The following is a 243,793-nucleotide window of genomic DNA, read 5'->3' on the forward strand; positions in this document are numbered from 1 at the left end:
ACAATTGTTTTCATGGGTGAGACCCTTGCCATAGTATGCCTATGGGACATTTGTGGGCCAGTTTTACCCCCCAGGGGTACATCTTACCCCCAATCTCATGTAATGCTCCAAAACAGCTTGCTAGGCCGTATGAAATGAGTCCTCCCACATTTCTCTATGAAACTCTGATCCGGAGATATGATCCATCAAAGTCTGTCGCAATGCAAAGTCTATGGGATTTTTCGGGATGTTTTTTTGCACCCCAGGGGTGCACCGTACCCCCCATCCCTTTGAAAAGTCATAATTCGTGAGTCTATGCCGAACGGTACAGGACGAGTCAAGCCAACCTAATTAGATAGCCTGAAAACAACTAAAACAATGTTAAAGTGCCTTAATTTTGAGAAACATTAGGTGCGGTATCACACAGATTTGGTATTTTTTACATTACTGACTGTTATAGTGCCACTAAGAGGCAAAGGTATGCAATTATTTTCATATGTCCTCCAAATGACCCCATACATAAGTGTCTCAGATTTTGTGGAAATATCTCATTACATTCAAGAGTTATAACTGTTTAAGTAAAAGTGGCAATGCACACAACTTGTGTTTTGGTGTGACATTGAATCAAAGGTTAAAACTTTTTTTGATAATTATTAATAATGGGACACCAGAGAATCTTTCTGCACTGGTTTGGTTCTGATCGGGCAAATGGCCTAGGATGAGTTCGTTTTGAATTTTTTTCAAACAATCTAAACTAGCAGGAAAACGAAGGGGCGGAGCCAAAAATGTCCAATATTACAAGATTTGCCATGATGCAAGGAATCACAAGAAAAAATAATTTTGACAGAATAGATCCTGCCTTAACTAAATTTGTTGAAAATTTGGTAGCAAAATTTTTAAGCTGTAAAAAGCACATAAAGGCAGCATAAAACGAATCCATACAAATCCAGTGGTTGAATCCATATCTTTTGAAGCAAAATGATAGATGTCAATCTGTTCAAAAGTTATAACCATTTTAGTAAAAGTGGGCATGGCCATTACCTACATTTTGGTGTACCATTTGTTGGTAAATCAAAATTTCAAAATTCCTTTAACTTTTCATATAGGGACTCTGCTGAATATTTCTGCACTGGATGGGTTCCGATCAGGCAAATGGCCTAGTTCAAATAGCTGTTAAAAGTTCATGTGTTAATGGCGGCTATATTTTTCAAGATATGCAACTGTCCTCATAGACCTTGATGTCACCTTTGACAAAGAAACTGTATGCAAAATTCAATTGGACCAGCGGTTCCATAGTTTGAGAAATTTTACCAACTGCCATGTCTGTAGTCCATTACCAGCCAACTGCCATGTCTGTAGTCCATTCTGTTCCAAAGATATCCCTCTCAGCCATTTTAATCAATAGGGCTGGTTGCTAGGGTGCTCTAAATGGTTGCTAGGGCATGGCTAGCCAGTGACCAGAGAGATAATTATTGGCTGATTACTAACCTGACTCAAAAGATCCAATCGCCAAGTGTCTACAAAATTCTGTTCTGAAGATACCCTTCTGAGCCATTTTGAATGGAAGTCTATAAGGGTGGTTGCTAGAGTGCCGTAAATGGTTGCTAGGGTGTGGCTATGTGATTTCCAAGATGATACTTAAAGACTGATTGGTAGCCTGAGTGAAATGAGCCCACCTCTATTTCTCTACAACATTCTGATTGGGAGATATGATCCCACAAAATTCATTGTCTTGTCATAAGAAAAACAATTGTTTTCATGGGAAAAAGCCTTGCAATAGTATGCCTATGGGGCATTTTTGGGCTGGTTTTAAGGCAGCATTTTACAGTTTTCTGACGCAGCCATATAGAAATGATGCGAGACAGAAACGGGTATAATGGAAAAATAAACACATAATATAATTCCAGACATATGTAAACATATCCCTAAAACAATGTGACGTGTCTGGCAATTTGACAAATATGTTTTCAATATTTTTAGGATATGTAAAAATTAAGGTGACATTTGATTATCTATAATCATTTTGGAAATCACAGATTTATTTGCAAACTAATATTATAAAAGTCAGAAGACATTGTCAGTGTACCACGTTTCTTCAAATAAATTTATATGCATTCATACACCTATGCCACACTATTCAAATATATTGGATTGTAACTTCTAGATGATTTAATGGATGGTCTAGCGCTGACCTGGACCAAGTTTGGTGAAACATCTGATTAACGCCTAGGAGGAGTTCGAAAAAGTAGGGTTTTCAGTAAATTAGAATGGCAGAAACATTTTATAAAATGAAATAAAACTGAGATATACATTTTGTAGGAATTGACGCAAGGATTTAGAGGTAAAAAACATTTTGATTTTAATGTGCTCGAATGCGAAGTAATTAGCAAAAACGTAAATGTTTTTTATAGCACCACCTTGTGGCCGATTCTCAAAAAACTTGGTACACAGCCTCATTTTGACACTGTGTATGAATTTCTCAAGTTTCGTAATGCCCGGCCATTAAGATTTGATGTTATTAGCTGCTGAAATTTGATTGGCTGCTGGTGGCCATGTTTGTTGATTTTTCTGAGTGATGTTTGAGTGATTTGTTAGCCTATGGGCCACAGAAGATGCAAACCAATTTTCAACATCATTGATCATACAGCTGCAGATTTATGAGCATTTTTAAGTTGTGGCGCCCCCTATAGGCAGAATTTGACGCGACTTGGCGTGCAGCCTCAGAATGTCGTGTTGTCTATGTGTATCAAGTTTCGCTACGTTTAGACATTTAATTTCGGTGTTTGGACCCCTAATAAGAAAAATAAGAAAATCAAAACAAAAACAATAGGGTTCCTGCACCTTTGGTGCTCGGACCCCTAATAAAAAGAAAATCAGTACAGATAAAATTGGGTTCCAGCACATGCACAATTGTTTTCGTGTGTCCCTAGAAAGGCTCTATACATATGTACACAAAATTTGGTGATTAATATCTGATTCTCTTAGAGTTATAACCATTTTAGTAAAAGTGGCCACACCCATTATGAACGTTTTGGCATACCATTTGACGATAAATTACAAATGTGAAATACCATTGATAATGTTTCATTTTGGGACTCCAGAAAATCTTCCTGCACTGGTTTGGTTCCAATCGGATGAACGGCCTACGACTAGTTCGAAAAAGTAATCGTTTAAAATAATCTCAAGTATTTATTGAATGTTTTGTTTCAAACCAATGGTACTCAGGGCAAAGTTGTTCAGAATGAGGATGCTTACAGCATGGGCAAAATAACGTGTTTCTTTTTGAAATACAGCGGTATATACAACAATTTACATGCATGTAAAATGTGATAGCGTCTCCCGGTGGCCAATTTTTGCCAAATTTTGCATAGACCTCTTGGGCCAAGGGACAAATAGGCCTACCAAGTTTTGTTCCGATCGGCCTTATTTAACCCTGTATAAAAGCTGTTAAAAGCTGATTGGTCCAACAAGTTGATTGGACCAACGGTTCCATAGTTTCATTTTTTAATTATTATAGCACCACCAAGAGGCAAAGGCGTGCAATATTTTTTCTAAAATTCCTTTGATAACTTTTCATATTGGGACTCTTTCTGCACTGGTTTGGTTCCGATCGGGCAAAGGCTTTGGACGAGTTCATTTTGAATTTTTTTCAAACAATCCAAAATAGTGGGAAAATGAAGGGGTGGAGCAAAAATCTGCCAGAGGGTAAAACTGTTCAGCATGATGCAAGGAATCAGAGGAAAAAATAAATTGTTTCTAGCCCTTACAACCCAGGAGGAGTTCAAAAAGGTAGGTTTTTCAAAAAATGCAAAATTGCGGAAAAAAATTATAGATGGAAATGAAATTGAATATCATTTCAATTTGGGATCATCCTGCCAAGTTTGGTGTCTCCACGACATATGGTCTCTGATGCCCAGACACTTTTAGGGCAGAAAAAGAAAAATAAGAAAAATAAGAAAATTAGTACAATTACAATAGGGTTCAATCAGCTTCACTGCTTGGCCCCCTAAACATCCGGACAAAAACAATAGGGTTTCTAGCCCTTCAGGCTTGAAACCTTAATAATAAAAATCCTAACAAAAACAATAGGGTTTCTAGCCCTTCAGGCTTGAACCCCTAATAATAATAAAAAGAACACTAACAGAAACAACAGATGCCTGTGCACCTTCGGCACTTAGCCCCTAATAAGAACACTAACAAACACAATAGGGGTCTTCGCCCTTTCAGGGCTTGACCCTTAATAAAAGAACACTAAGAGAAACAATAGGGACCTACGCACCTTCGGGCTTGAACACCTTATAAATATAGCTCCAAGTAACAAAATCGGGGTCCACGCACCAATGGCTCAAGTAGACTATTAGGTCTTACAATTGTCAACAAAGTTATCAAACTTGAATCTCCACTGGTAAGTTAGGGTTTGATGAAACAGCTAACAAAAATGCATGCTGGTCTCAAAAGAGACAACTGTCCTCTCATCCAGGCCAGCCAGCGCTACACACTCCACCCCCTGGCTATCCAATATTCTCTGTGAACATTGCTCTAAACTCTGAGCAGCAGAGAGGAAATGGCACAAATCGAAAGATCTTGTTGACCTAAGTATGTATCAGTCACTCCTCTCTTCCTTCTCTGCTAATGTCTCCACTGCAAAAACATCATACTATCACAACAAAATTAACAATTCTTCTGATACTCGCACACTTTTCAAAACTTTTTCCTCTCTCCTCTACCCACCTCCTCCCCCTCCCACATCATCTCTAACAGCTGATGACTTTGCCACATTTTTCATAGATAAAATAACAACCAACAGTGGTCAGTTCTTCACATCACAAACCCACGAACACACATTAACATCAGATACTCACTCTTCCTTCTTTTTCTCCCCTCTCGGAAGCAGAAGTCTCCAAACTTCTCCTTTCCAGCCATCCTACTACCCGCCCTCTTGATCATATCCCCTCCCACCTCCTTCAAGCCATTTCTCCTTCAATCTTACCTGCACTCATTCACATCATTAATATGTCTCTTCTCACTGGTACTTTTCCCACCACATTTAAGCAGGCTCCGATAACTCCACTGCTTAAGACACCCACCCTAAACCCTGCACTTTTAGAAAACTACAGACCAGTATCCCTCATCCCATTCATCGCTAAAACACTTGAACGAGTCGTGTTCAACCAAGTCTCATCTTTTCTTACACAGAACAACCTGCTAGACAGCAACCAGTCTGGCTTCAAAAGTGGGCACTCTACAGAGACTGGAAAAGTTCATTTATTTCAGTAATTCAACTCAAATTGTGAAACTCGTGTATTAAATAAATTCAATGCACATAGACTGAAGTAGTTTAAGTCTTTGGTTCTTTTAATTGTGATGATTTTGGCTCACATTTAACAAAAACCCACCAATTCACTATCTCAACAAATTAGAATATAGTGACATGCCAACCAGCTAATCAACTCAAAACACCTGCAAAGGTTTCCTGAGCCTTCATAATGGTTTCTCAGTTTGGTTCACTAGGCTACACAATCATGGGGAAGACTGCTGATCTGACAGTTGTCCAGAAGACAATCATTGACACCCTTCACAAGGAGGGTAAGCCACAAACGTTCATTGCCAAAGAAGCTGGCTGTTCACAGAGTGCTGTATCCAAGCATGTTAACAGAAAGTTGAGTGGAAGGAAAAAGTGTGGAAGAAAAAGATGCACAACCAACCGAGAGAACCGCAGCCTTATGATTGTCAAGCAAAATCGATTCAAGAATTTGGGTGAACTTCACAAGGAATGGACTGAGGCTGGGGTCAAGGCATCAAGACACAGACATGTCAAGGAATTTAGCTACAGTTGTCGTATTCCTCTTGTTAAGCCACTCCTGAACCACAGACAACGTCAGAGGCGTCTTACCTGAGCTAAGGAGAAGAAGAACTGGACTGTTGCCCAGTGGTCCAAAGTCCTCTTTTCAGATGAGAGCAAGTTTTGTATTTCATTTGGAAACCAAGGTCCTAGAGTCTGGAGGAAGGGTGGAGAAGCTCATAGCCCAAGTTGCTTGAAGTCCAGTGTTAAGTTTCCACAGTCTGTGATGATTTGGGGTGCAATGTCATCTGCTGGTGTTGGTCCATTGTGTTTTTTGAAAACCAAAGTCACTGCACCCGTTTACCAAGCATTTTGGAGCACTTCATGCTTCCTTCTGCTGACCAGCTTTTTAAAGATGCTGATTTCATTTTCCAGCAGGATTTGGCACCTGCCCACACTGCCAAAAGCACCAAAAGTTGGTTAAATGACCATGGTGTTGGTGTGCTTGACTGGCCAGCAAACTCACCAGACCTGAACCCCATAGAGAATCTATGGGGTACTGTCAAGAGGAAAATGAGAAACAAGAGACCAAAAAATGCAAATGAGCTGAAGGCCACTGTCAAAGAAACCTGGGCTTCCATACCACCTCAGCAGTGCCACAAACTGATCACCTCCATGCCACGCCGAATTGAGGCAGTAATTAAAGCAAAAGGAGCCCCTACCAAGTATTGAGTACATATACAGTAAATGAACATACTTTCCAGAAGGCCAACAATTCACTAAAAATGTTTTTTTTATTGGTCTTATGATGTATTCTAATTTTTTGAGATAGTGAATTGGTGGGTTTTTGTTAAATGTGAGCCAAAATCATCACAATTAAAAGAACCAAAGACTTAAACTACTTCAGTCTGTGTGCATTGAATTTATTTAATACATGAGTTTCACAATTTGAGTTGAATTACTGAAATAAATGAACTTTTCCACGACATTCTAATTTATTGAGATGCACCTGTACATGTCATCACTAGGATCTGTCATTCAGGCACATGGCTTTTCCTATCACTGCTATGCTGATGACACACAACTCTACCTCACATTCCAGCCTGATGATCTGATAGTAGTGACCTGGATCAGGCCCTTCCTATTGGAGCATACTACACAACTCCTCATCCAAGCTCTTGTTCTATCCAGGCTGGACTATTGCAATGTTCTTCTGACAGGCCTTCCAGCATGTACTGTCGAACCTCTGCAATTGATCCAGAATGCGGCAGCGAGGGCGGTATTCAATGAGCCCAAGAGATTGCACATCACGCCTCTCTTCATCAAATTGCACTGGTTGCCAATGGTTGCTCGCGTTAAGTTCAAGGCATTGATGCTTGCTTACAGAACAACCACTAACTCCGCACCCCACTATCTCAGAATGCTGTGCCCTCCAGAAGCCTGCATTCTGCGGGTGAACGGTGCCTTGTGGTGCCATCTCATAGAGGCACAAAATCACTGTCATGGACCTTTACCTTGACTGTTCCCCGCTGGTGGAATGACCTGCCTAATTCCACTCGAGCGGCTGTGTCTTCAGCCTCTTTCAAAAAAGCTAAAGATACATCTTTTCCATGAACACCTAACTGATTCATACTAACGCACTACCTTCAAGTTCTTTAAAAAAAAAAAAACTTTCCTTGCTATGTGTACTGTTCTAAGCTATGTGAGACTTGTATTACAGCACTTATTATATTTTTACCCCTTTTGTTGGGTGAATCGCTTCTATTGTTCTTCTCATTTGTAAGTTGCTTTGAATAAAAGCATCTGCTAAATGAATAAATATAAATTAATGTAAATGCAGATGATGTATACCAAATTTCAGAGGAAAAAATAATTTTGATTCTAGCCTTTACGGCCCCAGAGATATGAGCCAAAAAGGTAAAAGTGTTTATTATAGTGCCACCTAGGGTCAGATGGGTGTGCTTTTGTGTGCCCAAGTTGTGGGGGGATTTGGGACTATCCTGCCAAGTTTAGTTTCTCCACAACTTAAGAAAAAAAATAAGAAAAAGATGAAAATCAGTACAAATACAATAGGGTTCCAGCAGCTTCGCTGCTTGGCCCCCTAATAATAAGAATAATAAGAAAATCAGAAGAAATACAATAGGGTTCCTACACCTTCCAAGAACCAAATTAGCTAAAGAGGAATATTCATGATTAGAAGATCTGGAATACGTCATGTTATCTCGGATGTTTTAAGCGATGTAACTAAAGCTGCAGGGTGAATAACAGAAGTCACTTGCATTGTTCAGCTGCAGGTGAAATTCTGTTCAAGTTTCACAAGAGGGCATCCATTAGCAGCTTTTTGTTTTGAAACTCATTGCTCATCTAACTTATGCTTTTATGGCCTCCATGACTAAATTAAGTTATGGATGGATCTGAGAGCAGTGAGGTGAACTTATTTATGGTATCACAAGATGACTGGTTTATTTTACAGATCTTCCGCAATCTTCCAAACTAAATGAGTTGCTGGCCAAAAATCCCCTTAAAAACAAAAACATTGCACAAAATATGATAAGAAGAGTCTAAGGAATGCTAACAAAATTGGCAAATGAAATAACTTACTGAGATCAGCTGCAGAGGACACCAGCGATTCGGTGTTTGTCTCAAGCGTGACTCAATGTTAGTTGGGTTTAGTTGGCAGGCTGGTTAGTGGCCGAGCGCAGAGTCCAAGACATCATAGTGAATGGTTTTAGTGTTCCATCCATTGCTGCTTTTGCTTAGGTCCTTCTCTGGGTCCCTGTACTACTTTTAAAATTTTGTCAATTTGACAGATTGAATCTGGTGTTCATCATTTCTTGACATATCTCCTCGTAGACTCTTACTTTCCTTTACAAGCTCTAGAATTTTGGATCTCTGTGGAAGACCAACTCGCAAGTAGAGCACTTGTTTCTACCATGGACCACTGCTGAATTTTGATGTCTGACATTTTTTTTGTTGTTGTTATAGAGTGAAGTACTCCTTGCTGTAGATGGTAGCTAGCCAGACTTTAAAAACTAATCTAAAGTATTTATTGAATAAAAACTTTACCTGGGGATGAAATTTTATGCCGATCTCCACCCTCTGGCATAACTGGATCCTGCTTAAAGACCAGCAAGCATTTGGGGCTGGTACAGAACCAGTTTTTCCACCCTGGAAATGCCTTTTCTGCAGTGGAAACGCTCAAAACGGTCAGAAAATTTGCCCTGGCCCAGGAACCAGCCCCGGAACCATATTGGTGGAAAAGGGGAGAGAGAAGTGAAAGGGTTTCTGGAGGATCTTCAGAAACCCTTCAGAGTCTTCTGAGGAACCACAAATGGTGAATGTCTTTTAAATTTTACAGTGTATGAGTGTTCAACCTAGAATCTATATAACTGTACTCCATTTAAAGAAAGAAAATGACCCTGTGGGGCAAATTCAATAAACAGTTGTGCTACTTTTATGCATGGTATTTCAGCACAAACCTGTAGTTACTGAATAAGACCTGCGTCTTATTCAGTAATTACCCATCTAATTTAAGCAGGTGCAATCAGTGCTGAAATAGCACTGCATCTTGAGTATTTAAATTGGAATTGGGACGCAGATTGCCTTTAGAACAGATTTTTGTGTGCATTTGCATCGTTGCCTGATCTGGATAATTCCTTTAGTGGATCAGGCACTAAACAGCATGTGCAAATAAATGGCGCTTTTATAGGTTGTAATTCATAATTAGTGAATTCCCCTGTTTGTATTCCTGTATATGTATAGAAACAGATCTTCTTAAACAATAGTATAAAGTCTCCATAGTTCCACGTCTTCGTCTACTGATGAAGATTTTAGAAAATTTGTGGAATCATTAGATCTCCCTAAATTGACAACTGAGCAAAAAAATTATCTTGATTCTGAGATAACCTTGGAGGAGCTTGACGAGGTAATGAAGGCCTTGCAAGGCTCCAGGGCCAGACGGTTTTGCCGCTAAATTTTTTTAGATCTTATGCTACAGAACTGGCTCCACTTTTGTAAGAAGTTTATACGGAATCATTAAAGAATGGAAAACTTCCGCCAACCATGACACAAGCCTGGATCAGTCTGATTCTTAAAAAGGACAAAGATCCAAACGAGTGTAAGAGTTACCGTCCAATTTCCCTGATCCAGCTAGATGTAAAAATGTTGTCAAAAATTTTGGCTAACCGATTAAGTAAAGTTATGACATCACTTACACATATAGATCAGGTGGGGTTTATTCAGGGCCGTAGCTCTTCTGATAACATTAGCCGTTTCATCAATTTCATGTGGTCAGTAGCGAATGATCAGACTCCGGTCGCTGCCATCTCACTTGATGCCGAAAAGGCGTTTGATATGGTAGAATGGGATTATCTTTTTAAGATTTTGGAAATGTACGGGTTCGGGAATACGTTTATTGGATGGATTAAGTTCATTTATAGACAACCTGTAGCAGCGGTACAAACAAATGGATTAATTTCAGATTATTTTACTCTGGATAGGGGCACCCGGCAGGGTTGCCCTCTTTCCCCATTATTGTTCTGTCTTGCCCTAGAACCATTAGCAGCCGCGATAAGAAAGGAGGATGATTTTCCAGGGGTGCTGGCGGGAGGTGTGGCGCATAAACTTTTGCTTTATGCAGATTATATTTTATTATTTGTCTCTGACCCTGCTAGATCTATGCCTTGCCTCCACAGAATTATTAACTCTTTTTCCAAGCTCTCAGGATACAAAGTCAATTGGTCTAAATCCGAAGCTTTAGCTCTGACAGCGTATTGTCCAGTAATGGCTTTCCAGCCGGGCACCTTCCAGAGCCCAAACAGGGCATTAAGTATTTGGGGATTTTATTCCCAGCAAATTTGTCTGATTTAATTAGAGTTAATTTTGACGACTTTAATAAAAAGGTTTTCGAGCGATGTGGGCAGGTGTGCATCATTACATTTATCTATGATTGGGAAGGTTAATGTTATTAAAATGAATTGTATTCCAAAATGTAACTACCTGCTACAATCTCTCCCTGTAGATGTCCCCCTCTCTTATTTCAAGCAGTTTGATAGCATAGTGAAGTCCTTCCTTTGGAATGGTAAGCGTCCCAGATTGCATTTCAATAAGTTACATAGGCCGATTGACAAAGGTGGGCTAGGCCTACCCAAGATTTTGTTCCCTATCTGTCACTCACTCGACGTTGGTGTCGATGTAGTGACACTAGGGGTCACTCTTGGGAGCCCAAGACACATCTGGTCTTTGATAAAAGGCCAATGAAAATTGGCGAGTGGTATTTGCATGCCAATCCCCCGGACATATGGGTATAAAAGGAGCTGGTATGCAACCACTCATTCAGATTTTCTCTTCGGAGCCGAACGGTCATGCTCATTGTCTGAATATCACTGTTCATTCACCTCTGCTGGATCTGACGGCACATTTCAGCGGCTTCTCCCTCCTCTGCACTGGTGCACTGCAGAGAACGCCCCTAGGCGCTTCGGTAGAAAAACTAGAGAGTATATTTTATGAAAGAGCATTTTTTCCCTCTAAAAGAGTATATTTCTCTAAAAGAGTGCACACACGGAACGTCTTTTTAAAGACACGTCTTTCTAAAGATGCCTTTCCGATTGTGTGTTATTCCTGGTTGCGGTCATTATCTCTCAACTTCGGATGGTCATGATCGCTGTCTTTCGTGTCTGGGTGCGACCCACAAGGAAGCAGCATTTGTGAATGGTTCATGTTCTCACTGCGAGAACATGACCATGGCAACGTTGTGGTCACCCCAGCGGCTCCCCGCCTCGATCCTTCTACCTACGGGTATGAGGCCAGCGCGTCTAGCACTGGGGGTGATTTGGGGACCCCAATGGGATCGTCTCCGCCGGGTATCCCCCCGCGGACCTCCTATTCCCCAGCACGCTCATCTGCTCCAATCGGGCTTCCGGATGAGTTCACCAGCTTGTCACACGGCGAGTCTGGCTTCTTGTTCGGAGCTCGCGAAGATGATGAGCTCTCGAGCGCAGCATCGGAGAGCGGGCTTGTCCAGTCGGACGCAGAAGCCTCAGCTGGGCTTCCCCCTTCGGGGACGATCGCCCAGTCGCAGGCCAATGCCGAAATGACTGACATGCTTTCCCGGGCGGCCGCAAGCATCGGGCTAGAGTGGAACCCTCCTCTCTCCCCTGAACCCTCACGGCTTGATGATTGGTTTCTGGGCTTGCGGTGCCGCTCAAAGCAGCCGCACCCCGCTCCAGTGCCATTCTTCCTGGAAGTGCATGAGGAGCTGACGAAGTCATGGGAGGTACCTTTCACTGCCCGGCCCTGACTCCGCAGTTCCCCCGCTCTCACTACCCTCGATTGCGAGGCGGCCAAGGGCTATACGGCGATTCCCCCGGTGGATAAGGCGCTCGCGGTGCACTTATGCCCGCAGAGTGCCGCCACCTGGCGTGGACACCCTAAGCTCCCATCCAAGCCCTGTAGGCTCACGTCGTCCCTGACGGCTAAAGCCTACAGTGCTGCTGGACAAGCCGCCTCTGCCCTGCACACCATGGCTCTCCTGCAGGTCCACCAAGCCAAGGTGCTGAAAGAACTGCACAAGGGTAGTTCTGCCCCAGATTTGATGCAGGAACTGTGCTCGGTGACCGACCTCACCCTCCGGGTGATGAAGGTCACTGCGCGGTCTCTCGGGTGGACGATGGCCACACTAGTGGTCCAGGAGCACCACGTTTGGCTCAACCTGGTCGAGATGGGCGAGGCCGACAAGACACAGTTCCTTGCTGCCCCCATTTCCTAGGCGGGCCGTTCGGCGACACCATTGAGGACTTTGCCCAGCAGTTCTCGACGGTGAAGCAGCAGACGGAGGCAATCCGGCACATCCTGCCCCGGCGCGGCTCAAGATCCCGCACCCCATCTGCTCGTCGCCAAGGGCGTCCCCCTGCGGTGACTGCACCGGCTCCGCCGCAGCCCGCACCTTCGGCCCAGCCCCGGCGTGGAGCCCACCGTAGGAAGCCGACGCCACCAGTCTCACAGCCGGAGCCGAAGAAACCATGGAGGTCCTCGATGCGCCCCTGAGACGGGCAACCCAGGGACGAGGGAACCCACTCACGTGGAGCTGGTAGGAAGACCACTCCATCCCCCGGTGGAGGGCCGTGTGGAAAATCTTTTGTTGCCTTTTTGTTTGATTTCGCTGCATGCCCAAGTGGCTGCGGTATATGCACGACGTGCTGTGGCTCCTCGTGCACCGCCCCACCACGAGGCCCCACCTGCCGGTACATCCGACGACGTTGTCCCCTTGGTCCCCCTCATGCGGAATTTGGATGCGTGGCTTGCACTTTCCAATCCGTCGCAGTGGCTGATCCGGACTGTCCGACTCGGCTACGCGATTCAGGCCAAGCGCCCGCCCAGGATCAGCGGTATTCACTTCACCTTGGTCAAGGGCAAAAACGCTGCCACCCTGCGCACGGAGATCGCTACCCTCCTACGGAAGGACGTGATAGAACCTGTCCCTCCAGCCGAGATGAAGAAAGGGTTTTACAGCCCCTACTTCATCGTACCGAAAAAAGGCGGTGGGTTGCGGCCAATCTTGGACCTGCGAGTACTGAACCGGGCTTTACACAGACTACCGTTCAAGGTGCTGACGCAAAGACAAATTCTGGTGAGCGTCCGGCATCAAGATTGGTTCACGGCGGTAGACCTGAAGGATGCGTACTTTCACGTCTCGATCCTTCCTCAACACAGACCCTTCCTGTGGTTCGTGTTCGAGGGTCAGGCGTATCAATACAAAGTCCTCCCTTCTGGCCTGTCCCTGTCTCCTCGCGTCTTTACGAAGATCGCAGAGGCTGTCCTTGCCCCGTTAAGGGAGGTGGGCATTCGCATTCTCAACTATCTCGACGACTGGCTAATCATAGCTCACTCTCAAGACTATGAGTTATGCACACACAGGGACCTGGTGCTCTCACACCTCAGCCGACTAGGGCTTCAGGCCAACTGGGAAAAGAGCAAGCTCCTCCTGGTTCAGAGCATCTCTTTTCTCAGTTTGGAGTTGGACTCAGTCTCCTTGACGGCACGCCTTACAAACGAGTGCACCCAGTCGGTGCTGGCCTGTTTGAAGGCGTTCAAGCAGGGAACAGCGGTTCCACTGAAACTTTTTCAGAGGCTCCTGAGGCATATGGCATCCTCGACGGTGGCCACCCCGCTTGGGTTGATGCATATGAGGCCGCTTCAGCACTGGCTCCAGACTCGAGTCCCGAGACGGGCATGGCGGCACAGGACACACCGCGTGGCCATTTGAAATTGTTTGAAAATCTGGTTCAACATTTTGAGATCCCCAGATCTCAGTTTTATAGGTATTTACAACTGCGCCACCTGCTTTGTACTGACATTGGGAGTAGCACACCCACCCCTAAAGCAGCAGATACTCTAGGAGAGGTGATTACTGTTTTTGGAAAAGGTCATGAGGCATCAGTGTAATTCAGTTAATTCAGAGTTTGGGGACAGAGCTTTAACCTCTTTTAAGAGAATAGGGGAGAAAGACTTCAACTTGGTATTGGAGGAGGGAGTGTGGGCTAGGATTCTAAAAAACGTTAAGTCTGCATCTAGAGATGCAAGGGTGCGTCTTATGCAATTCAAAATTTTGCATAGATTCTATTGGAACCCCTCTAGATCTTATAGGCTTGGTCTTAAAGACACACCCATCTGCTGGCGATGCCAATCAGAGGATGGAGACATGGCCCATGTTTTTTGGTGGTGTTGAGATCCAGAAATTCTGGTTGAAGGTTCAGAATTTTGTGTCTGACGTGGTAGGCACTCGAGTTTCGTTTTGCCCCAGACTTTGTGGTCTGGGCGATGGGGCGGTCATTGATGTGGGGGATAGTCATACAGAGAATTGGGTTCTGACCTGTGTGATGATCGCCAGGCAGGTTATTTTGAGAGGTTGGAGGTCATCTGGTGCGCCCCCATATCCGGAGTGGTGCACAGAGGTGGGGAGGGTGGCGGTTTATGAGGAGGTGTCATCAGGAAGATGGGGTGGCTTGGATTTGTTTATCCGGAAATGGGGCAGGTATTTGGAGTTTTTGGAGGGCTCTCGGGTGGGGTGTGGAGAGAGTAGTGTAATATAGTTTGTATGATTATTATGTGTGTTCGTGTATGTGTGTATATATATAAATATGTGTGTGTGTGTGTGTGTATGTATGTTTGTGTGTGTATATATATATATATATATATATATATATATATATATATATTATTTATATATATATATATATATATATATATATATATTATTTATAAATGTTTTGCATCTTGTTATTGTATGATTTAATAAAAATGTTAATTACAAAAACAATAGAATAAAGTATGTTTCATTAATATTTCAGTGCACTATCACAGTCTTGTATCACTATTTGCTCATCGCTTGCTAAACCCTTAAACACTTAAAAACTGTGTTACCTAGAGAACATGTATGGAGTGTCAATTTACACAAAAATAACACATAAAATAATTATTGAAATATATTATTAAATACATTATTAAATTATGAAAGTAAACACACTATACATTATTAGAAAAAATATAAAATTATTAAATTAATAATTAAACCAATAAATGTCCCTTGTATTTCATTTTAGCATTAGTTTACATCAATTTTCAATTTATCATTATCTTTGAGATTATTTTTCATTTACACAATGAGCTTCGTGTCTTCTCATTTTAAATTCAGGGTTACGGATATCAGCATGTCACTCAACGGATCAAAGTAGGACATCCTCTTCCATAATGACCTTCTCTTACAGAATCAACACCTAAGCCAATGTTACATCATTAATAGCATTTATTTCGGCCAACATTTTCCTTACATTCTCTATATGGGTTTAAATTAAGTAACTGGCAATGTTTTGGTTGGCAACATAATCTGCAAATCTCTTATTGTAAAAGCTCAGCCATACTTGCAGTGTAAAAAAACGCACCTAAACTCACTAACCAGAAAGTCCAAAGAAATAGATTTTTAAAGGTGACACTCACTGTCATTGATTGACGTGCTGATAGCACTAACCCAGAAAATGAAAAGACACAAAGCTCATGTGTAGATTAAAAACAACAACAACAACAACAAAAAAAACACTCAAAGATAATGCTAAAATGAAAATGGATGCAAACTAATGCTAAAAGGAAATAAGAGACATTTATAGATTTATTTAGTGATTTAATGATTAACTGAATTATTATTACTATTTAATGATTTCATTATGTATTTAATGGTTTATTTAAATATTTAATTTTTTGTAATTTGGCCCTCCATAAATAAGAACATGTATACATTTTAAAAATAAATATAATTCACTAATCACTGATTGCTAACTCTTTTTACTTTCTTAATACACCTTCTTGGTATTATTGTGTATTATTTAGTGTATATTATTTTAAATACAAACATTTTTTATCTTTGAAATATTTCATCAAAATATACTGTAGATATAAATATAACTCTCTTTATAGAGAAATATATAGGAAACAACTTTCCTTCTCAGCTGATGACACCAAGCCCTCTTATTTTTCAATCCCAGCCCTTCACACATAAAGAAATCACTTTTCACAATCCAATCAATTGCCTATGAATAAAATCAAGTCCTAATTTTTGTCTTATTGAATGCTGTCTCCCTCGGAAATATGTTGCATGACAGAAGTTAAATGGCTTTAGAATGCTGTTTCATGTTGACTTGATTTCATGTTCACTTAAATAACTGGATATGATGGACATAAGCAAGTTATGTATGCAAGTTGCCCTGTGCCCTACAGGTCAAGCACTTGAGATGCAAAATAACATAAGATTTATACAAAATGTAGTGAGGTTTATGCTTAAAATAAGATAAATAAAAAAATGGCAATGGGGTAAGAAAACAAGTTAAGTGCAATCAACAGCATTTGTGAAAATGCTGATTACCCCCAAAAATATATTTTTTTTAAGATAATTAAACTCTAAACAATTCATTGTGCCTTTGCAGCATGTGTATTGTTCAGAACTTAGTGGAGCACCATGTAAAATAACTCAGTGAGAATGATTTGGAGTCCTTTTTTCTAATCTAATGAAGGTTACGTGCCAGAAAGGGTCTGTAACAACATATTTAAGAGAATTATGGCAGCTCTCAAGACGTGGGCACCAATAAGCCAGAGAACGCTCATTCAGCCTTAGACAATAGCCCTATTGCTGCAGTCATAATCAGCATTTCATGAAGAGAATGAAACACCAGAGGATTTTCCCTTGCCTTCACATAAGACCCAGTTTTTTCATAGCCCACATTCTCTTGCATAAGCCACTCTGTAGCTCCCTTGAAAACTCATATTGCTGCTCCTCTAAGCAAAACCTTGTTGGGGGCGGGGGGGGGGGGATTTGTGCATATAATAAAATGTAACTAACAATATCATCATGCATAGTTAAGATAGCAAACTACATTGGCAGGAGAAAACACTTCCGATATGTTTTGTTGTTAACATCAAAGGTCATATAACCAAACAAACTGTATTTTGGAACAAATTTGAAGCAATTTTGTGGAGTGTTGGGTCACCACCTCTGATGTTGTGAAAATCTGGGTCCTGATGCAAAAGCAGCTAAGAACCAGCAGTTTGTTTATGGCTCTTCTCTTCTGTGGTTTCAACCAACAACCTTCTGGTTACCAGCCCAGATGTTTTACCACTAATCTACCACCACACTCACAGTGCTGTTTATGTTAATTATTACAGTAATTATACATGCTTTATGCTGTTTACTGTTGTGTTATTTTTTGTTCTGGTTAGTTTTGCAGGTATGTCTCCCTAATGAGACTGGGTGTTTAAGCGCCCTAACCTCTGAATCTTGTTGTAAGTGTTCTCCCCTCTTTTGGCCAATAGAAATGTCACTTGGCTTGACATATCACACCTGAAAGAGTCTTGCATAATTACAGTGAAATGCCATTGCAAATATGGTCTGGTTTCCATTGTTTTATTTTATAAAATTAATTAATCTCCAATTTGTGCCACACTAAACTACAAAATATATTAATATATATAATAAAGATTTATCATTTAACTGCTTAACATAATTTTTTCTTAGTAAAAGGCAAACAAGGTTTTGCTTATTTACAGCGCAATATTTACATAAACATTACTACATACAATAAAAAAGACACATTTAAAAAATTTTTTTAGAGTAGTTCACCCAAAAATGAAAATTCTGTCATAACCTTGAGGAGTGAGGAGTGACAAGAAAATGAGAAAATTTCAACTTTATGCAAATGACAAGTGACATTTGCGAGCAACTAAAAATGAGAGTGAAGACAGTGGAGCTCACATCATCCGTCTCCAGGCAGTGAATGTGATACTGGAGTCGAATGCAGGTAAGATGGAAAAGTAAAAAGTTTCTGTGAGTGATTTCATTGTTCTGTATCATTTGTCTGTAACCACGTGCATGGATATGAGCAAATAAAATTATGCATGGAAAACCGTGTCGGCATTCTGAGTGAGTTTGATTCATATGTTGATATAACGTTCATCTTGTTTAATGATATGATGCATTAAGAACTGCTGCAGTTTATTTAAAACACTCTCCCCTGCAGAATGTGCATTTTTAGAGGTAAAATAACTGATCATTGTCATATTAGAATGATATCTTAGTTTTATCAGTAGTATCATCTGTAATCAGCATCTCAAACACTACTAACTAAGGACAGTTGTGCAGTCCACCAATAACGTTAGAGCGGTGGCAGCAATAGGAATGCCCACCAATGACACAGATCACAAAGTCTAGCGACACCAAGCATCAATGCCACCCGTGGTGTGAACGGGGCTTAATCCTTAAACAGTGTTGGGTCTGTTAGTTTATCATGAGCATTTGTCCATGTACGCATGAGCACATAAAGATGTATTAACACTGATTCGTATACACATACAAAAGACATTTGTTTCATAATGACAAAATAAAAATAGTGTGGTAATACTGATCAACCAAACACAATGATGTGAGTTTTAGCACATTGATACATCTGTGTAAAAACACATTACATTTAGTAAACATGTATTTTTAATAGCGGAAACATATTATAGGAACAGTTCACCCAAAAATTTAAATTATCTCATCATTTACTCACCCTCATGCCATCTCAGATGCGTATGACTTTTTTTTTTTTTCTTCAGAACATAAATTAAGATTCTTAGAAGAATATTTTAGCTCTGTGGGTCCATCCAATGCAAGTCAACAGGGTTCAAAACGTTGAAGCCCCACAAAGCACATAAAGGCAGCTTACAAGTAATCTATACTCCAGTGGTTATATCCATGTATTCAGAAGTAATATGATAGGTGTGGTTGAGAAACAGATCAATATTTAAGTCCTTTTTTCCTATAACTTCTCCTCCCTGCCCAGTAGGGGGCAATATGCACGAAGAATGCAAATCAGCAAAAACAAAAGCAGAACTCTTAGGCCGGTGCAAGTTCTGACGCTCGGGAGGTTGTGAGCCCCTGCACACATTATGAGTCAGTTTATCTGATAATCGTACAGATACAGTGGTACACGACTTTATGACCCTGCGAATTCCAAAGCAATCGCATGGATTTTCACACTGTTTTTCATAATAAGACATAAAGCCAGAGGAGGAGATTGCTTTAATTCCTTGTAGCTTGCGATTTAGAAATAAAAAAGAAGACTGGCATGGCCAGGGGCTGCATTAGCTGAAAACTTACATATATATATACACTACCGTTTTTGACCGTAACGTTTTGAAACACTTGACTGAAATGTTTCTCATGATCTTAAAAATCCTTTGATCTGAAGGCGTATGCTTAAATGTTTGAAATGAGATTTGTAGACAAAAATATAATTGTGCCACCATATTAATTTATTTAATTATAAAACAAAAATTTAACAAAAAAACAAACAAACAAACAAAATTTTTTTGAAATTGATGACTTGGACCAAATAATAAAGAAAAGCAGCCAATAAGTGCCCAACATAGATGGCATCCTAGGATGATACCTCAAGAAGTTGGTTGAGAAAATGTCAAGAGTACATGTCTGCAAAATCTAGGCAAAGGGTCAGGGTTAGGGTTAGGCTTCTACTTTGAAGATGCTAAAATATAACACAGTTTTGATTTATTTTGGATTTTTTTTTAGTCACAACGTAATTCCTATAGTTCCATTTATGTTATTCCATTGTTTTGATGACTTTACTATTATTCTAAAATGTGAAAAAAATTATAATAAAGAATGAGTAAATGTTTCAAAACTTTTGACCGGTAGTGTGTGTGTGTGTGTGTGTGTGTGTGTGTGTGTGTGTGTGTGTGTGTATATATATATATATATATATATACACACACACACAGTTGAAGTCAGAAGTTTACATACACTTAGGTTGAGTCATTAAAACTCATTTTTGAACCAATCCACAGATTTAATATTAGCAAACTATAGTTTTGGCAAGTCGTTTAGAACATCTACTTTGTGCATGACACAAGTAATTTTTCCAACAATTGTTTACAGACAGATTGTTTCACTTTTAATTGACTATATCAGTGGGTCAGAAGTTTACATACACTAAGTTAACTGTGCTTTTAAGCAGCTTGGACAATTCCAGAAAATTATTTTAGACATTTTTAGCCTTTAGACAATTAGCCAGTTAGCTTAACTTGATCCAAGCTAAGCAATTTAAAGACAATGCTACCAAATACTAACAAAGTGTATGTAAACTTCTGACCCACTGGGAATGTGATGAAAGAAATAAAAGCTGAAATAAATCATCTCTACTATTATTCTGACATTTCACATTCTTAAAATAAAGTAGTGATCCTAACTGACCTAAGACAGGGAATGTTTTCTACGATTAAATGTCAGGAATTGTGAAAAACTGAGTTTAAATGTATTTGGCTAAGGTGTACATAAACTTCTGACTTCAACTGTATATAAATTTTATATATATATATATATATATATATATATATATATATATATATATATATAATTATTACAAATGCTGTCTGACATTTGACAGATTCAGATTTCGAAGGGAGACTGTGTGATTTCACGACTGCATACATCAATCATAACATCAGTGTGTTGCTGCTGCCAATTACTGCATGATAATAAAGTGTACAAAATGTACAAGATTAAAAAGAAAGTGCAGAAAATTCACACACTGTTTCTGCCATTTACTTGGATTTAATCTAAGCGCAAACATGACGTTTAGTGCAGAATTGTTTTATTCTACTTTAGATGTAGGCTATGTCCTTCTCATCTGTGTCACTGCTTGCATGTTAGCAGACATTCTGATCCATGAGGCCTTGTCCATGTGAATGCGCTTTCAAGCCACACGTAGTTAAAAAGTCTTGTTTTAGCACAGCGCTTGATTGACAGGTAGAACTTTCAACCTAGAAGTACTTGGTTGATTTGTTTGAAGATCAGAGAACAGCATGGCTTTCTGTAGAATCCTTCTCAGTGATGTGGTCGTGAATAATATGGGAAAAAGTGTTTTAACACATCAATTTTCTCAAAATGTGTAAAAACTTCATGAACACTCAGTTTTCATTGATCGTGTGAGTTGTAACACCTTCTCCTGATTGGTCAGCTTCAGGTAGATCACCAAACTGGCTCATTCAACTGCACACACCTCCTGAATTCAAGCCGTCAGCGGGCACATTTTTTAGACATTTAAAAAAATTATCAGGCGGTAATGAGCTGCTCGTAAGCCACTCGGCTCCACTCATAATTCCTCTCACATGATGCGAGCCATGACCACACAAGCACCAACGATTTCCACGCAATCTCTCCCCACTGGTAAAAATCAGACGGGAGCTCGCACGGCAGCCGAAAATTGCACCGTGAAGAGCACTTAGGAGGGTGCAAATACAACATGACTTAAATATTGATCTGTTTCTCACCCACACCTATGGTATTGCTTCTGAAGACATGGATTTAACCTTTGGAGCTGTATGGATTACTTTTATGTTGCCTTTATTTTATTCTTACTTGCATTGTATGGACCTACAGAGCTGAGATATTCTTCTAAAAATCTAAAATAAAAGCAGATAAAAGATCATAGACATATGGGATGGAATGATGAGAGAATTTTCATTTTGGGGGTAACTATTCCCTTAAAAGACATACAAAACTGTGTTTAGCCTGTCCTTAAGCTTAACAGTCCATACTTCTACTTGTCAGTGCAAAAGTCTAAATTTAAGTCTTTTAACCAGTATTAATTGACCAAACACACTCTCATTATGATACATCCCTATAATGACTTTTTGCCTGTGCCACCAAAAGATATTCTTGTATTCCAAATGTAACTTGGTCCATTGCCTACATCTCCAAAACTTCACCCTTTGTCCATATTTTAAATGTCACTTTGATGCCGTATTTAACTCATTCCGGAGGTTTAAATTCTTTACCCAAAGTATTGAACAATATAAGAAAATAAATTAAAAAAGAGAACAGATCTAAAATATTGATATGACATTATCATATAAGTAAAATAATATTTATAAGTTTAATAAAACATATTGCAGTAACACACATGATAAATCTGAAAATTGGTGAGCCTATGGGGTGAGAACAGAGCATGAAGAATGTTTTCATGATGCAGGCAAAAAGTCACTATGGTGCCATCTTCATTATAAGATTGCCCTGAATTGGCACTACATCCTGAAATGAGAACCTCACAGATCTCCCCATCACTCCTGTGCACATACTCTATATTCTTTCCAAATGTTGTTCCACTTAACCTGGTCAGAACTGAGTCTCACCAGCCTGATCTTTTCCATTGCTGATCAGTGTGTTAGGTTCAAAGGCTACTTCTGTGTCAGTGTTTTCCTTGCTAAACACTGGAGCTTCACTGCGCAGTGTGTTTTCTTGCTTGCTCTGACACTTCCCGGTGGTCAGTGATTTTTGAAATGACTCAGAGGTGAAGTAGTAGACCACTGGGTCAAAGCAGCAGTTGAAGGTCGCCACGCAAAGCGTTATGGGATACATCGTTCGCGCCAACCTCTCCACCCAGCAGCTTGCAAGTGCTCGAGTACGCACCATGGCGTAGATGAACAGAACGGAATTGTAAGGCACAAAACAAATGATAAAGATGGCCAAATGCACCACAATCATGCGCAGAACTCGCTCCTTGTTGGTGCCAATCTGACATAGCGTAGCGGGCCTACGTAAGGTCCTCAGTACCATGGATGAGCAAGCTAGATTGATCATCAGTGGGATGAGGAACCCCACAACTTCAATAAAGATGGTGATCTTGGACAAATATGTCTTCCATGTTTTCTTGGAGAAGCCCTCAAAGCAGGTTGTGCTGGTTTTGGACTGGTTGGTGGAAGAGAAGAAGGTCACGGACATACCCCCTCCCAGTATCAGCAACCAGATGGTAGCACACACGATAACGGTATTGCGGCGGGTACGGATGGAACGTGACCGGAAGGGGTAAACGATGGCCAGAAAGCGATCCACGCTGATACATGTGAGAAACAGCATGCTACCGTAGATATTGGTGATGAAGGCCCCACCTGAGATCTTGCACAGTGTATCACCAAAAGGCCAGTGGCGATTGACATTATAAAAGATCTTGAAAGGAAGCGTAAACACAAATACTAAGTCCGATAAAGCGAGGTTAGTCATGAAGAGCGTGGCCTCGTTGCGCATCTTCATGCGACAGCAGAACACAAAAAGGGAGGCGCAGTTAGTGACCAGTCCTAGCACAAATGCAACACTATACACCACACCGTACAGGTTGTACTTGAAGGAGTCATCGATGTCACAATTCTCCATCCCAGTCTCGTTAAGAACCAGACTGGCCATTGTAGCACCAGCAGCAGAAGCTGTATTTCTCTTGCCAGTGAAAACCAACTCTAAACAAGAAATCTGGATGAAGTTCTGCTGCTTTCCTATCATCGACATACAGCTCCAAAAAGCTTGATCACAGCTTGTGCTTCTGAAGTATGATCAGGTCCCCTTCTGTTTGCAGCATACACCAATGGACCAATCTGTAGTTTCCTGCATGAGGACGACAACAAGAAGACACAGTCAAAGGTTTTGCTCTCACATACAGTTGATACCAAAATAAGACCAATACCAGTGTTTACAACCATTGCAGCACTTACACACTGTGGTGGCAAAAAAAAGCCAGTGAAGTGTGGCTGTGTTCAATGTAAAAGAGTAGCTAGCTTGCCAAGAGGTCGCAATGAATTCCAAAGAAAATGGGTCAGACTCTTTCCATGGTTTGTCTCCTCAAGATGTACTCTGTCAGTGGGTGCAACCCACACCTTTCAGCCATCCAAAGCTCTCACAGTTGAGGGTAAAGTCTTAAAAATGAATAGGGCATAGGGATGATCACTTCTGACGGAACACTCCCAACATATTGACTGTGAACTGCACCTGCATGGCTGGGTAAGTTGTGTTTTCATCGCTTTTTGAGACTAAAATGTGTGTAGGCTACAACGATAACTGCTAAGCATTAGTTAGTTTTCACTAGCTAGCATAGGTAGGTTGCGTAGTTTGTGTCAGTAATACAGATGAATACAGTTTAACAAAGTTTCAGACTTTTTACCACCACTTCAGTTTGTAACGTAAGCTGTGACGTTGACAAATTATTGGTCTATAGAGCAGTCCAAAAATACATATTTTATCTGACCGTAACTTTCGTTTATATTATTTAGCTTCGTATACTGCAGGGGTGTCCAAACTCCAGCTGTTCTGATGTGGCCAGCAAAAGATTTTAGAAATAGAACAGAATTTGGCCTGCTATTGAGAAATTATATGACATTCATATTCTGAACAATGATTGTAGCTATGATGCACATCCACATTTCACAGCGCATCGTCTCCATTAGTGCATTCTCTTCACAGTCGCCACCAACCTAATCCACTGACAGAGTTCAACAGGCAGTGCTAGTCCTAACCCATTTGGCACCCTAGACGTTACCCCCCCCCCCCCCCCACACACACACACGCCCACACACAAATGCCTGCTGTGGCAGTATGATGGTACAGTGATGGTACACTATGGTAAAACCTTGGAATAATATACCATGGTATTAATATGGTAGGCTACTCCACAGAACCTTTCCAATAAACAAGGTATTGGCTTGGTAATTTTTGGTACTTTTAAGTGATTTAATGTAATTTTAGTACTTTGATACACTTTTATTTAGAAAATGTCTTTCCCAGCAGTAGATTATTATTCACATATTGCACTCGCACATGATGATTAAATGTAGATGCAGGTTTTGTTTCAATGAACTGTAAGTAAATATCCACTTCATTCAGCGTTGTTTTTGTTTTTTGTGCTCTAAAGCATCTCATTACTCTTTTACTGTGTGACAAAGTGCTTCAAACTTTTTAGCCCGCAAGTTAGACAAATTCATTGAGAAGTACTGACACAAAATAGTGATTATTTCACGCTCCGATTCATGAGCCCTGCACTCAAGAGTCTATGGCCGTGTTCACAATGGCATACTTTCCATATATCTCTCACTGTTTCTGTCATACACAGATAAAACAGAAAGTGTAAGAGAAGTATGGTAGTATGGCATTTAGTATTAAATATAGCGCATTTTGATCGACAGATTGGACACATGCTAAAATTGTCTTGATAGATCGGTGCCCCCGAAGCAATGTCACTTTAGGTGGTCGCTTATGTCGCCTAATGGGTTGACCGGCCCTGTCAACAGGGGTTTGGAATACTCCAGATTTCCACGGATGAAGCGCCACACAAAAAGAATTATGTATTTGTTATAGGACTGGGATCAGGTGAATTGGAATCAGAGCAAAGATCCTTTGCTCATGTACTTGTTCTTGTTAAAGGAATAGTTCACCCAAAAATTATAATTCTCTTATCATTTACTCACCTTTATATTGTCTCAAACTCGTATGACTTTCTTTCAACCGCAGAACACAAAGATATTTTAATGGAGATATGATGTCTGTTTGTTCATACACTGCATGCAGAATTATTAGGCAGTTAGTGTTTCTCAATTTTACTGCAAAATAGATACAATGTTGTCAGTGATTCCTATTTTATACCAAAACTGAATATTTAACAAAGCAAAAGAGTTGTGTTTCTCTGGGGAGTTGCAGCAATTCTTTCAAATATTAGTGTGTACAATTATTAGTCAACTAGCTAACACTTTGCTTTTTTCTCCATTAACCTTAAAATTTAACAGTAAAAAAGTAGGTTTTAGTAAATAAATAATGTAAAATATCACATAAAATGACCAAGTAACATTTTGGGCATTTCAATATATTCAGTGGGCAATACATGTACACTTCTTTTTAATAACTTTCATGAACCTCCAATCCATAAATTATGTCAGTTTTTTTATGTGTTCTCTTCTCAACCAGTTTTAGCTCAAGCAGCCACCACAGACTCCCAGATGTCATGCAAAGACGTGCATTGTTTCTCCTCACTGTAAATCTTACGTTTCGGAAGGGTCCACAAGTTCTCAGTTGGGTTCAGTTCAGGTGGGGAAAGGGACCAGTCATTATTCACTCATCTGTCATGCCTTTTCTGGCTAGCCAAGCAGTTGCCTGTCAGTCAACTCCAGAATGAGCAAGCGCATTAGCTGGTATCCATAGACATAGCTGCCCAGCCCAGGAGCATTCCAAAGATGGCTGCCGAGTGAACTGACTTGCCTTGAAAGGGACTTTCATGTTAATACCATGTGTAAAGTGGGGCTGTGACAGAATGTTCAAACCAGTCAAGACAACAAGGCTACGTTTACACAGCCAATGTTTGGGATTGACAACCGTATTTACTTACAGGTGTGAGTCTTGAAATGTCCTGTTCATACAACAGCTTATAGTGACAGTCACTAAAGTACATATAAAAAATGGCAACAGCCATAACACCGGCAAGTCTTTACACAATTGACACCACATTATTAAATAAACAAGTCCAATTGAGGCGCAAGTTTATCCATCAGATCATAATTTACCGACAGTGGTTTTGAATGATTTTTTTCCAGAGTGCACTCAGCTTTTGTGTCGCACGCCTCACACCCGCGAGCTGCTATGGTGGGAGACAGTGGCTGGATCTTGGGATGATACGCAGCTCATTTCTTTGTCTCCGAGATCTAACGAAACCCCTTCTGAAACACACGAGAAATGCGTGTACAGTGCTGCATGGCTCTCTCACATTAAATGACGTGACAGACAACTAGTTGCCCAGTACAGTTCCGTTCACACAGCAAAGGTTTGCTGAAAATGCAGTTGTGAAACCTGAAAATTTGCAGGTTTCAGTTCAGTTACAGAATTCGGTTGTCACTCTCGTAAATAACCGAACTGTGTGTGAACGTAACTGTATTAAACACACAAATACAGGACTGACAGCCATATTCCACTGCTGTGTGAACATGGCCAGAGACTATTTAGCAGACACTTCTATTAAAATGAATAGGAGAAAGTGGAAAGCCCAACCAAGGAGCTCTGAGCGCCAACGGTCAACAGATGTTGGAGATGGCAGCCGTGCTTGCCTGGGTGGCTGCGGACATCGGGCTGAAGTGGAACCCTCCACGCTGCCCTGAGCATTCGCGGCTGGATGATTGGTTTCTGGGCTCGGAGCGCAACTCACAGCCACACCCCGCCCTGGTGCCTTTCTTCCCGGAAGTGCACGAGGAGATAACGAAGTCGTGGAAGGCACCTTTTACTGCCCGTACATGCTTCGCGGGCTCGTCCACTCTGACTACCCTCGACGGCAGAGCGTTTCAGGGATATGTTGAGCTCCCCCAGGTAGAGCACGCCGTAGCTGTCCATTTATGCCCGCAGGGCGCAGCCACCTGGCGCGACCGACCAAGGCTCCCTTCCAAGGCCTGTAAGTTCTCTTCCTCTTTAATAATAAAGGCTTACAAGGCCACGGGTCAGGCTGCTTCCGCACTGTAGATTCAAAAGAACCAGCTCATTAGAATGGTTCTTTTGGGATCGGACTATACCGGAAGCACCATGTGTTTTGCACTGTTGATTCAAAAGAACCGGCTCCTTTGAATAATTATTTTGGGAATCGAACTGTACCAGAAGCGCATTCGTTTCGTGTTGTAAAAAGAGCTGGCTCAAGACTCGTTCATTTGGGAATTAAATACTGTGGTAGAACTGTGTGTTTATATGCTGTAGAGTCAGTAGAGGGCACTGTCAGAGTATTTGAGGACGGTGTTCCAGCCACATCGGAGACACTGGAGAACCGTTATTGGAACCGAAAGTCACGAAGATCATACAATTCTGGTATTTTTTAAAGAATGGAACCGGTTGTCAGAGCCGTAGCCTAGCGGGCTGCGCTCATGACATGTAGTGCTGATGCATCGCGGGTGACCCAAGTTTGAGTCCTGGCTCGTGAAGTTCTTTCCCAATCCCATTTCCACTGTTCTCCCTCTCATTTCCTGTCACCTCTATACTTTCCCTATCCCATTAAAAAGCCAGAAGCCCTCCCCAAAAAAGAATGGAACCAGTTCTGAACAAGAACCAGTTCTCGGTTCCCAACCCTATTTATAGCGCCTCTAGTGTTCATTTCACCAGGAAACTGCTGCAACAAGTACGAGTCACATAAAATAATTTAGCAAAAATGCACTGTAGGTATAGTAATTAGTGCTGCCAGTGGTTTAATCGCATAATTTGTCACAGTTAATCACAATTAGTCGCATGATTTTTCATAATTATTTGTGAATAATCACAGATTTCAAAAGTGTTGAGATTGTACTCTAATATAATTATTTTCTACCCAAAAAGCACATTTCTTTCTTAAGATAGAAAACAAAACAATATGTAACACTATAATGTTTTATTAACACTTTCCAATCCTTCCACAATATAAAGATAAAAATGCACTAAAATAGCACCAATTCATATAACATTAAACATTTTGCTAAGTCTAAGTAGGAGGTTAACTAATTGAAAGAACTAAATAACCATAGGTTGCATATTCATTGCAATGTGCATTAAATCTCTTAAACTCTCATCCTCCACAGACTGTCGCTATCCGCTTTGCTACAGCAATTGTGTAGCTACATTCATGATTCAAGTCAGGGCGTCAATGCCAGCATCAAGTGCTGCTTTGAACTCCAAAGGAAAGGAGCCTGCAAACAATGTCTCGTTCTGCATTTTCGTAATATTTAAGACTTGATGTGCTTCTGTGGTAATTAAATTGCGCCTTACAGAGGCTGCAAAGTACAGCTAAGTCAATTGGTGCTTTGAAATCTACATGAAAAGCGCTTACAGACAAAAACGTCTCATTCTGCGTTTTGGTGATAGTTAACACTTGACTTTCTTCTGTGGTAATTAAAATGCGCCTTACAGAGGCTGAAAAATACTTGATTTCTGTCACAAGTACCATCTGAGCTTGTTTTGTACAACAAATAGCATTAAACGCTCCTTTCTCCACCATTTGATCACTGATACAGCTGTTGTGTATGTGTTTGTGGTGTGTGGGACAGTATAATGACTCCGAGCAGAAGCATCGAAAAAGGTTCAGCCCTGCTCCGACCTGTGTATATGCTGGTTTATGCTTTGTTAATGTTAAATGTGTTAATTGCGATTAAGAAAAATAATGCGTTAAACTTTTTAATTAATCACATGCATTAACTTGTTAACTTTGAGGCTTTCTATGAGACCAGGTTGGGTTTACCAGTTAGTTCTAATTAGCTTGACCAACATGGTCTACCAGTTCAAAACCAAGTCCACTGATTAAACGAGCTTGAATTTATGTTCTGAATAAACAGCATTTTGCAGAGGGACAGTGAGGCCTATTTTTAGGACCATTAAGATATTTACTGTACTGTGAAAACATGATTTACATCACAATTAAGCCAAATTTTCCGCCAATTTCTCATTAGCAGTGTTACATATTATTTAATACATTAAATTGTATGATTTATTGGCATTATATCGGACACCCTGCTCTCTGGATATTAGCATCGGCCATTAAAAAACCCATATCATCTGACTATTACTTGAAAGAACAAACTCAATGACAGGAGGACATAGAATTAATCTCTGTGAGTTTTGAGATGTGCTGCGATGTGTAGATTCAACAACCTCATACTGTACTGTGGCAGGGTGAGCAAGAGACAGACACAGTGGGTGTGGTGTCAAGCCTCGGAGAGGCATTTATTGGAAACAATAATAATCGTAAAAATGTCCAAAAGGGGTAATAAAGTGTCCAAGGGGGAATAGTGTTCATAATAAAAGGGGGAATCTGGCATCCTCGTGGAGAACGGGGCTCCGTGAAAGGGGCGGGGTAGTGTCCATAGGAAAGCCCAGGCACGGGCTGGGTCAGTCGGCCGCTCACGCTCCCCTCCAAAGTCCACGGCGCGTGGGGCAGCGGCGTCACTGGCGGCCTGTCTTCCCAGGCCCGCGGCATGCATGAGGGGAAGGCGGCCCGGCATCTAGCCCGTCGGCGGCAACGTGAGCTGTTCACCCCCAGCGACTCATTACGGCGTCCGGGGGTCTGAAGAACGGGTCCGGCAGCACGTCCGCTCGTCCGATCCCTCCCAGCTCTGGTCCTGGGCGTGCGAGGATGCCAGTGTGTGCACACAGGGAGATTTGAAGCCGGCTCCCCGAGAAGAGGTGCGCACTGCGTTTTAAAGACAGTGGTTGATGATGCATTATTCACATCAGGTGTGCTTCATTCACCGCTGACCAAACAAGGCTTATTAATTATGCACCCCTTCTCGCTCTCCTGCCCAACTCCCGTCGTAAGCCTGGCTGAAGGGTGGCCCTAAGAGGCGGGGCGACGATGGCAAGCCAGAGGGGCGAATCATTCCGCCACAGTACCTATTTTTTTATTCTTTGGTGGTGGATGATGTCAAAAGAGTCCACAAGAACGTAAAAACGCATAAGAACACACATTGAGAAACAGCAATAGAGATAAAGCCAGCAAGAAGCCATTCATTAACACCCTAGCAACTGCCTAGCCATGCCATAGCCACCATCCAGAGCACCTTAGCAACCGTACAGCAAAATGACTCAGGCGTATCTCAGCACCAGAACTTCGTAGAGAGATGGGGTTGCCTAGTTTTACTTGGGGCAGAGTCCCACTATCTAATTCAGTATTGCAATAAAATATTATTCAAATTGAATGTGTTCCAAAAAAGGTAAAGAAAGACCCTATCACTAAATGGACAAAAAAGGCACACAGTGGACAGGTGCAATGCTTTGGCAAAGAAGATGTTTTCTTCCCTCTGTGTTTCACTGTTTTATCCATTTATTTGCTTCCTTATTTGTTTGTTTTTTGGCTGAAGAGAAGAAGGTCTGAGTTTGCTTCTTTTTAAGATGACTCATGTGAGAACATCCTAAAGACTAAGGGGCAGATTTACTATGAATGAATTGTGGTTGGCAAAAGTGCCAGTTTTTAGCATGCGCTCTCTGCTCTGATTTAGCGCCTGATTTACTAAAGAAATTATGCAGGTCAGGCAATGATGCAAACATGCCCACAAAATCGCAATTTGCATGCACAATTCTGATTTTGCAGTCTGATTCTGAGTGCAATATAGCGGAGGATGCCGCAGGCCACCGTACCGAACTTACGACTGTACACACCCTGCCAGGACTGTACATCATCACTGTGATCCAGACACCTAATTAACCTCTTAAACATGCAGAACGTGCACCTGACAACACCGCGCATCTGGATATATGCCAGGTTATAACGCTCTTCTCCATCATTTGATGATTATGTGATTAATTACTGCTGATATGATAGGCTGAAAATGTTCGCAAACATCTCTTTTAAATAAAATTCTCAAGAAGCAATGCAATTTCAGTGCTGATTGTGCATGTTAAAATAGATTGCGGGTGGTTAGTGAATACGACACAGGTTTTTGCACTGAAATACCACGCGCAAAAGGGTCAGATTCACTAAACAGTTGTGCCACTAAGTCTTTTGGCAATAGAGCATGGGCAAAATATTACTTATTACATATATTACAAATCATGCAGCCCTACAAACAGTGCATTTTCGTGAATTTTCATTTCAGGATGAACTATCTCAGAATGATTGGCCTACAATCTCATTCACAGGAGAATTGTTTAAGAAAAGCCATTGCTTGAAGCCCATATCTGAAGACAATAATAAATATAGCTGCAAGCAGTGATGACGGGCCCAAGCACTACAGTGCCATCGCCACCTGGTGGCTCTAGGAAAACAAAACATGGTGGGCGCATGCATTTGAGAGGGTAAATATAAGAGGAATATTTCAAAGTCACACAAATTGTCACACTTCCTGTTGTCAGTTGGTGGCGCTACAACCGTGACCCACAATAGCCACATAAATGCAATCAGCCCCCATGAACAAACAGACAGCACCAATATGATATAATTCACAGAAAACACAGAGAATATGGGAAACTTCCTGTTTCCCACTTTTACCATTAATTTACTGCCTCGCCATGGCAACACCGTTCAATATATCAAAAATCTGTTTGCAATATTGCATCTTCATGTCTTGGCATAATGTTGTCTAAATGTGGTGACAGTCTCATGAATCCCCTAGGAGTATTTAAAAGTACAGAGACTGCAATATTAAAAAAATCCAAAATGGCTGACTTCCTGTTGGGCAGAGCTAATAATTATAATTCTGAAAGTTGCCCAGCTTGATGAGAACTATATATGTACCAATTTTGGTGACTGTAGGTGAAAATGGGGGTGCTACAGAGGCTGTCTTACATGCCCATTTTAAACCTGTTAACTGTCACTGGCCAACAGGTGGGCCGTTTGAGTGTGGCTATAAAATAAATGCTTTGTATTATATCAAAAACTTCATTAATGTTCACAAACTTGGTATCAAATTAAAGCTTAAAAAGTCAACTTTCATCTTCTGCAGTCTATTTTGCAATTAGATTACAGTGAAAATATTTTAAAATGTTAAAAGAGAGCAACAGTTATGTTTCATGTTCTCTGCTTATGATCCGATCCAATGATTGAAGAAAAAACAGCATGCATTTCATTGTGAGGGTCCACTGATTAAAATGCAACAACCACATCAGATTGTTTAAGTAACATTATTACCTTCTAGTTGAAGTTCTGTTGATATTTTTGCATCTGTGATTATTTGGCTTTAATCACCTGAAATGTCCGCCAACATTTTGCCAAATGTTTTTAACGGAAATGTATTATACAGGATAAGCTTTTATGTATGTAAATATGTTTGATGCTATTTGTTAAAATAAATGTATACATAATATAATATAAATGTGAATCAACCTATCTATCTATCTATCTATCTATCTATCTATCTATTTGTGGCGAGCAGAGCGTGGCTAAGCAGCGTCAGGGCAGAGCGAGGCTGGAGAGATAAGTGGTAAACGAGTTCCACCTGTGCATCACTCCGGTCTCAAGTTCCAGGGAGGAGCGGCGGGAGTATTTAAGGAGAGAAGACAGCGGCAGATGGGGAGAGAGAGATGCTCTCTCTAAAAGCACATTTATGTTTTGATGTACACTGAAAAGTGTGGCATTAAAGTCTCACGTGGATTGTTCACCCGACTCCCGCTTCCTCCTTCATAGGAAAGGCAGAGGTCTGCCACACACACACACATATATATATATGTGTGTATATATATATATATATATATATATATATATATATATATATATATATATATATATATATATATATGCCTAATGCCTAATTCCCAATGTGCTCTAAGTCCTCGTGGTGGCATAGTGACTCGCCTCAATCCAGGTGGCGGAGGACGAATCTCAGTTGCCTCCGCGTCTGAGACCGTCAGTCCGTGCATCTTATTACCGCGAAGACATAGCGCGTGTGGAGGTTCACGCTATTCTCCACGGCATCCACGCACAACTCACCACACACCCCACCGAGAGCGAGAACCACATTATAGCGACCACAAGGAGGTTAACCCAACATGAATCTACCCACCCTAGCAACTGTGCCAACTGGTTGCTTAGGAAGCCTGACTGGAGTCACTCAGCATGCCCTGGATTCGAACTTTCGACTCCAGGTGTGGTAGTCAGCGTCTTTATTTGCTGAGCTTCCCAGGCCCCATACCATTTGTATATATCCTTAAAATAGCTTTAAATTAAATTAACAAATGTAATTCAATGCATTAGGTGTTAAGTTGGTCTAAGTAGAGTTTAATATGAGCACAGACGTCTTTTAGCCTTGTAATTTCATTGCAATTATGTGGCAATAGTTCTCAATTTCTTGTATTGCATTTTTTCTCTGTTCTCTTTCAAAATAAATGAAGTACATTAACTTTTAGTCTGCATTCATTATTCATATGCACAACTGTTTAAATAGCTTTTAAATTATGTTGGGAAAATAAGGACATAAATTAGGTCAGTCTACTGCATGTCCGCCCATAGAATAATCATTAAAAGCAAAAATTACCAACTGGTAATCAACAAACAACTATTGTACCTCGATGTTGCCACAACGTCATCATAACGGACTGGCACAGTTCCAAAGTTACGTTGTGGCTACGAATCCAGGAATGTCACTTTTCCAGTTGTCACAACGTAATCAGTTACGTTGCCACGACGAAAGTTTGGTCATCAAATTACGGTGCAGTTAGGTAATGCAAGAAAACTTATCTAAGGTTAAAATAGACGTTCAATAAATCTGTAAACTAAAAACACAAATGAGGATTCAGTAATTAGGCCTGTTGCAATTATTATATTGTCTGATATTTAAATCTGGTATATGGCCATATATTTGAGCATATATGTACACATTTAAATTCCACATATGTTTAAAAACACGTTACATATATGAAAATTGCCATTTCTTTTTCATATTGATATATACAGTATATTGCAAATATCTATATAAGTGACCTTTTAATATCAGTAAAAACATTTACTGTCAGCATACAAGTGTTCAGCATATATTGCCATTTTCAGATTCGTAGTCTACTGTATTAATAGATCGGTTGAATTTGCAAGATCGCAAAATTGGTCATGTCTAGAAGGGATCCCTCTTTCGTCAACTTCTCACACATGCGCAGTCTGTTATGTATAGTCTAAGCATGTGTAACTGTGTTCATCAGTTAACTGTGTTTATCAAAAGAACGACATATAAAGTTAAAGATCAGTTTAAGATGGCTAGCAAAATAACAACGGCATGCTCATGAAACACGGCGTTTCTAGTCGCACAGCAACGATGAACGCTAGTAAAAGATTATTTTAAATGGTCTGCTTTGATTAAAAAGTCATTCTTGATGATTAGTGCAAGTTATATATATATATTACACACACTGGTGGCCAAAATTTTGGAATAATGTACAGATTTAGCTGTTTCAGAAGGAAATTGTTACTTTAATTCAGAGGTCCCCAACTCCCGGGGCACAACCCAGTATCGGGCCGTGGAGGAGTTGCTACCGGGTTGCGAGAACATTCTGGGAAAAATTTCTGTGCAACACTGATATACGCCCTTTGCCCTTTATTATAAAAATTTACATAAAAGGTGCGATTTCAGAAAACATCGGTTCTACTCTTCCTATAGATGAAGTTACTGTTTACAAACGCTCCGCCCTGCCCTTTCCTGGTTCTTTTGGTTGCCCAGAAAAGAACTGCTGTCTATGGGCACTTTGCTCAAATTGCGCTGAAACTGCCCAAAAAGTGCTGTTTTTGGGGTTGAAACACCCCATTTTCCACAGATTATTGGAGATTAGGGCTTCTTTAAATTTAAATTTCTTTAAAAAAAACTCAGGAGTTTACATACATGATGATACTTCACGTGTCACCGTGATTGTTATCGCGTCTGCTCTATTAAACCCAATTGACCTGCAGCAGCGGTTAGTGGATATTAACTTTTTTACGAAGAAATCACGCAAACTCTAATCGCAAACGACAGTTTCCAAAGTGCTGTCGCTGTGACAGATATGAGGTCAAATATGATCTAAAGATTATATGATCAAGACCACCATATACGATATAACAGGAGGAACAGATCCTGTCTCCAACACCACAGAACATTGTTGGGCCTCATGTATTCAGATAGAAAACACAGGCAGGCCTAACACAGTCGTAAAAACATAACTCAAGCCCCCACCTTCTAAGTCGTAAATCTTACTGATAAAAATCGCACCAAAATCAAACAAAGGGAGTCCAAAACAGACTACAAATCCATGAAGCCTTGCTCACTAAAGGATCGAACTCTCAACTCCTATTGGATGAGGCACACAACAGAACGTCCCTCAAACATGACTTCATCAGGAGTTGAAATACCTCTAAAATGCTTCCAGAATTTCCTTCCAGCGACTTTGTTCACCGAATATAGACGTAGCTTTTTTTGCTGCTCTCAGGTGCAACCTCGTGGCACAAGGAAGTAATGTCCGACTTGAAACTGTAGCCATACAGTCTCCATCTCGCTGGACGAGTTGAGATTACTCTGTGTTCAACCGAACACTCTAATGGATCCGAAGGAGACCGCCGAGCAATTCACATCTTCATCCCTTTGCCTACAGAAGTGAAGAGATTAAAGATTTCTCTTCCATCTTCAATCAAGTCGACATTTCTGAGTTCTCCGCCAGCCCGCCGAGAATCAACAACCGTACCGCCCGCCGACAGAGCGAGGAAACGGCCTCCCGTCATCACCTGAGCCTCAAGGAACCGAGTCAGAGTTAAAGGACAGATGAAAACACATTCTATCTGTGTCCTCATGCGATTCAAGTAAGAGGTTTACGTCTGGGCAGAGATAGAATATTATAGTGTGTTATTCTTGTGTTTCAAGGTTTTTGCTTGTGCAGTTTACGGACCGCCATGTCTGCTCATTATTAATACTCAGGGTATTAATTATCACAAGTTTGTTTTGCTGTATTGTGGTCCAACCAAATTGGATTGTTGTGCAATTTCGCCATCGTGGGTGAGACAGCAACTGAGTTCATCCATTAAAGAGTAAAATAACGCGGGACTGTTTACGAGCCGTCCACCGCGTCTCTGAGCGATGAACTAAACAGCTGCTTTCTCACCCACGATCGCGAAATCAGCTTTAGGGCTGTCACTTCTCTCTCTCTCTCGTACTAATGACACACACACACACACACACACACGCAGGCACGCGACCCTTCACAAACATTCTGGCACACATTTTGGCTCGTAGATAGCTTAAATGCTAAAGCCCAGCTTTGTCCCTAAGCTATCGTACAAGCAGATATACGCGGTAATTGGTAGACGCCATCTCCGCCCCCATTCGCGGTCACATTCCCTGGCCGGAAGTCTCGCGTGACATACTCTCCACGAGAGTCATGTCCGCTATTTTGTGCGCATCCCTCCTTACACACACTGACACACACACACACACACACACACACTGTCACACACACACCTTATGTGTTATAGAATTATTTTATTTCCATATCTAATCATATCACTGTTTAGTTTGTAGTTGTAAGTCGGAAGTTTATGGACTGCATTGTATTAATTATAAATTGATATTACTGCATAAATAAACTTTGTTTATATTACAAAGAGAAGTGTTTTGGTTTGTTTTGCATACGCCTGTGTCATGCTGATGGGATGTCAGTGCTCGGATTCAAACCTTTATTCATTGTTTTTTTTTTCCCGAAAATCGATATTCTTCGGATGCCGATTTTCCTAAGAAAACAATCTAATGTTGAGACTGTTTTACTATTTGGTTATTAGTCCCTAATTCCAGGGTGGTGCCCCGTCAACGTTAATCCTTATTAATATTCTACTGATTTTTGATAATTGATAATTATCTTTGATGATTGTTGAATTTGAATGATCAATAAGCTAGTGTTAATTTTAATTAACGTTTCATTGATGTTAACAATTAACGATTATCTTTGATAATTGTTGATTTAAAGGATTTTAAAAAGCTAACATTGATTCTCATCAATGTTCTATTGATTTTAATAATTAGTAATTATCTTTGATAATTATTAATTATTGCTAATAACCAAACTTGCTCCTAAACGTAGCACACTACATTTACTTTTTTTAATTTTGATATGGAATATGATCATACTAAATTAAGATTATTATTATTTATTGTATGTGGGTTAATAATTTAAGCAGTAAAGACACATATTGCATGTCTAGTGGTAGTTTTTATTTTTATATATCACATTTCTTAGGCTTTAGAAGCATGTTAAACATGTGAGGATGTGTATTCATCAACCTGTTTCATGTCCGACATAATCATACCGGCTCATTGAACCAAGTTTAAACTTGTTTTGCCGATATTTCAGAAAAGAACCCACATACTTTCTTCACTGTAAACCATAGATATTCCTTTATAATAACTTTTATTAACATTAAAATAAATTTTTACATTCCATTAAGTGTAAAAGATTATTTAAACTGCAGCGCTGCCTATTTCCACCTTTGAAATCAAATCTGCTGCTCGTAAGAACCCGGAAATGAGGTTTCCTTTGGTGTGACCAAAAGCTATATTGCAAATTAAGTTTAATAAGTATCGCCCATTCTCAACACAAGTTATTAGCTCCTGAATTTTGATTTGCTGCTGGAGGCCATTTTTGTTGATTTGTCGAATCGTTCTTGTAACGATATGTTAGCATGTGACCCAAAGAAGATGCATGCCTTATTTACACAAACGGTTGCAGTTATAATAGAATGTATTAGCTAAATGAGCAAATCAGACATACAGCCTAGGACTAGTTTGCATAATATGTTTTGTTCTTCTTGACTCAAGGAATAAGAGGAAATCAGAGGGGGTTTGGGACCATCCTGCCAAGTTTGGAGTCTCTAGGACTTACGATTTTGGCTGCCCATACATTTTTAGGGCAGAAAAAGGATAAGTAGTGGAAGAAGAAATTCAGTACAAATACAATAAGTTTCCAGCACATTTGGTGCTTGGAGCCCTAATAAATAGTAATTTCAAATATTATTTTCCCCACTGGAATTTTGTTGAAAGTTATGTCGCAATAAATCACTGACCGTACAAGAAAGCTTCTTGGTCCCCAGTAAAATCAGCACACACATTTTCAGATAGAACAACGTTAAGTGTTAATGCTGTATGGTCCTCTTTTGACTGTTTATTGTTCTGTATCTTGCATGACATACAGACGCCCTGCACTGCACGCACACATCTGTCTTTTCAATGTGATATACAGAGTCTGTACTGGCCTGCAAAGGCAAAATGCAGTTACTATAAATTTTGTCAACATTGAGTTATAACCAAAATCGGTTTCTTAGACTATGATCTGTCCTGTAACAGATGGTTTCAGTTCAGTTATGTTCAGATTCAGAAAAAAACAGAGACTACTTTATAGTCCACATTTGCCTGGACAATAAAATAACTCTAATCAAATAGATTTATTGTTGCAGTTCTTTTTCTAACATTCATTCAGTGTCTCAATAAGGGAACGGCTTAGGTGTGACCGATTGAGGATGCACCAATTGACCACATCTGTCACTGTAGCAATCAGGAAGTCCCGCCTCTCTAGTATATAGACCGCTGCAGCTCGCTGCTGCACTGTTCTTGTCCCTTCCTCGTGAAGTTTGTGGAAGCTGCACTCATCAGACACATTATTGGAGTGTATCACTTTACAGACCAAGGCCCGAGGTATCGTCTCAAATGCCCTAAATTCAGTCTTGCTAACCCCCTAACACCCCCCCCCTTGGGACAACCTCCTCGCAGTTCCCCCAAATTCAAATAGGCCCTCCAGCCAGCAGAGCAGTGAACCACCCTCACCAACCCCAGTCAATTTGGGTCTAATAGAAATTTGACATAGGGCTGCTGCAAAACATTCGATAGACTGGCTGTCCCAGCAGGTGGGCCAAGGGGCCGAGAGGGATTTATATGACGGCAAGAGGCTGCCATCGCCCCTCTCACCAGTCAGACAGTCCATTCCGGCAGTCCCGGCCTGTGTCGCTGAGATGAAAAGACACTGGGACAAACCATTCTCCCACTGTGTGTCCGTTCAGGGATTTGCATGGCTAGATATACAGAATATGGGGGACCTGGGGATGGAGATCTGTGTAATTGCAGATCTGAATCTCCGCACATCACGTGGGGTGGTTTAGAGCTGCGGCAGGAGTGTAGGCGGGCTTGGAAGTGGTGGATAAGAGGCCATTGTTGCTCAGCATTTATTATTTCTTCGCAAGAAAAAGAGGGCCTGAGACCACGACCCCTTCAAATGACGCTATCGTCAACTATCCAGCGCAGCAGACATAGGAGGGCAGCAGAGAACATGGTGAAGGTGATGCCTGCGAGCGGCGCGGTGATAAAGTTACTGGCCCAGTTAAGAAAAAGCAGAAATCCGGAGCAAGGCCATACAAAGATGATTTGGTTTTGACAACAGTTCCGAGACAAGTCATGCTACAAGACCAGTGTGTGTAATATGCAAGGAAAAGTTGGCATATGAAAGTTCGAAACCAGCAAAGTTGGAGAGACATTTAAGTACACGTCACGCTGATCAGGGAGATAAACCTATGACGAGGAGGAGGGTGGGGCAGGCCGTGAGGAGACACGGCTGGCCCTGAATCGGGCTAGGAGGGGGATAAAGACGAGATGGAGGCGCCATTTCAAGAGAGAGAGAGACGCAAGCAGCTGCATTGCATGTATGTCTGTGTTTATGTTTGTTTTATGTTAAGTTTTATCATTAAACTTTACATTGACTGTTCAGCCAGTTCCTGCCTCCTCCTTGCCCACCTTACCCCATTAAGCTACTAATATGTTCCCAACAATGATGAAACACATTAAAGAAAACTGTGTGTCCAAGAAATCAGTCGCTGACCTGATGCTCCTCATCCACACACCGGATACACTGATGGGGAATTTCTCATTACTTTCCCCAGGATAAGTTCAATGAATTGAAAGACATGTGGTGAGTGAAGAATCTCTTTGACTTTGAAACCCCAGATTCAATAGCCGAACTGAAATTAACTCCTAATGAAGAATCAGAAATGCTACATCTGACCTGTGAACGCACACTGAAAACTCGTCACAAAACCAAAAAATTTTCTTCATTCTGGATTAGCCTTTCCACAGATTATCCCATGATAAGCAAAGCAAGCATTTTATTGCTACTGCCCTTCACAACTACCTATATGTGTAAAATTAGATTCTCTGCTTTAACAAAGATGACGACAAAACAAAGAAACAAACTGAATGCTTCTCCTGATATGTGTGTTGCCCTGTCGTCCTGCAAACCGGCTTGGGACCAGATCATGCAGAATAGGAAGGCACATCCTTCTCATTAAGTAACTTATATTTCTTTTGTTATTCTTAAGGCTTGACTTGATTGCAAGTACAATTTTATGTGGTGCTGTTATGTGGGTCGCATCAATTATTTTTTTTTAAATGGATCGCTTTTATAAAAGTTTGAAAACCACTGCTCTAGCGCACCCCTTGCCAAACGTGTTACTGTACCCGCCCCCCCTGGCTGAGCCTCATCGTACCGACATTACAGAGGGTAAGAGAATACAGGCATTCACTGATACTAATTGTGCCGTATTGCCTGGGGAAGCTGTGGTTACCGGCAACAATCCAACTCCTTTACAACCAGCCCTGTCCTCTCCTGTTGCACAGAGACCTCGTTTCTCAAGCACACATGGAAATATTTTACCTCTACCCTCACCAGATTGCTCTCCGGGCTGAATCTTAATGCCACTGGGTTACCACCTTATTTGATCAAGACGAATCAGAGAGCAAGGGTGGCCTCAATGCACTCTTTGTATTTGCTCCTAAACTGAGCGAATCAACAGGGGCTTGTAGGTCCATTGATTTGCTAGCTTTTCATCAGCTGCCTTTTTCCTAAGAGCAGCTGCGCTGTTTGTGCGTGCGTTGCATACAGTATTTATGTGCAAAAAAACGAGAGCACAAAGAAAGAGTAATCAGCTCTTTATTTTGTGGGCTGAAATTCATAAGAGTAAACCTATTTCCCGTCAGCGTCTCTCCCAATGGGTTGATCACATGATTGTATTGAGTTACACAAACGTGAATTTGCAACTCCTATCTGTCTCATACAGCATATATGCAATACGGGAGTTGTCTATATCCCTTAGTGAGATACTGAAAGAATGCTAGAAAAAGAACGTTAGGTTACTTTCGTAAAACCCGGTTCTCTGATAACAGAAGTGAGGTATCTGCTTAGAATATGTTGAGAATAGAGAATAGAGAATATGAGAACATGCAGCAGTCTATATACTAAGGAGGCAGGACTCTGTCATTCTGACCGACGTGGTCAATTGGTGCTTCCTCAACCAGTCATGCCTGAGGTGTTCCCTTAGTGAGACACCTCACTTCTTTTATCAGAGAACCCGGGTTACAAAAGTAACCTAACGTTACTGTGTTTTAACTTGGTAGGGCAGTGTCAAGTCAAGACAAGTCATTTTTATTTGTATAGTGCTTTTCACAACACACATCGTTTCAAAGCAGCTTTACAGGAAATCATATATAAAAAAAATTAAACTGTAATATCTATAAAGTCTTAGAGTGATCATTGTGTAGTTTCATTACGTATGATTGTAAATTGTGTATAAAAATTAAATAATTAAATAATAATTGTATTTAGAACCCCTGTGAGCAAGCTGAAGGCGACTGTGGCAAGGAACACGAAACTCCATAAGATGTTGGTTAATGGAGAAAAAAAACCTTGGGAGAAACCAGGCTCACTGTGGGGGTGTCACATATTGCGTGTAGTAGAGATGATGAAGAGGCGAGAGGCGACTAATCTTTGTGGATACACAAATGGAACTAATGATGGAATGGAAGACAGGTGAGGATGATGAGGAACAAATGGCTGATGAGGGCAGTGTACCATGGGAAATGCAGTCCAGGGGAAAACTTAAAAATAAGAGTCTTTGGAAAATATGAGGAAGACAGAACATGACATTACCCCCGCCCCCCCACAAGGCGACTCCTGGCACCTAAAGATGGAGAAGGGCAGGAGGAGGAGCCGTGAGAGACTCGAGGGGCGGAGCTGTGGAAGGCGGAGCCATGAGAGACTTGAGGGGTGGAGCCAGGGGACTTGGTGCCCGGAGAGTAGCCGACGGCTCGAAGGGCCAGGGTGGAGCCGAAGGTTCGGAGGACCGAGGTAGCACCGAAGGCTCAGAGACCAAGGCAAAGCTGGGGGATCGGAGGACCAAGGCGGAGCCAGTGGGACTGAGGACCAAGGCGGAGCCGGATGGAAGGAGGTCCCTGGTAGAGCCGAAGGTGGAGCCAGGTGACCGACGGACCAAGCTGGAGGGACGAGGGACCCCGGTGATGCCGATAGGCTGACGGCCCACAATGGAGACGAGGGGACGCAGAGCCGAGGCGATGAAGAGGGCTTGGAGGGCCAAGGCGGAGTCCAAGGCTCGGAGTGCCAAGGCGGAATCGGAGGGTCGACAGATCCCCTTGTCTGTGGAGTCACCAGGGCTGATGGTTGAGCCGGTGACTTGAGGGGAACCGGCTGAACAGAGGGAGGAGGAGGAGCGAATGTCCTAAGTGGAGCCAGCAGAGGAGGAAGGGATAGGGCACTGGACGGAACCAGGGTGTCCATTATGCTGGCTGGAACCAGTGGAGGGTGCAGGGCAGTCAGGGTGGGAATCAAGTCCAGGTATACCAACTTGGCGAGAGCTGGCTCTGGGACAGATGGGGCTACTGGCACTGGCTCTGGGACTGGAGAGGCTACAGGCACTGGCTCTGGGACTGGCGAGGCTACAGGCACTGGCTCTGGGACTGGCGAGGCTACAGGCACTGGCTCTGGGAAGGTCGAGGCTACAGACCCGTTGACCATGGCAGGCGTGGGCGCTGGCACGTTGACCGTGGCAGGCTTGGAGGGAGGAGCTGTGGAAGGCTGGGGGGCGACTACAGTGGGAGGAGATTTAAAGTCCTCTTCCTCCACACCCACAGTGAAAGGTGAGCCGCTAACTTGTAGAGCCTCCTCCACGAACTCAAGGAGCGTCCATTGAGGATCCGCCGGAGGCATTAGCTCCTTCAGTTTACTATTGAGACCAGCCCTGAAGAAAACCACAAGAGAGTAGTCTCCACAGTGCACCAAATTCGCCAGCTGGAGAAACTCACGCACGTGATCCTCAACTGGACGATCCCCTTGCTCAAGGAGGAGGATTCTAACAGCCGGAAGATCCATCTTTTGTCGGTCAGTTCTTCTGTTACGTATTGTGTGTAGTAGATATGATGAAGAAGCGTTGGCGATAGGCGTTGGATCAACTTTCAGGCTTTAATGAAGGAGATGAAGAAGAATTCAAACAACGTGGAGAACAAAAGAACCAAATAAACTTCACACTAACACAAGTAGTACACGGACGAGAACTGACAATCAAAGAACAAAACAGGAGGGTATGTATACACAAACTAATGATGGAATGGAATACAGGTGAGGATGATGGGGAACAGATGGCTGATGAGGGCAGTGTACCATGGGAAATGTAGTCCAGGGTAAAACTTCAAAATAAGAGTCCTTGGAAAACATGAGGAAGACAGAACATGACATGAGGCCAGTTCCCCTCTGGCTAAACAACATGAATATAATGCCAATATTAGTTATTTGTGTGCAGTGCAATTCATGGTTTAAAATGTGTAAATTAAGCGTTAAGGTCCAGTGTTTAAAAAAAAATAAAAATAAATAAACAATAATTTATGAACTTTAAGATTAATGACTAATGTTTTTGAAGTCCATCCTGGATTAACTGCAGAAGTTCACATAGATGCATTGTCCTTTGTCAGTTGGCTGATGAAGACTTTTGTTGGCAATTAAGTGATAGTCTATGTATTCCATTTCAAGAGTGTAGTCCATCAATAGACAAAGTTGATGCAGGCAGAGATCAATGAGGTGCATCACAGTTAAACTGGCAGGTCATTTCGGTGAGGTTTGGTGGGGTCCATCCTAAGTCCAAGGTTCAGGCAGAGGCAAATGAAGTATCCGATGTCTTACAGTTGGAGTTGGCATCAGTTCATCCTCTGAAGTCAAAAGACTGAAGTGATGTCTGGCTAGCACCGGCTGTAGTTTGTCGTCATCACTCAGCGATACGTAGAAGTGGAGTCCGACACCAAGCAGGAATGGAGCTGGATCTGTCCAGCTCTGGTAACCTCGGGATATGAGGTTGAGATGTGGAAACAAATAGAATAATATTAGCGTAGATGCCATTCAATTTTATGCAGAGTTATAGATCATGATAGATGTTTCTGGTTCTGGCAGACCTAACTAAAGCAGCCTAATTGTGAGTTGATGGATAAATTAGGTGTATGCCTGGCTAAATAGATGAGTCTTTAGTCTAGACTTAAACAGAGTGAGTGTGTCTGCATCCCAAACAGTGTTAGGGAGACTATTCCATAGTTTAGGAGCCAAATATGAAAAGGATCTACCCCCTTTTGTGGATTTTGATATTCTTGGAATTATTAACAAGCCAGAATTTTGTGATCGTAATAAACATGACAGAATATAGCATGTCAGAAGGTCACTTAAGTACTGTGGAGCTACACCATTCAAAGCTTTGTATGTAGTTAACAGAATTTTAAAATGAATATGAAATCAAACAGGTAGCCAATGTAATGATGATAAAACTGGGCTAATATTAAAATATTTCTTGGTTGTAGTCAGCACTCTGGCAGCTGCATTTTGAACCAATTGAAGTTTATTTACTGAACTTGCTGGACATCCTCCCACTAATGCATTACAATAATCTAGTCTTGAGGTCATGAACACATGAATTCCTTTTTCGGCATCAGCAACAGAGAGAATGTGTTGTAACATGAGGTGAAACAATGCTGTTCTACAAACATTAGAAATTTGATTTTCAAAGGACAGATTTGTATCAAATATAACACCTAACTTCTTTGCTGTAAAAGACGATGTAACAGTACATCCATCGAGAGTCAAATTATATTTTAGCGGCTTATTTTTAGAAGTTTTTGACCAATAATTAGTACCTCTGTTTTGTCGGAATTGAGTAGAAGGAAATTTCTGGCCATCCAATCTTTGATTTCATTTATACACTCTGCTAATTTGGAGAATTGTGAATTTTCGTTGGGTTTAGAAGAAATATAAAGTTGGGTATCATCGGCATAACAGTGGAAACTTATTCCATGATTCCTGATAATATTTCCCAGGGGAAGCATGTATAAGGAGAAAAGCAGAGGCCCTAAAACTGATCCCTGTGGCACTCCATACTTAACTTTTGTTTGATTTGACAATTCCTCATTTAAACATACAAAGTGGTAGCTGTCTGATAAACAGCACCTAAACAATGCTAATGCAAGTCCACTAATGCCAACATGATCCTGTCGAAGGCAGCACTAAGATCTCAAAGCACTAGAAGAGAAATGCAGCTGTGATCAGATGATAAGAGCAAGTCATTTGTAACTCTGATAATTGCAGTCTCTGTACTGTGATGGGGCCTAAATTCTGACTGAAATTGTTCATATTTCTCTGTAGAAATGAACATAGTTGGGAGGACACTACCTTTTCTAGTATTTTCGACATAAATGGTAGATTTGAAATCGGTTCTGAGATTACAGGGAATACCTCTTTTAAGAGTTTAGTTGGTAGTGGATCTAATATACATGTTGATTTTTTGATAAGTTTTGTTAGCTCTTCATGACCTACGACAGCAAAGGATTGAAGTTGCTTGTGAGGAAAATTATGAGACTTTTCTGAGATACTGTGACAGCTGATTGCATAGTTCCAATTTTATTTCTGATTATTTCAATTTTATAGTAAAGAAATTCACGATGTCATTACTATTGTGCTGTGATGGAATATCTGGTTCTTGTTGATTGTTGTGGTTATTTTCTATGAGTTTGCTAAAATATGCTGTAGCTACAGACACTATCCTTACATGAACCATGAAATCTAATTTTGTATTCTTCCACTTGCGCTCCATTTTCCGAGCTGCTCTCTTGAGAGCATGAGTGTGATTATTGTACCACTGTGCGGGGCTTTTTTTAATTTTTTCAATCGAAGGTGGCCGACACTATCAAGAGTGCTAGAGATGACTGTATTTATATTTTCTGTTATAACATCAAGTTCTTCTAGACTTGGCTTACTGTGTATGTGAGACAATTCTTGAAGATTATTAGTGAAACTATCTTTAGTGGTCAAAAGAATAGTTCTACCTGAACAATAGCGTGGTGTAGATTGTGTGATATTATCTGATCGCAGCAAACAAGAGACAAGGTAATAATCTGAGATGTCATCGCTCTGCGGTAGAATTTCTATAGTATCGACATCAACTCCATATGACAGAATTAAATCTAGTGCATGATTATGGTGATGAGTTGGTCCTGTCACACTTTTTCTGATTCCAAGAGACTTGAGAATATCGATAAATTCTAATCCCAATGTGTCATTTTCATTATCTATGTGAATGTTGAAGTCACCAACAATTAAACCTCTATCTACATTTAATACTTGATCTGATATAAACATTTTTGTTTATGTGACCTGTGTGACAACTCAAGGCAGCTAGCAGATGTTTGGATTAACCAGTTTGTCTGCTTCCTGACCTGGGCCCCAGTTAGTCAAATACTATCACTATTAAGACTATGAGCCAAATTAATAGAGAGGAGAGCAGCACCCCCCAGAACAGTTGTGTAGAGTGACAGCAGGTGATAGGGATGTGCCTGAAGCCGAATACCATATTCAGAAAGGCACCAATAATAACTTCAAAACAATAATTAATTCATCCAAATAATAGAAAAAAATATTTGTTTGACTGATTATCCAAGAAGCACAAGGATAAAGCAACTTTTTAAAGAAGCATGTCCAAATTTACAACAAAATTATGAGTCTGTTAAGCCAATAAACCTTGTATTAAACCAATAAACCAGTGTAAACCTTGTTGACAGTAATATTAACTAAGATACTACATCACATAACTGTACATTTTCCACTTCTTGAAATGTATATGTTAATGCATCACACGATTCACACATAATGATTCTCATGCATGCATTCATAAGCCAACCTGAACGCAATGTCAAATTTCTGACTTGAAGTGGTGATTTTACAGCGGAGCTATAATAGTTGACACATTTATATCCACATCAGCAATTAAGATATAAATGTGATATAATATAAATTATCTGGTTAAGACTTTTATCCAAAATAAGTTAAAATGCCCCATAAAGGTTTAAATGCTCCATAGAGTATTCATCTATTCAGAATATTCTTGCTCATGTGATACAAAGAAACTGAAACATGCTCGTTATTTTTTTCATTCGTTCTTTAAACTGTACTAAATTTGAGAATATTAAGTGTTCTTAAGCTCTGGAAAAGTGCTATATAAATTTAAAATTATTATTATTATTATTATTATTATTAATAATAATAATAATAATAATAATATTTTCTTGCAAATCTCTTCTGGAAAACTAGAGAGGCTCACTCTTGCCATTTATTCTGCTACATTTTACTAATTCTGCACATGTAAGTTAACTAAATAATTATGTCGTCCATATTACGTTAAAATTAGTGCTGTCAACGTTGATGCATTAATGCATGCGATTCACTTAAAATGTTTAACGCGTACATTTTTTTTAATCTAATAATAATTTATTCAGCTCTGTGTGAGTTGTAAACACTGTTAGAGGGTGGGGCCTTTGCGATGTGTTTAGTGGGGACATTACACTCATATACACACTAAAAACAAACACACATCAGTCCATGCCAATGATCAAGTGCTGGAGAAAGAACCTCTAATAAAACTAATGCTAAAGGGACTTTGCGGGACTTCACTGAAGTCCTTCACGCATCTTTTGTACGTCAGCATTTTACCACATAAGCATGACAATTCTGTGCAGCTAGTTTTTCTCCCTGTTGATGCTCCGCTCAAATTACATATCATTTCAATTTTGTACCCGCTGTCGCTAAGCTTTTGAAGTGTCAGCTAATGATCACTGGACAGTTTGGATGAATTATCTTTATATTGGAAGTGCCACTGCTAAAAGCAGAACAAGACGTGCTTTTCATATGGAGTTCAATGCAGCACTGAATGCCCTGACACAAGTCATGTGCATTCCAAATCTAAAGTGAAACGATGTGCATTGCAATGAATACTAGTTCTTTCAATCAGTCAACATCCCACTTAGACTTTGGGAAGTGTTTAATGCTACTCTAATTTTTTGAAATTTCTGTCTTTATACTGTGGAGTTTGGAAAATGTTAATAAAGCATTTTTGTTACATACTGTATTGCTTGTTCTATTGTGTTGTTCTTTCCAAAAAACAAATAAATACATTATGACATGATGTAAGTATATATAGAGTCAAATTTGACTACTTTTAAAATCTGAGATTAATCACGATTAACTACTGTATGAAATATTATGAGATCTTGATTAATTGCAATTAAAAAATGTAATCTACTGACAACCCTAGTTAAAATATGTGCACACAAATCAGCCTCGAGTATATCATAAAAAATCCTGATAGACTTAAGGGACTTTCATCTGTTTGTAGGCTCTATTGATTTATTTTCATTTCTTTTAATGTTTGGATTTGGATTTATTCAATATTCATTGCAAAATGTGTGCTTGACATTTCACAATTGCTTGACACCTTGTGTCTGCAGAATAACATTGTTATACATGCACAGACATAAACGAAAATTCTGTTTCAGCAAACATTAATATCAGAATTATGAGGAGAAACCACAGTTAACAACATATTCCACAGTTAATGTAGCCTACATACAGTATTCAGCTTCATCTGGTGAGAAAAAAGGAATAATTTAATAAAATAATAATAACAATAATAATAATAATATAATTATTATTATTAGGCTATTATTATGAATAGGCATAAACAAGGCATATATTTTATTGATAGAAACTATAAATGTATTAGAGTAAAAAAAAAAATCGGGTTCTATCCGAATACAGATACAGATAATTTTGCAATAGGAACAGATACAGATACTGGCTACTGGATACTTTGCTGCACATCCCTTGCAGGTCACAGTGTCCTCTCGTGCACACAAGACATGCACAATCCTCGCTCCGCTCATGTGCGGCTCAACTTTTTAAAAGTAAATTCAAAAAGCAGAATGAAATAAAATGCGTCCCCATTCATGATATAGCTCTATCCGCTAACGTAAAGATGCAATCTTGATGAAAATAAAAATAAAAAGTTGTATTAGGGCAGACTAGAACCCAAAACCTCTTGTAGAAGTGAAAACATGACCACTAAACCAGTCATACTCTCTTTTAATGTGCTGATCATCAGACAGTGGCAGATGGAGGATTAAGGTTATAAAATTTATGATAAAGTTAAAGATAAAGAAGTGATAAAGTTAAAATCCATATCATCAGTATAATTGATCACATTAAAATAGGCATATACAAATATATATATATATAAGTGTTGTTCGTTGTTAGTTCATGTTAACTAATGTGGTTATCTAATACAAACACAAATGGAACCTTATTGTAATGTGTTACCAACAAGTTATATGAACGCTGAATTCATTCTTTGCTCTCAGGTTTTACTGCTAAAACAGACATATCATTTCTACGTATTATTAGAACCATTTTTTGTTACATGAACAAAATCCGTTTTTAATTTAACAGAAAACAACGTTTCTGCGTTCAATATCTTCAGTCAGATCATCCAGATTTAATTCATTTCTTCATTATTTATGTTATGTTTACATTAAAAACATATATATATATATATATATATATATATATATATATATATATATATATATATATAATAAAAAAAAACTCTACCCAGCAACACATATATTTCGAAATACATTTTATTAAAAAGCGATGTGTTTTACATGTTGTAACTTAAACCAGTAAATGTAACTACTGTCAACTGTATTACAGTGTCTAACGGTGACATTGTAAAGTATTGTACGCACACCGTATCAGCTGATCGTATAAACCACAGCAAACATCAGATCTCGAATAAAGTGCCTTTATTTACTGACCTGTGACGCGTTTCCTCGAGAAGATAAACAGATGGAGCGATGTGTGGAGCAGTTGATCTACATAAGTGGGACGCGTAGCTAACAAACTCTAATAAAGTTCATATCTCACCAGAGAATACAACACAGAGCGTTAACCAAAACACAAAGTCGCTTGAACAATAAAAACTCGATATTTAACATGATAACGGCGTCGCACCGGTCAAGCTGGGTCATCGCGGGTAGTGTCTGAACGGGAATGAAAGACGTCAAGAGCTCCCTCACAATTGAGAAGAGGAGGAGCTCTTTTTGTCTCAATAAGTGAGTGAATAGGTCATTCAAACATAAGACACGATGTGCCCAAATGCACAAAGATACAAACCTGGATTGGGTAACGGGAGTCTGACTATGTTTATCTTCACTTTCCCATTAGGCATTATTATTATTATTTATTATTGTTGTTGTTGTTAAAGATGAAGTGCCAATTTACTTTTATGTGGGCTGAACGTCTTGTGGGCTAATGTATCTAAAACGTACATAAAATAACACCGTATAACAAATTTTTTTATTTTATTTTTTTAATTTTTTATTTATTTATTTTGCTTATGCCTCAAAAGTATAAAAAATTGCTATTATTCCCCACAAACTTTGCTTTTGTGACCAGGACAGTGATATTTTGAAATTTACCTATTTTCTAGAACATTCCAGATAGATTCAATGCTGAGTAAACTTGGAGTAACTTCTAGAACTTTCTAGAACTTTCCAGTAATATAAATAGTAGTATAAATACAGGGGCCTTAAGCCCACCAGTTCAGTTTAGTTCCAGCTGCCTAAGTCGATACATACCTGCATTTTTCTGAGATGGCATCAAGTGGCTGCAAATATCCGGCAGATGCATTTTGCTATGTCTCCGGCCAATTTATCAAGACGAGTGAAAAAGTACTCCGTGGAAGCATCTGCTAATATGTGTGAGGCCTAAAAGGCATATTTCAGCATGCCTGTTGGGGATCAAGACAAACCCTGGGAACCTCATTTCACCTGCGAGCACTGCAAAAAAAATCTGGAAGGTAAGATGGACAATCGTTGCTCAGAATTTTATGTTATAAAATTTGTTATAAATTTTTAAAAATGTAAAAGTTTTTAATTTTAAAATGTTTTACAATTTTCAATGTTATTGAAAAAATATATCATATATGAAAAAAAAAAATTTGTAGGATGGTACAGAGGGGAAAAGAGAGCCATGAAGTTCACTATCCCAAGAATACATTTCAAAATATCACTGTCCTGGTCACAAAAGCAAAGTTTGTGGTGAATAATAACCATTTTCTATACTTTTGAGGCATAAGCAATTAGGAAATAACACTTACTACCCAGGAACAAGAATGTTCCATAGTGTAATGTGTGGAAGGCCTTACCTAGCTAACAAAAAAGGTCCCCAGAACGTCCCCTGAATGGCCTCTGCGTACGTGCCCTGAACAACTTTGTGTAGGGTCCTTTAGACGTCAAAAGGACATTTGGGGGGACGTTCGCAGGACTTCCAGCAGACATTCGGGGTGCTTTAAGGGATGTTCGCTACCAGTCATTTGAATGTCATGTTGAAACCATTAAAAACAAACATAAAATCGATCCAAATGATTAGCTTACCTTATGTTGAAACTATGTTGATTTCAACTGGGTAAAACTATGCTATACAATCAACACATTTTCACTTTCTATTTTAAAATCCCAAATACTTCAATGAGTAAATCAGCCTATATATGTAATAATTTATCAAACACACAGCAAGTGTAGTTAATTTTGTTTATGCAAATATACATAAAATATACATATACATACAAATATACATACAAATACATAAACATCATTAGAGTAAACTTTTTTCTGCAATACATAAATCTTGTGTCTACTGTAAATAGCCAAATCACACTAGTGCAATCACAGATGAATGTATAATAATAAACAAATTACAGGCTAATTTAAGTTTCAAAATTACAGATTTAAAGAGTCCACCCCCCAAAAATATAAACTGTCATCATATACACACCCTCTTGATGTTCTGAAACTTTATGACTTTTTTTATTCTGTGGAATACAAAAGGCAGAAGGGAATGAGAATTTCAGTCAACATTCAATTTCATTGCATCTTTATATATATAAAATTGAATGGTGACTGAGACTGAATATTTCATATCTTCCACTAAAGACATACAGGTTTGGAACATACTGAACCCCTCTGAGAGTATAGGGAGGGTTTTTTCTTTCCCTGATTTTTTTATTTAAAAAATGTGCGGTCACTTGCAATAAGTTTTGCACTCCCTCTTCAACTATTAAACTATGGTTTTGTAGTGAATTCATAACCACAAAATTGATCATGGTCTTACTATAGTAACCATGTTTGTAGTAAAACCACAATAATAATACAGGACAATGAAAACTAAGCTAACAAAAATCATAATTGTGTGGTTCCTCTGGTTTTACTAAAAATATCATAGTTTAACTTTAGTTACTGTATGAAACCATGGTTAGCCGTTATGAAAATTAAACATGGTTTTACTAAAGAAACCATAGTTTAACCATGGTATTTTAGATACACCATAACCACAAGATTAACCATGGTTACTCCAATATTACTAAATTAAAACCATGGTCAATTTATTCCAAGGAAAAGGAAAAGTATTCCATAGGAAGAACATAAGTGAGTAGATGACATGATTTTTAAATCAACCCTCACACAGTATATAAAGAAATGTTACCCTTGAAAACAGAGGACAGAGAAAAACAATGAATAAATTATTTCCCTTTGCAATTACTAATTATTTCTGAAGGCAAGTTATTCGCTCTTGCAATATTCAGTTCTTTAAATCCCTGAGTTATATTTGCATACATCTATTTCTATAGAGAACTTCCTAGTAGACAGCCATCCATATAAAAGCAGAGAGAAGTCTGGTGTGGTGTAGGTAGGACTGGAGCAGACATTGGAGGTTGACACAGGTTAAGGTCAACATCTGTTAGTTCTCCATGTCTTCAGCTGGGGCTCCCAGCAAACCTTTAATAAAAACAATACAATTCAAACTAATTTCTTATCTGGTCACAGGAGTGTTCCAATAACTGTAACAACTCTTTTGATGCCTTTAATATCCCTACAATATCCTGGGGGACACAAGCATTTAAGAGGCTGGGGAGAAGAGCGTTGAGTAATTTGGCCAAATTTCCAAATTGTTTGGTGTTCCTGCAAATACTGAGGTCATGTGACATTGTATTAAAACTCTGGCATCAATTCACAATCTTAATTTTAAAGAAACATGGCAGCATTGTTAAAGGATTAGTTCACCCCCAAATGAAAATCCTCTCATGATTTACTTACCTTTAAGCCATCCCAAATGTGTATAACTTTCCGTCTTCAGCAGAACTGAAGTGAAGATTTTTATAATCACATTTCAGCTCAGTTTGTCCATACAATGCAAGTAAACAGGTGCCATCAGGCTTCTGGCTGTTTGACAGTCCAAAAGGCATATTTAGGCAGCATAAAAGCATCTACACGACTCAAGTCCATCAATTAATGCCTTCTGAAGCAAATCGATAGGTTTGTGTAAAAAATAAATCGATAATTAAAACTTTATTAAATCGCTTCCTGCCAACAATCGATGCATCAGTGACACAAGCGCTATGGTGCATTCACGTGAGAAGTCTGAAGCACGTGCTTTGTACACAACAGAGGAACGAACGTCATGCGAGAGTTAGGTCATTTCAAACAAAAATACAGCTTGGTGGAAGCAACAACTTGAAGGTAAATACTTTTTTAATTATCAATATGTTTCTTACACCATCCTATCGGTATGCTACAGAAGACATTAATTGATCGACTGGAGTCGTGGGGATTACTTTTATGCTGCCTAAATATGCCTTTTGGACCATCAAACAGCTGGCAGACTGGTGGCACTCATTTACATGTATTGTATGAACAAACTGAGCTGAAATCTGCTTATAAAATTCTTCATTTCGGTTGTGCTGAAGAAGGAAAGTCATACACATCTGGGATGGCTTTAAGGTAAGTAAATCATGAGAAAGTTTCATTTTTGGGTGAACTAATCCTTTAAGCCCAAAGTATACTTCAGTCAGACGTGGCCACTCACAGGACGCATGACGCAAATCTTGTCATCAGCAGAGTGCTCGAGCACTGAACGTGCGCTGCCTGATTTTTCTAACCCCGCATCTTTGAATGTGCATGCGCCTGGAATTATTTGCACAAATTAGTGTATCCACAAGGTGGCAATACTCACATTTAAGCCGTTGCTGTCACGAAGAAAGGCTAGAAGATGTAATCGCCAGTAAATAATAGGAAACGCAGGTAAAAACAACAACAGTCGTAGCGTGCATGCGCCAAACGCCTGTGTATATGCACACCGTCAAATGGAGCATACATTGACAGGCTCACGTTCGACTGTATGTAGACACAGAGCATTCGCTTTAGAAGTCTACTGACCTTGTGGTGAATGTTCCTACCATTTACATGTTGTTTTCATGAAAGATATATGCTGTAAAATTGACATTAAAAGCAGTATTTTGAAGAAGAAAAAACATGTTTTTATAAATTAATTTGTGAGGTATTTTTTTGTTCTTGTCCTTTTTAGGGTTAATGATCAGCAGGATTACAAAATATTTTAGAAGTATTTTTTCTAAAAGTACTTTATGTGCAAGTTATTTATATGATTGTAAGTGTACAATCAACATTTATTTACATTGTCTGTGATGCTGTCGAAAGTTGTTGCTGACTTAGAAGATCTTGCTGTAATACATCGATTGATTACTGCAATGGAAACAAAATTCTCTGAGTTGGTTACAAGAATCGGGGACGTTGAGAGATGGATCGATTATCTGGAGTCATCGGAGAGGGAATTAGCTGCTAATCCACTAGCGTCCAAAGCAGATTTGGAACGCGTTTGGGAAAAACTGGAGGATTTGGAGAATCATAATCGGTGAAACAACGTCCGAATTGTTGGAATTCCTGAGCATGAAGAAGGCAGAAATATGGTGAAATTCCTAGATGAGCTCTTCCCGAGTCTGCTCGACATAACAGGCCATAATCTGGAAATCTAGCGAGCTCACAGAGTCCCGGCTCACAGATTGGCTAAGGGAGACCGGCCCCGATCAATTCTGGCCAAATTTCCAAGATCATCCGATAAAGGTTTCGTATTGCGCAAGGCAAGAAGCAAAGGAAAGCTTTCTTGGAAAAATCACAGCATTTTATTGTTCCCAGACTTTGCGCATTCGACAAGAGAAAAACGGGATCGATTCAAGGAATGCAAGAAACTCCTACATCAACGGAAGATCACTTATGCTCTGTTTCCGGGCAAACTGAGAATAGATACTAAGGATGGCCGCAAATTATTTACATGCCCACAGCAAGCATTGTCTTTCATAGAGACAATGGGGTGAGTAAACCATTTATGTTTCTCATGTGGCCCCCGAGTGAGCTCATCTCGCTGAGCATACACTTGACTGTCTGAGGAAGCTGGGCGCCATTTTTTTTCTTTTTGTGTTGGTTCCACCTAGCGGCTGGAGTTTGTTTTGTGGAATAACACTCCTTCAAGAAACTCTTGCATCGACGGAGGATCGCTTTTGCACTAATATTTCTGGTCAAATTGAGAATAGATACTAAGGATGGCCACAAAATATTTACATGCCCACAACAAGCTATGTTTTTCATTAAATCGATGGACTGAGGAAGTCATGATGTGTTTCTCGTGTTGACCCCAAGTGAGCTTGCCTCGCTGAACATTCATTTGACTGCCCGAGGAAACTGAATGGAATTTTTGTATTTTGTATTTTTTTATGTGCTGGTTCCGTTTGCGTTTGGAGTTTGTTTTGTGGAGGAACACACCTTCGATACAGTTTTGTGAATGAATCTACATGTTGTTTGTGTTTATTCTGCCTGTTTTTTGTTTTATAGATTATTTTCTGTTATGTAAGTCTGTCTCGCAGAATTTGTATTGTCTTGAGCAATCCGACGGCAAAGTTATCACGGGGGCTCTCGTAGTCGTACATGGACTTTTTGAGTTTAGAGGGATGGAAGGCAGTTGGCGCTGTCGTGCGTGGGGTTAATGTGCACATATTTCTTTTTTCTGTTTGTTTGGTTCTGGGGAAATTTGGGGTTTGATTGTTGCACTAATGTTGGAATGTGGTCTTTATAATTTTATTTTTGACACACAATCTATTTTTTCTGATATGTCAAAATGTCAGATGTTAATATAAGTGGATTATCTCTCCATGTGGAATGTGAATGGGCTGGGGCACCCCATAAAAAGAAGGAAGGTTCTTTCCTTTCTTAAACATAAGAAATTTGACAGTGTTTCTTCAAGAAACACATCTTTTTCAGGAAGCTGAAAAATTTGGGAAGGTATGGGGTGGACATGTTTGGCTCAAGTAAGAGCAGGGGAGTCATTACATTGATACGTAAACATCTACAATTCAAATGTCTCAAACAGGTTAAAGATAAATTAGGAGTCATTATTGTTTTAGCAGAAATTCAGGGGCAAAGGTTGATTTTGGCTAATATTTACGCAGCTAACGCTGATGATCAGGGCTTTGTTATAGATCTTGAAGAGATGTTGCAAGCCGTTGGCACCCCTCATGATATAATATTGAGAGGAGACTTTAATCTTTTGATGGACTCAGTCCTTGATCATAGTGAAGCAAAAGTGTGTAAGCCCCCTAGAGCAACACTGACGCTTCACAGGTTGTGTAATAATCTTGGTCTTACAGATATTTGGAGACTTTTAAACCCATCTGGGAGGGACTATACATTTTTTTCATCAGTCCATAAGATTTAGTCTCGAATTGATTTTTTCTTGATTTCTAAGTCCGTCATTTCATCTGTTGTTGATTGCTCAGTTGGAAACATCTTAGTCTCAGATCACGCCCTGGTGAGTTTAGAGGTGTTGCCACATATGGAGAAAAATAAATCATATAGTTGCCACTTTAATGTATCCCTTTTGCAAAATCCTGATTTCCAACAAATGTTAAAGGTTGAAATCAATGTTTGTATGGAGACCAACTGGTCCTCAGTATCCTCTGTGGGTGTGGCTTGGGAGGCAATTAAGGCAGTTCTTAGGGGTCAGATCATACAGTATGCCTCATTCATCAAAAAAATCCAAAGCATGAGAACTTGTGGAGTTGAAAGGGAATATTAAAAATACCGAGGCAGAGCTAAAGCGCCGAATGTCTTCTGATGGCCTCAGAGAACTGATCTGACTGAAATACAGATATAATACTATTTTGTCACGGAAGGTGGAGTTTTGGCTATTCAGGGCACGACAGTCATACTTTGAGTCAGGGGACAAAGCAGGGAAACATTTGGCTAGATATATAAAGCAGAGAGAGCTTTTTCTACCATTCCCTCAGTGAAATCTGCTGGTGGTGAAATATTTACCTCAGCCATTGATATTAATAATGCTTTTAAAGAATTCTATCTTGATCTTTATAGTTCCGCATCTTTGTCCACTGATGAAGATATTAGAAACTTTGTGGAACCATTTGAACTCCCTAAACTGATGACTGAGCACAAAAATTCTCTTGATTCTGAGATAAACTTGGAGGAGCTTGGCGAGGTAATCAAGGCCTTGTAAAGGCTCCAGGACCAGATGGCTTTGCCACTGAGTTTTTTAGATCTTATGTTATAGAACTGGCTCCACTTTTGTTAAAAGTTTATACGGAATCATTAAAGAATAGAAAGCTTCCACCAACCATGACACAAGCCTGGATCAGTCTGATTCTTAAAAAGGACAAAGATCCAAGTGAGTGTAAGAGTTACCATCCAATTTCCCTGATCCAGCTAGACGTTAAAATTTTGTCAAAAATATTTGCTTACCGATTAAGTTATGACATCTTTTATGCATATAGATCAGGTGGGGTTTATTCAGGGCCACAGCTCTTCTGATAACATCAGGCGTCTAATTAATATCATGTGGTCAGTGGCAAATGAGCAGACTCCGGTCGCTGCCATCTCACATGATGCTGAAAAGGCGTTTGTTATGGTAGAATGGGATTATCTTTTTTAAGATTTTGGAAATATATGGGTTCGGGAAGAGATTTATTGGATGGATTAAGTTACTTTATAGACAACCGGTAGCGGCAGTACACACAAATGGATTAATTTCAGATTATTTTACTCTGGACAGGGGTACCCGGCAGGGTTGCCCTCTTTCCCCATTATTGTTCTGTCTTGCCCTGGGACCATTTGCAGCCTTTTAAAAAGCGAAGATGATTTTCTAGGGTGATGGCGGGAGGTATGGCACATAAGCTTTTGCTTTACGCAGATGATATTTTATTATTTGTCTCCGACCCCTCTAGATCTATGCTTTGCCTCCACAGAATTATTCATTCCTTTTCTAAGTTCTCAATTAAATATTTGGGCATTTAATTCCCATCAAATTTGTGTGATTTAGTTGGTTTGTGAGTTAATTTTGACCCCTTAATTAAAAGGTTTTCGAGCGATGTGGGCAGGTGGGCTTCATTACATTTATCGATGATTGGGAAGGTTAATGTTATTAAAATGGATTGTATTCCAAAATTCAACTACCTGCTACAATCTCTCCCTGTAGATGTCCCCCTCTCTTATTTTAAGCAATTTGATAGCATAGCAAAGTCCTTTATTTGGCTAGGACCCAAATTTTTAAGTGGCTATCCCCAAAATTAATGACCACCCCATCACCTAAGATGCAGAGTCTGGGGCAAAATTGTGTGTCCAATACATCACACATAAATCTCTGAACCATCAACCAAAATTATTGTATCTTAACACATCCCCAAAAAACATGGGTTGTGTCCCCATCTTTTGAATTGCATCGCCAGCAGGTGGGTGTGTCTTTAAGACCAAGTTTATACAATCTAGAGGGTGTCCAATATAATCGATGCACCCTTGAATCTCTAGACGTAGACTTGACATTTTTTAGAATCCTAGCACACACTCCCTCCTCCAATACCAATTTTAAATCTCTCTCCTATAATCTCTTGAGAGAAGTTGAAGCTCTGTCCCCGAGACTCTGAATTAACAGGGAGTAATACACTGATGCCTCATGAAAAAAACAGTAATCACCAATTCTAGAGTATCTTCCCCTTTAGGGGGGTGTATGCTACTCCCAAAAATAGTACAGAGCAAGTGGCGCAGCTGTAAATACCTAAAGAACTGAGATTTGGGAATCCTGAAATGTTGGACCATATTTTCAAATGATCTCAACACTCCACTCTCATATAGGTCATAGAGCGTATTAACCTCCCTCACAATCCACTCTGACCAGCAGAAAAGGGACTTATTAATACATAATTTTGGGTTTAGCCATATGCTCGAGAATAAATGTCCGAATTAAACACTCTGGACACTTTTGTCCATATCACACAAATGCGAGATAAGAGTGTGTGACTTAAATTCTCCGGTTAGTTTAATAGAATAGGCTAGGCTTTGCAATGGCAAAATAGGGGCAAGAACTTCCTGTTTAATACAAAACCAGGGAGAGGCTCTCTTAGGTGGAAGTGACCAATGAGCCAAATGTCTGAGAACGAATGCATAATAATAAAACAAAATCTTGGGTAGGACTAGCCCACATTTGTCAACCGGCCTATGTAACTTACTGAAATGTAATCTGGGATGCTTATCATTCCGTAGTTATGGTTAGCAGATGAATTATTCACAGGGGGTGGAAGACGACTGGGGCACCCTCGTTTCGGGAGTGGTGTGGGGAGATGGGCGGGGTGGCAACATTTGAGGAGGCAAATCGCCTCAGAAGGTTGGGAAAATGGGTTTTGTTTAATAGGAAGTGGGGTGGATATTTCGCTTTTATGGAGGGTTCTCGGGGAGGGGCAGTGGAGAGGGATTTGTAATTTTTCGTTTTTTTGAAAGTATATTTTATTTTTATTTTTATTTTTTTTTTATGTTTGTTATATTTGTAGTGCGTGTTTGGGTTGGGTAATTCAGCGATTCTATATTTTATGTTGTGTTTATTTGTCATGATGGAATCAATAAAAAATTTTAATAACAAAAAAAGTATCAACCAGCTACAAAAAAAAAAAAAAAAAAAAAAACAACATCTTGAGAAAGTAATGGCAGTTTTAACATCTATTCACCTTGTATATTATTGACTCAGTGTGATGCATGCGCATCATAGGACAATAGTGGGCGGAAGTCATATAAATGAACGAACTAAAGTTAAAGCTTAGAAAACATCAACATGATTAGTTTCACACTTATCATTTTGAAGTTTCCCATCCCCAGTAACTGAAATTAGTCTAACATGGTGAATTATCTAAATTTACCCATTACCGGTGCCTCACGGAACCATGATAAAGTTATTTTGATGTTGGATATTAGACAGATATTCAGCCGTGAAAAACTTCAATAGATTATTAGTGGTTTAGTATAATTATATAAAAATAGGATTATTTTAAATGTATTAAAACGTAGAACAGAGCACAGATTGCTGTTTACTTGTTTTAATCCACCTCAATGTGTTGCAATGCTTAGATGCGTTTGCAGGATAGGGACCATCTCAAAAGTACACAAAGAAGAAAAACAAACTGTCAATGGTTCCCCACTGGAGTTTTTCACAGTTTAAAAACAAGAGCAAATTGTGCACCAAGGTCTTTGAAACGTACACACGCAAACACACGTAATGCTCACCAGAAGATTAAATCAAATATGAAATAAACAATAGTAATAAAAATTATTATATTATTATTATTATCAATAACATAATATAAAATAATACAAAAAAATAAAAATCTTTAAAGTTCCATCCTGAATCCAAAGGTTGTGCAGCATTTCAGGTCGCTAGAAGAACATTTTGATGTTGGTTGTAGTCACAGAACTCTGGCAGAAAACATACTATTGAAAATACAACAATTGAGAACAGGCTTGCAAAGCCTTCCAAAGATTGTTCAGTATTACTACCTCTTAGAGGAATATTTTGCAGTTGCTTTGACTGCGTTTGAAATTCAAACTTTTAATAAATTCATTTAAAATAAATACAGTCTTTCAGCTCCAAAGAATGTGTCTTGTTGCTGGTTCCTAGAAGAACATTTTGATGTTGGTTCTAGTCACAGAATTATTGAAATGACACAATGTTAAAAAATTCATTTAAAACTAGATAAAAAAATTTAGTGGACAAACTTTAGGTTGGCTTGAAAAAGTCTGGTCTGAAAGTTTAAGAGATAGATAGATTGCTAGGGTAACCACATCTGGTTGCTAGAGAGTTTCCAAGGTGATACACAAAAGGCTCCTTGCTAGCCTGAGTCAAATGTCCCAACCTGGAAGTCTCCACGATGTTCTAGTGCATAGAAATATGATTTATTACTTGATTGGATAACCCCATCTGGATGCTAGGCAGTTACCAAGGTGATACTCAAAAGGCTCCTTGCTAGCCTGAGTCAAATGACCCAACCTGGAAGTCTCTACAATGTTCTGGTGCAGAGATATATGTTTTGCTAATCGGTTGCTAGGGTAACCCCATCTGATTGATAGGCAGCCACCAAGGTGATACTCAAAAGTCTCATCACACCTTTGAGTCAAATGAACAAAACTGGAAGTCTCTACAATATTCTGGTGCAGAGATATGTGATTTGTTAGTTGGTTGCTAAGGTAACCCCATCTGGTTGATAGGTAGTTATCAATGTGATACTAAAAAGGCTCCTTGCTACCCTGAGTCAAATGAACGAAACAAAATGTCTCTATGATGTTCTGGTGCAGAGATATATGTTTTGTTACTTGGTTGCTATGGTAACCCCATCTGTTTGCTAGGCAGTTAGCAAGGTGATACTTAAAAGGCTCCTTGCTACCCTGAGTCTAATGAACAAATCCAGAATTCTCTAGAATGTTCTGGTTCAAAGATAAGTGATTTGATACCTGGTTGCTAGGGTAACCCATCTGGTTTTTAGACAGTTACTAAGGTAATACTCAAAAGGCTCCTTGTTACCATGAATCAAATAAACGAAACAGAAATTGTCTACGATGATCTGGTTCAAAGATAAATGATTTGTTACTTAGTTGCTAGGGTAACCCCATCTGGTTGCTAGGCAGTTACCAAGGTGATACTCAAAAGGCTCCTTGTTACCCTGAGTCAAATGAATGAAACCGGAAGACTCTACAATGTTCTGGTGCAGAGATATATGTTTTGCTAATTAGTTGTTAGGGTAACCCCATCTGGTTGCAAGGCAGTTACCAAGGTGATACTCAAAAGGCTCCTTGTTACCCTGAGTCAAATGAATGAAACCGGAAGACTCTACGATGTTCTGGTGCAGAGATATATGTTTTGCTAATTAGTTGTTAGGGTAACCCCATCTGGTTGCAAGGCAGTTGCCACGGTGATACTCAAAAGGCTCCTTGCTAGCCTGAGTCAAATGACCAAGCAAGGAAGCCTCTACGATGTTCTGGTGCAGAGATATGTGTTTTGCTACTCGGTTGCTAGGGTAGCCCCATCTGGTTGCAAGGCAGTTACCAGGGTGATACTCAAAAGGCTACTTGCTATACTGAGTCTAATGACCCAAACTGGAAGTCTCTACGATGTTCTGGTGCAGAGATTTGTGTTTTGCTAATCGGTTGCTAGGGTAACCCCAGCTGGTTGCTAGGCAATTACCAAGGTGATACTCAAAAGGCTCCTTGCTACCCTGAGTCAAATGAAAGAAACCAGAATTCTCTACGAAATTCTGGTGAATTGATATGTGATTTGATACTTGGATACTAGGGTAATCCCATCTGGTTGCTAGGCAGTTACCAGGCTGATACTCAAAAGGCTACATGCTATACATAGTCTAATGACCCAAACTGGAAATCTCTATGATGTTCTGGTGCAGAGATATATGTTTTGTTACTTGGTTGCTAGGATAACCCCATCTGGTTGCTAGGCAGTTAGCAATGTGATACTTAAAAGGCTCCTTGCTACCCTGAGTCAAATGAAAGAAACCAGAAGTCTCTACAATGTTCTGGTGCAGAGATATGTGATTTGTTACTTGGTTGCTAGCATAACCAAATCTGTTTACTAGCTTTCATTCAAATGAATGAAACCGGAATTCTCTGTTATTTTCTGGTGCAGAGATATGTGATTTATTATTTAGTTGCTAGGGAAATCCCATCTGGTTGCTTGGCAGTTGCCAAGGTGACACTCAATAGCCTCCTTGATACCCTGCTAGCCTGACTCAAATGACCCAAACTGGAAGTCTCTACGAAATTCTGGTGAAGTGATATGTGATTTGATACTTGGATATTAGGGTAATCCCATCTGATTGCTAGGCAGTTACCAGGGTGATACTCAAAAGTCTACTTGCTATCCTGAGTGGAATGATCCAACATGAAAGTCTCTACAATACTCTTGTGCAGAGATATTTTCTTTGCTAATCGGTTTCTAGGGTAACCCCATCTGGTTGCTAGACAGTTACCAGAATTAAACTCAAAAGGCTCCATGCTAGCCTGACTCAAATAACCCAACCTGAAAGTTTCTATGATGTTTCAATGCAGAGATATGTGTTTTGCTAATCGGTTGCTAGGATAACCCCAGCTGGTTGCTTGGCAATTACTACAGTGATTCTCAAAAGGCTCCTTGCAACCCTGAGTCAGATGATCCAAACCAGACGTTTCTACGGTGTTCTGGTGCAGAGATATGTGTTTTGCTAATTGGTTGCTAGGGTAACCCCATCTGGTTGCTAGTCATTTACCAAGGTGATACTATAAAGGCTCCATGCTACCCTGAGTCAATTGAACAAAACTGGAAATCTTTACAATGTTATGGTTCAAAGATAAGTGATTTGTTACTTGGTTGCTAGGGTAACCCCACCTGGTTGCTTGGCAGTTACCAAGGCGATATTCAAAAGGCTCCTTGCTACCCTGAGTCCAATGAATGAAACCGAAAGTCTCTATGATGTTCTGGTGCAGAGCTATGTGTTTTGTTACTTGGTTGCTATGGTAAACACATCTGGTTTCTAGGCAGTTAACAAGGTGATACTCAAAAGGCTTCTTGCTACCCTGAGTCATATGAAAGGCACCGAAAGTCTCTATGATGTTCTGGTGCAGAGATATGTGATTTGTTACTTGGTTGCTATGGTAAACACATCTGGTTTCTAGGCAGTTAACAAGGTGATACTCAAAAGGCTCCTTGCTACCCTGAGTTAAATGAATGAAACCGGAAGTCTTTATGATGTTCTGGTGCAGAGATATATGTTTTGCTACTTGGTTGCCAGGCTAACCCCATCTGGTTGCTAGGAAGTTACCAAGGTGATGCTTAAAAGGCTCCTTGCTACCCTGAGTCAAATGTATGAAACAGGAAGTCTGTGTGATGATCTGGTGCAGAGATATGTGTTTTGCTAATTGGTTGCTAGGGTAACCCCATCTGGTTGCTAGTCATTTACCAAGGTGATACTCAAAAGGCTCCTTGCTATCCTGAGTCCAAAGAACGAAACCAGATGTCTCTACATTCTTCTGGTGCAGAGATATGTGATTTGTTACTTGGTTGCTAGGGTAACCCCATCTGGATGCTAGGCAGTTACCAAGGTGATACTCAAAAAGCTTCTTGCTACCCTGAGTCATATGGAGATAGCATGAATCCTGTGGTCATGCTATCTCCTCATTACCTAAACTGAGAACAAAGAAACAAGTCATGTCCTTTTTGGCATGATGAATTACTGTTGAGCTTGGATACCTGATTATGCTGAATTGTCACAACCACTTTCTGATTTGTCCCATATGCATTCGCTATAGATGAATGATTTAGTTTCCTGGACACCAGAAGCCGATTCTGCCTTTGAAAGGCTCAAAACTGCTTTACTAGCCCAACCCTGTTTGGAAAATCCTGATTACAGTAAACCTTTTAGATTGTATGTACACGAGAACAATGGGTTCATGTCCGCTGTGTGAACACAATCACATGGTGAAAAATGGAAACTCTAGACGTTTAGATCCGGTTATTCTTAGCCATCCACCATGCGTTCGTTCGCTAGCAGCCACCACAGAGGCTGTATTAGCATCCTCAGGTTTAGTTGCCATGCATCCGTTGGCAGTTTACATCCCACATGATGTGCACAAAATTATTGCTTCGGCACGCACAATGCATTTGTCTAATGCTAGACTCTTAACATAGAACATTCTTATCTCTTTGCAAAATGTCACTATACATCGATGCAACACTCTAAATCTGGCTACGCTCTTACCATCTGCAGATGACGGCATTCCCCACGACAGCCTAACAGTATTAGATATTGTTTCGAAACCAAGGACTGACATGACTTGCCTGATTTCAATGCTGACTGTATTTTCTTTGTAGACCGATCTAGTCTGAGGCTGTCCGATGAGTCTCCCTCATCTTCTTATGCTGTATGTGACTCATATAGTGTTGTGGAAAGTTTTAGATTACCACAATTCCACCCAAGCGGCTGAACTGTTCGCACACACACGTGTGTGCATTTTGGCTGAGGGAAAATCCCTTACAGTTTTCCCATTATGCTTTCCACACTTTACATGACACTGGCATACTATACAAACATTGTGGTTTTGTGACTTCCTTAAGAAAGCCGATAGCACACAAAACACTTATAATTAACCTTTTGGACTCTGTTCTCCTCCCACAGTCTTTGTCAGTATGCAAATGCGGAGCAAATACTTATGATTCTAATTGGATTTCAGAAGGCAATAATTGTGCTGACATGGCTGCAAAAGCAGCAGCAAAATCGACAGATTTACCACAGCTACAGATGACAGACCTGTCGGATGTCCCGTTAACTAACCTTTCTGATTTACCTCTCTTACAGTAAAATGCTACAGAGGAAGAACTTGTCCTCTGGCATGCAAACTGCAGGATGGATTCTGCCACAGGCACTTGGGTTGATTCTGAAAATAAACCAGCCTTACCTAAATCTGTTTTTCCATTTATGGCTAAGTTGACGCATGGTGTGGACCACGTATCTAAGGGAGGTATGGTTGATATAATTAAAAGATACTGGTACGCACCAGGCTTTCCAATTTTTGCAGCCCAATTTTGCAAAAAATGCATGATTTGCATGCAGATGAATATTGGAAAGATGTCAGCCATCTTGCAGAGTGCACACCTGACACCAGAGATGCCATTTGAACATCTGATGATGGATTTTATTGAACTAACACCAGCTCAAGGTTATCGATACTGCTTGGTTGTGATTGATGTGTTTTCAAAATATCCTGAATGTTTTCCATGCAGGAGACAAGATACACTGACAGTGGCCAAACACCTGACAAGGGAAGTGATTCCCAGATGGGGAATTCCCTGAAAATTATCCTCAGACAATGGTTCTCACCACTGAGAACCATACAGTGGTAAAAAATGTATCAGAAAAGCTAAATTTTGATTTGAAACAATATTGTGCGTATCACCCACAATCGGTAGGTGCTGTTGAACATCTGAATCAGACGATAAAACACAAATTAGCTAAAGTGATGTCTGACATAAATTTAAATTGGGTCCAAGCTTTGCCATTGGTCCTTATGTTCATTCGGGGATGTCAAAATAAACAAACAGGTCTGAGCCCACTGGAAGTGTTGACCGGTCTTCCTATGAGACTGACTGCTGCTCTCCCTTACAGATTCCCACAGCACGAAGGCACCCTACAACAGACAGACGTTCAGATGGTGAAATATATGTCTGAACTATGCAAAACTGTCCAGTCTATTCGTTCACAGGTCAAGGAAGCTCTTCCATCTCCAGGACTGAGTCCTGATGAAAGACTTCAGATTGAAGGCTTGGCACCGCCCACGCTGGTTGGGACCATGGAGAATCCTCCTGACTACTCCAACAGCTGTTCGAGTGCCTGCAAGGGATACCTGGATCCATTGCTCGCATTAATGTAGGGTGAACCCTCCTGAATTCACACTAGGTGTGCCTCTAACTCTGGAAGAGGTGGAAGAGTCCCCTAGGGGGGACCAACAAGGGTCTGGAAATTTGAGGGGGCCCTAAAATTGGGAGTAGGACAGAAGAAAGAAGACACAAGGACACATATTCATCACAGACCCAAACAAAAAGAGGAAGAATTGACCCAGGACGTGGTGGTGCAGACTGTTTGGGCATTCACCCAGCAGTTCTAAGTGCGACACGGATGGTCTCACTATCCTGCTTCTGAGTGATCAATCGAAATGAAACTTTTCTATGAGTCAATGTATTCAAACCACAATTAATTTGGTTTGTTCTCATGTCCAAGGTCAATATATGTCTTTAACCAAAACTACACTATATTGCCAAAAGTATTCGCTCACCCATCCAAATAATTGAATTCAGGTGTTCCAATCACTTCCATGGCCACAGGTGTATAAAATGAAGCACCTAGGCATGCAGACTGCTTCTACAAACATTTGTGAAAGAATGGGCCGCTCTCAGGAGCTCAGTGAATTCCAGCATGGTACTGTGATAGGATGCCACCTGTGCAACAAGTCCAGTCGTGAAATTTCCTCGCTACTAAATATTCCACAGTTAACTGTCAGTGGTATTATAACAAAGTGGAAGCAATTGGGAATGACAGCAACTCAGCCACGAAGTGGTAGGCCACGTAAAATGACAGAGCGGGGTCAGCGGATGCTGAGGCGCATAGTGCGCAGAGTCAATCGCTACCGACCTCCAAAGTTCATGTGGCCTTCAGATTAGCTCAAGAACAGTGCATAGAGAGCTTCATGGAATGGGTTTCCATGGCCGAGCAGCTGCATCCAAGCCATACATCACCAAGTGCAATGCAAAGCGTCAGATGCAGTGGTGTAAAGCACGCCGCCACTGGACTCTAGAGCAGTGGAGACGCATTCTCTGGAGTGACGAATCACGCTTCTCCATCTGGCAATCTGATGGACGAGTCTGGGTTTGGCGGTTGCCAGGAGAACGGTACTTGTCTGACTGCATTGTGCCAACTGGGAAGTTTGGTGGAGGGGGGATTATGGTGTGGGGTTGTTTTTCAGGAGCTGGGCTTGGCCCCTTGGTTCCAGTGAAAGGAACTCTGAATGCTTTAGCATACCAAGAGATTTTGGACAATTCCATGCTCCCAACTTTGTGGGAACAGTTTGGGGATGGCCCCTTCCTGTTCCAACATGACTGCACACCAGTGCACAAAGCAAGGTCCATAAAGACATGGATGAGCGAGTTTGGTGTGGAAGAACTTGACTGGCCTGCACAGAGTCCTGACCTCAACCCGATAGAGCACCTTTGGGATGAATTAGAGCGAAGACTGCGAGCCAGGCCTTCTCGTCCAACATCAGTGTCTGACCTCACAAATGCGCTTCTGGAAGAATGGTCAAAAATTCCCATAAACACACTCCTAAACCTTGTGGAAAGCCTTCCCAGAAGATTTGAAGCTGTTATAGCTGCAAAGGGTGGGCCGACGTAGATGAGCGAATACTTTTGGCAATATAGTGTATATCAGACACCTACTGTGATGAAGACTAACCTGATCTTTTTCCTTATCCTGATGACTACGATTTTAATTATGATGATGTGTTAAAACAATCATTGGCAAATGTTTCTGTTTTTAACTTTCATAATGCTGTTTACAGTGCATCCGGAAAGTATTCACAGCGCTTCACTTTTTTCCACATTTTGTTATGTTACAGCCTTATTCCAAAACTGATTAAATTCATTATTTTCCTCAAAATTCTACAAACAATACCCCATAATGACAACGTGAAAGAAGTTTGTTTGAAATCTTTGCAAATTTATTAAAAATAAAAAACGAAAAGAAAAAAAATCACATGTACATAAGTATTCACAGCATTTGCCATGACAATCAAAATTGAGCTCAGGTGCATCCTGTTTCCACTGATCATCCTTGAGATGTTTCTACAACTTGATTGGAGTCCACCTGTGGTAAATTCAGTTGATTGGACATGATTTAGAAAGGCACACACCTGTCTATATAAGGTCCCACAGTTAACAGTGCATGTCAGGGCACAAACCAAGCCATGAAGTCCAAGGAATTGACTGTAGACCTCCGAGACAGGATTGTATCGAGGCACAGATCTGGAGAAGGGTACAGAAAAATTTCTGCAGCATTGAAGGTCCCAATGAGAACAGTGGCCTCCATCATCCGTAAATGGAAGAAGTTTGGAACCACCAGGACTCTTCCTAGAGCTGGCCACCTGGCCAAACTGAGCAATCGGGGGAGAAGGGCCTTAGTCAGGGAGGTGACCAAGAACCCGGTGGTCACTCTGTGGAGAGAGGAGAAACTTCCAGAAGAACAACCATCTCTGCAGCACTCCACCAATCAGGCCTGTATGGTAGAGTGGCCAGACGGAAGCCACTCCTCAGTAAAAGGCACATGACAGCCCGCCTGGAGTTTGCCAAAAGGCACCTGAAGGACTCTCAGACCATGAGAAACAAAATTCTCTGGTCTGATGAAACAAAGATTGAACTCTTTGGCCTGAATGGCAAGCATCATGTCTGGAGGAAACCAGGCACCGCTCATCACCTGGCCAATACCATCCCTACAGTGAAGCATGGTGGTGGCAGAATCATGCTGTGGGGATGTTTTTCAGCAGCAGGAACTGGGAGACTAGTCAGGATCGAGGGAAAGATGAATGCAGCAATGTACAGAGACATCCTTGATGAAAACCTGCTCCAGAGCGCTCTGGACCTCAGACTGGGGCGAAGGGTCATCTTCCAATGGGACAACGACCCTAAACACACAGCTAAGATAACAAAGGAGTGGCTATGGGACAACTCTGTGAATGTCCTTGAGTGGCCCAGCCAGAACCCAGACTTGAACCCGACTGAACATCTCTGGAGAGATCTGAAAATGGCTGTGCACCGACGCTCCCCATCCAACCTGATGGAGCTTGAGAGGTCCTGCAAAGAAGAATGGGAGAAACTGCCCAAAAATAGGGGTGCCAAGCTTGTAGCATCATACTCAAAAAGACTTGAGGCTGTAATTGGTGCCAAAGGTGCTTCAACAAAGTATTGAGCAAAAGCTGTGAATACTTATGTACATGTGATTTTTTTTTCTTTCTTTTTTTTCCGTTTTTTTTTTTTTTTTTTAATAAATTTGCAAAGATTTCAAACAAACTTCTTTCACGTTGTCATTATGGGGTATTGTTTGTAGAATTTTGAGGAAAATAATTAATTTAATCCATTTTGGAATAAGGCTGTAACATAACAAAATGTGAAAAAAGTGAAGCGCTGTGAATACTTTCTGGATGCACTGTACCTATTCAAATTTGAACATATAGGTTCAAATGGAGGGAATGTGTCAAATTGATTTGCATTATGCTCTGTTTCTTTGCTATTATTTCTTATTAACTGTAAATTGCTTTCTGTAAATGAACCAAACATGTTCAAATGCTTAGATAAATAGTTTCTCTTTGTGTAGCTATGTCGACTGAAGTTTCTTTGTGTGGCCATCTCTGCTAAGGTCAGAGAGAAAAGGGAGGCAGAGAACTGTGTCTTATCAGAGGACACAGCCGAAGAGTGGAAAAAAACTTATTATTATGGAATGTACTGAGGAAGACTAGTGTGGATGAAGAATAGTGGATTTCAGGACAGGAACCTGTCCATTTAAGGTGAAGAAAGATAGGAGGTTCTATGGTAATTACTTTTTATATTTAGCCAATCATTTAGTTGATTCTTTGTCTTCTGAAAAATGAATATATATGATTGTATTGAATAAAAATCTGAATTTTGGGACTAACCCTTGTAGCTCTCTGAGGTATACTTTGGTAGTAGGAGAGGCTACCTGGGCTCATGAATAAAGATTTTCTTTGCTTAAGCTTTACCACTGGAGTTGCCTGATTCAATTTAAAGGTGAATTTCCACCACACTGCACACAAATAACTAATATTGGCATTATATTCATGTTGTTTAGCCAGAGGGGAACTGGCCCCCACAGTGAGCCTGGTTTCTCCCAAGGTTATTTTTCTCCATTAACCTACATCTTATGGAGTTTTGTGTTCCTTGCCACAGTCGCCTTCAGCTTGCTCACAGGGGTTCTAAATACAATTATTATATAATTTGTATACATAATTTACAATCATATTTAAACAAACTACACGATCACTCTAAGACTTTATAGATATTAGGGCTGCATGTTAATGGTGAAAATGATGATCATGATTAATATGCTCAAAATTTTAATCACGATTATTAATCACGATTATTCTGTAATTTGAAAACTTTTTTTTTAATTACAGGTCTGCACAATATGAACAAAAACTAAACAAATAAATACTGGTGCCACAGCTTAGATCTTGATTCTAAAAGAACAAATACATAAAATTACATTAAACAGTAGCTCTCATTTTAAACAAGTTGTTAGAACTGCAAACTAGTAAATGATTCCTTTTGACCAAATTTAAGGCATGTTTTGCCCATTCTTTACTGCTAATAGAAAAAGTTACTCTTAATAGAAACTTTACACTTGCATCCTCTTTTAAGATCCATTCTTTAAATTATTATCATTATTAACATTGTTATTATATCCCCATACCCTACAGTAATATAAAGGCTAATAGTAATATATTTCTGTAATAACTGAGCCTGCAGAGTTGCTATACAGTCTCAAGTGTCTATTTTGAAGGAAGCCTAATTAATTTATCAAGCCTTTTATTTTGAATGAAGACAGTGTTGTTGGTGGTGTTACCAGCAGAGGTGACAGTTGCGTTTTGTGCTCTTACCATACATGGAATAATGCTTCTCGTCTCCTCCTCACTCCACACAACCCCAGTGCCATGGGGTTACTTTAGATTTGTTACACACTTGTTAAGAACAAATATATTTGGAATCAGGCAAATGTGCAACTGAGGTAAATGTGTAGCACTTTAAAATAAATCGGTCAGCGCACAATACTGACGCAATGACGGGCACAAACTGAATACAGAGCACAGCTGTTCTGTATAAAACATACATTATCAAATCACGAGATGGAATTTATTTCATGTGCATCGAGCACAGAACGCCGTATCATTATCCTCGTGTGCCGCACATACGAGACTCGTAAACATCTGCAATGCAGTTCTGTATTTCAGTACGTGCTCAAAAAAGAAACAGTGATTGGTCAGTAGCGAACTTCTGAAGAGAGCGTGATTGGTCAGGTGAGGTGAAAACAGACTAGGAAAGAGCTTGTGATTGGTCTATCATCCATAGACACAGCCTATAATGAAAATGATCAACAATTTGCAAATTTACCTGGCTGACACCTTCTGTTTGCTAGCTCACTAATATAGCAGACGATTATGCTTAATTAACTGTGAGAGGCAGAAATCATGATCGCAATAAAAATACGATTAATTGTGCAGCCCTAATAGATATTACAGTTTCATCTTTCTGTTAATGCATGATTTTCTGTAAAGCTGCTTTGAAATGATGTGTGTTGTGAAAAGCGCTATACAAATAACAATGACTTGACTTGACTTGACATGAGACAAAGTTGCAAGTCTGGTTCTGGCCTGTTACCACATATCTTCTGGAGAGATTCACAACCTACAGGAACCAGCAGTTTCTCTGAAGACACAGGAGAGGGAACAACAATCAGACCGCCAGGTAAAGGTGTGTTCGCTGGTTCTAACAGGAAGTCCTGTGAACCATCATTTAACATACTCTTTGCTCCCTTGATCATTTCCGTTGTAACTGATGAAGCAGGTATGTGTACCATGTCTTTTCCAGCTACTCAGATTACGCTTCGCTTCTCTAGACTGCTGGTACTCTGCATCTGTTGAAATGCCTCCCTCTAGTCAGACTGCAACTCTCCACCAAGGGTAGTATCAAATTCTACATGAACCAGTTGTCTACACCTGCTTATGATGTTCATGCCAATGAGAGCTGGTACAGCAGAAGAGTTTTGTGAGTCTCTGACTACTAGAAAACCACATTCTGGTAGGGCAATACCCATAGTTTCAACCTCTAACTCAAGATAAGGGAGGTAAGGTATGTCTAAACCATTGGCAGCTGTTATTGTCATTTGCCGGTTCATTCTGTTGTTTGTTTGTTCTCTCTCCCTCATGTTTCACAGGTGAAGCTGGTGAGCGTAATCGGCGTTTCCATGGGAACAGATCGCCATTGCCCTGTTGGTCGCTTCCAAAGAGGATTCCTTGGATTATCTACCGGCGTGTTGGGCAACTTGTGTCTTGAGCATTGCTTCGCATCTACCTATCTTCAGCAGATCTTTCCGGACTTCCACTACAACACCTACTGATATACACACTCTCTTCTCCCTCCTGGCTTTATTATTTGAGCTCAACTGAGCTGGCGCTGAGTGCTTTTTGTGTTTAATAAAAGACTGACATTTATCTCCTCTGCTCTTGGGTCCTGTTTTCCCAAACTCACTGACAGAATAAACCAGCCAGTTATGGACCCAGCGGAGGAAAGCGCTATTCATTCTGCTCTGGCCTAGCAAGGGGCTCTACTTGCCCGACACCAGGACCATATATCCGCGTCGAACCGCGCCATGGAGATGATGGCATCACAGCTCGCGGAGCTTATGGCGCTGGTCCAGCAACTTCGCCTCCCTCATGATCCCACTCCGGTGCAGGATTTACCACCTCCCTGTCAACTGTTTCCCACACCTCTGCGAGCAGGTCAGATGTACAAATTCGCGGGAGAGGGATCTGTCAGGGCATTTCTCTCTCGTTGCTCTTTGTTCTTCTCAATGCAGCCCTCTACCTTCACATCTGACACCATGAAGGTTGCCTGGGTAATCATGCTTCTTTCCGGTAAGGTTGGAGAATGGGGAATGGCTGTTTGGGACAACCATCATGCGTGCTGTGCATCCTACAAGGCTACACCGGAAGGGTGACAACACCGTAGATGACAACGGCAACGAGTTGTGAGCATACTTGACCCAAACTAAATTCTGACTCCAAGAAGGGTTTCGGGAGGCCATACATCACAGGGTCTTCTCCAGTTGTTGGTTAGCTCCCTCCGCCTGCCCATTAGTCTGGGGATGAAACCCAGAGGACAAACTTACTGTAGCCCACAGCTGTTGGCACAACTCTGCCCAAAAACATGACACAAACTGGGGGCCTCTGTCCCCAGGATGCATGTCCTTCAGTGGGTTCATTCGTCCAATGTCGCCTGTCTTGGCTCATACTGAAACGCTCATTAGACAGCGTTTTTGGTGGCCATCGCTTTTGTGGAACGTTCGTCAGTTAGTCGCTGCGTATCCCATTTGTGCGGCTAGTAAGACCTCCTGTAGTCCCCCGGCCAGGCTCCTCCAACCGCTGTCAGTCCCTTTGAGACTCTGGTCGCACATAGCCATGAACATTGTTACTGGTCTCCCTCCCACTCCCATGGCAACACAGTAATTTTGACTGTAGTGGACCGGTTCTTGAAGGTGGCTCATTTTATTCCCCTCCCCAAATTACCCTCAGTGAGGGAGACAGCGGTAGTGGTCATTAATCATGTCTTCTGTATTCATGGTCTCCTGGTGGACGTGGTTTCTGACAGAGGACCCCATTTTGTGTCAAGTTTTTGGGCAGAGTTCTGCCGACAGCTAGGGGCTACAGTAAGTTTGTCTTCTAGGTTTCATCCCCAGACTAACAGGCAGGCGGAGTGAGCTAACCAACAACCTGCTGTGTATGGCATCCCGAAACCCTTCTTCTTGGAGCAAGAATTTAGTTTGGTTTGAGTATGCTCTCAACTCGTTGCCGTCGTCTACGAGGTTGTCACCCTTCCAGTGTAGCTTTGGTTTCATCCCGTCTTTCACTTGTCCAAAATTAAACCTGTTTTTCATTCCAACGCTCCCAGGGAGGCGTTGATTACAGTAATGGGTTTCTCACATGCTCCACCTGTCTTCCTCTGATTGCACGCCCTATTTTATCCTGTGTGTTTCCCCCTGTTTGTTTGCTGGTTTATTTCTTGCTGTACCACATCATGTTTGTCTCCTGTTTAGTGTGGAGTTGGTTGCACTGTTCTCGAGGTGGTGTTTACCCCACAGATCACCATTGCCCTGTTGGTCACTCCCGAGGAGGATTCCTTGGATTATCTACCCGCGTGTCGGGGAACTTGTGTCTTGAGCATTGCTTCGCAACACACCTATCTTCAGCGGATCTTTCCAGATGTCCACTACAACACCTGCTGATGAACACACTCTCCTCACCCTCCTGGCTTTATTATTTGAGCTCAACCGAGCTGCTACTGAGCGCTTTTTCTGTTTAATAAAAGACTGACATTTATCTCCTCTGCTCTTGCATCCTGTTTTCCCCAGCTCACTGACAGTAATCTTCAGTCAACTGGCTGTGGACAGCATATCTTCATTCTCCCCAGACAGGTGCTCTCTGATTTAACTCTCAGAAATAGTACTGACTTGGCTTCCTGTATCATGTAAACAAGAAGGTCATTACCCCACTAATCTTTAGATTAGCGGCAGGACATTTCCCCACAGCACACTTGAGTCTACGGACTGCCCTCGCACTGCCTGGTTCACAGCAAGTGTGGGTGCAAGTTGCACTGATGATTTAGCATTCTCTGTGACAGTCTGTTTGTTTTTATTCACATACCTCTTAGCTTTATGTCCTACACCATTACACAGGAAACATATTGGCTGGCCATCATCTGTAAATCTTGGTTGCATCTTGGGCGTAGACTTGAGCAGAGAGGTTAGTGGAGCAGACATAAAAACTATATAGAAATTGAATTTGAAATTGAATAGAAATTGGCAAAACCTAAGAATCTTTGAAGCTCCTTTATGGCGGTGGGTTCGGGCCAGGAGTGAACTGCACTTACCTTCCTCTGGACCATTTCCACCCCTCTAGGACTGATGATGTATCCGAGGAACTGGGTTGATAATTGATGAAACTCACATTTCTCTAGTTTCAGGAATAGCTGGTGTTCTCTAAGCTTCTCCAGTACGGATGCTATGTGCTAACGTTGGTTGGTCTCATTCCGGGAGTAGATGAGGATGTCGTTGATGTAGACGATGATGAATCGGTGGAGATAATCCTGGAACACCTCGTTTATAAAGTTATGAAACACAGAGGGGGCATTTGTCAGGCCATAAGGCATGACCCCGATATTCATAGTTTACAATGAGCCACAGGTTCTGACTTTGCTACAATTGCTCTGCTACAATTTTTAAATCTTCTTCAAGAGTAGCAGGGTTTTTCTCAAGTATACCAACAGCAGCACACTGAGCTTCTTCTGTCTAATTTTGTGACACAAGATTTAGAATCTTCTAGAGACCACATAAGAGCTTCATCTCGCACTTCAAAAAGTGTTGACTGTGGCTTGTCTCTCACAAACTTACAAAGCTCCCTTCTAAGGCCTGTGTCCCTAATCCCCTCAATGAATTGATCTCGGATTGCCAAATTCACATTTGATATTGATGACTACTTCAGGATAGAACTCAGAATTTGTGACAAAGCATTAGAGTAAGTATGAACATCCTCGCCTTCCATTTGTTTATGGCTTTGTAATAACTGAGACACACGGTGCTTTTCTCGAAAAGCATCTCAGGTACACAAAGAGGTCACATGGTCACTTTGGTTCATTTCCCATCTGTAATCTGACTTCTAAGACTGCACCATTTAGGAGGGAGAGTATGAGGTCTAACTGGTCTTCTGTGGACTGATTTCTACCATGTAACACCCTCTTTACTTCTTCAATAAATGCATCAACATGTCTCCCATCTTTGCTGAAATCACCACTAAATGGTTGAATGTGACATTCTCTTGACACATAAACATAAGATCTGGTAGGCTCTCTACTCAAATTGGCGATAGCTGCCATAGTCAAATCAAAATCAAATCAAATCCCTTTATTGTCACTCAACCATATACACAAGTGCAACAGTGGGTGAACGTCTTGGGTGCAGGTCCAAGCAACATAGCAGTATTACAATTACAATAAACATCTGATTTACACATAACACAGTTTACACATCTTGTTACAACACACAATATACAATATACACCGAATAATATACAATATACAGTATACACAAAATAAGAAGCCTGTATACAATAAAAATACACTGTATTCCCCCCCCCCGGTTGATAGTCAGTTGCCAGTGTAGGGCTTTACTGGTTGTTTAGATCATTGTTACTATCAGAAATAATTAATAATTATTTCTGTAGTTATTAATTAATATTTAAATGAATCAATTGAATCTAACTCATTAAAACCTCATATGGGGCTAAAGTAAATGTAGTGTGCTACGTTTAGGAGCAAGTTTGGTTATTAGCAATAATTAATAATTATCAAAGATAATTATTAATTATTCAAATCAATAGAACATTGATGAGAATCAATGTTAGCTTTTTTTAATCCTTTAAATCAACAATCATCAAAGATAATTATCAATTATCAAAAATCAATAGAATATTAATAAGGATTAACATTGACGGGGCACCACCCTGAAATCAGCGACTAATAACCAAATAGTAAAACAGTCTCAATATTAGATTGTTTTTTTAGGAAAATCGACATCCGAAGAATATCGATTTTCGGGAAAAAAAACAATGAATGAAGGTTTGAATCCGAGCACTGACATCCCGTCAGCATGACACAGGCCTATGCAAAACAAACCAAAACACTTCTCTTTGTAATATAAACAAAGTTTATTTATGCAGTAATATCAATTACTAATTAAAACAATGCAGTCAATAAACTTCCGACTTACAACTACAAACTAAACAGTGATATGATTAGATATGGAAATAAAAATAATTCTATAACACATAAGGGGTGTGTGTGTGTGTGTGTGTGTGTGTGTGGGTGTGTGGTTAGTACGAGAGAGAGAGAGAGAGAGAGAATTAAGTGACAGCCCTAAAGCCGATTTCGCGATAGTGGGAGATAAAGCAGCTGTTAGTTTATCACTCAGAGACACGGTGGACGGCTCGTAAAAGTCCCGCGTTATTTGACTCTTTAATGGATGAACTCAGTTACTGTCTCACCCGCGATGGCGAAAGTGCACAACAATCCAATTTGGTTGGACCACAATACAGCAAAACAAATTCCTGATAATTAATACCCTGAGTATTAATAATGAGCGGACATGGCGGTCCGTAAACTGTACAAGCAAAAAAAAAACCTTGAAACACAAGAATAACACACTATAATATTCTATCTCTGCCCAGATGTAAACCTCTTACTTGAATCACATGAGGACAAAGGTAGAATGTGTTTTACTCTGTCCTTTAACTCTGACCCGGTTCCTTGAGGCTCGGGTGATGACGGGAGGCCGTTTCCTCGCTCTGTCGGCGGGCGGTATGGCTGTTGATTCTCGGTGGGCTGGCGGAGAACTCAGAAATGTCGACTTGATTGAAGATGGAAGAGAAATCTTTAATCTCTTCACTTCTGTAGGCAAACGGATGAAGATGCGAACTGCTCGGCGGTCTCCTTCGGATCCGTCAGAGTGTTTGGTTGAACACAGAGTAATCTCAACTCGTCCAGCGAGATGGAGATTGTATGGCCACAGTTTCAAGTCGGACGTTACTTCCTTGTGCCACGAGGTTGCACATGAGAGCAGCGATGAACTGCGCCACACACTGCAAGCAAAGTTGCTGGAAGCAAATCCCGAAAGCATTTTAGAGGTATTTCAACTCCTGATGATGTCATGTTTGAGGGACGTTCTGTTGTGTGCCTCATCCAATAGGAGTTGAGAGTTCGATCCTTTAGTGAGCAAGGCTTCATGGGATTTGTAGTCTTTTTTGGACTCCCTTTGTTTGATTTTGGCGTGATTTTTACATCAGATACAGCCTGCCTGATGGTAGCAGTGAGAGCAGCCCATGGCTCAGGTGGCTGGAGTCTCTGATGATCCTCCGAGCTTTTTCACACACCGCCTGGTATAGATGTGCTGGAGGGAGGGAAGCTAACCTTCGATGATGTGTCTGGCAGTTCGCATCACCCTTTGCAGGGCTTTGCAGTTGAGGGCGGTGCTGTTTCCGTACCAGGCAGTGATGCAACCAGTCAGGATGCTCTCTACAGTGCTGGTGTAGAACCATTTGAGGATGTGGTGGTTCATTCCAAACTTCCTCAGCCATCTCAGGAAGAAGAGGCACTGCTGAGCCTTCTACACAATGGCCTCAGTGTGGACGGACCATGTGAGTTCCTCAGTGATGTGGACACTGAGGAACTTGAAGCTGCTGACTCTCTCCACCGGTGCTCCACTGATGGTGATGGTGCTGTGTTCTCTGTCTTTTCTCCTGAAGTCCACCTCAAGCTCCTTGGTCTCGTCATGCTTTCTGTTGAGTTCTTGAATCTGTCCCTGAACATCATGCATACTTCTATCTGCATCATGTTCATCATCAGTGTTTTGTAATACTGGACTATCATCATCAGATTGTGACATTTTGAAATGTTCAAATTATTTGAGTTCAACTCAATAAAAAACAGTGTCAGTTCACTTGTGGGCAAAACAAAAAGTCTCTTAATCAGTCCATAACGTTGAAACCAAAGGCTATGTTGCTGAAACAACAAAACAAAAAGTCTCTTAATCAGTCCATAATGTTGAAACCAAAGGATATGTTGCTGAATGTCTGTATAATATACTTATATTTTCTCTTGCAGACAGTCACTGGTTAGGTGTCTCATCAAACAGTACCCCCATGCAATCATCGGAAATCAGGTGCTCTCTCTCTCTCTTATCTAGCATTCTCGTCACTTTGCCATGTCACCTTTGGCTGATGTCTGTTCACTGGACCACTGTAACACTGAAGACAGCCTCCACTCTGTGTTCCACAGGCACCTATGAAGTGAAGCCTCTACCATATTTTAAGATGAACATGCAAAAAAAAAAAAAAACTGATCTATAGGCTCCCAACATTCAGATCACAGTCACCCCACTCCTGGTACAAAAATGTAGTTGGTGGGCTGTAAAAAACCACACAGATACAAAAAAAAATAATATTTTGGGGTTTATCTGATGGCCGTTTTTTATTTTTAAAAAAAGAAAAAAACAACAGCTGTTGATGGGGCCAAGAATAAAGAAAATACAAAAATGAAACACGGAAATGAAATAAGGTACAATGAAACACAACAACTGAAATACAGTAGAGGCTAATGTCAAAAGAAAATACAAACAGAAACAGAGCATTAGCCTACCCATATGCTTAAGCATACATCATCTTTTATCATTCACAGCATTTTATGCACTCAAGCTCTTGCTCAAATCACTCAAAGCTTCTTATGCATTTAACACATGCTTAAACTCTCAGAGCATTTTACTTATTTTAACCAAGCTTTAAGGACATGTATTGCAGTTTAAACAATATAATTATCATTACACATGTTACATATTACACTTATTTACTAAACTGGAAAACACTCTGGGCTATACATCCTTAAATAAGATATGATTTATACCAAATTTACATACCCAGTTCTTACATGTGTGCACAGAACATGGTCAAACTTCACACATGCAATCCATATGCATCCTTCAAAAATAACCCATAACAAACACTCAATTTTAACATACAACTCTTCTGAACACATATTTAAAGCAATTTATAAGCATCTTGTGTTAAATTTGATATTTACCCAACGATTCTCAACCGATGAACAAAACTTGGAGCTCTACTGCACAAAGTCTGTTTTCAGTCTTTGACTTAAACAGCAAAGGTCTGGGGTCTATCGCAGCTAACACTGGCAAAGAACCAACCACTTAGGCAGGAAAAGCCTAACTGACATGTGATGTTTAAGGGTGAGCAAAGCAGAATATACAGCTCTGCTCATGGATATTCACTTTACTTTCTGCTACGTGCCTCAAACCAGTTGATTGCCAGTGACTAACCTGGCAAACATGGGCAAATTCTGTGATTATTTAGACCTCAAAAGTGCTCATTGTATCAACACAGAACCTTGTGAACTCGACTCGTGTTTCCACCCGGAGCTCGAAGTCAGCCAATCAGATTTGGTCTGACTGGACTGAGAAAGCATTTCCAATTTTGTGTGCCGTAAGTGTCAGATGGTTGGTACACAGACTGGGTGTGCCGTCTGAGGCTGAGACTGAATTACATGAAATTTCTCCACTTGGCTACACATGCTTGATGAGCATAGATGCCCTTGCAAGTTCATTGCAAATTTGCCGCAAATTCACCACTGATCATTTTCACATGCATTTAAGGTTTGCAGCAAATTTGCGGCAAATTGTCCATTGTTGGCTAAAGTTTGCTGCAGGTTCACTTGGTGAACCAAGTGAACCTGCAGGTGAAGAGCAGCAAACTTCCAGCAAACAACTGCTGTGAATCACAAGCTTGTAAAAATAACCAGTGGCAAATCTGTGGCAAGTTTGCCAGAACTCTAAATTTTTTGTGGTGCAAATTAAATCATACAAAGTGAAAAAGACAATCCTTTTATTATTCACATTGTCACATCAGGATCCTGCAGTGAGAGTCCTGCCTTTTCTGTGCAGTTTGTTTGTGTTGAGCACATGGAGTGTTTGTGTTGGCTATGTACTCTCTTTGCCCCACCCACTTGTTTCATCTTGTCACTCCTTTTCTTCTTGTTCTTGTTTAGCTGATTAGCTGCACCTGTCCATTGTGTCTTCATCGCCATATATTTTCTGTTGGTTTCCCTAGTGTTTTTCTTAGATTATCTTGTGTGGTTTCAGCCTCCTGCCTACAGTCCTGTCGGGTTTTTTCAGTATTTCTCACCTTATTGTGTGCTGTATACAATAAGCTAGTTCTTGTCCGAACTCACTGCATTTTGTACTTCTGTTTCCCAGCCTCACATTACAATCTGGATTGAACAAAATAGACCCAGCTGAGTATATCAATCAGAGGCTGTCCTGCCTCATTTGGCACCCTAAGCGAGACCCCACCTCAGCACCCCATACCTAAAAAATAAATAACATAACACAACAATGAGGTGTCATCCACTGTTACCTTTATCTATTATGAACAAATCTATTCAACTTAAAATAATAAATAGGCATCGTAAATAGGCATAACCATAAAAAGAAATATTAACAAGAATTATTACATGACTCTCTGGAATACTCGATTCTGATTGGTCAATATCACCATCCAGCGTAAGATATTGCTCTGTAGCAACCACATATCCAGGGACGTATCAGACCGTTCATCCGGGTTCTGTAAGCCATCTGTCCTGCTTCTAGGCTCACTGTGCGATCTCTACAAGTAAGCTAATAAAATAATTTAAACTCAAATCAATGTTTCATGTGCATTTAGTGGAGTGGTGGTGTTGTAGTGGACTAAAACACTGAACTGATAAGCAGAAGGTTGTTGGTTCAATCCCCACAGCCACCACCATTGTGTCCTTGAGCAAGGCACTTAACTCCAGGTTGCTCCAGGGGGATTGTCCCTGTAATCAGGGCACTGTAAGTCGCTTTGGATAAAAGCATCTGCCAAATGCATAAATGTAAATTTATTTATTTATTTGGCAATAAGTCTTGTAATAGGCTGAATACTGAGGAATCAGTCATTTTTACATAGTAAATACCAAAAGAACTCAGACGCAAACTGGAGGTGGATTTCAGCTGTTCAGCAATTTATTTGTTCCCTAATAATTACATAATTTCAGAGCAAATCAATATTTCATGTCCATTTATTTGTTTATTTGGCAAGTAGTCTTGTAATAGGTTGAATATTGAGGAGTCAAATGGTCATTTTCACAAAATAGACACCAACAGAACTCCAACGCAAACCGGAGGTTGATTCTAGCTGTTCAGCAATTTCTTTCTTCTCAAATTACATAATTTCAATGCAAATCAATATTTAATGTCTATGTATTTACTTACTTGGTTAGTAGCCATGTAATAAATGGGATAATATACAGTCAGCCAGTTGTTATCGCAAAATAAAGCCCTTCAGGGTGATACCGCTTCGCATCGGGGTCCAGATGACACTGTCAAGATTTATTGTGCGAAACAACCGGCTGACTGTACATTATCCCTTACTAAACAGTGCCGAACACCAGTCCAAGCTTCAAAAATATATCCCAAATGTCCAGGTGCGTAGACTAAAAAATTGAATAATCCAAAGTAAATAATAAAAAAATTAGTTTGTACTCAAAGATAGAAAAAAATATCTCACACGTATTTACTGTATTTATACAGCAGCCCCAACAGATCAAAATATGTGCAAAAAGTGCGAAGAGTAATAGCAAAACATTTTACCCCTTCATCAGTGCTGGACACCTAAGCAAAACACATTTTAACAAGCATTTACTGTACATTTTCTAATATTATACAACAAAGTTAAAAGACAACAAGATGTAGTTATGAACATAAATACACTTCTGGAACATAAATACTCCAGTTTATACACAACAACAGTCCTTGTGGACAAATCTATGTACAAAGATTCAGTAAGTAAGAACAGTTAAAGGTACACTTAGTAATTCTTCCTTATTAAAAAAGTTTTACTCCTAAAGAAATGAATTGTAATTTTGAAACATATGTATACTGTAAAATCATGACCACTCACATGAGATGAGGACTCTAGTCATATCAGTAACCTCATAAAAGCTGTTTTATTGTACATTGGGGAGGGGTGCCCTTATGGGGGCTGCCATTTTAGAATCACATAACCAGCTGAATACTACTCGCTTAATCTCAATAACCGTCTTGTTATTGGACACTTTCACTCTTGGATTAAATTAATCATGGCTGATTGTGAATAGTGGATTTCTACAATGGCATCTGTACCTGAAAACAATTGATTTTGAATGATGCTGCATCCACACCACTAGGTGTTACTGTAAGTCCAAGATGACACGAATAAAAAGTTACTGAATGCACCTTTTAAGGAAAAGCTTTATAAATCACAGAGTTTTAATTAAAGAATACAGTTCAAAGAAAAATCTTCATTCATTTCCAGAGGATCCAAAGGGTTTAAATAAAAAATCCATCTACATTTCCTCCATTCAATAATACGTGTTCATGTGAGCAGGTATTATTGAAAACATGAGTGCAATAAGAAGAAATAACCAGAAATGTCCTATTGCACGTCATTTTAGGGAGGCGAATCATTCTGTTTCTGATCTGATTCTGAACTTTTTTTGTGATTGAACACATTAGGCATCCCTGCAGAGGAGGGAATCAGTGTATGCCTTTACAGAGGGAATGTAGGATGGACTTTTTATATTAAAAAAGTGTATCTTTGGTCCAAAAGAGTATTTTGATATATGGTTACAATCTATGCAAGTCTGGATGTATATAACTACACTATATTGCCAAAAGTATTCGCTCATCTGCCTTTAGACGCATATGAACTTAAGTGACATCCCATTCTTAATCCATAGGGTTTAATATGATGTCGGCCCACCCTTTGCAGCTATAACAGCTTCAACTCCTCTGGGAAGGCTTTCCACAAGGTTTAGGAGTGTGTTTATGGGAATTTTTGACCATTCTTCCAGAAGCGCATTTGTGAGGTCAGACACTGATGTTGGATGAGAAGGCCTGGCTCGCAGTCTTCGCTCTAATTCATCCCAAAGGTGCTCTATCGGGTTGAGGTCAGGACTCTGTGCAGGCCAGTCAAGTTCTTCCACACCAGACTCGCTCATCCATGTCTTTATGGACCTTGCTTTGTGCACTGGTGCGCAGTCATGTTGGAACAGGAAGGGGCCATCCCCAAACTGTTCCCACAAAGTTGGGAGCATGGAATTGTCCAAAATCTCTTAGTATGCTGAAGCATTCAGAGTTCCTTTCACTGGAACTAAGGGGCCAAGCCCAGCTCCTGAAAAACAACCCCACACCATAATCTCCTCTCCACCAAACTTCCCAGTTGGCACAATGCAATCAGACAAGTACCGTTCTCCTGGCAACTGCCAAACCCAGACTCGTCCATCAGATTGCCAGACGGAGAAGCATGATTCGTCACTCCAGAGAACGCGTCTCCACTGCTCTAGAGTCCAGTGGCGGCATGCTTTACACCACTGCATCCGACGCTTTGCATTGCACTTGGTGATGTATGGCTTGGATGCAGCTGCTCGGCCATGGAAACTCTTTCCATGAAGCTCTCTACGCACTGTTCTTGAGCTAATCTGAAGGCCACATGAACTTTGGAGGTCTGTAGCGATTGACTCTGCAGAAAGTTGGCGACCTCTGCGCACTATGCGCCTCAGCATCCGCTGACCATTTTACGTGGCCTACCACTTTGTGGCTGAGTTGCTGTCATTCCCAATCGCTTCCACTTTGTTATAATACCACTGACAGTTGACTGTGGAATATTTAGTAGTGAGGAAGTTTCACGACTGGACTTGTTGCACAGGTGACATCCTATCACAGTACCACGCTGGAATTCACTGAGCTCCTGAGAGTGGCCCATCCATTGTAGAAGCAGTCTGCATGCCTAGGTACTTCATTTTATACACCTGTGGCCATGGAAGTGATTGGAACACCTGAATTCAATTATTTGGATGGGTGAGCGAATACTTTTGGCAATATAGTGTATGTCTTGTTGACTTGATTTTGTTGTATATATTACTATTTACCGTAAACAATTCAACTATAAAAGAAGTTCCAAACATTAGTTCAGGAGGAGCTTGTTTGTTTAGGCCTGCCAATCATATCCCAAGGATATACAAGCGGATGTTTCCCTCACTCCAGCAACGATTCTTCAAGCATTTGTCCCCACTTACCCGCAGCACGCCACGCCACACTTCCATGGCTCTCTACACAACACCCAAGATGTTCCTCATCCAACAAGTTGTTCCTCATCTCATGTAGCATTGCCTTAAACAGGACAGTCCTAATTATCTCTATTTTAGCCACCTCTGCTTTTTACATTTCTATCTTCCTTATCCCAGAGCAGCCCATAGCAAGAAGCTGCCTCAGCACTTGCCAGATGCTTTGGGCTTTCTACCTGTGCTTCTATTACCTTTCTCTGTTTAGCCCCTCTCATATACACATACATACATACACACACACATACACACATACATACTGTATACATATACATACATATACACATATATACACATATATGAATATATATATATACATACATATACATACATACATACATACACACACACATACACATATGTAGTGCAAATCTAAATACAAATCGGTTATGTACAGTGCAAGGTAATGTAATGGCAGAAGAGGTAGTATGTGTTGGACAATACACAGCTTAGTCTTTTTATATTATCCAACACATCCTACCTGTACAGGTTTTAATCTTTTGATGTCTTAATAACTTAATCACTGAGAATAAGTCATTCAGAAGTTAAAAAAATAAAAAATAAGAGGGATCATAAAATTTGCATTTTGTTTTTATATAGTCCTGCCCTGAAGAAGCTATTTGACATAACAGATACTCACATACTGTATATTCCACAAGACAAAATAGTAAATGAATTTACATAAATGATCCTGTTTAAAAGTTTACATTCCCTTGGTTCTTAATATGGTGTGTTGCTTTCTCGATGATCAATTACTGTTTGTGTTATTATTGTTCATGAGTCCCTGCTTTGTCCTGAGCAGTGAAGCTGCCCACTTTTCTTAAGAAAAATTCCTTAACTACTGTACATTCTTTGGTTTCCCAGTGGCTTCTGCACATTTGAGTTCTTCCCTACCATGGCTATATGATATTGACATCCAGCTTTTGACACTTAGGACAATTGATGGACTTGTACACAACTATTACAAAAGGTGCAAACATTCATTGATGCTCAAGAAGGCAGCACAAGAAGAGCCAAGGGGATGCAAACATTTGAACAGGAAGATTTGTGTATATTGGAGAATATTTTGTATTATGTAGCTTTTGAAGGGCAGTACTACATTAAAAAAAAAAAATCTTTTATCTCTTATGTTTCTATAAATTCTGAAAAGGGTGTGAAAACTTATAAAACAAAAGGGGTATGCAAACTTCCGCCCTTAACTCTATATATAGTTTGTTAACATTTATATTTTATTTTATATTTTGTTTTTCACAATTTAACCTCATTTTAGCTTTTTTTTAAAGTACAAATTCCATGTAGCCTATTCTATCTATATTATGCCATATTGCATGTGTAATTATGAAATTACTTGTAAATTCAGGTGCACATTTTAATACAAAATTCTCAACATTGTAAAATTCAAGTAACAATCCCCACATCTCAACATTTCAGGGCTTGTACTGTCTGGATGTCACATTACTGATTTATCTCTGTGCTCGTGGGGAAAATGAACATTCACAGTGACAAAAAAACACCTTGCTTACATTAAACACATGTTGCACAAAGAAATGGTCGGGTTCTTTCACCGCATTATTGAAAACATTTGGGCTTTTCCATTTGCCATTTCTAACTTGCGCTGACTGACAGGATGACAAAGGGCACGAGCTCCAAGTGCACAACGTCATTGCCATGGTAACCAGACACATTTCAGCTGATTTGCTGAAAGACTAGAATGAAAGTATCATCAAATCAGCGTACAACGAAACAAAATTGATTCTCATCTCTGCAAATGATACCAGAGTCAACAGTGAAAAGGACAATGAGGATATTTAATTTAAGAAGGAAAAAAATCTGTCAGCCTACCAACTGAAACCAGGACATAATACATTTTTTTAGAGAATTGTCGGGACACCAGGACACACCTCTTAAAACTGGGACTGTCCTAAGTAAACCGGGACCTCTGGTCACTCTAGTTTTGACTCCATTACAGCTTCCTCCCAGTCGCCAGTCCTGGAGGTGCCCACCACTACTGTTTCTCCTAAGGCACCTAAGCTGCAGCCTCATCCTAGGCACCGCTGTAGCTCTCTCTGAGGCTCCTGTCTCCACTGTAGTTCTCTCTGAGGCGCCAGTCACTCCAGCTCTCCCCAGAACCCTGGCATCATTTCCAGTCCTGTCCCCTGCAGCCGCCAACCCAGTCATCTCCCCAGTTGCCATTACTGACACGTCGCTCTCCACAGCTGCTGCCACCAACACTCCCCACAGACCCAACTTTTCCAGCCACTTCCCCAGCGGCTCTCCCAGCAGTTTGACAATGTTTCAAACGAGATTGAAAAGGAGATTACCAGGTTGATCAGTAATGCAGACATATTTCAGTGTTCAGGCCAATGAAGGGTTAATGTTGCGAGCACATGCGCAGTAACTGAGAAATATGTGAGTGTATTTATTAGACGATTAAAGGATCAAAAGATGGAACAACACAGGCAACCTGCAGAAAAATTAGGGGAAAAATGTCTTCTAAAACATCACATAACAACCCACTTTGTCTGAAATGGTCAAAAATGTTCTGTAACAGTAACTGTTAATTTTTCACTTGTTTTGATTATAAAAAATCTGCCAGTACAGTAAGAAAAAAATACACATGTTAAAAATACATTCTCTGAAAAACCTAAATATCTTATGCAGTGTTGTTTCTAAAACAAGATAAATCAAATTGATCTTGTTTTAAGGATTTTTTGATATTTTTACAGGCAAACAATATTACAAAATTATTATCAAGAATATGGTTTTTGCTCTAATATCAAAGGTCTTACTAGAAAAAAAGAAATTATGATCTAACGTGAATTTTCTTGATTAAAAAATATGATTGTGCCTGGTAGCATGTGCATGCAAAATGGCTAGAAATAGCATTTTAGTGTAGCATAAAGCTGACAATTTACACAAGGTTTATTATTATTTCTTCTGCTCCAAACTTACGTCAAACTTACTTCTCTGTCTGCTGGTATGAATGTAACACATCATAAGAAAGTGTTCCACCGCTGTTCAAATGCACTTTTGATCGCATCATTTATATGTATAAATGTTTTCCATCCGAAAGGACTAAATATTAAATGAAATAAATGACAATAAAATGCAAAGTAATCTCTTCAGTAATCAAAATACTTTTTGAATGTAACTGTATTCTAATTATCAATTATTTAAATTGTAACTGTATTGGACTACAGTTACTTATATTTTGTATTTTAAATACGTAATCCCGTTACATGTATTCCATTACTCCCCAACCCTGCATATAATCATTCTTTATCATGACTTTTTTCCAATTTTATGAGGTGCATCTGGATTGCTTTTAAACAGTATTGAAGTCGTTCCTATGCATGCTGGACACTTGTTGACTGCTTTTCCTTCATCATCTACTCCATCTTATCCATTTAAAAAAAGGATCATAATAATAACAAAATTGTTTCGTTAATAAATTAATGTACACACAATTTAGCCTGTATTTTCCTGATAAAATAATTTCAAGCAATTAAGCATAAGCCTTTTTAATTAAATGGTTTTAAACATCTTGAAGATGTTTGAGAGAAAGAAAGAAATGAAGAAAGAAAGAAAGAAACATGCTTTTGATTGTGTGCTTCTGAAGTGTGTGGATCTCTCCGCCAAGAAAGTAAAAATGTAGAACATGTCAGTCTGGTTTAGAAGATATTCAAATTATTTGCAAAAGTCCTCTGTTGACTAGAGCAGACTACAGTCAAGATGAGAGAGATCAACTGTGAATTGCGTTTGTTTGGCAAATATGACACATCTCTGTTGTACTGTGTGTATGCAGGGGCAGCATTCTATGTTTCATTGTATTACTATTAATGTGCCTCACAGCTTTCAGAGAGTGCAGTTTTATGTAAATGTGCAGTAGGGAGGCGCTGCATACGGGATCATTCACATACTGAGATTTCGTGTTTAAACTCAGATATGTGAAAGGAAGGAAACGTCTTTTGCTACTGTGACAGATCGACTTAAGATGGACAGATAACGGTAAGACAAAGACGCTTTACTTGTATTTTTTATTTTTTTATTTTTTTTAGTTCATCATTTACTTATTTCGTCAAATGCAAATAAGGAAATGATGTGAGAATTGATGTGTTTACATGAAAACTGGTTTTACAGTAATCACCTCAGAGCTGAATCAATAAAACATGTTTGCAGTTTCGTGTGAGAAAGACCATTCTCTCGTTAAATGTTTATGAGCAACTGTAAATGTGAATTCAGCAATCCAGAAAGCACAATTATTGATGTGTAATGATTTTTATGTAGTTACAGTGCACTGTACGTGTTCCTTCGTACCTACTGCCAGACCTCAGCCTTCCACATCTACATACTCAACTTGGCCGCGTCAGACCTGCTGTGTGTCAGTACATTACCCCGGGTGCTCTACTACGTCAACAAATGGCAGTGGAACCTAGGTGACTTTCTCTGCCGGCTGAGTTTTTATGCACTGTACGTGAACCTCTACTGCAGTGTTTTCTTTATGATGGCCATGAGTTTTACTCGCTTCCTGGCCATTGTGTTCCCGGTGCAGAACCTGAGGCTAGCCACTGAGAAAAAGGCATGGATAGTTTGCCTGTGCATTTGGGTCTTCATTTGCTCCACCAGTTCACGCTTTCTCCTCACTGGTGAGCAAAAAGATCCAAGGACTAACAAAATCAAGTATTTTGAACCACCAGAAAGGGATGGCAGCATAAACAAGCTAATCATGTTGAATTACTTTTCCCTGGTTGTGGGTTTCATTATTCCCTTCTTGGTAATCTCGCTGTGCTACGCCAGTATCAAACAAACAGCGTTACAAGGCTACAACAAGGCTAGTCGAATGATTGTTGTGGTGATGTTGGCTTTCTTGGTCAGTTTTATGCCCTATCATATTCAACGCACGCTGCATCTGCACTTCAAAAGCCGCAACGATACCACTTGTGAGGAGGTTAACTATATGCAGAAATCTGTGGTGATCACCCTCTGCCTGGCTACTGCCAATACCGATGCTGTATTTTTTCTCCGGAGAGAATTTTAGACACCGCCTGTCCTCCGTCCGCAGGATCTCTGTAAACGTTGGCGGTACCATCACAGCCGCCACACTCTCTGAAGCTCCCCGCCTGTGGAGGAGAGTGAACTGCAGGGCTGTAATGGCTCAAGCAAACATGGCAAATGAAAATGATGATTCTTTTGATGGTGAAGAAGCTTATTTAAAAGATCTTATACTATTTGGGTTAATCTCACAAAAACTGTCAAGAAATGTCCTGGAAACATTTCACCCAAAAAACTAAAGAAAAACAATAAAGTCAAAGACAATGTAGTCTACTAAAGCACTGTGTTATTATTTTTAGGAAAATAAAGATTAATGAGAATAACACTCTGTATTTAAGTAATTAAAAAAAATTAAAAATAAAAACGTAAGGATCCTAATAATAAACTTCTTTATGCAAAATAAAGATTTTTTTTATTTATATATTTATTTATTTTTATAAAATGTGACCTTGGATACCCCTTTGTGAGACTGACCCACATATCAGCAGGATGCTATTGAGACATAAACAAAGATAGAAAGGAGGATAGATTCACTTTTCAAAAGTTTATTATTATTTGTATTATTATTTACAGATTTCTGTGTATTTGTTAACAAAAGTAACAGACAGGTTACTCTCTCCCTTGACAGGTTACTTTCTCCTCTCCACCAATAGCCAGTGTTTGGTTAGCATACTGGCACACTTTGGCTGCTGTCGCATCATCCAGTTGGATGCTGCACACTGGTGGTGGTTGAGGAGATTCCCCTTTTCACTATGTAAAGCGCTTTGAGTGTGGTGAGAAAAGCACTATATAACTGTCGCATTCATTCATTAAAAAGTTCAGACTGTTCTGTAGATTTTGTGCATGACATGGTGTACAAACAATAAAATAAGTAATTAGGCAGGAAACATACCGTTCGGATATGTAACACTTAACACATTATTATAATTTTCATATTTGTCCATTATGCATTTTCATTGATATATTTGACCCACTCAGCAAGTGGTTATAAGTGTTCCTAGATTAAGAATGAATTGGTTAAAAGGCTTATAGGTACCGGTACTTACTGTAAAACATGCTCTATTCTACTGTAGTACAATATGTATAAAGTAAAATATATTCCTATGACACTGACAGAAGTGACAAAGAATGATCTGCAGAATGACAATATAATGATCTGCTTGAAGCCATTTTCAGTGAGACATTCAGTAAAGTGTATCTATATGTTTTAGACTCTTAGGGATAATAAACCTGTGTATTAATGCACAATAACTTTTATACTGTTTATTGGTATATTGGTAGCATTTTGGGACCTATCGATGTAAATACATACTGTAACAATTTATTGAAATTACTGTCTTATGACAGTCTGTTGAAAATGGAGTTGCAAAACTGCTTGTCATATTATGACCATTTACAGTAAGTGGTGTGGTTTTGTACTCTGAGCTGTACTTGTAAAGAAATTATAATTACGCTTCTAGTAATATTTGTTTGTGTTTTTAAGCTACAAGGAATTTTTGGTAAATAAAATGTTCTAGCTATTTTCTTTACTGACACTTTGGGCATCTCTCACTAACTAAAAAAAGCCTTTTTAAAATCGTCAGTCAATTGACAAGTAAGGCAACTCAACATTAGTGTTTTTGCTTTTATTTCAGTTGTTGGAAACCAATGGCACAGACACTACCGGTCAAAAGTTTTGAAACATTTACTCATTCTTTATTATAATTTTGTTTTCACATTTTAGAATAATAGTAAAGTCATCAAAACTATAGAATAACATAAATGGAACTATGGGAATTATGTTGTGATTAAACAAAATCCAAAATAAATCAAAACTGTGTTATATTTTAGCATCTTCAAAGTAGTCACCCTTTGCCTAGAATTTGCAGTCATGTACTCTTGACATTTTCTCAACCAGCTTCTTGAGGTATCACCCTGGGATGCTTTTTAAACAGTATTGAAGGAGTTCCCATCTATGTTGGGCACTTATTGGCTGCTTTTCTTTATTAATTGGTCCAAGTCATCAATTTCAAAAACTTTTTTTTTTAATTAAATTTTAGTTTTATAATGAAATAAATTAATATGGTGGCACAATTATATTTTTGTCTACAAAACTAATTTCAAACATTTAAGCATACGCCTTCAGATCAAAAGATTTTTAAGATCATGAGAAACATTTCAGACAAGTGTTTCAAAACTTTTGACCGGTAGTGTACAAGGCACAAATACATATGCAAATGCTAAATGAAAGAATATATGGTAATTTATGCTGTAAATAGTTTATGAAATGTATTTAATTTTTATTTGTGAGCAAACACAATAAAGTACTTTAAAAATGTCAATTGTATAAAACATTTGACAGTGTAATACAAGAACATAATTAATGATTTATTGTTGTCAACTTGTACTGTAAATTTAATTCAGTTTATTCTATTCGATTTATTAATTTGTTATCATTTAATTTGTTTCTTGGCTAATACAAAAATGTTGCTTCTTATTTATATAAAGCTCTAAATTAGTCCAGGGGCAGTTCTAGGGTCATTGGATATTCGGGGCTTAGCCCAGACCTCTGCAGATACATATGGGGTCATTCACTGATGAAATATCGGAACACAATACACTTTATAAGAAAAGTTTAAATGTTACATATGTGGGGTGTCATTTATAAAGTAGATCTTTAACTATTATTAAAACTAAAAGGTCCCACTTCCTTTTATCTTAAACTCAGATATGCTCAAAGGTCAGATTTGCGTGACATTATGCACTTTATCAAGATAAAAAAGAAAAAATCCTGCACACTACTATAGCTTGCAAAACATGATTAGAAATGTGTTTGTGACGTTTCAGTCACATGACCTTTATCAGGCATACATAAAAGCATTTATCGATTTATGGTTTAACATTATGCACTTTAAAACGTGATTTAATTTTTTTGTCCCTTTCTGCTTTCCGTAGTGTACAATTGTTTGCAAACATTGTGTACAATTGACAGTATTATAGCCTATTATTAATTCAGTGTTCATTTACGAATTAATATGTGCACATGAGAAAAAACAAGATTTGCAAGATTTGCCAAAGTTTGCAAGGTTTATGTCTTAATAAATTAGTTTTGTGAAAAACACATATCCTGGCTCGTGACAAAGTTTGCAAATTCCTTGAGCACATCTGTATTTGTTACTCTTTGTTTTGAGGAATATATATCTAAATATCTGGTACTTAATGCATATGGATGGATCAAACTAGTTTCCAATTTGTTACTAAGACGAGTATTTTAACTGTTCACACACTGCCACAATGGCATGAGATAGCAATACACAAAAGCAATTGTAAAGATTTGGGTTTGCAAGTGTAAGTAGGGTCGCATACTTTGGTGGTGGTGTAGTGGACTAAAGCACTGAACCGGAATGCAGAAAGTTGTTGGTTCAATCCCCACAGCCACCACCATTGTGTCCTTGAGCAAGGCAGGTTGCTCCAGGGAGATTGTCCCTGTAATAAGGGCACTGTAAATCACTTTGGATAAAAGTGTCTGCCAAAATCAAATACCATGTAGATGCCAGAGGCATCTCTGCCTTGCCTTGCACACTTTATACAAAATCAAAGAATGGTCATTTAGAATATAATCTGGTCAAAGCTAAAATGTTTTGGAGTTCATTTTGGTGGTCCGTAACAGCCTGCCAGTGCAAACTTTCAGGAAAACTTTGTGCTAGCTCCACCCACTTTGTGGCCAACAACTAACTCATGTTCATTAAGTTAAGATCCATCAAAATGAACACACTGGCATGCAGAGTAATAAGCGAGCTGGTGCAAATGTACCTACATCTGTACGATCGTTCGCGTGGAGACATTTTCCAAGAACATGTCGTGATTTTTTTGTTTAATTAGTCTACAAAAGGAATCAAATCAACTCAAATACTCTTTAACTGCCCATTCACTCTGTTGTTTGATATGCTACTTCACTCATGTATGAAAGCCGTGGAGTACCAATTAAAAAGAGTGAAGAAATAAATGATCAATCTATTTATTTGAAAATAACAAATGTGGATAAATAAACCAGTTTATAAATGGACAAATAAATTGACATATTTAAATGTGTTCATTTAATTCATGCTTAAAAATGTAATTATATGTTACAATAAAATTGTGCATTAATAAATCATGTATTTAATTCATGTTTAAAATGCAATTAAATGTAACAGTAAAATAGCACATTAATAAGTTCATTTTTATTAAAATAATTGGCTGAGTATGATCGGGAAAAGGCAACCAGCTGAGGATACACAGAAAGCAAGTGAGCACACTTTTATGAACAAAATGGTAGAGCTTAAACTACTGTTGTGTTTTACTTATGTTGTCAAGCATTTACAACTTTTTCTTTGGAATTATAATAAAAACATACTGTATTTCCCACATCAACCTGCTTTATACATGAATGTTTATGATGTCACAAATAAAGTCTGCTTCTTGTTATTAACACTTTTTATTGATTCTTATATTACAGAATAAACAAAATATAAATATATACAGAATAAACTTTAAGCCCAGTTATTTCCCTTTCCCCCTCACAAACCCCAACCCAACCCTGTCCCTCAACAAATATCCCTGTGGTCAAAGCCTGAGTTACACACACATATAAACAAACAAACAAAAAAATATATTTGAGAAAATAAAAATATAAAAATAAAAAAATAAAGAGGAGGAAATAATTCCACAAAGAATACAATTTACAGTTTCGACCATAATCATGTTTCTCTTCACATGGTCCTCACTGAGAGCCTTCCAGAAAGGTCAAGTACTTGTCCCATTTCTTACCATACACGTCTAATCTGCCAAGCTGTTTATATGACATCTTTTAAATACCGCCACCCTCCCCAATTTGGTGAACCATTCTTGAAATGAGGGAGCACCATTTGACTTCCATCCTCTAAGAATTATCTGTCTGCCAATCATTACACCAGCTTTTTGTATATTTGTCACATAATTTAATAACCACCCCATCACCCAATATTCATAGTCTGGGGCAGAATGAAATTTGAGTATCTAGAGACTCACAGTTAAAATTCTGGACTCTTACCCAGAATTCTTGAATCTTAACGCAGAACCACAGAGCATGAACTGTGTATCCATACTCCAGCTGACATCACCAGCAGGTAGGTGTGTCTTTTAAACCAAGCCTAAACAATCTAGAGGGAGTCCAGTAGAAATGAATAAGGCGTACTCTTGCATCCCTAGACATAGTTTTAACATTTTGTTTTTAAATTCTTTCCCACTCACCATCCTCCAATACCAAATTCAAATCTCTGTCCCATAACCTCTTAAGAGCTGTTAAGGCTCCATCACTAAGACTCTGAATCAACAAGGATTAATACACTGACGCTTCATGCCCCTTTCCAAAGGCTGTGAGCACCATACAGAGAGTGTCTGCAGCCTTATGGGGCTGTGTACAATTACCAAAAATAGTTCAAAGTAAATGGCGCAGTGGAAAATACCTGAAAATTTAAACCTAGAAATCACAAAATGCTGTGTTATATTTTCAAATGATCTCAAAGCTTCATTTTCATAAAGGTCACCAAGTGTAGCAACACCCCTCTCCATCCATTCTTTCCAGCAAAAGGAGGACTTCTTAATACATGATCTGGGGTTCAGCCATATACTTGAGGAAACATTTAGGTAAGTATCAAAATTGAACAAATGAGAAACTTTGTACAAACTGAATGTAAGTGTGAAAAATAGGATGCAGTTTTACTTCTCTATGCAATTTAATATAAAGAATTTTCAATGGTGAGATTGGGGCAAGGACTGCTTGTTCAATGTTGTACCAGGGAGGGTCTCTATCTGGTGGAAGAGACCAATGGGCCAGGTGTCTAAGATTAAAAGCATAGTAATAAAACATTTGTTGGAGGAGGCCTAAACCTCCATATCTAACTTACTGAAATGCAACAGTGGTACCATTCCAAATAAAAGACTTAGATATTCTACCAAATTGTTTAAAATAAGAAAGAGGAACTTCTAGAAGGAGAGACTGCAGTTGATAATTGAATTTGGGAATATAATTTATTTTTATAACATTGACCTTCCCAGCCACAGACAAATGTAGTGAAGCCCACCTTTCAACATCACACAAGAACCTTTTCATTAATGGGTCAATATTAACTAACTAAATCTCTCAAATTTGCTGGTAAATAAAATGCCTAAGTACCTAATGCCTTGGGCCATTGAAAGGCGCCAGGTTGGAAAGCTGTGGTAGCTGTCAGAGCAAGAGCTTCCAATTTACACCAATTCACCCTGTATCCTGAAAAATTGGAGAAAGAATTAATAATTCTATGGAGGGTAGGCATAAATCTTCTAAGGTCAGAGACAAATAATAATATATCATCTGCATAGAGTAGAAGTTCATGCACCACACCTCCTGCTACAATACCAGGAATATCATCCTTTTTTCTTATTACGGCTTCTAATGGTTCTAGGGCAAGACAGAACAATAAAGGGGAGAGAGGACAGCCTTGTCACGCTAGCAGTTGTTTATAAAGTAACTTTATCCACCAAATAAAAGTGTTCCAAAACCCATACATTTCCAAAATCTTAATAAGACAGTCCCACTCCACCATATCAAACGCCTTCTTGGCATCAAGTGCGATGGAAGCGATCCAGGTCTGATCATTTGCTACTGACCACCTAATATTTATAAAACGTCTAATATTATCAGAAGAACTACGACCACGAATAAACCCCACTGTATATGTATAAGAGATGTAATTACTCTGTTTAATCAATTAGTTAAGATTTTAGACAATATTTTTACAACTGGATCAGCGAAATTAGACGATAAATTTTACATTCATCTGAGTCTTTATCTTTTTTAAGAATGAGACTAATCAGGGCTTGTGTCATTGTTTAAAGTCTGCTTCTTAATCTTGTGTTGTGCACCTTTTCATTAAGATATTTACTGTATTGCCTAAAGCCCCGTACAGACATGCAGCAACTTTATCGCTTGAAATCGCTAGTCTCTGAACAGTAGTATGAAGTCGCTAGTGGGCATTCCTACGTATTGTCATGTTTTCCTGTAAAATTATCTAAACATTCTTAAACCATGATTTATTTACTTGTCAAGCAAAATGGCATAAGATATTAAGTCTTGTTTTTAGAGAAATCTGACAAAATGTAGTGAACTTTAGATAAGAAAAAAAATCTGCCAGTAGAGTAAGAAAAATAATCTTGTTTGTCTTACCCCATTGGCAAACAGTTTTTTCTTGTTTTAAGCATAAATTTCACTTAATTCAGTTAGATTTCTCTCAAAACAAGACTTAAAATCTAATGCCAGTTTACTTGTCAAGTAAATAAATCATGTTTTAAGAATGTTTTGATATTTTTTACTGGAAAACAAGACAAAAATACTTCTCTTGAAAAAAATTTTTGTGATTGATTGTTTTTGTGAATGATTTTATGAATCAGTGTACTGACTCCAGTGGATTAAATCTTTTTTTTTTTTTTTTCTGAAGTGAAACGCTGGGTGTGAGTATGAATAAGATCAATATTTAAAACTTTTTTAACAAATAATGCTTCTGCCCAGCTGTGTTATGCACATTCACGAGGATCTAATACACGCTGCCTCTTGCATGACATAATCTTGTTGGAAATACATAAAATGCAGAAGCGCTGTGTTGTTTACAACAGAGGAGGAGGAATGTTATACAGAACCTGAATTGGTTGTGCTATGGGGGTATTTACACTTGGCCACTTCATGCGTTTTCACAGATCGGATAGCTATCCAATCATGAAAAGACCAGGTGTAAATGCCCTCTGGAACTCATTCGAGACGGATTGCAATCCGATCGCTCAAACTACTTCAGGAGGTGGTTTGAGATGCATTCCAGATGAAACTAGTCAAGTGTAAATGCATCTGGCTGTTTAAGACGGATACCTGTATGTAAACTTTACTCCACCCAAACAGTACTACGTCAGCATAAGGAAAACATGAAATATAGCAGCTGCTACCGAGTATTTGCATAGGGCTCGCGTCGCATAATAAATAACAACAAATTAAGACATGGATGCACGTTGTAGGAATGACAGGACTTTTTTTCTTCATTTATTTGATGTTTAAGTCAAACACCTGCTAAGCTAATGGGAGTGTTGCAGTTTTGTTTCCTTACGTCATCTTCTGAGCATCTGGCAATATGCAGATATCGAGTAGGAATATCCAACGTTCGAGTTGAATGGAATGCAGCATTAGTTCCATGTTTTTTGTCAGTTGTTTGCTTGCAGGCTCCGGTGTGGATGGTAACAGCCAAATCCATCTACGCTTGACAAGAGCATCACCCCCGTTGTTGAAATCAATTGCCTTCATTACTAAAGTAAAGTTCATATCTAATATAGTTGATTTTTATATTAAATGTACTAGATTATAGAAATGAACTAACATAGAAAGCCTGGACTGTGTGTGGCCTAGGAAAAGGCATTTGAGGACACTGAAAGTGCTGATGTTGCAAGAATGCTCTATGCATTCAGCTGTAAGCACAGAATAATGGTATAATGGAGTCATGAAATTACACAAAGTTAAAAGATTGACGCAACCGATAATCAAAGTAGCTATATATGCTCAGATTATGATGTATTATTCATTAAAAATGTATACTTTCATAATAAATTAATTTAAAAGGTTATTTTTTAAATAGGAACTAACACCCAGGTTTCCACCATTAAATTGAAGTCAGAGGCTCTGTGAAATAATGGTGGCGAGCTGAATCCATTTGATACAAAAAATATTAAGAAGGCGTAGGCATGAAGTAGTGCTAGATAACAAACTGTATAAGACAGGAGGGTTTTAACCGAGCAAGTCAAATCTCAGCTGACATCTCGGGTTTGTTGTTTTGCTCAATAAACTCTAACCTTTGACACCTGGAACTCCTGACTTTGAGTGTTTTCTTACAGAGAGGGGAAGAAACGTTTTCCACACTCCACAACATAAAAATTGGTGACCACAAAGGGACTGGCACCGGGCCAGGGGGAACTGCTGTGGGCTTCCTTGCACTGACTGAATAAACTCACTGGGCCAAAAAGCATTTTGCTTAAATGGTGTTTTTGTGCAGTCTGTTGCAAGGTTTGGCCCATGTGGTAACTGTAACCAAGGCCTTTCCAGTCTTGAACTGAATTAAATTACTAATTGGATGAAATAGAGAACTGGGTTCCAGGTTTCAAAAACTATGCATGCAAATGTAAATATGTCTTGTAAAATAAGTTGAAGTGCACACAAACTTAGCGGATACAACTCTCAGTGGAGCGCCAGCAACAAAGGGGAGCCTGCAGAGACAGAGGCCCCTGAGCTGGTAGAGAAGTAGAGAGCCCACTATGATGGTTAGCACTGCTTGTCAAGATAGCAATATTGAGAGGATTGAATAGGCAAGTTTGAAAAACCTACGGATACTGCACTCCAGGAGTCTGGAGGTGGGCTGAATTGGTAGGTCCTGCGGATACCACACTCCAGGAGTCTGGAGGTGGGCTGAATTGGCAGTGTTAGAAAACCTGCGGATACCACAAGGTGCAGCGACACCAGTAAATGATAAGGAGCCCACATAGATGGTTGGCCTTTGACCTGGCTGAGACACAGGGAGCTCACATTGGATGGTTGGCCTCGTTGTCAAAATAGCGCTGCATTTTGGGCTGAATTGGCAGGCACACAAGAGGCGTGGTCACCCAAGAGGGGCATAGTGATAGTTAAGATATTTGGATTTCAAATTATGTGCTAAAGATTATAAACATGTTTGTGTTGAATAAGTTGCTGTGAATACATGTATTGCTTGTGTTGTGTACAAATAAATTATATTGATGTTGCATGTTGGCTGCGTTTGTTGATGTGTTTATGTTGACTGAATTGTGCTTATGCTGGCTGCAATGTGTTATGCTGTATGTGGATGTGTGAGAGCAGGCTGTTGATATGTGTCCATGTAACTGTTTTTCTCATAAGAAGTGTGATGTGAAGAAATAAATATATTAGGCTTAGTATTACAAGTTATAGATAAATGATAAAGATTATAAAAGTTTAGAAATAATCTGAAGCATTGGTGGTGTTAATTTTCTGACACCAATCATTATAGTTAAGGTGATTCAGATAAGAAACACATATGCTGAAAAAAAGGAATGAATTATAGTAAGAAAAAGCATCTATTTTTCACTCTTTTTCTCTCTCATACAGTGGGAGCATTGTAAAGGCTGCACTGTATTCTGTGGAGCTCAAGAGTGAAAAGGCGGGGTTTGAGTGAGGCAGATAGGGCGAGTAAGAAAGGGGAGCAGTGAGCGAGCAGACAGAAACACACAGAGACACAGACAAGGTTTTTCTCTGTGTTTCCCCTACACAGCAACCAAATGTGGCAGCAAACTATTATTGATTCTGAATTACAAAGCTTAATGGAATAGACCATTCATAATTTTACATTAAGAAGCTACCTAATGTGGAAGCGATCTAATTTGGAAGCAGACCCTTTCTGACTTTGACAAACAAAAACAGCTCAAAGAAAAAAAGAAAAGAACTAGAATTAGGAAGACTACTAATAGAAACACGGGGAATTAGTACTCATTTTTGGAGAGAATCTGAATACATAGATTGTGCAGGAATAGATAAATGGGATCTCACAGAACAAAAGAAAAAGCATTTATGCAAAAATTGACTACAATCACTAATTTGCAGGAAATAGAAAGGGAGTGGCCATCAGTAAATTGGAGAGCCATAGTGGATAAACATTTGACCTTTGAACCATTGGTTCACCACCTCACTGGACTTTATATGTTGAGTCCTTCTCAATTGGGGCAATTACGTGCAGAAGTAAAAATACCAATTGACCCAGTATATGTGCCTTATATCAAAAAGGACTCAAATAGCCCATGGCCAAAAGGGATACAAAGAGTGACCATCTTAAGCAGTGGCTTCCTTTGGACAAGCACAGACATACGTCCAGTGCAGTGGAAGAGCAAGGTGTTGTTTCATAGCAACAACAATGGCGAATTAATGCCACTTTACACAACAAATGGAACTATGGGAAAAGTGAATGTAACAATTGTTGTAGGCAGAGATCCAGAGCGTAGCCAACAGCTGTGAGTGGAAGTTTATGGGTGTTAAAACAAAAACAAATAACAGCAAGTAATCGTTGTAAATAATGAGTGATTTATATAGAAACAAACGAGGGAAAGGGAGAAAGAGAGGAAGAAGAGGAAGGGGACTTTTAAACAAAGTGGAAAGGGAAGCTCTGATTGACTTCCTTGAACCTTTTCATTTAGAATATTGTGATAGAAGTGAATTAAATGTTTCTGTAACTGTATTGGGAGGGTGTCAAGTACAATTAACCCCATCTCTCACTTTTATGCACTGGGTAGGAGGTGTATCTGCTACAGGTCGCTGGTTTGCTGCAGATGAACTTTGGAGTTTTTACATAATTAGTCTAGGAGGAGACATTATCTGGATGCAGAATAATTCACATTGGCCAATGTTAGATGAAGATGAGGAAACACCTGTAAAACCACTGAATAGACAACAGACAAATTCTGAAATACTTAAGAAAGACCAATAAAATACGTTAGCAATTAAAACAAGTCCTCCATCCAGCAAAAGTCCAGGGGAAGTCAGGGGCCAGATACTTTGTGATCCTCGTCTGACCAGCCTGGTGAAGACTAGTTAAGGGTAAACACGAGCTGGGGTTAGAAAGGTACGTTAAAAATACAAGATACACTGTCATAATAAAAGTAAGTAACAATGACATCAACACCAGTAGCGCAGATGTGCTCAATGTATCCAATATGTAAAGACATCATAAGGGAGCTGTCTAACAAATGGGAAAAAATAACAAAGGGCTTAAACACAAAATGGCCAGCAGAGGGAACATTTGATGTGGCTATGTATAGAGAAATGGAAGCATTGATTAAAAATCACAAAGCAAAAAATAAGAATAAAAAAGAGAAGATAAGAGAGAAAAAGAACAGGATGTGTTGCAATTGTTTAAAAATCATGGGATAAAATTAATAAAAGCTGAAAGACAGACAAAGAGACCAGCAGATGATAAAAGTGAAAAAAATAGAGAGACCACCTCCCTATGCACCACCTCTTGACCAATCTGTGAAACAAATGCCTGCTATATCAGGAACTGTAGAAATAAAAGGGAACATAGACATTAAAGATGACAGTTCTGATAGGGGCAGTGAAGGGGCAAGCCTGAGAGAAGACATGGGCCACATAGCTTCAGAAGGTATGGAGACCCTCAACGCCTATCAACATTTGACCTCAGCCTTAGCTGAAATGCAAGAAAGACAAAAAGAAGAACAGCGAATGTCACAAAGACAAGCAGACCTGTGTTCTGAACAAGGAACAGAAGAAGAGGAGAGGCGAAGGGCTAGAAGTACACCTAAGAGTGACTTAACAAAAAAGCTAAAGGCACTGGAGCAATAGGTATTAAAGGAGCAACTAGTGAAGGAACAGCAAAAGAGAAGAGAAGAAAGCCATAGAGCATGCTCAACCAGCCCTAAGAGAAAATATAAATATGTCACAGGCAACCTGGTCCTTGAAGATGTTCCAAAAGAAAAGCCAAGTTGTGAAGAACAGCAATAATATCTTATGGATTCAGACACCCCCAGTAAATGTACCATACAAACACAGTTACCAATTTTAATTAAAGGCACCAAGGGCAGTATGTGCCATGGGCCAATCAGGACCTTGATGGACTGATATCTCGCCTTAGACATCCATGAGGGGGCTGGAAAATGGATTAGAGTTGTAGAAGAAGAAACAACAGGGAAGCTCCTAGCGACTGGCAACATCAAAGCGTTATTCGCCAAATGTTTAGGGGGATCCAAGATGAATGAGATCCTTAAAAAAGTGCATCTAAGAGGAGCAACTGATGATACGAAGATGGATAGATTTGCATTTGACAGATATCGTGCTGACATGTGGGGAGAATTGTGGAAAGAATACCCAACATGAATGGATCCAAGATCTCTGAAAGGCGAACCAATGGTGAAACTGAAAATCCTAAAGCAGATATTCAAAGATAGCTAAGAAGATGGAAAAAAAGAGCTAGAGAAAAACCCAGAAAACGACCCAGTAATGACCACATTATTCAGAACTATATATGCTATAGTGAATGCTATGCCAACCCCAGTGAAGGAAAAACTGGAAAATGTAGTTGGATTGAACTCCAAATCACACAGAGAGTTCTGTGAACATGTGACTCATGCTGTAGAACAATATAGAAGAAATTAGTTAAGATTGAAACATCAAGAAAGAGAACTACAGAGAAAACTAACACAACTGCAGCTTGAAGAACTAACTGGGAAAAAGAAGATCCAAGCCACAGTCAAAGATAAAGAAGAACAATCAGTAGTAATGGCTCCTGTGAATGTGCCTGTCTCTGCTACCCAGTCTTCCCTGGTATCACCTGTACCTGTTATGCAGAATACAATGTCACCGGTACCTGTTGTCCAGAACACAATGTCACCAGCAGGACATGCGTTACAGCCACCAGCACAGCTTGTAATCTATGTGCAGCCAGAACAACCAGGAAACTGGAACAGGCTACAACAGGGAGGAAGAGGAAGAGGTAGACAGAACAGTGGCCCTAGAATTAAAGGCCCACCAATAATATGTTGGGGCTGCAATCAGCCTGGACACAACAGAAGAAATTGCCTTATTAATCCATGGCAAAGCAGTCAACCCCCTAGTCCAAGCAATGCCCCATTGCAGCAAGAATACCAAGCTCCAGCACCAGGTCCACTCAATTCATGGCATGGACCACAGCAGGGCTACTGATGCTGCCCAGAGGATCCTACGGGGAGGGGTCAGCTTCCAGTGATATCATCTGATGCTGATCAAGAACCTATGCTGCAGGTTAAAATAGAGGGCAAAACTATACCAGTCATGCAAGATACTGGAGCTATGTTTATATGTATAAATCCAAATTATGCCTCTCACCTCCCCAAGTCTGGAAAATATGTAAAGACAGTAGGATTCTCGGGACTCACGCAGCTAATTCAAATGACAGCTCCAGTTAGTATAAAAGTAAACGACGCAGAGATCAAAATTCCCATTCTAATATCAGAACAAACACTTGTCAACTTGTTAGGGAGAGATGCTGTATGTAAAATGAATTTATAGATTTGGTGCACACCAGAAGGCATTTATATAGACAACAGGGGCATCAAACAAATTACTGTCACACAGTTCCAAGAACCTCAGGAGACACAAGCAAAAATATATTGGTTAGGAGAAGTAGGAAAGGATGTAGAAAAAACAATAAACAAATGGGGAAAATACATTAAATATCAGCTCTGTGAACCAAGCATACCAAAAACTGAGTATCATTGTACCATAATATATGATTCAGAAAGGGACCCAGAGCTTGAAAAGAAATGGTTAAATTACACCAAAGACAAGTGCCTTTGATATCACAATATATAATTGTTGATCCAGAAGGTGCAGCACTACAAATTGAGAAATGCAACTTTATTGAACAATGGTTTCAAGTACCAAATTCAGTTCCACATGTTACCTTATATGTAAGTAAGGGAAGTCAGGCAAAAGATTTAGGATCAATGATGAAAAGAGCGGAAAAGAAAAAGTGGGAAGCCACAGAAAATCCTTTAATATTTGAATCTGCAATAAAACATGCCTAAAGATTCTGAGTTACACTGCTATTGAAGGCATTCCAATGGTTGTAGTGACTACTAAAGAAAAATAACAATTAGAGTCAAGAACAGTTGAACTAATGTCAAAACGTCATGGTTACTTGTGTAACCTCCGTTCCCTGATGGAGGGAACGAGACGTTGTGTCGATGTAGTGACATAGGGGTCACACTTGGGAGCCCGAGACACCTCTGGTCTTTGATAAAAAGCCAATGAAAATTGGCAAGTGGTATTTGCATGCCACTCCCCCGGACATACGGGTATAAAAGGAGCTGGTATGCAACCACTCATTCAGGTTTTTTGCCGAGGAGCCGATATAAGGTCCGGCCATTTCAGCGGGTAGTTCAGCATTGTGGCAGGAGGGACACAACGTCTCGTTCCCTCCATCAGGGAACGGAGGTTACACAAGTAACCATGATGTTCCCTATCTGTCACTCACTCAACATTGTGTCGATGTAGTGACACTAGAGGTCCCTATACGAAACACCACAATAGGCTGAACTGTGTTACGTGAACTGGCGATGTGTGGTGGGCAGACTACTGTGTGCCTCATAGCCAGCACACCAGGTCGGCACGTAACCTCCCCAAAATAGTTGAGTGTCAAACGGCCCTTTTTGGGGACAAGTCGACTACCCAAAAGATAGGGACAGGCTTAACCCAGTCGTGGGCTCTTTTCCCCTTCTTTTTTTCCACTCCCTAAAAAAGAAGGGGGATTATTCGACTGGGCCACCAGGTCTAGTCGGGGGGGTGTCCCTCCCAAGGGGAAGACACAGCGGAGACCACACCTCGCCCAAAGAGAGGGGGGGATATTTAAGTGGAAGAATACGTCACATGGTCTTTCCGACCATGTGGAGGGTCTTCAAGGTAGATCCTACCCAACGGGGGAGGAGTTACTACAAACATGGAGACTGGGGCAGAGGGGCTCTGCCCTAGGAAGATGCAGTTTGCCAACAGGGAAACGAACTAGCGGAAGATATATATCGCATGGGGTTATCCTTACAGGGAACCGCCACATGCGGAGCACCTACCCCAGAACAGGACTCTTAGTTAGCACGTGTACTGGGCCGGCAGCGAGTCTCTCTGAAAACTCGACTGCCACAGGGCTCGGAGGAAGTCAACCAGGGAACAAAGTTTATGAACACTACTGGGAATTAATGGCACACATCTTCATCTCCAAGGGAGGTGGAAGGTGCTATGTGCAAGCGATACACCCGGCCAGCTAAGGTCCTTCCTCAGGGGAATTCGCCAGGGGGGAGCTGTCGCGAGGAGCGTGAGGTCCGAGAACCAGGTGTGGGAGGGCCAGTAGGGTGCTACCAGGACGGCCTGCTCCTCATCCTCCCTGACCTTGCACAGGGTCTGTGCAAGCAGGCTCACCGGGGGAAACGCATATTTGTGTAGGCCAGGGGGCCAGCTGTATGCCAGCGCGTCTATGCTGAGGGGAGCCTCGGTGAGGGCGTACCAGAGCGGGCAGTGGGAGGATTCTTGGGAGGCGAACAGGTCCACCCCAAATCAGCTGGACCACCTGAGGGTGGAGTCTCCACTCTCCCCTGAGGGTAACCTGCCGTGACAGCGCATCTGCTGTAGTGTTGAGGTTGCCCAGGATGTGAGTGGCTCGCAGCGACTTGAAGTGCTGCTGACTCCAGAGGAGGAGACGGTGGGCGAGTTGTGACATACAACAAGAGCGCAGACCACCTTGGCGGTTGACATATGCTACCGTTGCCGTGCTGTCTGTCTGAACTAACACGTGCTTGCCCAGGATCAATGGCCGGAACCTCCGCAGGGTGAGCAGAATTGTCAACAACTCGAGGCAGTTGATGTGCCAATGCAGTTGTGGGCCCGTCCAGAGGCCGGCGGCTGCGTGCCCATTGCAAACAGCGTCCCAGCCCGTTTTGGAGCGCCTGGAGACCAGTTCTAAAGGAACACCTGCTCGTAGAAATGAGAGGTCGGTCCAAGGGCTGAAAAGACGGTGACGACCAGCGTGATGGCCACGCGATGTGTCCCATGGCGCCATGCCCATCTCGGGACTCGAGTCTGGAGCCAGTCCTGAAGTGGCCTCATATGCATCAACCCGAGCGGGGTGGCCACCGCCGAGGACGCCATATGCCCCAGGAGCCTCTAAAAAGTGGAACAGCTGTTTTCTGTTTGAACGCCTTCAAACAGGCCAGCACTGACTGGGCGCGCTCGTTCATAAGAGGCGGCTTGTCCAGCAACGCTGTAGGCTTTAGCCATCAGGGACGATGATTGGACGGGAGCTTAGGGCGTCCACGCCAGTTGGCAGCGCTCTGCGGGCATAGGTGCACCGCGAGTGCCTTATCCACCAGGGGAATCGCCGTATAGCCCCTGGCCACCCTGCCATTGAGGGTAGTGAGAGCATGGGAACTGCGGAATCGAGGCCGGGCAGTAAAAGGTGCCTCCCACAACTTCGTCAGCTCCTCGTGCACTTCCGGGAAGAATGGCACTGGAGCAGGGCATGGCTGCTTTGAGTGGCGCCGCAAGCCCAGAAACCAATCATCAAGCCACAAGGGTTCAGGGGAGAGCGGAGGGTTCCACTCTAACCCAACGCTCGCGGCCGCCCAGGAAAGCATGTCCGTCATTTCGGCATCGGCCTGTGACTGGGCAATCGTCCCCAAAGAGGGAAGCCCAGCTAAGGCTTCTGCGTCCAACTGGACATGCCCGCTCTCTGATGCTGCGCTCGAGAGCTCATCATCTTCACAGGCTCTGAACAAGAAGCCAGACTCTCTGGCGAACTCATCCGGAAGCCCGATTGGGGCAGACGAGCGTGCTGGGGAATGGGAGGTCTGCGGGGGAATACCCGGTGGAGACGATCCCATTGGGGTCCCCAAATCGCCCCCAGTGCTAGCCGCACCATAGGTACCCGTAGGTAGAAGGACCGAGGCGGGTTTTCTTACGAAAGCAAGCTGCGACCGCAATGTTGCTATGGTCACGTTCTCGCAGTGAGAACATGAACCATCCACAAACGCTGCTTCTGTGTGGGTCGCGCCCAGACACGAAAGACAGTGATCATGACCATCCGAAGTTGAGAGATAACGACCACAACCAGGAATAACACACAATCGGAAAGGCATCTTTAAAAAGATGCGTCTTTAAAAAGACGTTCCATGTGTGCCGCTTTTTTAGAGAAATATATACTCTTTTAGAGGGAAAAAAGCTCTTTCAGAAAATATACTCTCTAGTTTTTCTGCCGAAGCGCCCAGGGGCGTTCTCTGCAGTGCACCAGTGCAGAGGAGGGAGAAGCCGCTGAAATGCGCCGTCAGATCCAGCAGAGGTGAATGAAAAGTAGTATTCAGCTCAATGAGCATGACCGTTTGGCTCCGAAGAGAAAATCTGAATGAGTGGTTGCATACCAGCTCCTTTTATACCCGTATGTCCAGGGGAGTGGCATGCAAATACCACTCGCCAATTTTCATTGGCCTTTTATCAAAGACCAGAGGTGTCTCGGGCTCCCAAGAGTGACCCCTAGCCTCACTACATTGACACAACGTCGACTGAGTGACAGATAGGGAACATGTGTCTGCTGAATTGTGGTCTCAACATAATACAGAGCAGGTAAAATCTTCTAATCCAATTAGAATCAAGCTTAAACCAGGAGTAAAACTACCAAGAAAACAACAATATCCCTTAAAACAGGAAGCAGTAGAGGGAATTAAAAAGACAATTGAGGGATTGAATAAGGCAGGGGTGTTAATTGAAACAGTAAGTCACTGTAACATGCCCATATTACCAGTTATCAAGGCAGATAAGTCAAAATGGTGCTTAGTGCATGATTTAAGAGCAGTTAATGAGGTAACAGAATATTGGCCTGCTGAAGTTCCAAATCTACATATGCTGTTGACTAATGTTCCACATGCTGCCAATTATTTTACTGTTATTGACCTGTGCTCTGCTTTTTTCAGCATCCCTCTAGCAGAGGAAAGCAGACACCTTTTTGCATTCACCTATTAAGGTAAACAATATACATACACCAGAATGCCCCAGGGATTTAAACATTCTCCACATGTGTTCAATCAAGTTTCAAAAACTGATTTGGAAGATCTTAGATTGGATAGAACACTGATACAGTATGTAGATGATTTGTTGATTTGTTCAACAACACTAGAGCAGAGGTCACGTGACGCCATGCAAGAAGCAGACGTGTGAGCGACGAGCTCTGTGCACTTTGCTAAATTTTTGATTATTTTCATGTTATAATTTGGTGAAATTTGAAACACCCAGTTACACATTTGCTCTTTGAGGCAAAACATGGCAAAGAAGTAAAAATCCTTGGGCTCTGAAGACATTAAAAGACACTTACGTGTTCAGGATGAAAGCCCCGACAGGCTTACAGACCGGGGACTCGATTTAGATGGCGCGGCGGGAGAGGTGATCTAGTGCCAGTTGTCCAACATGTCGGTGATGTTGACGAAGGTTCTTGCTGACTTGTAGGATCTTGTTGTAATATGTCGATCAATTACGGCGATGGAAACAAAATTCTCTGAGATAGTTACAAGATTGTCAAATGTTGAGAGACGAATCGATTTTCTGGAATCTTCGGAGAGGGAATTAACCGCTAATCCGCCCGCGACCAAAGTTGATTTGGAACATCTCCTTGAAAAGCTTGAAGATCTTGAGAATAGAAGCCACAGGAATAATGTTCAAATTGTTGGAATTCCTGAGCATGAGGAGGGCAGAGATATGGTGAAATTTTTAGACAAGCTTTTCCCGAGTCTGCTCGACATAATAAGCCACAAGCTGGAAATCGAGCAAGCTTACAGAGTCCCTGCTCGGATATCTGCTGAGGGAGATAGGCCCCGATCGTTTCTGGCCAGATTTCTGGGATCATCCGATAAAGATCTGGTGTTGTGCCAGGCGAGGAGCAAAGGGAAGCTTTCTTGGAAGAACCATAATATTTTCTTGTTCCCGGACTTTGCGAACTCGACAAGAGTGAAACGCAATCAGTTCAAGGAATGCAAGAAACTCTTACGTCAGAAAAAGATCACTTTTGCTCTGATGTTCCCTGCCAAACTGAGAATAGAAACGAAGGTCGGTCGCAAAGTACAGTGCATCCGGAAAGTATTTACAGTGCTTCATTTTTTCCACATTTTATTATATTTTGTTATGTTACAGCCTTATTCCAAAATGGATTAAATTCATTATTTTCCTAAAAATTCTACAAACAATACCCCATAATGACAACGTGAAAGAAGTTTGTTTGAAATCTTTGCAAATTTATTCAAAATAAAAAACGAAAAAAAAAATCACATGTACATAAGTATTCACAGCCTTTGCTCAATATTTTGTTGAAGCACCTTTGGCACCAATTACAGCCTCAAGTCTTTTTGAGTATGATGCTACAAGCTTGGCACACCTATTTTTGGGCAGTTTCTCCCATTCTTCTTTGCAGGACCTCTCAAGCTCCATCAGGTTGGATGGGGAGCGTCGGTGCACAGCCATTTTCAGATCTCTCCAGAGATGTTCAGTCGGGTTCAAGTCTGGGCTCTGGCTAGGCCACTCAAGGACATTCACAGAGTTGTCCCGTAGCCACTCCTTTGTTATCTTGGCTGTGTGCTTAGGGTCGTTGTCCTGTTGGAAGATGAACCGTCTCCCTAGTCTGAGGTCCAGAGCACTCTGGAGCAGGTTTTCATCAAGGATGTCTCTGTACATTGCTGCATTCATCTTTCCCTCGATCCTGACTAGTCTCCCAGTTCCTGCTGCTGAAAAATATCCCCACAGCATGATGCTGCCACCACCATGCTTCACTGTTTCTCCAGACATGACGCTTGCCATTCAGGCCAAAGAGTTCAATCTTTGTTTCATCAGACCAGAGAATTTTGTTTCTCATGGTCTGAGAGTCCTTCAGGTGCCTTTTGGCAAACTCTAGGTGGGCTGTCATGTGCCTTTTACTGAGGAGTGGCTTCCGTTTGGCCACTCTACCATACAAGCCTGATTGGTGGAGTGCTGCAGAGATGGTTGTTCTTCTGGAAGGTTCTCCTCTTTCCATAGAGAAATGCTGGAGCTCTGTCAGAGTGACCATCGGGTTCTTGGTCACCTCCCTGACTAAGGCCCTTCTCCCCCGATCGCTCAGTTTAGCTGGGTGGCCAGCTCTAGGAAGAGTCTTGGTGGTTCCAAACTTCTTCCATTTACGGATGATGGAAGCCACTGTGCTCATTGGGACCTTCAATGCTGCAGACATTTTTCTGTACCCTTCCCCAGATCTGTGCCTCGATACAATCCTGTCTCGGAGGTCTACAGACAATTCCTTGGACTTCATGGCTTGGTTTGTGCCCTGACATGCACTGTTAACTGTCTTATATAGACAGGTGTGTGCCTTTCCAAATCATGTCCAATCAACTGAATTTACCACAGGTGGACTCCAATCAAGTTGTAGAAACATCTCAAGGATGATCAGTGGAAACAGGATGCACCTGAGCTCAATTTTGAGTGTCATGGCCAAGGCTGTGAATACTTATGTACATGTGTTTTTTTTTTTTTTTTCGTTTTTTATTTTTAATAAATTTGCAAAGATTTCAAACTAACTTCTTTCACATTGTCATTATGGGGTATTGTTTGTAGAATTTTGAGGAAAATAATTAATTTAATCCATTTTGGAATAAGGCTGTAACATAACAAAATGTAGAAAACGTGAAGCGCTGTGAATACTTTCCGGATGCACTGTATTAATATGTCCCAATCAGGCAATGTCTTTTATTGAATCAATGACTGAGTAAACTGCGTTGTCTCCACCGAGCGGCTGGAGCCTGTTTTGTGGATTAACACTTTTCCTTAAAGAAACTTTTGCATTGATGAAAGATTACGTTTGCATTGAAGTTCCCGGACGTTTGAGAATGGACACTACAGATGACCGCAAAATATCTACATGCTCACACAAGGATGGCTTTTATAAAGTTGACGGATTGTGTAAGTCATGGTATATATGTTTATGTGGCCTCTGAGTGAATTGACTCGACCATCGGTGGAACCAGGATGCCAGTTTTGTTTCTTTTTGTGTTGGCTCTGCCTAGTGGCTGGAACTTGTTCTATTGAATAACACTCCTTTGGAACAGCTGTGGATTAATCTGTTCGTTCTTTGTGCTTATTCTTCCTGCTGGCTGTGGTTTGTTTTGTTGAGTATTTTTACGGGACACTGGAATGATTACGTCATCCACTGAACTCATAACAGATGGCTCACTGAACATTCGTCTGTCTGTCCGAGGAATCTGAATGGTTTTATATCGGCTGGAATTTGTTTTGTGGAAGATCACACCTTTGAGACAGTTCTGTGAATGAATCTACACATTCTTTGTGTTCATTCTTCCTATTTGCTGGGTTTATTTTACAAAGTATTTTCTGTTATGTAATTTTGCCTCACAAATTTGTGAGGCAAAATTGAGCAATCCGATGGCAAAGTTGTCGTGGGGGCTTGTGGGCATTCATGGACCTTTTGAGTTTAGAGAGATTGTTGCTGGTTGGCGCTGTCATGTGTGGGGTTAATGCGCATGTTATTCTTTTTTCTGTTTGTTTTGTTCGGTGGGAAGTTCGGGGTTTGATTGTTTTACTAATGGGGAATGTGGTCTGTATAACTTTGTTTTTGACACACAATTTATTTTTTCTCATATGTCAAAATGTAAAATGTTAATATGAGTGGATTGTCTCTCTCCACGTGGAATTTGAATGGGTTGGGGCACCCCATAAAAAGAAGGAAGATTATTTATTTTCTTAAACGAAAGAAATTTGATATAGTGTTTCTTCAAGAAACACATCTTTCCCCGCAGGAAGCTGAAAAATTTGGGAAGATATGGGGTGGACATTTTTTCTTTAGCGCTGGCTCAAATAAGAGCAGGGGAGTCATTACATTGATAAGTAAACATCTACAATTCAAATGTCTCAAACAGATTAAAGATAAATTAGGAAGAGTCATTATTGTTTTAGCAGAAATTCAAGGGCAAAGGTTGATTTGGCTAATATTTACGCACCTATCGCTGATGATCAGGGCTTTTTTATAGATCTTGAAGGGATGTTGCAAGCCACTGGCACCCCTCATGATATAATATTGGGAAGAGACTTTAATCTATTGATGGACTCAGTCCTTGATCATAGTGAAGCAAAAAGTGTAAGCCCCCTAGAGCAACATTGACACTTCACAGGATGTGTAAAAATCTTGGTCTTACAGATATTTGGAGACTTTTGAACCCATCTGGTAGGGACTATACATTTTTTTCATCAGTCCATAAGATTTATTCTAGAATATATATATATATATATATATATATATATATATATATATATATATATATAAAAGTCCCTCATTTCATCTGTTGTTGATTGCTCAGTTGGAAACATCTTAGTCACAGATCATGCCCTGGTGAGTTTAGAGAAAAAAAAAATCATATAGTTGGCGCTTTAATGTATCCCTTTTGCAAAATCCTGATTTCCAACAAATGTTAAAGGCTGAAATCAATTTTTAAATGCAGTCCAACTGGTCCTCAGTATCCTCTGTGGATGTAGCTTGGGAGGCACTTAAGGTGGTTCTTAGGGGTCGGATCATACAGTATACCTCATTCATCAAAGAATCCAAAGCACGAGAACTAGTGGAGTTGGGAGGGAATATTAAAAGTGCCGAGGCAGTGCTGAAGCGCCGAATGTCGTCTGATGGCCTCAGAGAATTGACTCATTTGAAATACAGATATAATACTATTTTGTCATGGAAGGTGGAGTTTTGGCTATTCAGGGCAAGACAGTCATCCTTTGAGTCAGGGGACAAAGCAGGGAAGCTTTTTGCTAGATATATAAAGCAGAGAGATTTTTTTTTTATCTTATGCTACAGAATTGGCCCCACTTTTGTTAGAAGTTTATACGGAATCATTAAAGAATGGAAAGCTTCCGCCAACCATAACACAAGCCCGGATCAGTCTGATTCTTAAAATGGACAAAGATCCAAGTGAGTGTAAGAGTTATCATCCAATTTCACTGATCCAGCTAGATGTTAAAATATTGTGAACATTTTTGGCTAACCGATTAAGTTATGACATCTCTTATACATATAGTTCAGGTGGGGTTTATTCGGGGCCGCAGCTCTTCTGATAACATTAGACATCTGTGGCAGCGGGGGCGTGGTCAAGCATCTCTCCGGAGAGAGAGAAAGCGGTAAGGGCGCTTACACCTGAGTTAAATTATGTCTAACACCTGTCTCTAATTTCAGTGAGCACGGGGAGAGCGGCATAAATAGAGCCACACTGCAGATAGATGAGAGAGAGAGCCTGGATACCAGAGATCCTATTGTGAAGCCAAGGGTTTATTACTGTGAAGTTGAGTTTATTATTGTGAAGAAGTTTGTTTATGTTGAGTGTGAATTATTGAACAGCCTGAAAACCCTGAAAGAGTGTATCTACTACAGTGAGGAGAATAAAACGCTTACCTGAACCAGGAAATCTGCTTCTCGCCTCCTCCTTTTCTCGAACCCCCTTACAACACCTCATGAATATTATGTGGTCAGTGGCAAATGATCAGACTCCAGTCGCGACCATCTCACTTGATGCTGAAAAGGCTTTTGATATGGTAGAATGGGATTATCTTTTTATGATTTTGGAAATATACGGGTTCGGGAATACTTTTATTGGATGGATTAAGTTACTTTATAGATACGGGGTAGCAGTGGTACAAACAAATGGATTAATTTCAGATTATTTTCCTCTGGATAGGGGCACCCGGCAGGGTTGCCCTCTTTCCCCTTTATTGTTCTGTCTTGCCTTGGAACCATTAGCAGCTGTGATAAGATGGGAAGATGATTTTCCAAGGGCGGTGGCAGGAGGTATGGTGCATAAGCTTCTGCTTTACGCAGATGATATTTTATTATTCTTCTCCGACCCTACTAGATCTACTGTATGCCTTGCCTCCACAGAATTATTAATTTCTTTTCTAAGTTCTCAGGATACAGAGTTAATTAACCCTCTGGGGTCAACGGACGCGCCGGCGCATCCTGCTGGATTTTTTCCTCATAAAAGTGGAAACAACTTAAAATACTCCGTTATTTTTGGGCATACAGATAAGTGTAAGACATCATTAGAAACCATAAAGGGTCTACTTTTATTTGTGTACACTCACAATAACAACAAAACCTTGTGCTTTTGTAAAATAAAGAAAATAAACAGGGTGCGCTTTCAGCTGTCTCTGTCTCCGCAAGCATCTTTCTGAAACACGTCACGTAAATGAACTGAAACTCCGCGAATATTTATCACACAAACATGAAACATATGTCTAAAGAAAGCTTAAAATGTCTACTTTTAAATAAAACAATTCAAATTTAAAACAAATATTCTCCTGCAATGTAATCTGTATGAAACAAAGCAATGTACAGTTTCTCCTGGCTCAGCTCATTATCTCTAATGAGATCACACCCACCAGTAGTGAGGTGTTGGGAAAGGTAGCTGGAGTAGGAGAACAAAAAGTAGTGTGGTGTGGAGATTTCAATGCTCATAATTCACTATGGGGTTGTAGGAATACAAATCATAATGGGAATGTGTTGGAAGAATTGTTGGACAGTCTGGAGCTAATATGTTTAAATGATGGTAGTATTACAATATTGGATGTACTGAATGGAAATAATACATCAATTGATTTGACTCTCACGTCCAGGACTCTGGCAAATAAAAGTGTTTGGAAGGTGATAGATGAGAATTTAAAATGGAAGTTTAAATCAGTAGATTGGTATCTTTTTAAAATAAGTAAGCGAAATAGGACTACTAGGAATAGATACTAGTACAGAAAATGTAGAATAATTAAATAATGAGATATGTAAAGTTATTAGAGATATAGCAATTTAATTATTTGGAAAAAGCAAGGGTGTAAGGAGGAAAAAAAGCAGTCCCTTGGTGGACAGAAGACTGTAGCTAGATAATAAAACAAAGAAATCGAGCACTAAGAAAAGTTAAAAGGTCAATGGAATATGAAGATTATATTGAGTATAAAAGAAATCAAGCAGTAGTTAGGAAAACAATCCGGATGGCAAAAAAGAGGTATTGGAGGGATTGTTGTGAAAATATTGGAAAGGAAACAGACATAAATGAATTATGGGGAATGATAAGGAAGAAGGGCGGAATTCAGTCTACTAGAAATATTCCGGTAATACAGGTGCATCTCAATAAATTAGAATGTCGTGGAAAAGTTCATTTATTTCAGTAATTCAACTCAAATTGTGAAACTCGTGTATTAAATAAATTCAATGCACACAGACTGAAGTAGTTTAAGTCTTTGGTTCTTTTAATTGTGATGATTTTAGCTCACATTTAACAAAAACCCACCAATTCACCATCTCAAAAAATTAGAATATGGTGACATGCCAATCAGCTAATCAACTCAAAACACCTGCAAAGGTTTCCTGAGCCTTCAAAATGGTCTCTCAGTTTGGTTCACTAGGCTACACAATCATGGGGAAGACTGCTGATCTGACAGTTGTCCAGAAGACAATCATTGACACCCTTCACAAGGAGGGTAAGCCACAAACATTCATTGCCAAAGAAGCTGGCTGTTCACAGAGTGCTGTATCCAAGCATGTTAACAGAAAGTTTAGTGGAAGGAAAAAGTGTTGAAGAAAAAGATGCACAACCAACCGAGAGAACAGCACCCTTATGAGGATTGTCAAGCAAAATCAATTCAAGAATTTGGGTGAACTTCACAAGGAATGGACTGAGGCTGGGGTCAAGGCATCAAGAGCCACCACACACAGACGTGTCAAGGAATTTGGCTACAGTTGTCATATTCCTCTTGTTAAGCCACTCCTGAACCACAGACAACGTCAGAGGCGTCTTACCTGGGCTAAGGAGAAGACGAACTGGACTGTTGCCCAGTGGTCCAAAGTCCTCTTTTCAGATGAAAGCAAGTTTTGTATTTCATTTGGAAACCAAGGTCCTAGAGTCTGGAGGAAGGGTGGAGAAGCTCATAGCCCAAGTTGCTTGAAGTCCAGTGTTAAGTTTCCACAGTCTGTGATGATTTGGGGTGCAATGTCATCTGCTGGTGTTGGTCCATTGTGTTTTTTGAAAAGCAAAGTCACTGCACCCGTTTACCAAGAAATTTTGGAGCACTTCATGCTTCCTTCTGCTGACCAGCTTTTTAAAGATGCTGATTTCATTTTCCAGTAGGATTTGGCACCTGCCCACACTGCCAAAAGCACCAAAAGTTGGTTAAATGACCATGGTGTTGGTGTGCTTGACTGGCCAGCAAACTCACCAGACCTAAACCCCATAGAGAATCTATGGGGTATTGTCAAGAGGAAAATGAGAAACAAGAGACCAAAAAATGCAGATGAGCTGAAGGCCACTGTCAAAGAAACCTGGGCTTCCATACCACCACAGCAGTGCCACAAACTGATCACCTCCATGCCACGCCGAATTGAGGCAGTAATTAAAGCAAAAGGAGCCCCTACCAAGTATTGAGTACATATACATTAAATGAACATACTTTCCAGAAGGCCAACAATTCACTAAAAATGTTTTTTTTATTGGTCTTATGATGTATTCTAATTTTTTGAGATAGTGAATTGGTGGGTTTTTGTTAAATGTGAGCCAAAATCATCACAATTAAAAGAACCAAAGACTTAAACTACTTCAGTCTGTGTGCACTGAATTTATTTAATACACGAGTTTCACAGTTTGAGTTGAATTACTGAAATAAATGAACTTTTCCACGACATTCTAATTTATTGAGATGCACCTGTATTAGAAGGTAAAAAACAAATCAATAATAAATAATCAAGATAAGGCTGAAGTATTAGCAAAAATTTTTTGAAAATACATAGCAATCAGAATGTTTCAGAAAACATGAGAAAGAATAGAGAAAAGATAGTAAGAGAAAATCCAGATATTTCCAAAGACAGTACCTTGGATGAGGAATTTTCGGTATATGAAATAAAGCTGGCACTAGATGGGGTAAGAAATACTTCTCCAGGCAAAGATGAGATATGTTATGAAATGATAAAACATTTAACAAATCAAGCATTAAATATAATCCTTCAGCTCTTTAATAACATATGGAAGCAGGGTAAGCTCCCTATAACATGGAAGCATGGAGTAATTATACCTATAGGAAAACCAGGAAAGGACCTGTCACAACCAACGAGTTATAGACCTATTGCTCTAATATCAAATTTATGCACATTTATGGAAAGAATGGTTATGGCTAGACTGAGTTATGTCATTGAATTAAAGGGTCTAGTAAGTAATTATCAGAGCGGTTTTAGAAAAGGTAGAAGCACTATGGACGCAATATTAAATCTAGAAACAGATATAAGAAAAGCTCAGGTAAACGAGGATTTTGTGAGAGTGATTTTGGATGTAGAGAAAGCATGCGATATGATCAAGTTTGATCAAATGAATATTAAAGGGAGAATGTATAATTGGATCAGGAATTTCTTATTTAATAGAACCATACAAGTAAGAGTGGGAACATCTTTATCAAAAATATATAATATTGATAATGGGACCCCTCAAGGAAGTGTATGTAGTCCTATCCTGTTTAATATAATAATAAATTATATATTTGAGAATATAGATATAGGAATAGGAAAATCATTATATGCTGATGATGGAGCAATCTGGAAGAGAGGTTGGAATATAAAATATGGTGTAGAAAGTATGCAGAAGGCAATGAATGAAGTTGAAAGATGGGCAAGTTATTGGGGTTTTAAGATGTCAGTGGAAAAAAACCCAGGTAATATGTTTCTCTAAAAAAAGAAGACTCCCATCAATCAAGATAAAATTGTATGATCAAGTTTTAGTTAAAACTCTAGTTGTTAGATTCTTGGGAGTATGGATGGATTCTAAATTAAAATACAAGAATCATATTCAAAAAATAGTAGATAAAGCAAAGAGAGGAATGAATGTATTGAGATGTTTGGCAGGTATTGACTGGGGTGTGGATCGGCAATCTTTGAAAAGATTATATAGTTCAATAATAAGGCCTGTGATTGAATATGGGAGCATAGTATATGGGTCAGCATGTAAAACCTTACAAAACAAACAAAATGTCATACAATCCCAGGCTCTAAGAATATGCTGTGGAGCATTTAAAACCTCTCCAGTGTCTGCTATTCAAGTAGAAATAGATGAGATGCCTCTGGAACTCCGTAGATTAAAACTAATAATGACATATTGGAAATCAGTTAGAGGACATACTGAAATACATCTGGTTAAAAGGATACTAGAAAACTGTTGGGAGTATGAATATTCTAGCCTGAAGAGCTTTGGATGGGAAGCAAACAAAGAGGCAGAAATAGTTGGAATAAATAATATGGAAATATGCCCAACTGTGGTCATATCTGAAATACCACCATGGTTATTTCCAATGCCAAAAGTAGATTTTCTATTGCATGAGATGATAAATTATAAATCCAGACAGATGCCAAAAAAATATAATAGTTCAACAGTATTCAAATCAAAGATATGCTTCAGAGATTCAGATATGTACAGATGGTTCCAAAGATCCAGAAACAGAAGTAACAGCAGCTGCCTAATCTCAAATATAAAATATTTAAGAGAACATCAAATCATTTATCAGTTTACTCAACAGAAATGATTGCAAAACTAGCTTTACAATGGGTGGAAGATAATCACCCTGAGGGAGCAGTAGTATGTTCTGATTCATATTCAGCATTACAAAGTATAGAAAGTGAAAAATCAAAAGCTAGGCAGGATATTTTGTATAAAATATTTCAAATTATGTACAAGATTAGTCAAAACAAATGAAAAGTAGTATTTATTTGGGTTCCTGCTCATGTTGGGGTGAGAGGAAATGAGGAGGTGGACAAGATAGCTAAGAAGGCCTTAGGAAATGTAAATATAGATCTCAAAGTTCCAATGTGTATAATGGAAGTAAAAGGGAAAATAAGAAAAGCTGTGAATGAGATATGGCAAACACAATGGGATAAGGAAGGAAAAGGGAGGCATTTATATAAAATACAAATGAAGGTGGGAGTTGAAAGAAACAGCTGTGAATTGGACATTCACAATTAAATCAATCTCTATTTAAAATAGGTAAACATGAGAATGGAAGATGTATAAAGTGTGATTATCCAGAAACTGTTTAACACATTCTAGTTGAATGCAGAGTTTATGATAATGAAAGATTGAGATTAGTTGAGAAATTGGATATAAAGGATAGAGCACAAATCTCAATGAAAAGATTGCTTAATAAGGATGGAATCACTTTTCATATGGTATTAGCATATTTGAAAGAAATAAAAGTAAAAAACAGGATTTCGTTTTTGTTTTGTTTTTTTCCACCTCTTTATTTATTATTTTCCCATATGTTCGATACTCCACACTCCAACCTAGTTGGTGGCGGAAATGCACCTTAAGTTGGTTTGCCAACTGCCATAAAACGTCGAAGAAGAAGACGACTATGACGATACTTGTAGTTAGTCACATGCTCATCATTTCCGTTCACAAACTATGAGACAAGCAGTATATCGCATGTAATTTAAATCAGAATTTTATCTGGACATTAATCAGGTATGTTATTATATCTTATACTAACTGTACACTTGCAGCGACTGAATGCGGCTCTAGTATGTTTCGTAATGTCTTCCCAGTAATAGTGTGTGTGTGTGTGTGTGTGTGTGTGTGTGTGTGTGTGTGTGTGTGTGTGTGTGTGTGTGTGTGTTTGTTGATTCAGTCTGTCAGTCTAGTGTAAAATGTTAATTAAAGATTATAATGACAAAAACTTAACAGGTTTCAGATTATTTTGATTCATATTTCGTCTGTTCTCATTATGAGTCACTACAGTGAGACTGCTCGTGACCGTTGTCAGTTGATCTGTTCTTCTGCTCTTCTGTTTCACTTTTGTTAATACGTTTAACAGTCTTTCTCACCAAAACCACCGATAACCACTAACAAATGAAGATAATTTATTAATCTAAAACACCAAAACATCATGATCTGATTGGCTTATTAAATTCAGCAGTGAGTGTATGGGCTCTCAAGCTCTTTTTAACAAGAGAGATGGTCATGTTATTAAATGTATGTGTTTTATTAGATGTACGTGTGAATAATTTGTGTTCTCATGTTTATTTTGCAGTTATTGATCATCTGCAGGCTACAGTGAAGTTTAGTAGTGAAATGTCCAGCACAGCCATGAAGAAGAAGGTGTGTATATCCACAATCCCACCTCTCACTGTAAACTGTCTTTAAAAGCCAATAGAAAACGGGATGTCTGTTGTAATTGTGAATAACCAACTTCATTAAAACCTGCACTGTCTGGGTGTTCTACTTTTGCTTTCTTGCAAAGAGTAAAACATCAAACTGTACACAGCTATGTCATTCTCAACCTCAGACTTCTGCATCATCATCCTTCTGTCTAGAAGGATTGTGTTAAATCTAAATAATAATAAAGCCTGTTCAAAGATAACATAGAAACCTGATTAGTGGATTTATGTTGCACTTCTCATTAGGGTTCAATGCAGTTTTATGATGACATCTGTACGCAGGACATAGTTTTCTCCTACCTTTGTAAATTGTGACCTGTGTTTGCAGGTTTTGTTGATGGGTAAGAGCGGATCAGGAAAGACTAGTATGAGATCCATCATCTTCGCCAATTACATCGCCAGAGACACTCGCCGCCTCGGCGCCACCAGTAAGCTATGTTAAAGGAATAGGACTCATTTACTCACCTTCATGTCATTTCCAACACATATGGAAACAAGTTGTGGCAGGTTTCATTTCAGTGACACCAAATAGCACTAGTTCTCATGGAAGAGCAATTGCGATGCTTTAAATGTGAAAATATAGAAGTACAAATGATTGTTGAGAGCTACATAAGAGAGGTGGATTTCAGAGAATAACAAAATTTTTGGTTTTCACACAAAGTTGGCTTGCTGTGTGTTATGTGTATTTTATGTGTTTAAGTGTGTGACTTGTGTTATGGTTTTAGAAGCCTTGGAATATGGAGCACAAGTCATATGGACTACTTTTGTGTCACTACACATTTTTGTGACAAGGTAAATTCCAGCATTTCCAGGATGTGACATTAGCAGTGTAAATTTCACATATCCAGTATATTGAACCAATTGTGTGTATAATCATAAACCATTGCAGGCAGAGTCCAGACATCAGAAAATCTTCAGTCAATACAAGTATTTTCCCTGTTTCGATTGACGCAGATGTGACAAAAATGGACATGAGTTTTTGGACGACCACGCACTTTGTAAAAACTCTGTGAATTGAAATGCACAATTGAAGAAAATACAGCGTCAAATAGACATGCACAGTTACAACCACTGCCTGTGTCTCATGTGGGTCAATTAGTATGTTAATTCAGTTGTTGACATCAGTTCTGCATGCATTTGTGTGTAGTTGAAAATGGAGAAAACAAGCCGCTGAGAGAGAACCCCTATGTGTCATTCAAGTCTCCTGTCTGGAAACATTTTCGATTTGCAGTCAATTACAACCACGATGGTCAAAAAATGTTGACAAAACAGGCACTGTTTGCAGACATGGTTTGACGCGAGTGCCTTAAACTCATGGTTATACATCTAAAATGATAGACATTTATGCTAACGACATCACTGTGGTATAAATAGTGCACGGCATGCAGAGAAACACAAGTGAGCCCAAAACTGCGCACATTCACTTTTGTTTTCAAGCAGGCACTCAGTGATGATTCGGATAGACATAAAACAATGACAAGTTTGGGTGTTTATTGCCAGATATATCTTGCCTTACTCTGTTGATAAAGATTAGGAATTTCAGCGTATGATTAAAACACTTGAGCCGCGTTACAACATCCCTTCTCATATCATTTTAACAGCAAGTTTATTGCTTCTATAGTGATGTTGAATATATTGAGTTTGAAATGCATTTTATTAATGCATGCACCATAATATAAATAATATCAAAATATTATGAAACCTTTCTGTGTTAAATACCTTTTATCCCAGCTTAATATTCAGTGACAGCTATTAGTAAGTCATCAAGTCAATTTTATTTGTAAAGCGCTTTTCACAACAGGCATTGTTTCAAAGCAGCTCTACATTGGGGTTGTGCGGAACGACTAATTTCACTGTCGTTTAAACTAAAATTTTGAAGTCGACTAATTTAAAAAGAAACCAACCTTCAGAAAACATAAAAAAAGGGTTTATGCGAATGTATTCTAAACATGCATGCATAAAAGATAGTTTAACCCGTTAAGCACCTCGTTGAAATATTAACCAATTAGTAATTCCACTGTCGACTAGCAGCATCAGAACCGTTTAGTCGACTAGTCTCGCACATCCCTACTGTATATGAAATTATGCTATAACAGAAAATGAATGAATATAATGCCAATATTAGTTATTTATGTTTAGAACTATTAGTGGTTAAAATTAGTAAAGTAAGTGTTGTGGGTCAATGATTAAACAAAATGATTTTGTATGAACTGTAAGTTTAAATGTTAAGTACTTGAAGTCATCCCGAATTAACTGAGGAAATACACGTAGATGCATTGTCCTTTGATTTTGGCCAATGAAGGCTTTTGTTAGTGGTTCATTCATTTTCTATGTAGTTTAAGAGAATGTTATCACTCCTTTGACCAAGTTGAAATAGGTATCATTCAGTGAGGAGCATTGCAGTCCGGCTGGAAGCTTATGGCATTTAATTTTGGTGAACTCCATTCTGAACCCATGCTTCAGACAGTGGCTCATGAAGAATCCCATGTCTTTGAATTTGCATCAATTCATCATCTGTGAAGTCTGTCTTAGTAGACTGAAGTGAAGTCTGGCTGGCACATGCTACAATTGGTCATCATCACTCAGTGACAATAGAATAGGACATCAGACAGGAATGGAGATGGATCTGGCAGGCTCTGGTAGCCTCGGGATATAATCCCGAGACTTTCCCTGTCTAATAATATATTAGACAGGGAAAGAATTAGTGTAGAAGCCATTCACTTTAAAGCATGGTTAAGGAATAAGAGAAGTGTTCGGTTCCAGGAGACCTAACTAAAGCAGCATAGCTATGAATTGAGGGATAAATTAGGTGTATGCCTGGCTGAATAGATAAGTCTTTAGGCTAGACTTAAACTGAGAGAATGTGTCTGAGTTCCGCACACTATCAGGAAGACTATTCCATAGTTTAGGAGCCAAATATGAAAATGATCTCCCTCCTTTTGTGGATTTCGATATTCTCGGTATTGTAAACAGGCTGGAGTTGTGCGATCGTAATGACCATGATGGATTAAAGCGTGACAAAATTTACTTAAGTGCTTTGGAGCTAGACCATTCAATGCTTTGTACAGTTGAAGTAAGAAGTTTACATACACTTCGGTTGAAGTCATTAAAACTCATTTTTTTAACCACACCACAGATTTCATATTAGCAAACTATAGTTTTGGCAAGTCGTTTAGGACATCTACTTTGTACGTGACACGAGTAATTTTTCCAACAATTGTTTACAGATAGATAGTTTCACTTTTAATAGACTATATCACAATTCCAGTGGGTCAGAAGTTTACATACACTTTAAGTTCAAGTTAACTGTGCCTTTAAGCAGCTTGGAAAATTCCAGAAAATGATGTCAAGCCTAATTTAGTTTCTGATAGGCTAATTGGAGTCAATTGGAGGTGTACCTGTGGATGTATTTTAAGGCATACCTTCAAACTCATTGCCTTTATGCTTGACAGCATGGGAAAATCAAAAGAAATCAGCCAAGAAAAATTGTGGACCTCCACAAGTCTGGTTCATCCTTGGGAGCAATTTCCAAATGCCTGAAGGTACCACGTTCATCTGTACAAACAATGGTACGCAAGTATAAACACCATGGGATCAAGCAGCCATCATACCGCTCAGGAAGGAGACACATTCTGTCATCTAGAGCTGAAGCATGTGTAAAGCAATCCAAAACGTTTGACCAGAGTTAAACAATTTAAAGGCAATGCTACCTAATACTAACAAAGTGTATGTTAACTTCTGACCCACTGGGAATGTGATGAAAGAAAGAAAAGCTGAAATAAATAATTCTTTCTACTATTATTCTGACATTTCCCATTCTTAAAATAAAGTAGTGATCCTAACTGACCTAAGACAGGGAATGTTTTCTACGATTAAATGTCAGGAACTGTGAAAAACTGAGTTTAAATGTATTTGTCTAAGGTGTATGTAAACTTCTTACTTCAACTGTAAGTAATTAACAGAATTTTATGATTAACATTTTTATTAAAAAACAGAAAAGCAAAACATAAATACACAGAATCATTTTTAACGCCCACTACCACCCCTCCCCATCCCCAACCTCACCCCGACCATCAACAAACACCCCTGTGGTCATACATGAGCACATACAAAAGAAAACAAAATAAAACAACTAATAAAAAAATTATAAAAATCACACACATTAACAACTAACCCTCTCGCTCCACTATTCCACCCCGGGAACCCTCCAAAAATGCTAAGTATCTACCCCATTTCCCAACAAACAAATTCAAATTCAGCAGTCTTCTATATGACCCTTCTTCTAAGGCCGCCACCCTTCCCATCTCTGAGCACCACTCCTGAAATGGGGGCACTCCAACTGACATTTCATATGGTGACCATAACACTGGTTAGGACCCAATCCTCCACATGTTTATTCCCCACTTTGATGACCCAAGACGTCACACACAAAATTCTGAACCCTCAACCAAAATGCTTGGATCTTAACACACCCCCGAAAATCATGGTTTGTGTCTCCATCCGATTGGCTTTGCCAGCAGATGGGTGTGTCTTTAAGACCAAGCCTATACAATCTAGAGCGGGTCCAATAGAATCTATGTAAAATCTTGAATTGCATAAGGTGAACCCTTGCATCTCTAGATACAGACATGACATTTTTTAGAATCCTAGCCCACACTCCCTCCTCCAATACCAAGTCCAAATCTTTCTCCCATAATCTCCTGATAGAAGCTAGAGCTCCATCCCCCAGACTTAGAATTAACAAGGGAATAATACACTGATTCCTCATGATTATTTCTAAAAGCAGTAATCACCTCTCCCAGAGTATCTGCTTCTCTAGGGGGGAGTACGCTACTCCCAAAAACAGTACAGAGCAGGTGACGCAGCTGTAAATACCTATAGAACTGAGATCTGGGAAATCCAAAATGTTGAACCAAATTTTCAAATGATCTCAACACTCCACTCTCATATAGGTCACCGAGTGTAATAACCCCCCTCACAATCCACTCTGACCAGCAGAAAGGGGACTTATCAATACATAATTTTGGGTTCAGCCATATGCTTGAGGCAACATTAAAATAAATGTCCGAATTAAACACTCTGGACACTTTTGTCCATACCAAGTGCAAATGTGAGATAACGGCATGTAACTTAACCTTTCCGATTAGTTTAATAGAAAGGATTTGCAATGGCGAAATAGGGGCAATAACTTCCTGTTCAGTACAAAACCAGGGAGGGGCTCTCTCAGGTGGAAGCGACCAATGAGCCAAATGTCTAAGACCGAATGCATAATAATAAAACAAAATCTTAGGTAGGCCTAGCCCACCTTTGTCAATCGGCCTATGTAATTTATTAAAATGTAATCTGGGACGCTTACCATTCCAAATGAAGGTCTTCGCTATGCTATCAAATTGCTTGAAATAAGAGAGGGGGACAACTACAGGGAGAGATTGTAGCAGGTAGATACATTTTGGAATACAATTCATTTTAAAAACATTAACCTTCCCAATCATAGATAAATGTAATGAAGCCCACATCGCACGAAAACCTTTTTATTAAGGGATCAAAATTAACTAAATCAGACAAATTTGCTTGGAATAAAATGTCCAAATACTTAATGCCCTGTTTGGGCCACTGGAAGGCGCCTGGCTGGAAAGCCATTACTGGGTAGTACGCTGTCAGAGACAAGCTTCGGATTTAGACCAATTAACTCTGTATCCTGAGAACTTAGAAAAGGAATTAATAATTCTGTGGAGGCAAGGCATAGATCTAGTGGGGTCGGAGACGAATAATAAAATATCATCTGTGTAAAGCAAAAGCTTATGCGCCACACCTCCCACCACCACCCCTGGAAAATCATCTTACCTTCTTATCGTGGCTGCTAATGGTTCCAGGGCAAGTCAGAACAATAATGGGGAAAGAGGGAAACCCTGCCGGGTGCCCCTATTCAGAGTAAAATAATCTGAAATTAATCCATTTGTTTCTACCGCTGCTACCGGGTGTGTATAAAGTAACTTAATCCATCCAATAAAAGTATTCCTGAACCCGTATATTTCCAAAATCTTAAAAAGATAATCCCATTCTACCATATCAAACACCTTTTCAGCGTCAAGTGAGATGGCCGCGACCATAGTCTGATCATTCGCCACTGACCATATAATATTGATGAGACGCCTAATGTTATCAGAAGAGCTGCGGCCCCGAATAAACCCCACCTGATCTATATGTATAAGAGATGTCATAACTTAATCGGTTGGCCAACATTTTTAACTATATTTTAACGTCTAGCTGGATCAGGGAAATTGGACGATAACTCTTACACTTGCTTGGATCTTTGTCTTTTTTAAGAATCAGACTGATCCGGGCTTGTGTCATGGTTAACGGAAGTTTTCCATTCTTTAATGATTCTATACATAAACTTCTAACAAAAGTGGAGCCAGTTCTGTAGCATAAGATCTAAACAGTTCAGCGGCAAAGCCGTCTGGCCCCGGAGACTTGCCTGTAGGCAAGGCCTAAATTACCTTGCCAAGCTCCTCCAAGGTTATCTCAGAATCAAGAGAATTTTCTTGCTCAGTCATCAGTTTTGGGAGTTGTAATGGTTCCACAACATTTCTAATATGCTCATCAGTAGACGAAGACGTGGATCTACAGAGATCAAGATAGAATTCTTTAAAAGCATTATTAATATCAGTGGCCGAGGTAAAAATGTCACCACCAGCAGATTTCACTGATGGAATGGTAGAAAAAGACTCTCTCTGCTTTTTATATCTAGCCAAAAGCTTCCCTGCTTTGTCCCCCGACTCAAAGTATGCCTGTCTTGCCCTGAATAACCAAAACTCCACATTCCGCGACAAAATAGTATTATATCTGTATTTCAATCGGGTCAATTCTCTGAGGCCATCAAACGAAATTCGGCGCTTCAGCTCTGCCTCGGCACTTTTAATATCCCCTTCCAATTCCACGAGCTCTCATGCCTTGGATTTTTTGATGAATGAGGCATACTGTATGATCTGACCCCTAAGAACCGCCTGAAGTGCCTCCTAAGCCATGCCCACAGAGGATACTGAGGACCAGTTGGTCTCCATATAAACATTGATTTCAGCCTTTAACATTTGTTGGAAATCAGGATTTTGCAAAAGGGATACATTAAAGGGCCAACTATATGATTTATTTTTTCTCCATATGTGGCAACACCTCTAAACTCACCAGGACGTGATCTGAGACTTAGATGTTTCCAACTGAACAATCAACAACAGATGAAATGAGGGATTTAGATATAAAAAAATAATCTATTCTATAATAAATCTTATGGACTGATGAAAAAAAATGTATAGTCTCTACCAGATGGGTTTAAAAGTCTCCAAATATCTGTAAGACCAAGATTTTTACACATCCTGTGAAGCGTCAGTGTTGCTGTAGGGGGCTTACACACTCTTCCCAATATATCTTTAATCTGTTTGAGACATTTGAATTGTAGATGTTTACTTATCAATGTAATGACTGCCCTGCTCTTCAGCCAGCACTAAAGAAAACATGTCCACCCCATATCTTCCCAAATTTTTCAGCTTCCTGCGGGGAAAGATGCATTTCTTAAAGAAAATAAATAACCTTCCTTTTTTTATGGGGTGCCCCAACCCATTCACATTCCACGTGGAGAGAGAAAATCCACTCATTAACATTTGACATTCTAACAAATGAGAAAAAATAGATTGTGTCAAAAATAAAATTATAAAGACCACATTCCAACATTAGTGCAAAAGTCAAACCCCGAACTTCCCCCCTTAACCAAACAAACAGAAAAAAGAAAAACTTGCGCATTAACCCCACGCACAACATTGGCAACCGGCGTCCATCCCTCTAAACACAAACAGTCCATGTACGCCTACGAGAGACCCCGCGGCAACTTTGCCATTGGATTGCTCAAGTGTTTTTGTATTGTGTATTGTATTTGTATAGTGTTTTTATACAAATTTTGTGAGAGAGAATTACATAACAGAAAATAATCTATAAAACAAACTCTAGCCAATAGGCAGAATAAACACAAAGAACAAGCAGATTCATCCTCAACTGCCCAAAGGAGTGTTATTTCACAAAAACTCCAGCCGCTAGGCGGAACCAGCACAAAAAGAAACAAAACAGGCACCCAGTTTCCTCGGACGGTCAAGTGAATGTTCAGTGAGTCAAGCTCATTTGGGAGCAACATGAAATACACCATGACTACCTCAGTCCATTGATTTTATGAAAGACATCACTTGTTGTGGGCATGTAAATATTTTATGGCCATCCTTAGTATCTATTCTCAATTTGGCCGGGGACATCAGTGCAAAAGCGACCTTCCGTTGATGTAAGAGTTTCTTGCATTCCGTCGATGCAAAGGTTTCTTGAAGGAGTGTTATTCCACAAAACAAACTCCAGCCGCTAGGCAGAACCAACACAAAAAGAAACAAAAAGGTGCTCAGTTTCCTCGAACAGCCGAGTGTATGCTCAGTGAGTCAAGCTCACTTGGGAGCAACATGAAAATCACCAAATGGCTTACTCACCCGATTGTCTCTATGAAGGACAATGCTTGCTGTGGGCATGTAAATATTTTATGGCCATCCTTAATATCTATTCTCAATTTGGCCGTGAACATCAGTGCAAAAGCGACCTTCCATTGATATAAGAGTTTCGTTCATTCCTTGAATCGATCATGTTTCTCTCTTGTCGAAATCGCAAAGTCTGGGAACAAGAAAATGTTGTGGTTCTTCCAAGAAGGCCTTCCTGTACTCCTTGCCTCGTGTAACATGAAATCTTTAACGGATGATCTAAATTTCAACACTTCATATTTATTTCCACTGATTTATTTCCACTGCTATATTGCTTGGAACTGCACCCAAGACTTTCACCCACTGTTGCACTTGTGTATATGGTTGAGTGACAATAAAGGGATTCGATTTGATTTTTGATTTTATTTGATTTTAAATTTGGCCAGAATTGATGGCCTGTCTCCTTCCTCGGATCTCCGAGCGGGAACCCTGTGAACTTGCTCAATTTTCAGCTTATGGCCTGTTATGACGAGCAGACTCGGGAAGAGCTCGTCTAGGAATTTTTCCATATCTCGGCATTCCTCGTGCTCAGGAATTCCAACAATTTGGATGTTCTTTCACCGATTACAAGGTCTTCCAGCTTTTCCCAAATCTCGCTGCAAATCTACTTTGGTCACTAGCAGATTAGCAGCTAATTCCCCCTCTGATGACTCTAGATAATCGGTCTGTTTCTTGACGTCCCCAATTCTTGTAACCAGTTCAGAGAATTTCGCCTCCATCGCAGTGATCGATCGACGTATTACAGCAAGATCCTCCAAGTCCGCCGCGACCTTCGTCAGCATCACCGACATGCTGGACAGTTGACGTTTGAATTTCTCCCGCCACACAGTCCAAACTGAGTCCCTGGTCTGTGGCCCTGTCTGGGGTATCAGCTTGAGCACGTAAGTGTCTTTTAATATCTCCAGAGCCCAAGGTTTTTTAATTCTTTGATGTGTTGACTTCATAGAACAGTTATGTAGCAAATCTCACCGGTTTAAGACACAAAAAGTATTAAAAGCTAGCAAAGTGTGCAGAGCTCACCATTAACACGTCCGACCCCCGCATGGTGCCACGCAACTCGACCATTAACAGAATTTTAAAATGAATATGAAACTTAACAGGTAGCTAATGCAGATAAAATGGTGCTGATATGATTGTATTTCTTGGTTCTAGTTAGCACTCTCACTGACATATTTTGAACCAACTGAATTTTATTTATTAAACCTGCAGGACATCCACCAAGTAATGCATTACAATAATCTAGTTTTGGTCATGAATGCATGAATGAGTTTTTCGGCATCAGAAACAGATAGCATGTGTCATAACTTGGCAGTATTTCTGAGGTGGAAGAATGCAGTTCTCAAATATTGGAAATTTGTTTTTCAAAGGTTAGTTTGCTATCAAATATAACACTTACGTTTTTGTTGTAGAAGTTAACTTTACAGTGATTTACATCACGTGTCAGTTTTAGCGTCTTATTTTTTGAGGTTTTCGTTCCATTAATTAAGACTTCTGTTTTATCGGAATTGAGTACAAGGAAATTTCTAGCCATCCACTCTTTGATATCATTTGTACACTATAAATTTGGAAAATTGAGAAATTTTGTCAGGTTTCAAAGAAATATAAATTTGGGTATCGTCGGCATAACAGTGAAAATGAATTCCATGGTTCCATCTAATGTCTCCTAGGGGGAGCATATATAGTGAGAAAAGCAGAGGCCCTAAAACTGATCCCTGTGGCACTCCATACTTTAATTTGATCTGATAGTTCCTCATTTACACAGACAAATTGGTAGCAGTCAGAGAGATAGGACCTAATCCAAGCTAATGTCTGTCCACAAATGCCAACATAATTCTCAAGCCTATCCAAGAGAATGTCATGATCTATGGTGTTGAAGGCAGCACTAAGACCTAAAAGCATTAGAAGAGAAATGCAGCCACGATCAGATAACAAGTCCTTTGTAACTCTGATTAGTGCAGTCTCTGTAAAATGATGGGGCCTAAATCCTGACTGAAATTTTTAATATATACCATTTCTCTGTAAAAATGAACATAGTTAGGAGGACACTACCTTTTCTAGTATTTGAAATTGGTCTGTAATTAGCCAATTCTCCTGGATCAAGCTGTGGTTTCTTGATAAGCAGTTTGATAACTGCCAGTTTAAAGTTTCTTGGGACATGCCCTAAGGATAATGAGGAGATAATATTAAGAAGAGGTTCTGAGATTACAGGAAACACCTCTTTTAGGAGTTTAGGTGGTATTGGGTCTAACATGTTGAGTTTGATGTTTTGATCATTTTTGTTAACTCTTCCTTACCTATAACAGCAAAGAATTGAAGTTGCTCTAAGGGAATCATTTTAGTCTTCATTGTAGTTGCAGACGGATGCATAATTTCAGTTTTGTTTCTGATGATTTTGATTTTATCAGTAAAGAACTTCACAAAGTCATTACTACTATGCTGTGATGGAATATCTGGTTCAGTTAATGTTTTATTCCTAACCAATTTAGCCACAGTACTTAATAAACACCTAGGTTTGTTGTGGTTATTTTCTATGAGTTTGCTCAAATATGTAGACCTGGCAGTTTTTAGAGCCTGTCTGTAGTTGGAGACACTATCCTTCCATGCACCGTGAAATACCTCTAATTTTGTATTCTTCCACTTACGGTCCATTTTCCGAGCTGCTCACTTGAGAGCATGATTGTGATCATTGTACCATGGTGCGGGATTTTTCTCTTCAACTTTCTTTTATCGAAGGGGGCAACACTATTTAGAATGATCGAGAATACTGTGTCCATATTTTCTGTGACAAGTTCTTCTGAACTTTTTGGCATACTGAGTATTTGAGACAAGTCTGGAAGAATATTAGTGAAGCTATCTTTAGTTGTTGAAAGAATAGTTCTACCTGAACGATAACATTGCGTAGATTGAGTTACCTTTGCTAAGCACAGCATAGAAGAGACAAGGTAATGATCTGAGATCATCGCTCTGCGGCAAAATTTCTATATGAACTTATGAGCGTATGATTTTGGTGATGGGTTGGACCTGTCACATTTTGTCTAACCCCAACAGAGTTGAGAATATCGCTAAATGCTAATCCCAGTGAATCATTTTCATTATCTTTGTGGATGTTGAAGTCACAGACGATTAAAGCTCTATCCACAGCAACCACTAGATCTGACAGAAAATCAGCAAATTCTCGAAGGAATTCAGAATATGGTCCTGGTAGTCTATATACTATTGCAAGAACAAAAAACGACAAAGATTTTTTTATTTACATCTGAAGATTTCACATTAAGCATTATCAGTTCAAATGAATTAAACATATATACAGACCTTTGAGTGACTGTGAAAATATCAATGTAAATTGTAGCAACACCTCATCCTCAACCTTTCAGATGAGGCTCATGTTTATAACAATACCCTGAGGGAGTAGATCATTTAAACAAATATATTCATCTGTTTTATTCCAGGTTTCAGTCAAACAGAGCAAATCCAAATTATGATCTGTAATCATTTCATATACAATTAGGGATTTGGATGAAAGCGATCTAATCAGAATGAGCTTTATTGCCAAGTATGCTTACACATACAAGGAATTTGTCTTGGTGACAGGAGCTTCCAGTACACAACAATACAACAACAGCAACAAGACATTTAAAAAATAATTAAAATTGAATAAAAAATAGATAAATATTGAAAAGGAAAAAAGTATATATAGAATACACAACAGACTAATATATATATATATATATATATATATGTCAACCAATAATATAAATGGGGCAACCAATAATCCTCTCAGCAGTCCGAACTGTCCTTTGTAGTCTTCTGATATCTGATTTCGTAGCTGAACCAAACCAGACAGTTATTGAAGTGCAGAGGACAGACTCGATGACCGCTGAGTAGAACTGTATCAGCAGCGCCTGTGGCAGGTTGAACTTCCTCAACTGGCAAAGGAAGTACAACTTCTGCTGGGCCTTTTTTGCAATGGAGTCAATGTGGGTCTCCCACTTCAGGTCCTGTGAGATGGTAGTGCCCAGGAACCTGAATGACTCCACTGCTGCCACAGTGCTGTTTAGAATGGTGAGGGGGGACAGTGTTGGGTGGTTCCTCCTAAAGTCTACAATCATTTCCACTGTTTTGAGCGTGTTCAGCTCAAGGTTGTTTTGACTGCACCAGACAGCCAGCTTTTTAACCTCCCTTCTGTATGCAGACTCGTCATCTCGGATGAGGCCGATGCAGACAACACCACTGTCAAACTTCAGGAGCTTGACAGAGGGGTCCTTGGAGATGCAGTCGTTGGTGTAGAGAGAGAAGAGTAGTGGGGAGAGCACACATCCCTGGGGGGCACCAGTGCTGATTGTACAGGTGCTGGAAGTGAATTTCACCTGTCTCACAAGCTGCTGCCTGTCTGTCAGAAAGCTGGTAATCCACTTACGGATAGATGTGGTAACAGAGAGTTGGTGTAATTTAGTCCGGAGAATAGCTGGGATGATGGTGTTGAAAGCCGAACTGAAGTCCACAAAAAGGATCCTTGCATATGTCCCTGGTCTGTCCAGATGTTGCAGGATATGATGCAATCCCATGTTGACTGCATCATCCACAGACCTGTTTGCTCGATAAGCAAATTGAAGGGGATCTAGAAAGGGTCCAGTGATGTTCTTCAGGTGGGCCAACACCAGTCTCTCAAATGACTTCATGACCACAGACGTCAGGGCGACAGGTCTGTAGTCATTAAGTCTTTGGGATGGGGATGATAGTGGAACGTTTGAAGCAGCATGGGACTTCACACTGCTCCAGTGATCTATTGAAGATCTGTGTGAAGATGGGGGCCAGCTGGTTAGCACAGGCTCTAAGACATGCATGTGAAACTCCATCTGGGCCCTGTGCTTTCCTTATCCTTTGTTTTCGAAAGACGCAGTTCACATCATCTTCACAGATCTTAAGTGCAGGTTGAGTAGCAGGAGGGGGGAGGAGGGGGTTGCAGGAGGTGTTGGTGTTTGTGTGAAGTGAAGGTCAGAGTGGGTGTGGGGTGTGATATTGGGCCTTTCAAATCTACAGTAGAACACATTCAGGTCGTCAGCCAGTTGTTGGTCCACCACAGGGTTGGGGGTAGGAGTCCTGTAATTCGTAAGTTGTTTCATGCCACTCCATACTGATGCAGGGTCGTTAGCTGAAAACTTATTTTTCAGCTTCTCAGAGTATCTTTTAGCCACTCTGATTCCCTTATTCAGTGTGTTCCTGGCCTGATTGTACAATACTTTATCCCCAACTCTGTAAGCATCCTCTTTGGCCTGACGAAGCCGCTTGAGCTCTGCTGTTAACCATGGTTTGTCATTGTTAAATGTTAATTAAGTCCTAGTAGGAATGCACATATCCTCACAGAAACTGATACAGGTGCATCTCAATAAATTAGAATGTCGTGGAAAAGTTCATTTATTTCAGTAATTCAACTCAAATTGTGAAACTCGTGTATTAAATAAAATCAGTGCACACAGACTGAAGTAGTTTAAGTCTTTGGTTCTTTTAATTGTGATGATTTTGGCTCACATTTAACAAAAACCCACCAATTCACTCTCTCCAAAAATTAGAATACATCATAAGACCAATAAAAAAAACATTTTTAGTGAATTGTTGGCCTTCTGGAAAGTATGTTCATTTACTGTATATGTACTCAATACTTGGTAGGGGCTCCTTTTGCTTTAATTACTGCCTCAATTCGGCGTGGCATGGAGGTGATCAGTTTGTGGCACTGCTGAGGTGGTATGGAAGCCCAGGTTTCTTTGACAGTGGCCTTCAGCTCATCTGCATTTTTTGGTCTCTTGTTTCTCATTTTCCTCTTGACAATACCCCATAGATTCTCTATGGGGTTCAGGTCTGGTGAGTTTGCTGGCCAGTCAAGCACACCAACACCATGGTCATTTAACCAACTTTTGGTGCTTTTGGCAGTGTGGGCAGGTGCCAAATCCTGCTGGAAAATGAAATCAGCATCTTTAAAAAGCTGGTCAGCAGAAGGAAGCATGAAGTGCTCCAAAATTTCTTGGTAAACGGGTGCAGTGACTTTGCTTTTCAAAAAACACAATGGACCAACACCAGCAGATGACATTGTACCCCAAATCATCACAGACTGTGGAAACTTAACACTGGACTTCAAGCAACTTGGGCTATGAGCTTCTCCACCCTTCCTCCAGAATCTAGGACCTTGGTTTCCAAATGAAATACAAAACTTGCTCTCATCTGAAAAGAGGACTTTGGAACACTGGGCAACAGTCCAGTGCTTCTTGTCCTTAGCCCAGGTAAGACGCCTCTGACGTTGTCTGTGGTTCAGGAGTGGCTTAACAAGAGGAATATGACAACTGTAGCCAAATTCCTTTACATGTCTGTGTGTGGTGGCTCTTGATGCCTTGACCCCAGCCTCAGTCCATTCCTTGTGAAGTTCACCCAAATTCTTGAATCGATTTTGCTTGACAATCATAAGGCTGCGGTTCTCTTGGTTGGTTGTGCCACAACCACTTTTTCCTTCCACTCAACTTTCTGTTAACATGCTTGGATACAGCACTCTGTGAACAGCCAGCTTCTTTGGCAATGAATGTTTGTGGCTTACCCTCCTTGTGAAGGGTGTCAATGATTGTCTTCTGGACAACTGTCAGATCAGCAGTCTTCCCCATGATTGTGTAGCCTAGTGAACCAAACTGAGAGACCATTTTGAAGGCTCAGGAAACCTTTGCAGGTGTTTTGAGTTGATTAGCTGATTGGCATGTCACCATATTCTAATTTTTTGAGATAGTGAATTGGTGGGTTTTTGTTAAATGTGAGCCAAAATCATCACAATTAAAATAACCAAAGACTTAAACTACTTCAGTCTGTGTGCACTGAATTTATTTAATACACGAGTTTCACAATTTGAGTTGAATTACTGAAATAAATGAACTTTTCCATGACATTCTAATTTATTGAGATGCACCTGTATATGATGTAACAGTTTCTGTGAGCTCGTCCAGGTGTGGCTGCAGCCTCAAAAACACTCCAGTCAGTGCAAAGCAGGCTTGAAGTTCCAGCTCTGCTTCGTTGGTCCATCTCTTTACAGTCCTTACTACAGGCTTAGCAGATTTTAATTTCTGTCTGTAGGTTGGAAGAAGATGAACCAGACAGTGATCAGATAGTCCCAAAGCTGCTCTAGGGACAGAGTGATATGCATCCTTTATTATTTTGTAACAGTGATCCAGTATATTTCTGTCTCTGGTTGGGCATGTAATGTGCTGTTTGTATTTGGGCAGTTCACGTGTGAGATTTGCTTTGTTAAAATTCCCAAGAATAATAATAACTGAGTCCAGGTATTGTTGTTCTGTGATTTGATCAGCCAGCTGTTGCAGCGCGGCATTCAAACACGCGTTTGGCGTGATATAAACACTTACCAGAATAAACGAGGAAAAATCCCGCAGCGAGTAGAAAGGCTTACAGTTAATAAGGAGCGCTTCCAAATTTGGACAGCACATCTTTAACGTTGTTACATCTGTACACCAACTTTCATTGATGTAAAAGCATGTTACACTGCCTCTCGTTTTCCTCGTTAACTCCGCGATGCGATCCGCTCTGAACAGCTGAATGCCCGGAAGATGTAACGCGCTGTCCGGTATGGCTTCACTCAGCCAGGTTTCTGTGAAGCACAAGGCAGCAGAGGTTGAAAAGTCCTTGTTTGTGCGGGTGAGGAGATTTAGTTCGTCCGTTTTGTTAGGAAGAGAGCGGAGATTCGCTAAATGAATGCTCAGCAGCATTGTTCGAAAGCCACACCGTCGGAGCTTGCAGCGGGCCTGCTCGTCTCCCTCGCCTGCGTCTCATAGCGCGTTTAAACAACACAGCCGTGCCTCCGACTAAAATGTCAAACAAAACGTCTGAATATTCAAAATCCGGGAAAAGATTGACTGGTATATGCTGGTGAATGTTCAGCAGTTCTTCTCTGGTAAAACTGACTGGAAAAAATGACTATACACAGGACAAACAAACAAAAACAACAAAACAATAGAAGCGCTCCACACCGAGGCGGCCATCCGCGGCACCATCATGATGAATCAGTAGTCCTACCTTTTATATAATGTTTATCTTTTTTTTTTTTTTTTTTTTTTCTTCCCAAGTTTGACATTTAATCAAATTTATTATAAATGACTTAATGATGGTTTTGTGTTTAGTTGTTTGGGGAACAGACACAGATTCTATATGATATATAGGTGATTCATTCTCTATGTGTTGTAGTTTATGTGACCTGTGTGATGTCTCAAGTCAGCTAGCAGACCATTCATAGGTTAATTTTCTCGGAAACTAAGCACTGCCTGTGGCATCTGTGGCACTTTGAAAATTGCTCTGGGGTGCCTTTCCCAAACAAAAATGTAACTTGCTGCTTAACCAACATAGTACGATGCATCGTTGGAGAAATTAACTGGCTAGTCACGACTGTTTCCCGAAACCATAGTAACTATGTTGCACATCCATTGTTCAAACCACGTTGGTTCAACATCATAGAACTGTCGTTTATGACATTACACAGTAGGGGTGTAAATCGGACGTTTCATCACGATACAATCTTATATCGATTCTCTTGGCCTGCGATCCGATATTTGCCTATACTTCAAAGTCTGCTGCGATAAGATTTCGATTTGATTCGATTCAGGGCCCTGCGATCTTTATTCCGATATTATGTGCCTATTTTACACAATCGGTTAAAAAATGTTTGCCCTCAAATGCAACCAAAATATAATCTGAATATTTTGAGCTCTCTGAAAAGTGCAAATTTAGTATCCACATTGGGACATCCACTACAAAATAAGGTACTTCAGATGTTGAAAAAAATTATAGATAAATATAAAAAATAACGTCACACACAAGTGATCATCAATCGTTTGATTACAGCTTACTTTTCAGTTTAATCCAATTCAAAGTACTTGCATACCCATGACTTGTTTCCAACTCCCCATGCTATCCATGGTTTTCTTGGATACAACCTCCACAGTTGTAATGAAAAATTCTGTTACAATTAACTGGGATAACTGTTAGTAAGGGTGTTGATGTGTAGATCTTTTATAACTGATGTTAATGCTGGGCAGCAGGTGTTTCTCTTTCCCTCATTAGTGCTGTTCATAATGTCGGCGTTGTCAAGACGTTTCACATGATGGTGAACAGCTCCATGGTACTTTAAAAAAGCTAATTCTCATATAAATTTCAAATGGGTCGCATGCGCAATAATATCGATGGAAGCCCGAATTAATCGCACATGAGAGCTCGCATTTTAAGGAGTGCCCGGTTGACCTGCGCACACTGATCCTGTCACTGGTCTGGAGCTCACGTTTCGCAGGAAGCACGGTTGATGTGTGCACACGGATAGCAGAGCGCACAGACCCTGTGCACATCCTCGTCCCATATGAAAAGCGTATTTAGTGCTCAAAGTGAAATGAATGTAATAAGGTTGCTTCATCACCTACAGAAATGCTTACGGACGTGGCTGACATGAGAGTATTAAAATAAAGGTACATCTTAAAAAAATAAATAAAAAAAAAATCTATATCAATATTTACACGTTGTATCGATAACATTGGATTGTTGGTTATTGGATCGATGCATCGATCCAGATTGATGGATCGTTACACCCCTATTACGCAGGGTATGGATTAAAAACGCATTTTTATTATTTATTATAATAGCTCATTTAGACGTACACCAGAAAAACGTTTAATGCGAGAAAGCTGTGAAGACACGAAATCGGTGTGCACCGTGTAACGAGACAGATGCATTGTGCTACAATAGATGTGTTTCTCTCGACATCAGACTTCAAGTGCTTAAATGACCGCATTCTTTTTAAAATTACATTTCAGAACACCACTTTCTACAAAACCCTGAACAAGTTTTTTTTGTTTGTTTTTTTAAATGCATGTAAACGTGATCAAAGTCTTGACTGAAAGAGATTTTTGCAATTCCATTTGGTGGTGCTAGTGGTGCAGAAATTATATACTTCAGCTTTAAGAGAAAATGTTGATTTAGCAATTCCAGGAAAGTTTTATTTTAAGTTAAGGACCCTAACAAAAATTAACCATGGTTCTACTAATACTAGTGCCCAACCGATTTATCGATATTATTGGCCGATATTAGCCTTTCACAGATATATCTTATCGGCGTATATGTTTTCCGATATATGCAGATATGAAAACTTTTTTCAGAACATATAATGCAGAAAACAAAATAGTGTCATAACGTAGTTTGTCCAGCAGAGCGCGCTCCGACTTGATTGTTTACAGAGCTGAGCTGACGTGGTTCAGCAGACAGTGCGGAGTTAAGCTGTGTCTTCTTGGTAAGTTGCTAACTAGTTTGTGAAATACATACTGGAAAGTTAATAAAAAATGACCCCATAATTTCCCCTTTTCAATATACCGTTAACCCTGTCCCTGACAACCATGTCACTCATGTTTATCACATCTATGTGATAATGTTAGCCAGCTATAGTTTGTCAAACAGTCAGTAAAGTAGTAGATTGAAAGGTAAGCATCAGAGCATGATTTTGCAGCTCAGCAGACAACGGCGCGGTGGTGGATTGTGTCTGTTGAGTGTTGATTTCACACTACGTTGTTACCTAGTTGGTGAGATGCAATGCTGGAAAGTAAATAAACAATGTCCGTCTTTTACTCTCTGTGACAACAAGCTTTTAGCTAATGAGCCAACCACATAGCTACTTTCATACCTTGTTAGCTGAGTGGAAGCTAATGTGTAAACATGTATTCACCAAACTGTTTTGTTCAGGATTCGCAGTTTGGTACCCCCTTCAACTGAACAATTCCAGTCATTGCATTTACAAAATTTAATATTTAAGAGTCTGGTTTTCCACCGTTGAAAGTTTCCCCTGAACATATATAGCAGAATACAGTGTAATGCCGCTGTTTATCTTTTGACTCGGCAGGTGTAAATGCTTCTTGCTTTACAACCTGCCCCTAATTGACTGGCAGTATTAAAATAGTCAGCATTTTGACTGATACTAAACAGTTCTACTGATGTTTATTAAGCTATTGTTTTTATTCTTTATTTAAATGGTCAGCCATTGACAGATAATAAACATACAGTACTGATTTTTATTTAGCTATAATTTACATTTTTTTTCTTTATTTAAACGGTCAGCAATTGACTGATACTAAACAGTGTTTATTTAGCTGTTGATTGTATTTTTATTTATTCTTTATTTTCTCAGTGTTCATTTCTAGAATTTGTTAAAGTATAATAATAATGGCAAATATTCTTTGATGAAAATATTTTAAAAAGCAGCCTTCTGAGTACATTTGCATAGTCATATTGGTGCAAATCGGTGCCCAATCCACATAGAAAAGGTCTGTTTTCATTCCAGCTCAAAAATTAACTATATCGGCCACCATAATCGGTAATCTGTGAATTTCCACCCTCTAAAATCAGTATCTGTATCGGTCTCAAAAATCCCATATCGGTCGGGCTCTAACTAATATTGTAGTAATATGACTGCGGTAACCATGGCATTCTTGGCAGAAACCATGGTTTTGATGCAGTTGACTAGAGCTCGACCGATATGGGATTTCTGAGACCGATACCAATTTTAGAGGGGGGAAATTCACCGATTACCGATATGGTTGCCGATATAGTTCATTTTTGAGATGGAATGAAAACAGACCTTTTCTATGTGGATTTTGCACCGATTTTGCACCAATATGATTATGCAAAGGTACTCAAAAGGTTGCTTGCTTAAATATTTTTATCAAGAATATTTGACATTATTATTATACATTGTCAACACTGGAAAAAGTACAATATTTCCCTCTGAAATGTAGTGGAGTGGAAGTATGAAGTAATAGAAAATGCCATGGTAATACTCAAGTAAAGTACAAGTTCCTCCAGATTGTACTAAAGTACAGTTTTCTTGCTTATCAAAACATCATCAGCAATATTTCACTGTATAACAAAGCAGTCACAAACAATAACTCATGGTTCACTGCCACCGAGTCAAGAGACAGTATTCTGCTATACATGTTCAGGGGAAACTTTCAATGGTGGAAAACCAGACTTTATTACGTTTTGTAAATTAAACGACTGGAATTGTTCTGGTTTTACTCTAGTAATCGTAGAATCCATGACTGTATGAACAGTGGTTAATTTTGCGGTTACAATGGTTTTACTAAAAATACCATGGTGAAACTATACTGTAGTAAAACCATGGTAATATTTTGTAAGGGCAAACCTGTTGAAGTGTTTATCAAATTGAGTAGTTATTTTGGATTTAGCATTAGTGTTTTTTTTTTTTCTGAAAATAGCAAGTACCTTACGGTACCAATATAGTGGCCCTAAAATCGTTATACAAAGCAAACCATGAGAAATTTGTACCGCTACCCCTCCTATTACTGACGTGACATCTATTAGTTCGAGACATGACAGCTGTGAAAGGGGCACACATATTAAGGAAAACCATTCAAAATGCTTTGAAACTGTCTCTGAGACAATGGTATGGTAAACATCAAGGCTGTAAAGTGTTAAAATTGACTGTTGTCTAAAATTAAAAACGTGTTGTATTTCAGTTGATGTGGAGCACTCTCATGTGCGATTCCTGGGTAATCTCGTGCTGAATCTGTGGGACTGCGGCGGGTAAGTTTCATCATATGGAGCCCATTGCAGAAAGGTGCCGTGATTTGTGCCTGTCAGATTGACAAGACCCATACCTTATTGAGCATGTAAGTCTGATCAGCCTGTCAGGTACAAAGGTGGCACTTTGTGTATATTGTTCCATATGGACATGTATGAAAATGCTTTTTTGAATGTTTCTATTTTTGCTTCATTTTAAAAGAATAGTTCACCCAAAAATGAAAATTCTATTATTTACTCACCCTCATGTTGTTCCAAACCCGCATGACTCTTTCTTCCGAAATACACAAAAGTAGATGTTGGACAGAATAACAGCCTCAACCACCATTCACTTTCACTAAATGGAAAAAATTATGCAATGAAAGTGAATGGCAGCTGAGATTAATATCTCTTGTGTGTCACAGAAGAAAGTCATATGGAATTGGAACTGGGGCTGGGCGATATGCAAGATATGTTCACGGTATTTTTATAAAATAAGATTGCGATATCCGATTACATCGTCAACCACCCTGCCCCCCACTGCCGAGGGTGTAATATTTTTGCTTTATTGATTTTGCTTTCAAAATTAAATTCATTTATTGAAACACGCAAAACTTAATCCAGAGATATTTGTATTTAACCACCTCTTATTTGCCATCACAAAGTAACCATCTACAACAAAAGTGTGGTAAATAACTCATTCAAATTAAGATCTAAATAAATGTAAACATAATGATGATGATAATAATAATAGTTGAAATGTAAATCAATTTGAGGTTCAAGGTGTTTTGTATTATTTTTATGATTTGTGAACCTGTTGGTTTCACAGTGCATGTTAAAGGGTTAGTTCACCCAAAAATGAAAATTCTCTCATCATTTACTCACCCTCCTGGCATCCCACATGTGTATGACTTTCTTTCTTCTGCAGAACACAAATGAAGTTTTTTTTTTTAGAAGAAGAATAGTTCTGTAGGTCCATACAATGCAAGTGAATGAGTGCCAAAATTTGGAAGATCCAAAATCCACATAAAGGGAGCATAAAAGTAATCCATATGACTCCAGTGGTTAAATCCAAGTGTTCAGACATGATACGATAGGTGTGGGTGAGAAACGGATCAATATTTAAGTAATGTTTTATCAGAACTCCTCCTCCCTGCTCAGTAGTGGCCGATATGCACAAAATATTTGAATCGCCAAAAACACAAGAAGAATGAGAAAGTGAAAGTGGAGATTGAGTGAGCACAGAGGATAATTTATAGTAAAAAAGGACTTAAATATTGATCTGTTTTTCACCCACACCTATTGTATCATTTTGCATCTGAAGATATGGATTTAACCACCAGAGTCATCTGAAGTACTTTTATGTTGCCCTTATGTGGATTTTGGAGCTTCAAAATTTTGGCACCCATTCACTTATTATTTTTATTTTATTTTATCCCCTTTTCTCCCAATTTGGAATGCCCAATTCCCACTACTTAGTAGGTCCTCGTGGTAGCGCGGTTACCTCAATCTGGGTGGCGGAGGACAAGTCTGCGGAGGCTCGCAGCACGGGAGGCTCATGCTACTCTCCGCGATCCACGCACAACTTGCCACACGCCCCATTGAGAGTGAGAACCCCTAATTGCGACCACGAGTAGGTTACCCCATGTGACTCTACCCTCCCTAGCAACTGGGCCAATTTGGTTGCTTAGGAGACCTGGCTGGTGTCACTCAGCACACCCTGGATTCAAACCCGCGACTCCAGGGGTGGTAGTCAGCGTCAATACTTGCTGAGCTACCCAGGCCATTCACTTACATTTAATGGACCTACGGAGCTGAGATATTCTTCTTGTGTTCTGCAGAAGAAAGAGAATCATACACATCTGGGATGGCATGAGGGTGTGTAAACGATGAGAGAATTTAAATTTTTCTGTGAACTAACCCTTTAAGCTCGAACTGTTTCGTGGATATAATGTGAACTTAACTCTGTGTCTCTCCGAGACTTCTTGCAGGTTGTCCACCACAGTGAAGGGTAGATGAGTAAAATTACCCACCACTACGCATGAAATAGAAAACCCGCATTTGGCGGGTCGCGACTCGCAGCAGGTGCTAATTTTAAACCTTGGGCTACTATTTAATATTTTTGCCGACTTCCCAGCTCCATGGTTTTGTCATTTTCTGATATTGTTGAACATCATCTGTCAATGAATGTCGATATCGGCATCGGGATATTTGTCATATATTGTCAATATCTGATTACATCGTTGTGATGAGGGCGTGGCTGAGTGTTGATTTGTGAATGGAGAGCGAGGCCAGGAGGAATGAATGGTAAGGACTCGCACCCGTGTATAATTTCTCTAACAGCTGTTCTGTGTTTTAGTGAGTGGCATTGTGTGCATTTATTGACGTGCTGCTGAAAAGCATGATTTTGGTTGTTTTACACTGAAAAGTGTTCAATAAAATGTCTTATGTTAGGATTATTTGACCGGCTCCCACTTCCTCCTTCCTACATTAATGAGGGACTATGCTACAATTGTCCTATCGCCCAGCCCTAATTGGAACAGCATGATAAATTATGTGAATAGTGTGGGGGGTGGGTTTCTTTTTCTGTTCAACTGTTCCCTTATGTGTGACGTGTGTTTGTAAAGTCAGGACACTTTCATGGAAAACTACTTTACGAGTCAGAGAGACAACATCTTCCGTAATGTGGAGGTGTTGATTTACGTGTTTGACGTGGAGAGTCGAGAGCTGGAAAAGGACATGCATTACTACCAGTCGTGTCTGGAAGCCATCCTGCAGAACTCACCTGATGCCAAGATCTTCTGCCTGGTGCACAAGATGGATCTGGTACAGGAGGATCAGAGAGACCTGGTGAGATACATGCTTGAATTTCCTTGTGAAGTCTTCCTTTAAGCCAGTGTGGGGGCACCCCCTGTATTGGGGGGGTGAAAGTGAAATCTTATTCACTTTCACACATTCAAAAATGTTGACATTACATGCAGTAACCAATTTTGGGCAATTTCTATTCCTCTGCCTTTTTCTCATTAAGCCTTGTTCATACTTTTGCCTGGCAGTGCAGTGCCTCCTTTTCAAGCAGCTCTTGAAAACAAATTGAGAAATGCTCAACTTTAAAGAAATGAAAGCCGAAAATTTTTAATAGTTAATAAAAAGTTGAAGCGTGATTTTATTCCCCCCCCACAATCGCATATTATGTGATGGGAGGTGTGAGTTTTTCTTGTTTCAAAGGGGGTGTGACCAAAAAAAATTTAGAACCATTGCTGTAAGCACTTTATGGGTGAATCTCACAAAACCTGTCAAGAAAATGGCCAGGTTATATTTCACTCCTAAACCAAAATGGAAAAAACAAATTTATATATAAAATTTATTTTCTTAAATGAAGCCTATTTTTAGAAGCATTACGATTTTTGGAATTTTTACATTATTGTTAGGACAATTAAGCACTTTCCCCCCCAAATTTTTACTTATGAAAACTACTTATTCCAAGATTTTTGCAAAAAGCAGCACTCTAACACATCATGTCAATGTGAACACTGTTTTTCTTATGATGCTCAAGGGATTAAGAGAAAGCAGTTTTTACACACCTAGGTTTCTGTTGGAGAATGTGACTTGTGTTTTTTTGGAATATAAGACCGTATATCTAAAGACTGCACTAGAAAGTTAAGGACACAAACACAGAAGCAACTGTGGGACATCTGTAAATAAAGCGAAGCAATAGAGAACTAAAAATAGCCAACACTTCCTCAGACGCCATGTTCATAATTTACACCAGCGTCATGGGAAAATTATTATATGCCCTTTGTAGTGGAGAAAGTTGCTTGTTGACCAAGTCGTATGGATACGGGAGTAGGGCTGTCATGATTATGAAATTTGGCTGACAATTAATTGTTAAAAAACAAAAAAAAAATGTGAACATGACAATTAATTGCCTGTTTTAGGGCTTTCACGATAATTATGATTAATTGGCATACAAATTGTCTTACATAAAGTGTATGTGTGCTTCATACACCTTAAGTCATTTATTTAACTTGGAATCAAATAATAAAATAGGGATGTATGATTTCCTTTACGACTTTTAAGAACTTATGAATGACATGAAAAATAATATTTTACATTAGAAATATTTAAAAATACTTTGTCTCTGTTTTTGGTCAACTTTAATCTTTGTCCATTTTACATCTAAACTGTTTTAGGAACCTAGCCAAACTAAATAGCATATATCATATTAGATTATATGTAAGGGATAATGCAGGGATTTTCAAACTGGGTGAAAGTGAGCCTCCCCCTAGAGAACTTGAAGACAGCCGTGCCCCCCCCCAACACCTCCACAACCACTAATTAGGCTATTATTATTGGTACTACTAGGCTACTACTATTAGTAGTAGTAGTAATACTATTATTAGTATTGCTTTTAGGCTGTTCATCAATATACATTGTTTTATTAAGATAAACTTTTTTATTAAGCTATCAACATTCCGTTTCATTTTAAATAGGTTATATTTTTTCAAAACATTTCAAACACGTTTGTCATTCTTTTTAAAACATATTGTGAACACATACTTTGCAACACATTTTTACCACATTCAAGCAATTGGGAAACTGTAAAAAAATTAACTTTCTGAACAGAATCCTCCACAGTCAAAAAACTAAACAAATATTCTCAACAGCCCTATAACCAAAGAGCCAACAAAATCAGACACAGAACGAAATCAGCATGAGGGACAGCTCTATTTTCTGATCACTGAACAGATAACCCTCGACGGTCAAATAACTCAATTGAATAAGAAATATTTTGGAGATTTTAGGCTAATTAAGCCAATTCAACTTTGAAAACATCAACATCAGACATCAAACATCAGCAAGATGGACAGCGCTGTTTTGTCACAGTATCAAATGCATAAAAATCACTTCCATATAGGCCTACATTAAGCAAAAAAAAGAAATGTGATTGCCGATTTTGCCTCTTCATTTTCATCACCCCTAAAATCAGTGGGAATAATGAGTCTGACTTTTTGATGCGCACAGGTGATCGATTAGGGGCTGCACGGTAGAAAGGAATAAACGTAAATCGTCCTCCACCTGCAGCCTTGATCAGTATTTGCTTTTAAGCAGGGTCAAAGCGGAAAACCCGCACTCACATAAGTGGAGGTGAAGGGAATCTGCCTCCTCTCCTGTAGACTTTTGTATTGTAGACAATACAAAGCGATCCATTTTGCAACACGCATATGCATAACACGCAGTTAAACACACAAGCTAGTAGGACAGATGTGTACAGACGTGAACCGTTAGGTTTTTTTTTTTTTTTGCGCTGCGCCTCCCCTGGGGCTCTCTGGCGCCCCCCAGGGGAGGCGCACCTCACCAATTGAAAACCTCTGGGATAATGTACAGTCAGTGGGTTGGTATTGCAGAATAAACCCCAACAGGGTGATCAGGACAGGTATTGTATCACCCTGAAGGGGTTTATTTTGTGATAACATTTGGCTGACTGTACATTGTCATACTCATTATATGACTACTAACCAAAGAAATAAATACTGCATATTATCCAGCCTATTACAAGACTACTTGACAAATAAACAAATAAATGGACATGAAACATTGATTTGAGTTAAAATTATTTAATTAGCTTACTTGTAGATATCACAGTGATCTGAGAAGCAGGAAAGATGGCTCGCAAATACCCGAATGAGTGGTCTGACATGTGCATGTGCGGTTGTTACAGAGAGTTGTTACATATATTATTCAATATTTCTGTCTGAAATTTAAGGCACTCCGATTAAACCCACAAGCCCTTAATTTTCATTAAGGAAGACTAAAGTAATAGATTCTGTAATGGAAATAGAGTAGCAGGCGTCTACTCCTCTGTCACTGCATGTCATTAACACTGTGTAAATGAACTCTTAATTACCAAGAACCTTTGCCATTACACAAACCTTAAAGTTATATTTTTTGTTATTAACAGTTTATATTGATTCCATCCGCAAGACAGACAAACACAACATAAAATACAGAATCAATTATATACATTAAACCCCTCTCCCCAAACATAAATCTCTGAACCCTCAACCAACATTCTTGGATTTTAACACATCCCCAAAAAACATGGGTTGTGTCCCCGTCTTCTGATTGGCATCACCAGCAGGTGGGTGTGTTTTTAAGACCAAGCCTATACAATCTAGAGGGGGTCCAATAGAATCGATGCAAAATCTTAAATTGCATCAGATGCACCCTTGAATCTCTAGATGTAGACTTGACGTTTTTTAGAATCCTAGCCCACACTCCCTCCACCAATACCAAGTTTAAATCTTTCTCCCATAATCCCTTGAGAGAAGTTGAAGCTCCATCCCCCAGACTCTGAATTAGCAGGGAGTAATACACTGATGCCTCATGACCTTTACCAAAAGCAGCAATCACCACTTCTAGAGTATCTGCTGCTTAGGTGGGTGTATGCTACTCCCTAAAATAGTACAGAGCAGATGGCGCAGCTGTAAATACCTAAAAAACTGAGATCTGGGAATCCTGAAATGTTGAACCATATTTTCAAAAGATCTGAACACTCCACTCTCATAAAGGTCACCGAGCTTATTAACCTCCCTCACAATCAACTCTGACCAGCGGAAAGGGGATTTATTGAAATGTAATTTTGGGTTCAGCCATATGCTTGAGGCAACATTTAAATAAATGTCCGAATTAAACGCTCTGGACACTTTTGTCCATACCGCATGCAAATGCGAGATAATGGTGTGTGACTTCTCCGGTTAGTTTGATAGAAAGGCTTTGCAATAGCAAAATATGTGCAAGAACTTCCTGTTCAATACAAAACCAGGGAGGGGCTCTCTTTTAGGTGGGAGCGACCAATGAGCCAAATGTCTGAGACCGAATGCATAATAATAAAACAAAATCTTGGGTAGGCCTAGCCCACCTTTGTCAATCGGCCTATGTAACTTATTGAAATGTAATCTGGAATGCTTACAATTCCACATGAAGGACTTTGCTATGCTATCAAAATGCTTGAAATAAGAGATAGGGACATCTACAGGGAGAGACTGTAGCAGCTAGTTGAATTTTGGAATACAATTCATTTTAATAACATTAACCTTCCCAATCATGGATAAATGTAATGAAGCCCACCTGCCCACATCGCTCAAAAACCGTTCTATTAAGGGGTCAAAATTAACTAACTAAATCACACAAATTTGCTGGGAATAAAATGGCAAAATATTTTATGCCCTGTTTGGGCCACTGGAAAGCGCCCAGCTGAAAAGCCGTTTCTGGGCAGTACGCTGTCAGAGCCAAAGCTTCAGATTTAGACCAGTTGACTCTGTATCCTGAGAATTTAGAAAAGGAATTAATAATTCTGTGGAGGTAAGGCATAGATCTAGTGGGATCGGAGATGAATAAAATATCATCTAAGTAAAGCAAAAGCTTATGCGCCATACCTCCCGCCACCACCCCTGGAAAATCATCTTCCTTTCTTATTGCGGCTGCTAATGGTTCCAGGGCAAGACAGAACAATAATGGGGAAAGAGGGCAACCCTACCAGGTGCCCCTGGCCAGAGTAAAATAATCTGAAATTAATCCATTTGTTTGTACCACCGCTACCAGGTGTCTGGGAACAAGAAAATGTTGTGGTTCTTCCAAGAAAGCCTTCCTTTACTCCTCACCTCACGTAACACGAGATCTTTATCGGAAATTTGGCCAGAATTGATCGGGGCCTGTCTCCCTTAGCGGATCTCCAAGCCGGAACCCTGTGAGCTCGCTGGATTTCCAGTTTATGGCCTGTTATGTCGAGCAGACTCGGGAAGAGCCCATCCAGAAATGTCACTATATCTCAACCACGTTCGTGTTCAGGAATTCCAACAATTCTTTTTTTTTTTTGTTATTAAAAGTTTTTATTGATTCCATATATAATATATATATATTATACAACAAAATAATAATAATAATAAAAAAAATAACAGAATATTTGGAATCACATTATTTTATTTACAATCATTCCTCCCGAACATACCCCACCACCCAACACAAACAGATACCACAGTGGTCAAATACAATTGACAAAGACACACAAACAGACAATAAAACAGAAGAAAATATTTAGAAATACATTTAAAAAAGTATATGTTCAAAAACAAAAAGGTTACAACATACACACTTAAAACAACACATCTCCCTCTACTGCCCCTCCCCGAGAGCCCTCCAAAAAGGCCAAATTGCTGCCCTACCTCCTGATGAACATATCCATGTTGCCTAGCCTTCTATATGACAACTCTTCCCAAGCTGCCACCCTGCCCATCTCCTCGCACCACTCACGAAACGAGGGGGCTCCAGCTGACTTCCATCCTCTAAGGATAACCTGTCTGCCCACCATAACACCGGCCAGGATCCAATTCTTCATGTACTTATCTCCTACATCAATGACCGCCCCGTCACCCAAAATAAAGAGCCTGGGGCAAAAGGAGATCTGAGTACCCAGTACGTCGCCCATAAAATTCTGGACCCTCAACCAGAACTCCTGTATCTTACGACACCCCCAAAAAACATGGGTGGTATCTCCAGCTTCTGAATGGCATCGCCAGCAGGTGGGTGTGACCTTAAGACCAAGCCTATACAATTTATAAGGGGTCTAATAAAATCTATGTAGAATCTTAAATTGCATAAGGCGCACCCTTGCATCTCTAGATGCAGACTTGACATTTTTAAGAATCCACACTCCCTCCTCCAAAAACAAATTTAAATCTTCCTCCCATAATCTTTTGAGGGAATTTAAAGCTCTGTCCCCCAGACTCTGAATTAGCAGGGAGTAATACACTGATGCCTCATGACCTTTTCCAAAAGCAGTAATCACCACTCCCAGAGTATCTGCCACACTAGTGGGGTGCGTGCCACTCCCAAAAACAGTGCAGAGTAGGTGGCGCAGCTGTAAATACTTATAAAATTGAGATCTTGGAATCCCCAAATTTTGAAACAAATTTTCAAAAGGTCTCAATACTCCACTCTCATATAGGTCACCGAGTGTATTAACCCCACTCACATTCCAATCTGACCAACAGAAAGGGGACTTATTAATGCATAGTTTAGGGTTCTGCCATATGCTCGAGGCTACGTTTAAATAAATATCTGAATGAAACACTCTGGACACTTTTGTCCATATCGAGTGTAAATGCAAAATAACGAGGTGTGACTTCTCCGATTAATTTGATCGATTGGCTTTGCAGAGGTGAGATAGGAGCAAGAGCTTCCTTTTCAATACAAAACCAGGGAGGGGCTCTCTCAGGAGGAAGCAACCAATGAGCCAAATGTCTGAGGCCGAATGCATAATAATAAAACAAAATCTTGGGTAGGCCTAACCCACCTTTGTCAATCGGCCTATGTAACTTATTGAAATTTAACCTGGCACACTTACCATTCCAAATGAAGGACTTCGCTATGCTATCAAATTGCTTGAAATAAGAGAGGGGGACATGTATAGTGATAGATTGTAACAGTTGAATTTTGGAATACAATTCATTTTAATTACATTAACCTTCCCAATCATCGATAAGTGTAATGAAGCCCACCTGTCCACATCATTCGAAAACCTTTTTATTAAGGGATCAAAATTAACTCTAACTAAATCAGACAAATTTGCTAATGGCTCCAGGGCAAGACAGAACAATAATGGGGAAAGAGGGCAACCCTGCCGAGTGCCCCTATTCAGAGTAAAATAATCTGAGATTAATCCATTTGTTTGTACCGCTGCTACAGGGTGTCTATAAAGTAACTTAATCCAACCAATAAATGTACTCCCGAACCCATACATTTCCAAAACCTTAAAAAGATAATCCCATTTTACCAAATCAAACGCCTTTTCGGCGTCAAGTGAGATGGCAGCGACCGGAGACTGATCATTCTCTACTGACCACATGATATTGATGAGACGCCTGATGTTATCAGAAGAGCTGTGGCCCCAAATAAACCCCACCTGATCTATATGTATAAGAGATATCATAACCTTGCTTAATCAGTTAGCCAAAATGTTTGACAAAATTTGTACATCTGGTTGGATCAGGGAGATTGGAGAGGAGAGACTCTTCAGCTCTGCCTCTGCACTTTTAATATTTCCTTCCAACTCCACGAGTTCTCGTGCCTTGGATTTTTTTAATGAATGAGGCATACTGCATGATCCGGCCCCTAAGAACCGCCTTAAGTGCCTCCCAAGCCACGCCAACAGAGGATACTGAGGACCAGTTGGTCTCCATATAAACACTGATTTCAGTCTTTAACATTTGTTGGAAATCAGGATTTTGCAAAAGGGATACATTAAGGCGCCAACTATATGATTTATTTTTTTCTATATGTGGCAACACCTCTAAACTCACCAGGGCATGATCCGAGACTAAAATGTTTCCAATTGAGCAATCAACAACAGATGAAATGAGGAATTTTAAAAAAAATCTATTCTATAATAAATCTTATGGACTGATGAAAAAAATGTATAGTCCCTACCAGATGGGTTCAAAAATCTCCAAATATCTGTAAGACCAAGATTTTTACACATCCTGTGAAGCGTCAATGTTGCTCTAGGGGGCTTACACACTTTTGCTTCACTATGATCAAGGACTGAGTCCATCAAAAGATTAAAGTCTCCTCCCAGTATTGTATCATGAGGGGTGCCAGCGGTTTGCAAAATCCCTTCAAGATCTATAAAAAAGCCCTGATCATCAGCGTTAGGTGTGTAAATATTAGCCAAAATCAGACTTTGCCCCTGAATTTCTGCTAAAACAATAATGACTCTCCCTAATTTATCTTTAATCTGTTTGAGATGTTTGAATTGTAAATGTTTGTTTACCAATATAATGACTCCCTTGCTCTTACTTGAGCCAGCACTAAAGAAAACATGTCCACCCCATATCTTCACAAATTTTTCAACTTCCTGCAGGGAAAGATGCGTTTCTTGAAGAAACACTATATCATATTTCTTACGTTTAAGAAAAGAAATAATCTTCGTTATTTGGGGTGACCCAACCCATTCACATTCCATGTGGAGAGAGATAGTACACTCATATTAACATTTGGCATTTTTATATAATAGAAAAAATAAATTGTGTGCCAAAAACAAAATTATGAAGACGACATTTCAACATTAATGCAACAATAAAACCCCGAACTTCCCCCCGAACAAAACAAACAGAAAAAAGAAAAACGTGCGCACGAACAGCGTCAATCCCTCTAAACTCAGTCCATGTACACCTACGAGAGCCCCCACGACAACTTTTCCATCGGATTGCTCAATTTTGCCTCACAAATTTTTAAGGCAAAATTACATAACATCAAATATTTTGTAAAACCCCAGCCAATAGGCAGAATAAACATAGAGAACGTGTAGACTCATTCACAGAACTATCTCGAAGGTGCGTTCCTTCACAAAACAAATTCCATCCTATATAAAGCCGTACAGTTTCCTCGGTCAGACGAACAAATCTTCAGTGAGCCAGCTGATGAGTGCAGCAGATGACGTAATCATTCCAATGTCTCATGAAAATACTCCACAAATCATACTCCAGCCAACAGGAGGCATAACCACACGGAACTGACAGATTCATCCATAACTGTCCCAAAGTAATGTTGTTTAACAAAACAAGCTCCAACCGCTAGGTGGAACCAGCACAAAAGGAAACGAAACACACATCCCGGTTCCTCGGATGGTCAAGAGTCAATTCACTCTGAGGCCGCATAAAAGTATATCCCATGACTTGCACAGTCCGGCAACTTTATAAAAGACATCCTTTGTGTGGGCATGTAGATATTTTACGGTCATCCGTAGTGTCTATTCTCAATCTGACCAGGAACTTCATTGTAAAAGTGATCTTCCCTCAATGCAAAAGTTTCTTTAAGGAAAAGTGTTAATCCACAAAACAAACTCCAGCCAGTCGGTGGAGCCAACGCAAAAAGAAACAAAAATGGTTCCCAGCTTCCTCCAAAAGCCAGAGTATGTACAATGAGTCAATCCACTCACAAGAGAAACACCCAATGGTAACTCACCCATTGTTTCTATAAAAGACATTGCCTGATTGGGACATGTAAATACTTTGCAGCCGTCCTTGGTGTTTATTCTCAGTTTGGCAGGGAACATCAGAGCAAAAGTTATCTTCCGCTGATGTGAGTTTCTTGCATTTCTTGAACCAATCGCATTTCACTCATGTCGAGTTCGCAAAGTCCGGAAACACACAAATATTGTGATTCTTCCAAATAAGCTTTCCTTTGCTCCTCGCCTGGCGCAGGAAATTATCTTTATCGGATAATCTCAAAAATGTGGCCAGGATTGATCGGGGCCTGTCTCCCTCAGCAGATCTGCGAGTCGGGACTCTGTGAGCTCACTCGATTTCCAGTTTATGGCCTGTTATGTTGAGCAGACTTGGGGAAAAGCTCGTCTAGGAATTTCACCAAATCTCTGCTCTCCTCATGCTCAGGAATTTCCACAATTTGAACGTTATTCCTGCGGCTTCTATTCTCGAAATCTTCAAGCTTTTCAAGAACACGTTCCAAATCAACTTTGGTCGCGGGCGGATTAGCGGATAATTCCCTCTCTGATGACTCCAAATAATCGATTCGTCTCTCAACATCTGTCACTCTTGTGACTAACTCAGATAATTTTTTTCCATCGACGTATTACAGCGAGATCCTCCAAGTCCGCAAGTACCTTCATCAACATCACTGACATGTTGGACAGTTGATGCTGGATTTCTTCTCCCGCCGCGCCATCCAAATCGAGTCCCTGGTCCACAGGCCTGTCTGGGCTTTCATCTTGAACCAGTAAGTGTCTTTTAATGTCTCCAGAGCCCGATGATTTTGACTTCTTTGCCATGTTTACCTCAAACAGCAAATGTGTAACTGGGTGTATCGAATTTCACCGGATTATATCATGAAAATTATTTAAAAAATTGGCAAAGTGTGCAGAGCTGTCTCTCACATGTCTGCCCTTCGCATGGCGTCACATGGCCCCCATCCGAATTCCAACAATTCTGATGTTGTTTCGCCAGTTACGATTCTCAAGGTCTTCCAACTTTTCCCAGACACGCTCCAAGTCTATTTTGGTTGTTAGTGGATTAGCAGGCAATTTCCTCTCCGATGACTCCAGATAATTCTCAACATCCGACACTCTTGTAACCATCTCAGTGAATTTAGTCTCCATGGCAGTGATCGATCGACGTATTGCAGCAAGATCCTCCAATTTAGCAACGACCTTCGGCAGCATTTATGACATGTTCAACAGTTGACGCTGAATATCTTTCACAGCACTGTCCAAATTGAGTCCTGCGCTTGCAGCCTCCTCAGGGGCTTCAGCTTGAGCACGTAAGTGTCTTTTAATGCCCGAGAATTTTGAATTCTTTGACATATTGTCTTCCTAGAACAGTCAAGAATCTGAGTGTATTGAATCACACCGGTTTATGACGTAAAAAGTGTTAAAACTAGCAAAGTGCGCAGAGCTCACCTTTCACACGTCCGACCCTCGCATGGCACCACGCGACTCCCCCTCTAAAGTTATATTTAAACTAAGAGTCACTATTTTAAGAAATATGTAGGGCTTTACTGGTTGTTTAGATCAGTGTTACTATCAGAAATAATTGATAATTATTTATTTGGTTATTAATTAATATTTTAATTAATTGATTGAATCTAACTCATTAAAACCTCATATGGGGCTCCAGTAAATGTAGTGCGCTACGTTTAGGAGCGGGTTTGGTTATTAGCAATAATTAATTATCAAAGATCATTAGAACATTGATGAGAATCAATGTTAGCTTTTTTAATCCTTTAAATCAACAATTATCAAAGATAATCACCAATCATTAACATCAATGAAACATTAATTAAAATTAACACTAGCTTATTGATCCTTCAAAATCAACAATCATCAAAGATAATTATCAATTATCAAAAGTCAATAGAATATTAATAAGGATCAATATTGCCGGGGCACCACCCTGGAATCAGGGACTAATAACCAGATAGTATAACAGTCTCAATATTAGATTGTTTTCTTAGGAAAATTGACATCCGAAGAATATAAATTTTCGGGAAAAAAAAACAATGAATGAAGGCTTGAATCCGAGCACTGACATCCCGTCAGCATGACACAGGTGTATGCAAAACATACTTCAAAGAGAAGTGATTTGGTTTAACAAAGTTTATTTATGCAGTAATATCAATTAATAATTAATACAATGCAGTCAATAAACTTTCGACTTACAACTACAAACTAAACAGTGATATGATTAGATATGGAAATCAAAATAATCCTATAACACATGAGCGTGTGTGAGAGTGAGTGAGTGTGTGTGTGTGTGAGAGTGTGTGTGTGTGTGTGTGTGTGTGTGTGTGTGTGTGTGTGTGTGAGAGAGAGAGAGTGTGTGTGTGTGTGTGTAAGGAGGGACGTGCACAAAATGGCGGACGTGGCTCTCGTGGAGAGTGTCACGCGAGACTTCCGGCTAGAGAATATGTGGGCGGAGAGAAACCAGTCAATGGTAGCTTAGGGACAAAGCTGAGCTTTATCACGAAGCTATCTACTAGCCAAAAATGTGTGCGAGAATGTTTGTGAGGGGTCGCGTGTGTGTGTGTATGGTTAGTACGAGAGAGAGAGAGAGAATAAAGTGATGGCCCCAAAGCCAATTTCGCGATCGTGGGAGAGAAAGCAGCTGTTTGTTTATCACTCAGAGACGCAGTGGACGGCTTGTAAACCGTCCCGTGGTCTTTGATTCTTTAATGGATAAACTCTGTGTGCCGGTCTCACCCGCGATGGCGGAAATGCACAACAGTCCAATGTGGTTGGACTACAATACAGCAAATCTCATTCGTGATAATTAATACCCTGAGTGTTAGCCACAATGAGTGGACTCGGTGGTCCGTAACTGTACAAGCAATAACCTTGGTACACAAGGATAACACACTATAATATTCTATCTCTGCCCAGACGTAAACCTCTTATTTGAATCGCATGAGGATGCAGAATGTGTGTTCATCCGTCCTTTAACTCCGACTCGGTTCCTCGAGGCTCAGGTGATGACGGGAGGCCGTTTCCTCGCTCTGTCGGTGGGCGGTACGGCTGCTGATTCTCGGCGGGCTGGCGGAGAAATCAGCGACGTCGACTTGATTGAAGATGGAAGAGAAATCTTTTATCTCTTCACTTCTGCAGGCAAACGGATGAAGATGCGGATTGCTCAGCGGTCTCCTTCGGATCCGTTAGAGTGTTTGGTGGAACACAGAGTAATCGTCCAGCGAGATGGAGATTGTATGGCCACAGTTTCAAGTCAGACGTTACTTCCTTGTGCCACGAGGCTACACCTGAGAGCAGCGATGAGCTGCGTCTACACACGGCGAGCAAAGTTGCTGGAAGCAAATCCCGGAAGCATTTCAGAGGTATTTCTACTCCTGATGATGTCATGGTTGAGGTGCGTTCTGTCGTGTTCCTCATCCAATAGGAGTTGAGAGTTCGATCCTTTAGTGATCCAAAATAATTTCATGAGTAATACAGTCGGAAACAGGGACCTTGCGCTAGTGCTGGTCTATGGCTTGTGAATATTCTCCCTCATTATGGTTGATATAACTGAAAATGCACATTGTTAAACCCCTTCTTCCTTTTACTGGATGGAGCAACAGCTCCATGTCTCAGGGTGGCATGGATATTGTCCAATGTCATCCGCAAAAACACCTGTAAATAACACGTGTGAAAAGTAATTTTCCCAAGTCTATGACATTCTGGAATAAGTGTGCCCCCTGAAGCAAAATGCGGAAGTGATCGTGTATTGAGTCCATTTCATTGCATACTAATATGCAAAAATGAAATACAGTGAATGAGTGTGTTTGTTTTTTTTGTTGTTTTTTTTTTTTGTATATTTTTTTTTAGATTATTTTTAGTGTTCTGATGCATCATATTTTATATCAGGGGTCGGCAACCTTTTTGACATGGAGTGCCATTTTTTATTTTCCTGGTCAATGGCTGTGCCAAGACCCACCCCCATTGCATTTTATCGTTTATTTTTCATTACAAATGACGTTATCAGCATAACAGTTTGAGTGAAAAATTTGTGCAAAACCCAAAGATTATGATATAATCATGATCCTGCATGTGAATTTAAACAGAGCATCTTGTGAATGTGCTTTAATGAAAGAACCTGTCCTTTTGTACAAAATGAGTTACAGTTAATGTCACAAATTTGCTTATTTGATTACTGATCACAAAATTGTGTGGAATCTTAAATATTTCTTATGTCATACATTTTTCAAAATTAAGCAGAGGGGTAATCGTTGGCATGCATGCAACAGCGAGAGAGGAGCAGGAAATTTTGTTTATATGTTTGTTTAAATCACAAGCCGATCAACAATTTTGCCCTCTTCGGTGAATCGTACCTGCAAAATCCTAAAACTTTATTTCCATGTTTACTTAATATTTTGAAAAGACTCCAATTTTTGAACCCCATGATGTGGGTTTATGTTTTCTCTTGTAATCGTTTAATGTAATTTTGAGTGTGACCATGGTTTAAGGAGGGTGTACCTGTATGCTGGGTTGGAAATCTCAATGATTAATAATGGTGTTTTCCTTATTACATCACATGTTCTGAAAGCAAAAAGAAACAAATCAAACATGGAATGTAGGCTGTCATCCACGCAGCCTGACTGAAGCAAAGCGGGCGCGTTTACTCACGCGATTAACCGAAAGTGAAGCACTGCCAGCTCGTAATGGCTTGCACGTGCTGCATGAGTCTGTTGGGTATACTGCAGTCTTGTCCCATATTTTCACTTTTTATTTAGCCTCCCATTCAGCTCATGAAAACACGCGTGATCATGAAGGAAGGATTACATTAAGATGTTGATTGGAATGCAGGTGCGAAAACTTAATATAAATAAAATAGTCTACTTCTCTCTCGCTGTTGCTGGCATGCCAGTGATTACCCTACCGCGTGTAAATGCTGGCACACATGCCATAGGTTGCCAACCCCTGTTTTATACTATATCAGCTTTTACTTGCAGTACATGTACTTACATTTACTTATGTACATTATTCCATTTGTATTTATATCACTGTACCTGTTATATTATCCTGACATTAGAAAAAGAGAAGTTTGGGTTCGGGAGTTAATTTGGAATATACTCTTAGTAAAATACATGTGCAAATAAAAAGACAAGGGACGAAGATTTAAGCAATAGTGCTCTTTACTCATCTCACGTGCACAAAAAACATAGATTCTGTAGTCCTTAAAATGCATCAAAAACATGGAATGAACATAATGAAACATTTATGCCAAATAAGTTAAATACCTTAACATTAAATAGGCCCATATTAATCTCATGCATTGACAGCTGAACACTAAAAGATCTTTGCTTTAACCCTCTGGGGCCCTGGAGAAGTTTTGACATGCGTTGACATTTGTGCTTTTTTCAGTTGCTTAAAACATATTAATGGCTAAAGTCTGATAACACTGTATTCAGCACAAACTGGGCTACAATAATATGTGAGCAACATGTATGTACATGTTTGTATTTTTGAGAAAATAACGTTTATGCGATTTTCTAATACGGGCATATTTACAGCACAGTTTACACATTTACACCCGAACAGATATTTGCAAGCAAAAGCTTCGTTGATGATAATGAGGCAGCATAAACACTAGTTAAAATATAATCTAAACATTCATATTATTTTTATACCATATTACATATCATATTTATATCAAACAGCATACAATTTAAATACCTGCTTTAGCCGAAACGACATTTAAATGTAACTAAAACTTGCCTATTAGGACATATTTCAAATGTCAATACTCTGAATCCTGGCTGGCAAGTCTGGAAATAGTCCAACTAGTAAAATATATACATGTTTATATAAAGTAGCATGTCAACTAATGTAAGTAAAACTAAATGACTTACTCATCTGAAATTGTATCCTCGGCTGGATCAAGTCGCTCTTCAAACTTTCCTCCTCAGATTCCCGCTCTTCTTCTGAGGAAAATGTGAACACTTCCTCACTATCCAGGAGCTTCCTCACCTGTGTAGCATGCCATCTTCCAAACGCGCAGGAAAGTGAATGAACTTGATGTTTTTTTAAGGCATTGTTGGGCGTATTTACCATTTGCATTGATCGCCTCATTACATTACCATATGAATAGTGCGCTCTGCTGGTGGGTGTGATCACATTAGCGATAATAGCTGAGCCAGGAGAAACTGTACATCGCTTTGTTTCATACAGATTACATTGCAGAAGAACATTTGTTTTAAATTTGAATTGTTTTATTTAAAAGTAGACATTTTAAGCTTTCTTTAGACATATGTTTCTTGTTTGTCTGATAAATATTCGCTGAGTTTCAGTTCATTTTTGTGACGTATTTCAGAAAGATGCTCGCGGAGAGACAGAGACAGCTGAAAGCGCACCCTGTTTATTTTCTATATTTTACAAAAGCACAAATTTTTGTTGTTATTGTGAGTGTACACAAATAAAAGCAGACCCTTTATAGTTTCTAATGATGTCTTACACTTATCTGTATGCCCAAAAAGTATTTTAAGTTGTTTCCGCTGTTATGCGGAAAAAATCCAGCAGGATGCGCCGGCGCGTCCGTCGACCCCAGAAGGTTAAACCAGAATAGATGTTTATAAAACAGTGCTCACCTTCTGTACATGGGTGAAATCTTTTATTTTATTTGTTTCCATCTAGTTATGCATAGACCTGTCGTTATCGATTTGTCTTGCAAATTAATTCTGGATATGGTGTGATTAGGTCTATAACCGCTAAAGCCGTGCATGTAGACAAAAATGCCACTTTCGTGTCTTAAGCAGCTTTCTCACAATAAACAGTTTTCTAGTTTCCATGTAACTGAGCTCAATGTCACTATGCAAAAAATCTATTTATTTAGAATTTGTTTTTTTTGGGGGGGGGGGGGGGGGACATGTTCATGGACATGTAGACCATTCTTTCAATCTTCAAATTGGTAAATTTAAAACAATTAAAAGACTGTCCCTTTCTGTCATGCACAGTGGAATTCCATTGGCAAAATACAGTCATTTCAGTTGGAATGCGCATGATCAGGAATTTGACCTGATGGAATTCCAGTGGCAGAGAAAATTTCTTACGCAAATTTCGCATGGGTTCAGGTTTGAACTTTGACACTGAATTTGCAGGGTTAACCAAATGGAAGTTGCTTGGTTTTGCTGTGACCTCTGTCTGGGTGGTGTTTGTACATTGACTAAATGTTGACAATGGATAAGGAACTTATTTTAGTGTTGAGTTACTTTATAACTGCACTCTCCTAAAGTATAAAAGGCAGCCTAAAAAGAGTCTGCTCACTCACTTCACATTCGGCCATACCTTCTTCACCTGCATAATTTTGCAGTGCGAGGGTGAATGTGACTGAGCCTTAATACTGAAGTTAATATTGTTTGTTAATATTCATTATGTCCTTCCTCTGTGCAGATATTTAAAGAGCGCGAGGAGGATTTGAAGAGATTGTCTCGACCCCTGGCCTGCACCTGCTTCAGAACATCTATTTGGGATGAAACGCTGTATAAAGTAAGAACATACGCAACTGCTCAGCATTAACATACTTTCAGAAGGTGGGTTCATGTCATTTATTTGTTCCTGTCTGCAGGCCTGGTCCAGTATCGTGTATCAGCTCATTCCTAATGTACAGCAACTCGAGTGTAACCTGCGCAACTTTGCTCAGATTATTGAGGCAGATGAAGTCTTACTGTTTGAAAGAGCCACTTTCCTGGTTTGTACCAAACTCAAACACAATGCTCACATACACAACCTGGATATATTTAAACACATCCTATAATGATTAACACTACAAACAAGGTTCCCACGATCACGTAAAACCTGGAAATGTCAGGGAATTTTAAAACTGTGATTTCCAGGGCTGGAAAAGTAATGGAAAAATCATGTATTTTTTATTTTTTATAGTTAATATATTTTTATTTATTGTGCTCTGTCCTCAAATATTTAATCGGGGTGTTACGTTGCACTGGATTAAAAACACATTGTGAAGAGTTTAAAATGTATCATGTTATTTAGAATACCTGACCAATTAGAGACAATGATGTGCCACTAATCCCCGCCCATTTCGGGATCACGCAATGTGTGGATTACCTTTTAAAATTAAATTTTTTCAGTTGAACTTATCAAACAATGTTGTGGTTTTGTTTTTTACAAATTTCGATCATGTGATTTCAGTGTCATTTTCACAATGAAAGGCACAAGGAAATTCATTGGTTGAAAAGAGTGGGAACCCTGTCCAAAGTTTGGGGGGAAAAAACTAATTGTGCTTCATCATGTTTGGGATTTCGATTAACATTTAGGATCTTATTTTACTGCTGCTTGGATATCAAAGCTATGAAAACTAGATGCCTCAGTACACTACTCTAGTCAAAAGAACCTACCCCCATGTCTCTTTTTTCTTCATGCCACAATACATGTGACACATTCTATACGTTGCTGTACACGACACATTTTTATCACCTCTGACAACTTTATTTGTCTATGACCCAACTACCTAACAATGCCCTGTCAACTACCCACATTATATGAAGTTACCCACAAGTCTTGCATGGCCAAACCTTTGACTAAACCGGCAAAATGTCTGGTCTGTATTGCAGCTTATTCTGGCCAAGAACCACCCACTTAGCACTGCTGTCTGACTGTCATGAAAAGAAATAGGGGTTGGCATCTGTACCTCACAATATGATACATCAGCTACTTGCCATCGGTGCAAACAACGAAATTAACCACAGGCTTAATGTTACCGTATTCGGTGCAGTTGTTGGATGAAAGAGCATAGAATATGGGAAAGCTCTGGCAGTGTGAATGAACAAAATCCCACAAAGCAGAACAGTTGTCAGACCAACTTTTCCGGAAATTTTCTTGGATCTCTGTGTGAAAGAGGCTAAACTGTAAAATAACAGCTGAAACATGAACAGCAGTTCTGGTCTGACTGACAGAATGAACTGCTTTCTGCATGTGTTTGTTCAGGTGATTTCTCATTATCAGTGTAAGGAGCAGCGAGACGCTCATCGCTTTGAGAAGATCAGTAACATTATTAAACAGTTCAAGCTCAGCTGCAGGTCAGTTACACATCAGTTTTAGCTCATTGGAGGTGCTAAAGTAGCATGTGGATTTTTGAATTTTGTTTTTGATCCCACAGTAAATTGGCCGCCTCATTCCAGAGTATGGAAGTACGCAACTCGAACTTTGCAGCCTTTATCGACGTATTCACGTCCAACACATACGTCATGGTTATCATGTCTGACCCGACTATACGTAAGCATCAGTTTTCAGAGTTTTCAGTTCATGTGTGGCGTCTGTTTGCCATTTAGTTCTGCTTTAATAATTTACCTTCTTTCGCTTCATAAAAACTTCTTACCATTGTTTCATTTCTTGGCTCTAGCAATAGAGTACTTATGGGAGAATCTCATGAAGAAATGTCTGGGTCATATTTCAACCCAAAGTGAAAAGAAAAAAAAATTTTGAAACTTGTTTTGCATGAAGAAAATGAAGCCTATTTATAGGATCATTAAAATGTTTTGCTTTGTGATATACACTGGCAGCCAAAGGTTTGGAATAATGGGCAGATATTGCTGTTTTGGAAGGAAATTGGTATTTATTCACCAAAGTGGCATTCAGCTGATCACAAATTAATGAGGGGCAGTGGTGGCTCAGCGGTTAAGGCTCTGGGTTACTGATCAGAAGGTCGGGGGTTCAAGCCCCAGCACCGCCAAGATGCCACTGTTGGGCCCTTGAGCAAGGCCCTTGACCCTGTCTGCTCCAGGGGCGCCGTATCATGGCTGACCCTGCACTCTGACCCCAGCCTAGCTGGGATATGTGAAAAAGAAGAATTTCACTGTATATGTGCAAATGTATAATGTGTGAAAAATAAAGAAAATTATAGTTATAAATTAAAGTATAGTCAGGACATTACTGATGTAAAAAACAGCACCATCACTATTTGAAAAAAGACATTTTTTTTATCAAATCTAGACAGACCCCATTTCTAGCAGCCATCACTCCAACACCTTATCCTTGATTAATCATGCTAAATCGCTAATTTGGTACTAGAAATTCACTTGCCATTATATCAAACACAGTTGAAAGATATTTGGTTCATTAAATGAAGCTTAACATTGTCTTTGTGTTTGTTTTTGAGTTGCCACATTATGCAATAGACTGGCATGTCTTAAGATCAATATTAGGTCAAAAATGGCAAGAAAGAAACAGCTTTCTCTAGAAGCTCGTCAGTCAATCATTGTTTTGAGGAATGAAGGCTATATAATGCATGGAACTGCCAAAAAACTATTTCAAACAAAGGTGTACACTACAGTCTTCAAAGACAAAGGACAACTGGCTCTAACAAGGACAGAAAGAGATGTGGAAGGCCAGATGTACAACTAAACAAGAGGATAAGTACATCAGAGTCTCTAGTTTGAGAAATAGACACCTCACATTTCCTCAGCTGACAGCTTCATTGAATTCTACCCGCTCATCACCAGTTTCATGTACAACAGTAAAGAGAAGACTCAGGGGTGCAGGCCTTATGGGAAGAATTGCAAAGAAAAAGCCACTTTTGAAACAGAAAAAAAAAAAAAGGTTATAGTGGGCAAAGAAACAGACATTTTACAAAAGATAATTGGAAAAGAGTGTTTTGGATCTTAACCCCATTGAGCTTTTGTGGGATCAGCTAGACTGTAAGGTGCATGAGAAGTGCCCGACAAGACAACCACATCTATGGCAAGTGCTACAGGAAGCATGGGGTGAAATGTCGCCTGAGTATCTGGACAAACTGACAGCTTAGAATGCTAAGGATATGCAAAGTGGTCATTGCTGCACGTGGAGGGTTTTTTGATGAGAACTCTGAAGTAGTTTAAGTTTTTTTTTCTTTTTTTTTTTTTTTCTAAATTGTAATAGTAATTTTGCATGTTATTAATGTCCTGACTATACATTGTGATTAGTTGAATGCAACTTTGGTGAATAAAAGTAGCAATTTCTTTCTATAAGAGAAAAATCTGTACATTATTCCAAACTTTTGGCTGCCAGTGTACATTTTCCAAGACAATTAAGCACATTTTCTCCCAAAATTCTCATTACTCTGTGTCCAGCTGTTTTACTTTTGCATTTTTTTGTAATTATCATTGTTCTCAATTACATTCTCATGACCTGAAATTGTAAAATTATTATTATTATAATTATTGGGGGGGGGGTGCTTAATTGTCATAATGTCATAATGCAGCAAAGAAAATCTAAATAGTCCTAAATATTTTCTCTGTGGAAAATAAAATATTTATATTCTAAATTTATATATTATTATTAATTTTTTTTGTGAAATTTTGAATTTCTTTGTGACATCTACCCTTATGTCAAACATGAATATTTGATGTGTAAATACATCATGTTGTGGAGTTTCTATAATAAATTATTAAAGTAGTTCTGTGGTCTATCCCTAAAATAATCTCAGAGTAAAGTATGTTGTGACAGAGTTCACTGACTCACTGTCTTACTCTCTCCAGCGTCTGCTGCCACCCTCATCAACATTCGGAATGCCAGGAGACATTTTGAGAAGCTGGAGCGAGTAGATGGACCCAAACACAGTCTGCACATGCGCATGCGCTAGACATACAACACATGCAGCACGGAACGCGAGTGTGTGCAGCATGCACGTCTAAACCTCTTTTACATACATGCCACCCAAGCTATTGAAATTAAAGCTGTGTCCTTCATTTTATCTTTCAAACCATATCAGGAAGCTAGTGATTATATATATATATATATATACACACACACACACGGTTGAAGTCATTAAAACGTCAAATGAAGTCATTTAGGACATATACGTTTTGCATGACATGAGTAATTTTTCCAACAATTGTTTACACTTTTAATTGACTATATCACAATTCCAGTAGGTCAGAAGTTTACTACGTTAACTGTGCCTTTCAACAGCTTGGAAAATTCCAGAAAATTATGTCAAGCCTTTAGGCACTTAGCCAATTAACTTCTGATTGGAGTCAATTGGAGGTGTACCTGTGGATGTATTTTAAGGCCTACCTTTAAACTCAGTGCCTCTTTGCTTGACATCATGGGAAAATTAAAAGAAATCAGCCAAGACCTCAGAAAAGGTCTGGTTCATCCTTGGGAGCAATTTTCAAATGCCTGAAGGTACCACATTTATCTGTACAAACAATAGTATGCAAGTATAAACACCATGGGAACATGCAGCCATCATACCACTCAAGAAGGAGATGCATTCTGTCTCCTAGAGATGAATGTAATTTGGTGCAAAAAGTGCAAATCAATCCCAGAACAATAGCAAATGACCTTGTGAAGATGCTGGAGGAAACAGGTAGACAAGTGTCTATATCCACAGTAAAAGAGTCCTATATCGACATAGCCTGAAAGGCTACTCAGCAAGGAAGAAGCCACTGCTCCAAAACCACCATAAAATAGCCAGACTACAGTTTGCAAGTGCACATGGGGACAAAGATCTTACTTTTTTGGAGAAATTTCCTCTGGTCTGATGGAACATAAATGGAACTTTTTGGCCAGTGCATGTAAACTTCTGACCCACTGGGAATGTGATGAAAGAAATAAAAGCTGAAATAAATCATTCTTTCTACTATTATTCTGACATTTCACATTCTTAAAATAAAATAGTGATCCTAACTGACCTAAGCCAGGGAATGTTTTCTACGATTAAATGTCAGGAATTGTGAGTTTAAATGTATTTGGCTAAGGTGTATGTAAACTACTGACTTCAACTGTGTGTATATACACTACCGTTCAAAAGTTTAGGGTCACTTATTCTTTATTTTTTTTATTTTTTCACATTTTAGAATAATAGTAAAGTCATGACAACTATGGAATAATAGAAATGGAAATATAGGAATTATGTTGTGACTAAAAAAATCCAAAATAAATCAAAACTGTGTTATATTTTAGCATCTTCAAAGTGGCCACACTTTGCCTAAATTTTGCAGAAATGTACTCTTGACATTTTCTCAACCAACTTCTTGAGGTATCACCCTGGGATGCTTTTTAAACAGTACTGAAGGAGTTCCCATCTATATGCTGGGCATTTAGTGGCTGCTTTTCTTAATTATTCGGTCCAAGTCATCCATTTCAAAAAAAAATTTTTTTTTTTTTTTTTTAAATAAAATGTTAGTTTTGTTATTAAATAAATTAATATGTTGGCACAATTATATTTTTGTCTACAAAACTAATTTCAAAAGATCAAAAGATTTTTAAGATCATGAGAAACATTTTAGGCAAGTGACCCCAAACTTTTGAACGGGGGTGTGTGTGTGTGTGTGTGTATATGTGTATATATATATATGTATGTGTGTGTATGTATATATACGTACGTACGTATGTATGTAGACGGAGAGAGATTTATTATTCTATTACTCAGTGCGATCACTTCTTTCTATATGCTTTATGGCAAACATATGTCGATAGGAAAGCTTAACAGCGTCAGCAACAGTAACTAAGGAAAGATAGGTCTTTCTCTCTCAATTTCAAATTCAAGTGAGCTTTATTTTCATGACTGTATGCAATGCAAAATGTTGCCAAAGCATTCGTTAACAAAAAAGCAAGCAAACAAACAAACCATGTATTACGTACTTATAATAATAATGGGGCCTGGGTAGCTCAGTGAGTAAAGAAGCTGACTACTACACCTGGAGTCGTGAGTTCAAATTCAGGGCGTGCTGAGTGACCCCAGCCAGGTCTCTTAAGCAACCAAATTGGCCCAGTTGCTAGGGAGGATAGAGTCACATGGGGTAACCTCCTCGTGGTCGCTGTAATGTGTGGTTCTTGGTTGGGTGCGTGGTGAGTTGTGCGTGGATGCCGCGGAGAATAGCGTGAAGCTTCCACATGCGCTACGTCTCGGTAACGCGCTCAACAAGCCACGCGATTCGATGCATGGATTGACAGTCTCAGACGAGGAGGCAAAGATTTAGCACACATTCTGCTGCTAAATCTTTACATTCAGCCTTATCGCCTAGAACATATGACAGTTGCTCTATATTACTCACTCTGCTGAATTCAGGCAGGATCTTTTATATGAGTATAAAGTATGTGCTTTTAATGGTCTCATATTTACTACACTCAGTGAGGAAATGAAGTTATTCCTTTATGACTTCTTAAGAGCAGTGTGAACAGCCTGTTCTGTCTGGGTCTCCAGCTCTGTCTGTGTCGACTGTGCTCACTCACACAGTACTTCGTTAGAAGCTTTCTTTGACGTTAGTCTTTAAATGTATATTCTAAAGTCTTAATTTTTTGAAAGCAGTTCAATTTGTATGTTACTTTGAGTTTGCCAATAATGGAGGTATTCTTTTGTTGTTTTTTGTGTTTGTGTAAGTTTTGACCACCTGAATTGAATTGATGACAGTTTGTCCACTAAATACTGTAAAGGGTCACTCTCTGGGTGTGCTGCTCTGTTTATGTGTGATGCACACAGTGATGCTGGTTTTTTGGGGAAGAGTCTGACAGGTAGAACCAGAACTTACTGGCTCTCTTTTGAATATCAGTCATAAGAGGGAATGTGCCCAGTTCTGCCCTACAGCCCAAGTTTTGAAGCACTTCTGTGAACTCCCAGGATGTTTTTACATAATTCAAGGTAGAAAATTTAAACTGGACTTTTGTCCCAGGACTCTTAATTCAGTTTATATTTGGGGCCCGAGATTTCACTGCCATAGAGAAGTATGGGTTTGATGATGAAGTCAAAAATTTTCAGTCACAGTTTATTAGGGAGGTTAAAGTGATTTAATATAGTGGTTGACTGATATATCGGCAAGGCTGATAATTCTGCCGATATTCTGAATTTTTTTAGTAATCGGCATTGGCCGATAAATTTTCCCGTTTGGTCGATTTTATTTTTTAATTTTTTTACGTGCCATCGTGTTAATGCAATAATCGACTGGTATGCAACACAGTATCATTTAAACGGCCCGCACATCAGAGCTGTGACAGATGCGTTTGAGCTCATAATGTTATAGTGCTCGCCTGTTTCATTATCCCTCTCTCTCTCCTCAACAATTCCCTGTAACTTTTGACTGTCTTGTCTAATGATAAAAAGGCAAATATCATATACCATCTGCAAATATGCGCATATCTCGTTTAAACAGATGTAATAAACCAACCTCACACAACTTCAGCAGATCCAGCGTACTGTGGAGTGCTCATAAATCTTCCTCTAAAGTACATACACTAACAGTCTCTCCTCATCAGTTCCCTGGAACTTTTCTAATGATAAAAGGCAAATATCAATAAAACTTCTGTTATATACAGTCTGCAAATATGCAAATATCTTGTTTAAACAGATGTAATTCGTGTGTTTTCTTCCCATCGAGCGCTCATCTAATATCTTCCTCCTGAAGCACGTTATTCTATCAGCCAGAATTAAAAAACATAAGGATCAAAAGTTCCTCTCATTCACAAATCATGATGGTACGTCTGTGACAATCCAAGTAGGAGATCCAGGCCATTTAAACTGTCAGGAGATAGTTGCTCGCGCTGGATCCACACGGGCGCGTGAGCGCAACTTCAAGGCTGTGTCCGAAACCAGGAAAATGCTACCTCCTGAGGTTGTATATGGAGGTAAAATAAAAATAAGGTGCTTTTAAAACTGTTCGGAGACCAGTCTCTTTGAGTTAAGCCATTAACTGATTAGGCAGCAAGGTAGCAAGTCAGCTGCCTATGTTTTCAGATGCAGCCCAAGGTAAAAGCGCTTCACGTATCCTATAAGTAAATGTCTTATTCACTATTCACTGTATGTGCAATTGGTTTGATTCGGTAATTTTTTTAGAAAATGCAATTGCTAACGTGGACATGCCATCCATGGTTGCTGGACTGCTGTGTGTACTGTTATTTCCTCCTTCCTAATATATTAACAATTTCTTCATGAGCAAATAAATTAACAGAAAAAACAGAAATCTGAAGAAACTGCTATCTACCATTTAAAATACAATATAATTTTTTTGTTTTGTGTGAAATTGAGTAAATATAGTGCTTAATAAGTTTATAAATTTTATGTTTGTTATTTACTATATTAAATTGTGTGATATATTGGCATTGTATCAGCCTATCGGCCACCCTGCTCTCTGGATATCGGCCATTAAAAAACCCATATCAGTGGACCACTGCTATAATATGCTCTATACAAGCTTTGTCCATTAAGTCTTTTACTGCCAAGTCAAATTGTCCAGAAGCCGAGATTGTTAGACATAGAAAATTATAACTAGTAACATGACTATGAATTGGTCCCTCAAATTTAAAAACATTTTTTTTTTCTTATAAGATGGTTTTCTTTTGAAAAATGATCACTTTTGACTTGTCCATGTTTATTGGTAATGCCAAGTTACTGCAGAAATTTCTAGAATTGAGAGGATTTTATGTAATCCCTCTTAAGTAGGTGAGAGCAGCAGCAGATTGACTGCGCGCAGAAGACATTTGATTTCTCTAGTTTGTTAATTTCCTCGAGTGAGTCAGGGCTACATGAGTTTTGAAGCACTGTGGCCAATTCATTGATATAAATATTAAAGTGGACTTAGACTGCAGCATTGACAACTCCCTTATTCTGGGTGAAATATTCAGTACGGTTTTAGTTTATTTTAATGCAGCATTTGTTGTCTTTATATTAGTGTTTTAAATTGATAAAAAATTATTAAAAATAATGATTAAATAATAATAAATAGTTATATTTAAATTATTATAAATAATATATATGTTATAAAATAATCATAATTCAGATAACTAAAATGCATTACTTTATTGTGGCAGACAAGTAAAGCATTGATAAGACAATAAAAAAACAATTGGCTTTAGAAGCCAAAATATTGCTTATTCCCATATTATTGAACATACGCCTATCATTGGCTTACAGTTCACAGCAATCCATTTTGCAACTGAATTCGTCAGTCAGTCTGAGATTTATTACAGTATAACACTCTGTCTACACCGGGCACGTCCGTTGATGCAACGCGACGGCTTGAGGCTGTCCACACTGGACGCGTGGATACGAACATTCTAAACCATTTATTTGTGTTGTTGACAGTACTAGTAACCAAATAGTTCTAAAATAGAATGGGACACCAGTGTAGATGGCATCATTGAATATAATGGGTTCTATTGCTTTTAATATGACGTGTGATTTGCGTCTGGTGTAGATGGTGTAAAGGCTTTTCTAAGGACGCGACAATGTACAGATGCATCAGACAAACGCCTGTTGAGTGTCTCATTTTGGTTGTCACTTCATAAACATACTGGTTTTAGGTCGCTGTGTCAAGTTTAACGCAGTTTGACTAGATTCACTAGATTCTATATTGTTCACCCAGTCTCCCCATCCCTAAAACCTAGGTGTGAACAGCTACAGTACCCAGGGGTTCCATCACGTGTCAAAGTAGTATTGCCAAGTCTTCATGCCAAATGTTGTTTTCTTCTTTTTTTTTTTTTCTCATTTACATAAACATATTATCACTGCATACTTGCATATAAGTATATTTTTATGAATTTTATGATGTTATGAATTTGTTCTCTGGGTATGCAGAGAAACCTGATAAATAAGTGTACCCTTATTGTGTACGGGGGTCCATGGGCATGCACCCACATGATCAATTTTTTGCAAAAACACCATAAGTGTTCAATTTTGGTGACTTTGAGAGAAGCATTTTTATATTTTCTTCAGTATGTTTACTAACATTTATGTAACAGTTTGCTGCAAAGCATTTATAAAATACTTGTTTATGTGACACAGCACTAGTTGAAGTTTCTCAGTTACTTCTCAGAAACCAGCTTTTTGTTTCAATTGATTGTAGATAAATATCCACTTCATCCAGGACTGTTTTTTCACTGCATGTTTTACTGCATGAGAAACAATCTCACCTAAACCTCACAGGGGCTACTTTTCTTAAATGTCTTTTTTTATTATTATTATTTTGTGTGTATGTATGTATGTGTGTGTGTATATATATATGTATGTATGTGTGTGTATATATATATATGCAAAAGTTTGGGCACCCCTGGTCAAAATTTCTGTTGCTGTGAATAGTTAAGTGAGTAGAAGATGAACTGATCTCCAAAAGACAAAGTTAAAGATGAAATATTCTTTTCAACATTTTAAGCAATATTAGTGTATTATATTTATTTTGTAAAATTTTAGAGTGAAAAAAGGGCCCCATGCAAAAGTTTGGGCACCCCAAGAGATTTGAGCTCTCAGATAACTTTTACCAAGGTCTCAGACCTTAATTAGCTTGTTAGGGCTATGGCTTGTTCACAGTCATCGTTTGGAAAGGCCAGGTGATGTAAATTTCAAAGTTTTATACATACTCTGACTCCTCAAATCTTGTCCCAACAATCAGCAGCCATGGGCTCCTCTAAGCAGCTGCCTAGCACTCTGAAAATTACTTTAATTGATGCCCACAAAGCAGGAGAAGGCTATAAGAAGATAGCAAAGTGTTTTCAGATAGCCTTTTCCTCAGTTCATAATGTAATAAAGAAATGGCAGTTAACAGGAATGGTGGAGTTCAAGTTGAGGTCTGGAAGACCCAGAAAACTTTCAGAGAGAACTCCTCGTAGGATTGCTAGAAAGGCAAATCAAAACCCCTGTCTGACTGCAAAAGACCTTAAGGAAGATTTAGCAGACTCTGGAATAGCGGTGCACTGTTCTACTCTTCAGCAACACCTGCACAAATATGACCTTCATGGAAGAGACATGTGAAGAAAACCTTTCCCGCATCCTCACCACAAATTTCAGCGTCAGAAGTTTGCAAATGAACATCTAAACAAGCCTGTTGCATTTTGGAAACAAGTCCTGTGGACTGATTAAGTTAAAATATAACTTTTTGGCCGCAATGAGCAAAGGTATGTTTGGAGAAAAAAGGGGGCAGAATTTCATGAAAAGAACACCTCTCCAACTGTTAAGCATGGGGGTGGATCGATCATGTTGTGTTGATGCCAGTGGCACAGGGGAACATTTCACTGGTAGAGGAAAGAATGGATTAAATTAAATACCAGCAAATTCTGGAAGCAAACATCACACCATCTGTAAAAAAGATGAAGATGAAAAGAGGATTGCTTTTACAACAGGATAATGATCCTAAACACACCTCAAAATCCACAGTGGACTACCTCAAAAGGCGCAAGCTGAAGGTTTTGCCATGGCCCTCACAATCCCCCGACCTAAACATCATCAAAAATCTGTAGATAGACCTCAAATGAATTTCACAAAACTAGAAGCCTTTTGCAAGGAAGAATGGGCGAAAATCCCCCAAACAAAAATTGAAAGACACTTAGCTGGCTACAAAAAGCTTTTACAAGTTGTGATACTTGCTAGGGGGTGTTAAAAAGTACTGACCATGCAGGGTGCCCAAACTTTTGCTTCGGGCCTTTTTCCTTTTTTGTTATTTTGAAACTGTAAAAGGTGAATATAAAAAAGTAAAACTGCTTAAAATATTAAAGAAATGTGTCATCTTTAACTTTAAGCCTTTTGGAAATCAGGCCATCTTTTGCTTGCTTAGGTAGTCACAGCAACAGAAATTTTGATCAGGGGTGCCCAAACTTTTGCATGCCACTGTATATATAGAAGTCAAAAATGCAGTACAAAATTTGGCTACATTCATGTCAAGATGACTTGTAATAAATGACTTATTACCCTGTAATAAATTTCACAAAAACTGTAATACCTATTGAACCCAAACAGAGGAATTAAAAAAATAATAATAATAAATAAATAAAATTACAAGAGGGTACAGTACAGTGTGATAGCACATTTGCACAGTTACAATGTTTACTTTACAATGACAATTTGTGATAACATCTATTATATAATTATTAATTCTCTGGGTACACAAATTCCCTCCATCTTCTCCACAAAAACACCTTTTTTGTTTTTTTTTACTTTGAAAGAAAAGGTAAGGATTTCCATCCTATATATCTCAGTTACAGTTGCTTCCAGTCATCTTTAGTGGGTGAAGTAGGTTGAAGCCATTTACAAGTAATAGCCTTTTTGGCTGCTACCAGGAGTATTTTCCATAGGTATGTAGAATTAGTCTCATAGAAATCCAAGTTTCCAAAATATAACACATTAAATTGGAATGGAATGTTAATCTTTAATATAGCATCTAATATAGGCTATTTAATATAGTCTTTCCAAAATAGGTGAATAACTGGACATGCCCAGAATATATGATGATGATTTGCTACTTCGGAGTTACATTGTCTCAAACACTGAGATCCTGTTGCATTGGAGTAACAAAAATGTAATTACGTTTTTCCAGGCAAATAATCTCCACTGGTGGGGAGCTTGTGGTTTCCCATTGAAGTTTACACGTATTTAACCAAACCTCTTCTGTTATAATCCTATTTCCTTCCTTATCCCATTTTGTTTTGACATAGGAGGTAGATTCTGATCTATTATTTTGAAGACAATGATAAAATTTATAAATTACTAATTGTAGAAGCCTTATAAGCAGACAAGAGTATCTTCACTAGATAATTTTGTGCCCAATTCCTCTCCTTATTTACAGTTGAGTTAAAGTAGTGTCTTATTTGAAAATATCTGAACAAGTCATGATTACCCAACCCAAATTGATTCTTAAATTCCTGGAAAGGTAAGAGAATATTATTGTTCGAAATAGAATAATATGATGTAACTCCTTTCTTAATCCAGTTCTTAAAGGCTTCGTCCAATGTATTTGGAGTAAAATCCGTATCATATGCACACCACCTCAATATTTTAGATCTTCTTTTAATTTACACATTTTAATTACTGTTGCCCACGTTTCTAAAGTAGTAGTAATCCATAGATATCCTTTACTTATATAAATTCTTAATACATTTTCATCTGCAATTACTGCTTGAGATGGTACTTCAGAAAAAAGCGAACATTCAATCTGTTTCCATCTGGCTTTATACCCTGGATTATACCAGCAAACTATGGGTCTTAATTGGGCAGCTATATAATAATCTTTAAGAGATGGGAGGGCCAAACCCCCCTTTTCTTTAGGTATCTGAAGTGTTCTATACCGAAAACCTTTTTGCCTTGACAGATAAATCTTATAATCCATTTGTCCCAGTCTCTAAATTGTTCTTCTGAGATCTAGGGAGCATATCTATTTTAATAATGCCCACTCTTTCCCCTAATTTTAAAAAAGGGATAACATTCCACCTCCGAATATCTGCTCGTAGTTTGCTTTTTAAGGGTCTATAATTGACATCAAACAATGTATTATATCTTTTGACAGGTACCTTTTTATTATAATTAATCTTATATTTTGCCCTTATTTCTTCTGGAGGGATATAATTGTAGCCAATAACCTGTGTTTTTTGCCCATTTAGTCTGTATCTTGATAAAGTACCAAATGTATCTACTGTTGAAATAAGGTTTATAAATTATATTGCAGGATCTCTAAGATATATCAAAAAAGAATCTGCAAATAATGCTACTTTATGTTCTTCCTCACCGATCTTTTTCCCCCTAATATTGTGACTTTGGCATATCCATTGACTCAGGGGTTCAATAAGAAGGGGAGAAAGAGGGCACCCCTGTCTCGTGCCTCTTTCCAAGTTAAAAAAAAAATTAGACAGACTACCATTCACTTTAATTCTTGCTTGTGGACGCTAATATAATAACTGTATGGCTTTAAGTGTGTTTTTATGGAAACCAAATTGTTTAAGACTTTATATAGGTATGACCACCTGACGGAATCAAAGGCTTTTTTGGCGTCCAAACTCACTATCATTGCTGGTATGTTACTCCCTTGAATGTGTTTCAATATATAGTGTGCATCTGACATTGTCCTGCATTTGTCTTTGCCAAATGAACCCTGTCTGATCATTATGAACTAATTCTGGAAGTATTTTTTTCTATTCTGCTAATAAGTATTACTGAATATAACATATAATCAACATTCAGGACTGAAATAGGCCTATAAGAACCATATTCTAGATTGTCTTTTCCTTCCTTTGGAATAGGGGACATAATCGTCTCATTCCAAGATATCTCCTTTCCATGAAGTGCAGTGTTACAGGCAGGAAGAAGGATAGGAACAAGCTGTTCCTTGAATTTCTTACACCATTCTGCCGTAAACCCGTCTGTGCCTGGTGATTTGTTTGATTTTAATCTGGCTATCTCTGTCCGCAGTTCTTGTGAGGTTATATCCTTTATTAAACTTTCATTTTGTTCCTCTGTTACTTTAGGTAAGTTTAAAGAAACTAGGAATGCCTTGATGCCTATGCTGCATTTAGTTATCTTATGTCTGTCTTTTTAAGTATAAATAAATAGTCTATTCGAGAGTATTTCGAATGTGGGTGGGAATAGTGAGTACAGTCTGTGGGGGAAAATATCTTTCCAAGTTTCCTTTCTACAGGTGCATCTCAATAAATTAGAATGTCATGGAAAAGTTCATTTATTTCAGTAATTCAACTCAAATTGTGAAACTCGTGTATTAAATAAATTCAATGCACACAGACTGAAGTAGTTTAAGTCTTTGGTTCTTTTAATTGTGATGATTTTGGCTCACATTTAACAAAAACCCACCAATTCACTATCTCAAAAAATTAGAATATGGTGACATGCCAATCAGCTAATCAACTCAAAACACCTGCAAAGGTTTCCTGAGCCTTCAAAATGGTCTCTCAGTTTGGTTCACTAGGCTACACAATCATGGGGAAGACTGCTGATCTGACAGTTGTCCAGAAGACAATCATTGACACCCTTCACAAGGAGGGTAAGCCACAAACATTCATTGCCAAAGAAGCTGGCTGTTCACAGAGTGCTGTATCCAAGCATGTTAACAGAAAGTTGAGTGGAAGGAAAAAGTGTGGAAGAAAAAGATGCACAACCAACCGAGAGAACCGCAGCCTTATGAGGATTGTCAAGCAAAATCGATTCAAGAATTTGGGTGAACTTCACAAGGAATGGACTGAGGCTGGGGTCAAGGCATCAAGAGCCACCACACACAGACATGTCAAGGAATTTGGCTACAGTTGTCGTATTCCTCTTGTTAAGCCACTCCTGAACCACAGACAACGTCAGAGGCGTCTTACCTGGGCTAAGGAGAAGAAGAACTGGACTGTTGCCCAGTGCTCCAAAGTCCTCTTTTCAGATGAGAGCAAGTTTTGTATTTCATTTGGAAACCAAGGTCCTAAAGTCTGGAGGAAGGGTGGAGAAGCTCATAGCCCAAGTTGCTTGAAGTCCAGTGTTAAGTTTCCACAGTCTGTGATGATTTGGGGTGCAATGTCATCTGCTGGTGTTGGTCCATTGTGTTTTTTGAAAAGCAAAGTCACTGCACCCGTTTACCAAGAAATTTTGGAGCACTTCATGCTTCCTTCTGCTGACCAGCTTTTTAAAGATGCTGATTTCATTTTCCAGCAGGATTTGGCACCTGCCCACACTGCCAAAAGCACCAAAAGTTGGTTAAATGACCATGGTGTTGGTGTGCTTGACTGGCCAGCAAACTCGCCAGACCTGAACACCATAGAGAATCTATGGGGTATTGTCAAGAGGAAAATGAGAAACAAGAGACCAAAAAATGCAGATGAGCTGAAGGCCACTGTCAAAGAAACCTGGGCTTCCATACCACCTCAGCAGTGCCACAAACTGATCACCTCCATGCCACGCCGAATTGAGGCAGTAATTAAAGCAAAAGGAGCCCCTACCAAGTATTGAGTACATATACAGTAAATGAACATACTTTCCAGAAGGCCAACAATTCAATAAAAATGTTTTTTTTTATTGGTCTTATGATGTATTCTAATTTTTTGAGATAGTGAATTGGTGGGTTTTGTTAAATGTGAGCCAAAATCATCACAATTAAAAGAACCAAAGACTTAAACTACTTCAGTCTGTGTGCATTGAATTTATTTAATACACGAGTTTCACAATTTGAGTTGAATTACTGAAATAAATGAACTTTTCCACGACATTCTAATTTATTGAGATGCACCTGTATATGTGTTAATGGTCTCTTTGTCAATTTAGAGGAGTCCAGTTTTGAGTTCAGGATTAAGTTTCTGGAGTATAGCTTGATTGCTGATCATTTTCGTCTGAAACTTTTCAGTCGCTCCACAAAATCCAGTGCTGAGTTTGTTTCCACTGAACCACCTCACCCTCTTTTCATTGTCCAGGTTTGGCGCTGGATGCGTTCAAGGAGCATCTGTTGTGGTGGGATGACATCCACCTGTAGGCCCCGGTCCTTCATATCCTTTGTCACCTCCTCTGCAGAATTGTAGAGCACTGTTTCTCAATCGTAGAAAACCCGGAGTTTTGCCGGATATGGAGTCTGGAACTTGATTCATTTTTCCTTTAACGTTTTTTTTTTTTTTTTGCCTGTGCGTATTCTTTGCATTTGTTTAGGACATTTGGGGGGTAATCGTGGTCACATGTAATTCGAGTATTGTTCCATATCAGTCCTCCTTTTTTCCATACCTGCCTTTTGTTTTATAGCTCAGGAATTTGACGATGATGGAGCGTGATCTTGTGGTGTCCGTGGGTTTCGGTGCCAGAGCTCTATGAGCCCTCTGAATATGCAGGTCTGTCGATGGGTCAAGCCCCAGCCCATTCTTGAGTAGGTCTTCAATGAAGTTGATGGTGGTTGAGCCGTTTTCGCTGCCCTCTGGTAGTCCATATAATCGGATGTTATCCTGCCTGGACCTACCCTCCTGATCTGTCATTTTGCCTCAAGCTGGGCCTGAAGTTTTAGCAGTTCAGACAGCACCTCCCCCGTCTGTTGTATTTGTTCCTCAGCATCTGTGATATGACTCTCGGCTTCCATCCGCTTTTTAGTGTTATTTAAATCTTCCTTAATGTCCGCCAGTTTTTCATCATTTTCCTTTTCTGAATTCTCTTCGAGTATTCTCATCAAGCTAATTTTCCCCTCAGTGTTAGCATGTCGACAACCGGCAGGATCCGTTTTGCTTTCGATCTCATCTTGACGGCCTGGGATTTTCTTTTGTCTCGCCCTGGTTTCCATCCTTGCCCCACTTTCCATTGCAATGCTCTGTCAGAATTTTGTGAGTATTTGAATAATTAGGGGCTTTTAGGGAGTTTTTGTCGGGAGAGTGGTATTCTCACGCAGCCATCAGTGTTCACGTGCTACCGGAAGTCCCCACTTTTCTCAATTTTTACCTCTCATTTTATTCAGATGGAATTATTTTTAGGGATATAGCCTACATTACAGCCCTTCTCTTCAGTCACTTGTTTCTCTGCAAGACGTAATGCCATCATGTGCTGACTTACATTTATTTTGTTGTTCTGGCAGATACCTTAAATAAAAACAGGTAGTTAAAAAGGTAAATTTATATATTTCTGTCATCATTACTCAACCCACATGAATTTCTCTCTTCTGTGTAGCACAAAAGATGTTATAGGCAGAATGTCAGTCAAAATCACCATTCACTTTTTTTTTCTCCATATAATGAAAGCGAATACTGAGAAAACGTGAAGTGATGACACGTTTTTCATTTTGGGTGAACTATCCCTTTATCATTCAATGCTCAAGTTTAAAGTAGACAAAATGCACGTTAATATGAACATGTTAACAGATGAAATCCTAAAAGAGGGGACCTTGTTGCTAAATAAGTTATGATGTTTACTGAAAGATAACTTGTATATTAAAGATAGATAAAACAATCATATTTTGAATATTGCATGTTGGCTATATTACAAGTATTAATATAATATTATTTAGATTATAATTATGTATACTATTACCGGTAAGCTACATATGGCCTACTTATATTATTGAGAAGACCTGTATACTATAGCCAACAGATGAGGGATGTAACGGGTGTTTAGCAGAGTGATTAATTTAGTTTGAAGCGTTTCTCTTCACTCTGAGAAGTTCTGGTTGCATTACACACATAATTTTTTGCTATTTCTGCCTTCTCAGAAATTCTGTACTGGTAATACTATGACAGGACCATCAAACAGCTTCTGTTGATTGGCATGACCATTTGGCTGGATCAACTGAAACAAAGAGATGCTCCAAAAGGAGGACAAATCTCCACACAAACAAACTTGGAATCCTTGAAATGGACAAATAACTGCACACACACATTTTATATTCACTCGAACATCTACAGTTGTTTAAGGATAACCATTTCTGACATAATGTCAGTTATGTTCCTCTATCATTGCATAAATGAACTTTTGGCTGAACTATTGGTCGACCGATATGGGTTTTTTAATGGCCGATGCCAATATCTAGAGGGAGGCTGATATATCACACAATTTAATATAGTAAATAACAAACATACATTTTTTAGTACTATATTTACTCAGTTTCACACAAAAATGTAACTTCGTAAAAAATCAAAAAAAAACTATATTGTATTTTAAATGTTAGATGGCAGTTTAGTCTGGGAAGGTGGCATAAACAAGCCCACTGCAAATTATGGTAAACCTCTCACCTTTTTCTCTTAGCTTTCCTTTTTGCGACATGAGCCGTGTCATTCCTGTGTATTAGCAGAGTAAAACTAGGGGGAAAAAGTAGTCATAAAAACTGGAACATGCCATCATCCACCATAGCGCACTCGCTCCAATGATTACATCTTACGCCATTGCCAAAAGACGGATTGTTACATACATTACGTATGATTTCTACACACCACAGTTAAAAAGAATCCGTCACCGCCAACTGGCCCAGATCGGCATGAGCGTTACGGTTATGCAACGAGAACTGTTCGGCTCGATGGTGGATGAGCGGCTAATGTCTTAAATCCTGTGTTCCAATCAGGCCGGATGCCAAGATTGATAGTGAACAAGGACTTACATTTTGGTCTGCCTCAAACATCGCTACAGAAGATATTAATTTCTCGAGTCATAGTGCCTTTCACAACACACATAGTTTCAAAGCAGCTTTACAGAAAATCATGCATTAACAGAAAATGAAACCGTAATCTATAAATTCTTAGAATCATCATTGTGAATTGTATTTAGAAACCCAGTGAGCAAGCCGAAGGCGACTGTGGCAAGAAACACAAAACTCCATAAGATGTTGGTTAAAGGAGAAAAATAGAAACCAGGCTCACTGTGGTGGCCAGTTCCCCTCTGGCTAACATCATGAATATAATGCCAATACTACTTAATTATGTAGAGTGCAAGTCATGGTTTAAAATTATTATACTAAGTAAGTGTTAAGGGTCAGTGTTTAAATAAAGGTTTTGTAAGAACTGTAAGATTAATGACTAATGTCTTTGAAGTTCATCCTGGATTAACTGCAGAAGTTCACATAGATGCATTGTCCTTTGTTAGTTGGCTGATCAAGGCTTTTGTTGGCAATTAATTGATAGTCTATGTATTCTATTATAAGAGTGTAGTCCATCATTAGACAGAGGTGATGCAGGCAGAGATCAGTGAGGTGCACTGCAGTTCAACTGGCCGGTAATTTCAGTGAGGTCTGTCCAGGTCCAAGGTTCAGGCAATGGCATATATGATGTATCCCATGTCTTATGGTTGGAGTTGGCATCAGTTCATCCTCTGAAGTGCATCGTAATAGACTGAGGTGATGTTTGGCTGGCACCGGCTGCATTTAGTCGTCATCACTCAGAGACATGTAGCAGTGGAGTCCAACACGAAGCAGGAATGGAGCTGGATCCAGCCGGTTCTGGTGACCACAGGATAGGAGTCCCGAGGTTGAGACAAGGATACAAATAGAATAATATTAGCATAGATGCCATTCAATTTACTGCAGAGTTATAGATCATGATCAGTGTTTCTGGTTCCGGCAGACCTAACTAAAGCAGCCTAATTGTGAGTTGAAGGATAAATTAGGTGTATGCCTGGCTAAATAGATGAGTCTTTAGTCTAGATTTAAACTCGGTGAGTGTGTCTGCATCCCGAACATTGTTAGGGAGACTATTCCATAGTTTAAGAGCCAAATATGAAATGGATCTACCTCCTTTTGTGGCTTTTGATATTCAAGGAACTATTAACAGGCCAGAATTTTGCGATCGTAATGAACGTGATGGAATATAGCGTGGTGGAAGGTCACTTAAGTACTGCGGCGCTAGATCATTCAAAGCTTTGTACGTAGCTAACTGAAATTTAACAGGTAGCCAATGTAACGACGATAAAATGGGGCTAATATGATCATATTTCTTGGTTCTAGTCAGCACTCTGGCAGCTGCATTTTGAACCAATTGAAGTTTATTTATTGATCTTGCTGGACATCCTCCCAGTAATGCATTACAATAATCTAGTCTTGAGGTCATGAACGCATGAATTAGTTTTTCGGCATCAGCAACAGAGAGTATATGTCGTAATTTAGCAATATTTCTTAGGTGGAAGAATGCTGTTCTACAAACATTGGTAATTTGATTTTCAAAGGACATATTGATAGCAATATAACACCTAAGTTCTTTGCTGTTGAAGATGATGTAACAGTACATCCATCGAGAGTCAAATTAATTTAACGGCTTGTTTTTAGAGGTTTTTGGTCCAATAATTAGTACCTCTGTTTTGTCAGAATTGAGTACAAGAAAATGTCTAGCCATCCAATCTTTGATTTCATTGATACACTCTGCTAATTTGGAGAACTGTGAAATTTCGTCAGGTTTAGAAGAAATATAAAGTTGGGTATCATCGGCATAAACGGGAGATTTGAAATCGGTCTATAATTAGCCAGTTCTCCAGGATCAAGTTGTGGCCTCTTACGAGTTGATTACTTTTATGCTGCCTTTTATGTTCTTTATGAAGCTTGAAAGTTTTGGACCCCATTAACTTGCACTGTACAGAAAATAATTCATACATCCTTTAAAATATCTTTGTTTGTGTAACAAATATTTTACAAGATGCCATAGCGCAATAAAGGCACTCCTAGAATACATTTTAAATACTTGGATGGTCGAATCTATTAGATTATACAGCTCTCGGCTGTCTAGACTTTTAATATAATCACTGTTTCAAGACATTAAATAATTTATGTAACAAATTGATAAAATAAAGAGGAATTCACTATTGGTCTTGCCCCCCAATGTAACATTTCTGGCACATTTATTTATTTTTTCAACTTATGGTGGGTTTTTTGCTCATAGCCCTGGTTAATTTCTGACCTTGACTGGGGGTAGGTATGTAACCCTTATGTTATTGTTTGTAAAATAAATGAAAAAGTAACGCAGTTTGTAAAAAGTTTGTAAGCTTTCAACTGTTATTTGCGCTCCCTTGGCATTTAATTTAAAAAATAATGATGACACATTTTTTAGAGTTTGTTACATTTGCATTAATGTGGTCTTAAATTGAACTTCATGAAACCATGTTTAATATAAAGAGGGACTAAGTAATCAGTATAAATTCTCTTGCTTTACTTAAAATCAGTCTTATGTAATGCCTAGAGCTTCAGTGAGTATGTAATATCAATGTGATGTTTGTTTGCTGCTTTTTCTCTTTTGTACAGGATGATTATAAGGGTGAACTGTTGCGAATGATCCCGAGGAATTCCTCCAGTTTTGCTGTCTTCAAAGTGTTTTTTCCAGGAAGCTTCTTCATCTGATGTAAAAAGGGGTTTAACTTGTTTTTCTTTTTTGCTTGCTGTTGTTGCAATGGGGCAATAGTGAATATTGAAAAACTCTGACAAGGTGGAGGGATTAAATATTGTAACTTGCGAGTTACTCGTACACAAAACGAAATCATAAAGTTGACATTTTTATACATGTCCATCTAAATATTGTCTCTTATTGTTTAAGCATCTCAGCTTGTTTTACTTTCTGTACTAATGTTGAAAAGGCTGTTTTGAAATCTGTTACTGTAAAACTGGTTTGAATTACCTGTGATCTGCACATCAATTGTGAATTATAAATATTCCACCAAAATAAATGCATGTTCTTCTGTAATGTCTTGACATTTAACAAAACCATAATTATTTTACCAGCAAAGAGTTGAACTAATAAAACAAAATGTCTCTTTCATCAAAACTATTAGTGGTTTCATAGATGGCCAGATCTGCTCATATTTTGGCAGCTAAAATATTTTAATATTTAAAATCCATATTTAACATTTTCACCCTCATGCCATCCCAGTAGTGTATGACTTTGTTCTGCTGAACACAAAGATTTTTAGAAGAATATTTCACCTCTGTGGGTCCTTACAAAGCAAGTGAATCAAATTTTCAAGCTCCAAAAAGAACATCAAGACTGCATAAAAGTAATCCATTAGACCCCAGTGGTTAAAACTACAGTATGTCTTCTGAAGTGATGTGATAGTTGAAGTCAGAATTTACATACACTTAGGCTGAAGTAATTAAAACAAATTTTTTAACCACTCCATAGATTTCATATTAGCAAAATATAGTTTTGGCAAATCGTTTAGGACATCTACTTTGTGCATGAAACGAGTAATTTTTCCAACAATTGTTTACAGACAGATTGTTTCACTTTTAATTGACTATATCACAATTCCAGTGGGTCAGAAGTTTACATACACTAAGTTAACTGTGCCTTTAAGTAGCTTGGAAAAGTCCAGAAAATTATGTCAAGCCTTTAGGCAATTAGCTTCTGATGGGCTAATTGCCATCAATTGGAGGAGTACCTGTGGATGTATTTTAAGGCCAACCTTCAAACTCAGTGCCTCTTTGCTTGACATCATGGGAAAATAAAAAAAAAAAATCAGCCAAGACCTCAGAAATTTTTTTTTGGACCTCCACAAGACTGGTTCATCCTTGGAAGCAATTTCCAAACGCCTGAAGGTACCTCGTTCATCTGTAAAAACAATAGTACGCGGAGGTCACGTGACGCCATGCGAGAAGCAGACGTGAATGACGAGCTCTGCGCACTTTGCTAAATTTTTAATTATTCTCATGTTATAATCTGGTGAAATTCGATACACCCAGTTACACATTTGCTCTTTGTGGTAAAACATGGCAAAGAAGTCAAAATCATCGAGATCTGGAGACATTAAAAGACACTTATGTGTTCAGGATGAAAGCCCCGACAGGCCTACAGACCGGAGACTCGATTTGGATGGCGTGGCAGGAGAAGAGGTCCAGCGTCAGTTGTCCAACATAATCAGAATTATGCGAGGAGCAAAGGAGAGCTTTCTTGGAGGAATCATAATATTTTCTTGTTCCCGGACTTTGCGAGTTAGACGAGAGAAACATGATTGGTTCAGGGAATCCAAGAAACTCTTGCATCAGCATAAGATCACTTTTGCATTGATGTTCTCGGCCAAACTGAGAATAGAAACGAAGGACGGTCGCAAAGTATTTACATGTCCCAATCAGGCAATGTCTTTTATAGAATCAATGGGTGAGTAAACATTGGGTGTTTCTCATGTGAGTGGGTCGACTCGCTGTACTTACTCTGGCTTTTGAGGAAGCTGGGCATCATTTTGGTTTCTTTTTGCGTTGGCTCCGCCTAGCGGCTGGAATTTGTTTTGTGAATAACACTTTCCTTAAAGAAGCTTTTGCATTGATGAAAGATTACTTTTGCATGGAAGTTCAAGACCAGTTTGAGAGTAGACACTACGGATGACCGCAAAATATCTACATGCTCACACAAAGGATGTCTTTTATAAAGTTGACGGATTGAGTAAGTCATGGTATATACTTTTATGCGGCCTCCGAGTGAATTGACTTGACAATCCGGGGAACTGGGATGTCGGTTTTGTTTCTTTTTGTGTTGGCTCCGCCTAGCGGCTGGAGCTTGTTCCGTTTACGGGACAGTGGAATGATTACGTCATCTGCTGAACTCATAACGACTGGCTCACTGAACATTCGTTTGTCTAACCGTGAAACTGAACGGTTTTATATCAGCTGAAATTTGTTTTGTGGAGGATCACACCTTTAAAACAGTTCTGTGAATTAATCTACATGTTCTTTGTGTTCATTCTTCCTTTTGGCTGTGGGTTATTTTACAAAGTATTTTCTGTTATGTAATTTTGCTTCACAAATTTGTGAGGCAAAATTGCCCAATCCAATGGCAAAGTTATAGTGGGGGCGCGTGGGCGTTCATGGACCTTTTGAGTTTAGAGGGATTGTCGCCGGTTGGCGCTCTCGTGCGCGGGGTTAAAGCGCACATTTTACTTTTTTCTGTTTGTTTTGTTCGGGGGGAAGTTCGGGGTTTGATTGTTTCACTAATGGGGAATGTGGTCTGTATAATTTTGTTTTTGACACACAGTTTATTTTTTTTATTATATCAATATGTCAGTTGTTAATATGAGTGTACTATCTCTCTCCACATGGAATGTAAATGGGTTGGGGCACCCCATAAAAAGAAGGAAGGTTATTACTTTTCTTAAACGTAAGAAATATGATATAGTGTTTCTTCAAGAAACACACCTTTCTCCACAGGAAGCGGAAAAATTTGGGAAGATATGGGGTGGGCATGTTTTCTTTAGTGCTGGCTTAAATAAGAGCAAGGGAGTCATTATATTGGTAAATAAACATCTACAATTCAAATGTCTCAAACAGATTAAAGATAAATTAGGAAGAGTAATTATTGTTTTAGCTGAAATTCAGGGGCAAAGGTGGATTTTGGCTAATATTTACACACCTAATGCTGATAATCAGGGCTTTTTTTTATAGATCTTGAAGGGATGTTGCAAGCCGCTGGCACCCTTCATGATATAATATTGGGAGGAGACTTTAATCTTTTGATGGATTCAGTCCTTGATCATAGTGAAGCAAAAGTGTGTAAGCCCCCTAGAGCAACAATGACGCTTCACAGGATGTGTAAATATCTTGGTCTTACAGATATTTGGAGACTTTTGATCTCATCTGGTAGGGACTATACATTTTTTTCATCAGTCCATAATATTTATTCTAGAATATATATATATATTTTTTTTATATCCGAGTCCCTCATTTCATCTGTTGTGGATTGCTCAGTTTGAAACATTTTAGTCTCAGATTACGCCCTGGTGAGTTTAGAGGTGGTGCCACATATGGAGAAAAAGAAATCATATAGTTGGCGCCTTAATGTGTCCCTTTTGCAAAATCCTGAATTCCAACAAATGTTAAAGACTGAAATCAATGTTTATATGGAGACCAACTGGTCCTCAGTATCCACTGTGGGCGTGGCTTGGGAGGCACTTAAGGCGGTTCTTATGGGCCGGATCATACAGTATGCCTCATTCACCAAAAAATCCAATGCACGAGAACTTGTGGAGTTGGAAGGAAATATTAAAAATGCCAAAGCAGAGCTGAAGTGCCGTTTGTCATTCGATGGCCTCAGAGAATTGACTCGATTGAAATACAGATATAATACTATTTTGTTGCGGAAAGTGGAGTTTTGGCTATTCAGGTCAAGACAGTCATACTTTGAGTCGGGGGACCAAGCAGGAAAACTTTTGGCTAGATATATAAAGCAGAGAGAGTCTTTTTCTACCATTCCCTCAGTGAAATCTGCTGGTGGTGAAATATTTACCTCAGCCATTGATATTAATAATGCTTTTAAAGAATTCTACTTTGATCTCTATAGTTCCATGTCTTCGTCTACTGATGAAGATATTAGAAACTTTGTGGAACCATTAGATCTCCCTAAACTGACAACCGAGCAAAAAAATTCTCTTGATTCTGAGATAATCTTGGAGGAGCTTGGTGAGGTCATTAAGGCCTTACCTACTGGCAAGTCTCCGGGGCCTGACGGCTTTGCCGCTGAGTTTTTCAAATTTTATGCTACAGAAATGGCTCCACTTTTGCTAGATGTTTATACTGAATCATTAAAGAATGGAAAGCTTCCGCCAACCATGACACAAGCCCGGATCAGTCTGATTCTTAAAAAGGACAAAGATCCAAGCGAGTGTTAAAGTTACCATCCAATTTCCCTGATCCAGTTAGATGTAAAAATTTTGTCAAAAATTCTGGCTAATCGATTAAGTTATGACATCTCTTATACATATAGATCAGGTGGCGTTTATTCGAGGCCATAGCTCTTCTGATAACATTAGGCGTCTCATCAATATCATGTGGTCAGTAGCAAATGAACAATCTCCAGTCGCTGCCATCTCACTTGACGCCGAAAAGGCATTTGATGTGGTAGAATGGGATTATCTTTTCAAGGTTTTGGAAATATATGGGTTCGGGAGAACGTTTATTGGTTGGATTAAGTTACTTTATAGACACCCTGTAGCAGCGGTACAAACATATGGATTAATTTCAGATTATTTTACTTTGAATAGGGGCACTTGGCAGGGTTACCCTCTTTCCCCATTATTGTTCTGTCTTGCCCTGGAACTGTTAGCAACCGCGATAAGAAAGGAGGATGATTTTCCAGGGGTGGTGGTGGGAGGTATGGCGCATAAACTCTTGCTTTATGCAGATTATATTTTATTATTTGTCTCTGACCACAGTAGATCTATGCCTTGCCTCCACAGAATTATTAATTCCTTTTCTAAGTTTTCAGGATATAGAGTCAATTGGTCTAAATCTGAAGCTTTGGCTCTGACAGCGTACTGCCCAGAAACGGCTCTCCAGCCGGGTGCTTTCCAGTGGTCCAAACAGGGCATTAAGTATTTGGGGATTTTATTTCCAGCAAATTTGTTTGTTTTAGTTAGAGTTAATTTTGACCCCTTAATAAAACGGTTTTCGAGCGGTGTGGGCAGGTGGGCTTCATTACATTTATCTATGATAGGGAAGGTTAATGTTATTAAAATGAATTGTATTCCAAAATTCAATTACTTACTGCAGTCTCTCCCTGTAGATGTCCCCCTCTCTTATTTCAAGCAATTTGATAGCATAGCAAAGTCCTTCATTTGGAATGGTAAGCATCCCAAATTACATTTCAATAAGTTACACAGGCCGATTGACAAAGGTGGCCTAGGCCTACCCAAGATTTTATTTTATTATTATGCATTCGGTCCCAGACATTTGGCTCATTGGTCGCTTCCACCTGAGAGAGCCCCTCCCTGGTTCTGTATAGAACAGGAAGTTATTGCCCCTATTTCGCCACTGCAGAGCCTTTCTATCAAATTAATCGGAGAAGCTAAGTTACATCCCGTTATCTCGCACTTGAACTTGGTATGCACAAAAGTGTCCAGACTGTTTAATTCTGACATTTTTTTAAATGTTACCTTGAGCATATGTCTGAACCCCAAATTATGCATCAACAAGTCCCCTTTTTGCTGGTCAGAGTGGATTGGGTTGGGGGTTACTACACTCGGTGACTTATATGTGAATGGAGTGTTGAGATCCTTTCAAAATTTGGTTCAACTTTTTGGGATTCCTAGATCTCAGTTCTATAAGTATTTACAGCTGTGCCACCTACTCTGTACTGTTTTTGGGAGTGGTTTACACCCTCCTAAAGTGGCAGATACTCTAGAAGTGGTGATTACTGCTTTTGGAAAAGGTCATGAGGCATTGGTGTATTACTCCCTACTAATTCAGAGTCTGGGGGATGGAACTTCAACTTCTCTTAAGAGATTATGGGAGAAAGATCTAAATTTGGTATTGGAAGAGGGAGAGTGGGCTGGGATTGTAAAAAACATCAAATCTGCATCTAGAGACGCAAGGGTTCACCTCATGCAATTTAAGATTTTACATAGAGTCTATTGGACCCCCTCTAGATTGCATAGGCTTGGTCTTAAAGACACACCCACCTGCTGGCGATGTCAATCAGAAGATGGAGACACAACCCATGTCTTTTGGGGATGTGTTAAGATGCAAGAATTTTGGATGAGGATTCAGAGTTTTATGTGCGAGGTTTTGGCCTCTTAAATTTTATTTTGCCCCAGACTCTGTATCTTAGGAGATGGGGCAGTCATTAATTTGGAGAATAAGCACATGAAAAACCGGGTCCTAACTAGTTTTATGATCGCCAGAAAGATCAATTTAAGTTGGAAGTCGGCTGGAGCGCCCCCGTTTCAGGAGTGGTGTTTAGAGATGGCCAGAGTGGCAGCTCTTGAGGAGAGGGTATCCAGAAGACTGGGGAGTCTAGACATGTTTGTGAAGAAGTGGGGCAGATATCTGTCTTTTTTGGAGGGCTCTCGGGGAGGGACAGTGGAGAGAGAGGTGTAGGGGTTTTATGTGTGTGATTGTTTTATTTATTTAATTTTTTTAATTAATTAATTTACTTTTGTTGTGTGTCTATGGTTATGACCACTGGGGTGTTGTTGGGGGTCGGGTGGGGGATTGGGAGGAGGGATAGTGGGGGTTGGATATTGATTCTGTATATGTGTGTTCTGCTATTTATATTTAATGGTTGAATCAATAAAATAATTTTAATCGCAAAAAAAAAAAAAAAAATAGTACGCAAGTATGAACATCATGGGACCACGCAGCCAACATACCACTCAGGAAGGAGACACATTCTGTCTCTAGAGAGGAATGTAGTTTGGTGCAAAAAGTGCAAATCAATCCCAGAACAACAGCAAATGACCTTGTGAAGATGCTGGAGGAAACAGGGAGACAAGTATCTATATCCACAGTAAAACAAGTCCTATACAGATATAACCTGAAAGGCTGTTCAGCAAGGAAGAAGCCACTGCTCCAAAACCACCATAAAAAGCCAGACTACAAGTGCACATGGGGACAAAGATCTTACTTTTTGGAGAAATGTCCTCTGGTCTGATGAAACAAAAATATAACTGTTTGGCCATTGTTATGTTTGGATGAAAAAGGGTGAGGCTTGCAAGCTGAAGAACACCCTCCCAACCGTGAAGCATGGGGATGGCAGCATCATGTTGTGGGGGTGCTTTGCTGCAGGAGGGACTTGTGCACTTCATAAAATAGATGGCATCATGAGGAAGGAAAATTATGTGGATATATTGAAGCAACATCTCAAGACATCAGCCAGGAAGTTAAAGCTCGGTCGCAAATGGGTCTTCCAAATGGACAATGACCCCAAGCATTCCTCCAAAGTTGTGGCAAAATGGCTTAAGGACAACAAAGTCAAGGTATTGGACTGGCCATCACAAAGCCTTGATCTCAATCCAGTAGAAAATTTTTGGCAAAATTGAAAAAGCGTGTGTGAGCAAGGAGGCCTACAAACCAGACCCAGTTCTGTCTGGAGGAATGGGCCAAAATTCCAGCAACTTATTTTGAGAAGCTTGTGGAAGGCTACCCAAAATGTTTGATCCAAGTTAAACAATTTAAAGGCAATGCTACCAAATACTAACAGTGTATGTATACTTCTGGCCCACTGGGAATGTGATGAAAGAAATAAAAGCTGAAATAAATCATACTCCATTTTAAAGATGTGAAATGTCAGAATAATAGTAAAGTAGTGATCCTAACTGACCTAAGACAGGGAATGTTTTCTACGATTAAATGTCAGGAATTGTGAAAAACTGAGTTTAAATGTATTTGGCTAAGGTGGATGTAAACTTCTGACTTCAACTGCATTTATATATACACATACACACCGCTCAGCCACAACATTAAAGCCACCTGCCTAATATTGTGTAGTTCCCCCTCGTGCCGCCAAAACAGCGCCAACCTACAATTGTTCTTCTCACCACAATTGTACAGAGAGGTTTATCTGAGTTACCGTAGACTTTGTCAGTTTGAACCAGTCTGGCCATTCTCTGTTGACCTCTCTCATCAACAAGCTGTTTCCATCTGCAGACCTGCCCCTCACTGGATGTTTTTTTGCACCATTCTGAGTAAACTCTAGGGCAGGGGTCGGCAACCTTTTTGACATGAAGTGCCATTTTTTATTTTCGTGGTCAATGGCTGTGCCGATTGACCAGGCAGGATCATAATATAATCATGATCCTGCCTGGAATTTTCACAGAGCATCTTGTGAAAGTGCTGTAATGAAAGAAAAACTGTCCTTTTGTACAAAATGAGTTAACACAGTTAGTCACAAATTTGCTAATTGATTACTGATCATGAATTTGTGTGGAATCTTAAATACTACTTATATTATTAATTAATAATTAATTATATTAATGTTTACATTTTTCAAAATCACGCAGAGGGGTAATCACTAGCACGCAAGCAACAGCAATATGGGAGCAGGCCATACGTTTTTCGCACCTGACCTGCACTCCAATCTACATCTTGATGTAATCCTTCCGCCTGATCATGCAGCGTGTTTTCATCAGCTGAATGGGAGGCTAAACACTATTAAAGTGTGACTAGACTCGTGCAAGCCATTTGCGCATCCACAAGCCGATCAACTATTTAGCCCTTTTCTGTGAATCACACCTGCAAAATCCTAAAACTTTCTTTCAAGGTTTAATTTATATTTTCATTAGACTCAGATTTTTGAACCCCGCGATGCGGGTTTGTTTTCTCTTTTAATCGTTTAATATAATTTTGAGTGTGACCATGTGGGTGTACCTGTATGCTGGGTTGGAAATCTCAAAATAAATAGTTTTTTTTTTCCTTATTACATCGTGTTGTTCTGAAAATAAATAAAGCACGGAATGTAGGCTGTCATCCACGCAGCCTGACCACAGCAAAGCAGCCGCGTTTACTCATGCGATTAACCGAATGTGAAGCACTGCTGGCTTGTGATGCGCGAATGGCTTGCACGCTGCACGAGTCAGTTGGGTATACTGTAGTCTCGTCACATTTGAACTTTTTGTTTAGACTCCCATTCAGCTGATGAAAACACGCTGCGTGATCTTAAGAAAGGATTACATCAAGATGTAAATTGGAATGCTGGTGCAGAATTTATATAAATAAAATAGGCTACTCCTCTCTCACTGTTACTGGCGTGCCAGTGATTACTCCTCCGAGTGCCAATGCTGCCACGCGTGCCATAGGTTGCCAATGCCTGCTCTAGAGGCTGTTGTGTGTGAAAATCCCAGGACATTAGCAGTTACAGAAATACTCAAACCAGCCCATCTGGTACCAACAATCATGCCACGGTCCAAATCACTGAGATCCAATTTTTTCCCCATTCTGATTGTAGATGTGAACATTAACTGAATCTCCTGACCCATATCTGCATGATTGTTGGTGCCAGATGGACTGGTTTGAGTATTTCTGTAACCGCTGATCTCCTGGGACTTTCACGCACAACAGTCTCTAGAATTTACTCAGAATGGTGCCAAAAACAAAAAAACATCCAGTAAGCTGCAGTTCTGTGGATGGAAATGCCCTGTTGATGAGAGAGGTCAACAGAGAATGGCCATACTGGTTCGAACTGACAAAGTCTACAGTACTCAGATAACCGCTCTGTAAAATTGTGATGAGAAGAATAGCATTTCAGAATAGCGGGTTAGCGCTGTTTTGGCGGCACAAGAGGGACCTACACAATATTAGGCAGGCGGTTTTAATGTTGTGGCTGATCGGTATATACAGTGTATATATATATATATATATATATATATATAATCTCAGTGGCAAAATCACTTATATTTTCTCTTTACAGCAAAGTCATTTATTACTTGAATAACAAGGTTTCATGCTATTTTTTAATTTTTATTTCACATCCCCCTTTCTGTGTATCCATATTATATTTGTACTTTCGTATTTAGGGGCCAAGGACTGAAGGTAGGGGCAGTGGTAGCTCAGCAGTTAAGGCTCTGCATTACTGATCAGAAGGTCAGGTGTTCAAGCCCCAGCACTGCCAAGATGCCACTGTTGGGCCCTTGAGCAAGGCCCTCAACCCTATCTGCTCCAGGGGCACCATATCATGGCTGACCCTGCACTCTGACCCCAGCCTAGCTGGGATATGTGAAAAAGAAGAATTTCACTGTATATGTGCAAATGTATAATGTGTGATAAATAAAGAAAATTATTTAAAAAAAAATTATTAAGGTATTGGTTAGCTTTCTTAATACTCTTCCACCACTGAAGTCTTTTGCATCCCACAGAACAGTTTGGAGGACAACTGGCACACTGATAAGAATCTGAACTTCTCTCGTAGCAAATTTGGGGTCTCTATCTCTAACCCTCTAGTGCCAACAACAACTTAAAATTTAACTTATGTGTATAATATTTTGGCTTAAAATAATGAGATTCCTTGGGGCATATAAAGTCGCATGATACTCAATAGGTCAAATCAAATCAAATCACTTTTATTGTCACACAACCATATACACAAGTGCAATAGTGTGTGAAATTCTTGGGTGCAGTTCCGAGCAACATAGTAGTCGTGACAGTGATGAGACATATACCAATTTACAATAAACATCAGATTTACAACACGATTTAAAATCTAATATACACACAATTACACATAACACAGTATACAATACACACAATAAAAAAGTATATATAGTATATATAAAATGTACAGTCGGTTGTATTGTACTGTATTGACATTCAGGCTGTCGGTTGATAATAAGAGAGAATATAATAATAATATAATTTATGACAGTCCGGTGTGAGATATAAGAGTAAGAGTAATAAAATGCAGTGCTGATGTATTTTGATTGTGGGAGATCAAGAGTTCAAAAGTCTGATTGCTTGGGGGAAGAAGCTATCATGAAGTCGGCTGGTGCGGGTCCTGATGCTGTGATACCGCCTGCCTGATGGTAGCAGTGAGAACAGCCCATGGCCCGGGTGGCTGGAGTCTCTGATGATCCTCCGAGTTTTTTTTTCACACACCACCTGGTATATATGTCCTGGAGGGAGGGAAGCTCACCTCCGATGATGTGTCTGGCAGTTCGCACCACCCTTTGCAGTGCTTTGTGGTGTGTCTCTTCTCACTCCCTAGCTCCCAACTGTATATTGTGAAGCAGTATATTGTGAACAGGAATTCAGGCATTGGCAAGGGTGTTCATCTGAACATTGGGACACTTATTATTTACAGTTGTGCTCAAAAGAAATTTTGGCGTTGATTTTGAAAATATGACTGATCATGCAAAAATTTAAGGATAGTGATCATATGAAGCTATTTATTATCACATAGTTGTTTGGCTCCTTTTTAAATCATAATGATAACAGAAAATCACCCAAATGGCCCTGATCAAAAGTTTATATACCCTTGAATGTTTGGCCTTGTTACAGACACACAAGGTGACACACACAGGTTTAAATGGCAATTAAAGGTTCATTTCCCACACCTGTGGCTTTTTAAATTGCAATTAGTGTCTATGTATAAATAGTCAATGAGTTTGTTAGCTCTCACGTGGATGCACTGAGCAGGCTAGATACTGACCCATGGGGAGTAGAAAAGAACTGACAAAAGACCTGCGTAACAAGGTAATGGAACTTTATAAAGATGGATAAGGATATAAAAAGATATTCAAAGCCTTGAAAATGCCAGTCAGTAATGTTCAATCACTTATTAAGAAGTGGACAATTCGGGGATCTCTTGATACCAAGCCAAGGTCAGGTAGACCAAGAAAGATTTCAGCCACAACTGCCAGAAGAATTGTTCGGGATACAAAGAAAAACCCACAGGTAACCTCAGGAGAAATACAGGCTGCTCTGGAAAAAGACGGTGTGGTTGTTTCAAGGAGCACAATACTTGTTGACCCCTCTCCAAACTTAGTACTTATGGTTGTGACCATAAAGCTCTATTTTGGTCTCGTCACTCCAAATTACAGTGTGCCAGAAGCTGTGAGGCATGTCAAGGTGTTGTCGGGCATATTGTAACCGGGCTTTTTTGTGGCATTGGCGCAGTAAAGGCTTCTTTCTGGCAACTCGACCATGCAGCTCATTTTTGTTCAAGTATCGTCGTATTGTGCTCCTTGAAACAACCACACCGTCTTTTTCCAGAGCAGCCTGTATTTCTCCTGAGGTTACCTGTGGGGTTTTCTTTGTATCCCGAACAATTCTTCTGGCAGTTGTGGCTGAAATCTTTCTTGGTCTACCTGACCTTGGCTTGGTATCAAGAGATCCCTGAATTTTCAAGGCTTTGATTTCTTTTTATATCCTTTTCCATCTTTATAAAGTTCCATTGTTACGCAGGTCTTTTGACAGTTCTTTTCTGCTCCCCATGGCTCAGTATCTAACCTGCTCAGTGCATCCACGTAAGAGCTATCAAACTCATCGACTATTTATACACAGGCACTAATTGCAATTTAATAAGGCACAGGTGTGGGAAAAGAAACTTTAATTGCCATTTAAACCTGTGTGTGTCACCTTGTGTGTCTGTAACAAGGCCAAACATTCAAGGGTATGTCAACTTTTGATCAGGGCCATTTGGGTGATTTCTGTTATCATTATGATTTCAAAAGGAGCCAAACAACTACACTATATTGCCAAAAGTATTCGCTCATCTGCCTTTAGACGCATATGAACTTAAGTGACATCCCATTCTTAATCCATAGGGTTTAATATGACGTTGGCCCACCCTTTGCAGCTATAACAGCTTCAACTCTTCTGGGAAGGCTTTCCACAATGTTTAGGAGTGTGTTTATGGGAATTTTTGACCATTCTTCCAGAAGCGCATTTGTGAGGTCAGACACTGATGTTGGACGAGAAGGCCTGGCTCGCAGTCTTCACTCTAATTCATCCCAAAGGTGCTCTATCGGGTTGAGGTCAGGACTCTGTGCAGGCCAGTCAAGTTCTTCCACACCAAACTCGCTCATCCATGTCTTTATGGACCTTGCTTTGTGCACTGGTGCGCAGTCATGTTGGAACAGGAAGGGGCCATCCCCAAACTGTTCCCACAAAGTTGGGAGCATGGAATTGTCCAAAATCTCTTGGTATGCTAAAGCATTCAGAGTTCCTTTCACTGGAACTAAGGGGCCAAGCCCAGTTCCTGAAAAACAACCCCACACCATAATCCCCCCTCCACCAAACTTCACAGTTGGCACAATGCAGTCAGACAAGTACCGTTCTCCTGGCAACTGCCAAACCCAGACTCGTCCATCAGATTGCCAGATGGAGAAGCGTGATTCGTCACTCCAGAGAACACGTCTCCACTGCTCTAGAGTCCAGTGGCGGCGTGCTTTACACCACTGCATCCGACGCTTTGCATTGTACTTGGTGATGTATGGCTTGGATGCAGCTGCTCGGCCATGGAAACCCATTCCATAAAGCTCTCTACGCACTGTTCTTGAGCTAATCTGAAAGCCACACGAACTTTGGAGGTCTGTAGAGATTGACTCTGCAGAAAGTTGGCGACCTCTGCGCACTATGCGCCTTAGCATCCGCTGACCCCACTCTGTCATTTTACGTGGCCTACCACTTCGTGGCTGAGTTGCTGTCAATCCCGGTCGCTTCCACTTTGTTATAATACCACTGACAGTTGACTGTGGAATATTTAGTAGCGAGGAAATTTCACGACTGGACTTGTTGCACAGGTGGCATCCTATCACAGTACCACGCTGGAATTCACTGAGCTCCTGAGAGCGGCCCATTCTTTCACAAATGTTTGTAGAAGCAGTCTGCATGCCTAGGTGCTTCATTTTATACACCTGTGGCCATGGAAGTGATTGGAACACCTGAATTCAATTATTTGGATGGGTGAGCGAATACTTTTGGCAATATAGTGTATGTGATAATAAATGGCTTCATATGATCCTTAAATAAAAGACAGTTTTTTTTGCATGATCAGTCATATTTTCAAAATCAGTGCCAAAATTTCACAATTTCTGCCAGGGTATGCAAACTTTTGAGCACAACTGTATACACAATTACCTGCAACAGGTCACGCTTTTAAACACTTCTGGTATTAATCAACAACATAGCTGTATAAAAGACACTATTGTGCATTTTTGTGGTAGATATTAAAACATACAGCATTGTTATGAAAGATAAATGACAAAATATTTATTTTTAACCTTTTTCAAAAACTATATTTAAAAAAGATTTAAAATTTAAAAAGATTGTTTCCTTTTCATGCAAATTATGGATAAAAGATATTACAAACCACATCTAAATATCTATAAAGAGAAAATAAGGTTTTGACTTCATAATTTACACTTGTGCTTGTCTTTTTTTTTTGTAATTAACATTTTTTATTAAATCATACGATAACAAGTAAATGCAAAACATATATATATATATATATATATATATATATATATATAAAATCAACATTTAAACCCCACAACCCCCCCCCCCCACTCCCCCCCCAAAAAACAACCCTGTGGTCAAACATAAGTAAATATATAGAAATAAAAATCAAACAGACACACATATATACATATATATAAATAAATAAATACATACATACACATAATAATCATACTAACTATATTACACTACTCTCTCCACACCCCACCCGAGAGCCCTCCAAATACCTGCCTCATTTCCGGATAAACGTATCCAAGCCACCCCGTCTTCCCGATGACACCTCCTCATAAGCTGCCACCCTCCCCACCTCCGTGCACCACTCCGGATATGCGGGAGCACCAGCTGACCTCCAACCCCTCAAAATAACCTGCCTGGCGATCATCACACAGATCAGAACCCAGTTCTCTATATGGCCATCCCCACATCGATGACCGCCCCATCGGCCAGAACACAAAGTCTGGGGCAAAACAAAACCCGAGTGCCCACCACGTTGCAAACAAAATTCTGAACCTTCGACCAGAATTTCTGTATCTCGACACACCACCAAAAAACATGGGCCATGTCTCCATCCTCCAAGTGGCATCTCCAGCAGGTGGGTGTGTCTTTAAGACCAAGCCTATACAGTCTAGAGGGGGTCCAATAAAATCTATGCATAATTTGGCATTGTATTAGACGCACTCTTGCATCTCTAGATGCAGACTTAACGTTTTTAAGAATCTTAGCCCACACTCCTTCCTCCAATGCCAAGTTGAAATCTTTCTCCCATACTCTCTTGAGAGAAGTTAAGGCTCCATCCCTCAGACTCTGAATTAACAGGGAGTAGTACACTGATGCCTCATGACCTTTTCCAAAAGCCACAATCACCTCTCCCAAAGCATCTGCCTCCTTGGGGGGTGGGGGTGTGCTACTCCCAAAAATAGTACAAAGCAGGTGGCGCAAATACCTATAGAACTGAGGTCTGGGGATCCCGAAATGTTGGACCAAGTTTTTAAATGATCTCAACACTCCACTTTCATATAGGTCACCGAGTGTAGCAACCCCCCTCACAATCCACTCTGGCCAACAGAAAGGGGACTTGCCAATACACAATCTTGGGTTCTGCCATATGCTCAAAGCAACATTTAAATAAGTGTCCAATTTAAACAATCTGGACACTTTAGTCCATACCGAGTGTAAATGCGAAATAACGGGGTGTAACTTAACTTTTCAGATTAGTTTGATAGAGAGGCTTTGTAATGGCGAAATAGGGGCAAGAACTGCCTGTTCAATAACAAATCAGGGAGGGGCTCTCTCAGGTGGAAGTGACCAATGAGCCAAATATCTGAGACTGAATGCATAGTAATAAAACAAAATCTTGTGTAGGCCTAGCCCACATTTGTCTGTCGGTCTATGTAACTTATTAAAATGCAATTTGGGACATTTACCATTCCAAATGAAGGACTTTGCTATACTATCAAATTGCTTGAAATAAGAGAGGGAGACATCTATAGGGAGAGACTGTAGGTAGTTGAATTTTGGAATACATTTCAGTTTAATAACATTAACCTTCCCTACCATCGATAAATGTAATGAAGCCAACCTGTCCACATCGCTCGAAAACTTTTTTATTAAAGGGTCAAAATTAACTCTAACTATATCACACAAATTTGCTGGGAATAAAATCCCCAAATACTTAATGCCCTGTTTGGGCCACTGGAAGGCGCCCGGCTGGAAAGCCGTTACTGTGCAGTACACTGTCAGAGCCAAAGCTTCAGATTTAGACCAATTGACTTTGTATCCTGAGAACTTGGAAAAGGAATTAATAATTCTGTGGAGGCAAGGCATAGATCTAGTAGGTTCAGAGACAAATAATAAAATATCATTTGTGTAAAGCAGAAGTTTATGCACCACACCTCCCGCCACAACCCCTGGAAAATCTTCCTCCTTTCTTATCGTGGCTGCTAATGGTTCCAGGGCAAAACAGAACAATAATGGGGAAAGAGGGCAACCCTGCCAAGTGCCCCTATTCAGAGTAAAATAATCTGAAATTAAAGTAACTTAATCCAACCAATAAATGTACTCCCGAACCCATACATTTCCAAAATCTTAAAAAGATAAACCCATTCTACCATATCAAACGCCTTTTCGGTGTCAAGTGAGGTGGCAGTGACTGGAGACTGATCATTCGCTACTGACCACATGATATTGTTGAGACGCCTAATGTTATCAGAAGAGCTGCGGCCCTGAATAAACCCCACCTGATCTGTATAAGAGATGTCATAACTTAATCAGTTAACCAAAATTTTTGACAACATTTTTACAACTAGTGGGATCAGGGAAATTGGACGGTAACTTTTACACTCACTTGGATCTTTGTGAACTTTGGAGGAAGTTTCCACTCTTTAATGATTCAGTATAAATTTCTAACAAAAGTGGAGCCAGTTCTGTAGCATAGGATCTCAAAAATTCTGCGGCAAAACCATCTGGCCCCGGAGACTTGCCAGTAGGTAGGGACTTAATTACCTCATCAAGCTCCTCTATGAATTATCTCAGAATCAAGATAATTTTTTTGCTCAGTCATCAATTTAGAGAGCTCTCATGGTTCCACAAAGTTTCTAATATCTTCATCAGTAGACGAAGACGTGGAACTTTAAAGATCATGATAGAATTCTTGAAAAGCATTATTAATATCAATGGCCGAGGTAAAAATTTCACCACCAGCAGATTTCACTGAGAGAATGGTAGAAAAAACTCTCTCTGCTTTATATATCTAGCCAAAAGCTTCCCTGCTTTGTCCCCCGACTGTCATGCCCTGAATAACCAAAAGTCCATCTTCCGTGACAAAATAGTATTATATCTGTATTTCAGTCGGGTCAATTCTCTGAAGCCATCAGATGACATTTAGCACTTCAGCTCTGCCTCGGCACTTTTAATATTCCCTTCCAACTCCATGAGTTCTCTTGCTTTGGATTTTTTGTCATACTGTATGATCCGACCCCTAAGAACTGCCTTAAGTGCCTCCCAAGCCACGCCCACAGAGGATACTAAGGGCAAGTTATTCTCCATACAAACATTGATTTCAGCCTTTAACATTTGTTGGAAATCAGGATTTTGCAAAAGGGATACATTAGAGCGCCAAATATATGATTTATTTTTCTCCGTATGTGGCAACACCTCTATAGGGCATCCAGGGCATGATCTGAGACTAAGATGTTTCCAATTGAGCAGTCCACAACAGATGAAATGAGGGAGTTAGATATAAAAAAATCTATTCTAGAATAAATCTTATAGACTGATGAAAAAAAATGTATAGGCTCTACCAGATGGGTTTAAAAGTCTCCAAATATCTGTAAGACCAAGATTTTTACACATCCGGTGAAGCGTCATTGTTGCCCTAGGGGGCTTACACACTTTTGCTTCAATATGATCAAGGACTGAGTCCGTCAAAAGATTAAAGTGTCCTTCCAATATTATATCATGAGGGGTGCCAGCAGCTTGCAACATCCCTTCAAGATCTATAAAAAAAAGCCCTGATCAACAGCGTTCGGTGCATAAATATTAGCCAAAATCCACCTTTGCCACTGAATTTCTGCTAAAACAATAATGACTCTTCCTAATTTATCTTTAATCTGTTTGAGACATATGAATTGTAGATGTTTACTTATCAATGTAATGACTCCCTTGCTCTTAATTGAGCCAGCACTAAAGAAAACATGTCCACCCCATATCTTCCCAAATTTTTCAGCTTCCTGTGGGGAAAGATGCATTTCTTGAAGAAACGCTATATTATATTTCCTTCGTTTAAGAAAAGAAATAACCTTCCTTCTTTTTATGGGGTGCCCCAACCCATTCACATTCACATATTAACATTTTACATTTTGACATATTAGAAAACATTTATTGTGTGTCAAAAATAAAATTATAAAGACCACATTGCAACATTAGTGCAACAGACAAACCCTGAGATTTCCCCTGAACAAAAAAAACAGAAAAAAAAAACGTGTGCATTAACCCCACGCACGACAGCGCCAACTGCCGTCCATCCCTCTCAACTCAAACAGTCCATGTACGCCTACGAGAGCCCCCGTGACAACTTTGCCATCAGATTGCTTAAGACCAGTGGATTCTATACAGATTTTGTGAGACAGAATTACATAACAGAAAATAATCTATAAAAAAAAACTCCAGCCAATAGGCAGAATAAACACAAAGAATGTGTAAATTCATTCAGAAAACTGAAAAAATAAATAAATAAATAACGTTCAGTTTCCTCGGGCAGTCAAACGAATGTTCAGTGAGCCGGCTGTTCATGAGTGCAGCAGATGACCTAATCCTTGCAATGTCCTGCAAAAAAAAAAGCTCCACAAAACAAACTCCAGCCAATAGGAGGCATAAACACAAGACACGTGAATATTCATCCACAACTGTCCCGAAGGAGTGTTATTCCACAAAACAAACTCCAGCCGCTAGGCGGAACCAACACAAAAAGAAACAAAACAGGTGCCCTGTTTCCTCGGACGGTCAAGTGTATGTCCATTGAGTTAAGCTCACTTGGGAGCAATGTGAGAAACACACCATGACTTCCTCAGTCCACTGATTTTATGAAAGACACCACTTGTTGTGGGCATGTAAATATTTTGCAGCCATCCTATTCTCAATTTGGCCGGGAACATCAGTGCAAAAGCAACCTTCCATTGATGCAAGAGTTTCTTGAATTCCTTGAATCAATCACTTTTCTCTTGTCGAATTCGCAAAGTCTAGGAACAAAAAAATGCTGTGTTTCTTCCAAGAAAGCCTTCCTTTAATCCTCGCCTTGCATAACATGAGATCTTTATCGGATGATCTCAGAAATTTGGCCAGAATTGATCGGGGCCTGTCTCCTTCCGCAAATCTCCGAGCTGGGACTCTGTGAGCTCGCTCGATTTCCAGCTTATGGCCTGTTATGTCAAGCAGACTTAGGAAGAGCTCGTCCATGAATTTCACCATATCTCGGCCTTCCTCATGCTCTGGAATTCTGAAAATTCGGACGCTGTTTCACCGATTATGATTCTCAAGATCTTCCAAATTTTCCCAGACGCACTCCAAGTCTGTCTTTGTCACTAGCAGATTAGCAGCTAACTCCCTCTCTGATGACTCCAGATAATCGATCTGTCTCACGACATTCCCCATTCTTGTAACCAACTCAGAGAATTTAGCTTCCATGGCCATAATCGATCGAAGTATTACAGCAAGATCCTCCAGGTACACTACGACCTTTGCCAGCATCACAGACATGCTCGCCAGTTGCCGCTGGATTTCTCCCGCCGCACTGTCCAAACTGAGTCCCTGGTCTGCGGCCCTGTCTGGGGTATCAGCTTAAGCACGTAAGTGTCTTTTAATATCTCCAGAGCCCGAAGATTTTGAATTCTTTGACATGTTGACTTCTTAGAACCGTTATGTATCAGGGTGTATTGAATCTCACCGGTTTAAGACACAAAAAGAATTAAAAAGTGCACAGAGCTCGCCTTTCACACGTCCGACCCCCGCAAGGCGCCACGCGACTCTCGAACTCTTTGACAATATTTTAACGTCTAGCTGGATCAGGGAAATTGGACAGTAACTCTTTCACTCGCTTGGATCTTTGTCCTTTTTAAATATCAGACTGATCCGGGCTTGTGTTGTGGTTGGTGGAAGCTTTCCATTCTTTAATGATTCCGTATAAACTTCTAGCAAAAGTGGAGCCAGTTCTGTAGCATAAAGTCTACAAAATTCAGCGGCAAAGCTGTCTGGCCACGGAGCCTTGCCTGTAGGCAAGGCCTTAATTACCTCACCAAGCTCCCCCAAGGTTATCTCAGAATCAAGAGAATTTTTTTGCTCAGCCAACAGTTTAGGAAGTTCTAATGGTTCAACAAAGTTTCTAATATCCTCTTCAGTAGACGAAGATGTGGAACTATAAAGATCAAGATAGAATTCTTTAAAAGCATTATTAATATCAGTGGCCAAGGTAAATATTTCACCACCAGCAGATTTCACTGAGGGAATGGTAGAAAAAGACTCTCTCTGTTTTATATATCTAGCCAGAAGCTTCCCTGCTTTGTCCCCGACTTGTCTCCCATATGACTGTCTATGCCCTGAATAGCCAAAACTCCACCTTCCGCGACAAAATAATATTATATCTGTATTTCAATCGAGTCAATTCTCTGAGGCCATTAGATGACATTCGATGTTTCAGCTCTGCCTCGGCACTTTTAATATTCCCTTCCAATTCCACGAGTTCTTCTGCTTTGGATTTTTTGGTGAATGCGGCATACTGCATGATACTTAACTGCCTCCCAAACCACGCCCACAGAGTATACTGAGGACCAGTTGGTCTCCATATAGACATTGATTTCAGCCTTTAGAATTTGTTGGAATTCAAGATTTTGCAAAAGGGATACATTAAAGCGCCAACTATATGATTTCCTTTTCTTTATATGTTGCAACACCTCTAAACACACCAGGGTGTGATCTGAGACTAAAATGTTTCCAATTGAGCAATCAACAACAGATGGAATGAGGGACTTAGACATATAAATATATATATATATATATATATATATATATATATATATATATAAAAAATCTATTCTAGAGTAAATCTTATGGACTGATGAAAAAAAATTATAGTCCCTCCCAGATAGGTTCAAAAGTCTCCAAATATTTGTAAGACCAAGATTTTTATACATCCAGTGTTGCTCTAGGGGGCTTGCACACTTTTGCTTCACTATGATCAAGGACTGAATCCATCAAAAGATTAAAGTTTCCTCCCAATATTACATCATGAAGGGTGCAAGCGGCTTGCAGCATCCCTTTAAGATCTTACATGTCCACCACATACACTACCGGTCAAAAGTTTTGAAACACATTTTTTCACATTTTAGAATAATCAAAACTATGGAATAACATAAATGGAACTATGGGAATTATGTTGTTACTAAACAAAATCCAAAATAAATAAAAACTGTGTTATATTTTAGCATCTTCAAAGTAGTCACCCTTTGCCTAGAATTTGCAGACATGTACTCTTGACATTTTTTCAACCATCTTCTTGAGGTATCACCCTGGGATGCTTTTTAAACAGTATTGAAATAGTTCCCATCTATGTTGGGTACTTATTGGCTGCTTTTCTTTATTATTTGGTCCAAGTCATCAATTTCAAAAACTTTTTTTTTATTATTATTAAATTTTAGTTTTATAATGAAATAAATGAATATGGTGGCACAATTATATTTTTGTCTACAAAACTAATTTCAAACATTTAAGCATATGCCTTCAGAACAAAAGATTTTTAAGATCATGAGAAACATTTCAGTCAAGTGTTTCAAAAGTTTTGTCCAGTAGTGTATCTTCCCAAATTTTTCAGCTTCTTGCGGGCGTTTCTTGAAGAAACACTATATCATATTTCGTACGTTTAAGAAGAGAAATAACCTTCCTTCTTTTTATGGGGTGCCCCAAACCATTCACATTCCACATGGAGAGAGACAATCCACTCATATTATCATTTGACATTTTGACATATTAGAAAAAAATAGATTGTGTCAAAAATAAAATTTTAAAGACCACATTCCAACATTAGTACAACAATCAAACCCCAAACTTCCCCCAGAACCAAACAAACAGAATAAAGAAAAATGTGCGCATGACAGCGCCAACTGACGTCCATCCCTATAAACTCAAATAGTCCATGTTTGCCTACAAGAGCCCCCGCGACAACTTTGCCGTCGGATTGCTCAAGTCTATGCAATGTAATGTTTCTATACAGATTTTGTGAGACAGAATTACACAACAGAAGACAATCTATAAAACAAACTCCAGCCAATAGGCAGAACACAAAAAACGTGTAGATTCATGCACATAACTGTCCCTAAGGTGTTTGTTCCTTCACTAAAAAAGCTCAAGCCACAAGCGGAACCAGCAAAAAAAAAAAAAGCTGTTTAGTTTCCTCAGGCAGTCAAATGAATGTTCAGTGAGCCGGCCCATTCGACTGCTATGTGAGTGCAACAAATGACCCAATCACTCCAATGTCCTGCAAAAAATATTCCACAAAACAAACTCCAACCAATAGGAGGCATAAGCACAAAGAACGTGCAGATTCATCCACAACACTGTCCCAAAAGAGTGCTACTTCACAAAACAAACTCCAGCCACTAGGTGGAACCAGCACAAAAAGAAACAAAAAAGGTGCTCAGTTTCCTCGGACTGTCAAGTGAATATTCAATAAGTCGGACCCCTTGGCTGCAACGCGAGTACCACAAAATAAATTAGTCCATTGACTTTATGAAGGACATCGCTTGCTGGGGACATGTAAATATTTTGCGGTCATCCTTGGCATCTATTCTCGATTTGGCCGGGAACATCAGTGCAAAACCGACCTTCCATTGAGTTTCTTGCATTCCTTGAATCAATCACATTTCTCTCGTTGAATTCGCAAAGTCTGGGAATAAGAAAATGCTGTGGTTCTTCCAAGAGAGCCTTCCTTTACTCCTCGTGTAACACAAGATCTTTATCGGATGATCTAAAAAATTTGGCCAGAATCTCTGTCTCCCTCAGCGGATCGCCAAGCCAGAACCCTGTGAGCTCGCTCGATTTCCAGCTTATGGCCTGTTATGTCGAGCCCGGGAAGAGCCCGTCCAGATCCTCCAAGTCAGCAACGACCTTCGTCAGCATTGCCGACATGTTCAACAGTTCTTACCGAATTTCTTTCACTTCTCCGGCCAAATCACCTCTCGGGCTTGCGGCCTGCTGCTCAGGGGTTTCAGCTTGAGCACGTAAGTGTCTTTTAATGTCTCCAGAGCCTGAGGATTTTGAATTCTTTGACATATTGTCTTCCTAGAACAGTTAAGGATCAGGGTGTATCGAATCTCATCGGTTTATGACATAAAAATTATTAAAACTAGCAAAGTGCGCAGATCTCACCATTCACACGTCTGAACCTCGCATGGCGTCACGTGACTAAACAAACAAGTTTTAATGCCACACCAAATAAGAAAAGGACATAAAGGTCACATAACTCTGTTGGCCTCACATCATTCTCCACCTCTTTAACAGCAGATCTTCATCTTATGAATAATCATGTGTCCTACTGATAAACATTACATTCAATCTATGAAAAATGATGACAACTGTGGGAGATCCTACAATTGAAAAAGGGTCCATTAATACAATGACACCATCAGCAACTGTGGGAAATTAAACGTGATATGATTCTAAGTTTTTAGAAACCCCAATGTTAAACTGGGTACATCAAATGGTATTAAAAATAAAGGAAATACATTCAGTTCACATGACAACAATAAAAACAATTAGCATGCTCCTATCACTATTACGAGTGAAGACGAGGTAATTCTCATTTGCAGTTACTACAATTTCATGTTCTACGTCACTGAAATATGGCGCGCCTTTCTTCTTATCGTCTGTTTCCATGGTGACTCGAGAATTCGGTGATCTGCTTAGAATGCCTTTCTGAGTTCACCGTAAAATTCGAAACAACTGTGAGTCTGTCGGTGACTACCAGTTACGACTACAGAGTCTGTTCAAATTTCTGCAGCGCCACGGAGCGCAATTTACCGCCTTTAGTTTCAAACTCACGGTTGAGTGAACTAACCCCGCGCAGGTGTTCTGGAACCTACATACTGCAAGTTTTGGGTTAATCAAACGAGAATTAAGGGTTTATGTCACAGCAAGTTAACCTTGCTTTCTGGAATACCCCTCAGGTCTTTACTCCTGGCCATTTCTCCTGCATTCAACACCCTGACTACGAGAATTGATTGTTCGCTTACAATATAATCTACCCAGACCTTGACATGTGGCCTTGTTAGGAAATGATCAACGTTATTTGCTTCACCTGTGAGTGGTCATAATGTTTTGGCTCATCAGTGTATATATACAGTGCATTCAGAAAATATTCAGACCTCTTCATTTGTTTCATACTTTATGTTGCAGCCTTATGCTTATGCTTGATAAATTTATTAAAAAGAAAAAAATGAAACGTCACATTGACATAAGTATTCAGACCCTTTGCTGTGACACTTGAAATTTAGCTCAGGTGCATCCCATTTCTCTGGATCATCTTTGAGATGTTTCTACACTTTGATTGTCCACCTGTGGCAAATTCAAAAGCTGTCTATATAAGGTCTCAAAGCTGAAAATGCATTCGGCTGCATTGAATGTTCCCAAGAGCACAGTGACCTCCATAATTCTTAAATAGAAGTTTGGAACAACCAGGACTCTTTCTAGAGCTGGCTGCCCGGCCAAACTGAGCAATCGGGGGAGAAGGGCCTTGGTAAGAGAGGTGACCAAGAACCCAATGGTCACTCTGGTTGAGCTCCAGAGGTCATGTGTGGAGATAGTTGTCCTTCTACAAGTTTCTACTATCACTGCAACACTCCACCGATCTGGGCTTTATGGTAAAGTGGCCAGACAGAAGCCTATTCACAGAGCAAAACACATGAAAGCCCGCTTGGAATTTGCAAAAAAGTACCTTAAGGTCTCTCAGACTGTGAGAAACAAGATTCTCTTGTCTGAAACAAAGATTGAACTGTTTGGCCTCAATTCCAAGCATCATGTCTGGAGGAAATCAGGCACCGTTCATCACCTGCGCCATACCATCCCACTGGTGAAGCATGGTGGTGGAAGCATCATGCTGTGGGGGTGTTTTTTAGCGGCAGGGACTGGTCATGGTTGAAGGAAAGCTGAATGCAGCAAAATACAGATATATCCTTAATGAAAACCTGGTCCAGAGCATTCAGGACCTCAGACTGGGTTGAAGGTTCATCTTCCAACAGGACGATGACCCGAAGCACACAGCCAAGACAAAGCAAGTCTTCTCTTTACTGTTGTACATGAAACTGGTGTTGAGCTGGTAGAATTCAATGAAGCTGTCAGCTGAGGACATGTGAGGCATCCATTTTTCAAACTAGAGACTGATGTACTTATCCTCTTGTTTAGTTGTATATCTGGGCCTTCCACATCTCTTTCTGTCCTTATTAGAGCCAGTTGTCCTTTGTCTTTGAAGACTGTAGTGTACACCTTTATATGAAATCTTCCGTTTTTTTTGGCAATTTCAAGCATTCTGTAGCCTTCATTCCTCAAAACAATGATTGACTGACGAGTTTCTAGAGAAAGCAGTTTCTTTTTTGCCATTTTTGACCTAATATTGACCTTAAGACATGCCAGTCCATTGCATACTGTGGCAACTCAAAAACAAACACAATGTTAAGCTTCATTTAACGAACCAAATAGCTTTCAGCAGTGTTTGATATAATGGCAGGTGATTTTCTAGTACCAAATTAACAATTTAGCATGATTACTCAAGGATAAGGTGTTGGAGTGATGGCTGCTGGAAATGGAGCCTGTCTAGATTTGATAAAAAATTACTTTTTTCAAATAGTGATGGTGCTGTTTTTTTACATCAGTAATGTCCTGACTATACTTTGTGATCAGTTGAATGCCACTTTGGTAAATTAAAGTACCATTTCCTTCCGAAACAGCAAAATCTACATTATTCCAAAATTTTGGCCGCCAGTGTGTGTGTGTGTGTGTGTGTATATATATATATATATATATATATATTACAATGGGCATGGGAATGTTGTAATTGAGCTGAGCAACAACTGCTTGAAACAGACCTTCATCTTTTACATGCATATGTTTACTTATCTATGACTGAATTGATTTAAAGTACTCATAAAAATAATCTGAGATCAAAGCACTCATAGCTCTTGCTTCATTAAGCATTTTTTTATTTAACTGTTAATATGTTATGACATCATAGTCTGTGATTTTAAACTTGGAAATATTTATAATATATATTATACATGTAGTATATCTTCAGACACAGTTTATTAAATGTTTTAAGAATACAATTTTATATGGATATTGTGCAGTAAATACCACTATCACAAGATATGAAACTTTGCAATGGGACAAACAATTTATCAATATTTATTAAACTCACATTTAATACAAACAAATTAAGCTTCATTTACATTTTTTTTTTTTTTTTTAAAGATTGTGGTTTCTTTTGAGATAAACCTACAAAAAAACAAAACAAAAATCAAAAATGACAAGAACTGCAATAAACTGGGGTTCTTATCTTTTACCCAATAAATCTTCAATATAAAGATTTTATGGAGCTTCACTCCATTGATGCTGCTTCTTTATCCTTGAAATCTTTCATCCGTGTCTGCTTCAGAATACAAAAGAAAAAGAACATTATTTGACTCAAGTAATAAGGCATCATGTTCTTATTTACTTGCCAAACTAACAATAACAAATCAGAACTAGGCAAAACTATAACAATAACTTTAACAGATTTAGGGCTGTGTCAATACAATCAAATTTCGATATATTGTGATACTTTAGATCCATGTTTCTATGTATATTTGTATGTAAATGTATAACTATTTGTGCTTTTTAAAATAATGTTCAGCATTTCAATAAAGTAGGTTGACTAAGTAAGCAAGCCTACACAAAGAAAGACACATTGATTTCAAACTTTGAAATTAAAATTCGAATAAAACTGGAAATAATTAAATGCAATTAAAATTAAATGCAATCACAGTTGTGAAGGACAACATCTCTCTGGAAAAGACCCTACTTCATCTGTGCATTCCCTACCGGTCGGGTATTTCGTTGTCTGGGAAAATACATCACGAGTGTGAATAAATTTGTTTTGTTCCATCCTTCACTATATTATATATATATATATATATTATATATATATATACACACACACACACACACACACACACACACACACACGCATACATACAGGTGCATCTCAATAAATTAGAATGTCGTGGAAAAGTTCATTTATTTCAGTAATTCAACTCAAATTGTGAAACTCGTGTATTAAATAAATTCAGTGCACACAGACTGAAGTAGTTTAAGTCTTTGGTTCTTTTGTGATGATTTTGGCTCACATTTAACAAAAACCCACCAATTCACTATCTCAAAAAATTAGAATACATCATAAGACCAATAAAAAAAAATGTTTTAGTGAATTGTTGGCCTTCTAGAAAGTATGTTCATTTACTGTATATGTACTCAATACTTGGTAGGGGCTCCTTTTGCTTTAATTACTGCCTCAATTCGGCGTGGCATGGAGGTGATCAGTTTGTGGCACTGCCGAGGTGGTATGGAAGCCCAGGTTTCTTTGACAGTGGCCTTCAGCTCATCTGCATTTTTTGGTCTCTTGTTTCTCATTTTCTTCAGGTCTGATGAGTTTGCTGGCCAGTCAAGCACACCAACACCATGGTCATTTAACCAACTTTTGGTGCTTTTGGCAGTGTGGGCAGGTGCCAAATCCTGCTGGAAAATGAAATCAGCATCTTTAAAAAGCTGGTCAGCAGAAGGAAGCATGAAGTGCTCCAAAATTTCTTGGTAAACGGGTGCAGTGACTTTGCTTTTCAAAAAACACAATGGACCAACACCAGCAGATGACATTGCACCCCAAATCATCACAGACTGTGGAAACTTAACACTGGACTTCAAGCAACTTGGGCTATGAGCTTCTCCACCCTTCCTCCAGACTCTAGGACCTTGGTTTCCAAATGAAATACAAAACTTGCTCTCATCTGAAAAGAGGACTTTGGACCACTGGGCAACAGTCCAGTTCTTCTTCTCCTTAGCCCAGGTAAGACGCCTCTGACGTTGTCTGTGGTTCAGGAGTGGCTTAACAAGAGGAATACGACAACTGTAGCCAAATTCCTTGACACGTCTGTGTGTGGTGGCTCTTGATGCCTTGACCCCAGCCTCAGTCAATTCCTTGTGAAGTTCACCCAAATTCTTGAATCGATTTTGCTGGACAATCATAAGGCTGCGGTTCTCTCGGTTGGTTGTGCATCTTTTTCTTCCACACTTTTTCCTTCCACTCAACTTTCTGTTTACATGCTTGGATACAGCACTCTGTGAACAGCCAGCTTCTTTGGCAATGAATGTTTGTGGCTTACCCTCCTTGTGAAGGGTGTCAATGATTGTCTTCTGGACAACTGTCAGGTCAGCAGTCTTCCCCATGATTGTGTAGCCTAGTGAACCAAACTGAGAGACCATTTTGAAGGCTCAGGAAACCTTTGCAGGTGTTTTGAGTTGATTAGCTGATTGGCATGTCACCATATTCTAATTTTTTGAGATAGTGAATTGGTGGGTTTTTGTTAAATGTGAGCCAAAATCATCACAATTAAAATAACCAAAGACTTAAACTACTTCAGTCTGTGTGCACTGAATTTATTTAATACACGAGTTTCACAATTTGAGTTGAATTACTGAAATAAATGAACTTTTCCATGACATTCTAATTTATTGAGATGCACCTGTACATATACATACACACACACATACACACAGTTGAAGTCGTTAAAACTCATTTTTTAACCACTCCACAAATTTCATATTAGCAAACTATAGTTGGCAAGTAATTTAAGACATCTACTTTGTGTATGACACAAGTAATTTTTCCAACAATTGTTTACACTTTTAATTGACTATCACAATTCTAGTGGGTCAGAAGTTTACTGAGTTAACTGTGCCTTTAAGCAGCTTAGAAAATTCCAGAAAATTATGTCAAGCCTAATTTAGCTTCTGATAGGCTAACTGGAGTCAATTGGAGGCGTACCTGTGGATGTATTTTAAGGCCTACCTTCAAACTCAGTGCCTCTTTGCTTGACATCATGGGAAAATCAAAAGAAATCAGCCAAGACCTCAGAAGAAAAAAAAATGTCTGGTTCATCCTTGGGAGCAATTTCCAAATGCCTGAAGGTACCACGTTCATTTGTACAAACAATAGTACATCATACCGCTCAGGAAGGAGACGCATTCTGTCTCCTAGAGATGAACGTAGTTTAGGCCGAAAAGTGCAAATCAATCTCAGAACAGCAGCAAAGCACCTTGTGAAGATGCTGGAGGAAACAGGTAAACAAGTATCTATATCCACAGTAAAATGAGTACTATATCAACATAACCTGAAAGGGTGCTCAGCAATGAAGCAGCCACTGCTCCAAAACCACCACAGAAAAGCCAGACTTAAGTTTGCAAGTGCACATGGGGACAAAGATCTTACTTTCGAGAAATTTCCTCTGGTCTGATGAAACAAAAATTGAACTTTTTGGCCATAATGACCAATTATTATGTTTGGAGGCTTGCAAGCCAAAAAACACAATCCCAACCGTGAAGCATGGGGTGGCAGCATCATGTTGGGGGGTGCTTTGCTGCAGGAGGGACTGGTGCACTTCACAAAATAGATGGCATCATGAGGAAGGAAAATTATGTGGATATATTGAAGCAACATCTCAAGACATCAGCCATGAAGTTAAAGCTCGTTCACAAATGGGTCTTCCAAATGGACAATGACCCCAAGCATACCTCCAAAATTGTGGCAAAATGGCTTAAGGACAACAAAGTCAAGGTATTGGAGTGGCCATCACAAAGCCCTGACCTCAATCTGAAAAAGCATGTGCGAGCAAGGAGGCCTCCAAACCTGACTCAGTTACACCAGTTCTGTCTGGAGGAATGGGCCAAAATTCCAGCAACTTATTGTGAGAAGCTTGTGGCTTGTGTTTACCCAAAACGTTTGATCCAAGTTAAACAATTTAAAGGCAATGTTACCAAATACTGACAAATTGTATGTAAACTTCTGACCCACTGGGAATGTGATGAAATAAAAGCTGAAATAAATCATTCTCTCTACTATTATTCTGACATTTCACATTCTTAAAATAGTGATCCTAACTGACCTAAAACAGGGAACGTTTTCTACGATTAAATGTCAGAAATTGTGAAAAACTGAGTTTAAATGTATTTGGCTAAAATGTATGTATGTGTATAGATAGATAGATAGATAGATAGATGAAGAGATGGACCTTTCCTGTTTTGTTTTTTTTTATGTTTCGTGTCATTTGTTTGGCTGATTTTTTTCTAGTCTTTGTAATTAAGATGTCAATTTGTTGTCAACTCATTAAGTACAGCTGGTCATAATCTCCAATTAAGTACCTATAAAATGGCTTTAGTTTGAGGATTGAAGAAAGCAATGTGCTGAAACGTTTTCTACTGTTGATCTGTGTTTTAATTCACTTGCACTTTGCACTTTTTTACCATGCAAATGTAAAACTTATGTATTTTTGCTAGAACTTTTTTAGTCTGTATCTTAATTCAGTGTGCAGATAGAATTTTTTTTACACAATTTTAAAATTATTTACTGATTTTTTTGGTGAATGAACAGGGTGTGCAAAAACTAAAATTTCACTCACTTTTTGGAACCCAGTTTAATGTTAATTATTATTGTGGGGCACAGTCAAATTTATTATTAATATAATACTGAATTATTATTCATGGTTCGATTTTCTTATGATTCACATGCTCTCAATGTTATTCCAATAAATACTGGTATATTTCAGTTATGTCCATTATGCTTACAAATAAAAGAAATTCTCTCTCAGTTAATGTTTTTTTTTTTATCAGTAGTTTATCACTTTAGTCACATTTTAGCTTTTAAAAATATCAAACTTTCAAGTATTCCATCAATACTTATGATGCAAAAAATGTGCATGTGTGTATACAGTATATGTATGTTTAATTTTTAGATGCCTAATTTGTCCTATTTACAAGTATTTACATCAATATGTAGAACACGTTCTGAAACCCAGTACTGTCTGTTTAAGGTCAGGGACTTCAACGCAAATTGAGTCGAATGTCAGATTAGAATTAAATATTTATTTTTGTTGTTTTTAGGGAATTATAAGAGACACTATCAATGACAAATGGATTACGTGGATCTCATCTTTGGACACATTACAAGGCAAACCAAACTTTTACTCTCAACACGCAGTGAAAGGATGCTGAACTCGGTGCTGATCTGGTGAGTGAAATCTGAAATATTACCAAGCAGTTGCTAATTACAGATATCTTTATTTTTGCAATTCTCCAAAACAAAATATTTTCTAGTACTTGCTGCCATCTAGTGGAACACAATAAGACTTTTCAAAGTGAGAGAGTGAACAGAACCAGAATTACATGCTTACAAATTTAGAAAGAAAAAAAAATGATACAAAAAAATCCTGTTTATCGTAAGATTATAAACACATAAAATATTTATGAATAATTGGAGTAAATTTGGGGGTGATTTTTTTTGCATTTTTTCCACAGTGTTCGTGAATGGTGAGCCCAAAAATGCATAACGAGTCGCGTATGTGAGTGATATACTGTCATTGTAAAGTGCTGCACATCGGTAAATGATTTTAAGAATCAGTATCGATATAATCAAATAAAGATCACGGTTAATCGTAAAATCTAACTCGTGAGTGAGGACCAGCGTGTCCGCGAGAGAAGTGGGATCACTTTCAGTCTCTCTCTTGCACCTCAGAGAAGTGTCACTGTCTGCAATAAGAAAAACCACTCCGAGTTTGCACTTTAGACAACCTGCTTCATCTTTATTGAACTGTTGGACATGATCTGAATACACAATTAGTTAAATAAAAATATAGATACAGGGATCTAAAGTATCGATACAATATCATGAGGAAAAGTATCACAATATATCGATATTTGATAGTATTGGCACAGCCCTACTGTAGACGCCAAGCACATCACCTCAGTAGGATAACAGATAGGCTATTCAAAAAATAAATAAGCTTAATAACTATAACCTGTGCATGCACAAAACTGTCAGACTGTCAGATTAGAATATCGACTCTCAATCATCTTCCACCATTGGAGAGGGTTCTGGTATGTGTCCATGCAGTGATACCGCTTTTGCTTCTGCAACACCAGATGAAGATTCTGCCCCTGACTCTGAGCTCACATCCTTGACATCCTGAGCATTATTGACATTATCTTGCAAATATTGCATTGTATGACATCAGTTCCCACTTTTGTGAAACTTGTCCATTCAGTACTTGTTTCCGGTGACGTGACTCACTCCAACGGTTTAGCGCCTGCAGCAAATAACGTGAGGTGGCTACCATCAGATTTATGATCATAATGTTTATTCTATACTTATTTATTAACTGTAATGGTATTTGTGATTTAAAAAAATATTTAAACTACAAGAAAGAAGTAAAAATCTTTTAATAATTTTTTGTTGTTTAAAAATTACTAGTCAACATCACTAATCCACAAGTCAGTTTTAAAATGACTAGTCGACCATTCTTGCACATCCCTAGACAGTTAGATAGTTAAACGTTATAGGGAAGTGTTGAGGAGATAGGGTGAATGAAATACACACATCATGAGCCCATGTGTTTCTACTTAGTCAGGTGACTGCTTGAATGAGACTTTGCACAGCGGTCTATTATTGTGGTAACACGATGACATGTAACAGCAAAAGGAACAGTCATTCACACGTCTCAGATGGCTTCTTCATGCGCAAAGCAGGTGAACACTTTAAATTTAGCAAGCAGAATTTTTCCCCATTCATCCATTATGCAGGCCTTAATCTGTGCAATTATACGGGGCCTTCGTTGCCGTATTGTGCGCTTCATAATTCGCAACACATTCTCATTTGGAGATCTAGCACCAAACACCAAGCGCAAGTACACAGCGGTCTCAGCTGCCAGAGAGTTGGTGAGTTGCAGCTGCACGGTCACAGTCCAGAAAGCAAAAACACTAGTGATCGACTGATATGGGTTTTTTTTATTTAATTGTTGTATTGTATGGCGCCTTGGGCAAAACCCACTTCAACACGCCCCCAAAGTTGTTGACGGGGGGGGGGGTGTTGCCTTGTGCCCCCCCTGCAACATGCCACCCTGGGCAACTGCCCATGTTGCCCATGCCTAAATCCGCCACTGTCCTTAAGTTATTGAATCTGGCTGATAGAATACTCGCTTGACAGGAAGATATTAGATGAGTGCTCGACAGGAAGAAAACACTGGATTTTCGTGACGTTCGTGAATAACATTTTTAAACGAGATATGTGCATATTTGCAGGTGTTATATAATAGAAGTTATATTGATATTTGCCTTTTATCATTAGAAAAGTTACAGGGAACTGTTGAGGAGAGACGGTTAGAATACATGCTTCAGAGGAATTCCACAGGATCTGCTCAAGTTGTGTGAGGTTGGTTTATTACATCTGTTTAAACGAGATACAGTTGTGCTCAAAAGTTTGCATACCATTGGAGAATTGGTAATATATGTACCATTCTTAAAGAAAACATGAGTGAGCAGGCAAAACTCATTTCTTTTATTTCTTATGGGATTCATATTCAACTGTAGGTTATAACAGAATGGCACAATCATGAAACAAAACATGGCAACAAAGAAAAAAATGAAATGACCCCTGTTCAAATGTCTGCATACCCTTAGTTCTTAATACTGTGTATTGCCCCCTTTAGCATCAATGACAGCGTGCAGTCTTTTGTAACAGTTGTTTATGAGGCCCCAAATTCTTGCAGGTGGTATAGCTGCCCATTCGTCTTGGCAAAAAGCCTCCAGGTCATGCAAAATCTTTGGTCGTCTTGCATGAACCGCACGTTTGAGATCTCCCCAGAGTGGCTCGATGATATTAAGGTCAGGAGACTGTGATAGCTACTCCAGAACCTTCACCTTTTTCTGCTGTAACCACTGGAGGGTCAACTTGGCCTTGTGCTTAGGGTCATTGTCATGCTAGAAAGTCCAACAGCGTCCCATGTGCAGCTTTCGTGCAGAAGAATGCAAATTGTTTGCCAGTATTTTCTGATAACATGCTGCATTCATCTTGCCATCAATTTTCACAAGATTCCCCGTGCCTATAGAGCTCACACCCCCCCCCAAAACATCAGTGAGCCACCACCATGCTTCACAGTGTGGATGGTGTTCTTTTCACTATGGGCCTTGTTGAACCCTCTCCAATCATAACGCTTATGGTTGTGACCATAAAGCTCTATTTTGGTCTCGTCACTCCAAATTACAATGTGCCAGAAGCTGTGAGGCGTGTCAAGGTGTTGTCGGGCATATTGTAACCGGGCTTTTTTGTGGCATTGGCGCAGTAAAGGCTTCTTTCTGGCAACTCGACCATGCAGCTCATTTTTGTTCAAGTATCATCGTATTGTGCTCCTTGAAACAACCACACCATCTTTTTCCAGAGCAGCCTGTATTTCTCCTGTGGTTACCTGTGGGTTTTTCTTTGTATTCCAAACAATTCTTCTGGCAGTTGTGGCTGAAATCTTCTTGGTCTACCTGACCTTGGCTTGGTATCAAGAGATCCCCGAATTTTCCACTTCTTAATAAGTGATTGAACAGACTGGCATTTTCAAGGCTTTGGATATCTTTTTATATCTTTTTCCATCTTTATAAAGTTCCATTACCTTGTTACGCAAGTCTTTTGACAGTTCTTTTCTGCTCCCCATGGCTCAGTATCTAGCCTGCTCAGTGCATCCAAGTGAGAGCTAACAAACTCATTGACTATTTATACACAGGCACTAATTGCAATTTAAAAAGCCAAAATTAAACTTTAATTGCCATTTAAAACTGTGTGTGTCTGTAATAAGGCCAAACATTCAAGGGTATGTAAACTTTTGATCAGGGCCATTTGGGTGATTTCTGTTATCATTATGATTTAAAAAGGAGCCGAACATCTATGTGATAATAAATGGCTTCATATGATCACTATTCTTAAATAAGAGTTTTTTTTGCATGATCAGTCATATTTTCAAAATCAATGCCAAAATTTCACAATTTCTGCCAGGGAATGCAAACTTTTGAGCACAACTGTATGTGCAATTTGCAGACGCTATATGATATTAGTTTTATTAATATTTGCCTTTTTATTATTAGACAAGACAGTTAAAAGTTACAGAGAACTGTTGAAACAGACGAGCACTTTAACACGGAGCTCAAACTTGTCTGCTGCAGCATAGATAAGCGGACCGTTTAAATGAGACTGTGTTGCACACCAGTCTATTATAGTAGTAACATGATGGCACGTAACAATAAAACGAACCATGACTGGTCCTTTACATGTCTCAGACGCTTCACATGCAAGCAGGCGATTCTCAGTGCCCTCAAGAAACAAATCGTCCAAAGGGGAAAATGTATCGGCCGATGCGATAATTAATAAATTCTGAATATCGGCCGATTTATTGACCTCAGCGATATATCGGTCGACCACTAAACACCCAAAAACTTGTTTGGATTAAATCCAAGAATGTCCATAATAGGGATGTGTGTATTATGAGACTGAGAAAAACAAAGACTAAAAGTAACAAAACAAAATATAAATGAACATATTTGGTGAGAAGCGGCAGCAGTTAGTAAACAAACTTCCAGTATCCAGGATGATGGGTGTCACTATAGAGTCCAAAACCACAAGTACTACAGGGACCGATGGGACAAGTAAGAGCCAGCTCTAAACTTATAGAGTGCACCTTTAAATTCACAAGGTAAAACATCAAATAATGTGTTGTTGTAGTGCTTTCAATATAGCACAGGGTGAATAGAATTTACAAATCAGTAAATTGTTTTCTCATTTTCTTTACTGTCCCAAAGTTTTCCGAATTGGGGTTGTACATGCAAATTTAATTATATTGACAGGATAAAGGTGTGGAGGGAAATCTGTGTTTGTCTGTGTTCAGTCTCACCTCAAAAGTGTGCAGGACATGTTTGCACACTTCAGTCAAGTTGTTCAAGCCGTTGCGCAGTGGTTCAGAAGCAGGAAGTCCTCCTGTAAAATTGACAGGAAGAGGGATGTGTTCAGTTGATCTCTAAAGTTTTCATGGAAAATAAACCGCTGCTGGTTAGGTTTAGACTGCAAGCTGCCCACGTTCAAACTGAGAACTGAATACAACTTCGGGTTTTGTTTTCGGGCAGTTTCAAATATATATAAGAACACTAATGAAGAAAAATATTGGAAAGTATTAATGAAAAGTTGGACAGTTTTTGGAACCCTTTAAATGAATGTGAAGAAAATGTGACAGTAGGGCTGGGCGATTATGTAAAAAATATTTTAACGATAACAGCCTTAAATATTGTGATATCCGATTTCATAGTCAACCCCCTTGCCGAGGGTCAGTGAATTTTTTTGCTTTAAAAATGTTATTCATTTATTGAAACACGAAAAACATAAGACATTTCTAAATACCAATTGCACTTTAAACTAAACGAAAAAAGCAATACACTAAAGTGATCAAAAAATCTTATATAACCACCTCCCCAAATCCAAACATTTACCGGCTCCATTTGCCATCAAGCAAGCATCCGTCAATGACACCAGGTGCAAAATTACTAATAGCCTACAGATTAAGAACTAAAGACAATTATAAATGTAAAGACAATAATAATAATAATAAAAAGTCTAATAAATTCCCGTGTTCCCAAAATAATGCTGCCAAATGTGTGTTATCAAATTTGTGTTGCGTTTTGGTAATAGCCTACAGTTAATGCTGCCTAAAAAAAATAAAACTCAATTTTAGGTGCAAGGTGAACGTGTCTTGTATTATATTATGATTTAATCACTTTCATCTTTGTTTCTTTAATAGAAAGATATATATTATTGAACCTGCAGAGTTGCGTTCACAATGCATGCTAACAGTGTGGAAATAAGGAGAACTAAAGTCACAGCAACTCCTGAGATGATCAGAGATCATTTGCAGCATTCTCACAGACTACATTATTCTTCCAAACAGTTTTCAGATGAATGAAACACAGAAGAAAAAAAAAAAAAAAAAGGGAAAACTCTTTACATGCGCTTGTTCCACATGACAAGCTCGCGCTGCACACCTCTGAACAAACAGCGAATCAGACATGAGCATTGGCGGCTTGTCTTTTGTCTCTTCTTAAAAATATAATATAGTGTGTTTCTTCAAGCGCGTGTCTGTGACTAACAGCATTTCTTGTCACGTGTCACTCCGAGACATCTTACATGTCGCCCGCCTGTTGCGGGTAGATGAGCAAAATTACCCGCGCATGAAATACCTGCATTTGGATTCTGCCTCGTTGCATTTTGCGGGTGGCGGGTGCTAGTTTCACACCCTGGCCACTGTTTAATATATCTGGCAACTTCCAGATCCATGGTTTTGCCGATGGTGATATTGTTGATCATCGTCTGTTCGCAATCAGCATCGGGATCTTTTTAAGACATCGTTGATATTCGATTACATCGTCCTATCCCCCAGCCCTATGTGACAGTTACATATTTAGCATCTTCTGTTTTTAAAATTTGTGTGTCTAAAATTACACAAAGGAAATCAGAATAAGCAACACGTTTATTTATTTTTTTTCATTATTTTTTTTTATTGAACGCTTAAGTATAATTTCTGCACCACTAATGTCACCAAATGGAATACACCCGCTGTCGGAACAAATAGATAGTCCCTCCCCAATCTCATGCCATTGAGTCAATAAGCTCTTTTCCACTCGCCAAACAGTTCCGAGCATGGTGAGGAATGGTTCAAGTAGCATTTCCACTGAGCACGGTACAATTATAGACCGTTCGCAGCCCGGATTTCTCAGCACGGTTATCTAACCATGCTCAACTGTGCTGGTGGAACGGTTTTAGTATGTGGCAACTCATGGTTGTCAATACAAATTAGAGTATTGGGGGTCACGTGACACCATGCAAGAAGCAGACGTGCGAGCGACGAGCTCTGCGTAGTTTGCTAAATTTTTAATTATTTTCATGTTATAATCTGGTGAAATTTGATACACCCAGTTACACATTTGCTCTGAGGCAAAACATGGCAAAGAAGTCAAAATCCTCGGGCTCTGGTGACATTAAAAGACACTTACGTGTTCAGAATGAAAGCCCCGACAGGCCTACAGACTCTATTTGGATGGCGCGGCGGGAGAGAAGATCCAGTGTCAGTTGTCCAACAGGTTCTTGCTGACTTGGAGGATCTCGCTGTAATATGTCGGTCGATTACGGCGATGGAAATAAAATACTCCGAGTTTGTTTCAAGAGTGACTGATGTTGAGAACATCTCCTTGAAAAGCTTGAAGATCTTGAGAACAGAAGCTGCAGGAATAACATTCAAATTGTTGGAATTCCTGAGCATGAGGAGGGCAGAGATATGGTGAAATTCCTAGACGAGCTTTTCCCGAGTCTGCTCGACGTAACAGGCCACAAGCTGGAAATCGAGCAATCTCGCAGAGACCCAGCTCACAGATTTGCTGAGGGAGATAGGCCCCGTTCAATTCTGGCCAGATTTCTGAGATCATCCGATAAAGACATTGTGTTGCACCAGGCGAGGAGCAAAGGGAAGCTTTCTTGGAAGAACCAGAATATTTTCTTGTTCCCAAACTTTGTGAGTTCGACAAGAGAGAAACACGATCGGTTCAAGGAATGTAAGAAACTCTTACATCAGCGAAAGATCACTTTTGCTCTGATGTTTCCGGCCAAACTGAATAGAAACAAAGGACGGTTGCAAAATATTTACATGTCCCAATCAGGCAATGTCTTTTATTGAATCAATGGTGAGTAAACCATTGGGTGTTTCTCATGTGAGTGGGTCGACTCGCTGTACTTACTCTGGCTTTTGAGGAAGCTGGGCGTCATTTTGGATTCTTTTTGCGTTGGCTCCGCCGTGCGGCTGGAGTTTGTGAATAACACTTTTCCTTAAAGAAACTTTTGCACTGACGAAAGATTACTTTTGCATTGAAGTTCCCGGCCAGTTTGAGAGTGGACACTACGGATGATTGCAAAATTTCTACATGCTCACACAAAGGATGTGATTTATAAAAGTTGACGGATTGTGTAAGTCATGGTATATACTTTTATGCAGCCTCGAGTGAATTGACTCGACCATTCGAGGAACCGGGATGCCGGTTTTGTTTCTTTTTGTATTGGAGCCGCCTAGTGGCTGGAGCATGTTCTATTGAATAACACTCCTTTGGAACAGCTGTGGATTAATCTGTTCATTCTTCATGCTCATTCCTCCTGCTGGCTGGAGTTTGTTTTGTTGAGTATTTTTACGGGACATTGGAATGATTACGTCATCCGCTGAACTCATAACAGCCGGCTCACTGAACATACGTTTGTCTGTCCGAGGAATCTGAACGGTTTTATATCGGCTGGAATTTGTTTTGTGGAGGATCACACCTTTGAGACAGTTCTGTGAATGAATCTACACGTTCTTTGTGTTCATTCTTCCTATTGGCTGGGGTTTATTTTACAAAGTATTTTCTGTTATGTAATTTTGCCTCACAAATTTGAGGCAAAATTGAGCAATCCGATGGCAAAGTTGTCGTGGGGGCTCATGGACCTTTTGAGTTTAGAGGGATTGTCACCGGTTGCCGCTTTTGTGCGTGGGGTTAATGCGCACGTTTTTCTTTTTTCTGTTTGTTTTGTTCGGGAGGAAGTTCAGGGTTTGATTGTTTTATTAATGGGGAATGTGGTCTGTATAATTTTGTTTAACACAATTTATATTTTCTACTATATCAAAATGTCAAATGTTAATATGAGTGTACTATCTCTCTCCACATGGAATGTAAATGGGATGGGGCACCCCATAAAAAGAAGGTTATTACTTTTCTTAAACGTAAGAAATATGATCTAATGTTTCTTCAAGAAACACATCTCTCTCCGCAGGAAACTGAAAAATTTGGGAAGATATGGGGTGGACATTTTTTTTTAGTGCTGGCTCAAGTAAGAGCAAGGGAGTCATTATATTGGTAAATAAACATCTACAATTCAAATGTCTCAAACAGATTAAAGAATTTAGGAAGAGTCATTATTGTTTTAGCAGAAATTCAGGGGCAAAGGTGGATTTTGGCTAATATTTACGCACCTAACGCTGATGATCAGGGCTTTTTTATAGATCTTGAAGGGATGTTGCAAGCCGCTGGCACCCCTCATGATATAATATTGGGAGGAGACTTTAATCTTTTGATGGACTCAGTCCTTGATCACAGTGAAGCAAAAGTATGTAAGCCCCCTAGAGCAACATTGACGCTTTACAAGATGTGTAAAAATCTTGGTCTTACAGATCTTTGGAGACTTTTGAACCCATCTGGTAGGGACTATACATTTTTTTTTCCATCAGTCCATAAGATTTATTATAGAATAGATTTTTTTTTTTTTATATCCAAATCCCTCATTTTATCTGTTGTTGATTGCTCAATATGAAACATTTTAGTCTCGGATCACGCCCTGGTGAGTTTAGAGGTGTTGCCACATACAGAGAAAAAGAAATCATATAGTTGGCGCCTTAATGTGTCCCTTTTGCAAAATCATCATTTCCAACAAATGTTAAAGACTGAAATCAGTGTTTATATAGAGACCAACTGGTCCTCGGTATCCTCTGTGGGCGTGGCTTGGGAGGCACTTAAGGCAGTTCTTAGGGGTTGGATCATACTGTATGCCTCATTCATCAAAAAATCCAAAGCACGAGAACTCGTGGAGTTGGAAGGAAATATTAAAAGTGCAGAGGCAGAGCTGAAGCGCCGTATGTCATCTGATGACCTCAGAGAATTGACCCGATTGAAATACAGATATAAAACTATTTTGTCACAGAAAGTGGATTTTTGGTAAAAGCAGAGAGAGTCTTTTTCTACCATTCCCTCAGTGAAATCTGCTCAGCAATTAATATTAATAATGCCTTTAAAAGAATTCTATCTTGATCTTTATAGTTGATGAAGATATTAGAAACTTTGTGGAACCATTAGATCTTCCTAAACTGAAGACTGAGCAAAAAAAAAAACACTCTTGATTCTGAGATAACCTTGGAGGAGTTTGACAGGGTAATTAGGTCCCTACCTACTGGCAAGGCTCCGGGGCCAGATGGTTTTGCTGCAGAATTTTTTAGATCCTATGCTACAGAACTGGCTCCACTTTATACTGAATCATTAAAGGGAAAGCTTCCTCCAACCATGACAAGCCCGGATCAGTCTGATTCTTAAAAAGGACAAAGATCCAAGCAAGTGTAAAAGTTACCGTCCAATCTCCTGATCCAACTAGATGTAAAAATTGTATTAAAAAATTTTGGCTAACTGATTAAGTAAGGTTATGACATCTCTTATACATATAGATCAGGTGGGGTTTATTCGGGGCCGCAGCTCTTCAGATAACATCAGGCGTTGCATCAATATCATGTGGTCAGTAGCGAATGATCAGTCTCACTTGACGCCGAAAAGGCGTTTGATATGGTAGAATGGGATTATCTTTTTAAGATTCTGGAAATGTATGGGTTCGGGAGTACATTAATTGGTTGGATTAAGTTACTTTATAGACACCCTGTAGCAGCGGTACAAACAAATGGATTAATTTCAGATTATTTTACTCTGGACAGGGGCACTCAGTAGGGTTGCCCTCTTTTCCAATTATTGTTCTGACTTGCCCCGGAACCATTAGCAGCCGTGATAAGAAAGGAGGAAGATTTTCCAGGGGTTGTGGTGGGAGGTGTGGCGCATAAGCTTCTGCTTTAAGCAGATGATATTTTATTATTTGTCTCCGACCCCACTAGATCTATGCCTTGCCTCCACAAAATTATTAATTCCTTTTCCAAGTTCTCAGGATACAAAGTCAGCTGGTCTAAATCCGAAGCTTTGGCTTTGACAGTGTACTGTCCAGTAACAGCCTTCCAGCCGGGAGCCATCCAGTGGCTCAAACAGGGCATTAAGTATTTGGGGATTTTATTCCCAGCAAATTTGTCTGATTTAGTCAGAGTTCATTTTGATCCCTTAATAAAAAGGTTTTCGAATGATGTGTACAGGTGGCTTCATTACACTTATCGATGATTGGGAAGGTTAAATGTAATTAAAATGAATTGTATTCAAAATTCAACTATCTGTTACAATCTCTCCCTATAGATTTCCCCCTCTCTTATTTCAAGCAATTTGATAGCATAGCGAAATCCTTTATTTGGAATGGTAAGCGTGCCAGGTTAAATTTCAATAAGTTACATAGGCTGATTGAAAAAGGTGGGTTAGGCCAACCCAAGATTTTGTTTTATTATTATGCATTCGGTCTCAGACATTCGGCTCATTGGTTGCTTCCACCTGAGAGAGCCCCTCCCTGGTTTTGTATTGAAAAGGAAGCTCTTGCCTCTATCTTGCCTCTGCATAGCCTTTCGATCAAATTAATCGGAGAAGTTAAGTCACACCCCGTTATTTTATATTTACACTCGATATGGACAAAAGTGTCCAGAGTGTTTAATTCGGATATTTATTTAAACGTAGCCTCGAGCATATGGCAGAACCCTAAACTATGCATTAATAAATCCTCTTTCTGTTGGTCAGATTGGATTGTGAGGGGGGTTAATACACTCATAACATAAGAGGCATACATAAGAGAGTGGAGTATTGAGACCTTTTAAAAATTTGGTTCAAAATTTTGGAATTCCCAGATCTCAATTTTATAAGTATTTACAGCTGCACCACCTACTCTGCACTGTTTTTGGGAGTGGCACGCACCCCCCTAGTGTGGCAGAAGTGTATTACTCCCTGCTAGTTCAGAGTCTGGGGGATGGAGCTTTAATCTCTATCAAGAGATTATGGGAGAAAGATTTTAATTTGGTATTGGAGGATGGAGTGTGGGCTGGGATTCTAAAAAACATCAAGACTGCATCTAGAGACGCAAGGGTGCAACTTATACAATTCAAGATTCTACATAGATTCTATTGGACCCCCGCTAGACTGTATAGGCTTGGTCTTAAAGACACACCCCGTGTATGAGAATGTGTATATGCGTATATACATATGTGTGTGGGTGTTATAGAATAGTGATGGTAGTGATGAGTGAATGAAGGGGAATGTGTGGTGGAATATATGTATATATGTATATGTATAGATATGTATATATGTATACTATGTTTATATATGTGTGTGTGTGTGTGTGTGTGTGTATTTTATTATATATATATATTTTTTTTTTTGTTCATTATTGTTATTATTTTATTCTCTGTATAAATGTGTACTTGGGTAAGACCACTGGGATGTTCGTTTGGGGTCAGGTGCGGTTCTTGATTGGGGAGGGGTAGTAGTGGGATTTAATGTTGATTTATTGTATATATGATTTGTTTGTTTTGTTTGCTTTGAAAAAAAAAAAATCAATAAAAATCACAAAAAATTGAGTATTTTTTTTGTGCATCTTCATGATTTTATGATGGTTTAAATAGTACATTATTTTTCATGAGAAAGGTAGATTACGCTGGCTAGCTCATTAAATCTAATATCAGTATATTACTCATATTTTGTCAATAAATATCCTTTTAACTATTCTGGGAACTTTTACCTTTCTGGTGGCATACACAACCCCTCAGCATATGATAATAAATATCTTGCCTTTCTCTCTTTACTTTCCTTTTGTGACATGGGTCATGTCTTTTCCTCCCTTTTTTTTTTTTTACAGTATTTTTCAGACTGTCAGATAGCCCCACCCCCAACTCACGGCATTTGTTAAGTAACATTGTTGGGGCGGGCCTAAGCGGTTCGCTCTAAACAAACACAGGAATTTTACAGTGCCACAGAGACAAAGCATTTACAGTTTGAGAAAATAAACCTCTGAGTGACTTGTAGTTGTCTCTGCATATGGAGCTGGGATCGAAGGAAGTATTTTAAGTTTTAACACTGAAAAGGTTACATCAGCTTTATCAACAGGGGAAAAAACAGTCCTGAAAACTGGAATCTGTGATCATCCTTTATAGCGCACTCGCTCCAATGTTTACCAGTGTAAGCTGTCACCAACTGACATTTGTTTTGTACATTCTAATCCTGATTTCGCAGCACCACAAGGGACAACTGGCCAGTTGGTCAGTTTGATCGGTATGGTTTCACAACGAGCTAATGTTGCTGTGTTGGGCTGGCCAGACCACTCAGAAAAACATAGCAATATGGAATGTGCCATAGAGCCACAGTATTTTCACTTTTTGGGGAACTCAACCAATGAATGATTTACTTAGGGGAAGTGACCCAATTAAGCCCACATACAATAAGCCCTCTTTTTTATTTTGGAATAAAAAAAAGACAAGAATGACAAAATTAGTTGTTTCAGAGGAACTGCAAATATATGTTGGTATCATTTTACTTTGTAACCAATCGAATGTTTCATTCTTGAGTTATTTAGGTCCATGTGCTACGACTGTTCGACGGCCATTTTGGAAGTTCCTGTTTTTGAAGACAAAAAATATAATTTTTCTGGAGTAAGAAAGGCTAGTCGCGGTATTCTCCCCCGTTGACGTTCTCGGAAGGGCGCATATGTAAACTAGTGCCCGACCGATATATCGGTATCGGCGTATATGTTTACCGATATGCGCAGATATGAAATATGTTCTGAAAAAAAGTTCATGCAGAAAACAATGCTTTAGAACTGGTGTCATAACGTAGTTTATCCAGCAGAGCGCGCTCTGACTCCATTGTTTACAGAGCTGATGGTGGCTCTGCAGAGAGGGCGGAGTTAAGCGGTGAGGAGTTAAGGGATGTCTTCTTGGTAAGTTGCTAACTAGTTTGTGAAATACATACTGGAAAGTTAATAAACAATGACCCCATCATTTTCCCTTTTCAATATAACTAATATAATGTTAACCCTGTCCCTGACAACCATGTCACTCATGTTTATCACATCTGTTTATGTTAGCCAGCTATAGTTTGTCAGTGCAATCAGTAATGTAACAGACTGAAAGGTAAATATCAGAGCATCTTTTTGCAGCTCAGCAGAATTGTGTCTGTTGAGTGTTGATTTAATGCTATGTTGCTAACCACGTAGCTACTTTCATTGCTTGTCAGATGAGTGGAAGCTAATGTGTAAACATGTATTCACTAAACTGTTTTGTTCAGGATTCACAGTTTGGTAGCCCCCTTCAACCAAACAATTCCAGTCGACGCATTTACAAAATGTCATATTTAAAAGTCTAGTTTTCCACCGTTGAAAGTTTACCCTGAACTTGTATAGCAGAATACGGTGCAACACCGCTGCCGCTGTTTTTCTCATCTCGGCAGGTGTAAATCCTTCTTGTTTTACAACCTGCCCCTAATTGACTGGCAGTATTAAAATAGTCAGCATTTGACTGATATTAAAACAGTACTACTGATGTTTATTTAGCTATTTATTTAATTTTTGTTTATTCTTTATTTTAATGGTCAGCATTTGACTGATACTAAACACAGTACTGATTTTTATTTAGCTATTTATTGTATTTTTATTCTTTATTTAAATGGTCAGCAATTGACATACAGTACTGATCTTTATTAAGCTATTTATTGTATTATTTATTCTTTATTTTCTCAGTGTTCATTTCTAGAATTTGTTGACAATGCATAGTCATATCGGTGCAAAATCGGTGCACAATCCACATAGAAAAGGTCTGTTTTCATTCCAGCTCAAAAATTAGCTATATCGGTAATCGATTAATTTTCCCTCTCTAAAATCGGTATCTTCTCAAAAATCCCATATCGGTCGGGCTCTAATGTTATAAATATAACTGATGTGTACAGATAACTGACATGACTGGATAAATGAGCAAAGACCTACAAGTGTTTAATTATCTGCTCTCCCCCTTTAGCGTTGCTTGATTTTCACAAAATGAAGCCGTGTCAATTAAAAGTTAAAACATTTTTGAAAAAAAAATTACATTTTGGCTCTGGAGAACAAAGACACCTACGTCAGAATGCTTTTCATTAACTTTAGTTCAGCATTCAACACCATCATCCCACAGACACTCACCAGCAAACTCTCCACACTTGGACTTAACACCACACTTTGCAAATGGATCCTGGACTTTGACAAACAGATCTCAGGCAGTTCGAATCCACGATCACACATCACACTCTCTCACTCTGAACACTGGAGCCCATCAAGGCTGTGTTCTCAGTCCATTACTGTTCACGCTGCTCACCCATGACTGTGTCGCAAGGCACCAGAACAATTATATCAAGTTTGCTGTTGACACAACATTGGTGGGGCTCATCACTCCTAAAAACGAGTCAGCGTACAGAGAGGTGAGAGAACTTGAGCTGTGGTGCAGACACAATCTATCCCTTAATGTCAGCAAGACAAAGGAGATGATTGTTGACTTCAGAAAGTCTCCTGTGGACCACTCCCCTCTTCATGTCAATGACACAGAGGTGGAAATGGTCCAAAACTTTAAATTCCTTGGGGTCCACATCACTGAGGACTTCACCTGGAGCCAGAACACCACCTCCTTAGTGAAGAAACCCCAACAACGGCTTCACTTCCTTAGAAGACTCAAGAAGGCCGGTATGTGCAACACCACCCTGACGAACTTCTACAGGTGTGTGGTGGAGAGCATTCTGACCAGTAACATCACTGTGTGGATTGGAAGCTGCTCTGCTACTGGCAGGAAGGCCCTACAGAGGGTGGTGAAGACTGCTCAGAACATCACCGGGTCCAGTCTTCCCTCCGTGATGGACACCCACACAGTGAGGTGCTTAAAGAGAGCAACAAACATTGTGAAGGACAGCTCTCATCCCTCCACTGGACTGTTCTGCCCATTACCATCTGGAAGAAGGCTCAGGAGCATCCAAGCATGGACCACAAGACTGAAAAACAGTTTCTTCCCCCAGGCAATCAGGCTACTGAACTGCACTTCCTGAAGCCCCAGCTGATGCCAATTAGAGAAAGAGATGCATGCAGCCGACGAACGTGTGCATTCTGCGTTGGGCCGGGAAGGCCAACAGTGTGAGCGACATATGGAGCTGTGCGCGCGTTCACCCAGCTCCCGCTTCTTTGTAGGGAAGGCAGAGATCTGCCACAATATATTTTTTTGCTTATGTACATAGCGGGGTAGATATGTTCCTCTTGGTTGGTCAAAACTAAGTGTATAGGCCCCCCTCGTGCTGCCAAAACAGCGCCAACCCACATTTCAGAATAGCATTCTGAGATGCTATTCTTCTCACCACAAATGTACTGAGCGGTTATCTGAGTTACCGTAGACTTTGTCAGTTCAAACCAGTCTGGCCATTCTCTGTTGATCTCTCTCATCAACAAGGCATTTCCGTCCACAGATCTGCCCCTCACTGGATGTTTTTTTTGTTTCTGGCACCATTCTGAGTAAATTCTAGAGACTGTTGTGTGTGAAAATCCCAGGAGATCAGCAGTTACAGAAATACTCAAACCAGCCCGTCTGGCACCAACAATCATCCATGCGACTGTATAATCAGCCAATCATGTAGCAGCAGTGCAGTGCATAAAATCACACAGATACGGGTCAGGAACTTCAGTTAATGTTCACATCAACCATCAGAATGGGGGAAAATTTGATCTCAGTGATTTAGACCGTGGCATGATTGTAGCAGTTCTTTGGATGGAAATGCCAAATCACTGAGATCAAATTTTCCCCCATTCTGATGGTTGATGTGAACATTAACTGAAGCTCCTGACCTGTATCTGTGTGATTTTATGCACTGCTGCTTAAATATATATATATGTCTGTCCTTTTGCACTAAAAGTAACTGCTGCTTACATTGCACATATTAAGCCTACCTCACTGCAATACTTGCAGACTAGACATAACTTGCACTACAGTAACTACCTAGAGTAATTACTGCCTCACACAACACAGTATGGGTGCCTGCACACATCGGAATTTTTCTGCATTCATTATTTATTGTTGCATTCAGTGTGTACTTATTTATCATGCACAGTGTTGTTTTATATTCACTGTTGTATTCAGTGTTGCACTAATTCATGTTTCTACCTGTGATAGTCTTGTAATACATGTTACATGTTATGTACTGTGGTCGCAGGAGACACTTAGTTTCTTTCCCTGTACGCAGAAGGAAATGACAAAAACTTGACTTGTTAACCACAGTTTCACTTTAAGATTTATAAATAGGAACAAAATTTGCTAGCTTTTGTCGCATCCCACAGCGCAGCTCATTGTAGGCAAATGGAATTTTGGTCATAAGCATGGCGGTGCGGTCGTACAGTGACATCACATGAAACAGGCCAATAGTAAGTCTCCTGTCAATATGCTGAAGCATTGCGTAGTTATAGCTTTTCGTCCATTTTGACATGCTCACTGTTATTTGCAAATGGTGTGGTCCATCAAAACATGATACATGACAAATTTCGAGCGAATCGGATAAACGGTCTAGGAGGAGTTTGGAAAAATAACTTTGTCAAATTCAAAATGTTGGACAGGAAGCATAGCAGACCATTGCAAATTGGATATCACCGTACTCTGCATGACCCAAGGAATCTAATGAGATGAGCTTTATTGTTAGGCCAAAATATTAGATGCAAAAACATGCATTTTTTTTTTTTCGTGTTAGGTTTTTCTGAAAATTCTATTTGGTGGAAAATGATGAAATATTTCCTTATTGAGCACGACCCAAGGGATCAGGAAAAATGTATTTTGTTTCTAGGACTTTCTAGGCTGAAATGTAAGTGAAATTTCGAACTGATGGTGGCACTAAAGGGTTTGAGTAAGAGACCCCAGACTTCAGTCAGTTACAATTGAGAATGCCCTCAGTGTGCCAAAGGTCATAACTTTCCTATGTACAATTCTGTGGGCTGCCATAAACTTTCAGAAGAATAATAACAACACTAACAGATACAATAGTAGGCCTGTCACGATAATTACCTTATCGACTTATCGTACGATATATGGACATGACTTCAATCATTTTTGCTGATCTCGATATTGCCCATTTTGTTTTTATGCATGTTTGTTTACATAAGAATGAATGTCACCAACATTTTAGCCGGTCGCTTCTGTCCTCTCTTCTGCTCTCTGTGTTGGAGGCTCTTCTGTGTTGACTTAGCCATGCCCCCTCATTCCAAAACCCCACCCTCCAAAGATAATTTTGTGACCAAAACAGAGCAAAAGAGCAGCATTGTTTGTTCCTGTGGCTGTCAAATTCAACAGTGGCACAATAGCACCCTCAACTGACAAACTTTATGAATCATAGCCTTGATCGCTTCAAATACAACTCTATGAGAACAAGCAAAATTATTGACAGGTGAAAAGCGTCAATGTCCGCAGACACATTTTTGTTTGCCGTTTACAAAGTCTACACCTGTCACAGAGACCGGTGAGATATCTCGGTACACTTTAAGGGAGTAGAAATTTTTTTTTTTGCATACATTTCTATGATGAATTTGCTTACAGCACCTTTAATGACATCATCTTTGGTAGGAAAAAGCACAAACATCAGTAAGTATTAGCAATGGATTTGATTAATTCTGTAATGTTTGTGGTATTAGCTGGTTTGTCTCACTCTAAAACATTCCATTCTATTTGATAAAATTAGAGAAATTGCTATAGCCTATCATCACATTTTCAATGTGCCTCACTTCGGTCTTAAGATGGACTTCACTGAAAATGAATCGCTGCAAGCCTCCAGCTAGACTGCAAGGCACAGCTCACTGAACACTGACTGTGTCATCTTGGTCTTAGGACAAGCTAAACAGCTAATAAACTGTGATCACAGGGCTCTACACTTACATTTTTGCTTAGGAGCACTTGTGACCCTAAGGGCACATTTTTAGGCGAAAGTAAAAGGACTAGAAAGATTATGAGGTGAGAAGGCACTGATATAAGCAGAGAATGCGAGGATCAAAAGACTTCAAACCAAGATAATAAATCGAAATTTCACATTAGACTTGGGGACAAGAAAACTACAGGTGAATTTAATCAGTTTACAGTCAGATATACCCATGTCATTTATCCCTTTACAGCAACATTTTAAGACCCCAAGAGCATAACAGATCTAGTGCATGACCATTACCAAATGTGTTGGAAAATCAACATGTTGTACAAGGCTAAAGCACCTGAAAACTGACATAAATTCACTGGCAACCATTAGGGATGGGCACGAGTACTTCTGAGTACTTGGAAGTGACAGCAATGATCGATCATGAAAATGCTTGACATGACTTTTCACTGAATTCGAAATTCAGTGACAAATACCTGACAACTATACACAAACGTGCCAAAGAGGGGCCTTTTTTATTTTGAGATTGATTACATTATGATTTTCAGCAGAACCTTGATTGTCAACAGAGAAGTCTTATAGCAACCAAACTGATAAATGATGCTGCAATGCTAGAGTTTGTTCTACAGGTTTACGATAATCAAAAGAAAGTTTAATCCACCGTGTTTTGAACAGCTGTCTCTGCAAATGTTTGCTAAACAAGTTTTATTGTCATTTAATGTATAAACTTTGACTCAATGTGTATTATTTAGTAAAAGTGAAGGTTTATCATTGGCTGTAAATCTCCCTCAGTGCCGACATGTTTCCCTGATGTCACACACCTGCATTTCAGCTAAATCAGAGCTGAAGATGTCCGCACAAGTTGTAAGTCCAACATAAAGTGGTGTTCCATTGCAGTTTTCTCAGTATGAAGTTTAAAATTCCAAGTTAAATGGGAGGAAGCATGAATCATCGCAGCAACAAACTCCAGAGTGCAGTGTGACTTTCTGTCCGGGGCAAAGACAGCACTCCAAACTCTAGAGAAGGGCGTGCACACACACAAGGTGAGCTCTTTCTTTCAAATATAGATGAAGCACAGCTGAATGTAACAACACAGGGTCATCAAAACTATTTTCAACTTAACACTGCGTTTTAAAAACATGATAGTTATGGCATCTCCAGTCATGCCAACAGCGATTTGCAGATACACGGTTCAGAAACAGTGATGCATGCCTAATAAGCTTATTATGGTAACCTGAAAGAACAGACATGCACGTTCTGAGCATTGTTTCAATGAATTAGTCAGCGAGTCTTCACTTAATGACAAAATATCATGCATTATATTTTGATTATGCCCTCTTTAGTACTTATTTTAACAGACTACATTATAACAACCTATAATAATGAATAGACACTGGAACAATGACACGCAATGCAGCAGCCAAAGATGTAGAACATATACAGTGCATTCATTAAGTATTCGGACCCTTTTTTCACATTTTGTAATGTTGCAGCCTAATGCTAAAAAACTTTGCAAATGTATTAAAAAGAAAAAAACTGAAATATCATAGACATAAGTATTCAGACCCTTAACTTAGTACTTAGTTGAAGCACCTTTGGCAATGATTACAGCCTCAAGTTTTTTTGGGTATGATGCGACAAGCTTTGCACACCTGGAATTGGGAATTTTCTGACATTCTTCTCTGCAGACCTTTTAAGCTCTGTCACGTTGGATGAGGTCCATTGGTGGACAGCCATTATCAGATCTCTCCAGAGATGTTCGATTGGGTTCAAGTCCATGTTCTGGCTGGGCCACTCAAGGACATTCACAGAGTTGTCCCTAAGCCACTCTAGCATTATCTTGGCTGTGTGATTAGGGTTATTGTCCTGTTGGAAGGTGAACCTTCAGCCTAGTCTGAGGTTCTGAGTGCTCTGGACCAGGTTTTCATAAAGATATCTCTGTATTTTGCTGCGTTCAGCTTTCCTTCAATCCTGACCAGTCCCTGCCTCTGAAAAACACGCCGACTGCATGATGCTACCACCACCATGCTTCACCGTTCAGATGGTATTGCGCAGGTGATGAGCGGTGCCTAGTTTCCTCTAGACATGATGCTTGAAAATGAGGCCAAACAGTTCAATCTTCATTTCATCAGACCAGAGAATCTTGTTTCTCACAGTCTGAGAGTCCTTTAGGAGCTTTTTTGTGTCCTGCACTGAGGAGAGGCTTCCATCTGGCCACTTTACCATAAAGCCCAGATCGGTGGACTGTTGCAGTGATGGTTGTCCTTTTGCAAGTTTCTCCCATCTCCACACATGATCTCTGGAGCTCAACCAGAGTGACCATCGGGTTCTTGGTCACCTCTTTTATCAAGGCCCTTCTCCCCCGATCGCTCAGTTTGGCCAGACGGCCAGCTCTAGTTAGAGTTCTGGTTGTTCCAAGCTTATTCCATTTAAGAATTATGGAGGCACCTGTGCTCTTCGGAACCTTCAATGCATCCGAAGTTTTTGTAGCCTTCCCCAGATCTGTGCCTCGACACAATCCTGTCTCTGAGTTCTGCAAGCAGTTCCTTTGACCTCATGGCATGGTTTTTGCTTTGATATGCATTTTCAGCAGTGAGACTTTTTACAGACAGTTGTGTGCCCTTTCAAATCATGTCCAATCAATTGAATTTGCCACAGGTGGACTCCAATCAAAGTGTAGAAACATCTCAAAGTTGATCCAGAGAAATGGGATGCATCAGAGCTAAATTTCAAGTGTCTGAATACTTATGTCAATGTGATACTTCAGATTTTTCTTTTTTTAATACATTTGCAAGTTATCAAAAATCAGGTTTTTGCTTTGTAGATTGATATGAAAAAAATATTTCAAGCATTTTAGCATAAGGCTGCAACTTGATGCGCTTCCTGACTCCTCCACATGACGCGTGACCTTACCAACGAGCTTACGTCATCCCTCTCATGAGCGCAGGTCACAGAGATGTACTGAAGTGAACATTTGTAGTTAAAAATATAAAAGTACTGTTTTGTCTCTAAAAGTAATCAACCGTTTGGGTTCAGAAGACCTTTATTTGTCGACTGGAGTCGTGTGGATTATTTTGATGCACCCTAAATATCAAACCGTCAAAAAAATGGAGGACATTCTCTTGCATTGTTTAAAGGAGGTGGCCTGAAATGAAATCCTGAAAGTCTTAAATTCTGTTTTGATGAAGAAAGAAACTCAGATACTTCTTGGATGGCCTGAGGGTGAGTAAGTTATCAGCAAATTTTCATTTGAGTTTTTACTCTAGAGTTCTCTTTAAAAAATTATTTACTTTTATTATTATTAAAATAAACAATAGTTATATATTTCTGTAATAATTTAGCAGGCGGCAATGCTAAACAGTCTCAAGCCTTTACTTTGAGATAGAAAGAAAAAAAAAAACTGAAGGAAGTGTGTGTGTTGTTTCTGTTGACAACAGTTTTGGCAGGCTCTGGTGCTCCATCCAAACATGGTGAAATGCTCTTATCTCCTCCTCGACCCACAAAACCCTGGTGCCATGGGTTTACTTTAGATTTTTTAGACACTTGTAATGGCCAAACATACCTGAAATTACACAAATGTGTAATGAGGTAAATCTGGAGCACTTTTTAGCACGTTCAACACAGGTTAGCGATGCGCAAGAACCGAATTCGGAGCACAGCTGTTCTGGGTATAATATATAATGAGAGCACAAGATGAAATTCATGGCTATTGAGCACAAAACCATTCTAAAACCGCTGTAACACCGCACTGCAACCAAAGTTTATTCGGCTGCTGCGTAATCAGTTAATATAATCAGTTGTTGAATGACTGGTCTCAGAACAGTTTGAAAGGCACCTGATTTTCATCCTACCTGCATATACAGTCTCTGAAGGCAGCATGTTCCAGCTTTCTGACGCGAGCCTCGTATCAAAGCGAGGCACATAAGAAACATACTCGTAAACATCTATGGCTCTGTATGTATGCGTGTGCTTGAAACTGAGAAGTAATTGGTCAGTGGCAAACTTCTAAAGAGAGCGCGATTGGTCAGGTGAGGTGAAAATCGGTCAAATCACAAGCGCTTTTGAAGTCTATCATCTGTAGACACAGCCTATAATAAAAATGAGCAACAATTTGCAACTTTAGTTGGCTGATAATTTCTGTTTGTTAGCTCACTTCGATTATGCTTGCTTAACCATGAGAGGCAGAAACGTTTAATTGTGCAGCCCTAGGTTCCAGCTCTGATTTATTAGTCCATCTCTTTACAGTCCTTACTACAGGCTTAGCTGATTTTAGTTTCTGCTTGTAGATTGAGAAAAGATGAACCAGACAGTGATCAGACAGTCCTAAAGCTGCACGTGGGACAGAGCGTTATGCATCCTTTACAGTGGTGTATCAGTGGTCCAGTATATTTCTTTCTCTGGTGGGGCATGTGATGTGTTGTTTGTATTTTGGCAGTTCACGGGTGAGGTTAGCTTTATTAAAATCTCCCAGAATAATGATAAGAGTCCAGGTGTTGTTGCTTCATGTCTGTAATGTGATCAGCCAGCTGTTGCAGTGCCGTGTTCACGCATGCTTGTGGCAGGATGTACACACCAGAATAAACAAGGAAAACTCCCATGGTGAGTAGAAAGGCTTAATGTTGATGAACAGCACTTCTAAATTAGGGCAGCATATTTTCTTCAATGCTGTTACATCTGTACACCAACTTTCGTTGATGTAAAAGCATGCTCCACTGCCTTTCGTTTTCCCCGATGATGCCACAATGTGATCCGCCCTGAACAACCGGAAGCCTGGCAGATGTAGTGCGCTGTCCGGGATGGCTTCATTCAGGCAGGTTTCAGTGAAACACAGAGCAGTAGAGTTAGAAAAGTCCTTATTTGTTTGAGTGAACAGAAGCAGTTCGTCTGTTTTTGGTGGCGAGGGAGCGGACATTTGCCAGATAAATACTCGGTAGCGGAGTCCTAAAGCCGCGTTGACGAAGCTTTACAAGCATGCTTTCCTCTCTTGCATCTCTTAGAGCACTTGTAAAACACCACTGCACCATCAGACTGAGATGTCTGATAAAACGTTTGAATAATCAAACACCAGCAAAAAATAATCAGGTATGCTCTGCCGAATATTAAGCAGTTCATCCCTGGTGAAACTGATCGGGAAAGAGTGACACAAAAACATAAACAAAGGTAACAAAAACGCAAGAGAGCTCCACACCAAAGTAGCCATCCGCGGCGCCATCTTGTACAGTGTATCAGTAGAATGCTGAGCTGAATGCTGAGCAAGAGCAACAGTGAGTAGTTCACACTGATCATACAGAAAGTTAGGATTCATTTTAGGGTGAGGACAGACTAATACACGGTTGCTGCAGCGTTTTTAAACATCAATTTTAAGACCTGAACAAATAAAACTTTGCATGTCATGTCCATATCAGAACAAACTTAGCAAAACATGGTATCTGCATGTTTAAAATACCAAAAGACATGTTTTTCTGTTTTTCCCTAAATGAGTTCATGGAAGAATTATATCTAATCATATATACACTACTGTTCAAAAGTTTGGAATCACTCAGACACTTCTGTTTTGGGAATGTATTTATACTACTCACCTACATAAGTAAAGAAAATAGTTTTTTTTTTTACCAGCCGAGAAGTACATTCTTCATTAAATGCAGTACATACTCTGACAGCATGCAAGTTCTCATACTTATGTTCTGCATTTGCACTCTCTCTAAAATAAGTGCATTCCTTAGGTATGCAGGTGAGCAGTATGAATACATTTACAGACAAACTTTATCCGGGAATGTGGGCATTGTCCTATGACCTGAATATATGATGTAGAAACAACTAGGGCTGCCCCCAACCAAAGATTTCCCTAATCGACTAGTAGGCATTAATTTAAAACATTAGTCGACTAGTCGCACGTTTATGATATTCATTTAATTGCTTAAATATATGTGTTTTGGGAGGCATCAGAAAATGGTTTGAGTTGCAGGGCTGAGAATGTTATAAGTAACATTGCTAACACTGTTCTACATTACAGAGAAATACTAAACTGCAATAAGCTTTTAAAATATAAGTTTTACAAGCGCATGCATGAAGCGAGCCGCAGCGACACCGGCAAAAGCTGTAATGATTCTGAGTGTGTCAGAAAAACCAGCAAGGAGACTGTCTGAACATTCTGTTAATTTATAGAGTGAAATGCACATTAGGGTTGTGCCGACAGACGATGATCTCAGGGATCGACGATGGTCAGAGTGATCACCAGTAGCTGATGCCTTTGACGATGTCAAGACGATATTTGGCTCGTTTTCCCATGTATTAAATAATTATTTATTAGGCTATTATTATTATTATCAAAGTAATATTACAAATAATTTGCCAGTAGACACACAGACATGCGCTTGCAGAAACACTTTATTATATTATTAAGAACAGATGACAGAAAAGCCGTCTATGCGCATGTATGAAACGCTGATACAGAGGCGTGCAGTCTCGTGGAACGCGCATGTAAAAGGTTCTTACCCTTTCTTTGTTTCTATTTTCTGATTTTTTGTTTTGTTTATTGTTGCAAGAACAGTACCATCTATGAGTGCACTGCAAATGACCTCAGACATCTCAGCTCAGGAGGTGCTTTGAGTTCAGTTCACTTTATTTCCACAGAGCAGTTCATTGTGACCACAACTCTGCAGCCTATACATCTGTGATTAAAACATAAAATACAAAAACACATTCACCTTGAACCATGATTTATATTTCAGTGATTATTATCATCATTATTATTTTTATATTTATAATTGTTTCTATTTCTTAATTTGTGTAAGTAATTTTCCACCTGCATGTTTAGACGGATATATGCCTGACGGTAAATATATATATATATACACACACACACACACACACACACACACACACACACATATATACATACATACATAAAATTCTTTTATCACATTATTTTATTTGCTTTTTCATTTTGTTTGGAGTGCAATTTGAATTTAGAAATGTATTTGATTTAAGTTTTTCATTTTTTAAATAAATTAATTACATTTTCGATGCAAAAATCACTAAAGCAAGAATATTCACCGATTCCTCAGGGGTTGCCGATGTAATTGGATATTGCGATATATATATATATATATCGTGAAGGAGGGAACAAAACGAATTTATTCACACACATTATGTATTTTCCCGGACAACGAAATACCCGACCGGTAGAGAATGTACAGATGAAGTAGGTTCCTTGCAAGAGAGATGTTTCCCTTCACAACTGTTGCAAAGCCATCTTTTAAAAAGTTGAACACACATTTTAATTGCACTTAATTTTTTTCCAGTTTCATTTGAATTTTTAGTTAAAATAAATAAAAAAGTTCTAAGTTTGAAATCAAGGTGTCTTTATTGTGTAGGTTTAACCCTAACCCTGCTTAACGAAAATTACCCCATAATACCACCTAGCGTCCAACCAGCGGTAATACTGGTGTTCATCGAGTTTTTTCTGTGACCAATCAAAACCTGGTCAACCAAGACTCTTCTCATGACTAATATTTGGTCGACTATCAGGGGGCACCCAAAAACAACAACCGCAAGAACAAGTCTCTGCAGCTCCTGTTCCATTATGGGATAATGTGTCCAAAGGATGCACAATTCAGAATATCATTGGATGTAGTAGGTAGTACTGTTTTATGAATAGTGATGATACAGACACTCCACTCCATTGACTAACTACTTCTGGTGTACTAATGTATTGTAGGGAAGTCATATATTCGGCATATTCAGACATGGCAATTGAAAACATATTCTGTTGATGTGCCTCCAGGAACAGAGTTAGAAAGAACTGGACTAATACTACAAGCAGAGAATAAATGTCAAATCTTCAAAAGACGCAATCTCATAAAAGACATTCACAATATAGTAGCTGTTCTCACCTCGAGTCTGTATTCGAAAGTTGATTTTACTTTCTGAAGGGTGTGTGATGCTGTAACCACAGAACTCCACTTCCTGACTGTAAAACAATGTCAGTCAAAATATACACTTAGACAGACATGCTCAGCAATACTGTAATTTTCTATCCTGGATAAATCTACATTCTTTTACAGATATGAAATAACAAGTAAACTCTAAGTTTCGTACCTCTTCATGATCATGTATCTGAGTGAGTTGCCCAGCGTGTGATCCTCTTCATGCAGCACAAACGTCACACAGCCTTCATCTGCTCCATCGGCGCAGACCTGATTGAAAGTACAACACTGTTCACATCTACAGTCACAGGTGAAGTGAAGAAATGTGCTGATGTAAGATTTGTTATAACCATTTGCCTTCACCACTTTTTAAAATGGCATTGCGTGTGAAATTATTTCTTAGGTAAAAATATCCTATGTAATCTCAATTAATATGACCTTATAAAAGATGCATGCATGATTATAAAAGTTTAAAGTATATACACGGATAAGTGGCCTATAGCATGACACACATCAGAATATGTAAACCTTCCAACACTATTTCATCTATTCATTCATATTGAAACAACAATATCAGAAATATTTAATTCTATAATATTAATCAATCTTATATGTTACATACAAAGAAGCCCAATGTGTTAAGGTTAAATTATAATTTATTTTGTAAAACTAGGTTTACCATCTCCAGCGCGTGTTTCTGTGAGCCGTCCGTCATGCTTCGAGAGAACGCATGGCGCGTGTAAATGACGCAGCACGGAAATCTTTGATAGCTGTGTCTCGTTTGGAAGGATGCGTCCTCCGGAGGTCACATTTGTCGGCCGCATACGTCATCGAGGCTGTCTCGTTTCAGAAAAGTGAGTAGAACACTTCGAATGCAGCCTTCGAATGCGACCTTCTTTCACTGGAATTCGGAGGATGCATGAGGTGTATCCTTCGTGGGCACTCACAACCCACAATTCTTTGCTTCAGCGGAAATGTTTAAAAAAAAAACCACGCCAATTTGCCCATAAATATGATGTTCAAACGCAAGTAATGTTAATTCCCAAGTTGAAGTACCTCAGTAGATGGTTGCAGAGTATATAATATGTATAATTATATTAATATATAATTAAAATAAAGTGTTAGACTAAAAGTACACCTGTAAAATCTATTTTCTTTTCTCTTTACATCATTATAACTCTCCTCAAATGTACCTCATACATTCCCTTCCAAAGGGAATTTGTTACCTTCTCACTCAGAGCGCTCGCGCTTGTTAAAGAGTGGCGTGCTGTCATAGCAAACATGTTACGTTCCATTTCCGTTGTCCTACGTCTCGTTTAAACGAGACTTGTTTAGAGGCCGCTCGGTATACCGCAGCATTCAAAGGACGCGTCCTACCTAGCATGCAACCTTCCAAACGAGACACAGCCGACGCTTCGCGGCGGACGCACGATTGTGACGTACCACGGAAGTCTTTTTCTTCTTCTTCTTGCTTGGTGTTTTACGGAAGTTGGCATCCAAATTGTTGCATTACTGCCACCTACTGTCTTTCTTTAACTTAGTCCTTGTTAATTAGATTCGTCCTTCCAGTCCAGTCCTCCTTAGGAAATTAATCAAATATTTCCTTCCTTGATCATTATTTCCACATTCTATTATCATTTTAATATTGTACT

General features: G+C 39.5%; 4 protein-coding genes across 12 annotated transcripts; 2 read left to right on the forward strand and 2 right to left on the reverse strand.

The window, feature by feature from the left end:
- Positions 1–21,724: 21,724 nt before the first annotated feature.
- lpar4 (lysophosphatidic acid receptor 4) lies at positions 21,725–23,540 on the reverse strand. Its single transcript, XM_051658587.1, has one exon. It carries the CDS (start codon positions 23,538–23,540, stop codon positions 22,476–22,478), a length of 1,065 nt encoding a protein of 354 aa, XP_051514547.1. The 3' UTR covers positions 21,725–22,475.
- A 66,745-nt stretch (positions 23,541–90,285) lies between these two features.
- Positions 90,286–91,251, forward strand: cysltr1 (cysteinyl leukotriene receptor 1). Its single transcript, XM_051657529.1, is given in 3 exon segments — positions 90,286–91,076; positions 91,078–91,151; positions 91,154–91,251. Coding segments are annotated over 3 exon segments (963 nt in total).
- A 29,886-nt stretch (positions 91,252–121,137) lies between these two features.
- Positions 121,138–185,637, forward strand: LOC127418169 (ras-related GTP-binding protein A-like). Of its 4 annotated transcripts, none has more exons than XM_051658613.1 (11): positions 121,138–121,262; positions 121,828–121,895; positions 122,283–122,382; positions 143,070–143,136; positions 145,740–145,962; positions 162,557–162,652; positions 162,732–162,854; positions 164,111–164,202; positions 164,283–164,398; positions 166,639–166,784; positions 184,519–185,637. In XM_051658613.1, exons 2-10 carry the CDS (start codon positions 121,869–121,871, stop codon positions 166,740–166,742), a joined length of 948 nt encoding a protein of 315 aa, XP_051514573.1. In that variant the 5' UTR covers positions 121,138–121,262; positions 121,828–121,868; the 3' UTR covers positions 166,743–166,784; positions 184,519–185,637. The 4 variants fall into 4 exon arrangements, with proteins under 4 accessions (XP_051514573.1, XP_051514572.1, XP_051514574.1 ...); XM_051658612.1 differs by having other exon boundaries at positions 166,639–166,771; XM_051658614.1 differs by having other exon boundaries at positions 166,639–166,767.
- polr1d (RNA polymerase I and III subunit D) lies at positions 179,048–243,590 on the reverse strand. 6 transcript variants are annotated; one of them, XM_051658631.1, is made up of 5 exons: positions 243,368–243,589; positions 242,314–242,411; positions 242,109–242,185; positions 220,467–220,549; positions 179,048–182,730 (listed from the first exon to the last, which is right to left on the reverse strand). In XM_051658631.1, the coding sequence occupies exons 1-5, from the start codon at positions 243,434–243,436 to the stop codon at positions 182,656–182,658; spliced, it is 402 nt and encodes a 133-aa protein (XP_051514591.1). In that variant the 5' UTR covers positions 243,437–243,589; the 3' UTR covers positions 179,048–182,655. The 6 variants fall into 6 exon arrangements, with proteins under 6 accessions (XP_051514591.1, XP_051514593.1, XP_051514594.1 ...); XM_051658633.1 differs by lacking the exon at positions 179,048–182,730 and adding an exon at positions 210,828–211,105 and having other exon boundaries at positions 243,368–243,582; XM_051658634.1 differs by lacking the exon at positions 179,048–182,730 and adding an exon at positions 210,828–211,102 and having other exon boundaries at positions 243,368–243,580.
- Positions 243,591–243,793: the final 203 nt, after the last annotated feature.

The sequence above is a fragment of the Myxocyprinus asiaticus genome, chromosome 27 (assembly GCF_019703515.2).
Source record: "Myxocyprinus asiaticus isolate MX2 ecotype Aquarium Trade chromosome 27, UBuf_Myxa_2, whole genome shotgun sequence".
NCBI classification, from domain to species: Eukaryota; Metazoa; Chordata; class Actinopteri; order Cypriniformes; family Catostomidae; genus Myxocyprinus; species Myxocyprinus asiaticus.

What these genes read in the sequence shown, in the direction of transcription:
- lpar4 (XM_051658587.1), bottom strand. Translation starts at nt 23,540, where the DNA reads ATGGCCAGTCTGGTTCTTAACGAGACTGGGATGGAGAATTGTGACATC.
- LOC127418169 (XM_051658613.1), top strand. Translation starts at nt 121,869, where the DNA reads ATGTCCAGCACAGCCATGAAGAAGAAG. An exon ending in GCACAGCCATGAAGAAGAAG is followed by an intron (nt 121,896 to 122,282) that starts GTGTGTATATCC and finishes CTGTGTTTGCAG; the next exon opens with GTTTTGTTGATGGGTAAGAG. An exon ending in CATGTCTGACCCGACTATAC is followed by an intron (nt 164,399 to 166,638) that starts GTAAGCATCAGT and finishes TACTCTCTCCAG; the next exon opens with CGTCTGCTGCCACCCTCATC.
- polr1d (XM_051658629.1), bottom strand. Translation starts at nt 243,436, where the DNA reads ATGGAACGTAACATGTTTGCTATGACAGCACGCCACTCTTTAACAAGC. An exon ending in CTTTCGAATACAGACTCGAG is followed by an intron (nt 220,550 to 242,108) that starts GTGAGAACAGCT and finishes TCAATTTTACAG; the next exon opens with GAGGACTTCCTGCTTCTGAA. An exon ending in ATGTCCTGCACACTTTTGAG is followed by an intron (nt 216,846 to 220,466) that starts GTGAGACTGAAC and finishes TATTTGCTGCAG; the next exon opens with GCGCTAAACCGTTGGAGTGA.